The sequence below is a fragment of the Dipodomys merriami genome, unplaced genomic scaffold (assembly GCF_024711535.1).
Source record: "Dipodomys merriami isolate MVZ:Mamm:240054 unplaced genomic scaffold, mDipMer1.0.p SCAF_51, whole genome shotgun sequence".
Classification (NCBI taxonomy): domain Eukaryota; kingdom Metazoa; phylum Chordata; class Mammalia; order Rodentia; family Heteromyidae; genus Dipodomys; species Dipodomys merriami.
In genome coordinates this window covers 9,227,054-9,515,411 of record NW_027206080.1, presented here as the reverse complement: position 1 = coordinate 9,515,411, position 288,358 = coordinate 9,227,054, and the positions used below count along the sequence as shown (strand labels likewise).

At 41.1% G+C, this 288,358-nt stretch overlaps 5 protein-coding genes, 1 non-coding gene and 1 pseudogene across 27 annotated transcripts in view; 4 read left to right on the top strand and 3 right to left on the bottom strand.

Annotated features, from left to right (window-relative positions):
• Positions 1-41,607, bottom strand: part of Abi1 (abl interactor 1) — a 105,414-nt gene extending 63,807 nt beyond the window's left edge. For 6 of the 15 annotated variants that reach the window (XM_069998282.1, XM_069998287.1, XM_069998283.1 and 3 more), the window contains exons 1-2: positions 41,335-41,568; positions 12,242-12,409 (exon numbers count right to left, since the gene is read on the bottom strand). In XM_069998282.1, the coding sequence (XP_069854383.1) occupies positions 12,242-12,409; positions 41,335-41,451 (285 nt within the window). In that variant the 5' untranslated portion in view covers positions 41,452-41,568. Of the gene's footprint in view, positions 1-12,241; positions 12,410-41,334 lie in introns of all 15 variants that reach the window. The other 9 variants (XM_069998285.1, XM_069998293.1, XM_069998296.1 and 6 more) reach the window with 3 other exon arrangements.
• A 20,563-nt stretch (positions 41,608-62,170) lies between these two features.
• Positions 62,171-100,195, top strand: Acbd5 (acyl-CoA binding domain containing 5). 4 transcript variants are annotated; one of them, XM_069998277.1, is made up of 14 exons: positions 62,171-62,242; positions 63,552-63,723; positions 69,037-69,157; positions 72,901-72,973; positions 76,487-76,601; positions 76,851-76,883; positions 83,995-84,129; positions 85,930-86,124; positions 88,173-88,279; positions 90,620-90,884; positions 94,406-94,605; positions 95,953-95,997; positions 96,308-96,417; positions 100,071-100,195. In XM_069998277.1, exons 2-14 carry the CDS (start codon positions 63,648-63,650, stop codon positions 100,081-100,083), a joined length of 1,488 nt encoding a protein of 495 aa, XP_069854378.1. In that variant the 5' UTR covers positions 62,171-62,242; positions 63,552-63,647; the 3' UTR covers positions 100,084-100,195. The 4 variants fall into 4 exon arrangements, with proteins under 4 accessions (XP_069854378.1, XP_069854375.1, XP_069854376.1 ...); XM_069998274.1 differs by lacking the exon at positions 62,171-62,242 and adding an exon at positions 63,275-63,362; XM_069998275.1 differs by lacking the exons at positions 62,171-62,242; positions 76,851-76,883 and adding an exon at positions 63,279-63,362.
• On the bottom strand, positions 99,855-99,927 carry Trnaa-ugc (transfer RNA alanine (anticodon UGC)). The gene has a single exon. It is a non-coding gene; the product is annotated as a tRNA-Ala (tRNA).
• Positions 100,196-109,132: 8,937 nt separating the features above from the next.
• Mastl (microtubule associated serine/threonine kinase like) lies at positions 109,133-153,355 on the bottom strand. Its single transcript, XM_069998321.1, has 12 exons — positions 153,151-153,355; positions 147,956-148,093; positions 144,702-144,841; positions 143,412-143,500; positions 140,098-140,204; positions 139,390-139,540; positions 135,584-135,756; positions 131,675-132,814; positions 129,397-129,535; positions 123,132-123,245; positions 122,416-122,517; positions 109,133-110,160 (listed from the first exon to the last, which is right to left on the bottom strand). Exons 1-12 carry the CDS (start codon positions 153,331-153,333, stop codon positions 110,003-110,005), a joined length of 2,634 nt encoding a protein of 877 aa, XP_069854422.1. The 5' UTR covers positions 153,334-153,355; the 3' UTR covers positions 109,133-110,002.
• On the top strand, positions 138,719-138,994 carry LOC138810912 (large ribosomal subunit protein eL43-like; annotated as a pseudogene).
• Positions 153,356-153,537: 182 nt separating the features above from the next.
• Yme1l1 (YME1 like 1 ATPase) lies at positions 153,538-194,730 on the top strand. Of its 2 annotated transcripts, none has more exons than XM_069998273.1 (19): positions 153,538-153,872; positions 161,822-161,953; positions 165,478-165,640; positions 167,446-167,544; positions 170,880-170,989; positions 172,503-172,653; positions 173,450-173,533; positions 176,446-176,528; positions 177,332-177,422; positions 181,170-181,322; positions 182,158-182,290; positions 184,058-184,120; positions 185,520-185,632; positions 186,763-186,918; positions 189,311-189,462; positions 191,248-191,374; positions 191,474-191,547; positions 192,646-192,732; positions 194,345-194,730. In XM_069998273.1, exons 1-19 carry the CDS (start codon positions 153,843-153,845, stop codon positions 194,486-194,488), a joined length of 2,145 nt encoding a protein of 714 aa, XP_069854374.1. In that variant the 5' UTR covers positions 153,538-153,842; the 3' UTR covers positions 194,489-194,730. The 2 variants fall into 2 exon arrangements, with proteins under 2 accessions (XP_069854374.1, XP_069854373.1); XM_069998272.1 differs by lacking the exon at positions 153,538-153,872 and adding an exon at positions 154,297-154,465.
• Positions 194,731-252,837: 58,107 nt separating this feature from the next.
• Positions 252,838-288,358, top strand: part of Epc1 (enhancer of polycomb homolog 1) — a 98,772-nt gene continuing 63,251 nt past the window's right edge. For 2 of the 4 annotated variants that reach the window (XM_069998269.1, XM_069998268.1), the window contains exon 1: positions 282,842-283,283. In XM_069998269.1, coding sequence (XP_069854370.1) covers positions 283,131-283,283 — 153 coding nt within the window. In that variant the 5' untranslated portion in view covers positions 282,842-283,130. Of the gene's footprint in view, positions 253,109-282,836; positions 283,284-284,561; positions 284,734-288,358 lie in introns of those variants that run through there. The other 2 variants (XM_069998271.1, XM_069998270.1) reach the window with 2 other exon arrangements.

Below are 288,358 nucleotides of genomic sequence, written 5' to 3'. Positions count from 1 at the left end.
CAGTCATGGGGCCTGAACTCTGGGCCTGGGCACTGTCCCTCAGCTCTTCAGCTCAAGGCTAGCGCTCTACCACTTGAGCCACAGCGCCACTTCCGGCTTTTTTCTTTTTGCTTATGTAGTGCTGAGGAATCAAACTCAGGGCCTCATGCATGCAAGGCAAGCATTGTACTACTGAGCCACCTTCCCAGCCCCAGAAAAAAAGCTCTGGAGAAAATAGGAATAGAAGGAACATTCCTTAAGACAATAAAAGCCATACAGGACAGACCAATAGCCAATATTATACTTAATGGGAAAAAACTACATTCAATTCTCCTAAAATCAGGAACAAGGCAAGGATGCCCACTCTCTCCACTCCTCTTCAATATAGTTCTAGAATCCTTAGCCAGAGCAATAAGGCAAGAAAAAGACATTAAAGGAATCCGCATAGGGAAGGAAGAAGTTAAACTAACCCTTTTTGAAGATGACATGATACTATACCTCCATGATCCCAAAAACTTCACCCCCAAACTCTTAGAACTTATAAACCACTTCAGCAAAGTAGCAGGATACAAAGTTAACCCACAAAAATCAGTTGCCTTTCTGTATACCAACAATATACAAGCAGAAGGGGAAATCAAGGAAACAACCCCATTAACAACAACCTCAAAAAAATATTTAGAAATTAACCTAACCAAACATGTAAAAGAAATAGTTAATGAAAACTATAAAAACTTAAAGAAAGAAATATAGAGGACATCAGGAAATGGAAATACCTTCCATGTTCTTGGATAGGCAGACAATATAGTTAAAATGGCCATACTGCCAAAACAGATATACAAATTCAACGCAATTCCTATTAAAATCCCAATGATGTTCATCACTGAAATACAGAAAACAGTCCAAAAATTCATATGGAGCAACAAAAGACCTAGAATAGCCAAGAAAATTCTAGGCAAAAAAGACAACACTGGAGGGATCTCGATGCCAGACTTCAAACTCTTCTATGGAGCCATAATAACAAAGACAGCATGGTACTGGCACAAAAACAGACCCAAAGACCAATAGAATAGAAGATCCAGAAATAAAACCACACGCTTATAGTCAGCTGATATTTGACAAAGGAGCCAAAGACATATAGTGTAGGAAGCACAGCCTCTTCAACTACTGGTGCTGGGAAAACTGGTGGCCACATACAGAAAACTGAAAATGGACCCCAGCCTATCACCATGCACCAACATCAACTCAAAATGAATTAAACATCTTAACAGCAAACCTGAAACTCTGAAACTACTGCAGGACAGAGTAAGAGAAACACTTGATAGTTCGAGGCAGGAACTTCCCGAACAGAGTTCCAGGGTCACAACAAATTGGAGAGACTCGACAAATGACACTACCTTAAAATACAAAGTTTCTGCACAGCTAAAGACATAGCTACCAAACTAGAAGGACAGCCAACTAACTGGGGAAATACACTTACCAGCAATATATAAGACAAGGAGCTAATATCCAGTATACATAGGGAACTCAAGAACTAATCCCTACCAAACCTAACAAACCAACTACTAAATGGGCAAGGGAACTAAAAAAAGAGTTCTCAGAAGAAGAGATAAAAATGGCAAAGAAACACATAAGGAAATGTTCACCATCCCTGGTTGTAAAGGAAATGCAAATAAAAACAACCCAGAGATACCACTTTGCAATAGTCAGAATGGCCCACATCCTAAATTCAGCCAACGACAAATGCTGGAGGGGATGCAGATAAAGAGGAACCATATTACACTGCTGGTGGGAATGTACACTTTGGAAAGCAGTCTGGAGGGTCCTCAGAAAACTAAATATAGACCTACCCTATGACCCAGCCATACCACTCCTAGGCATCTATCCTTAACAACAGGAACCAGGGTACAAGGACACATGCACCTCCATGTTCACTGCAGCACTGTTTACAATAGCCAGGATGTGGAAACAACCTAGATGCCCCACCACAGATGAATGGAGCAAAAAATTGTGGTACCTTTATATAGTGGAGTATTATGCAGCCATTAGGAAGAACAAAGTAATGGCATTCACAGGGAAATGGATGGAACTAGAAAAAATCATGTTGAGTGAGGTAAGCCAAGAGCAAAGAGACAAATGGCACATGGTCTCCCTGATAAGTGGATGTTAAATCCAAAACATAAGGATACAACAAAGTAAACAAGACTGGAAAAACAAAGGACTCCACTCAGCTGGTCGAATCATTACTAAATGACCCCATGCTGCAGACCATATAATATGGTATGTATGTGCACTTCGGAGACTAGGAGGATAACACCAAAACAAAGGGAAACAGGAAAACATATAATAGCAGGACCCACTAGCTGCACTGGTCATTGATCAAAACGAACTAAGCCACTCAATGGCAGTGATGGGAGGGAAGGAATGAGCAGGAAAGGGAATAGCTGACACTAAGCAAAAGGAAAGAAATGTACATATCAGCCGATGTGGAAGAAATAACTGTATTGTCAAAGCTCACAGAACTCATAAACATTATAGACCACAATAAAGACAATTTGCCCCCATAAAGGTTAGAATGTGTGACTTTAACTAAGTATCACTATCCCACAATACTGTGAAATTTATGCAATCACTTAATCACAATAAAAAAATTGCTATAAAAAAAGATACGTGTTGTAGTATCTGATTGTAACCATGTCTAGGTAGGAAGGATTAGGGTAATCCCAGGCTGGTTCCAGACAAAAACACCAGACCCTCTCTGAAAATAACTAAAGGAAAAATAGGCTGTGGAAGTGTTTCAAGTGGTTTAGAATGTCTTCCTAACAAATATAAGAGTCTAAGTTCAAGCCAATAAGAAATTAAGGGGTCTGGGAAGGTGGCTCAGTGGTAGAGTGCTTGCCTCGATGCATGAGGCCCTGGGTTCTATTCCTCAGCACCACATAAACAGCAAAAGCCAGAAGTGGTGCTGTGGCTCAAGTGGTTGAGTGCTAGCCTTGAGCTGAAGAGCTCAGGGACAGCACCCAAGCCCAGAGTTCAAGACCCATTACCGACCCAAAAAAAAAAAAAAAAAAAAAAAAAAAGAAACTAAGTGCAACTAAAAGTATTTGTATTAACTTGTAATAACATTTTATTGCTAAATGAGCTTAATAGTTGTGCTAATTTTTGGTATTTGAAGGCCCACCCATATAATTTAGCATATAAAAAGATCTGAAACACAAATATTAGATCTTCAATTCTAGAAATCCAAGCTATCACCCCAGTAACCTGTACTAACTAGGCTTGCCTATATTAAACTAAATGATTCTGTATGAGGTGCACTTGTTTTTAAGGGGAGGGGAAAGAGTCTACTATTTGGGCCATGCCTCCAGCTCCTTTTTGAAATAGTTATTTTTGAGGTAGGATATTCTTTTAGGACTGGGGCTGGGCTTGTATTCTCTTATTTGTGTTTCCCTCTATCACTGGGCACTACAGATAGCACTACCACTGTGCCTAGCTATTGTGCTTCTCCATAGCAAGTGTAACTGGTATATGCCATAATGCTCAATAACTGAGATGGAGTCTCAAGAACTTGTATGCCCAGTCTGATCTCAAACCTCAATCCCCTGAGCTTCACCTCCCAAATACCTAGGATTACAGGCCTGAACCACTGTGCCCAGCCAAGATGCCTAAGGTATGACTCATCACAGAATTAAGAGATGAGGCAATTTATCTAATTTCTAAATTTTAGAAGCGTAATTGTAATTAGAAGGCACTGTGGGACAGAAGGGAAAAAATGGACCATCAAAATGTTCAACTTCTAGCTGGGTGCCAGTGGATCACACCTATAATCCTAGCTACTTAGCAGACAGACTAAGATCTGAGAAGCACAACTCAAAGCCAGCCCAGGCAGGAAAGGCCATGAGATTCTTATCTCCAATTAACCACCCAAAGAAAAAAGCCAGAAGTGGAGCTGTGTCTCAAGTGGTAGAGTGCTAGCCTTGAGCAAAAAAATCTCAGGAACAGTGCCGACCCAGACCCTGAGTTCAAACTGGCACAAAAATTTTTTTCACAAGGCCAAGTGCATACTTGGCAGGCAGGCATTCTCTCACTTAAGTCAATTCACCCTCGCCTTCAGCCTTTGACTTCTATAGCATGTCTCTATAACTTAAGGCAAATATTTTCTTTCTTTGGATATCTTTGTTATGAATTATAAAATCAAAACTCAAATTGGCATTGTCACTTCCTATTCTAAAGTACATGATTTCAGAAAAAAACAAAAATTGTCAATTTTAACTACAAATTTTAATTATGATAAAGTTTAGTTAAGTAGATGGTTTGAAAATGTTTAATAATTATGGACTTTCTCCAGGAATTAACTTCTGTGTTTTCCATAAAGTTTCTGGTACTTTCACATAATAATTGTGTCACAAGAAATGTTAAGAATCCATTAAAAAAAAATAAAAAGTGAGTATTTATTGTAGAAATTTTTAAGTACTTTAATAAAGAAATTCACTAATTTTCAGTAAGCACTTAAGAAAGAAGAGAAAGGGAACACTGTTAAAACAGAAAACTTTATAAATACAAGATACACCAAAACATAAAGTTAAAAGATCCACACTGAACAGGGTGCCAGGGGATCATGCCTGCAATCCTAGCTACTAAGTAGGCTGGCTGAGATCTGAGGATCACGGTTCAAAGTGAGCCTGGGCAAGAAAGTCCCTGAGACTCTAATCCCCAATAAATCACCAGAAAACCCAAGTAGCGCTGTGGCTCAAGTGGTAGTGCGCTAGCCTTGAGCTGAAGAGCTAAGGGACAGCACCAGGCTGAGTTCAAGCTCCACAACTGACAAAAAAAAAAAAAAAGATTGATACTGAGAAGGGTTTTTTTTTTTCCCACCATAAAGAATTATCCAAATATTAACAGAGTAAGCTGTGTTTTTTTTTTTCTTTTTCTTTTTTGAAAATGAGAACTAAGAAGTTTGGTATGAAATGATGAGATTATGCTCTAACGGGCACAAAACTTAAGACTACATTAAAGAATTTGAACTACAATCATACCTTCCAGCATGCAAACTAAAACCAAAACGAAGCTCTCACAAAGTTCTAAGACATTCAAACAAAAATTTCTTTCATTCTTTGTGACTTTATTAAAGTAATAGCTAAAGAACAATCTGGAACAGCAAAGAAAGCTTCTTTTTCACTTCCCCACAAAGAATATATGCCCCCCAAGAAAACCCTTTTGTAACTAAACTTAAGTTCTGTTTAACAGTTATAAGTTTCAAGGAAGCTTACTAATAAAACATCCTTTTATTTATCACTTTATGCTTTTTTGAATGACTCTCAGCAAGACAACTAATAACTCTATTATAAAAAAGCTATTTTAAAAACTATATGAGTTAAAATATCTTTGGCAGAATGAGAACTGAATTTAGTAAACTTATTTTTTATTTGTTTGCTTGTTTGCAAACCCTTTAGACAGTTTCACCTATATAGTCCTGAAAGACCCCCTCCCCAACCAACCAGGCCCTGAGCCTCTTTGTAGGGGAACAGAGTTTTGTATCTAACCAAGCTATTTCTGGCTTCTGTAACATGCTTTGCTTTTCTATTACCCCACACTCCCCCTTTGATAACTAACCTCACCAGTTAATCAACAAGCCCACACCCTACTAACTAATCCCACCCCGCAGTCAGCCCCCTGGTGTGAGCGAAGGACAGGCGCTGACAAAGGTCACTTCCTCATACCAAGGGCGGGAGACACACAACTCGGGGCATGTACACCGAGGGACCCCCTCGAACAGTGATTGGCCAAAACACATGATTTGTTTTAAAAGGATTGGCTGCCTGCGTGCAGACCAGGTTGTAATACTTTAAATTTACTGGCTGAAAAAGCGCGGGCACTCCTGTAACGGACAGAGGGGTCCCATAAAAGGACCATCCCCGGGACTGCTCGGGGTTCCCAGCCACTGACCCGAACCTTGCGGATCTCGAGGTCACGTGCACCTGGGAACCTGGGCATGCCCAAATAAAACCCTCTTGCCTTTTGCATCTGGTGTCGTCTGACTGGTGCTTGGGGCAGGGAGGTCCTGATATGGGGGACACCCGAAGTCGGGGGTCTTTCAGTCCACCCAGGCTAGCCTCAAACTCTACATCCTCTTGCTCAATCTCCCCAGTACTGGGATCACAGAAATGTATCACTACACCCAAGCTTAATTTGGTAAACAGTTAACAGACTTACTAAAATACAAAGAGCATACATTGCTCAAGAGGGAAAATAATTTTAAATGTTTTATTATTAAAGAGAAACATATTGGGCCGGGCACCAATGGCTCATGCCTGTAATCCTAGCTACTCGGGAAGCTGAGATCTGAGGATTGCGGTTCAAAGCCAGCCTGGGCAGTAAACTCTGTGAAACTCTTTTTTTTTTTTTTGGGTCCGGTTGTGGGGCCTGAACTCTGGGCCTGGGCACTGTCCCTCAGCTCTTCAGCTCAAGGCTAGCACTCTACCACTTGAGCCACAGCGCCACTTCCGGCTTTTTTTTCTTTTTGCTTATGTGGTGCTGAGGAATTGAACCCAGGGCCTCATGCATGCAAGGCAAGTGCTCTACCACTAAGCCACCTTCCCAGCCCTTCTGTGAAACTCTTATCGCCAATAAACCACCAGAAAACTGGAAGTGGTGCTGTAGCTCAAGTGGTAGAGCTCTAGCCTTGAGCTTAAGAGCTGAAGAACAGCGCTCAGGCCCAGATTCAAGCCCCATGACCGACAAAAAAAAAAAAAAAAAGAGAAACATATTGGCGGTCCTTGTTTTACACAATTCTGATATGCAGGAATTTCAACAGACTCAAATGACACCATCCAAGTTTCAGTTACAAGAACTATAATTACACAAAGTACAAACACTGCTGCTAGCTCTTCAATCTACAAATCACCACATACATAACAGATGAGCAACATGACTAGTAACCAATTATGTCACTGTTTCAAAGTTTATCTTGTGAAATTTTACCTCCATTACTCAGATGCAAAGTATACACTTCTCATGCCTCCATGTCTCTCAGCAAGCCATTGTGATATTTTACAAAAGCAGATACTAGGTAATTATAAAGATGAAACTACTGCAAATACATATAGATACACACACACACACATACAGACACACACTGCAAGCTTATTCATCTATATTAAAGATTAAAATTCTTATACAAGCGGGGTGCCAGTGGCTCACGCCTGTAATCCTAGCCACTCAGGAGGCTTACATCTGAAGATCACGGTTCAAAGCCAGCCAGGGCAAGAAAAGTCTGTGAGACTCTTCTCTCCACTAAACCACTCAGCAAACCGGAAGTGGCGCTGTGGCACAAGTGGTAGAGTGCTAGCCTTGAGCTGAAGAGCTGAGGGACAGCGCACAGGCCCAGAGTCCAAGGCCCACACCAGCAAAAAAAAAAAAAATCTGATACATGAATTAACTTTGAGAACATTATGCTAAGAAAAATAAGCAAATATAAAAGGACAATGCCGTGTGATTCTACTTATATAAAATACTTAGGTTAAGTCAAATTTGTAAAAATTGTAATAGAATTGTGCTTGTTAATGACTAGTGAAGGGATGTTTTAGTGAATGGAAATTTTTTAACAGATACATAGCTTCAGTTCAGGCAGATGTAAAAAGTTCCAAAGATGGGGGCTGGGAAGATGGCTCAGTGATAGAGTGTTTGCCTTGCATGCATGAAGCCCTGGGTTCAATTCCTCAGCACCACATAAGCAGAAAAGGCTGGAAGTGGCACTGTGGCTCAAGTGGTAGTACTAGCCTTGAGCTGAAGAGCTGAGGGACAGTGCTTAGGCCCAGGGTTCAGGCCCCACAACTAACAAAAAAAATTTTTTTTAAGTTCCAAAGATGGTTAATGGTGATGGGTGACAAACAATGTGAGTGTACTTAACGTCACTGAACTATACATTCAAAAATGGTTAAAATATCTCTCTCTGCTCTTTTCTAGCTCTTCTCTTTTCTAGCTACTTTCTCTCTTTTCTAGCTCTCAGCTCTTTTCCCCAGCTCTCTCTCTTTCTCTCTCTCTTTCCCAGCTCTCTCTTTCCCAGCTCTCTCTCTTTCCCAGGCCTTTCCCCACCGGGTAGAGGACCAAGATGGCCTGGTGCCAACCTGAACGATGAACAAACCTACCCCTTACTGGAAAAAAAAATGGTTAAAATAGTAAGTTTATGTTACATATATTTTAAACACAATAATAAGAGAAAAAACAAAGTGAAGGTTTTTTCAGACATACAAAAGCCCAAAGAATTCATCATCATTCTCATACAACATTTCAAGTTAAAGAAAAAAACAAATGAGAAGGGGAAACAAAGGAGGAGGCAACAATGCTTGATAAGATATGTACTCATTACCTTACCCATGTAATTGTAACCCCTCTGTATGGTATTTTCACAATAAAAAAAAGAATAAAACAATTCCTCATGCCAGGCATGGGTAGCTCACACCTATAATCTACCTACTCAGGAGGCTGCAATATAAGGATCGAAGTTTGAAGCTTGAACACTAATGTCCATGATTTTTATTATCTCCAGTTAACTAGCAAAAAAAACAGGTGGGGATGTGGCTCAAGTGGCAGAGCACTAGCCTTAAGCACAAAAGGGGACAGTGCCCAGGCCCTGAGTTCAACGTTCAAGTTTTAGGCCCAGTGGGTACGCACGCACACATGCACACACACATTTACTTTCTAATGTATATTACATATATATCATACTATATCTCATATATATTTCACTTTGTATTAACAGACTAGAAATACTATATCAATTTCAACAGATACACATAGAAATAGTATATAAATTTCAGCAGAAATGTATATACACAGAAAGTATTTAATAAAACCCATAATTTGTTCCTGCTAACATCCTTAAACCAAATACTTTGGGGAAAAAAATCGAACAGTTTCTTATAAAGTTAAACAAACACCTATAACATGTATTCAGTGGGCTCAGAGGTATTTACCAAAAAGAAACAAAAATATCTTACCATACAAAGATTTGTACACAAATGCTGATGAATGTTTATAACTACAACATAAAACAGATTTCAAACAAATATTACAAAATATGTAACAATACGAAACATTCAGCTATAAAAAGTGAGCTTTTGCTAGGTGCCAGCACTCACACCTGTAATCCTAGCTCTCAGGAGGCTGAGGTCTGAGGATCGTAGTTCAAAGCCAGCCCAGGCAGGAAAGTCTGTGAGACTCTCATCTCCAATTAATCACAGAAAAAGTAGGAAGTGGAGCTAAGGCTCCAGTAGTAGAGCACTAGCCTTGAGCAAAAGAGCTCAGGGACAGTGCTCAGGCCCAGCATTCAAGCCCCAGGATCAGTCCAAACAAAAAACAAAAAACAAAAAGGAACTCTTTTTACATGCAACAACATGGATGAATCTCAAAATAACTGAGTAAAGACAAACCAAAAAAAAAGAAAGAAAGAAAAGGTTCATACTGTATGGTTCCATTTATATATAATTCTACAAAATTAAACTAGTCTTATAACTGCGGGAAGCCTAAGGGCAGGGAATAGGAAGGAGGAAAGAGCACAAAAGAGCATTTTAATTTGAATGTTGATGATCTCACAGACAAAAGTGTCTTCAAAAGCCACAAGAAACTGTAAGCTTTAATTAGGCCCCATTTATCTTACCTCAAAAGAAGCTATTAAGCCAGGCATGGTGGCTACTTGGGAAGCTCAGGCAGAAGAATCTTGAGTTGTGCCAAACAGGGCAAGACTCTACCTCAAAATAAAACTTTTTTTTAAAAGCTGGAGAAGATCGGCCACATTGAGAATTTGAACAACAATAAATGCTGGTGGAGATAAGGGGAAAAAAACAACAACAACAAAACCCTATTGCACTGTTAGTGGGAAAGTAAGCAAGTATAACCACTCTGGATGACAGTTTGGAGGTTCCTCAAAAAGCTAAACTAAACATAGACCTTCCCTATGATCCAGCCATACCACTCCAGCATCTGCCCAGAATATTTCAAGTCAGGATACAATAAAGACACTCACGAATCATGGTCATTGGTGCACTCACTATTCATAATAGCCAAATAATGGAAACAGCTTAGATGTCCAAAACAGATGAGTGTTCAAGAAAATGTGGCACATATACACAATGGAATTTTACTTATCCATTAGAGAGAATATTATGTCATTCTAGAGAAATGGATAGACAAATCATGTTATGAGGTAAGCCAAGCTCAGATAGACAACACCACATGTTCTCTCTTGCCTGTGGAAGTTGGATCTAAAATGTAAGTAAACATGATAGCTTAAATGGAACTTTATGCATTTAGACACAAAGAAATGTACTAAAGGAGAACATATTTAGGGAAGAACCCAAAGGCATAACTCTTCTGAACATCTGAAGTACTATTTATCAAAACAAATTCCAAAAATGGAAACATGTTTTTGTTTTGCTTTTCCTTTGGTGGCGTGGGGCAGGGTGGGAACACATAGGGGGTATAGGAATGGAGGGAAGAAGGGTAAACGAATGCAGTCACTGTAATTCAATATACACTGTAAAAATCAAACTATGTAAACTTGTGGATAGGGATGAGAAAAGGAAAATGGAGGACACTGAAGGAAGGGACAACATTGTCCAAGAAGCATTATACTCCTAACCTGACATAGAAAATTGTTACCCTGTACAATTCCTTAAAACAATAAAAAATAAAAATAAAAAGCCAGAGATGTAATTCAATGACAGAGCAATTTGTTAGCATGCATGAGGCCTTGGATTCAATCCCCCATTTTACACACCTGCATGCACACACACATACACATACACACACATGCATGTACACATGCATACACATATAAAAAAAGTGGTAAGAGCTACAAAACCTAAATATACTTAATGTGACTGATCTGTTTACTTAAAGTGGTAAATTTGGTCATGTTTATTTTACTACAATTTTTAAAAGATATTTAACAAAAAAAAAAGATGTGCCTTAGTGGTAGAGTGCTTGCCTAGCATACATGAAGCCTTGGGTTCAATTCCTCAGAATCACATAAACAGAAAAGGGCAGAAGTGGCGCTGTGGCTCAAGTAGTAGAGCGCTAGCCTTAAGCAAAAGCAGCTCAGGGATAGTGCCCAGGCCCTGAGTTCAAGCCCCAGGATTGGCAAAAAAAAAAAAAAAAAAGTCCATACCTGAAATTCCAGTACTTGGGAAACTAAGACAGAAAGATCACACCGTTGAGGCTAAATTAGGCTAGATGGTGAGACCTTGTCTCAAAAACAAAAAATAAAAAGGTTTGTTGAACTAAAAGTAAATATAATAATGAATATAAATCAATTTTTAAAAATGAGTATGGAATCCCTATTTCCAAACTATGTACAGTCACTGAATTACATTTTAGTCAGTGGTAGAATTTGGTACATCAGTGCTTCACTAAGATTGCAAGAGCTGAAAACCCCAGGAGCTTGATGTGTGGCTCAAGTGGTAAATCATTCACCCAGCAAATACAAGGCCCAGATCTAACTCCTGGTAACACTCTCCCACCAGAGAGACAGACAGAGAAAATTCTAATTAATTTAGCCAGGCACTAGTGGCTCACATGTATCATCCTAGCTACTTAGGAGGCTGAGATTTGAGGATCATGGTTTGAAGCCAACCCAGGCAGACAAATCCAAGACTCTTATCTTCAATTAGCCAGCAAAAAGCTGAAGTAAAGGTGTGGTCCAAATAGAAGAGTGCCATCCATGAGCAAAAAAGGCCAAACAGAATAAAGCAAACAAGAACCCCTATGCCTAGTGATGTCATAATGTCCTAACATTTTATATATATATATATATATATATATATATATATATATATATATATATACACACACACACACACACACATTAGATATATATATACACATTTGTATGTATATTCACATATATAGGTGAAAATATATGTATTGTAATTCCAATTGTAAGGGTAGCATATACAACTTTTTATGTTACATAGTATTTGATGATAGCAGACCATTATGTTATTGGATTATGTATTCGCTATATTATATACTTCATCATTATTAAGAGTGTACTTATTAAAAAGAACAATCTGTAAAACAAGGATGCCATCAAACCAGTACCAGCCTCATACAGCTTGGTTTAATTGCATCAAGAGGGCAAGGCTGATCACTCAACTTGCCTGAGATTTCCCAGATTTCCCATTGTCACTATGCAATTTGAGACTGTTGCTCAGACATATGCTGCCATTTAAGTATACATGAATTTAAAGATTTTTACAAGCTGTACCTGTGAGATATGATTGATAGAAGACTCCATTCTCCGAAGCTGAGAGGCTTGGATATCCAGCAACTGCAATACATTGTTGGCCAATGCATTTATTTGATAAGCAACACTAGCTAGAGATTGGGTTGTATATGCTTTGGTCTCTTCTAAAGCTTTTCTCTTGTCTGTAGCCTAAAAAAAAAAACAGAAACAATACTTATTTCCGTTAACATTCTTTAAATACATTCTACAGAAAAGCAAAATTATGGCCTGGGAATGTGGCTAAGTGTTAGAGTGCTTGCCTAGCATGCATGAAGCCCTGGGTTCAATTCTTCAGTACCACATTAACAGAAAAGGCCAGAAGTGGTGCTGGGGCTCAAGTGTTAGAGTGGTAACCTTGACTACAGGGATGGTGCCCAGGCCCAGAGTTCAAGCCCCCAGTACTGGTTTAAAAAAAAAAAACAAAAAAACTCTGGGCTGGGTAGGTGACTCAGTGGTAAAGCGCTTGCCTTGCATGCCTAAGGCCCTGAGTTCGATTCCTCAGCACCACATAAGCAAAAAGAAAAAAGCCGGAAGTGGCACTGTGGCTCAAGTGGTAGAGCGCTAGCCTTGAGCTGAAGAGCTGAAGGACAGTGCCCAGGCCCAGAGTTCGGGCCCCACAAAAAAAAAAAACTCAGCCAGGCGCTGGTGGCTCACGCCTGTAATCCTAGCTACTCAGGAGGCTGAGAACTGAGGATCGCAGTTCAAAGCCAGCCCGGGCAGGAGAGACCGTGAGACTCCTATCTCCAATAAACCACCAGAAAACCGGAAGTGGCGCTGTAGCTCAAATGGTAGAGCACTCGCCTTGAGCTGAAGAGCTGAGGGACAGCGCCCCAGGCCCAGAGTTCAAGCCCCACGACCAACCAAAAAAAAAAAAAAAACTCAATTAAAAATGTTTTGTACAAAGCTGAGGATAGTCTTATTAAGTTTACAGACAGGTAACTTTTTTGAGGGGTCAGTACTTGGGCTTGAACTCAGGACCTGGGTACTGTCCCTGAGCTTTTTCAATCAAGGCTAAACAATCTATCACTTTGAGCCACGGTGCCACTTCTGGTTTTCTGATGATTAACTGGAGATTAAAAGTCTCCCAGAGATTCCTGCATGAGCTGAGTTTGAACCGTAATCCTCAGATCTCAGCCTCCTGAGCAGCTAGGATTATAGGCAAGAGCCACCAGCAACAATTGATTTTTTAAATGACTTTGTAACTCTAAAAACTGCTAAACTCACTTATTAACTTTAGTCACTTTTTTTTTTTTTGGGGGGGGGAGGGTGGTCCAGTTGTGGGGCTTGAACTCTGGGCCTGGGCACTGTTCCTCAGTTCTTCAGCTCAAGGCTAGTGCTCTACCAGCTGAGCCACAGCATCAGTTCCGGCTTTTTTCTTTTTGCTTATGTGGTGCTGAGGAATCGAGCCCAGGGCCTTAGGCATGAAAGGCAAGTGCTCTACCACTGAGCCACCTTCCCAGCCCACTTTAGTTACTTTTTGTGAATTCCTTTTAGTCATACTGTGACTAAGCTCAATTTTACTTTTTTTCTTTCCTATCAGTATGTCCTCTTTTTTTTTTATTCTTGCTCTATTGTAGTGACAGAAACTCTAGTACAGTGCTGAATAAAAAGTTGTTCCCAACAGTAGAGGGAAAGCATTCTTTTATCAGTAAAATACAGGATATAGGCTAAAGATACAGCTCAGTACAAAACTTGCCTAGCATGTACAAGGCCCCAAGTCTGATACCCAGCACTGCAAAAAGCAAAAATCTTAAAACCCCACAAAATATAGGTTTAATACAAGTGTCTTTTAAGAGACTACTGGAACTACCCTTCTAAGTTTGCTTAAAAAGGTAGTTAAGTTTAATCTTGAATAAGATTTGGTTATTTTCAGCCACCTATCTTATTCTAGAAATTCATTAGCCTGTTTTTATAGTTTCAGGTATGTTTCACACATGTATCAATGGAAAAAGCTAGAAGTTGCTTGGGAGGCTAAGACTGGATAATCAAGAGGTTGAACTCAGAAGGTGTAGAGAGAATAAGATCAAAGCCAGTAGAACATCTACATGGAGAGGCACTGTCATCCCCACAGGGAAAAAAAAAAGGAGAAAATGCTGCTTTGAACTGAAATCTATTTATTTCTCATTATGTTTTCCAAATTCCCTTATTTCATAATTATTTAGCCAAGTATTACCTATAAAATGTTAGCAGAAACAGTTCTACTTCTAGACCTCAACATAAAAAAACAAAGTTTAAACAAACACAATACTGTATACTTCCTATTTTTTAAATTTAAAATATTTAAGACTAGGGGCTGGAAAGGTGACTCAGTGGTAGAGTGCTTGCCTTGCATGCATGAGGCCCTGGGTTCAATTCCTCAGAACTACATAAGCAGAAAAAGCCAGAAGTGGCACTGTGGCTCAAGTGGTAGAACGCTAACCTTGAGCTGAAGAACTGAGGGACAACACCCAGGCCCTGAGTTTAGGCTCCAAACCAACCAAAAAAAAAAAACAAATTAAGAGTAAATAAAAACTTAAAAGTTCATTTTCTCAGTTAGAATGAACTTGTGACTTTTTAATTTTTTTATTTTTATTTTTTATTGTAAAGATACTATACAGAGGGTAACCTCACACGAGTGAGGTAATGAGTACACTTCCTCTTGAACATCGTTACCCCCTCCATTTGAACTTGTGACTTTAAATAAGCATCATTATTCCACAATACTGTGAAATTCGGGAAATTATGTAATCACTTAATCACAATTTTAAAAAAAAGAACCTCGGGGAAGGTAGGGAGGGAAGGGATGGTAGGGGGAATACAATGGAGGGGGGTAACAATGCTCAATAGGAAGTGTACTCATTATCTTACTCATGTAACTGTAACCCTCTGTATAGTATCTTTACAATAAAAAATAAAAAATATTTTAAAAAAAGAACTACATACAAGGAAAAAGATGTATCACACAAAAATATAGAAGGTTCAGTCATGTCCTCCTCTAGCCCTACCTCAGGATGGTTGGGCGCTATTACTAAAATCTCCTAGAATTGAAATACATCTAAATTTATTTTCTCTGTAATGAGACTTGAATGATGAACTGCATCATATGCATGGAAGAAATTGTTAATTTTGTGAAGCTCAAAAGAAGCACAATAATGGCACAAAAAATTAAAAGGCTTTTTTAAGTAGATCTTGTACCTGTAGAACTATATACAAGAAAAGGAACATAGCATACAAGGCTAAATAGAAAGATCTTAGTCATGTGTCCAGATTCTGGACGCATCTCAGGCATCCAGACCTGTCTGCTTCACAAAACTGAAAAGCCAAGAAAGGAAGCCCTATGCTATTATTTTTGCTCCCTTCCCATTCTTGTTCCACTTCTTTCCTCCCTTTATTCCGCTCTTCAAACACTCTACTTCTGACAGATTCTAACCATGTTTAAACAAATAAAGCAAGAAAACAGAGTAATTTGGATTAAAAAATAAAAGTTCATTTTCTCCTTGTTCAAAAGCCACATAAGGACTGAGACAACATTATTAAGAGAGTGCAGTTGTAGAGTTAATTTCCTCTCAGGATTCTGAATTTGAAAGTTAAATCTGGTCAAAAATTACTGTTGTCACACTATTTATGTCACACTGTAAATTTAGTATACAAGAGTTATTTTTCCTTAACATACTAAGGGTAACGCAACATGATAAAACAGCAAGCACAGCAGGCGCCGGTGGCTCACGCCTGTACTCCTAGCTACTCAGGAGGCTGAGATCTGAGGATCGAGGTTCAAAGCCAGCCCGGGCAGGAAAGTCCGTGAGACTCTTATCTCCAATAAACCACCAGAAAACTGGAAGTGGCACTGTGGCTCAAGCAGTAGAGCGTTCGCCTTAAGCTGAAGAGCACAGGGACAATGCCCAAGCCCAGAATTCAAGCCCCACGACCGACCAAAAGAGAAAAAAGAAAAAAAAAAAAAAAAGCAGCAAGCATTTCTCCAAGGAATTAAAACAAATTTTGTTAATTATACAAGTCTTCTGTGCAAAGTTCCAATACTCTTAACTAATTGCTCTAGCACTTGACGTGTGATGTGAAACCCATTTGCCATCATTATCTTATGCCATTAAGTCTGCTTTAAAATGGAATTAAACACTCAGCTGTAAAAGAAAAGTCAACTATTTAAAGTAACAACTTAAAATAAACAATGTAGTCAATATTCTTAAAATAAACTAAACAGGAAGCCCCTTAGATAACTGAACTTTATGAACATCTCAAACATTAAATTAACTCTTCTTTCTCTTTATCTACCTGAAAAAATAAAAGATTTTACTAAGTTGAGATCTAATAGTCTTAAGTCTCTAAATCCTTTCTCACCCCAAAAGGTGACAAAACTCACAAAGTAACCTATTTACTTCCTGAAGTAAAATTACTTTTCTCTTCCACCCTTATACCTTTATTTCAAATTATAATTATTTACTACTGCCTTTCCTCTCTTTCACTTACTTCAATCTTCATATATTACAATAGGGAAAAAAATCTTTCTCTTTATTATATGTAAATACTTGATATCAAAAAAGAAAACCACCTTGTCATAATTGTGATCTAAAAAGTTAGACAAGTTGGGAGTGCTATCACAGCTGAGACACTAAGACAAGAGTTCTTGGGCCAAGCTGGGCTATATAACCAATAGTTACAGAAAAACAAACAATAACAAAAATACTATACGCTCTTCAATGTTTCCTGTTTCTGACATTAAATGTGTTAACCGTAAAACAGAAAGAGAAATCCATAAGGGATGTTATAGCATTAAAAAGAAAGCAAGCAATTCACTGGAATGTTATTGTACATGCATAATCCCAGCTTGAAGACAGAAGTGAGGTGAAATAAGTATGAGGCCATTCTCAACTACAAAAGGAATTACAAGCCAATCTGGAACTAAAACTAGTCAGTCTACATATTAATGCCCAGAATCTGAGTTCAAATCCCAGGATCAGCATTAACCCCCGCCCCCCAAAAGTATAATCCTGGTAACACAAGCAAACACAGTTCATCCAGTCCCAGAGATTGAGGGTTTGTGGGGAAAGAATGACCTAGAAGGCCTTCCAGGCTTGTGTGACAATAATATTAAATTGTTCTTTCCTTAAAGCTCTTATGAGGGGCTGGGAAGGTAGCTCAGCAGTAGAGTGCATGCCTTGGAAGCATGAGGCCCTGGGTTCGATTCCTCAGCACCACATAAACAGAAAAAGCCGGAAGTGGCGCTGTGGCTCCAGTGGTAGAGCGCTAGCCTTGAGCCGAAGAGCTGAGGGACAGCGCCCAGGCCCAGAGTTCAGGCCCCATGACCGGCAAAAAAAAAAAAAAAAAAAAGCTCTTATGATCAAGGAAGCTATGCTACAAGAAATGTCATTCTCAAGGGATCTTTTGGAAGGCTGTTCAAATTTAAACAATACATCTAGGGAAATGAATGAATGTGGGAAGAACATAAAATTTAAAAAAAAAAAAAAAAAAAAGTTAGCTCAAGACAAGCACCAGTAGCTCATGCCTATAATTCTAGCTACTCAGGAAGCTGAAATATGAAGATTACAGTTCAAAAACAGCCTAGGCAGCCAAGTCTGTGACTCTTATCTCTCTGATTAACCACCAAAAAGCCTTAAGTGGAGATGTGACTCAAATAGTAGAGTGCTAGCTTTGAGCAAAAGCTCAAGGACAGCACCCAGGCCATGAGAGCAAGCCCCAGGACCTGCAACCCCCCCCCCAAAAAAAATTCATATACTTTTATAACTTTTATGGAAAGACCAATTAAAATATACTAACTTATCTCAAATATAGTACACTTTTGGGGGGGAATGAGGGAGGGGCACTGGTCCTGGGGCTTGCACTCACGGCCTGGGTGCTGTCCTTGAGCTTTTTTTTGCTCAAAAACTACCAATAACTCCACAGGTTAACAACCAAGGGTGTGTGTGTGTGTGTGTGCTGGTCCTGGAGCTTGCACTCATGGCCTGGGTGCTGTCCTTGAGCTTTTTTTGCTCAAAAACTACCAATAACTCCACAGGTTAACAACCAAGGTGTGTGTGTGTGTGTGTGTGTGTGTGTGTGTGTGTGTGTGTGTGTGTGTGTGTGTGTGTGTGTGTGTGTGTGTGTGTGTGTGTGTGTGTGTGTGTGTGTGTGTGTGTGTGTGTGTGTGTGTGTTGCGCGCACGTGTGTGTGCTGTCCTTGAGCTTTTTTTGCTCAAAAACTCCCAACAGCTCCACAACCAAGGGTGTATGTGTGTGTGCGTGTGCATGCACATGTGTGTGCACGCACATGTGTGTGTGTGCTGTCCTTGAGTTTTGCTCAGAAACTCCCAATAGCTCCACAGGCTAACAGCCAAGGGTGTGTGTGTGTGTGTGTGTGTGCGCGCGCGCGCACATGTGTGCATGCACACACCCTGCTCTAGAGGCTTGAACTCAGAGCCTGAATGGCTGTTCCTGAGCATTTTTGCTCAAGACCAGCATTCTACCACTGGAGCCACTGCTCCAGTGATACAAGAATCGTGGACTTTCCTGCAAAGGCTGACTTTGAACCATGATCCTCAGATCTCAGCCTTCTGAATAACTAGAATTAGAGGTGTAAGCCTCTAGTGCCCAGCTCACTTTTATTAATTACAGTCTCTGTCCAGTAAATTAGATCTTTTTCCTCCACATTGCTATTTCCTTCCTTTTTGTACCCATCGTTGGTAACCACTTTTTATATCTTTATTAATTTCACTTGCACTATGGTTTAAGTAAGTGCCTCTAAATCGCTCAGGCATTAAAAACTCAGCAGTTGCCAAACACCAGTGGCTCACACCTGTAATCCTAACTACTCAGGAGGCTAAGATCTGAGGATCGTGGTTCAAAGTTAACCTGGGCAGGAAAGTCCATTAGATTCACATCACCAATTAATAACCAAAAAGCCAGAAGTGAAGCAGTGGCGGCCACACACACACACACACACACCTAGGTTGTTAATCTATGGAGCTATTGGGAGTTATGCCTAGCTATTAAGGAGACTGCGATCTGAGGATCAAGACTTAAAAACTAGCTCAGCATTGGATTTCTCTTGAGGTTTTGTTTTGGCTTGTTTGTTTTTTGTGGTCTTGGGGGTCAAACCCAGGGCCTCACACACTCATGCAAATCCTCCAACCACTGAGTTACATCCCTAGCCCTCTTTTTTAGAAGCTTTTTTTTTTTTTGGTCGGTCGTGGGGCTTGAACTGGGTGCTGTCCCTCAGCTCTTCAGCTCAAGGCGAGCGCTCTACCACTTGAGCTACAGCGCCACTCCTAGCCCTCTTTTTTATAGCCATAATATTGGTGTGAAAATTGATACCTCATAGTGGTTTTGATTTTCATTTCCTCCTTCATTAATAGTTATACTGGGTACCTTTTCATATGCCTGTTGGTCCATGTTCATAGCAAAAAGTCTATTCAAAATTTTTGCACATTTTAAAAGTCAGACCAAGCTGGATGGCTAACACCAGTAATCCTAGCTCCTCAGGAGGCTGAGATCTGAGGATCACAACTCAAAGCCAGCCTGGGCAGGAAAGTGATACTCTTATCCCCAATTAACCACCAGAAAACCAGAAGCTGAGCTATGGCTCAAAGTGGTAGTGTTAGCTTTGCATGTAAAACCTCAGGGACAGCACCTAGGCCTCTTGAGGTTGAAGCTGCATGACCCACAAAAAAATAAATCAAGACTCTTTTCTACTATGATTTTTATTGGTTTTGACATTAACTCCCTTATCAGGGAGTTATTTGCTTATTTATAACTGTAAGTCTGTGAAGAGAAGCAACCAAAAAAACTCTAGATGGACATCAGCAGGAGCTGGGCTGGGTACAGGGGCACATACCTGTGATCTTAGTTTACTCAGGTAGTAGAAAACAAAATGATAATGGTTTGAGACCAGCCCATGTAAAAAGTTAGTTAAAACACACTGAAACAAGCTAGGTATGGTGACACATGTGTGTGACTCCAGCTAGTCAGGAGGACTAGTAAGGAAGATCATGAGCTAAGGCTAGCCCTGGCCAACAAGAGCCAATCTAAATATAACTATATTTAAAAATAATCAAAGGATGGACTAGGAGCATGGCTCAAGTGGTAGGTTGCCTGTAACTCATTTCTACTGCATTTATCCATTTATTCAATGGTTTCTGTTGGTTATGCCAAACATGCCTTGACAAAAACAACAGTTATGTCAGGATATAGCAAGGCACAATTTCTTCTTACCAGAGTTACATTTAAATCATAGTTTATATTTTTAGATGTAGGCAACATTAGACTGCTTTTCTACAGTTCAGTGACAGTTCAGTTGTATATATGTATGTAGATGTTGTGTTACATATATGTGTATGCATACATGTGTACACACACACACACACACACACACACACACACACACACACACACACACACACACACACACACAAACAGTAGAGTACTACTGGGAATTAAACTCAAGGCTTCATCCCTGTTGGGCAAGTATTTACCACTTGAACCAGTGGTAGAAAAAGTTCTATCATTTGAACTAGTCTCCTATTTCATCTCCTCCACTATTGTCCTTTCCATTTGATACTACTAGACAGTCTTATTATCATGGTGATTTTTACTACTAATATATCTTGCCTCTCAACCTACTCATTCCCCTAACTCACTAAATTTAAGACTCAACTAAACACATTCTTTTCTGTAATGCTTTATTTTGTTTTAGAAACAGGGCCTCACCAGCATATGCTGGCCTCAAATTCAAGATCTTCCCACCTCCACTTGCCATGTACTAGGAAGACAGTCATATGCCACCAATCCCAGTACTAAGCTTGTTCTTTATGAGCTTTCCCTGAGATAGCACTTCCAACATCATCCATATTCCTTAGAATTCTCTCTAAACATTCCTTTCAAATAGGGAGAGTTTCAATTCATGTATAAGTCATACATATGTTGAAATTATTTGTAAATGTAGAAAAATGTCAACATTCAACAATACAGTACATCAAAATGAGTATTAGAAGAAGAAACCTGTATCTCCTGCCACAACAGAACATAGTCAGAGACCTTGGAATCCCTTTCCTCTTCTTTCTCTCCTTTCTCCTCTCCTCTTCCCACGTCTGCCTACACAGCCAGCTAACAGTCAAGCCTTATTCCTACTCTGCAACCCACTGCTCTGCCAATCAATCCCACTGTGGAGGAGTACAAGCTGGAAAGTGTCAGGAACCAACTGTGTACTAACGGCTGAAAAAGAGGGTCTACAGACTCACTTCTATGACTGCAAATTACTTTCTGTAGGCATATTAACTTTATGGTAGAAGAGAAACCATACAGGTCAAAAAAGACATCTTTAAAGACTTGCATGCATGTGCCCTTCCTCCCCACTTCCTACCCCAGCTCTCTCTCCTTCCCCACTGGCCCAGGCTGGCCTCAAACTGGAGCTCCTCCTGCCTCAGCCTCCCAAGTTCTGGGATTGTAGTGATGCACCAGCACCCTCAACCATCTTTGAGCTTTCTCTTTGGAGAACCCAGATCTCTTTCAAAGGAGTATTGCTTCTTGTTTTCCTTTTCAATCTCATTATAGCTATCCCCATTCAAGAAATACTCTTTATAGCCAGGAACCAGTTGTTAACACCTGGTCTGGAGGCATAGGTCAAGTGCTAGAGCACCAGGCTGTCAAATGCAAGGCCATGAGTTCAAACCCCAGCTCCACCATGACCCCTCCCCAAAGAAATAAAAACCAGTTGTTAACACCTGTATTCCTAGCTACTCAAGAGGCTAAGATCTGTGGATCACAGTTTGAAGCCAGCCCCAGCAAAAAAAATCAAACCTTGAGTTCAAGACTCAGGACTAGCTCGAGACCAGGATGTGCGTGCACACATGCACGCGCACGCACGCACACACACACACACACACTTCTCTTTACATCTGAACAAATTTTAACAGTTGTCTATCTGGTCACTGAATCCAATTTGTCTCCTCTCCAATCTATCCTGCACTAAGGCTAGATAAATCTTCCCAAGTAACCTCAACTTCTGTACAAAAACTAGAAGCATATGAAGCAAACTTGACAACAGTCTAAAAGAAGATGAATACAACATAAAGAAAAGAAAGAAGGTTTAGGTTTTGCTTTTAATACAACTGCATTACTTAAGTATTTTGTAGGATCATATTAATTACCTTTATTTTTTAATGTTGCTTGACCTTGTCTCTTTCTAAAAATTCTGACAAAACTAAAATCAAAAACTGTTCAAAAAGGCCAAAGCACTGGTGGCTCATGTCTGTAATCCTAGCTACTCAGAAGGCTGCGATCTGAAGATCATGGTTTGAAGCCCACCTGGATAGAAAGGCCATGAGATTCTGGGGTCTCCAATTAACCACCAAAAAATCCAAAAGTACAGCTGTGGCTCAAATGGTAGATCACTAGCCTTGAGCAAATAAGCTCAGGGACAGTGCCCAGGCCTTGAGTTCAAGCCCCATGATGGACAACAAAAAAAAAAAAAAAAAAAAAAGAAAGAAAGAAAGAAAGAAAAGAAAAGAAAAGAAAAACTTTCCAAACACTAATGTCATTTATACAGACTATTTCCTTATTTAAATGTAAATACTAGGCTGGAGATACAACTCTATGAATGAGCTCTTGCCTAGTACACAAGAGAGAGAAGGGAGGGGAATTGGGGAGAAAGAAAGAAGGGAAAGGATATATCCATCCATGTGTATACTACAGAGCAATTTTCTTTTCCTTGGATCTAAAACCTCTATCACACACTAGTTTCTATATACAGAGCAGAAAATTAATTTTTAAACAAATCTCCCTCCTAAGTACATAGGTTCAATATATCCCAATAATGTCAAGAACTCTTTCTACAGAAGCCATGGAATCATAGCCTATTATGTATGACTCCAAGCCACTAGAGATTTTAAATAATCCACTACTATTCAAGATTGTCACTTCTAGACCAGCCTTTTCCCAATCTCTTCTTGGACTTCTTCCATTCTATTAATTCAATCCTCCTTAAAATCTGTTCTCCATTTTCAATAAAAGTACAATTTTTCGTCATCTGCACAAAACTTTCAACTACCCTCACTAAAAAAAAGGAAAGACCAAAATCCTAACACAGCAAATTGGTCCTTGCTTAGTATGGCTCCTCCCTACATCCTGAAAGATCATTTTCTGTTCATTCTCTCTACAGCACCCTATATATTGTTCAAAAATCACTCTCTCACCTTTGGACCCATGCACATGCTAATCCCCTTATTACCAACAGTGTTAATACATATTCACTTTTCAGATATGAACTCCCAATTTCTTTCTTTGCCACACCAAGCTCACTAGAGACACTTAAGATAGAGCCTCATATCAACATATGTTTTCCTTGGTATAATTATAGTTTATGATCTACTTTATCAATAGAGGACACAAAAGAAAATCCCCTGTGGAAAAAGATTATATCTAATTGCCAACCTGCTCTGACACATATAGGGATGTAAAAACTTGCTAAGCCAGGCACTATGGTACACAATCATAATTCAAACTACTTGAGAGGATGAAGTGGAAGATCATTTGGGACAAGAATTTTGAGGCCAACCAGACAACTTAGTGAGACCCCTGTCTGTCTCAAAAAAGGTGCAAGGGAAGGGAAAGAAGGAGAGAAGAAGAGAAATAAGGAAGTGGGGAAGGGAAAGGAGAAACAAAAGCAAAAACAAAAAAATGGCAAATAACTGACTAAATAGATTCTACCATCTATGAAACATGTTACATTTACATATATATATATAATATATATGTATTTATAAAACACTCCTGTGATTCTAACTTGGGGTTCTGTAACATTTTGCCAGTTTCCTTTGGGCTCTTTATGGTATTCTGTGACTATTCTAAAGCAATAAGGGCATTAATAGTTTGTCTTCCACCTACTCAAAGTAAATTTTTACTATTAATTTTAATGGAACATGAAACTGAAAAGGCCAAATGGATTCTCAAATCTTTTGAAAGAGGCATGGCTTAACAAAGAAACTAAGCCAATACCTTTTTTCTCACAGAAAACATCAAGTATATGAAATAAAGAGGGACCCAGGTGTGGTGGCATACCCCTGCAATCCTAGCCCTCAGGAGAAGAATCTGTGGCCAGCCTGGATTATGTACTTAGCTACAATCTGTCTCAAAGACAGGGGGGAGAGCCAGCATAATGGCAGAAACAAAAGTATACCTCCAATTTTTGTCCTTTTTTTCCTCACTTCAGATATTTTTAAGATATATTAGTACTGAAAAGGGAAGATATTTATGTACCAAGGATAATATAAAAAACAAGAATGTCGGCTGGGCATGTGGCCTAGTGGTAGAGTACTTGCCTAGCATGCATGAAGTCCTGGGTTTGATTCCTTAGCACCACATAAACAGAAAATCTGGTAGTGGTACTGTGGTTTAAGTGATAAGAGTGCTAGCCCTGAGCAAAAGAAACTCAGGGACAGTGCCCAAGCCCTGAGTTCAAGCCCCAGGACTGGCCCAGGAAAAAAAAAAAAAGGACAGAGCCAGGCACTGGTGGCTCACGCCTGTAATCCTAGCTACTCAGGAGGCTGAGATCTGAGGATCGAGGTTCAAAGCCAGCCCGGGCAGGAGAGACCGTGAGACTCCTATCTCCAATAAACCACCAGAAAACCGGAAGTGGCGCTGTAGCTCAAATGGTAGAGCGCTCGCCTTGAGCTGAAGAGCTGAGGGATAGCACCCAGGCCCAGAGTTCAAGCCCCACGACCGACAAAAAAAAAAAAAAAAAAAAAAAGGACTATCTTCAAACACAACTTGAGAACAGGATTAGAGATTATGATTACTGCGTATTTTGCTATCTTGTATGTTTGTGTGTTTTTTTAAGGTGTTGACTTCATGTCTGGCACTTACTAAGCAAACACTCTAGCACTTGAGGTAGTTCCCAGTGTTTTTTGTTTATGTGGTGTTTTGTTTTTTAAACAGCACTGGGGTTTGATCTCAGGGCCTATAGCTTGCTAAGGAACCATTTTACTATAAGAGCCTATGACTCCTTGTTTTATTTTTTGAGACAATGTCTCACTATGTAGCCCGGGCTCATGATTATCTTGTCTCAGCCTTCCAAACTCTGAGATTATACGTGTCTACCATTATGCCCCTCTATTACATTTTAATAAAAGTTAGTATTTCTTACAGTTCCAACTGTAAGAAACTGCTTATAAATCAAATTTATACAAACTATTAAATTTTTGATATGGCTAAAATCTATACAAAGCAGGTATATGACACATTATAATCAGAGTAGTTATATCAGAGGTGAAATATACAGAACAGTAAGACCCTGAATTTAAGTATCTATACAAAATAATTAGCACAGAATATATACTATGCAAATAGAATTCTTTTTTAATTTTTTTCCAGTCCTGAGACTTGAACTCAGGGCCTGGATACTGAATCTGAGCTTCTTTTGCTCACGGCTAGCACTCTACCACTTAAGCCACAGTGCCATTTCCAGGCTTTTCCTGTTTATGTGGCAGTAAGGAATCGATCTCAGGGCTTGGTGCTTGCTAGATCCCAGGGCTTGGTGCATGCTAGGCAAGCACTCTACCACTAAGCCACATTCCTGATCCACAAAGAGAATTCTTGCATAAAGAACTTTATATCTGCTGGGCACTGGTGGCATACGCCTGTAATCCTAGCTATTCAGGTGGCTGAGATCTGAGGACTGCAGTTCAAAACTAGTCCATGCAGGAAGATCCATGAGACTTCATTTTTTTTTTTTTTGTTTTGTTTTTTTTTTTTTGGTCAGTCGTGGGGCTTGAACTCTGGGCCTGGGCGCTGTCCCTCAGCTCTTCAGCTCAAGGCGAGTGCTCTACCACTTGAGCTACAGCGCCACTTCCGGTTTTCTGGTGGTTTATTGGAGATAGGAGTCTCACGGTCTCTCCTGCCCGGGCTGGCTTTGAACCGCGATCCTCAGATCTCAGCCTCCTGAGTAGCTAGGATTACAGGCGTGAGCCACCAGCGCCCGGCTTTTTTTTTTTTTTTTTTTTGTCCGTCATGGGGGCTGAACTCTGGGCCTGGGCGCTGTCCCTCAGCTCTTCAGCTCAATGCCAGCGTCCTACCACATAAGCCATAGCACCACTTCTGGCTTTTTTTCTGCTTATGTGGTGCTAAGGAATCGAACCCAGGGCCTCATGCATGTGAGGCAAGCACTCTACCACTGAGCCACCTTCCCAGCCCCCTATGAGACTCTTTATACAATTAACCACCAGAAAACCAGACATAGCCCTGTGGCTCAAAGTGGCAGAGCACTAGCCTTGAGCAAAAAAAGCTCAGGGGCAGCACCCAGGCCGAGTTGAAGTCCTAAACTCAGCCAAAAAAAAAAAAAAAAAAAACACTTTAGTCAGAAACGCTCAATAAAGTAAGCCAGGCCCAAAGAAGCATAGGTCCCATGGTTTCCCTTATTTGCAATATCTAGTATAGGTATGAGTCAAGCGGAAAAGGTCAGATAATGTGATGTTAGGAAAATGAACCCTTAAATATGTATTTTAATGTTTTCGTTTCTTTCATGCATGTGCTTCTAACGCATTTATAAGATTATTTCTTTGTTGCTTTGTATGTCCCTACCCCACAGTGTAACCCCCGCTTTCACTATATTTGATGTCAGTATAACATGTGGAGGAGATGGGGACAAACAAGTCGTTTAAGGATTCAGGTGGACCTGTTGCAACAATGAGAAGTACAAAATGTCATGTCAAAACCAGCTTTACAATGTCGGTGTGGGGGGGGAGGGGGGTATAATTGGGTGGGGGGAGGGGGGTAAAATTGGGTGGGGGGAGGGGGGAGGCGGGGAAGGGAAGTGAAGGGTAAACAAAGGAGGAGGCTGCAATGCTTGGTAAGAAATGTATGCATTATCCTGCCCATGTAATTGTAGCCCCTCTGTAAGTATGTTCTCAAATAAAATAAAATACAATTAAAAAAAAAAAAGAAACGCTCAATATACATCATAGCTTAAGTTATGATGGATACACTTAGGAAAAATATTGTGCAATATATTTGTAAACTGAACAGAACATCTTTTACAGAATTCTATTACTAGTTTTTTAATCTATGGATCAACTATAGTTACTCAGACTAAGTGTTTGGTAGACATTTTCCTAAAAATGAACAAACAGACTGGCAAGTAATAGCAATAGTTGCCAATAAAATTTAAGTTTTCAAGAAAAATTAGATTTAAAAAAAACCTGTATCTATCAACTTAAACTTGATAGTTTTTCACTGCTTAGAAGATTCTTCTAACAAGCTATGTAGTAGTGGCCAGGAGCTAGTGGCTCATACCTGTAATCCTAGCTACTCAGAAAGCTAAGATCTGAGGATCATGATTTGAAGCCAGCTGGGACAGCAAAGTCCATGAGATTCTTATCTCCAATAAACTACAAGAAAACCGGAAGTTACACTGTAGCTCAAGTGGTATAACACTAGCCTTGAGCAAAAGAAGCTCAGGACAGCATTCAGGACCTGAGTTCAAGCCCCATGACCAACCCCCCAAAAAAGGAAAAGTAAAACTGAGCCAGGCACTGGTGGCTCACACCTGTAATCCTAGCTACTCAGGAGGCCTAGGCAGATATATCTTGTGAGACTCTTATGTCCTCTTAAACCAGCAAAGAGCTAGACAAGGTATAACTCAAGTGGTAGAGTACCTTGAGCAAAACACCCAAACAAGAGCGCAAAGCCTTGAGTTCAAACCCCAGTATTAATACCAAAACAAAAAGCTAGTTAGTACTCCCAATAACTACATCTATTCAGAATGTTTCCTCTTTCCAAGACCCCGAAGGCCCTACATAAGCTGGCGCCTGATAATCTAATTTCTCTTCTTCTGGTCCTCATTAACTGCCCCTGGGTCACAAAACCCTTAGAAATATTTTTCTCACATCACAACCTTTACACTTCCTATTTCATAGCTATTCACACAGATGTCTTTCCAAATTTTAGCTTACCTCCAAGGACTTCCTAACCTTCCTAACTTAAAGTTCTCCTTCCCTATTTTCTATCCCCATCTAACTGTACTTAATTTTCCTAAGCACAACTTCATTTATCTGAAGCATTAAATTTTTTTTGTTTTGTTTCGTTTTGGGGGGGTCCGGTCATGGAGCCTGAGCTCTGGGCCTGGGCACTGTCCCTCAGCTCTTCAGCTCAAGGCTAGCACTCTACCACTTGAGCCACAGCGCCACTTCCGGCTTTTTTTCTTTTTGCTTATGTGGTGCTGAGTAATCGAACCCAGGGCCTCATGCATGCAAGGCAAGCGCTCTACCACTGAGCCATCTTCCCAGCCCCTGAAGCATTAAATTTTTTATGTATATTATCTATCCCCTTTTCCATAATGAAAACTTGCTAAGAATATGGATTTTGACATGCTCAGTATTTATATTTCTATGACCTAGAATAGTAGCTAACATATAGTGGGTACTCAAAGGATTTTTATCAAATGAGTAATTAATGTATGAACTACAAAAAAAGATCTAACAAATGAGTAATATCAGATCAAAAGGAATGAGTTTTCAAGTCAGAACACATTTGCTGAGCAGAATATGAGTGTTATTGTTTTGTTTTGTTTTTTTTAACTAAAAGGCCAGTAAGACTTGTAAGGTGAGTCCAATAAGATGAATGCAGCAAGCGTAAAACAACAAAAGCTGTTATATAAGGCCTCTTAGACCCCATTGAGGTAGGTAAATCTACATTTTGGTCAGTTTGTGCTATTACAGCAAAATGCTAAACTGAGTACTTTATAAACAACAGAAAATTACTTTAGCTGGGCACTGGTGGCTCACACCTGTAATCCTAGCTACTCAGGAGGCTGAGATCTGAGGATCACAGTTCAAAGCCAGCCCGGGCAGAAAAGTCCGTGAGACTCTGATCTCCAATAAACCACTGGAAAACTGGAAGTGGTGCTGTGGCTCAAGAGGTAGAACACTCGCCTCGAGCTGAAGAGTGCAGGGACAGCGCCCAGGCCCAGAATTCAAGCCCCAGGAGAAAGAAAGAACGAAAGGAAGGAAGGAAAGGAAGGAAGGAAGGATGGAAGGAAGGAAGGAAGGAAGGAAGGAAGGAAGGAAGGAAGGAAGGAAGGAAGGAAGGAATGTAGGTTACTTTACACAGTTCTAAGTTCTGAGAAACGCAAGATTAAGCAGTGACCATGTCAAGTCCAGGTCTCTAACTATGTTCTCATATTGCAGAAGGCTAAAAGGCAACTTTACACTCTCAAGCCCCTTTGTCCAGTCATGGGCTTGAATTCAGGACCTGGGCTCTGTCTGAGTTTTTTTGCTCAAGGCTCACACTCTACCACTTCAACCACAGCTTCACTTTTAGTGTTTTCTGAGTTTATTGGAGGTAAGTGTCTCAAGGACTTGACTGTCCAGGATGACTTCAAACTACAATCCTCCAATCTCAGCCTCCTAAGTAACTAGGATTACAGATGTGAGCCTCCTATACCTGAATTCAAAAGTCCTTTTATAGGCACTTTAATTCCATTCAAGAGGGCAGAACCCCCAGACAAGCAATTCCCCAAATCCCCATCTCTCAGTATCACTACCAGGGAGATTAAGTTCAATCTGAATTTTGGAGGGACATCATCATTTAAACCAGAGCAGTATACTGATGAGAAATCACCAGAAGATTTTAAAGCAGGGGAGTAACTTGATTTAAATTCTATCCTAAAAGTACCACATGAGCTGGGAATGTGGCTTAGTGGTAGAGTGCTTGCCTAGCATTCACGAAGCCCTGGGTTCAATTCCTCAGTACCACATAAACAGAAAAAGCCAGAAGTGGTGCTGTGGCTCAAGTGATAGAGTGGCAGCTTTGAGCAAAAGAAGTTCAGGGACAGTGCCTAGGCCCTGAGTTCAAGCCCCATGACTGGCCAAAAAAAAAAAAAAAAGGACCATAGTAGGGGTTGGGGATTTAGCCCAGTGAAAGAGCATCAGCCTGGCTAATTAATGCAAGGACCTGAGCTCAGTCTTCAGCTCTGCCCCCCACTCAAACAAGTAAAGTACCACAGTACTACAGGGGAGCTCAGTGTGGACAATGGCTCAGAGAAAGCCAGAACAGCTGTCTAAACAGATAGACAACTGCAATGGGTGGCACCAGTGGATACTGAATAGGCAAATTTAAGAAGAATCTACAGGATCTGTCAGATGAATAGTAGTATTCAAGAGGGGCACAGGAACAGGGAAGAATAATGGAGGAGTTGCCAGAAGTTTCCACAGGTTTCCAGTGAGTTAGTCCATAATACTAAAAGATATATGTGCCAGGCGCCAGTGGCTCACGCCTGTAATCTTATTCAGGAGGTGAGATCTGAGGATCGAGGTTAAAAGCTAGTCTGGGCAGGAAAGTCCATGGGACTCTTATCTCCAATTAACCACCAGAAAATGGGAAGTGGCACTGTGGCTCAAATGGTAGAGCGCTTGTGACTCAAATGGTAGAGCGCTCACTTTGAGCTGAAGAGCTGAGGGACAGTGCCCAGGCCCAGAATTCAAACCCCACAACTGACATACACACACAAAAAGGTGTGTGTTTTGTAACGGTAACCTTTCTGTACATCATCTTTATAAAAACAAATTTTTAAAATTGAAAAGATGTCTGAACCATCTTAACTGTGAAGCACCTTTGATTCAAACAAACAAGGCTGCCTCAGTGGAAAAGAGACCTTATCTGGAAACTAGATGGGAACAAATAAAATCTTAGGTGACATGCATAGGAAAAAAACAAAACAAAGCTACATTACTCAAAGATGAAAGAATAGATGGCCAGAAAGTAACAGGAAAAGTAGAAGAAAAGTTATCAAGAAGCCCAAGAATTAATTTAAACCAAAGGAAAAAGAGAGAGAGAGAGAGAGAGAGAGAGAGAGAGAGAGAGAGAAACAAGCTTAGTAGGCAAACCTGTAATTCCAGCTACATGGGAGGATTCCAAATTCAAGTCAGCCTAGGCATAGCTAGATCCCATGGGGGTGGGGACAAGCTGTGGATGAGGTGGAGAGAACTGAGGGGAGGAATGTGAAATGATGCTAAGAAGATGAGAAAGAAATAATGTCCAATAAACTTTCTATCATGGGGGATACTTAGCAAAATTCTGTGAAGCAGCAGAAATAACAACTTAGATAAAACAGTAAAGGCAAACTGGTGGGTGGAGGAGAAAGATGTTGCTGTTTTAATAAAAGCTATTTAAACCATAAACGAAAGGTAGGCCAGTTACTAGATGGGTGTATGAAGCAAAAGCAGTGTTTTCTTATATAGGAGCAACATGAAACATTTCCATTCCAACTTCACGAGTGCAGTAACAAGAGAAGAAATGAAAAGATGTAAGAAGTGAGCCAGCGTAGTTCATGCCTATAATTCTAGCTACTCTGGAGGCTGAGATCTGAGAATTGAGGTCCAAAGCCAGACTGGGCAGACAAATCATGAGACTATTAATCAGTAGAAACTGGAAGTGGAGGTGTGGTTCAAGTGGTAGAATGCCAGTCTTGAGTAAAAAAAGCCAAGTAAGACCCCTAAGTTCAAGCCCCTTTACCAACACCACTCAGGAAAAAAAAAACAAACAAACAAAGACGAAGACCAAATTGGCTGTTTCCTATTAAATCAAAATCCAGTAATTGGTATTTTTCTAGTGTCTTGTATTTTTCTAGTGTCTAGTATTCTTTCTAATGTCTTCTCAATCATGTGCTTAAAAAAAAATTCCCTAATTTTCTATCTTTGTGCCTTGTTAAATAATAAGATCTCAGGCTTATCAAGGTGGCTCAATGGTAGAGTGCTTACCTTGCATGCATGAGGCCCTAGGATCCATTCCTCAGCACCACATAAGCAGAAAAAGCCGGAAGTGGTGCTGTGGCTCAAGTGGTAGAGCGCTAGCCTTGAGATGAAGAGCTGAGGGACAGCGCCCAGACCCAGAGTTCAGGCCCCATGACTGACAAAAAAATATTATATATATATAAAGATCTCAAAGATAGTAATTTGGATGACTCAACTATTAGTATTTTTTTTTTTTGGTCCGGTTGTGGGGCCTGAACTCTGGGCCTGAGCACTGTCCCTCAGCTCTTCAGCTCAAGGCTAGTGCTCTACCACTTGAGCCACAGCGCCACTTCAAGCTTTTTCCTTTTTGCTTATGTGGTGCTGAGGAATCGAACCCAGGGCCTCAGGCATGCAAGGCAAGCACTCTACCACTGAGCCAACCTCCCAGCCCCACTATTAGTATTTTTTAAAGTCAAAGAATAACTTCAAAAACATTACACTCAACATAAAAGATATTAGAAAAATATATAGCCCCTCATCAAAACTTTTTTTTTTTTTTTGTTCAGTTCTGGGACTTGAACTCAGGGTTTGGATTCTGTCCCTGAGCCTCTATGTGCTCAAAGCTAGCACTCTACCACTTGAGACACAGCTTCACTTCTGGCTTTTTTCTGTTTATGTGGTTCTGGGGAATCGAACCCAGGGCTTCATGCATGCTAGGCAAGCTCTCTACCAGTAAGCCACATTCCCAGCCCACCATCGAAACTTCTTAAATACCCCCAAATAACATTTACTTGTAATTTCCCTCATTTTTCATTCCATTTTTTGTTTTTTTCTGCCAGCATTAGGGCTTGAACTCAGGGTCTCACACCCAACTTGCTTGCTCATTCTACCACTTGAGACATTCATGAGCACTGGTCATGAACCTAGGTCAGATCCTGCTCCACCCAATCCAGAACATGCTTGGCAACAGCATTAAACACACTGTGACATGGTATAGGTCAACTTAACAATTACCTGAAGAACTTCCATTAAAAACCCCTGCTTAATTCATTACATGTTCAATTTACATCTTAACTTTTCTAGCCACTGCTTTACTAAAACTTCAAAAACGCAACTCTAAAAATGCTACCCTGTCCTCCTCAATCATTTTGACTTTCCTCAAATCTGGTTGGTACAGAATCAGACCTTTTCAAAATATTTCAAGACATTTGGTTAGCCTCTACTAATTCTACAAATTGTCTTACACCAACTGTAACACCAAATCAAAACAGAATAGGCAAGGAGAGGCACAGAAGGAAAAGAAACCACAGAGCTGAATGAAAAATTAGGCTGTTCCTATAGTGAACATTTCAAATGCCAAAACTACCATCTTTTGGAAACTTTACGGGCAAGTCTCCAAATTACAAACATACATGATTTAGGAATTCAGAAAGAATTGTTCTAACTGATCAATGGTACAAGAGTTGTTAGGTTTCCAGTCTATTCACTTCTGAACTAGTCTGAGTTCTAGATTCATTCATGTGGAAACAGTGATATGAAAAGTGCATAGGCTGTAGTCTGTCAGAGTTCAATAGAAATTCTGACAGTTAATAATTGTTATACCAAACAAAATTTAACTTTCCTGAGTCCTAATTTCCTCACCTATAAGATAGCATCACTTATCATGGAGTATTTGTAAGGATTAAATACAAAACAACTAGAAGATATTGTGACAGGGTAGATATTCACTCACTAAACACAATCAATTGCAGTCTGCCCTCCTTTTCTGTAGGTTCAGCAGTTGTGAATTCAACCAACCATTAGTTCATCCAAAATATTTTTTAAAACCTTAATCTGTGTTGAACATGTACACACTTTGCCACTATTCACTGAACAATACTATATAACCATTCACACAGCAATTACATTGCATTCTGTGCAAGTAATCTAGACATGATTTAAAATATATAGGATGACGTATGTAGGTAGCAAATACTATGCCATTTCATATAAGGAATTTGAACATCTAGGGATTTTTTTTTTTAAGTATCCTTTGGGGTCCTACAATCTGGTCACTAAGGAATGAGAATATATTACCCGCTAATCCATCAGTCCTCTTCACATACATTCTTCTTTTTTTGGTGCTAGAGTCTGAACCCAGCCTTGTGCATACTAAAAATACACTCTAAACACACTATCACCCAGCTGTACTCCTAGCCCTTTACACATCCTTTTTAACTCCTGTATTGCAGTAAGCAACCTATTCCTGACTTATTAAAGAGTTTAGGAGCCAGGTGCTGTTGGCTACTCAGGAGGCTGAGCTCTGAGGATCAAGGTTCAAGGCCAGGCCAAGCAGACAAACTCAAGAGACCTTTATCTCCACTTAATCGGCAAAAGGCTGAAAGTATATATATGGTTGAAGTAGTACAACACCAGCTTTGAAAGGAGAAAGCCAAACAAAAGTGCAAAGCCTTGAGTTCAAGTCCAAGTACTAATACACATACACACACACACACATATATACACACATACACACACACACACACACACAAAATTTAGGATTCAGAATCTGAAAATCTAGGACTCTATTTACTATTTCCTACAAACTATTAAACTTTAGGCTAAACTGGGCGCCGGTGGCTCAAGCCTGCAATCCCAGCTACTCAGGAGGCTGAGATCTGAGGATCACGATTCAAAGCCAGCCCAGGCAAGAAAGTCCGTGGAACTCTTATCTCCAATAAACCACCAGAAAACTGGAAGTGGCGCTGTAGCTCAAATGGTAGAGTGCTAGCCTTGAGCTTCTGAAGAGCTGAGGGACAGGGCTCAGGCCCAGAGTTCAAGCCCCACCACCACCAACAACAACAACAAAAAAACTTTAGGCTAGATGTTTACTGTCTTTAAACAGATTATTCATCTGTTACCAGAAGAAAAAGAAAAAAGGAGAGCACAGGAAAAGAGAGGAAAGGACAGGGAATAGGGGAGAGGAAAGGAAAGGAGAATAAAACAAGGGAGTGGGAGAGAAGTACAGACTTACAATAATTAAGTGATAATAGTCTATTATGTAGCATAAATGGTCTAATACCAAAAAGACTAAGCTTTTACCATAATTTACCTTATATCCACAATTAAATGTGTAAAGGAAGCAAATGTCATGGGAACTGTGTAAAGCTATCTAATGTGCTCACTATAAGACTAATGATTAGAACATACCTGCTACCTCAATGAAGCTCTTGTTGGTAGAAGTCCCACCAGAAAAATTAAATCAAATTGAAAAGTGAAGTTATGTAGAACACTTTCCTATCATTACCCAACCTAGCAATCTATATCCTGAGAAATCTTTCTTAAGTAGTTTCTACACTTCTTCACTTAGCTTCCTTTTCTTCCTATTCCTCAAAATAGTTTCCCTAACAGAAACCAAGTACAGAATAAAGACAGATAGCTAAGTGTGCTCAAGTTAAAAAGTGATTGTTGCCAGGCGCCGGTGGCTCACACCTTGTAATCCTAGCTACTCAGGAAGCTAAGATACAAGGATCATAGTTCAAAGCCAGCCCGGGCAGGACAGTCCGGGAGACTCATCTCCAATTAACCACCAGAAAACCAGAAGTGGTGCTGTGGCTCAAGTGGTAGAGCGCTAGCCTTGAGCTGAAGAGCTGAGGGACAGCACCCAAGCCCAGAGTTCAAGCTCCACGACTGACCAAAAAAAAAAAAAAAAAAAGTGATTGTCCTTGTTACAATCTATAAGAAAAAATTCAATCTTATTCTAGAAGACAGAACTGCCAAATATTTGTCTATATAAAAGCATTTTCTTAATATTTCCATAACTTTTTAAATTTTATCTTCTTTAAGACAGTGGAATCTCTTGAGTATTTCTGACATTATTAAGAGTTAAAAGTAGGAAGTGGCGCTGTAGCTCAAGTGGTAGAGCGCTCGCCTTGAGCTGAAGAGCTGAGGGACAGCGCCCAGGCCCAGAGTTCAAGCCCCACGACCAACAAAAAAAAAAAAAAGAGTTAAAAGTCAATAAGGAGCCAGATGCTGGTGGTTCACGCTTGTAATCCTAGCTACTCAGGAGGCTGAGATCTGAGGATCGCGGTTCAAACCAGCCCAGGTAGGAAAGTCCGTGAGACTCATCTCCAATAAACCACTAGAAAACTGGAAGTGGTGCTGTGGTTCAAGCGGTAGAGCGCTCGCCTTGAGCTGAAGAGCTAAAGGACAGTACCCAAGCCCAGAGTTCAAGCCCCATGACCCGACCAAAAAAAAAGTCAGTAAGGCCCCAAAAGCATCTAATAAGCAGCTCCAAGGACTCAACTTCACTACAGGCAAAACATTTTAGTGGAACAGGACTGCACGTTCAAAAATTGAATTGTTGAGATAAAAATCAACCAAGAAAGAAAGTGCTCACACCTCAATTCCAATTACATCCCATCTACTCCTGAGGTACTGAAAGGATAGAGAATTGAGGCCATCCCTGGCAAAAAGTTATTGAGACCCCATCTCAACCAACAAGCTGGGTGTGGTACTACGTGGCTGTCATCCCATCTACATGGGAGGCATAGTGACCCAGGTTGGGCCAAGGGAGAAAAAATAGTAAGACTTTATATAAAAAACTGAAGCAAAAAGGGCTAAGGACATGGATCAAGTAGCGGAGTGCCTGCCTAGCAAGCCAGAGGTTTAAAACCCAATCAAAAGAAGGAGAAGAAGAAGGAGAAGGAGGAGAAGGAGAAGGAGAAGGAGAAGGAGGAGAAGGAGGAGAAGGAGGACAAGGAGGACAAGGAGGACAAGGAGGACAAGGAGGACAAGGAGGACAAGGAGGACAAGGAGGACAAGGAGGACAAGGAGGACAAGGAGGACAAGGAGGACAAGGAGGACAAGGAGGACAAGGACGGGGAGGGGGAGGGGGAAGGGGAGGGGGAGGGGGAAGGGGAAGGGGAAGGGGAAGGGGAAGGGGAAGGGGAAGGGGAAGGGGAAGGGGAGGAAGGGGAGGAGGAAGAGGAAAAAGAGGAAGAGGAGAAGGTCATCAAAGCAATAACTTAATTCACAGGGAGTATAAAAATTCTCAGCTGGAAACTGGGCTCACACCCATAATACTAGCCGTTTAGGAGGCAGAGACTTGGAGAACCCTGGTTCAAAAACAGCCTGAGCAAAAAGTCTGTGAGATTCTATCTGTAATTAACCAGTAAAAATGCCAGACTGGAGGCTTGGCTTAGGTGGCAAAGCACCAGCTGTAAACAAAAAGCAGAAAGAGCCCAAGGTCCTGAGTTCAAACCATAGTGTACACACACACACACACACACACACACACACACACACACACACACACACACACACACACACACACACACACACACACACACACTTTCTCAGCTGGGTATTGTAGTATATGTCTGTAATCCCACATCTTGCCTCAAGAGGCTGAGACAAGAGAATCCTAAGACTTGGGACTGGGAAGATGGCTCAGTGGTAGAGCGCTTGCCTTGCATGCATGAGGCCCTGGGTTCGATTCCTCAGCACCACATAAGCAAAAAGAAAAAAGCTGGAAGTGGTGCTGTGGCTCAAGTGGTAGAGCACTAGCCTTGAGCTGAAGAGCTGAGGGACAGCGCCCAGGCCCAGAGTTTAGGCCCCACGACTGGACCCAAAAAAAAAAAGGGAATCCTGAGACTGAGGCTGGCTTGAGATATATACAAGAGGACCAATCTCAAAAAAGAAAAACCTCAAAACATAACTATATTCTTTCCCAAAGAAATACATTTATGAAGATTGTTATTTATAGACTAATCAGTCACAGAAGGGCTATAGTAAGATCTCAATAGACATTCAAATAGCTATTTCTAGGACTATTTGTTCATAACACCAAAATCAGCAGCCGTACCAACCATATGAACATATTCATCATTTTCTGAGCTTGTCTGAGCTTGACCTCATCTAAGCCCCTTAAGCAAGACAATTAATGGCCTAGTTCATGTAGCCCAGAGTTTAAAAGCTATTAAGGTATCATGGTAATCATTACTATGTGTGAATCTTACTTCCCCACAATCATTTCTCACAGGTCAGATTTAGGAACACACACACACACACACACACACACAACCTTAGGGCCACTGAGTGTGGTTCTGAGCACTAGGCTCCAATATTTATGAGTGTTTATTAATACATGATTACTAGCATGATCTTCCCTATCAGGGATATTGCTAATGATGCTTTTAAGTACTTCAACAGCAGCAGGAGAAAAGATAAGGGGTCTCAGAGGGGGGGAAAAAGCACTGCAGAACATAACTACCTGAAAAAGAAATAGTCAACATACAGGCTAAAACATGTTAGGGTTACCAACAGTTGGCAACAAGTACCAGTTACCACACAGTGTGCTTGTCAGATTTCCCAACATGCAAAACAGAAAGAAGCAACCCTTCATAGCGTACTGCTGACTTCTATAGAGAAGAAATGACTTTTCCAAAATGATTTCCTTTGCTTTCCAAGATCATTTCTGTGTGTGTACGTGTGCATGCCAGTAGTGAGGCTTGAATTCAGGGGCTGGACATTGTCCGCTGGCTATTTCTTGAACCACAGTTCCACTTTCAGCTTTTTGGTGGTAAAATGGAGTCTCACAGACTTTCCGACCCCAGCTGTCTTCTAACAGTGATCCTCAGATATCAGCCTCCTGAGTAGCTAGGATTATAGGCTTGAGTCACTAGAGCTCAGCTCTTTTCATGATCTTTAAAACTTTAAAAATTTTAAGGTCCATCTCAGGTTCAAATTTTTATATTAAGTTGAATGAAAGCTGCATATTTTTAATATTAGTAAGTTACAAGATCACTTTTTCACACTTTTTCTGTATCTCTACAAGGTTTTTTGTTTTGTTTTGTTTTTTGGGTCCGGTCGTGACGCCTGAACTCTGGGCCTGGGCGTTGTCCCTCAGCTCTTCAGCTCAAGGCTAGTGTTCTACCACTTGAGCCACAGCACCACTTCTGGCTTTTTGCTTATGTGGTGCTGAAGAATCGAACCCAGGGCCTCTGGCTTGCAAGGCAAACACTCTACCACTGAGCCACCTTCCCAGCCCTCTCTACAAGGTTTTAAAAGATCTTTTTAAAACCTAAATCCCATTTGCAAAAGTACATGTCTTAGAAACATGGCAAGCATTCAACAAGTTTACTTATCAGTAAAATTCCTTAAATTGAAAGATTGAAAAAAAAATTACAAAGATAAATTCCTAGCAGTGCTACTGAAGATACAATGTTACTACCATAGAAACTGAGAAATACTCAACATATTCTGAAGACAGTATCAAGAGAAAAAGAATTTGCCCAACACAGAAACCATTGATTAAACTCATGATTAAAAATCATGAGGCTGGGAAAGTGGCTCAGTGGTAGAGTGTGTTCATGCCTTGCATGCACGAGGTCCTGGGTTCGATTCCTCAGTACCTCATAAGCAGTAAAAGCCAGAAGTGGCGCTGTGGCCCCAGTGGTAGAAGGCTAGCCTTTAGCTGAAGAGCTGAGGACAGAGCCCAGGCCCAGAGTTCAGGCCCCACGACTAGCCCCCTCCAAAAAAAAAATCATGATTGGGAGGCCAGGCCCTGGTGGCTCACACCTGTAATCCTAGCTACTCAGGAGGCTGAGATCTAAGGATCACAACTCAAAGCCAGCCAGGGGAGGAAAGTCCCTGAGACTCTTATCTCCAATAAACCACAAGAAAACCGGAAGTTACACTGTGGCTCAAGTTGTAGAGCGTTGGACTTAAGCTGAAGAGCTGAGGGACAGCACCCAGGCCCAGAATTCAAGTCCCACGATGGACCAAAAAGAAAAAAAAAAATCATGATAGGGGATGGGAATGTGGCTTACTGGTAGAGTACTTGACCAGCATTCATAAAGCCCTGGGTTCTAGTACCATAAAAACAGAAAAAGCCAGAAGTGGCGCTGTGGCTCAAGTGCTAGCCTTGAGCAAAAAAGCAGCTCAGGGACAGTGCCCAGGCCTGAGTTCAAGCCTCAGGACTGGCAAAAAAAAAAAAAAAAAAAAAAACCTCATGATTAATCACATGGGTATAAATATTTGTTCTGAACTGCTGTAACTCTTAATCTTTCAAAGCAACTTTAGGCCTTGCCTTACCAATAACAAGCTGATTTTTAATATCTTTAATGTTGATACAAAAGACAACTTCTGCTGAAAGCTGTTAAGCTTACACAATTCGTTTCCAATCACCAAAATAAAAAGAAACAAATGAGCACCTGTCATAATTAAGGTTCCAAGAGTCATCTAATAAATGGACAAAAACAGGTATTGTGTTCCAAACGGTAAATAATAAGCATCTTTGGTTATTATCCTTAGACTGATGTCCTGTACAGAAACCTCAGGGGGGGGGGGGGGGAACCTCAGCGATAACATTAACTCTATTTTAAGTTAACTCCTGAAGCCAACAGTGGAAGAACTTGAGAAGGAAGAGGAGAGTGTTGAAGACATTGTCCCCTCCAAGCAGTGTTCGATCATCCGTGTTCAAGAAAAACGAGAAGAAGTTATCGGGAGGCAGAAGTGAACATGCTGAGAAGGGAGGTGAAAAAAATTTTTTTAAATACAATAAAATAAAAACGACTGGAAAACGGGCAAGCACGCAGATTCACCAACCTTCAATTACAGGCATGTTGCAGAGGAGCTTGGCCCGCGCGGGCCGGGCCCTGGCTCCCCGCACCCGCTTCCTTCTCCCCGCAGGGAGGAGGTCTGTGCGCGGTGACTCACGACAAAAATTCAAAAAATAAATAAATAAATACAGACACACCCTCTGGGCTGAACTGACATAATCGCCCCCACCCTCCGCCGACGCTGACACACTCACACACACACACACACACACACACACACCCCGCTTTTCCGTTCCCGTCGGCGGCTTCACCCGGCACCTCGTCCCGGCCCTCTCCTCCCTCTCTCTCTCTGTCTCTCCCGATCTTAGAGCCGTCTCCGGGCGCACAGACGGCGGAGTGGTAGTTTGGAGGAAGGTGGGGGGGGAAGTCCCTCCAGACCAGACACCCCCCCAAGTGGGAGGCAGCTGGGGTGCGGAGGGGAGCCGCGCGCCTCCCGGGAGCAAGCCCGCGAGGGAGCCGGCGGCAGGGAGGGGGCGCCCGGTGGCGGGCTCCCGGCTCCCTCGCCCATTTTTGCTCTCTGGGCTCCGGGCGGCTGGAACCGCAGCCACTTCCTGTATGGCAGCCCGACTCCCTCCGTCCGGCCGCGGGCTCGCTCCGGGGTCCGGATCGGGGCCCGGGGCCGGGCTGGGGCGGCGGCGGCGGCGGCGGCTGAGGTCCCGGGCAGCTCCCCACCCCGCCCGGTGGGCTGGTCCCGCCCGCCCGGGTCCCCGCTCGGCCCGGCCGGCGCCCGCCCGCCCGCCCGCCCGCGCGCCCGCGCGCCTCACCTGTATGTAGTTGTTCTCACAGTAGTCCGCCACCCGGGTCAGGTTCTGGTAACTCTCTATCAGCGCCCTCTTGCCGGACGGGATCTCCTCCTCTAGTAACATCTGCAGCTCTGCCATTTTCCACCCCTCTGCATCGCTTCCTCTCGCGTTAAAGAGACAGAAGAGGCAGCGGGGTCCGCCGAGGCTCGCGGCGCCTCACAGCCCGGATACGAGCCGCGCGCCCGCCCTCCCGCCTGGTATTGTGGGACGGCGCCTCCTCCCCTTCCTCCTCACGTTCCCCGCCCTCCTCCACCCACTTCGCGCAGCCGCCAGAACCCCATCCTCTCGCGAGTCTTCATTTTTTTTTTCTTCTCTTCCTCCCCAACCCCCCGCCCCCACACACCACCACCCCTCACCCCCCCCACCTCCCACGGCGCGCCACACACGGAATGGTGTTTTTTTTCTTCTAGCATGGGCTTCTGGGAATTGTAGTCTCCCGCAAGCTGGCTTTTCCCCCTCAAGGCGCATGCGTCCAGGGAGGAACCCTACCGGGATTGGGGGAAAAAAAAACGTCCAGTCAAAATGGTGTTTTAGGTTCCGAGTTTCCTGGTGGCGCCAGAAGGTGGCGCCACAGAGCGATTCTAGAGAACGACATTCGGTTCCCGGAGAAGATTGAGCAACTTGGCACAACTTGGCCAATTAGGAAAATGTCAGTGAATCAGAGCCATCCACTCTCATGGAAACTTTCCCTGTGTCTTCTGAGAGATAATGTGTGACTCAGGCTTTAACTTCTTAACTTCTGCGCCCATCGATTCATTTGAAATTTAGGAAATATCAATTGGCAGCTGTGTACCAAGCAATGTGCTAGACGTTGGAGGCACAAGTTAGACAAGAATACCTTGTCCCCTTAAAAGGTAATAATTTTAAAATAAACACACATAATTTTACTGCTTTCCTGTCCCCGTTCAATTCAGACTCTCCTTGACGTATATTCTTCCTTCAGTTTTTAAGTCGGGCACACTTTCTTTTTTTTCTCGGTTGGACACAATCCTTTTTTTGTTTTATATCACCACTTGCTTTGAAAGAGTCTCAAAAGATCCTTTATTTTAAGCTTTCCACGGGAACATTAAATTCTTTTGAAATAATGAGCTATTCAAAAGTGTCTAAAGGGATTGGAGGTGTGGCTCAAGAGGTACACTGCCTGCTTAACAAAGTCAACGACTGAGTTCAAACTCCAGTACCATTCTGGCATCAGAAAAAGAGTGTTGAAGATGGCAACAATGCTTGATAAGAAATGTACTCATTACCTTGCTCATGCAACTGTAAGCCCTCCTCTGTACAGTATTCTCACAGTAAAAAACATTTTTTTAAAAAAGAAGGTGTCCAAGATCTTAAAGAGAAACTAAAGATCATTTTCTAAAACATACATTGTCATTAATCTATAATATTATTTGAAGTTCTAATAGTGGGAGAGTACTCAACTAAAGAAATAGCTCCTGGGGGGGGGACTAATGGGTGGAGGGCAAGGGGGGGTGGGAGGGGATGGGAAGGGGAAACAAAGGAGGAGGCAACAATGCTTGATAAGAAATGTATTCATTACCTTACTTACGTAATTGTAACCCCTCTGTATGGTATTTTCACAATTTAAAAAATTGTAAAATAAAAGAAAAAAAGAAATAGCGCCTGTTGAAAGGGTTTTAAGGAAGGAGGTATGCCATGGGAAGAATGACAGAAGGAATGAAATAGATCAGATTCATTATATACATGTGTAGCAATGTCTTGATGAAACCCTCCTTCTATAATGATTATATACTAAAAAAAAAAAAAAAAAAAAAGAAGGGGAAAAACACCAAAAACAAAGTGGCATGTCTCTTTTCAGGCTACTAAGGCATGAGGCACCAGAGCAGCAATCTCCAGCAACAGTCTACAAGATGATACAGGAAGACCTACAACAGAACCAGATGTGCCAACAGTGCCAGATATTTTAGCAGTGAGGCCCAAACTCCTTGAAGAACCATGACAAATGAAGAACCTAAAGACAAATGTTTCTCCAGCACCAGCAAGATTTAGTTTACTCTCCCTGTCCCAAGTTTATGTGGGTTTGGAGAGCCCAACACTACTATGACAAGGCCAAAGGCATCTGTCACCACATGACATAAGAGATGGAGAAACTGGGCCTTGGTGATTCACACCTGTAATCTTAGCTACTCAGGAGGCTGAGATTTAAGGATTGTGGTTCAAAGCCAGCCTGGACAGAAAAAGTCTGTGAGACTTTTATCTCCACTTAACCCCCAGGAAACCAGATGTGGCACTGTGGCTCAAAGTAGTAGAGCACTAGCCTTGAATGTAAAAGCTCAGGGACAGTGCTCAAGCCTTGGGTTCAAGCCCTACCACAGACAAACAAAGGGGGGGGGGAAGAGATGGAGAGATTGAATAAATTCAACAAGAATAAGAAGCTGGTCAAGAAACTGAAAACCTGGTACATTTGATGCCTTTTTGGAGAAGAGTCTGATTAAGTACATTTCATAAACCCTAACCTAGGATTTAGAAAGCTAAGTTCCTTCCCTGCTGACTCAGAATGGAATATGATAACCCAAAATCAATTAGATGAAATCCACAATTAAGATGAAGGCCATTCCAGGATGACAGATGATGAGCTTGTATAAAATATCCACCTATCAACTACTTGTTGTAACCACTCAAGATTGACATACATGCTCCATACATCAAAAGTATAATACCGGCCCAGCACTGTTGGCTCAAAGCCTGTAATCTTAACTACTCAAGATGCTCAGATCTGAAGATTGCAGTTCAAGGCAGCCCACGAAGTAGAAGTACAGTTTATGTGATTCTTATCTCCAAATAACCGCTCCCCCCCCCCCTCCAAAAAAAAGCCAGAAGTGGAGCTATGGCTCAAGTGGTAGAGTGCTAGTCTTTGCGGGGGGGGGGGGGGGGGGGGAAGCAACACTCAGAAACAACCCCCAGCCCCAGGAGAGGTACACAAACAAACAAAAAACACATAGACCTGTACTCTAATAAATTTTAGTGATAGTTGAAGAGCAAGAGGAGGAGGAGAACAAGCAGGAGGGGAAGTGAGAAGTTAAACCACAGACCAAACCAACAACATATTTGTACAACAGATTTTTTTTTTAACTTGGTGGCATAGGGAGTTGGTAACAGGGTCTCCAGGCCAGAGTTGAACCCATGGTTCTTGTTTGAGCCTTTGAAAGGTTGAGATTTCAGGTATGCCACCATGCTTAGTTCACAAGTGTGATAGAGTTGAATCCATGCCTCAGCCCCAATTAAATGTCTTCCAAAAAAATTCCAACAGAGAATAACAAAACAATACAAGGTAGCAATATGGTGGGCACCAGTGGCTCACACCTGTAATCCTTGCTACTCAGGATGCTGAGATCTAAGTTAAGATTGAAGTGCAAAGGGGTGGGACAATCTATGAGATTCTTTCTCTCTTTTTTTTTTTTTTGGCAGTCATAAGTCCTGGACTCTGGGCCTGGGCGCTGTCTCTCAGCTCTTCAGCTCAAGGCTAGCACTCTACCACTTGAGCCACAATGCCACTTCCAGCTTTTTCTGCTTATGTGGTGCTGAGGAATCGAACCCAGGGCCTCATGCATGCAAGGCAAGCGCTCTACCACTGAGCCACCTTCCCAACCCTATATGAGATTCTTATCTCCAATAAACTACCCTCCCCCCCCCCAAAAAAAACCAGAAGTAGAGTTGTGACTCAAGTGGCAGAGCGTTAGCCTTGAGCAAAAGGAAGATCAACAACAGCACTCAGATCCTGAGTTCAAGCCCCAGGACGGGCAACAACAACAACAACAAGTAGCAATATAATACAGTGAAAGAAACGAGAAATCAGACCACTAGCAATTCACTCTCTCCTGTTCTCCCATCACTGCCATGCTCAACACCACCCCTGGCCCCACTCCATGCCACAGCCACCTTTTTCCCTTTTACATAAAGGGAAGAGAGCCGGGCGCTGGTGGCTCACGCCTGTAATCCTAGCTACTCAGGAGGCTGAGATCTGAGGATCGATGTTCAAAGCCAGCCTATCAGGAAAGTCCGTGAAACTCTGATCTCCAATAAACCACCAGAAAACCGGAAGTGGCGCTGTAGCTCAAGTGGTACAGCACTAGCCTTGAGCTGAAGAGCTGAGGGACAGCATCCAGGCCCAGAGTTCAAGCCCCATGACCAACAAAAAACAAATAAACAAACAAAAAAAAACATAAAGGGAAGAGGGAGAATATTGATCTGCTACAGTTGCCATAAAAATAAATGCCATTGACTCTGTAGCTGAAAATAGCAGAAATTTGAAGCTGGGTACAAGTGGCTCATGCCTATAACCGTAACTACTCAGGTTGTTGAGATCTGAGGATCACAGTTCAAAGCTAGCCTGGGTAGAAAAATCCCCATGAGCCTCTTATCTCCAATGAACCACTCAAAAAAAAAAAAAAAAAAAAAAAAAAAAACCAGAAATGGCTCAAGTGGTAAGGCACTAGCCTTGAGCACAAAGAGACTCAGGACCATCACCTAGGTCCTGAGTTCAAGTCCCACAACCTACAACAACAACAAAAAAAGAAACACCAGAACTTTTGTTTCTCATACTTCTAGAATCTTTTTGTTGTTGATGGTGGTGGTGGTTTGGGGCTTGAACTCAGGGCCTGGGTACTTTCCATGGGCTCTTTTGCTCAAGGCTAGCATTCTACAACTTTGGGCCATAGTGCTACTTGCAGTTTTCTGGTAGTTAATTGGAAATAAGAGTCTCACAGACTTTCCTGCCTGGGCTGGCTTTGAACCGTGATCCTCAGATCTCAGTTCAGATCTCCCACCGTGATCCTCAGATCTCAGTTCAGATCTCCCACTCCACTCCAGGCTCTTTTCCTTTTCATTATTTTTCAGAGTATCCTGTTTTTGCCTGGGCCAGCCTGATCCAAAGTCCTCCAACATGTGCCCCCTAAATAGCTGAGTTGAAAACTGATAAATGAGGGCTGGGATGTAGCTCAGTGGCAAAGTGCTTGCCTAGCAAGTGCAACGTCCTGGGTTCGATTCCCAGTACCAAAAAAGAAAAGACAAAAAAGAAAAATGATAAATGATAAATCACATCCAGCTTTTTACTGGTTTCAATGGGGTTTTGCTAAGTTTCTCCAGGATCCTTCTGATCTCCACCCACTACCTCCTAAGTAGCCAGGATTAGAGTTATGAGATACTATGCCTGGCTCCTCTTCTTTTTTGGGGGTAAAGGGGAGCCGAGAGGGGGGTATAGATGCTATCCCTGAGCTCTTTTGCTCAAGGCTAGCACTTTACCACTTTGAGCCACAGCTCCACTTCCAGTTTTTGAGTGGTGAATTGGAGATAAGAGTCTCACAGGGACTTCTGGCTGTGCAAACTGTGATCCTCAGATCTCAGTCTCCTGAATAGCTCGGATTATAGGTGTAAGCCACTGGTGCCCAGCTTCCTTTTTCTGTCTTCTTTTTATCCACTTAAGTCCCTGTGCTTGTTTGGTTTGTTTGTTTAGCTGGTATTCTACAACTCAAGCCATGCCTCCAGCATGGCTTTTTGCTGTTTTCTTTTACATAAATTCTCATGACTTTTCTTCTCAGGCAGCCTTTGAACCACCATCCTCTGGATATCAGCCTCTGAGAAGCTATGAATCATAGGCATGAACCACTAACATCCAGTTACAATATTACTTTATTAAATACATAGTTTCAAGTACTTTTAATATAGTAGGAGTTAAGCCTTCACATTTGATTTAGGAGGAGCATTAGTCATCTATCATGTGACAAAAATCCCTGAGGAAAACAACTTAGAGGAGGACATATTTATTTTGGCTCAGTCCACGGTCACTTACTGTGGGCATGCATTGAATCAGAACATCTTGTCAGGGAGTGTGTGCTGGTGCCAGGTGCCAGGAAGCAGAGAAAGAAAAACACTGGTCAGGCAACAAGACATACCTTCCAAATGCACGTTTCCAGTGACCTACCTTCTTCCACTGGCCCCACTTAGCAAGAACTTGGTAGGTTGATCCATTAATGAAGCTATCACCCTTGTAGTTTTCTCACCTCTCCATAATACCAACAGCTGGAGACCAAACTTTGAACACATGAGCACTATAGGGGGACATTTCTTTTTTTTTTTTTTTAATTTTTTTTTTTATTCCGGTCATGGGGCCTGAACTCTGGGCCTGGGCGCTGTTCCTCAGCTCTTCAGCTCAAGGCTAGCACTCTACCACTTGAGCCACAGCGCCACTTCCGGCTTTTTTCTTATGTGATACTGAGGAATCGAACCCAGGGCGTCGAGCATGCAAGGCAAGTGCTCTACCACTGAGCCATATTCCCAGCCCTATGGGGGACATTTCATATCCAAATTATACCAGGGAGTAAACTGACATTCCGAAATTCTACAACTTCGTGTGTGTGTGTGTGTGTGTGTGTGTGTGTGTGTGTGTGTGGGTGTGGGTGTGTGTGTGGGTGTGTGTGTGCACATGCACATATGTACATACACCAGTACTGAGGCTTGAATGCAGGGCCTGGGTACTGACTCTGAGCTTCACTTTTATCAAGGATAACACTCTACCACTTTAGCCACAGCCTCACTTCTCGCTTTTTGGTTGTTAATTGGAGGTGAGTTTCACAGACTTTCCTGCTTAGGCTGGCTTTGCACCACAATCCTCAGATCTCAGCCTCCTGATGATGTAAGCCATCTTACAAAATGTCTACAAAATTCTACAACTTTTCATTCTTCTTCCTTCTTTTCTTTCTTTCCTCTCTGTCTTTGTCTCTCTGTCTCTCTTCTCTCTTCCTCTCTCCCACTTCCTCTTTTTTTGTGCTGGTACTAGGACTTGAACTCAGGGCCATGGACTCGTGTGTGTGTGTGTGTGTATGTGTGTGTGTGTGTGTGTGTGTGTGTGTGTGTGTGTGTGTGTATGCTGGTCCTGGGGCTTGAACTCAAGGTCTGAGTTCTGTCCTTGAGCTTTTTTGCTCAAGACTAGTGCTCCACCACTTGAGCCACAGCTCTATTTACTCCTTTTTTGGGGGGGGGCGGCTGGTCGTGGGGCCTGGACTCTGGGCCAGGGCGCTGTCCCTCAGCTCTTCAGCTCAAGGCTAGAGCTCTACCACTTGAGCCACAGTGCCACTTTCCAGCTTTTTTCTTTTTGCTTATGTGGTGCTGAGGAATTGAACCCAGGGCCTCATGCATGCGAGGCAAATGCTCTACCACTGAGCCACCTTCCCAGCCCTATTTACTGCTTTTGTGGTGCTTAATTGGAGATAAGAGTCTCATAGACTTTCCCACCCAGGCTGGCTTTGGACTGCAATCCTCAGATCTCAGCCTTCTAAGTAGCTAAGATTACAGGTTTGAACTACCAAACACACAGCAAAGCCTTGTACTCTTCTTTGGCTTCTTCCATTCAAGGATGGATCTCTACCACTAAGCCACTACTCCACTTTCTACTTTTTGTTGGTTAAAATAGGGAGATGAGAGTCTCAAGAGTTGTCTGATCTGGCTAGCTTTGAACTATAATTCTCAGATCTCAGCCTCTTGAGAAACGAAGTATTAGAGGTGTGAGCCACCAACCCCAGTCTTCAATTATTTCTTTTCCTTCCTTCTTATCAAAATAACATACTAAACTGGGCTCTGGTGGCTGTAATCCTAGCTACTCAGGAAGCTGAGATCTGAGATCATGGTTTGAAGCCAGACCAGGCAGGAAAAAGACTCATCTCTAACCACCAGAGAGCCAGAAGTAGAGCTGTGGCTCAAGTGGCAGATCACTTGGGCAAAAAAGCTAAGGGACACCCTCAGTAGTGAAGTTCAAGCCTCAGTGCTGGCATAAAAATAAATAAATAAATATTATGGGGGTGGCGGGGAAGGAGGGAGGAGGAGAGAAATGGGGCAGGGAACTTTTTAGCTTAATAGTAAACATTTACCTAGTATGGGCAAGAATTGACATTACCATATGGGACTCTACAGAAATAGAAGAAAGGGCAGGGAATGTGGCTTAGTGGTAGAGTGCTTGAAGCCCTGGGTTCAATTCCTTAGTACCACATAAACAGAAAGAGTCAGAAGTGGTGCTGTGGCTCAAGTTGCAGAGCACAGAGAGACTCAGGGACGGAGGCCTGGCGCTGAGTTCAAGCCCCAGGACATCAGAAAGAAAGAAAGAGAGAAAGAGAGGAAGAGAGGAAGAGAGAAAGAGAGAAAGAGAGAAAGAAAGAAAGAAAGAAAGAAAGAAAGAAAGAAAGAAAGAAAGAAAGAAAGAAAGAAAGAAAGAAAGAAAGAAAGAAAGAAAGGAAGAAAGAAAGGAAGGAAGGAAGGAAGGAAGGGAAGAGAAGAAAGATTAATGGAACACTTAGTCCAGTTTAGCAAAGCCCATACAAAACTGAGTCATAAACCTTCCTCCAATTTTTACTTTAACTGATAGTAGATGATATAAAAGAGTCACAATATTTTATTTTATTTATTATTTTTTTGTTGGTTTGTTTTTTGGTCATAGGGCTTGAGCTGTTGGCCTGGGCACTGTCCCTCAGCTCTTCAGCTCAAAGAGAGCACTCTACTACTTGAGCCACAGCATCACTTCCCAAGTCACAATATTTTAAAGGTTCCATAGGCTGGTTTTCAGGAAAAATTGATTTTTTTAGTGGTCCTGGGGCTTGAACTCTGGGTCTGGGGGCTATCTATGAGCCTCTTTGTGCTCAAGGCTAGTGCTCTACAACTTGAGCCATACTTACAGCTTTTTCTGAGTAGTTTATTGGAGATTAGAGTCTCATAGACTTTTCTGCCCAAGCTGGCTTTGAACTATGATCCCCCAGATCTCAACCTCCTGAGTAGCTAGGATTACAGGCATGAGCCTCTGGTGCCCAGATTTTATTCTTAATTAAAGATAAGAGCTCTTTATATCTTAAGCCAAATCAATGCAGAATATATGTTATTTTAGTGTGGAGAAAGCAATTATCAAGAATTATTTAAAAATTAGTAACGGAAGCTGAGGTTGGTGGCTCAGGCCTATAATCCTAGCTACTCAAGAGGCTGAGATTTTAGGATTGCAGTTCAAAGCCAGACTAGTAAAGAAAGGCCATGAGACCTTATCGCCAATTAATTATCAAAAAGCTAGAAGGGGAGCTGTGGTTTAATTGGTAGAGCGCTTTTGTCTTAAGCAAAAAAGCTCAGAGTCAGCAACCAGGCCCTGAGTTCAAACTCCAGGACCAAGACCAAAAAAAAAAAAAAAGGCCGGGCACTGGTGGCTCACACTTGTAATCCTAGCTACTCAGGAGGCTGAGGTATGAGGATCACAGTTCAAAGCCAGTCTGGGCAGTAAAGTCTGTAAAACTTATCTCCCATAAACCACCAGAAAACCAGCAGTGGCATGGTGGCTCAAGTGGTAGAGCACTTTCCTTGAGCTGAAGAGCTGATGGATAGCACCTAGGCCTAGAGTTCAAGACCCACAACTGACACACACCAAAAAAAAAGTTCTAAAGATAGCTGGGCGGTGATGGCTCATGCCTGTAATTCTAGTTACTCAGTAGGCTAATATTTGAGGATCTTGGTTCAAAGCCAGTTTGTGCAATTAACCAGCAAAAAAGTCAAAAGTAGAGGTGTGGCTCGAGTGGTAGCTGTGAGTAAAAACGGCAAGTTCTAAAAAGGGGAGCCAGTGGCTCACATCTGTAGTCCTAGCTATTCAGGAGGCTGAGATCTGAGGATCTCAGTGTAAACCTACCCTGGGCAGGAAAGTCTGTGAGACTCTTTTTTTTTTTTTTTTGTTGGTCGTGGGGTTTGAACTCTGGGCCTGGGCGCTGTCCCTCAGCTCTTCAGCTCAAGGGGAGCGCTCTACCACTTGAGCTACAGCACCACTTCCGGTTGGAGATAGGAGTCTCATGGTCTTTCTTGCCCGGGCTGGCTTTGAACTGCGATCCTCAGATCTCAGCCTCCTGAGTAGCTAGTATTACAGGCGTGAGCCACCAGCGCCTGGCTTCTGTGAGACTCTTATCTCCAATTAACCACCAGAAAACCAAAGGTGATGCTGTGGCTCAAGGTGGTAGAGCACTAGCCTTGAGCAAAAGAGTTTAGGGGCAGTGCCTGGGTCCCTTTTACAAGGCCCATGACCTACTTTAAAAAAAAAAAAAGGCAAGTTAAGTAGTACTGGCGTGCGCGCACACACACACACACACACACACACACACACACACACACACACACACACACACACACACACACACAAGTTCCAAAGCTAGAGGTTAGATGTATAGATCAGTGGGAGCGTTGGCTAAATCCTAGCACCAAACAATAAAAAAGTTCTCAGGACAAATGATAATACATGCAAAGTTAGTGTTTTTTTTTTTTAGTTAGACACTGTAGAAAACAATTCAAGCAGCTAAATATAGACCTCCCCTATGACCCAGCCATACTACTCCTAGGCATCTACCCTGAGCAACAGGAACCAGGATACCTCCATGTTCATTGCAACACTCTTCACAATAGCCAAGATATGGAAACAACCCAGATGCCCCACTACAGATGAATGGATCAAAAAATCGTGGTACCTATATACAATGGAATATTATGCAGCCATTAGAAAGAACAAAGTAATGGTATTTGCAGGGAAGGGAATGGAAGTAGAAGAAATCATTCTGAGCAAGAACAAAGAGACAAACAGAACCTTGTCTCCCTGATATGTGGATGCTAAATCCAAAATGCAAAGAGATACAACAAAGTAAAAAGGACTAGAGAAACAAAGGACCTCCACTCATTTGACCTCCACTCATATCATTACTAAATGACCCCATATTCTTTTTTTGCGGGGGGGTCCAGTCGTGGGCCCTGAACTCTGGGCCTGGGTGCTGTCCCTCAGCTCTTCAGCTCAAGGCTAGCGCTCTACCACTTGAGCCACAGCGCCACTTCCGGCTTTTTTCTTTTTGCTTATGTGGTGCTGAGGAATCGAACCCAGGGCTTCATGCATGCAAGGCAAGCGCTCTACCACTGAGCCACCTTCCCAGTCCAACCCCATATTCTTGACAACATGTATGGTACATATGTGCACATGGGAGACTAGGAGGAGGGCACAGAACAGAGGGAAACAGAGAAAAACATACAACAGTGGGATCCATCAGCTGCACTGGACACTGATAGAAAACGAACTAAGCATCTCAAGGGCAGCTATGGGAGGGAGGGGATGAGAGGCAAAGAGGGAACAGCTTACATTAAGCAAAAGGAAAGAAATGTATATATCACCAGATGTGGACGAAAGTTGTATTGCCAAAGCTCATAGAATTCACAAACTTTACAGACCACGATAATGACAATTTATCTTATGAAGATTAGAATGTATTTGCAACTTTAACGAAGTTTCACTATCTCACAATACTGTGAAATTTATATAATCACTTAATCACCATAAAAATTATTTTTAAAAATTCAAGCTAGCATAGAATATTAGGAATATTCTATCTTAAGCACAAAACTCAAACAGCAAGTAATAAAGCAAATCATGAAGCCGGGCGCTGCTGGCTCATGCCTGTAATCCTAGCTACTCAGGAGGCTAAGTTCTTAGGATTGCAGTTCAAAGCCAGCCCGCACAGGAAAAGACATGAAACTCTTATCTCCAATAAACCACCAGAAAACCAGAAGCGGAGCTGTGGCTCAAATGGTAGAATGCTAGCCTTGAGCAGAAGAGCAGAGGGACAGCACTTAGGCTCAGAGTTCAAGCTCCATGACTGATAAATAAATAATAAATAAATAAATAAATAAATAAAGCAAATCATAAGGTAGGCCAGTAGGAATTTAGTCAGTGCTCCCAATTAACGCCTTGTTTTCTTGTCTAAAGAGGTTCTTAGCTGGGCACTGGTGGCTCAGTCCTGTAATCCTAGCTAATTAGGAGCCTGAAATATGAGGATCACAGTTCTAACCCAGCCCAGGCAGACAAATATAAAAGACTCTTATCCTACCTTAACCACTAAAAAGCCAGAATTAGAGCTATGAGGTTCAAGTGGTAGTGTCAGTCTTCAGTGAAAAAGGTAAGGGACAATGCTCAGGCCCTGAGTTCTAGCTCCAGTACTGGTACACATACACAAAAATTATTTGCTAGTCAGCCATTTTAAATAGTTCAGTGCATGGCAAATTTGGATCCCAAATTTTAAATTGGCTCTATTCAAGAAAATAATCTGAAGGGCTGAGAAGGTGGCTCAGTTGTAGAGTGCTTACCTTGCATGCATGAGGCCCTGGGTTCGATTCTTCAGCACCACATAAGCAGAAAAAGCTGGAAGTGGCATTGTGGCTCAAGTGGTAGAGTGCTAATCTTGAGCTGAAGAGCTGAGGGACAGTGCCCAGGCCCAGATTTCAAACACCATGACCAACAAAAAAAAAAAAAAAAAAAGGAAAAAGAGAAAGAAAAGAATTTGAGATTATATTATTTTCAATAATAATTTTTAAACTTCTGAGTTTGAAAATCCATTTTCCTCAAAAAGAAAACCTGACTTGTCCAGCTTGAGCTTCATTTGCTTTTTCTTCTTGGCTTTCCACAATAGAGAGGTATGTTCAAACAGCAGTGGCAGAAAAGTGATTCATTACGCTGACATTAGTGAAGAAGTTCCCAATGTCAGAGAAGATAATCAAAGAACACAACATAAGCTGCCAAGATTTTGCAATAAATACATGCACTATTGTGGCACTACCCAAGACCATTGTACACTGTATTACATGCCTGGCTGCAGGGTCTAAGCTAGGTGCCCAAGCTGAAAGCCATCCCTTGGGCTGCATTCGCTGAAAGAAAAATATACCTTTTTAAAATTAACACAGGTTGAGGGCGTACTGCAGTATAATGACTTTTGTTCAGTATGTGTGAGGCCCTGGGTTTAATTTCTGGACTCACCAAGAAAAAACATTTTAAAATAAAATTAACATAGCTAGGTGCTGGTGGCACGTTATCTGTAGTCCTCGCTACTCAGGAGGCTGAGGTCTGAGGCTTGAGGTTCAAAGCCAAATTGGAGAGACTATCATCTCCAATTAGCCAGCAAAATGCCAAAAGTAAAGGTTTATCTCAAGTGGTAGGGTGCCAGCTTTGATCAGAAAAAAAAAAAGAGACTGTGAGCTCCTGAGATCAAGCATCAGTACCAGTAAAAACAATAAATAAAATGAATCTGGTGCCTGTGGCGCATGCCAGTAATCCTAGCTACTCAGGAGGCTGAGATCTAAGGGTATTGGTTCAAAGACAGAGAGAGAGGCGGTGGGGGGGGGGGGGGGAGGGCGCAACCTAGAAGTGTTGGCTCAAGTAGTAGAGTGATAGCTTTGAGCAAAAAAAAAATCTCCAGGACAGTACCTAGGCTCTAAGTTCAACCCCTAGGATCAGCACATACACACACAATAAATAAATAAAGTAATAAAAAATAAAGAGCACAAAGCCAAATACCAGTCGCTCACACCTGTAATCCTAGCTACTCAGGAGGCTGAGATCTGAGGGTCGCAGTTCAAAGCCAGCTGGGACAGGAAAGTCCTTGAGACTCTTATCTCCAATAAAACACCAGAAAACCAAAAGTGGCACTGTGGCTCAAGTGGCAGAGCACTTGCCTTGACCTGAAGAGCTGAGGGACAGTGCCCAGGCCCAGAGTTCAAGCCCTATCACCAACCCAAAACAAAACAAAAATAAAAAAGCACCAAAGCTGTTCGTTCAGAGACTATTTCTATTATTTAGTATTAGAGAAGTGTCTCAAGCTGGGTGCCAGTAGCCCATGCCTATAATCCAAGCTACTCAGGAGGCTGAGATATGAAGATCTTGGTTTGAATATAGCCCTGGCAAGAAAGGCAATGAGACTGTTATCTCTACCAAACTACCAAAAAACCTGGAAATGGAGCTGTAACTCAAGTAGTAGAGCACTAGACTTGAGCTCAGAGACAGAGCCGAGGCCCTAAATTCAAGTCCCACAACTGACTCTCCCTACCCTCCCCCCTCTAAAAAAGTGTCTCTTGGTGTTGCTTTTGTACACTGATGATTGTTTTGTCTTCCTTGGGGAGAGTAGGTGTGAAAGAATGTAGTCTGAGTGGTAAGTTAATAAATAAATAAACATGAAAGTGCTTTATGGACTTTCAGGAAGCAGATCTTGTCATCTTCTTTGATAGCTCAGAATAAATTATGCCTTGTGCTTCAAAGGCATAAAAAAAAACCACAAAAGGAGCTGGGAAGGTGGCTCAGTGGTAGAGTGCTTGTCCTTGCATGCATGAGGCCCTGGGTTCGATTCCTCAGCACCACATAAGCAGAAAAAGCTGGAAGTGGTGCTGTGGCTCAAGTGGTAGAGCGCTAATCTTGAGCTGAAGAGCTGAGGGACAGTGCCCAGGCCCAGAGTTCAGGCCCACGACTGACAAAACAAAAAAAAAATAAAATAAAAAACAAAAAACCCCACAAAAGTAAAATATATAATGTGCTTTCCTTTTTCCTACTACATAGGAAGTGATCTAAGCTAATTTTTCCACTTTTATTTTGAGGTATTGATTTTCTCTGGGGAGAACGTAAATTATTATGTCAAGAATGAAAAGAGAAAATCCATTTTCTGATTTTTTTTTCCAGTCCTGGGGCTTCAACTCAGGGCCTGGGCACTGTTCCTGAGCTTCTTCTGCTCAAAGTGAGCACTCTACAGCTTGAGCTACAGTATCACTTCTGGTTTTTTCTGCTTTGCCCAGGCAGTAAAATCCATGAGACTCTTACCTTACAATTAACCACCAAAAAGCTGGAAGTGGATCTGTGGCTCACATAGCAGAGTACTAACCTTGAGCAAAAATGTTCAGAGACAGCCCTGAGTTCATGGGCTAGGACTGGCACATAAAAACAAAACAAACACATAAACAAAACACATAAAAAAACAAACCCCTCTGTCCATTCCATTCAGCAACAGGCAGAGCAAGTGCTAATATAGAAACACTTGAGGTTTCTAGGTAAATCCAAGCTGACTTCAAATTATTGTACTGGTAATAAAAGCTAACACAAATGGAAACAAGAAAAAAACATCAAAGCTAATACAAATTTGAGTGGGTGGTGTGGAAATGTTAAGGAAATGAAAGACTGAAAGAAGACCTGGTCAGACTATAAACACTAAATGTTATACCAGGGTATGGTAATACATACCTGTAATCCTAGCTCTTGTGAGGCTGAGGCAGGAGAATTGCTTGTTTGGAGACCAATCTATTACTACACAACAAGACCCCATCTAAAAAAGAAAACAACCAAAACCAAAAAACAAACCAACAAAAAACAACCCCAAACAGTGAAAAAAGTTGTGTTTTAAAGGAAACTTATTAGGCAAGACTGGAAATAAAATTTTAACACTGCCTAAACAGTTGAGCAAAGAAGCTTCTTATCTATGTCTTCCAGGAGTGATATCAAAGTTCAGAACAGCTATGCGACATAGTGCTGAGGTTTGTTGTTTTTCTTGTAACACCATAAAAACTAGTCCATACTCCCTGTAATAGCTTATATATTTTTTGAGCTAATAGAAATATCTGTTTGGTTCTCTGATCTGACCTTTTATCCAGGTTTTGTTTATCTCATTAAATATGTAATACATCCCCATACTTCAAATACAGAAGATACAAAAGTATATAGGAAAGTCAAGAGTCGATGACTCATACCTGTAATCTTAGCAACTCAAGAGGATGAGATCTGAAGACGTGGTTCAAAGACAGCCCAGGTAGAAAAGTCTGTGAGACTCTTATCTCCAATCAATCAACAAAAATCCAGAAGTGGAACTGTGGCTAAACAGGTTGAATACAAGCTTTGAATAGAAAAGCTCATGGACACAGTTCAAGCCTCAGGATCAATGCACGTGTGCAGGCACACACACACACACACACACACACACACACACACACACATATACACACGCATGCACGCACACAGAATACTGGTTTGAGCATTTTCTAGTATAAAGGAGGTCAGAGCCTCATGGACTTTTCTAGTCCAGGGTGACTTGTATACCTGGGCTGGGTTTGAAGCACAGTCTTTAGACCTTGGCTTTCTGAATATTACAGCGTGAAGTATAATATCTAGACACCAGGCTGAGAACTAGGATTTTGGTGCTTTTGGGGGGGGGCGTTATTCCACTTACTTTGCTATTAAACACACTGGTTTACTGCAGGAAGGAAAGTCTTTAGTCTCTGAGGAGAAACAGTACAGCCTTTTAGTTCTGACTAATCTTGGCTGAAAATAGTTCACTGGATTTGGCTTCCCTGAAATAAGTAAAAGACTTGAATTATCCACAAAAATATGACTTGAATTACAATTTTTTTTCAGTACTGAGCATTGAACTTAGTGTCTTGGCATTTGCTAGGCAGGCACTCATTCACTCAGCCACACCTCCAGTACCTTTTTACAGTGGTTGTTTTTCTGGGAGGGTCTCAACTTATGCCTGGGCTGGCCTAGGCTCTGATTTTCCTCCTTGGGCTTCTCTGTGTCCCTGCAGGTGACAAGCACCTACTTCTGGGCCCAATCATTGATAGAGATGAAGTCTCACAAACTTCTTTTTTGCTGGGTTTGGCCTCAAACTGAGTTGTCACCACCCTACCCCTTTCCCCCCATTGCTGCCTCCCAAGCAGCTAGGATTACAAGATCACCTGCTTGCTTGCTTCCTTGCTTGCTTGCTTCCTCCCTCCCTCCCTCCCTCCCACCTTCCTTCCTTTCTCCTTCCCTCCTTCCCTTCCTTTCTTTCTTTGATAGGATGAATTTCACTATGTAGCCCAAACTAGTCTTAAACTCTTTTGCTGTAACCCCCCCTTTGTGTGTGTGTCTGTGCACACGTGTGTGTGTGTGTGTGTGTGTGTGCATGCGCACACGCGTGCACCCCAGTACTGGGGCTTAAACTCAGGGCTTGTGCTTTTCTTTTTTCTTTTCTTTTTTTTCAGTCAAGGCTGGAGTTTTACCACTTGAGCCCTGCCTCTACGTCTGGCTTTTTAGTCATGTATTGGAGATTTGAATTCTTCATTCTCTTGTCTCCACCACAATGCTCAACCCAAAATTAAATATTTTTTTTTTTGTGCTGGTACCAAGGCTTTAACTCAGGTCCCTGCACTCTCAGATGGCTTTTTCTTCAGGGCTAGTGCTCTATCACTTGAGCCACACATCCACTCCTGGGTATGGGGGGCTCATGCCTGTAATCCTAGGTACTCAGTAGGCTAAGATCTGAGGATCACAGTTTGAAGCCAGCCCAGGCAGGAAAATCTGTGAGACTCTTTTTTTTTTTTTTTTGGGGGGGGGTCCAGTTGTGAGGCCTGAACTCTGGGCCTGGGCACTGTCCCTCAGCTCTTCAGCTCAAGGCTAGTGCTCTACCACTTGAGCCACAGCACCACTTCCGGCCTTTTTTTTTTGCTTATGTGGTGCTGAGGAATCGAACCCAGGGCCTCAGGCATGCAAGGCAAGTGCTCTACCACTGAGCCACCTTCCCAGCCCTCTGTGAAACTCTTATTTCCAATGGAGCATAAAAAAGAAAAGGATGTGGAGCTGTGGCTATAGTGCTAAAGCGCTAGCCTTGAGCACAAAAGCTCAGGGATATTACCCACGCTCTTAGTTGAAGCCCCAGGAGTAGTGTGCATGTACGTGTGCACGTGAACCCCCTTCCCCCTCACATACACACACAGAGCAAAATAACAAAACAAAACAAAAGCAAAAAGGGGTTCAGGGTGTAGCTTAGCAAGTGAAAACCCTGACTTCAAATCCAAAAAACCAACAAAAGTATATTATTTTATTTTTTGTTTTTTGTTTTTTTTTTTTGGTCCGGTTGTGGGGCCTGAACTCTGGGCCTCAATGCTGTCCCTCAGTTCTTCAGCTCAAGGCTAGCGCTCTACCACTTGAGCCACGGTGCCACTTCCGGTTTTTTTCTTTTTTGCTTATGTGGTGCTGAGGAATCAAACCCAGGGCCTCAGGCTTGCAAGGCAAGCGCTCTACCACTGAGCCACCTTCCCAGCCCTATTATTTTATTTTTTAATGGCCATATGTAAGTAGATATATATTTTTTAATTTTATTGTCAAGGTGATGTACAGAGGGGACATAGTTACATAAGTAAGGTAGTGAGTACATTTCTTTTTTTTTTTTTTGGGGGGGGTCCGGTTGTGGGGCCTGAACTCTGGGCCTGGGCGCTGTTCCTCAGCTCTTCAGCTCAAGGCTAGTGCTCCACCACTTGAGCCACAGCACCACTTCTGGCTTTTTTCTTTTTGCTTATGTGGTGCTGAGGAATTGAACCCAGGGCCTCGAGCATGCAAGGCAAGTGCTCTACCACTGAGCCACCTTCCCAGCCCAGTGAGTACATTTCTTGTCAAACTTTTTACCCACTCCCTCATTTTTCTTCCACTTTTCCTCCCCTGTAAGTAGATCTATTTATTTATTTATTTATTTGTATTTATTTATTGCCAGTCCTGTGGCTTGAACTCAGAGCCTGGGCTCTGTCCCTAAGCCTCTTTTCCTCAAGGCTAACACTCTACCACTTGAGCCACAGTGCCAACTTCCGGCATTTTCTGTGTATGTGGTACTGAGGAATTGAACCCAGGGCTTCATGCATGCTAGGCAAGTACTCTACCCCTAAGACACATTCTCAGCTCAAGGTCTATTTTTAAATTAAAACATCTCTAGAGGCTGGGTGCTAGTGGCTCACGCCTGTAATCCTAGCTGCTCAAGAGGCTGAGATCTGAGGATCATGGTTTAAAGCCAGACTTGGCAGGAAAGTCCATGAGACTATCTCTAATAAATGACTCAGAAAAAGCCAGAAGTTGTGACCCAAGTGGTAGAGCACTAGCCTTGAGCACAGAGAGGCTCAGGGACAGAGTCCAGGCCCTGAGTTCAAGCCCCGTGAAAGGCAAAAAACAAAAACAAAAACAAATTCTAGAAATACATGATCAAGAATGCATCACCTAGCTGGGCACTGGTGGCTCATACCTATAATCCTAGCTACTCAGGAGGCTGAGATCTGAGGATCAAGGTTCAAAGCCAGCCCAGGCAGAAAAGTTTATGAGACCCTTTTTTATTTTGTACATTATAAGTACATTAAAAATAGCAAGAAAGAAAAAAAAACTTGTGTTCCTGTTGTGGGGTTCCTTTCACTTAACCTCATCTTATATGGTCATATATACATAGCTTTTGACCTTTTCTGCTTGTCCTAGACATGTACTAGTTATTGCAAATAAGGGAAACCATGGGACCTATGTTTCTTTGGGCCTGGCTTACTTCACTTAGCATAATTTTTTCCAAGTTTTTCCACTTCTTAACAAATGGGGTGATGTCGTTCTTTCTGATGGAGGCACAGAATTCCATTGTGTGTGTGTGTATCACATTTTCTTGATTCATTCATCTACTGAGGGGCATCTGTTTGGTTCTACATCTTAGCAGAAAACCAGAAAACTGGAAGTGGTGCTGTGGCTCAAGTGGTAGAGCGTTAGCCTTGAGCTGAAGAGAAGACAGACAGCACCTGTAAGGTCTGCTCCTGGATGGCGAGCAGACCCCACCCTCCTTGCAGCAAAGTCTCCACCCAGTACCAGCGTTTCCTAGGCAACTGGCACACCTGGAAGAGGTCACATCTGCATCCACTGAGGTCACATCTGAATTTGATATGGCTATACCTTTCTCCGCCCATACCCTAGATAAGGCCTCGCCCAGGCCCAGATGCTGCTCTTTCCCAGCTATCTCTTTCCCAGCTCTTTCTCAGGCCTTTCCCACCAAGATGGCCTGGTGCCAGCCAGAATGATGAATAAACCTACCCCTTACCTGAATACCACGTGCGTGGTGCTGTTCTTACTCGGCTACCTCTTTTTAAAAACCTAACAGCACCAGGCCCCGAGTTCAAGTCCCACGATCGACCAAAAAAAAAAAAAAGCCTCACCTTAGGAATTATTACAGTGAAAAAATACTGAAAGAGTAGCTGGGACTACAGGTGCAAATCACACATTCAACTTGCTAGTTAAAATTTTTTTTCTTTAGCTGACATATTTAACAAGTTAACTTTTTTTTTGTTGTTTGCTTGTTTGTTTTTTCCAGTCCTGGAGCTTGAATTTAGGGCCTGGGCACTGTCACTGAGCTTCTTCTGCTCAAGGCTAGCACTCTACCACTTGAGCCACAGCACCACTTCTGGCTTTTTCTGTTTTGGTACTGAGGAATCAAACCCAGGTCTTCATGCATGCTAGGCAAGCACTCTACCACTAAGCCACATTCCCAGCCCACAACCTGATTTTTTAAAAAATAAGTATGCATGATGGAGAAATATACAAGAACAAAAAGAAACTAAAAAGAGGAAGCAATGTATATGAAAGCCTTCCTAGTTTGAATACATTGGAAAAGTTCATCTCTCTTTGGAGTGTTGACTTACTTCTGGCTTTACTACTTCCTAAATTGTGGGACCTTGGGCAAGTCCGTTTATGGCAATCTCGATTTCTTCACTCGAGGCACCCTTCGGCATTTTTGGAACATACCCTAAGCTTGCCACACATCACATACTCAGTAATGGCAGTCCTGATTTCCTAACGGGCACTCTGCATTCCTACATATGATCCCAAACTTAATCAGCACCAGGGGGCAAGAAATTAAGTCCCTAGCGCTCCAATTCCAGTGGAGATACACCAGAAGACTCCTCCGACGAGCCACTGAGAGTCCCTGAGCCACTGAGAGTCCCTTCGGCTGGAAGCGATGTAGCCCTGGGAAGGATCACAAAACGCGACCCAGGGGGATGGAGACGGATTTCCACTGACACCAACAGTTTAAAAAAAGAAAAAAAAAAAAAAAAAAAAAGGAGTTCGGGCAAGACCGGAAGAGGCGGGATGAACGCCCACTGGGGGGAGGGAGGGAGGAAGAGTGCGGAAGTACCGAGGAGCGAGGACTACACTTCCCATAAGCCCGCGGGGCCGGGCGAGGGGCGGGCGTCGGGGACATTACCGGACGGGCCTTGCCCGGCAAGTTCCAAGGTAAATGCCGGCATCGCGGCTCCGAGGCCGGGAGTCACTTACGATCCACATCTAGATTTGTATTAGTCACTCTTTTGATCCGTCTTGAGTTGCTAAAAACGACGTTTATAACCGGGCGACTTTGAGATTCCGGGCGGCGGGACTTCAGTCCCACCCTCCTTTCGTACCCCTCTCCGCTTCCCAGCCTGGGGGCGCGCGGTTTGGGCTGGGGGGCGTAGGCCTGGGGTACCCCTCTCTGGGGCCGACTAGCTCTACGGATTTCTCATTCCTGTGTCTCAGAGCCTCCTGTCCTACTAAGCAGGGCTGGAGTCAGGCTGCTTCCCGGGGCTTGAAGAATCGGGCGGTGGAAGGGATGAGTGCTAGTGCTGCAGTCCTCCCTCCGGGTCCTGCGGCTGGCGACCTTTCCTCTCGGGTCGCTCGCAGCTCCGACGTCCCCTGTCTCGGGTTAGCCGAAGCCCCTCCTTGATCCTTTCCTCTTCAGAGCGGCAGAATGAGGTTGCTGGAGAGGTTTCAGGGTCCTGTCCCAGGTTACACAACTTAAGTGGTAGAACAGGCTCGCACGGAGGGGCGGGGACCTAAAACCCTTTGCGCGGGCCTCATCCATCGCCTTCCCCGAGCTCTAACCTCTCTCGGGGCGGGCGCAGGACACCGCGGGGACCGGAGCCTTTCCGTTTGTTTTTGTCCTACTTTCCCAGCGGTACCCGGGCACGGTGCTTTAGGTCCAGACGCAGAACCCCACCGCATCCCTAAACGCGCGCCCCTTCTTGTCGGGGGACATCTTTTCGATCCAGCCTGGCACGGTTTCCTCCACCCGAGCAAAACTGAGCCACCGGGTCCTTTCGCGGACGGACCTCGGTCCCGGGCCTCTAAGGACCGCCATCTGCTCCAGCTCCCTCTCCCGGGCTCTCTTCCGCGGCCGTGCGTCACGGCGGGGCGGGTGGGTGGGGTCTGCGGCACCGTGGCGACCGCGGGCGCGGGTGGGTCCTCAGGTGACGCCGGGGCGGGCGGCCCGGACCCTCGGACGCCGCGGGATGGGCGGTGAGGCCGCTCGGCCAGCATCCTTGGGAGGGGAGAGCGGCTCGGCGACCACCCTGGGCTCCTAGAGATGCTCTTCCTCGCAGTGAGTCTTTCCATCCTCGCGGGCCGGGTCCTCGGCCTTAGCCACGCCCTCGGGGGGGAGGAGGAAGGAGGCAGGTCACCGCGGGCCGAGCGGCGGGGATAGGGCAGGGCAAAGGAGAGCTGACCGGCTGCGCCCCGGGGCCTCCACCCCTTGGGGCTTGTTGATCCGCGGCTGCGCTCCATGTTCCAGTTTCATGCAGGCTCCTGGGGAAGCTGGTGGTGCTGCTGCTGCTGTCTGATTCCCGCCGTCAGACCTTGGGATCGGGGCCGGCGCTGGCAGCTGGCGATGGCCGACACACGATCTGTGCACGAAACCAGGTTCGAGGCAGCGGTGAAGGTGATCCAGAGTTTGCCGAAAAATGGTACGTGCCCCGGGCCCCCGCTGGAGAAGCGTTCTGCGGAGGCCCCAGTTTCTAAACCTCCCCCGCTCCCTTGGTCTCTCAGGTTCTGGTCTAGCCTACTTTTTTTTTTTTTTTTTTCCTTCTTCTTCTTCTTTCTCCTGGGTTGAAAAGGACTGTCACGGGAGGGGAAGTTTTAAATCGAGAGCAGATGCCTGATCTTTCTAGCCGGAGTCCAAGGAATGAGATCATCCAAATCTTAAGCAGTTTGTATGGATGTAAACAAATCTTCTCACTGAATGAGAGGATTTGAATGGGTGATTTTTTTTTTTAAATAGGATAGACTTGTCCCGAGCTGCCTTCTCAATAACTACAATTTAAACCTTTGAACACTTCTGATAGGAAAGGAAAGAACACCTATTCATTTGTACAACGATTTATTTTTACCCTCCTAAGTCTCTGTGTGCTACTTTTGTGCAGTTAATTCCATTGTGCTAGTGTTCACTTTACAAATTTTTCATTCTGGATGATCTTTACACCCTTGGGAGAAGACACAGAGTTGTTGTCATCTATCTATCTATCTATCTATCTATCTATCTATCTATCTATCTATCTATCTATCTATCTATCTATCTATCTATCTATCTATTTTTTTTGGGTCCAGTCGTGGGGCCTGAACTCTGGGCCTGGGCACTGTCCCTCAGCTCTTCAGCTCAAGGCTAGCGCTCTACCACTTAAGCCACAGTGCCACTTCTGGCTTTTTTCTTTTTGCTTATGTGGTGCTGAGGAATCGAACCCAGGGCCTCAGGCATGCAAGGCAAGCGCTCTACCACTGAGTTACCTTCCCAGCCCTCGTCTTATATTTAATGTGCCTTTTCTCTGGGTTTTCAACAGTAAAAAAAAATCTTTATCGTTGGTTTTCAGTAATTTGACAGTGATGTGTCTACATGTGATTTTCTTCACATTTATCCTTTTTACAGTTTGCTGAGAACTCTTTGCATGTGTTTTCTTTTTGTCTGACCAGTTCTTAGAAGTTTTCAGCTTCTACCTTTTCTACTTATTTATCTATTTTTCTGTTCTAAGTGGAGAAGTTGGAAAAGGGACATACTTTTCAAGTCAGGTCCTTTTGAATTATATGATAATTTTTTCATAAACTATTTTTTTTGTGCCAGTCCTGGGGCTTGAACTCAAGTCCTGGGGCTTGAACCCAAGGCCTGGGTACTGTCCCTGAGATTTTTTGAGCACTGTACCACTTGAGCCACAGCTTCACTTCCAGCTTTTTTGTGGTTAATTGGAGATAAGAGTCTCACAGACTTTACTGCTTGGGCTGGCTTTGAATTTGAATGATGATCCTCACATCTCTGCCTCCTGATTAGCTAGTATTACTGGCAAGAGCCACCAATACCTGGCCATAATAAACTATTTTTTTAATGCTTTTAAGCATTATTACCATGTCAGAGTTGTAAACCTAAAGAATACCACATTAACATACTACTATATTAGTTAATATGTTCTAGGGTTTCATTAGTCATCATTTGGCTAAGTAACCAATATTCAACACAGTTCACTCAATTAAAAGTTCATTAAATGTAGCTTCCATGTTTTGAAAACATACATGCCCAAAATACTGTCCTTTGTAATTTCAAACATTCCATTGGAGGATATATGGTGGATTAAAAGAGAAATAAAAATAAAATGTAAAAAGTAATACAGGGCCTAATTTAGGTTTGTTTTTTTAAATGTTTATAGAAAGATATGGTTCTAAGAGTTTTATGTAAATAGTATATTCACTTTTCTAAACCATGCATTTGGGAGTGGGGTGCTTTCTGATACTGAGGATTAGCGTTTTTACTCAAGGCTGGCACTCTATCATTTGAGTCACGCCGCCATTTCTGGCTTTTTGCTATAACCAGCAAAAAGATAAGTTTCATGGACTTTATTGAGTCCCACCTGGTTTTGAAAGGAGATCCTGAGATCTCAGCTTATGTGGTGCTGAGGAATGGAACCCAGGGCCTCATGCATGCAAGGCAAGCGCTCTACCACTGAGCCACCTTCCCAGCCTTTTTTTTTTTTTTTTGTAGTTAATTAGATTTAAAAATCTGGTAGACTTTCCTAACCAGTCTGGTCTTGAATTGTTATCCTCAGATCTCAGCCTCCTGAGTAGCAAGGATTACAGGTGTAAACAACACACTCCTGGCAAAGTTTGCATTTATTTTTTTCTGAAAAGATATCACAAGCCTATAATCCCAGAATTTGGGAAGCTGAAGGAGGCAGATGACAACTTCCAAGTCAGACACATATACACACACAGAAAGGAATTACAGATAACTTGTCAGATGGCACTTCTGAGGGAGAGAATGTTAGGTTAGTGGTAGAGTGATTGCCTGAGACCCTAACTTTGATCCCTGGCACTGCAAAAGTGGGAGTTAGGAGGCTAGGAATTGTATCTCAGTGGCAAAGTAGGTGTTTAGCATACATGAATTGCTGGGTCCCATCCCTGCACCAAAAAAGGCACTTTTGAACAGCATTCAAGGTACTGTTATTCTCCCCAAACCAAGTTGATATAGCTGAACCACAAGTTTGCTATAATGAATTGTTAATCATTTTTATAATGGTATTTTAAAATAGTTAGGTCCATCCTGAATTATTTTGTAAAGTGTAAGACTTTTTTTCCCTTTATTGCCTTCTCTTTAAGGCCGTACGTATCTGAGCCAATTAACTCAAGTTGGCCTACTGAAGTTATTATAGGAGGTTTTTGAGCTGTTACATTGATTTGGGTTATATATTGATTACCTCTCTGCCTTATGAAGAACAACTTTATCATGGAAACCCTGTTGCTAATAGATACTCTTAATTGTGTATCTATTCTGTAAATAATTATTACTGTGACTTTAGAATTAATTATGCACTATTCACCAAACCTGAAACACCAGCTCTGAACTTGTCTATGTTGTAATTTCCATGGCTTTTATAAACTACTAGCTTTTGATTACTACATGTTATCTGTCTTTTTAGTATACGAGGTTTAATATACAGGATTTTTTGGTTTTGTTTTTCAAATTTCTGAGATCCAGACTCAAACTAGGTATCAGATACTTTTGCTCATTTGCTGCTGTTTACCATCTGAGCCATGCCTCACACCCCCAGGTTTGTTTTTTTTTTCGCGCGCGCGCGGTGTGTGTGTGTGTGTGTGTGTGTGTGTGTGTGTGTGTGTGTGTGTGTGTGTGTGTGTGTGTGTGTGTGTGTGTGTGTGTGTGTGTGTGTGTGTGTGTGTGTGTGTGTGTGTGTGTGTGTTGTTTTTTAGTCTGGGGCTTGAACTCTGGGCCTGAGTGCTGTCCCTCACCTCTCCAGCTCAAGGCTAGTTCTACCTCTTGAGCCACAGTGCTACTTCCGGCTTTTTCTGCTTATGTGGTGCTGAGGAATGGAACCCAGGGCCTCATGCATGCAAGGCAAGCGTTCTACCTCTGAGCTACCTTCCCAGCCTTTTTTTTTTTTTTTTAAGGAAAGATCTTACTAATTTTTCCAGGCTGACCATAAACTTACGATCTTACCGCATCAGCCTCCCATCTTCTGTGTGTACAACCACATCTACCAAATTTTTAAAATGTTTTTACACTTCTAATTTTTTTTTTAAATAGTATTGTGGTTTCAACCTAGGATCTTGTGCTGAGAAGGCAGGCGTTCTACCACTGAGCTATACCTCATAGTCCTATATTTCTAATTTTTTACAGTTAAGTTTTGTCTTAAAAATATATACACTTAATATTAAAAATTAAAACACAGGTAACTGAAAAGGAAAAATAAAATAGTCTGTATAGCTATTATCCAAAGAATATCCATTTTTAGCTTTCTTTTTTCTTTCTGGGTAGATTTTTTATTACTTGATTCATGCCTCCAGCCTTTTCTGCCTTCGTTGCTTTTTGGGATAGGGTTTTGCATTTGTGCTGAGGCCTACCTGGACCATAATCCTCCTATTTATTCTTTGTGCATAGCTGGGATATCTAGTTATTTGTTGACATAGGATCATGCCTTGCTATTTTACCCCCCCTCCCCTCCCCTCTAGCTTCTCAATCTCTTGCTTCTGAGTAACAGGGATTACCAATGAGAGCTACACCTAGCATCCCTTTTAATTTTGGTATATATTCTATAATCCTTTATTATGTACATTGATACTTGTTTTGGAAAATATATTGTGTTGTGTATCTTGTTTTTAAACTGCTTTTTAAAACCTCATTTTAGTAGAATATGAAAGTTCTTTATGCCATTCTTAAATTTTTCCTACAATGCAACTTTTAGGGCCATATTTACAAGTTACAGTTATGTGCATATCATAATTATTTAGCCATTTATAAACATTAAACATTCCTTATTTTCACCTTTATTAGGGTTAGAACACCTTATAGTACTTGTTTATTCAATTTGAAAAATTTAGACATAAAATCAGGTATAGATATACTAGAAACATGTATACAAGCTTATCTTCAAATAAATTGATGTGTCCAAAATTACATGGATAGAAATTTGTTAGCTTATTTTTCTATCAAAGAACACACGAGTTGACTTTAAAGTTCCCTATCCAGGAAGTGGTGCTGTGGTTTAAATGGTAGAGCACTTGCCTTGAGCTGAAGAGCGCAGGGATAGCACCCATGCCCAGAGTTCAAGCCCCCCACCAACCAAAAAAAGAAAAAGAAAAGACTGCAAGATTGCCTTCTGAAAGAAACTAAAGGTTATTGCCAACAAAGTTCCTTATCCAGTGATGAGTGGAAATTTGGCCAGGAAAATTTCAATTTTCATTTTTTACTGTTGCACTTTTATTAACCAGAGTATACATGTAAAATTTTTTTTTTTTTGGTTGGTTGTGGATGCTGTCCCTCAGCTCTTCAGCTCAGCCACAGCACCACTTCCGGCCTTTTCTGCTTATGTGGTGCTGAGGAATAGAACCCAGGGCCTCATGCATGCCAGGCAAGCACTCAACCACTGAGCCCTACCTTCCAGCCTACATGTAAATTTTTATTAATGATAATCAAGTTTGATTTGTCATATTTGTCATCTGCTTTGCATAATGTTATTCTACATTTTAACATATTTTAATATAACTTTGCTGGTTATTTTGGCTATACCTATAGTATATTTTATTTTAGGTATAAACTTTGTTTAGTATTGTTACTGAGGTTTCAAATTTCAGACTGTTTTCAGAGCAAAGAAGTAGAGAAATTAACTTTAGTTCCTCAGGTAAAAATAAATTATCTGAACTCCTAATTAAGTGTAAAATAACTATTAGTACAATATGGCTAAGCTAATATGTAACTTCAGGTTATCTGTTAATGTTTCCAACAGGATCATTCCAGCCAACAAATGAAATGATGCTCAAGTTTTATAGCTTCTATAAACAAGCCACTGAAGGACCCTGTAAACTTTCAAGGCCTGGGTTCTGGGATCCTATTGGAAGATATAAATGGTAATTTAACTTAGAGAACTAAGACATTTTAATGCCATAATTATACAGATGTTACTTACAGTCTTATATAATACTCTATGAATAACTGTTGTAGGTACTACACAGATATTTTATCCTTTAAGGACTCTTAGTACAATTTTACACAAATAAGGAAAGACTTGAAGAAGGCAGTAAATCGAAGAGGGGTTAGTGTAGGTAAATCAATGATGGAAAGCATGTTTAATTAATTTCTCTCTCTTTTCATCTCTCTTTTGTGCTGATCCTAGGACTTGAACTCAGGGCCTAGGCACTGTCCCCTAACTTTTTGGCTGAATCCTGATGCTCTGACATTTGAGCCACATCTCCACTTCCTGCTTTTTGGTGGTTATTTAGAGATAAAGAGTTTCACAGACTTTCCTGCTTGGGATGACTTTGAACTGCAGTCCTCAGATCTCAGCCTCCTGAGTGGCTAGGATTACAGTGTGAGCCACTGGTGCCTTGCTTCTCCATATTTTGTTTCTTAATCTTTTCATTTGTGAAGTTTTTTTCCCCCCTCCAAACAACTCCTAAACAAATTGAATGAAACAAAATCCTGCCAAAAAACTAATGACTTTTGTGCTTGTCTAGGGACATTGTTTGCTTTGACCCTTTAAAATAATATGTAACTAGGAATATGCTCAGGTATTGCCACATGGATTTTTATCTAAGCTGTCACTTCAGAACCACTGTGCTTGAATAGAAGTTTATTTATTTTAAGTATAATTGAGTCATAAAACTTCAAACATTTCTACCATTCTCTCAGGTGACTATCATTTGGTATTTTTAAATATTATGGTAAACGTTATGTATGTCTGACAAAATTTTACTTTAGGCTATTCTATTTTTGATGCCGGTCCTGGGGCTTGAACTCAAGCCTAGGCACTGTCCTTGAGCTATTACTCAAGGCTACCACTCTACCACTTGAGCTATTGTGCCACTTCCAGCATTTTCTGAGTAGTTTGTTGGAGATAAGAGTCTCAAGGCCTTTCCTGCCTGAGCTGGCTTCAAACAGGGAACCTCTTGATCTCAGCCTCTGTGTAGCTAGAGTTACAGGCCTGAGCTACCAGCACTGTTTAAGCTCTTCTTTATCAAGAATACACTAGTTAGTGCAGAATGCTTTAGGAGCCACTAAATGCTAACTTTCTTCACCTTGAATTAGTTCTCTGTAGGATCTTTATAGTCATAAAATAATATGTTAAGTGAAATGTTAATATGTACACACTGTGTCTTAAGAAAATTTACCTGTCTAGGGCTGGGAAGGTGGCTCAGAGGTAGAGTGCTTGCCTTGCATGCCTGAGGCCCTGGGTTTGATTCCTCAGCACCACATAAGCAGAAAAAGCTGGAAGTGGTCCTATGGCTCAAGTGGTAGAGCTTCAGCCTTGAGCTGAAGAGCTGAGGGACAGCACCCAGGCCAAGAGTTCAGGGTCCCATGACCGACAAAAAAAGAAAGAAAGACAGAAAGAAAGAAAGACAGAAAGAAAGAAAGAAAAACAGAAAGAAAGAAAGAAAGAAAGAAAGAAAGAAAGAAAGAAAGAAAGAAAGAAAGAAAGAAAGAAAGGGAAAGGAAAAAAATTTACCTGTCTACTTTACAGAAAAATAAAAAGCTAACTTTTTCCCCCCTCACTTGACCTCTAGAATACACTTACAGAAAAAATGTATAAAGACAAGTTTTTTGTTAGGCCAAATTTGTAAGTATAAGGAAGACTATTTTTATCAAGGGATCTGTACATTTTCTACTCTTTACATCTTGATTGAAGAAAAAAAAAGAAAACCATCTTCATTTTTAGTTCAAATATATAGATCAGACTTATTTAAAAAATGGAAACTTTTTTTGAGGGGGAGACACCAGTTTGAACTTTAAGCTTTGAGCTTGCTAGGCAAATGTTTTATGACTTGAGCCAAGTCCTAACCCCTGTCCCTTTTTGTTTTAGTTTTCTTTTTGGATAAGGTCTCCCATTTTTTGTTCAGGGCATCTGGTCCATGATCGTCCTACTTAAATTTTCATCATAGGTGTGATTATAGGCATATGCCACTGTGCCTGGCTTTTTTTTTTTTTTTTTTTTTTTTGTCGGTCGTGGGGCTTGAACTCTGGGCCTGGGCTTTGTCCCTCAGCTCTTCAGCTCAAGGCGAGCGCTCTACCACTTGAGCTACAGCGCTACTTCCGGTTTTCTGGTGGTTTACTGGAGATAGGAGTCTCACGGTCTTTCTTGCCCGGACTGGCTTTGAACCGCGATCCTCAGATCTCAGCCTCCTGAGTAGCTAGGATTACAGGTGTGAGCCACCAGCGCCCGGCCTGGCTTTTTTTTTTAATGCATTCATATACTTATATTTTCATTTGTTTAACAAAGATTTATCTTCTCCTTTATATTAAAATTTGAACTCAGACCTTTTACTTGTTACCCAAGCACTCTACTACTTGTGCTTCACCTCCAAACCAGCCTTTCCTTTTTTTTTTTTTTTGCCAATCCTGGGGCCTTGAACTCAGGGCCTGGGCACTGTCCCTGAGTCTCCCTTGAGCACTAGCTCAAGGCAAGTGCTCTTGCCTGGGCTGGCTTCAAACCACGATCCTAAGATCTCAGCCTCCTTAGTAGCTTGGATTACAGGTATGAGCCACCAGCACCTGGCTACTGTAGTGGTTTTTGCTCATTTTTATTCCTGGACTTCAGTCCTCCTGCTTTTAGCTTTTAACTTTACCTGGGCTGACATGCTTATAATACCACACACAGGAATTGGTTGAAAAGGGGTCTTTCAACCTTTGGCCTGAGCTATGAACTGCAGTTCTCATCTCAGTGTCAAATAGCTAGGACTACAAGTATAAGCTACTGCTAGCTCCAGCTAGACTGGGACTTGAACTCTGACAGTTGCTTTCAGTCACTGGCTGACATGCTGCCATCTGAGTCATTCTTCCAATCCATCTATTACTGTTCTTTATACTGATGTAAAAGCTTGTAAAGAGTTCTTAGGAAATACTTATGAACAGCTTATAGTCCCTGTGGTTTCTTAATATATGGATGCGTTAAATACCTAATTGTTTTAAAATGCTGTTTAATTTGCCAGTCTAGTAACTTTTCTAGTTTCCTTTAAGGTGACACATTTATTAAAAAGATGTGTTGGGGGGCTGGGAAGGTGGCTCAGTGGTAGACCACTTGCCTTGCATGCTCGAGGCCCTGGGTTCGATTCCTCAGCACCACATAAGAAAAAAGCCGGAAGTGGCGCTGTGGCTCAAGTGGTAGAGTGCTAGCCTTGAGCTGAAGAGCTGAGGGACAGCTCCCAGGCCCAGAGTTCAGGCCCCACGACCGGACCCAAAAAAAAAAAAAAAAAGGTGTGTTGGAGCTGGGCACTGGTGGCTCACGCCTGCAATCTTGGCTACTCAGGAGGCTGAGATCTGAGGATCACAGTTCAGAGTTCAAAGCCAGTCAGGTCAGGAAAGTCCGTGAGACTCTTTATCTCCAATAAACCACCAGAAAACCAGAAGTTGCACTGTAGCTCAAGTGGTGGAGCTCTAGCCTTGAACTGAAGAGCTCAGGGTCAGTGCCTAGGCCCAGAGATCAAGCCCCATGACCGACCAAAAATAAAACAAAATAAAAGATGTGTTGGAAATATATCATGACTTAACGTAAAACCTGTTTTAAATAATTAATGACTATAGCATCAACTATCAATTATATTTTCTTCAAGTGAAAATTAAGCACCTTTATGTCTTTTTAAAAATATTTTATTTCTAGGGATGCTTGGAATTCATTGGGTGATATGACCAAAGAAGAAGCAATGATTGCATATGTTGAAGAAATGAAAAAGGTAGGGAAAATAATTCATAATAGAGAATAAAAGTATGTAAAGCAGATCTAGTTTATATTTGGGGGGGGAAGATTGTTGGGGATTGAGCCCAGGGCCAGATGCATGCAGTGCTTCACACTAAGCTCTAATTGTTTGTTTAGCCAATACTGGAGCTTGAACTCAGAGCCTGGAATCTGTCTCTTAGCTTTTTCACTCAATTGAGTCTACCAGTTGAGCCACAGCTCTACTTTTGACCTTTTGATGATTAACTGGAGGTAAGACTCTTACAGCCTTTCCTGCCTGGGCTGACTTCGAACCATGATCCTCAGATCAGCCTTCTAAGTAGCTAGGATTACAGGTGTGAACCACTGGTACTTGGCTTGTAATTTTTTTTTTAATTTTTTTTTTAATTTTTGGGTCCAGTTGTGGGGCCTGAACTCTGGGCCTGGGTGCTGTCCCTCAGCTCTTCAGCTCAAGGCTAGCATTCTACCACTTGAGCCACAGCACCACTTCTGGTTTTTTTCTTTTTGCTTATGTGGTGCTGAGGAATCGAACCCAGGGCCTCAGGCATGCAAGGCAAGTGCTCTACCACTGAGCCACCTTCCCAGCCCAATTGTAATTTATTTTTATTAGACAATGTTTTTTGTTTTTGTTTTATGTCAGTCATGGTGCCTGAACTCAGGGCCTGAGTACTGTCCTTGAGCTTTTTTGCTTAAGGCTAGCATCCTACCACTTGAGCTACAGTGCCACTTCTGGCTTTTTTCTGCTTATGTGGTGCTGAGGAATCAAACCCAGGGCCTCATACGTGGGAGGCAAGCACTCTACTACTGAGCCAACTTCCCAGCCCTATTAGACAGTGTTTTAAGGAACAACAATAGTGTAGTATGTTACTATCAGTCATAGATTATTAAATTTATTAGGGAATTTTCTACGTTATTGAAGTTCATCTTAAGGTGAGTGTTTTTTCTTAAAGATGTTTTACATTGTGTCATAATGTTATTACAGGCATGATCTACTGGTCTGCCTTAGTCATAGCTTTTTGGTCTAATAAGTCTTAGAACTAGAAAGAGAATTTCCAAATCGTATCTCCTTGCAGCTTACTGGCTGCCTTTCATAGTGGTCTTTTCTTCTGCTTTTATTTGATGATTTTAATGCTCAGCTGGCATCATATGATGCAGGACAATCTGGAGTGTGTTGTCCAGCCAGGCTTGGCTTGGCTCCCTTTCTCTCCTCCCATCCTCCCGTCCTCCCATTCTCCCCTCTCCCCTGTTTCCTTGCCCTCTACCCCCATTGCTGTTTTCTAATCTCTATACACTGTTCAAAGTTTTGCCCTTTGTTACATTTTCACAATCTTTATTTAGTGGACTTTAATACAGAGGGCAGAGATTAACTCTTTTGCTTGTCGACTAAGCAGGAGCATACAAACAAAAGAATCTTTGGGAGAGGAAGAGGGAAAGAAAGAGAGAGACAGACAGAGACAGAGATAGAGAGAGTTGGGGAGAGGGAGAGAGAGAGGGAGAGAGAAAGAGAAAGAGAACCTGAAGCCTTTTGGATTTAGTAACTATTCCTGTTACATTAAATTTAGTATAGAAGCTGGGCACGGTGGTTCATGCCTGTAATCATAGCTAAGCTACTGAGGAGGCTGAGGTCTGAGGATCATGTGATACAAAGCCAGGCCAGGCAGAAAAGTCTTATCTTCAATTACCCAGCAGAAAACCAGAAGTGGAGCTGTGGCTGAAGTAGTAGAGTGCCAGCCCTGAGTGAAAATTGTAAGGGACAGTATCCAGGGGCTGAGTTCAAGCCCTCATACTAGAACACACATACCCAAACAGAAACTTTAGTGTATATTTCTATATTACAAAATTGCATTCCCACATTAAAGTTTACCCGTTTTCATACAAGTTCTATTAATTAATGACATCGTCACAGTTTAATGGTATAGTCATAGTTTCAAGTGAGGTGATGAAATAATGTGTATTCTACTTTAAAGTTAAACTATTACGCTGTCTTTCCGCTCTCTTAAAATACTATTACCTGTAGATTTCTGTAACTCTTTTCTCTCTCTCTCCTTCTTTCTTCTTTCCTTCCTTTCTGTCTTTCTTTCTTTTTTTTTTTTTTTTAATAAGTACTGTGGTTCAGAACTCAGTGCCTTATGCCAGAAACATCCTAGTTCTTCAGTTCAGGCTAGTGCTGTACCATTTGAGCCATAGCAAAACTTCTGGCTTTTTCTGCTTATGTGGTGCTGAGGAATCAAACCCAGGGCCTCATGCATGCAAGGCAAGCTCTACCACTGAGCCACCTTCCCAGCCCCTGAATGCTGCTTTTCTAGTCGATACAACTTGCCAAATATTTTTGTTAAAACCTTCTGCATTTGGATAGTTTCTATTATATTGAGCTAATATCATAAAATTAAAACGATTTTTTTTTTAGTGTCAGTCCTAGACTTTTTTTTTTTGGGGGGGGTCCGAGCGTGGGGCATGAACTCTGGGCCTGGGCGCTGTCCCTCAGCTCTTCAGCTCAAGGCTAGTGCTCTACCACTTGAGCCACAGCGCCACTTCCGGCTTTTTGCTTTTTGCTTATGTGGTGCTGAGGAATTGAACCCAGAGCCTCATGCATGCAAGGCAAGCACTCTACCACTGAGCCACCTTCCCAGCCCCCAGACTTTTAACATAGAGCCTTGGTGCTGTCTCTGAACTTTTGTGCTCTACCACTTGGAGCCACAGCACCATTTCTGGCTTTTTTTTGTCGTTCGTGGAGCTTGAGCTCTGGGTTTGGGCACTGTCCCTGAGCTCTTTAGCTCGAGGCTAGCGCTCTACCACCTGAGCCACAGTGCCACACTGGTAGTTAATTGGAAATAAGATTTTCACGGAGTTTCCTGCCTGGATTGGCTTAGAACCATGATCCTCAGATCTCAGCCTCCTAAGTAGCTAGGATTACAGGTGTGAGCCACTGGTGTCCAGCTGATTCTTCTTCTTTTTTTTGGGGGGGGGGGGTCTGGTTGTAGGGCCTGAACTCTGGGCCTGGTCGTTGCCCCTCAGCTCTTCAGCTCAAGGCTAGCGCTCTACCACTTGAGCCACAGTGCCACTTCCTGCTTTTTTCTTTTTGCTTATGTGGTGCTGAGGAATCGAACCCAGGGCCTCAGAGGCATGCAAGGCAAGTGCTCTACCACTGAGCCATCTTCCCAGCCCCTCACCTGCTTTACTTTTATGCCTTCTTGAAACACTATCTTAGTATTAAAGAACAGACATTATAATTTTACTCTAACCCAGTTTCTTTTTGAGTATTTGTTTTAAAGTTTTACATAAGTCAATTAGTCTTCAACATAAGCGTACTTTTGGATCATTATTATGTTTGAGATTTTTCTAGGAGTATATGTGCATTAAGTATGTAATTACTATAGTTCCTTTTGGAAGTCTGTTAATAAACTTCAAATGTCAAAATTATTAATAAATTGGAAAGCATAAATTACTTGATAGGCATATAGATTACATGAATAGTTATGATTTCACAATATTTGTCTCCTTTTGATTACAGATTATTGAAACTATGCCCATGACTGAGAAAGTTGAAGAACTGCTGCAAGTCATAGGTCCATTTTATGAAATTGTGGAAGATAAAAAATGTGGCAGGAGTTCTGATTTAACCTCAGGTTGGAGTTTTTTAACCTTCTTTATTTTTTTGAGATAGGGTCTTATTCTGTAGTTCAGGCTGGCCTTGATATCCTATACTAGCCTCAAATTCATAGTCTTCCTGCCTTTACCCTCCAGAATACTGGGATTATAGGTGTGCGCCGTTGTGCTTGACTTTTTTTGTTAATCTTTTAAATTTAGCAGCTAACCTCTTATGTATGAACTGATGCTTACATGTCTAATTTTTTCTTTTACTTTTTTCATGCTAGTCCGATTGGAGAAAATCTCTAAATACTTAGAAGGTAGGAATAATGAAATCCACATAAAATTTTTAATATTTCCAGATAAGACAATTCTGTATGAATTTATATAGTATATAAATTTTTCACTCAGGAATTTTCATTCTAAGAAAACACATTATAGGAAGTTCTAAATAAACTTTTAAGGTTTGAATACTTAAATGATAAGTTATGAAAACATCCTATGTGGTTCATTTAGTATAAACAAAATTATAGCAATTTATAGTTTTTTTTTGCTGAGGATTGGGAATATGGCTTAGTGGTAGAGTGCTTGCCTAACATGTATGAAGCCCTAGGTTCGATTCCTCAGTACCACAGAAACAGAAAAAGCTGTAAGTGGCACTATGGCTCAAGTGGCAGAGCACTAACCTTGAGCAAAAAGAAGCTCTGGGACAGAGCCCAGGCCCTGAGTTCAAACACCAGGACTAGCCCGCCCCCCCCCCAAAATAGTTGTCTTTTGCTTAATTAATTTCTATATTTCTTTATAAATTATGTTACAATTCCATGGATTAAATGATTTTGGAGTTAATTTTAAACATGGGTGTGTTTAATAGTATGGTTTAACTGTAACGTAGCAAGTGAATCTAAGATACCAAGTACCTTGGTGTGTGTGTGTGTGTGTGTGTGTGTGTGTGTGTGTGTGTGTGTGTGTGTGTGTGTGTGTGTGTGTGTGTGTGTGTGTGTGTGTGTGTGTGTGTGTGTGTGTGTGTTTATAGTATGGTTTAACTGTAACATAGCAAGTGAATCTAAGATACCAAGTACCTTGGTGTGTGTGTGTGTGTGTGTGTGTGTGTGTGTGTGTGTGTGTGTGTGTGTGTGTGTGTGTGTGTGTGTGTGTGTGTGTGTGTGTGTGTGTGTGTTTATAGTATGGTTTAACTGTAACATAGCAAGTGAATCTAAGATATCAAGTAACTTGGTGTGTTTGAGTGCTGGTACTGGGACTTGAACTCGGGGCCTGGATATTGTTCTTCCGCTTTTTTGCTAAATACCTGTGCTCTACCACTTAAGTCACAGCTTTACTTCTGTTTTTTTTGCTGGATAATTGGAGGTAAGTCTCAGGGCCTGGGCACTGTCCCTGAGCTCTTTTGCTCAAGGCTAGCGCTCTACTTCTTTGAGCCACAGCTCCACTTCTGGTTTTTGAGTGGATGATGAGAGATAACAGTCTCACAGGGACTTTTCTGCCTTGGCTGCCTTTGAACTGTGATCCTCAGATCTCAGTCTCCTCAGTAGCTAGGACTGCAGGTGTGAGCCACCAGTGCCCAGCTTGTTGAAGAATCTAAAGGCTTATGTTTGCAAACTGACAGGAAATAAAATGTAAGGTTTGATAATACTAACTGTAAACATTTACTCTTTACATGTTTTTTAGAAAGCAGAGTGAAGTGAGACCATGTGAATAAATTTAAGTGAAAACTTTATGCTTTAAAAATAAGCCTGTGTTCTTATTTATAAAGTATCTTTTAGTTATTGACAGAGATTTCAGCATTTCAGAATAGTAATCTTTGTATAGGTAATCAAGCATTGTAGTTTACTTTCATGTTAATAAGTCACATACAATTGACAGTGACAGCTAACTGAGCATAACCCTGTATCACACTATTCTTAGAGAACACAAATGTTATTAGTCTGTGTGTGTGTGTGTGTGTGTGTGTGTGTGTGTGTGTGTGTGTGTGTGTGTGTGTGTGTGTGTGTGTGTGTGTGTGTGTGTGTGTGTGTGTGTGTGTGTGTGTGTGTGTGTGTGTGTGTGTGCTCGTGCGTGCGTGTGCCTGCGTGCATACTGGTCTTGGTCATTGTCCCTGAGATTTTTTTGCTCAAGATTAGGACTTTATCATTTGAGCCACAGCTCCACTTCTGTCTTTTTGTTGTTGTTGTTGTTAATTGGAGATAAGAATCTCACATGATTTCCTGCCTAGGCTGGGCTTTCTACTGCAGTCTTTAGTTCTCAGCCTCCTGAGTAGTTAGGATTACAGGTGTGAGGCACAGGTGCCCAGCCATTTTTTTCCCCCTTATATTTCATGATTTATTCAGTTAAGAAAAAAAAGTTATATGGATTACCATTACCCATTTCCATTTACTGTGTATGCCAGTGTAAATTAAGAATATATTCACACATTCTATATTAGGCAACTGAACTGTTAAATATGGCCTAAAAAAAAGAAGTTAAGTTTTTTCCTTGTAGTCAACCAAGTTATTAAGTTGAAGAGTGGGTATAAACTTGGGTCTGTTTGGCTGGGTCTAGTTGGCTGGTAGAGACAGATGTTTGGGTAACTAAGTATGAAAGAAGGAAGAGTAAAAGCACTAGCCCACTGCTGCTTGCAATTTAATCTCCAAAGCTTTGGAAAATCAATTTTTGTTTTTGTTTTTGTTGTTGTTGTTGTTGGTGGTGGTGGTGGTCATGGGGTCCTAGGCACTGTTATTCAGCTCTTCAGCTCAAGGCTAGCGCTCTACCACTTGAGCCACAGCACAACTTCCGGTTTTCTGGTGGTTTATTGGAGATAAAGAGTCTTACGGACTTTGCTGTCTGGTCTGGCTTTGAACTGCAATCCTTAGATCTCAGCTTCCTGAGTTGCTAGCATTACAGACATGAGCCACCAGTGCCCAGCATTTTTTTTTTAAACTTGTCCTCTCATGAACTTATTAAGGAACAGAACCTAATCTGAACCATGTAAAGCTATTCTGATTCTTTCTTGTTGGCTTGGGCATACTGGGGTTTAGTGCTTTCTGGGCTGGTGCCCTGAGTCATGACTCCAGCCTAGCTTTTTGTTGTTATTTTAGAGATGGAGTCTTGCAATTGTTTTCTGCTTGGGCTGGCTTTGAACTGCCATCTTTCAGATCTCAGCCTTCTAAGTAGCAAGGATTATAAGTGTGAGATGCTGGTGTTCATCTATTTGTTTTTTTCTTTTTGAAACATGATGTCCGTATAAGTTCATAATGGCCTAGAATTTTATGTGTAGCTCAAACTGGCTCTGAAATTGCAGCCCTTCTACCTCAGCCTTTCAAGTGCTACAATTACAGGCATGTGTCATCATATATAACTATTTCTATTCTTTTGTTTATTTTTGGTTTAGTGCTGGTCCTGGGGCTTGAACTCAGGGCCTGAGTACTGTCCTTGAGCTTTTTTTTTTTTTTTTTTTTGTCGGTCGTGGGGTTTGAACTCTGGGCCTGGGCTCTGTCCCTCAGCTCTTCAGCTCAAGGAGAGTGCTCTACCACTTGAGCCACAGCACCACTTCCGGTTTTCTGGTGGTTTATTGGAGATAGGAGTCTCACGGTCTCTCCTGCCCGGGCTGGCTTTGAACCGCGATCCTCAGATCTCAGCCTCCTGAGTAGCTAGGATTACAGGCGTGAGCCACCAGCGCCCGGCTTGTCCTTGAGCTTTTATGCTTAAGGCTAGCACTCTACCACTTGAGCCATAGCTTCACTTCTGGCTTTTTTGGTAGTTTATTGGAGATAACAGTCTCATGGACTTCCTGCCCCAGCTGGCATGAGCCACTGGTGCTTGTCTATTTCTATTCTTTATACTAATGATTTCGAATATTTATATGCTTTGCTGTAAAAATATCATTATTATTATTGTTGTTGTTGTTATTTTGGTTGGTTGTGGGGCCTGGACTCTGGGCCTGGGTGCTGTCCCTCAGCTCTTCAGCTCAAGGCTAGCGCTCTACCACTTGAGCCATAGTGCCACTTCCGACTTTTTCTGTTTATGTGGTTCTGAGGAATTGAACACAGGGCCTCATGCATGCAAGGCAAGAACTCTACCATTGTGCCACCTTCCCAGCCCCAAAATATTATTTTTTGTGAAAGTCTTTTTGTTAGTTTTGGTTTGTTTTTAGTGGATTCTGATACTCATGTTAGATATTCATATATATGATATTCATAACACATAGTGCAACATTAGTAATCTTGGGATTTCAAAATATATTTGGATTCATGGGTTGTAAGCAAAGACCAATAGACTTAAACGATAATTTATTTAACCTGAACCCTTATAATGGACATTGCATTTTTCACTCATTGTTTTTTGTGGGGTGGCAGGGAGGGAGTGTTATAAAAGCTTTCACTCTTTTTTTTTTTTTTTTTAATTGCCATTCCTGGGCTTGAACTCAGGGCCTGGGCACTGTCCCCAAGCTTCTTTTCCTCAATGCTAGTCCTCTACCACTTGAGCCACAGCACCATTTCTGGCTTTTTTTGTTTATGTGGTACTAGGAATCCAACCCAGGGCTTCATGCTTGCTAGGCAAGCACTCCACCACTAAGCTACCTTCCCAGCCCCAGCTGTCACTCTTTTTGAATCCTGAAAAAATCCTGCTGAAAGTTTCTATACATCTGTCACTTTAGATATGTGGAAGTTTATCTGTAAGAAATAATATGAGAAATAGATTTTAAATTGTTATATCTGACTTGCCAAACTACAAGCTAGTTTGTGGTCTGTCTGTCTGTCTGTCTCTCTCTCTCTCTCTTTTTTTTTTTAGTCTCTTGTGCTAGGAGTGGTGGCAGGGATCCAATCATGCTTAAAGTCCATTCAATTCCAGGAAAAAGCAAGAGTCCATCTATCTCCACCAATAAGCAGATGGGCAGAGTGGTGTGCCCTGTAATCCCCTGTTATAATGGAAATGGAAATAGAATTGTGATCCAGGCTGGCTTAGGCACAAATGCGAGACACTATTTGAAAAATAACTAAAGCAAAAATGGTTAGAGGCATGGCTCAAGTGGTATAGTTCTGCCTGGTAAGTTCAAAGTCAGGAATTAAAACCTTAGTACTAGCTGGGCACCGGTGGCTCACTGTAATCCTAGCTACTCAGGAAGCTGAGATAGGAGGATTGTGGTTCAAAGCCAGCTCCGGCAGGAAAGTCAGTGAGACTCTTATCTCCAGTTAACAACCAGAAAACCAGACATGGCACTGTGGCACCCTGCTGAAGGGCACAGGGACAGCATCCAGGCCCAGAGTTCAAGCCCCACAACTGACAAAAAATTAAAATTAAAAAAACAAACAAAAACAAACCTTAGTACTGTTCAAAAAAAAAATCCTCAAATCCAACCAATCCAATTTTTTTTTTTTTTTTTTTTTGTCGGTCGTGGGGCTTGAACTCTGGGCCTGGGCTCTGTCCCTCAGCTCTTCAGCTCAAGGCAAGCGCTCTACCACTTGAGCTACAGCGCCACTTCCCAATCCAATTTTTTTTAAACCTTTTTTTTTTTTTTTTGCCAGTCCTAGGGCCTGAGCTCAAGGCCTAGGCACTATCCCTGAGCTTCTTTTGCTCAAGGCTAGAGCTCTACCACTTGAACCACAGCTTCACTTGGGGCCTTTTCTGTTAATGTGGTACTGAGGAATCAACCCAGGGCTTCATGCATGTTAAGCACACACTCTACCACTAAGCCATATTCCCAGCCCCATAAATCACTTTCTTTTCTTAGGTCCAAGATCAGGACTTGAACTTGGTATTTAATGTTTTTGCTCATTGACTAGTGCTCTACCAGTTGAGCCATGCCTCCAACTCCTTACACTCTACCACTAAGCCATCTTCCTAGCCCTTACATAATCTTAAAAAAATTATTGTTAAAATGATATACAGAGGGGTCACAGTTATATAAATCAGGTATTGAGTACATTTCTTTTTGAATAGTGTCATTTTCTCCCAATTTTTTTCCCTCCCGATCCCTTTTCCCCCCAAGATGTATGATTCATTTTCAATACAGTGTCTAGTAAGTATCACTTCTGAATTGGTTCACCCTTTGTCCCACTGTTTCTGTGCTTTCCCTTCCCCTCCCCAAATCAGATAAACTAATAAACAGAACAAAAGGAACAACAATCAAAAACAGTGACAAAGGGAAAAAAAAAAAACAAAAAAAACCCCCAAAATGTAAAAAGTTTGTTGTTGTTTCCATTTCTTGGAATTCATCTCAATAAGCATCATTTTATATGATCATACGCACATAGCTGTTGAGCCCTTTACATTGTCCTCCTTAGCATACACTTAAGTAGTAAGTTTTGAAATGAGAGTTTTTCACTTTTTTTTTTTTAAATTAGAGATAGGAGTCTCATGGACTTTCCTCCCCAGGCTAGCTTCAAACCATGATCCTCAGATCTCAGCCTGCTTAGTAGCCAGGATTACAGGCATGAGCCACCAGCATGGCTTTGCTTTTATTTAATTATTTTCTTCTAGACTGTCAGGGAGAGTGAGAGAGATGAAAAAACCATGATTCTCTTGTGCCTAGCAGACATATGACTTTAGATTTGATCCACCCAATACTGATTCAGTTTATACTATAAACGGAGGTATACCTCAGTGGGGCAGTATCTGCCTAGCATGTATGAGGTGTTACGTTTGATCTCTGGTACCCTACAAAGTTATGCAAACTGTTCTGAAAGGCCAAGTTGCTACTGCCTGATGACTGTAATCATTGCTGCTCAGGAGGCTGAGATCAGAGGATGAAGATTTGAAGCCAGCCAGAGTAGAAAAAGTCTGAGAGACTCTATCTTCAGTTAACAAGAAGCTGAGATATGGCTCAAATGATAGAACACTTGCTTTGATCAAAAAATCTAAGGGAGGAGCTGGGAAGGTGGCTCAGTGGTAGAGCACTTGCCTTGCATGTATGAGGCCCTGGGTTCGATTCCTCAGCACCACATAAGCAGAAAAAGCTGGAAGTGGTGCTTGGCTCAAGTGGTAGAGCATTAGCCTTGAGCTGAAGAGCTAAGGGAAACTGTGAGGCCCCAGTATCTGACCCCTTCCCGTGCAAAAAGTTTTAAAATGGAGTCCAAGTGTAATGTTGATGAGATTGTTGGAATGGCCCAAAACAGCATTTTTACGTTTTTTAGCAGGCTAGTATATCTCATCATTTCTGAAGCTCATTTATGCTTATCTTTACCATTTCAAATGATGTTAACTTAAAAACAATTATTCTGTGCTTTGTTCAAATAGTATTTGATAGTTTAGCTTTATCATTTTTGTTGTAAACTGATAATTGAAAGAATGTGTCTACTAATGTATGTATATTTTGAGTATAAGAATACTATCATATATAAAATTCTAGGATATTAATTCAGAACTGCTTTATTCATTAAAAATCAAGCCATGATTATCTATTACCGAATGAGTGATATAAATGGTCAATTTATGTTTTAGATCTTGGTAATGTTCTAACTTCTACTCCAAATGCCAAAACTGTTAATGGCAAAGCAGAAAGCAGTGACAGTGGAGCTGAGTCGGAGGAAGATGAGGCCCAAGAAGAAGTAAAGGGAACAAAGCAAAATGATAATGGTAAGTTTTAGATATCAGGTTAATAATTTTATACTAAATAAAAGGTCATTCGGTCCAGGTGCTGGTGACTCATGCCTCTAATCCTGGCTGAGATCTGAGGATCATGGTTTGAAGCCAGACTGGGCAGGAAAATCTATGAGACTCTTCCTATCATAAACTACTCAAAAAAAGCTGGAAGTGGCATTGTGGCTCAAAAGCACTGGCCTTGAGCAAAAAAATGAATTTCCAGGACTCGAGTTCAATTCCCAGGACTGGCAAAAAAAAAAAAAAAAAAAAGCATTCAGACATTGGCATGATTAGATACTGTGTGAGATCATTGCACATCCTGGGTTATGGCCTGTTGACCAAATGGCTCTGCTACATCTAGACTTAAGCGTAAATGACAGTGTTAATTGAAGGCTGACCAAGAATAGACCAAATGTAGTACCTGCCAAGAAGTATGTTATTTAAAAGGCAATGTTTCTGATGTGGATATACATGTTACTAAGAACCAGAAACAATTTAAATTCTCAGTATCTTATCAAGATTAAAGTGCACTCCAGAGAATAGAATATAGGTATGCATATTTGTGTGTGTGTGTGTGTACACGTATGTATGTGTGCATGTGTGCATGCATGTGTATTGGGGCTTGAACTCAGGGCCGCAGGCTCTTGCTTGGTACTATACTACTTAAGCCATACATCTACTTCTGACTTTTAGCTGGTTAATTGAATACAAAACTCTCATAGATTTTCCTGCCTGGGCTAGCTTAGAACTGTGATTCTCCAATTTCAGCTTCCTGGGTAGCTAGGATTACAGGTGTTAGCCACCTTTTCCCAGCTTGTTTTTGCTTTTTGTAGCCCTGAGAATCAAACTCAGGGCCTGATGTGTGCTAGGCAAGTGCTCTATCCTTAATCTTTAGGCCTAATTTTTGATGGAGAGGGAACACTGGAATTATGGGGTACTACGTTCCTAAATGTAACTTTGTTAGTAGGAGTTCCTATAAATTATGAGAAGATTATTTTAGAAAGAAAAAACCCCCCACTAAAACAGACTTAAAACACACTGTTACCACTTAGCTTTGTCTATACTTTCCAGCCTTTAACGTTCTTTTGCTTTTCCTTTTGCTGGTACCAAGGCTTAAATTTGAGGTCTCAAACCTGATTGGTTTAGCTTGCTTGGCTGGTGCCCTATCAGTTGAGTCATGCCTCCAGCTCTGCTTTTTGTTGATTATTTTGGAGATAGATTTGTGTAGACTTTTTTTTTTACTAAGGCAGTCTTTAAATGCAACCCTCAGGAACTCATTTTCCTGAGTAGGCAGTATAACAGGCATGAGCCACTGATACTTGGCCTGATAAATTATTTTTGAACGATACTTTAGAATAATCACAGGGAATGGAAGCAGTTTTAAAGTCAACATCATTTTTGGGGAGCTGTGCACTCTTCTCAAAGAGTGCTTCATCTTTCTGATTCAGGTAGGAAAGCCTTCAGAGAGAAATGACTAATAAGCCGGGTGCTGGTGGCTCATGCCTGTAATGCTAGCTACTCAGGAGGCCAAGATCTTAGGATCACAGTTCAAAGCCAGCCTGGGCAGGAAAGTCCATGAGACTCTTATGTCCAATTAACCACCAGAAAGCCGTAACTGGAGCTGTGGCTCAAGTGGTAGAGCCCTCGCCTTGAGCTGAAGAGCTAAGGGTCAGTGCCACAGTTCAAGCCCCATGACCCCCCCCCAAAAAAAAAAAAAAGACTAATAGCTATTAGACTATTTTATGCAGAAGTTGACTTACTATGAACTTTTCTGAATCTCTCTTCTCATAAAAGATAAGAAAATGAAGAAATTAGCAGATAATCTGGAACTTATTGTCACTAATGGCTATGATAAAGACAGCTTTGTTCAGGACATGCAGCACGAAGTTCATCCTGATTCTTCACTGAAAGGTGGAAATGCTGAAGAAGGAAAGTGTATAGAGCAGAACTTAGAGCCGACTGGAAACACTGTTGTCTGTGTTCATGAAGGTATTATCTTCAAATACTTTGTTTAGCCATTTCCCTATGGCTCAAATATTCTTTTAGTAATTTTGGGATATTTAGAAATAGTTTGAAAAAATTTACTGAATAGTATCTTAAGAGTTTATTAATAGTATGAGTGTTTAGCTTTGAAGATCTAAAATACAACTGGACATGATAACGTATACAGGATTCTAGGCATTCACATACAAACAGTTGTTCTACTAAAGGAGAATGCTCTTAAGGGAGGAACCCAACTGAACATTTAAAATATTTATCCAAATGAATTATCCAAATGAATTCCAGAAAATGGAAACCATGGGTTTTGTTATTATTGTCATTTTTGTTTGTTTTTGCTTTCTTTCTTTTTCCTTTTTTTTTTTTGTCTTTTTAGAGGGCAGAGAGGTGGTACAGAAAGGGAGGGAAGAATGGTGAACAAATGCATTCATGGTATTCAGTAGACACTGGAAAATGAACTGTGCAATTTGTGGACGGGGACAGGAGGGGAAAACTGGGGGAAAGCAAAAGAAGAGGTGACATTATCCAAGTTCTTAACTGACTTATGAAACGGTAACCCCTCTGTACAATACGTTAATAACAACAATACAATTACATATATATATATATATATATATATATATATATATATATATATATATATACACATATTTTTTTAATTTGAAAAGAATGTTTAGCTTTGAAAGGCAGAGAATTAGGACGAGGACCTTTTTTTTTTCCCTTTAAGATATAGTCTTCCTATGCAGCTGTGAATTTGTGATTCTCTGGCTTCAGCCTCTCAAGTGCTGGGATTATAGGCATATTGCATCATGACTCTGTGTTCAGAACTTTTATCATGACATATTCTTATTGTGTTCTTTTTTTTTTTTTTGGTCATGGAATTTGAACTCTGAGCCTGGGTGCTGCCCCTCAGCTCTTCAGCTCAAGGCTAGAGCTCTACCACTTAAGCCACAGCGCCACTTCCAGTTTTCTGGTGGTTTATTGAAGATAAGAGTCTCACAGACTTTCCTGCCTGGGCTGGCTTTGAACAGCGATCCTCAGATTTCAGCCCCCTGAGTAGCTGGAATTACAAGTGTGAGCCACCAGCATCTGGCTCTTACTTTGTTCTTAAGATATAATACCTTAAAATCTTTGACGTTTTTGTTCCTGATTTATTTATTTATGTTGTTGTTATTGATGTTGTTTGACAGCACTGGGGACTGAACTCCTAACCCTGAGCTTGCAGGTCAAGTGCTCTACCACTTCAACTATACCTCCAGTTTTCCTGATTTTTTTTCCCTCCAACCCTCACTCCCTCGTTTCTTCCATGGTCCCTGAGCTTTTTTGCCAAGGCTAGGAACCTACCACTTTTAGCCACAGTTCTACTTCTGGTTTTATGGTGGTTAATTGGAGATAAGAGTCTCACAGACTTTCTTGCCTGGGCTGGCTTTGAACCATGATCCTCAGATCTCAGCCTCCTGCGTACCTAGAATTACAGACGTGAGCCACAGGTGCTTGGCTAGTCTTTTATATTCTAGAGGTTGGTCTAGAGGGAGTCTATAGTATGTCTACACAGAATCATTAATGTTGCAGTAACTCTATCTAAAAATCAATGTGTAACAAATTTGAATAATTACATTTCAAATTAGATTTCCTGTGTGGCAGTTGTTTTGTCTTATATGGTTGTTAATTTTTCTAAGGTTTTATCTAGACAATGGTTTCATAGAATTCAATAATAAAAGCTTTGTAATAATTTAAATAAGAATTATTGACTAAATTTAAAGTTTTGGTAAGTTAACAATGATATGAATTAAAAGTACTTGTGTACCTGAAATTCTAGCACTTAGGAGGCTAAGCAGGAGGATTATGAGTTTGAGGCTAATATGGGGTAGATAGATAGATAGATAGGTAGGTAGATAGATAGATAGACTTGAAATATCAAATTTGTCTCTCAGTATGAACATAATATAGGGCTGATTAATTTAGAAAATGGAATATAAAAATGTATTTGTCTTCTATTAGAGTATAATTATCCTACCTGGACATTTGTTCATATTTAGATATAAATGATGATCATGTTGAAGATATTTCAGGAATTCAGCATTTGACAAGTGACTCAGACAGTGAAGTTTACTGTGATTCTATGGAACAGTTTGGACAAGAAGAGGTAAAAATGACATTTTTTGATTGGTAAGGTTTCAAAGTGGTATATCAGAATGTACGTCAGAACTTCTGTTAATAGTAGATGTACTTTCTGTTTATCACTTTGAAAAACGTACTCTTAAAATGTTTGAATATTTATATTTTGTGGCTTAAAGTATATATAATTCTAAAGTATTCAAAGAAACAAATTAATAATAGTTATCTTTCTATTATAATTATAATATATGTATAAATGTCTTGGGAGATGTGGGGCAAAAATACAGAGGATAAACATTTTAAGCAAGGGCCCTTGGTGAAAACTTTGATGAGGGAAATGGAATAATTTGCAAACAAATAAACCTGTTTCTTACATTGACTACAGTCCATTGCATTCAAGTTTTCAGTAAAAAACAGGTGCCCAGTGGCTCATGCTACAACCTGGTTACTTAGGAGACTGAGATCTGAGGATTATGGTTTGAAGCCAGCTTGGACAGGAAAGTCCAGGAGAATCTTACCTCCAATTAACTGCCAAAGGACCAAAAGTAGAGCTGTGGTTCAAGTGGGATAGCATGTTCCTTAAGTGAAAAAGATAAGGGGCAGCACCTAGGCCCTGAGTTCTAGTCCCAATCCTGCCACAAAAAAATGAGTGGAAATAATCTTCAATTTTTAGGTAAGATTCAGCAATCAGAGAAAAAGTTTTAAAAATTATAAAAAGTATGATTTTTCTTTCTGCTAGAGCTGTTTCTGGTAATTATGAAAATGTTTTTTGAAAATGACATCTGACTTTGGCATTTTTATATTTATCCACTTTTTCCTCTACCCCTGTTGTAAAGAAGTTCAGGGTATCCTATCATTTATCTTTGGCCTTCATGAAAGAATGATTTTTTAACTTTGTGTTTCCCTCTTTTTATTTCATAAATACAGTTGAATCTATGTTTTAATTTTCTCAAATTTTTAAAGTACATAAAGAACTTTTAACCTAAGGTCAAACAAAGGAGTAGCACAGATAGGCAAAATAATGATAAACCCGATGCCAGTAGCTCATGCCTATAATTCTTGACACTCAGGAAGCTGAGATCTGGAGGATCAAGGTTCAAAGACAAAGTCCAAGAGACTGTATCTCCAATTAACCAGCAAAATGCTGGACTGGAGATGTGACTCAAGTAGAACACTAGCTTTCATCAAGAAAATGGAGTGAGGGCTGGGAAGGTGGCTCAGTGGTAGAGCGCTTGCCTTGCATGCCTGAGGCCCTGGATTCCATTCCTCAGCACCACATAAGCAAAAAGAAAAAAGCCAGAAGTGGCGCTGTGGCTCAAGTGGTAGAGCGCTAGCCTTGAGCTGAAGAGCTGAGGGACAGTGCCCAGGCCCAGAGTTCAGGCCCCATGACCAGACCCCCCCCCCAAAAAAAAAAAAAAAAAAGAAAATGGAGTGAAAACAAGAGGGCATGGGTTCAAGCCCCAGAACCTAGACATATGTATGTGCACACACATATACATACACACTATTGTAAAGAGAGTAGGTGCTGGTGATTCACACCTGTAATCCTAGCTACTAAGGAGGCTGAGATCTGAGGATTGTGGTTCAAAGCCAGCCTGGGCAATAAAGTTTGTGAGACTCTTATCTACAATTAATCACAGAAAAAGCCAGAAGTGGTGCTGTAGCTCAAGTGGTAGAGTGCTAGCCTTGAGCAAAAGGAACTTAGGGATATCATCTAGGACTAGAGTTCAAGGCCCAGGACCAGCATAAATAAATAAATAAAATAAATAAATAAATAAATAAATAAATAAATAAATAAATAAATAAATAAGCCAAACTGAAATTAGTGAAAACTGAAAGCAATAAATGATAAAAATACTAGATTCCATTTTTTTCCTCATTTTGTTTTTTGTTTTGTATACTTATAGACAACATCATTCCTACCAATTTTTGTTTTGTATCTAGGAAGTCAATTCATATTTTCTTTTAGGAAAAGAATATTTGCAACAATAACACAAAACTGCCATTTTAGAAAAACAGTATTTTACTATGAAAACTTGGTGCTATACAATTTACGTTTACTTTAGCTGGGCACCGGCTCATGCCTAATAATCCTAGCTACTCGGGAGGCTGAGATCTGAGGATCACAGTATGAAGCCAGCTGGGGGAGAAAAGTCTGTGAGACTCTTACCGCCAATAAACTAGTCAGAAAAAGCCAGAATTGGTGCTGTGGTTCAAGTGGTAGATTGCTAGCCTTGAGCACAAAGAAGTTCAGAGACAGCACCCAGGTCCCTAAGTTGGATCTTCAGGACAGGGGGAAGAAAAAAAAAGGAAAAAACCCCAAACAATTTGTATTTACTTTTAATAAAGCCTCATTTTAAATTTGTAGTCTTTTGACAGCTTTACATCAAATAATGGACCCTTTCAATATTACTTGGCTGGTCATCCCAATCAGCACTTGGAAAATTGTGGTTTTTCTGAAGATGTTCAAGGTCTTCCTGGAAATGGCAACATTGGAAATGCCCAGATGGTAGCAGTTGAAGGAAAAGGCGAAGTAAAGCATGGAGGAGAAGATGGCAGAAATAATAGTGGAACACCACACCGTGAGAAGCGAGGTGGTGAAAGTGAGGAGTTCTCTGTCAGAAGAGGAAGAGGTGTGTATCGCCTTGCCCTTTCTTTATAAACTAACCAATGGAGCGGGGTGCTGGTGGCTCATGCCTATAATCCTAGCTACTCAGGAGGTTGAGATATGAGGATCGTGGTTTAGAGCCAGCTCCCTGGCAGCAAAGTCTATAAGACTCTTATCTCCAATTACCCAGAAAACTGGAAGTGGCACTGTGGCTCAAGTGGTAGAACTCTCGCCTTGATCTGAAGAACTCAGGGACAGCACCCAGGCCCAGAGTTCAAACCCCACAAAAAACCCCAACAAAACAACAACAAAAAAACAACAAATAAAAACTAACCAAGGAATGAAATGGAGAAATTCAGGTCAGAAGGGCACTAATATATTTGATGTGCAATGGTTAACTGCATAATATCTGCCTACTTTTCTTTTCTTTTTTTTTTTTTGGTCCAGTTGTGGGGCCTAAACTCTGGGCCTGGGCACTGTCCCTCAGCTCTTCAGCTCAAGGCTAGCACTCTATCACCTGAGCCACAGCACCACTTCTGGCTTTTTTCTTTTTGCTTATGTGGTGCTGAGGAATCAAACCCAGGGCCTCAAGCATGCAAGGCAAGCACTCTACCACTGAGCCACCTTCCCAGCCCCTCTTCTTACTTTTCTTTAGGCCAATTCTCTCCTCAGAAATGGTAGCACACGCACCAATGTTGGGGCTTGAGCTCAGGATCTTTGCTTTTTGTTTTTTTTTTTGTCAGTCCTGGGGCTTGAACTCAGGGCTTGGGCACTGGCCCTGAACTTCTTTTGCTCAAGGCTAGTGCTGTACCACTTGAGCCACAATGCCTTTTCTGGCCTTTTCTGTTTAAATGGTACTAAGGAATCGAACCCAGGGCTTCATGCAGGCTAGGCAAGCACTCTTACCACTAAGCCACATTCCCAGCCCAGGGATCTTGAATTTTTGCCTGGCCTTTTCACTCAAAGCTGGCAATCTACCACTGGAGCCACACTGCCACTTCTGGTTTTTAGCTGGTTAACTGGAGATAAAAGTCTCTTGGCTATATCTGCCCAGGCTGCTTTGAACTGAGATTACAAGTGTAAACTGGTGCCTGTTTGTTTTTTTTCCCTCCTCCTCTTCCTCCTCCCCCTCCTCCTCTTCCTCTTCCTTCTCTTCCTTGTTTGTTACTCTCATGCCACAGAGACAAGAAACCTAATTTATTATCAACATTTGTTATCAACATCTTTTTGCATTTAGTCCAATATATAAACCTGTAATGTTTGTGCCATATTGTTTTCCTTACCATTTTAATAGCCGGACTATGTTTTCCATTTTTCACTCCTTTCGAGACATACTTTTTTTTTTTTTTTTTTTGAGACAGAGTCTATATTGCCAAGGCTGACCTCAAATTCCTAGGCTCAAGTGATCAGTCTGTTTCAGTCTCCCAAGTGCTGAGATTATAGGTATGTGTCACCAGCTCAGCCACATTTAACTTTAATCACAGGAATTTAATATCCTTGTGTTGTTTTACTCACTGCTTTTGTCTGTTAGAACTTTTAGGGGTTCTGAATATAGAGTATAATTGGTGAATGTTGACAGCATACTATAAAGCAGTAAGTGAAAAGCTTTGGAGATTTTTCAGGAGAGTAAAATGTATGCATGGTCTCTACTTAATCAATAAAAATAACTTAAGGGCTGGGAGGGTGGCTCAGTGGTAGAGTGCTTGCCTTGCATGCATGAGGCCCTGACTTTGATTCCTCAGCACAAGATAAGCAGAAAAAGCCACAAATGGCACTTTGGCTCAAGTGGTAGAACACTAGCCTTGAGCTGAAGAGCTGAGAGAGCGCCCAGGCCCAGAGTTCAAGCCCCATGACTGAAAAAAACAAAACAAAACTTAAGATGTCAGATCCTGAAACTAGGTAAAGAATTTGGCTTTCTGCTATGGCATTTTCCAGTCTCAGTAGAGGAATAGAGAGTTAGAAAAATGCTACAAGACCTTTTGGGGGATACGTAGGAAATGCTTTCTCAAGAATTCATAGTATCCTATTAGAATTGTGTGTGTGTGTGTGTGTGTGTGTGTGTGTGTGTGTGTGTGTGTGTGTGTGTGTGTGTGTGTGTGTGTGTGTGTGTGTGTGTGTGTGTGTGTGTGTGTGTGTGTGTGTGTGTGTGTGTGTGTGTGTGTGTGTGTGTGTGTGTGTGTGTGTGTGTGTGGTACTGGGGTTGAACTCAGGACCTCACAGTAGGCAAGCACTCTACAACTTAAACCACTCTCCCAGATCTTTTTGACTGTTTTTTTTAAAGGATTTTTCTTTTTTCCTAGGCCATCTCAGGCTATAATCCTTCTACCTACCTATACCTGTCATGTCACTGTGGTCACAGGCACACACCACCATACCTCCCTTGTTGAGAAAGGGGTCTTGCTAACTTTTTAGCAAGGCCGGCCTCAGACTAGGATCCTCCTGATCTCTGCCTCCCATCACTGAAAGTATAGATGTGTATGATTGAGCCTTGCCAGAACCCTTTCGTATAGCAATGTATGGTAGAATTTTCAGGGGTCAATTAGGTAGCAATTGAGAGGACTTTGAATCTTGTTAAATTTTTAGGGAAAAAATTTTAGCATGTCCTCTGAACATGTGTATTATTTGTAAATTATATCCATGTAGTCATGTAATAGTATGTTACACATAGGCCTTTTGTAAATAATTTAAGAATATAGGAATATAGGTTTTTTATTTTTCCAATCCTGGAGTTTGAACTTGAGGCTTGGGCACTGTCCCTGAACTGCTTTTGCTCAAGGCTAGCACTCTACCACTTGAGTGACAGCACCATTTCTAGCTTTTCCTGTTTATGTGGTACTTAGGAATTGAACTCAGGGCTTCATGTATGCTAGGCAAGCACTCTACCACTAAGCCAAATTCCCAGTCCCCATGAATATAGTTTATATATTTCTTTTTCTCTTTTCTTTTTTTTTTTTTTAAATCAGCCTTGGGGCTTAAACTCAGGGCTTGGGTGCTATCTGAGCTTCTCTATCACTTGTGCTACAATTCCATTATCAACTTTTTGGTAGTTAATTGGAGATAAGAGTCTCATGAACGGGGTCTGGGAAGGTGGTTCAGTGATAGAGCACTTGTCTTGCATGCATGAGGCCCTGGGTTCAATTCCTCAGCACCACATAAGCAGAAAAAAAAGCCGGAAGTGGTGCTGTGGCTCAAGTGATAGAGTGTTAGCCTTGAGCTGAAGAGCTGAGGGACAGTACCCAGGCCCAGAGTTCAGGCCCATGACCTGACACCCCCCCCCAAAAAAAAAACAAAAGTGTCTCATGAACTTTCCTGCCCTGGCTGGCTTTGTACCATGATCCTCAGATATCAGCCTCTTGAGTAGCTAGAATTATAGGCATGAGCCACCAGAGCCTGGCAATACATTTCTTGAATCCTAAAAGTTATGTCATGATTGCTTCTATTCTATATTGGACAATTAGATCTTAAATAACAGGGACATGAATAGAGTATAGTGTCTACTTTTGTAAGTTTCATTTAAGGCTAATTTGTTTTATTGCCTTAAAATAGGACATAGAATGCCACACTTGAGTGAAGGATCCAAGGGTCGGCAAATGGGAAGTGGAGGTGATGGAGAACGCTGGGGCTCAGACAGAGGGTCAAGAGGCAGCCTCAATGAGCAGATTGCTCTCGTGCTCATGAGATTGCAGGAGGATATGCAGAACGTCCTTCAGAGACTTCATAAACTGGAAACTCTAACTGCTTCACAGGTAAGGCTTCTGAATTGGTCCCTTCACTTGTTGGTCCATATAAAGGAGTGTGTAATCTGTGCTGCTGAGATTCACAGAAATCACAAAATTTGGAGACTTTCATGAATAGTACAAAAGGACCTTCTTTTGAAAATATTGCCCCTAAAGCTAAATACTACTTAAACTAACAAGAAGTTTTCAGAGCATAAAGCAGCAGTACTACATTGTGGGAAATGATCAGATACTTGGTCTTAGGAAAATAATTGCTGCTAAACACTGCAGTTTGATGAACTAATAAACCTTTACATAGTGGTACACATCTGTAATCCCAGTTACTTGGGAGGCTGAAGAAGAGGGATTGCCAGTTCAAGTCCTGCCTGGGCTTTATAGTAATTTGAAGACCAATCTATACCTCAAGACTCTGTCTCAAACAGAAAAGAGTTGAGGATATAACTTCCTGGTAGACTGTCTGATGAACATGTGCAAAGCCCTGGGATATCCTTAGCACTGACAAATAAGCAAAGAAACAAAAACTAAGAAGCCAGTGGTTCTTTATTTCATCTGGTATTAATGTAGCATGGGCTTCAAAACCAGACTTTGACTCAGAAGAAAGCAAGGGTTTAGATTTGAGGTTTTATTTTTATATCTTTATATACCTATGAATTGTAAAATATAAAGAAAGGTTTTTGTTCAGCTTACAGGTTTTTTGTTTGTTTGTTTTTTATTTTTTTGTTTTGATCAGTCATGGGGCTCGAACTCTGGGCCTGAGTTCTGTCCCTAGCTCTACAGTCAAGGCAACAGCTCTACCATTTGAGCCACAGCACCACTTCTGGTTTTCTGGTGGTTAATTGGAGATAAGAGTTTCATAGACTTTACTGGCCAGATCTTAGCCTCCTGAGTAGCTGGGATTACAGGCGTGAGCCACCGGCACCTGGCTTTCAGCTTACAGTTTTAAGGACCTTGGTTTTTGGGCAGTATAGGTTTGAGGACAATCAATATAGCAGAAAAATAGTCGTATTTTAGCCCTTTAGTTTAAGAAAAGGTAGGAAATTTAAAACATTACTATGAAGCTAGGCACTGGTGGCTCATGCCTGAAATCCTAGCTAATCAGAAGGCAAAGAGCTGAGTATTATAGTTCAAAGCCAGTCCATGCAGAAAAGTCCATGAGACTCATCTCCAATTAATCACCAGAAAACCAGAAATGGCACTGTGGCTGAAAGTGGTAGAGTGCTATCCTTGAATGAAAAGAGCTCAAAGACAGTACCGAGGCTCTGAGTTCAAGCCTCATGATTTGAAAAAAAAATTACTGTATTTTGGTATTTTTTTTCCATTTTATTGAAGCTAAGTCATTTTGATCTGTATTCACAGGCAAAATCAGCAGCATTGCAGACTAGTAACCAGTCCTCCTCAGAGGTAAGAAATTGTTTTGTAAAAATTGTCAGGGTTTTATATACATTACAATAGATTTAGATTATATGAGCTATTTAAATAATTTCGAATAAAATCTGCCATTTAGAGCATTAACGTTACAAAAGCCTTTTGGGAAATGTTTATCTAAGTTTGCAATATTCTTTATGGTATGTTGAATTATGCTCTGGAATGAAAATTGCCCTTCTCTATCAGGAGTAAGATTGCCAATAGTTTTATTTATAAAATCTGTTACGTTTCTAAATTTGTAGATGCAATAATTAGTAGATTAATGACAGCTTTTTTTCTCCCTCAGCGACCATCTTGGTGGCCCTTTGAGATGTCTCCTGGTGCATTAACTTTTGCTATTATATGGCCTTTCATTGCCCAGTGGTTGGTGCATTTATATTATCAAAGACGGAGAAGGTAATACATAAGGTCTTATAATTTGAAATGGTATATAAACTCTTACAACTTATAGTAGACAGTATTTAAGCAGCAATTAAGGCAGTAGATCTGTTTCATGGACCAAAACATTCATATTGATTTTGAGATTACAGAATTTAGGAAATATCTTCTGTGTTTCTGAGTACTTGTTAGACTTGAAATTTTTTTCATTTGTGAGAATCTGAGTTTTACCATCTTTAATTTACACAAGGTGAAGACATTATGCTTAAGTTTTATGAGGTTTGAGGAAATAATGCTCTTAAAATCTGTTTATTTTGGGTCCTTTGATGCTAAATAACAAGGGAGGGGAAAACAAGTAATAACTGCTGCTTGCTTGCTATATACCTTTGAAATACAGACATTAACAGTTGAAAATTTCTCTACCTGGTGTTTGACTATGTCTAGATTTAGGGATTACTATGAGACCAAAATGCCAGTTTGGTTTGATAGGAATAACTTAAATAGGTCTGCGAATAATAGACTAAAATCTCTAAAAGAGCCTTGAGTTTATCTAGTTAGAAATAAACTCGAGGCCACAAATCTAAAAAGTATTGTCAGCTGAAAGCTGTATAAACTGAATTACTGTCCATTGGTTGGGTGGATAGACAAGTATTTCCTGAGTGGCCTCACTGGTTATGTTCAGTGTTTCATCACCATGACACCGGAAGTCACAACACATGGGATAAGCAATGGAACAGAATGTGCAGTAGACACACATTCTCAAAAATCTTATCAGTCTAGGGGCTGGGAATGTGGCTTAGTGGTAGAGTGCTTGCCTAGCATGCATGAAGCCCTGGGTCTGATTCCTCAGTACCACATACACAGAAAAATCTGGAAGTGGCACTGTGGCTTAAGCAGTAGAGTGTTAACCTTGAGCAAAAGCTCAGGGACAGTGCTCTGACCCTGAGTTCAAGCCCCAGGATGGCAAAAAAAAAAAAAATCAGTCTTAATATTTGCAAGTTTCTAATTATTTCTGCTTTAGTCTCCCAAGTTATGGGATTACAGGATGGTATTCTATTATGTAAAAGGGGTAAGCAGTACTCTTAATGCTTCAGTTACAATAGGTGACACACTGAAATTCTCATCACCTTAAGTGAGCTATTTTAGTCATCCTGGTTCACCCTTCCTTCCTTCCTTCCTTCCTTCCTTCCTTCCTTCCTTCCTTCCTTCCTTCCTTCCTTCCTTCCTTCAAGGCAAGCACTTTACCATTAAGCACATTCCCAGCCCCAGCCCCTCCCCTCCCAGTTTTTCTTTATTACCTCTTGACTAAAGTCTCAGTGTCTCTAATGAAATTACATTATAGCAAATTTATGAATCTGAAGAGAATGAGAAAGAAAAGTGATTAGAAACTTTTCCTTCAAATCGTAGTTTTAAGAATTGCCTTTTGTCCTATCACTTGGGAATTCAAGCCAGCCATGGGTGCATAATAAAATCCTGCCTTAAAAAGAAAGCAATTTGTGACTTTAACCAAGTATCACTATCTCACAATACTGTGAAATTTGTGAAATTTATGTAATCAATATCAATAACAATTATTTTAAAAAAAGAAAGCAGTTATCTTTTGGGTTACCAAGTCTGTTTAAAATCAGTATTTAGGGTTTTGTTCACTTCAGTGTTAAGTATTAACCCTCAGATCCCTTTTAAGCTTTGAGTTATTTTTTTTCTTCTATACACACACACACACACACACACACACACACACACACACACAGAGGTCTTAAGAACCTGAAGCTTGAAAGAAGTTCTCATGTTTTTTGTTTTTTTTTTGTAAGCCCTAGGGCTTAAACTCGGTGCCTGGGCACTGTCCCTAAGGCTAGCACTCTACCACTTGAGCCACAGCACCATTTTCAGCTTTTTCTGTTTATGTGATATTGTGGAATTGAACTCGGGGCTTCATGCTTGCTAGGTAAGCACTCAACCACTGAGCCACATTCCCAGCCCCAGTTCTGAGGTTTTGAAGGTAATGATTTATGTTTATTCTATTCTATTAGAAGGCTAGGGACTCTGAAACCAAATCGTGTGCCCTGTTGTAAATCTGCAAATGACTCTGTGTAGCAAGCTGCATCACATGTGTTCTTAATAGGTGTTACACAATGGTCAGGCACCCCACAGCCAGTATTATCTAGAACTGCTCTCACAGATTGCCTATAAAACCACCCACATCTGTCTTGCCTGTGTCCACCATTTCAAGTCTCTTCCTCCCAGGCTTATTTTCTTCCTGCTGCAGGGATCGCCTTTTGTGAGGTGAAAAATGATCTGATTAAATTATAATGATCTGATTATACCACGCCAAAGTGGTATATATATTCTTTGTGCTTGGAATAATCTGATTATTTAAAACCACACTCCTGCTGCCAAGGGAGTTGCATAAGAGTATTTCTACAGAGAGGAATGAGTTTGTAATCAGAGAGTTTCAGTCTTTTTGGCATCTTGGGTGCTAGGGAGAGTATGGAGATTTTTACAGCAGTTGGACCTTCACAGAGATTGTTGTTTTCTTTGCTAACAAGGTTATCTTTTTTCTGATAGCTCTTTCATTCTGTTATTATCAAAATCATCACTCTAGATAGACTGTTACCCTTGAGCAAAAGAAGTTAAGGGATTGCACCCCAGCCTGGAGGTTAAGCCCTGGCACCAAAATATTCAAAACAAAACAAAACCAAAAAACCCCAATAAAACACAAGGACAGGGCTGGGAAGGTGGCTCAGTGGTTAAAGCGCTTGCCTTGCATGCCTGAGGCCCTGGGTTCGATTCCTCAGCACCACATAAGCAAAAAGAAAAAAGCCGGAAGTGGCGCTGTGGCTCAAGTGGTAGAGCACTAGCTTTGAGCTGAAGAGCTGAGGGACAGTGCCCAAGCCCAGAGTTCAGGCTCCATGACCGGACCCAAAAAAAAAAACAAAAAAAACACAAGGACAAAACTGTTTGGTAATGGTTTAGCATGTGCAAGAGTGTGTACTTAGTATGCAGTCCCAGCATAATAAATTTTTAAAAACGAGGGGGCTGGGAAGGTGGCTCAGTGGTAGAGCGCTTGCCTTGCATGCATGAGGCCCTGGGTTTGATTCCTCAGCACCACATAAGCAAAAAGAAAAAAGCCGGAAGTGACACTGTGGCTCAAGTGGTAGAGCGCTAGCCTTGAGCTGAAGAGCTGAGAGACAGCGCCCAGGCCCAGAGTTCAAGCCCCATGACCGGACCCCCCCCCCCAAAAAAAAAAAAAAGAAGAAATAAAACCAATAAAATTGGCACAGATTATTCTCCTCTCTATTGGGCTAAGTCATATCACCACTTATAATTTTTTTTTTTTTTTTTGCCGGTCATGGGGCCTGACCTCTGGGTCTGGGCACTGTCCCTCAGCTCTTCAGCTCAAGGCTAGCGCTCTACCACTGGAGCCACAGCACCACTTCCGGCTTTTTCTGTTTATGTGCTGCTGAGGAATCGAACCCAGGGCCTCATGCTTGCAAGGCATGCACTCTACCACTGAGCTACATTCCCAGCCCCACCATTTATAATTTTGTGCTTTTATCTTATATTAGAATGTTACCCTGTTACCATCCAGTACATTCTTTGGTAGAGATGTGCTTCATATTCATCTTACATTTATACTCACAGGAGATTGGTTTTTACTTTCTTTTTTAAAGAAAACTGAACTGAAGAAAAAATTTTACCCAAGAAGACTGCTGGGCCTGGATGACTTAAGAATGAAATGGATGTGGAATTCACAAGAAAATCTTAGTTTGTGATGATTACATTTCTTTTTTTTTGTTGTTGTTGTCCAGTAGTTTGGTTTGTGTACATATATACATACATATTTTTTGCACTACACAGTGATAACATTTTGAGGACTTATATTGCTGATACTTGAATAATCCGTCTCAACTAGGTTATAAGTAGCATAAAAGATTTACCCTATTCTTGAACTTGAAAGACATTAAATTATTAATTATTGATAATGTTTACCTGACTATGTCCCATAGAGAAATATAAGCTGCTTTCCCAACGTATAATTGTGATTATGAGATCAGATATATCAGTCAATATTTTTAATTTTCTGAACTAAATATGAGAAAGAATGCAAACCAAGTGGTTAATTTCAATAAGGTTAGATTGATTTATATTAGTGACTGAATGGCCATGCCAAGTAGTAGGAAACTGCCAGGAGACGAAACTTCGCTAGGCTCCTTTCTGAGCTGTGTGTAATCTTCTTGGACACTCAAAACTCAGAGCTAATATTCAGACATCATAACTAAAAATCAGAGTCCTTTGTACTAGACTTAATTTTTGCAAATAATTCACCAAACATATATAATCTGCTGATAGAAATGATGGAGAATGAAAAAAAGTTTTTTAAATTCTAGTGTGGGTTTAGAAGTATATTCTGGGCCTGCAGAAGATTAATCAGATTTTAATTTAATCATACACATTTCTTCCTTTGTAATCATTTTTCTTTTAAGTGAGGATATCTAGTTTCTGCTTCATAGGGTGCTTTGAAATATAAAATGAAAACTTATTTATACTGTTTTTACAAAGGTTATAAAGGAAACATGAAAATCACCTTTCTGCATCTGGTGAAACCACACAGACTGGACTCTTAACCTCTTAGTGCCTCAGTTTTTCCTTCGGGGTATGTGTCTGTACCTACTTCATAAGAGTATTGGAAAGATTGGCAAGAGAAGAGACCATATGCTTCCATATATGTAAGGCATGTCTAACTACTGGAAATTTAAGTCTCTTTATCCCACCTTTCATCTTTAGACCAAAAGGAAGATCCTTGAAGACTATATTTGGAAAATCATCTTTCCTCTATACTATCCCAAATTCCCTGCTTACTTAGCACTTCTTTGTACTTTACTGATTTCTTTGATTTAAAGTTTTTCTAGCAAATGGTTTGAGCATTCTCAGTATATATGATGTTGTTAGCATTGTGTTCAGAGTATTAAAAGAGAAAGAATCCATTTTTTTGTATACAGGGTAGAGCTTTGAAGAAAGAGTATAAAAATACAATTTTTTTTTTTTTTTGGTCGGTCGTGGGGCCTGAACTCTGGGCCTGTGCTCTATCCCTCAGCTCTTCAGCTCAAGGGCTAACGCTCTACCACTTGAGCCATAGCACCACTTCCTGTTTTTTTTTTCTGTTTAGGTGGTGCTGAGGAATCGAACCTAGGGCCTCATGCATGCAAGGCAAGCACTCTACCACTGAGCTACCTTCCCAGACCCAAAATACAATTTTCTTTACCTAAATTCTTTTTCTTTCATGGTAACTTGGTGATTTAAAGAAAAATTTAAATCCCACCTTGATTAAAATATGTCTGTCTACAAGGATCTACTAATCTTTGCTTAAAAAATAACAACTGCTGGGCACCGGTGGCTCATGCCTGTAACCTAGTTACTAAGGAGACTGAGATCTGAGGATCAAAGCCAGGCTGGCCAGGAAAGTCCGTGAGACTCCTCTCCAATTAACCACTACAAAACCGGAAGTGGTGCTGTGGCTCAAATGGTAGAGTGCTAGCTTTGAGCTGAAGAGCTCAGGGACAGCACCCAGGCCCAGAGTTCAAGCCCCATGACCGACAAACAAAACAAAACAACAAAAAACCCTCACAAATACCAACTATCCTCTACTTATTTAGAAAAAAAATGAAGCAAGGAACTGAATTATGTGTAAAAATAAAGTTTAGATCTGTGGATCAGGACTTTTTAAAAATTAGATAACAACTTGGGATCAGAAAATGGTGGCTTTTTCTTAGTCTATAAATGAGTAAAATGCAAATTAAGACTGAAAGCAGGCCGGGCGCTGGTGGCTCACACCTGTAATCCTAGCTACTCAGGAGGCTGACATCTGAGGATCGCAGTTCAAAGCCAGCCCAGGCAGGAAAGGCCGTGAGACTCTTATCTCCAATAAACCACTAGAAAACTGGAAGTGGTGCTGTGGCTCAAGTGGTAGAGCGCTCACCTTGAGCTGAAGAGCTGAGGGACAGCACCCAAGCCCAGAGTCAGAGTTCAAGCCCCACGACCGACCAAAAACAAAAAACAAAAAAAAAACTGAAAGCAGTTGTGATTCATTACAAAAAGTCAAGGTTAACTAACTCCTAGGGATAACTTTCATCTTATTCCAAAGTTTTATTTTATAGTTTGAAAAGCACTTTGCACACAGTTCTTGTATATAAAAGATGTAATTATAGGGTATAGTATTAATGTTTTGTTTAACAAGAACCTCATTTTGAATCTTAAATTGACAGCTATGGTATTTTTTTAATGATCAACTTCTTTTCTGTTTCCTTATTGTAAAACTAAGTTAAAAATAAAAGGTTAATCAGAAATGATACCGTTTTTGTTACTTGTTACTCTTAATGCCTTGATCAGATGCATTGATCTGGATTAAATCAGAACAAATAGGAATTCATATAAAGTGACTAAAAACAGGCATGCTGTTCATTTCATAAAAATAAGAAACTGGGATGAGATTTACCTAATTTCTTTCATCAGGCTGAGACTGTTCAAATATATTTGTTTTCTTATACCAAATAAATAACTTCCCACAACCCGTGAATAAACTCTTAAACAGACACCTTGAATATATGCAATTGGTCTTATAACTTAGTGAAAAAATTTTGTGTTTTTAATACATATAACTGTACATGTAGTGGTAAAAATGTTGTTAACCTCTTTTCAGAGGTGGGGGACAGGGGGTGTTTGCCAGTCATGGAACTTGAACTCAGGGCTTGGGCTCAGTCCATGAGCCTCTCTGTGCTCAAGGCTAGCACTCTACCACTTAAGCACACCCCCACTTCTGGCTTTTTCTATTTATGTGGTACTGAGAAATCAAACCCTAAGCTTCCTGCATGCTAGGCAAGCACTCTACCACTAAGCCACATTCCCAGCCCCCCCTCTTGTATGTATGTATGTATGTATGTATGTATGTATGTATGTATGTATGTATGTATGTATGTATGTATGTATGTCAGTTGTGGGGCCTGAACTCTGGGCCTGGGTGCTGTCCCTCAGCTCTTCAGCTCAAGGCTAGCCCTCTACCAGTTCAGCCACAGCTCCACTTCTGGCTTTTTTTGCTTATGTGGTGCTGGGGAATGGAACCTAGGGCCTTGGGCATTGCAAGGCAAGCACTCTACTACTGAGCTACCTTCCCAGCCCCGCTCTTGTACAAGATGTAAGTGCTCAACAGAGCACTGGTGGCTGCCTATTATCCTACCTACTTTGGAGGCTGAGACCTGAGGATCAGGGTTTGAAGCCAGCCCAGGCAGGGTAGTCCTTGAACTCTTATCTCCAATTAACCACCAAAAAGCTGGAAGTGGTAGATCACCAGCCAGTTCAAATCCCAGAACCAGAGAGCATACGTGCGTGTGCACACACACCCAATTTAAAATGTAAGTGCTCAAAGCCAGTCTTGGTGGCTCACACCTGTGTTTCTGGAGGTAATGGTTGTAGGATCTCCACTGATACCAGAGTAAGGTTCTATGTGAAAAACTTAAAAAAAGCTGGACATCTGTAGTTCATGTCTATAATTCTAACTACTCTGAGGGATCAAAGTGTAAAGCCAGCACAGGTAGAAAAGTCTGGGGACCCTATCTCCAAAATAACCAGCAAAAGGCAAGGTTGGAGATGTGACTTAGGTGGAATAGCATCAGCTAAGCAAACACACTGAACATGAGGCCCTGAGTTCAACCCTAGCCAGCATTCCCCACAGTTGTTTTTTAGAGAACAGGGGCAAAGTTCAACTGCTAGAGTACTTGCCTAGCAAGCTCAAGGCCCAGAGTTGAATTCCAGTATTGCTTAAAAATACACAAACAAAACAGGGTCTTCTGCTTGTACTAGAAATTTGTTGAATTTACCAAATACTTTTGGTCAAGAAATCCAGAGGTAGGAAGTCTAGAGTTGGTATGGTACTTTCACAGTGCTGTTCAGGAGATACGGTTCTTCTGTCTTCTGCCATATTTAGTGAGTAGTTTTTTTTGTCATCCCTATAAGTTGGTTGCTACACATCTTCATCCATGGTTATATTTTCATACATGGAGATTAACTACATAGACCATACCCATCCTCCTTCAGCCTGTTGGTGCCCACATCCAAGCCTGTTTATTTTCCTGTCATTTCAAGTATGTATCAATGACACCAATGGGTTTCACTATGGTATTTCATGATGTGCAAATCTTAGGTTTTCCTCAGAATAACCTTCACTATTGCTTTCCCGCCCCCTATCAATGATCAGCTGTCATTGAGATTGCAACATCTTTTTCAATGTCCAGTCATATTAATGGTAGTACTTTGTGTGTGTGTATGCCAGTCTAGGGTCTGGGTGCTATCCTTGAGCTTTTTGAATCAAGGCTAACAATTTTGAGCCATAGCTTCACTCCCAGCTTTTTGGTGGTTAATTGGAGGTAAGAGTCTCATGGACTTTGCTGCCTGGGCTGGTTTCTAATTGCTATCCTCAGATTTCAGTTTCCAGAGAAACTAGGCATAAGTCACCAGCAGCCAACAGTGATAATACTTTAAAGTATCCTGTGCAAATATCCATATATCCTACAAGTTACTTTTTTTTTCTCTAAATTGTTTTGTTTTCCTTTTTTTTTTTTTTGCTAGTTCTGGGACTTGAACTCAGGGCCTGGACAATGTCCCTGAGCCTCTACGTGTTCAAGGCCAGCGCTGTAGCACTTGAGCCACAGCAGTACTTCGGGCTTTTTCAGAGTAGTTTACTGGAGATAAAGAGTCTCAGAGACTTTCCTGTCTGGGCTGGCTTTGAACCAAGATCCCCTCCCCTGGCCTTTTTTTTTGGGGGGGGGGGAAGTCTTTTTTTTTTTTTTTTTGTCGGTCGTGGGGCTTGAACTCTGGGCCTGGGTGCTGTCCCTCAGCTCTTCAGCTCAAGGAGAGTGCTCTACCGCTTAAGCCACAGGGCCACATCCTTTTTTTTTTTTCTCGTATAGGGATTAAACCAAAGGCTGCTTATGTCATGCACATGCTTTACCACTGAGCTATCTTTTAAGATATTTTTCTTCAGGGCTCCAAGAATTCTTGATCTTCTCATGTTTATGATTGAACTAAAAAGCTGACCAGTGGCTGAGTGGGGCTTAGAAATAAGCTTCACTGGGCTGGGAAGGTGGCTCAGTGGTAGAGCACTTGCCTTGCATGCATGAGGCCCTGGGTTCGATTCCTCAGCACCACATAAGCAAAAAGAAAAAAAAGCCGGAAGTGGCGCTGTGGCTCAAGTGGTAGAGTGCTAGCCTTGAGCTGAAGAGCTGAGGGACAGCGCTCAGGCCCAGAGTTCAGGCCTCACGACCGGACCCAAAAAAAAAAAAAAAAAAAAAAAAAACAGAAATAAGCTTCACTGATAGGCTTCTTCAATATCATATCTTTGGGTCCTCCCCCCCACCCCGCCCCCCACTCCTCTTTTACCAGAGCTTGACTCAAGTTTATTGGAAGAGTCTCACAGGGACTTTTCTGCCCGAGCTGGCTTCAAACTGCAATCCTCAGACCTCCTGAGAAACTAGGATTACAGGTGTGAATTACCAGCACCCAACTTCAAAAGCTATTTTTTTTTAATTTTTTTATTGTAAAGATACTATACAGAGGGTTACAGTTACATGAGTGAGGTAATGAGTACACTTCCTCTTGAACATTGTTACCCCCTTCAATGGCTATTTTAAAAGATCTGTTGGGGTTAAAATCCTTAGACACTACTCTCTTGCTTAGATGATCAAATTCTTGCTCTCAACATCTTGGGAGCCTACAGGAGATTGTGGATAGAAGACTGTGGCAGGGGATATCATAGCATTCACTGTGTATATGTGGCCCCTAAATGTGCATTTTAAGGCCTACTTTCAGTAATATTACTGTATCAATCAGATACTCAACAAAATGTCAAAGCTCTTTGGATATATTGAGAAGGGTATAATATACAGCTGTATTTAGGAAGGAATGAGCAGAGCAAAGGCAAACCACAAGAAATAGTTCTGTGGGCTAGGAATGTAGCGTAGTGGTAGAGTGCTTGCCTAGCATGTATGAAGCCCTGGGTTCGATTCCTCAGTACCACATAAACAGAAAAAGCCAGAAGTGGCCCTGTGGCTCAAATGGTAGAGTGCCAGCCTTGAGCAAAAGAAGATCAGGGACAGTGCCCAGGCCCTGAGTTCAAGCGCCAGGACTGGCAAAAAACAAAAACAAAAAAAACAAATAATTGGGGCTGGGAAGGTGGCTCAGTGGTAGAGCACTTGCCTTGCATGCTCGAGGCCTTGGGTTCAATTCCTCAGCACCACATAAGAAAAAAGCCGGAAGTGGTGCTGTGGCTCAAGTGGTAGAGTGCTAGCCTTGAGCTGAAGAGCTGAGGGACAGTGCCCAGGCCCAGAGTTCAGGCTCCACGTCCGGACCCAAAAAAAAAAAATTTTTAAACATGGAGTGGAAAGACAATTATTCTCTATTAAAAATTGCATAGTAGCTGCTGGGGAGGAAATTTACTTTTTTTTCTTAACCCTCATGAGTGCTGACTTGGGATGCTTCCTTGTAACAAAAGCATATTAACAGAAAAGCATATTAACAATAGAAAAGCATATTAACAATAGAAAAGTGTATTAACTGTGCCATGCATATCTTTCAGGGGAAAATACAATGAAACTAAAGCAGTATCTTAAAACTCTTCATTTAAGTTGGGTGGGCAGCAGTAGCTCATGCTATTTAGGAAGCTAAAATATGAAATGAATATTATGTTTCCAAGCCAGTCTGAACAGAAAAGTCAGAGAAACATAATCTCCAGTTAACCAGAAACAGGTGGAGATATGGCTGAAGTGGTAGAACACAAGCTGTGAGCAGAAAAAGCTGAGTGAAGAGTGCAAGGCCCTGGGTATAAGCCCCAGTATACAGACACAGACACAGAAACAGACACAGACACACACAACCAACCCTCCACAAAAAAAACTAAACAACAACAAAAAACACCTGATTTATGTAGTACCTTCAAAACAAAGAACAAAACATTTGTAGAGAAAGGATAGGACAAGGAAAAGTAATTCTAAGGGTGAGGAACTTTGGGAAGATAAATATAGACAGTAAGGTTTAGTCATATTTTTCTGGTACTGACGCTTGGTTCTACTCTTATTTCAACTCTAGTGTTGTCTCCAGTAACAGAATTTATATCCTACCTGAAGAAAGACAAGGATAAAATTTTCCTGTTTGGTGCTTCTTCACTGACTTTAAAAGACGCTTGCTTACATCATAGAGCCATATTTGGGAAGGCAAATTCTTTTTTGGGGGCGAGGTCCGGTCGTGGGGCCTGAACTCTGGGCCTGGGAACTGTCCCTCAGCTCTTCCGCTCAAGGCTAGTGCTCTACCACTTGAGCCACAGTGCCACTTCCGGCTTTTTTCTTTTTGCTTATGTGGTGCTGAGAAATGGAACCCAGGGCCTCATGCATGCAAGGCAAGCGCTCTACTACTGAGCCACCTTCCCAGCCCTGGGGAGGCAAATTCTTAAAAAAACAAACATACACTGAGTAGTCAGTGTTCTCTTAGTATTTTTTTTTTTCTTAACAAGAATCTGAACTTACACCTTTGTAAAATTTAGACAACAAATCACTTATTCTCTACAAATGCCATTGCAGCATGTCATACCTGGTAGCAGAATTTCAGTTGACTGTAGCTGCACATGCCAGGTGTCTAAAGGCAAACTGTAAGGACCTACTAAAGAGCTTTCTGTTTTTCCAGTAAGGTTTTTAGTCCCTGATAAGACTGAAATCCTGGGCAGCTACTGGCTTGTTCTTTAATCTGCTTCTGGTCATTCCACTTCTCCAAAATAACCATCAAGGGCTGGGAAGGTGGCTTAGTGGTAGAGCGCTGGCCTTGCATGCTCAAAGCCCTGGGTTCGATTCCTCAGCACCACATAAGCAAAAAGAAAAAAGCCGGAATTGGCGCTGTGGCTCAAGTGGTAGAACGCTAGCCTTGAGCTGAAGAGCTGAGGGACAGCGCCCAGGCCCAGAGTTCAGGCCCCACAACCGGACCCAAAAAAAAAAAAAAAAAAAAAAAAACCATCAATAGTAATCCCCAAAACACAGCGCTCTGAGTTAACCTGCCCAAAGCCTTTAAATGTGGGAGAGGAATGGTTTTAGCCATGTGTTTCATTCCAAAGGCATTTTTCTTTCTACTAGCTGAATAGCATAAAAGGATAATCGTTAATTCTATGCTCTCAAATAGGAAAAAAAGGCAACTCGTTCAAGTTATAACACTATTTTGAACATTTTATTAGAAAGAGTAACTATAAGAAACATTAAATCTAGCAGTTAGTATAAAAATAAATTCATTTCATTTTATTTTTTGGGGTCTGGTTGTGGGGCCTGAACTCTGGGCCTGGGCACTGTCCCTCAACTCTTCAGCTCAAGGCTGGCACTCTACCACTTGAGCCACAGCGCCACTTCTGGCTTTTTTCTTTTTGCTTATGTGGTGCTGAGGAATCGAACCCAGGGCCTCATGCATGCAAGGCAAGCACTCTACCACTGAGCCACCTTCCCAGCTCCATAAAAATAAATTCAATAAAACTATTAACTCGTGGTTTCAATGACATACCATTGATTATAATGGTCAATGTAATCATTTTAAACCTTCATTATCCTCATCAACTATTTTAATAAGGTTGAATGGTAATGGAAAGTAAAGACACTAAAACAAATGTGCAAATGAACAACAGTATTTAATAGACTATTAACAGAAAACTGACCTATAGTATTTTTAAATTTAAATTTTGCTTTTTTAGGAGTTATATGTGCTGAAAGCCTCAATGATTTCAGATATGACATGTTAGCTAAATCTTGCTATGGGCATTTTGAAAACAATTATTTTGACAGATAATCTGCTTGTTCTAATTATATTTACTGAGAAAAGTAAACTTATTTTAAGGATAAATCTTAAGTTACAAATGGCCATAAGATTAAAAAGCATCACATTTTCTATAAAAGTTGAACAAGGTATTAAAACTGCTTACAGTGTATCACACCTAACATCCCCTATTATTTTAAACAAATATGTAATATAGATACAAACACCAAAAGCAGTTAAGGAAGCAGAACTATATCATTAGTTAACTAAAGTAAAACTTAAGTCGTTTTGTTTATTCCTCATTTCTCAAAGCAATTAAACCACTGAGTAGAGAAATTTTCTAGCTACATTTTAGGTTATACAAATGGCCTTAAATGACTAACCTTGAGAATATAGTTTTAGAGGCAGTTGTGTACAAACAAATTACATTCAAATGAAACTGTACACTTTTTGGGGGGTGGGGGAGTGGGAGAGTTATTATTTTAACACCAAACAGAATGGTAGACTGAAGTCAATAGAGACCAACTTTAGGCTGTTAGTGGTAGTGTCATTCTGGTTCGTTCCACTGGTGCTTTACTTTTGATAAAGTGCAATAAACAAAATAAATAAGCTTTGAAGATTTATATACAGTTCTAGATTAACTTACTGAGTATACTCCTTACAGCATGTAAGTTCTGTGAAAGCTGTTGCATACATTAAAAGCTTAATTGACTTGGGCACAAAATTATAACGCTTCTTCTACAACACAAGGTTAGATAACAGAAATACTTATGTGCTATAGACTAAATCCAGATACAGTGAGGTGTTGAGCATTATTTCTGGCTTCAAAATAGGATGTGTCGGTTTCATCATCCGGTTGAGGTATGAAAGGCATAGTCTGATGCTGGAGATTTTCCCAATCCACATCATTGAAGAGAGGATGATGTTTCAGTTCTTAGGGGAAAAAATATGTAAGACAAAATGGGATGTAGAATCACACACACACACACACACACACACACACACACACACACACACACACACACACACACTCACTCACTTTTGGTTGGTTGTGGGGCTTGAACTCACACACACACACACACACACACACACACACACACACACACACACACACACACACACACTCACTTTTGGTTGGTTGTGGGGCTTGAACTCTGAGCCTGGACGCTGTCCCTCAGCTATTCAGCTCAAGGCCAGTATTCTACTACTTGAGCCACAGCACCACTTCCAGTTTTCTGAGTGGTTTATTGGAGATAAAAGAGTCTCACTGGGCTGGGAAGGTGGCTCAGTGGTAGAGTGCTTGCCTTGCATGCATGAGGCCCTGGGTTTGATTCCTCAGTACCACATAAGCAGAAAAAAAAAGCTGGAAGTGGTGCTGTGGCTCAAGTAGCAGAGCGCTAGCCTTGAGCTGAAGAGCTGAGGGACAGCGCTCAGGCCCAGAGTTCAGGCCCATGACTGGACCAAAAAAAAAAGTCTCATGGACTTTCATGCGCAGGCTGGCTTTGAACCCCGATCCTCAGATCTCAGCTCCCTGAGTAGCTAGTATTACAGGTGTGAGCCACCAGCACCCGGTGACATACATATATTTTGCCCTACTTAATGATGTGTCAATTTCAGAGATGTTTGTTTAATGTCTGTCTCCCTGTTAGGCCACTTACTTTACAAAAACACTCAGAGTGTATTTTGTGACCTGGCATGTGATAGGAGTCTGGTTTGTATTTGTTAATGAAGTGAATGATTAGCCTTAACAGAAACAATCTCTCTCACTGCCTTCAATCTTCTCAACAATTCCTGACTTGAGAGAAGAGAGCCTGTCCTGCTTCTTGCTCCCTGATTCACTTTCCACTATACTGCAACCTTTAGCACAATTCCCCTAGATACCATTAGCAGGAAGAGGACCCTTTACTCTTATTTTCTTTCCTATGCCCCATCCTCTTTCTATATGTACTTGGATAATGCTTTATTTCTTTAGTGTCCTTTTATTATTCCTTTTATTTATTGTCCCTTCATGGCTCTAAGACTTCCTTGACTTTGCTGACTTGCATCTCTATAACATGGACCAACAAGCTGGAATCTTTGCACCTTAGTACTTCTCTGCTTACAAGATGGCAAACTTTGGTCATTTTAAATACACTTTTGTTATTTGTGATCCTTCCTATTGCCTTCTACTTACTAAAAGTATGTTCATTTACTGGACTATACTGTGGTATTCAGTCGCTAGAAATAAACTCCTTTTCTCACTAACGTCTCCCTCCCTGCCATCCTTTTGCAGTACTTGAGATGAAGCCCAGAATTAGGCAAGCTACCTCTCCAGACCCAGTCTTCCACTGTTGAAGGCAAGAGTAAAGGTATTAGCAAACAAGAAAGTGACATGGCAGTAAATAAGAAAATAACAGCAACAACAAAAAGCACTTAGGGAGAATATGGGAAAACAACTAACACTATCATTTGTCTGTCCTGGAGGTGATCAGTTAAGGAGACCTGTATGTTTGTAGTTGTTTTTATGGTATAGTAAGACTGGGATAAAATGACAAAAGCAATTAACTGATAGGGAATATATATATATTCCATACACACACACACACACACATTTTTTTTGTCATGGAGCTTGACTTGGCCTGGGCATTGTCCCAGAGCTTTTTTGCTCAAGGCTAGCGTTCTACCACTTGGAGCCACAGTGCCACTTCTAGTTTGACTGGAGATAAGACTCTCACAGAGACTTTTCTGCCCGGACTGGCTGGAACTACAAACCTCAAATCTCAGCTGCCTGAGCAACTAGAATTACAGGAATGAGCGCCAGTGCCTGGTGGGAATATATTTTAGTATTCAAAATAAGTAACTGGGGCTGGGAAGGTGGCTCAGTGATAGAGTGCTTGCCTTGCATGCCTGAGGCCCTGGGTTCGATTCCTCAGCACCACATAAGCAAAGAGAAAAAAGCCGGAAGTGGCGCTGTGGCTCAAGTGGTAGAGCGCTAGCCTTGAGCTGAAGAGCTGAGGGACAGCGCCCAGGCCCAGAGTTCAGGCCCCACGACCAGACCCCCCCCCCAAAAAAAAAAATCAAAATAAGTAACTGAACATGGATTAATTTAAAAATTACTTTAGAGCTAGGCACTGATGGCTCTCACCTGTAATCTTAGCTACTGAAATATGAAAGTCCAAAACAGATTCCATCTCCAATTAACCAGATCAAAGAGTTGAAAGTATGGTTTAAGTGGCAGAGCATAAGGCAATGACCAGAAAAAATGAGCGTGCAACCCTGAGTTCAAGACCAGGAACTGGCACAAAAAACCCCCACAAAACCAGGGACCTCAGAGAATGCCAGTGCAGAAAACTCCCACAGTACAGGACCTGGAGACAGAGACCAGAGACAACATACCATGAAACCCAGACCCTGAGCTCATCACAACAGAGGGCGGTGGTGACCAGCGACCTACAGCGCACAGACACAGCGATCTGCCACAGCACCACTGGACAACCCTTAACCAGGATAAGTGAGTACCCCACCGGGGACACCCCCTCCCCCACGGGAGACCAGCGCTGGTGGTAACCCCCAGGGTTTGACTAGGATCCCTCCGGCCCCTGCCGCCTGGGCTACTGGGTCCCACTGAAGCTGGAATTGTGCAAGCACCCCAGCTACCGGCAGAGCACACACAGCTCGCCAGGCTTGACCAAGGGCGCCCCTGGGAGGGAGCTCCAACACGGCCAGTCCCTGGGTGAAGTCGGGAACTGCGTCCATGGGCCCCAGCAGCCGGGAGTGGAATGGAGCCCGACCTGTGTGTGCCAGGAGGGAGCTCGAGCAGATTAAACCAAAGGTCCTTGGCTGAAATTGGGATCTACGTGTGGGCTGGGTACACCCAGCCCACCATGTTTGGCCCAGAGTACCCCTGGGAGAGAAACCAGGCAACCCAGGTTTCCAGTCCCTGGTTGAAGCTGGGAACAGCGAGTGGGCTACAACAGCCAGCGACGGAAGGAGCCTCACCTGGATCCCCCAGGCAGGAGTCGAAGCAGCATACACTGCCAGACCCAGGCTGAAGTTGGGACCTGAGCTCCTGGGTTCCAACAGCCGGTGAAGCGAGCCCCGACTGTGTGTACCAGGCAGGAGGTTGGCAGCTCAGGCCACTGGTACCTGGCCAAAGTTGGGAACTGCCAGCTGGCTCCAGAAACTGGTGGAATACATCCGGCCAACCAGATTTTGCCAAGAGTGCCTCTGGCAGGTGCTTGGCTGAAGTCAGGAACTGCCTAGAGGTTCCAGCAGGTGCCTGAACAAGCCTCACCTGTGTGTCCCAGGTGGGAGACTGAGCTGCCTAAGCCACCGTCCCTGAATGAACTTAGGAACTAAGTGCAAGTCTCAGCAGAGGGTGGAGTGTGTCTGCCCACAGGAATCTACAAGAAGTAAGCCCTAAATGGGTCAGACTAGCAGCTGTAGGTTGGCCCCTCCCCCCCAACAGAACTGAGACTGGGCAAAGTCCCTCTCAGCCAGCCCAGGGCTGAGAGCAGGCTTCAACAACCGACCCAGGAACCAACCCAGAACCAAGCAAAGGCAGCCACCTATCAACCAAAACAGTCAGTTCAGTAGTTGGCTCTGATAATCCCTAAATCATCATCTGAAAATCACAGTGAAAAATCACAAGATTCATCAACAGCCAAGACAGCAAACCATTCCCAAAGGCTGACAGCAAACCATCCCCAAAGGCCAACAGCCACCCAGGGAAGAACTCCAGTGAAAGCAAAAAAGAAATGGAAGACTAATGCTACATCCAAGAGTTGATAGAGGCAATGACCCAAGAAATAAAGGGAGAAATGGATCAGAAATTTAAAAAACAAAGAAATGAATTATCAAGAGATCCAGGATATCAAAAGAGATGCACTTGAGAATAGATGCCGTACACACCTCGTTAAAAGATAAAATTAACACTTTGTGATCCAACATAGAAATCATAAATGGTTCAATTTCCTCCATGAAAACCACAATGGAATCCATAGTTAATAGAGTGAATGAAATAGAAAATAGAATATCAGGTACTGAAGACAGAATGTAGCAACTGGAAAAAAGATACAGATGTGGATAAAACACTCAAAATATACCAAAGGGATGTCCAAAACAGGCAGAAAATGTCAAGATATTTAACCTTCATATAATTGGGGTTGACGAAGGTGAGGAACCAGAACAGAGGGATGCAACACTTATTCAATAAGATTATCGCAATCTTAGGATTGGTCTCACCTACATAACATCTAGCAAACAGGATCCTAGGAGGAAAACTTCTAGGCACATCATAGTAAAAATGCTATATTTGAGTAACAAACAATCTTACATGTGGCAAAAGCAAAGAAGGAGCTATACTACAATGGAAAAAAATCAGAATCACTGCAGATCTCTCCACAATACACTGAATGAAAGGAAAGCTTGGAAAAGTAACATCCAAGCCCTGAGACCCAATAACTGCCAACCCAGACTGGTATATCCAGCGAAGCTAGCATTCACATTCGACAGAGAAACTAGTAAAGAAAAACTAAATAAATTCATAAGCAATAATCCAGCACTACAAAAAATATTAAGAGGGGGAATACAATCTGAGGAAAACAAGAACAGGGATCTACATCAGAGAGATATCGCTAGGAGACCAAGTAAACACAGGAGGAAAGGAAAGAAGAAAAACTTAGAAAAGCAGGAAAATGACAGGAAACACAATGCACATCTCCATAAATTAATAAATATTAATGGATTCTGCCACGCTGACTCCAGTAGAGTCTGCTTAGCATGGGAAACCATCTATCAGACCATGGTAGGGGCTTCAGAGACCTATCTCTGAGTTTTGGGACTTCACCGAAGTCTACCTCAGAGAATGGGGCTTTACAGAAACCTATCTCCAAGTTTTGGGACTTCACCGAAGTGTACCTCGGAGAATAGGGCTTCTAAGAGGCCTACTCCTGGAAAAAGGCTGGCAAATCCCCTGGGAAAGATGTGTTTCTGTTCTTGCTTTTCTTTTCTTCACTGTGTAAGAGTGCCTATTAATCTTTTACTGCTTCTACTGCTCTTTGTACTTACTCATTGTCAACGTTCCCTTATTCAAAGCTCTTTCTTAAGAGTGTTGACGACTCCAATATCTGATGAGTGTCTTAAAAATATGACTAACTCACCAGAGTTAAGTGCTAACCTGAAACCCCTCTTATGGAGGCTAGGAGACAAGTTATAAGTAAATATAAAAGTATTGGGGGTTTCACAAAGTCACTTCAGCAGAAGGAATTATTTGTAAGGGATTTACAAGAAGCAGTAGGCTCAGCTAGAACAGAATGTATGGCAATTGCTGAGATAATTATTTAGGAGAAAGAATTTCCTGCTATTTACTAAGAGACTTGCTAGATCCAGGTCTCCTTGAGGTTTACTATTAAAGAAGAAACAGGAAAGATCTTATGGGAAAGCTAAGACCTTTATAAAGATAGGTAATGGTTAATTGGTGACAAACATCGTAATCGTTGTATTTCTTAGAGATAAGCCAGAAACAAGTGCCAATCAGGTGACCAGCTGGTGACCAACCAAGAATGAAGCCATGCAGCAAGACTGTGTAACCTTTTGCCCTTTCTCATGGAGACTTTTGCTATAAAAGTTTATTATCCTCTGCATTAAATCGCACTCAGCATCCACTCCTAATGTGTGTGAGTTGTCTGTTTGCCATCTCCCCATCCTATTCCAGGTTCCTCCCTTAGGTGTCCTCCGTCATCCCGACAGAACCCGGTCCACGGCAGGATTCAATTCACCAATCAAAAGAAAAAGAACTGCAGATTGAATCAGAAAACAAGATCCAACCATTTGCTGTCTTTAAGAGACCCATCTTACAGCCAAAGATAAAAACAAACTGGGTGAAGGGATGGAGATCTCCCATGCAAATACTCACAGCAAGAAGGCAGGAGTTGCCATCCTGATATGACAAAATAAACTTTTCATTGAAATCAATACAAAAAGACAAAGGAGGACACTACACATTAATACAGGGAGCAATCCAAGAAGAGGATATTACCATTATCAAGTTAAACTCTCCAAACATTGGAGCACCAAAATACATTAAGCAAATACTCTGAGACTTACACTCTCACCAAACGAAGGATCTACCTACCAATCAGAGGACCACATAATATGGTATATATGTGCACATCAGAGACTAGGAGGAGGACACAGAAACAGAGGGAAACGGGAAAATATACAACAGTGGGATCCATCAGCTGCACTGGTTATTGATCAAAACAAACTAAGCAACTCCATGGCAGCAATGGGAGGGAATGAGCAGGAAAGAGGGAACAGCTGACACTAAGCAAAAGGAAAGAAATGTACATATCACCCAATGTGGAAGAAATAGTTGTATAGTCAAAGCTCATAGAATCCACAAACTTTAGAGACCATGATAATGACAATTTGCCTTGTGAAGGTTAAAATGTATTTGTGACATTAACAAAGCATCACTATCCCACAATACTGTGAAATTTATGTAATCATTTAATCTCAATAAAAAAATTATTCTTTAAAAAAATGCTCAAAAAATAAAGGAAATACAAAGCCTCAACAGAATGGTAGCTCTCCATTAGGGTGACTGTGCCCCCTGAAGAACATTTGGCATTTTTTGTTTGGAAACACTTGGTTGCCACAATTGTGAGATCATCTATAGAGATTTTGTTAAATGTCCAACAATGTCCAGACACTTTCCACAGCAAAGAACTTGCTGGTCAAATTAAGAAACCCTTTTTCATTAAATGATTATATGCTATAATTTGCTCAAAATAGGTAGGGATAGATGGAAAATAATCTTATGAATAATATATATTTTTTTCTAAGAGCGCAGATGATGGGGCATTCAGTTTAAACAGTTGTTTCAATTCTTTAAAGGTTGTTTAAAATCAATTTTTTTTGTTGCTGTTGTTTTTTGCTGGCCCTAGGGCTTGAACTCAGGGTACTGTCCCTGAGATTTTTTTTTTTTTTTCTCAAAGCTAGTGCTCTACTTCTTGAGCCACAGCTCTACTTCTGGCTTTTTAGTATTGGAGATAAGAGTCTGTACAAAGTTTCCTGCCCAGCCAGGCTTTGAACCATGATCCTAGAACTCAGCCTCTTGAGTAGCTAGGATTGCAGATATAAGCTACCAATGTCTGGTCAGTAGTTTCAACTCTTAAATTCGAATTCCTTTGGGCATTCCATTTAAATAGAAACAAGCAATTAAGAAGAATGATCATAAGATTCTCATCACATCTAGATATCAGAGGTTAAGAATTATAAGCTACAATGGTTCTGCTACATTGTATGTTTCTAGCAGCAGAAAAATCTGAAAAGCAAAACCAGGTGTGGTGGCTCATGCCTGTAATCCGGTAATCCTAGCTACTCAGGAGGCTGAGATCTGAGGATCATGGTTCAAAGCCGGCCAAGAAAGAAAAGGCCATGAGAATCTTATCTCCAATAAACCACCAGAAAACCGGAAGTGGCGCTGTGGCTCAACTGGTAGAGCGCTAGTCTTGAGCTGAAGAGCTGAGGAACAGTGCCCAGGTCCAGAGTTCAAGCCCCATGACCAACAAAAACAAACAAAAAAAAAAGAAAAGCATTATAACTCACAATTCCTTAGCCCATTAGAATATAGCCTAACCATTTTTTTTGGGGGTGGGGGTGGGGGTATGGTCATGGGGCCTGAACTCTGGGCATGGGCGCTGTCCCTCAGCTCTTCAGCTCAAGGCTAGCGCTCTACCACTTGAGCCACAGCGCCGGTTCTGGCTTTTTTCTTTTTGCTTATGTGGTGCTGAGGAATTGAGGCCTTAGGCATGCAAGGCAAGCGCTCTACCACTGAGCCACCTTCCCTGCCGCTATAGACTAACCATTTCTTTTTTTTTTTTTGGGGGGGGTCCAGTCGTAGGCCTGAACTCTGGGCCTGGGAGCTGTCCCTCAGCTCTTCAGCTCAAGGCTAGTGCTCTAAAACTTGAGCCACAGCGCTACTTCTGGATTTTTTCTTTTTGCTTATGTGGTGCTGAGGAATTGAACCCAGGGCCTCATGCATACAAGGCAAGCACTCTACCACTGAGCCACCTTCCCAGCCTAGACTAACCATTTCTTAAAACTGTTGCTTATCATAAATGTGGACAGAAAGAACCTTACATTTTCTTTTTTTTTTTTTTTTGGGTCCAGTCGTGGGGCCTGAACTCTGGGCCTGGGTGCTGTCCCTCAGCTCTTCAGCTCAAGGCTAGCACTCTACCACTTGAGCCACAGTGCCACTTCCGGCTTTTTTCTTTTTGTTTTTTATGTGGTGCTGAGGAATCGAACCCAGGGCCTCAGGCATGCAAGGCAAGTGCTCTACCACTGAGCCACATTCCTAGCCCCAGAACCTTGCATTTTCGATTTCCCCCACCAATCCTACGGCTTGAACTCTGGGCCTGGGCACTGTCCCTGAGCTTTTGTTCTCAAGGTTAGCACTCTATCCCTCAAGCCACAGTTCCACTTCTAGCTTTTTCAGAGTAGTTTACTGGAGATAAGAGTTTCATAGACTTTCCTGCCAGGGCTGGTTTTGAACTGTGATCCTTAGATCTCAGCCTCCTGAGTAGCTAGGATTACAAGTATGAGCCACTGGTGTTCAGCAATATGTTTATAATTGATTTTCTTTATTTTTTTTCCTTTCCTTTTACATGGCAATTGTTTTTTACCTCAACTGTGCTTCACTTTTTCCCCCCCCAGTCTTGGGGCTTGTACTCTGGGCCTGGGGACTATTCCAGAGCTGCGGCTTCTTCTTTTTTTTTTTTTTTTTGGTCGGTCGTGGGGCTTGAACTCTGGGCAAGCACTCTACTGCTTGAACCACAGCGCCACTTCCGGTTTTCTAGTGGTTTATTGGAGATAAGTGTCTCAGGACTTTCCTGCCTGGGCTGGCTTTGAACCATGATCCTCAGATCTCAGCCTCCAGAGTAGCTAGGATTATAGGCATGAGCTACTGTCGCCCAGCCAGGAGCTTCTTTTTGCTCAAGGCTAGCACTCTACACTTGAGCCACAGTGCCACTTCCAGCTTTTTCTGTTCATGTGGTACTGAGGAATTGAACCCAGGGCTTTGTGCATGCTAGGCAAGCACTCTACCACTAAGCCACATTCCCAGCCCTGTGCTTCACTTTTTGTAAGGTAAGGTAGGTTGATGTCTAGAATCTGGTAAGTTCTTCTTTGTTTCCGGCCTGGTATGGAGACCTGAACTTTGAGCCTGAGGGGTGTCCCTGAGCTGCTTTTGATCAAGGCTAGCAGTCTACCACCTAAGCACAAGCACCATTTCCACAGTTTTCTATGATTTAACTGGAGATAAGAGTCTAGACTTTCCTGCCTGGGCTGACTTCAAACTGCGGGCCTCAGTTCTCATCCTCTTGAGTAGCTAGGATTACAGACGAGAGCTACCAGTGCGCAGCTTTAATGATAAATTCATTCCCCAGCTTGGGACTGGTTAAATGTATTTTCATAAGCAATTCATGGAATAAACAACATAAATTAACCTAAAAACAAAACAAAATCTGAATCCTCCATTATAAATGGTAGTGTTTTAAAATACCAATCTGACCAATATGTCCTGTTCAGAGACTCATTATCTATTCCTTTTTTTTTTTTTTTTGGTCGGTTGTGGGGCCTGGGCAATGTTAGCTCTACAGCTCAAGGCTAGTGCTCTACCGCTTGAACCACAGCGCCACTTCTGGCTTTTTTTTTCCTCCTCATGTGGTGCAGAGGAATTGAACCCAGGGCCTCATGCATGCAAAACAAGCACGCTACCACTGAGCCACCTTCCCAGCCCCGACTCATATCTATTCTGAAATAACATTACAAAGACTCAAAATGCCTAAACCCACTGCACTCTACTTGGAGTTCAAATCTATGCTTATGAGTTCCAAGTCACTTAATTTAAGTCTTAGGTATCTAGAGAAAGCAAAATATTAGGTTTTTTTGTTTTGTTTTGTTTTGCTGGTCGTGGAGCTTGAACTCTGGGCCTGGGCACTGTTCTGAGCACTTCAGCTCAAGGCTAGCGCTCTACCACTTGAGCCATAGCACCCACTTCCAGCTTTTTCTGTGTATGTGGTGCTGAGGAATCAAACCCAGGGCCTCATGCATGCAAGGCAAGCACTCTACCACTGAGCCACCTTTCCAGCCCCGAAAATATGAGTTTTTAAATGCCTGTCCCCTCACTTCACATCCATTTCTGTTCAAACAATCCATGGCCATCACTTTTTATCATTACCACAACATGAGCTAATGCTATTTCTTCATTGTTTTCCTTTCTATTAAAATGTAAATTCTATAAGGAAAGGGATTTGAGTCTAGTCTATTTCTAGGGTAACCCAGGCAACATTGCCAAACACCAGAAAATAACCCAAAACAGGTTCAAATTCTTCAACAAACAAACTACTGAGGTTTATAACAGGAAATACCTATTTTAACTATTAACCTATTTCTAAGTATACCTCACTTTTCTAAAAATATAACATACTTTACATGGAAATTCATTTTAGGACATAACGATTACTTGTCTATATATTACAATACCTTACTACTTTAAAAAAAAGACATTCTTTTTTTTTTTAGGTAATAGGATTTTATTTGTTTTCTTTTGTTTTTTGCCAGTCGTGGTACCTGAACTCTGGGCCTGGGCACTGTCCCTCAGCTCTTCAGCTCAAGGCTAGTGCTCTACCACTTGAGCCACAGCACCACTTCCAGCTTTTTCTGCTTATGTGGTGCTGAGGAATCGAACCCAGGGCCTCATGCATGCAAGGCAAGGACTCTACCACTGAGCCACCTTCCCAGCCCCGGTAATAGGATTTTATAAATGATAAGCACACACTTTACCACTAAGCTAGGTTCTCAGCACTACAAAAATGGTTTTAGTTGGGCACTAGTGGCTCACTCCTGTAATTCTAGCTACTCAGGAGTCTGAGATCTGAGGATCACAGTTTGAAGCCAGCCCAGGCAGGAAAGTCTGTGAAACTCTTACCTCCAACTAACTACCAAAAAAAGCTAGAAGTAGAACTGTGGCTTAAGTGATAAGAGTGCTAGCCTTGAGCACAAAAATTCAGGAACAGTGCTCAGGCCCTGAGTTCAAGCCTTAAGAGTGGAACAAAAATAAATTTATTAATGATATTTACTAGAGCTTTAAAACTAGGGTTTAATATATTCCATATAGAGACCATAGACTGGTTCATAATGTATCCAAACCCAAAGGACAATTAAGTTATGAGGTTATGTAGATATCACCTTGCGGAAGGATGGCTGAGGTAACCTGATGTGGTCCAAGTACATCTGTGAATGAGTAATGGTACTGGAAATTAAACAATAAGCTACATATGGAATGGTATCAGAAATTATTCAAGTTACACACAGAATGGTTTTGCAAATTAAGCAATAAGCTATATGTGGTAGCTTGCTTTGTGATCCCAGCTACTTGGAAGATAAAGACAAGAAGATCATGGTTTGAGGTCAACCCAGGCAAAACTTAATGAGACCCTCATTTTAACAAACAAACTGGGTAGGCATGATGAAGCACCTATAATCCAGCTATATTGAGAGGCATAGTTAGAAGGGTTGCGGTCTGATGCCAGCCCTGGCAAAAAGTGTGATACCCTATTCAAAAAATAACTACACAGCAAAAAGGCTGGGGATGTGGGTTAAGTGACAGAACAGTTGCTTAGTACGCTTAGGGCCGAGTTCAAACCCCAGTACCACAAAAAAAAAATTAAACAGTAAGAAATTATCAAACAGAGGTATTCATAATACAGATTTCCTGATTTTGTTGATGGTTGACATTTATCAAGTCTAAAGAAACACCAAAGACAGTGACAGTGACAGCCTGGGCGCTGTCCCTCAGCTCTTCAGCTCAAGGCTAGCGCTCTACCACTAGAGCCACAGTGCCACTTCCAGCTTTTTTCTTTTTGTTTATGTGGTGCTGAGGAATCGAACCCAGGGCCTCAGGCATGCAAGGCAAGCGCTCTACCACTGAGCCACCTTCCCAGCCCCAACTTGACTGAATTTTAAGGTGGAATAAAGACAAATACAGTTAATGTATACCCTGAAGGCAGAAAGAAATGGAATTATTTTTTTACCCTTTAGTGGTCAGTTTATCTGCAATAATGTATAGAAATTTGATGTTACTAAAAACCAGCACCTGGAATAAACCAAGAATAAAATAGTGGACTGACCAAAAACTCCTACCTTTCATTCCAGCTCTCTTGGTATCATCAATGGTTAGAAGTATTTCCACTGCATTTTGAGCATTTTCAGATAACTTTTCTTCATCTTCTGGCCAAGGGATATCTATTAATACAAACATAACCTGTTCAACTACATAGGGATAAATCAATGTCCTGGGAATCACACCTAGGACCTTTGGCCATCATAGGCAAGTAGTCTACCGTAGTCTACCACTGAGCTACAGACACAGGGCATTAATTGTTTGTTATGGTAGGACTGAGGTTTGAGCTTAAGGCCTTATGCTTCTAGGCAGGTGCTCTATCACTTGAGCAACACCCTAGTCCATTTTGCTTTAGTTATTTTTTTGGATGTGGTCTCCTGTTTTTGCCTAGGGTGGGCTCAGACCATGATTCTACTTAGGCTTCCCATGCTGGAATTATGGGCACATGCCATTGTACAGACTTGTGCCAGTCCTTGGGCCCAAACTCAGGACCCGGGTACCACTGTTCCTGAGCTTTTGTGCTCAAGACTAGTGCTCTACCACTTGAGCCACACAGTTAAACTTTTGGCTTTTTTGGTGGTTAACTGGAGATAAGAATCTCATGGACTTTTCTGCCCTGTTAGTTTTGAAGTCCAATCTTAAGATCTTAGTCTCCTGAGTGCTAGGACTGATAACAGGCATGAGCCATTCACTGGCTCTGGGCTTGAATCTATTTTAATATTCAAAAAGGAATCACCTCTTTTCAGTATGTTCTGGAATACTTGTTGTGCTGTTTCATCATTGAACGGGGGAATTCCTGTTAGAAATTCAAACAAGCATACTCCAAGTGCCCACCAGTCCACTGCAGGACCTGGAATTCAAGAGTAAAACTTTAAGCTGAATTTGCAAACATTTTGTACAAATAAATATTAAGTGCAACATTACCACATAGATATTTCCACACAAGACCTCCAATGCCTAAGACTTTCTTCTATCCTCATAAAGATAAAATATTTCAAGTTATCTTCATTTGGGCAATTAAAAGTATTAATTTTTCAAGAAATTACTCAAGTTATTTATTATTGTTGTTTGTTCTTTCTGGGACTTGAACTCAGAGCCTCCTGCTCTTGTTCAGCTTTTCTGCTAAATCTTAGCATTTTACCATTTGTGTCATACTGCCTCCAGTTCTGGCTTTTTGCTGGTAATTTGGAGATGAGAGTCTCATGGATTTGTTTCCCTGGACTAGCTTTAAACTAAGATAGTTATAACTCAGTCTCTTGAGTAGCTATGGTTACAAATATTGAGACATCAGTAGCTGGCTACCACAGCTATTTACGAGAACAGTGGCTCATACCTGTCATCCTAGCCACTCAGGAGACTGAGATCTGAGGCTCGTGGTTCAAAGTCAGCCCAGACAGGAAAGTCTGTGAGACTCTTATCTCCAATAGACCACTAGAAAACCGGAAGTGGTGCTGTGGCTTAAGCGGTTTACCACTGGCCTTGAGCTGAAGAGTGCAAGGACAGCACCCAGGCCCAGAGTTCAAGCCCCATGACTGACAAAAAAAAAAAAAAAAAAAAAAAGAGAACGTTATAGTCATCCTTCTCAATGATTATTTCTGACCAGTGTATTTTATAGTGGCTTTGCACTTAAAAACATACAAGGATAAATTATCAAAAAAATTCGCCACTCAAACCACAGCTTTCTGATGGTTTATTGGAGGTAAGAGTCTCATGGACTTTCCTGCTTGGGCTGGCTTTGAACTGCAACCCTAAGATCTCAGCCTCCTGAGTAGCTGGGTTACAGGCGTGAGATACTGGCGCCCAGCTATAGGTGTGTATTATTATGTCCAGCTTTAACTATTATTTTATTTTTTGCCAGTCCTGGGCTTGAACTCAGGGCTTAGGCATTGTCCCTGAGCTTCTTTTGCTTAAGGCTAGCACTCTACCACTTGAGCCACAGCACCACTTCCAGCCTTTTCTGTGTATGTGGTACTGAGGAATCAAACCCAGGGCTTCATGCATACTAGCTAGGCAAGCACTCTACCACTAAGCCACATCCCCAGCCCTTTTACCATCATTTTAAACACTGCCTTGATGGTTTATATTTAGAAATAAGTATTTCCTAAGCCAACGTTAATTTCACCTTGAAAGATAGTTAACTTCAATAAAATTCTAGACTAAAGCCAGGAGCCAGTGGCTCACGCCTGTAATCCTAGCTACTCAGGAGGCTGAGCTCTGAGGATCACAGTTCAAAGTCAGTGAGACTCTTTTTTTTTTTTTTTTTAAATAGCAACTTTGTCATTTGTTCTTTCTTTCTTTATTTATTTTGTCGGTTGTGGGGGTAAACTCTGGGCCTGGGCACTGTCCCTCAGCTCTTTAGCTCAAGCCTAGCACTCCACAGTGCCACTTCCAGCTTTTTCTGCTTATGTGGTGCTGAGGAATCAAACCCAGGGCCTCATGCATGCAAGGCAAGAACTCCACCACCAAGCCACCTTCCCAGCCCCGTCAGTGAGACTCTTATTCCCAATAAACCACTCAGAAAACCAGAAGTGGTGCTGTGGCTCAAGTGGTAGAGCACTAGCCTTGAGCTGAAGAGCTGAGAGACAGTGCCCAGGTCCAGAGTTCAAACTGCACAACTGACAAAATAAATCAATAAAACAGACTAAAAATACTAGTATAGTACTAGATTTGCCTATCAATTATATTTTAAAGACAAGTTCACAAAATTCATTATTGTGGTTAATCAACAGCCACCATCCATTTTATTCTATTTTTTAAAAATTTTTTATTGTCAAGGTGATGTACAGAGGGGTTACAGTTACATAAGTAAGGTAGTGATTACATTTCTTGTCTAACTTGTTACCTCGTCCCTCATTTTTCTCCCTCTCCCCCACCCTCCACCCCTACCATCCATTTTAAAAGAAGTAGAAAAGCATTGTGGAATCTGCCAATAGGAAAAACAATTGCATGCATTTGGAGTGCCTTTTCACCAGCAAGCCATGTAGCCCATGCTTCCTTTATGGACCACAAGGTGCTAATATTCTGTAGGTGTCAGTTACTATAGTAACCACTAAAAAATGCATAGACCACCACAGTTAGTAGCCTTTTGAGCAGCACAGGAAAGAATTATTCCAGTGGATTAATCAAGTAACAGGAAAGTACAGGAAAAAATATATTTATATTTTACTTAGGTTAGAAATTAAAGCCCTTTTTCCAGCTTAGCCAAAATGTACTGATGTTAAAAACATACCTGATTTCTCCACAGATATGTCCACACATCCCCATAAATATAAGTCAAAGTCTAATAAGATCACATATTGTGATTAAATCAAAGCAAGTATGACATGTTAGCCAGGGAAAAAGAAAAATCTCATGCTGGCTTTCTAACTTATAACCTATTCTTGTAATTTGTAGGGCTATATTGATACTGTTATTTCTATGCTCTAATAAAAATAAAATTTAAACATTGAGAAAATTAAACCTTTTTTGCAGCTGCTAATATTACTTTTTAAAATCAAGACTATTTCTGCTGTTGTCATTCTCTGATATCTTTAAGTTATATAAAAAATGACATATGCCAAATTTGTCTATTTTCTGAGAACCATGACTCTACATGTCCCCCTGTTAATAATATAGAAAAGACATTTGGATTCACAAATGAGATGAAAGAAAAAAAATTATGCAATGTGATCTAGTTATACTTTGACTACTGATTTTAATGTGCTTTTGTTTGCCATTATGACTTTATAGAGAATCTTACTTACCTGAAGTAAAAAATCCTGCATGTAAGAAAACAGTAGTTAGGTACAATGTATTAAAATTATAAGTTCAAGACCTACATGAACAAGGCCCTGGGTTTGATTGCCAATACCACTCTCTATCTATCTAAATAGAGAATATTAAATGTGTCTATTTCTATTATTGTAAGAGATTACTAACAACAGTTATGGAATGCTTCCAAGGAATTCTTCTCTGCTAGGTAAAAGGCAGAAAATAAACTACTTATAGTGGAGACGAATTTAACAATTAATTTCAACAAACCAGAATGACCTGTTTCCTTTTGTAGTGGTAGGGATTCAAGTGCAGGGCCTTCCACATGCTGAGCATGTGTTCTAGCATTGAGCTACATCCTTAGCTCCAGAATAACATAGCTTTACTCGATTTATAGTAAGGTGTTGTAGAAGTAAATATCTCTTAGTAGTTGAAGGGTTGCTGTATCAAAGATGTGACACTTGAAGTAATAAGGAAAAAAAATTTGACTGGAAGTTGAGAGACTGGTTTTCCACAACTAAATAAAAACACATACGTAAAATAAGACTTGAAAATTAAATATGTATTAAAAATGAATTGTATTAAAAATGAACATGTATTAGAATGAGAATATGAAGCAAATAGAGGTTCCTTGACACACAAGGGTAAATGTAAGGAGCAGCTAAGTGGGAGTCACCATATTTTTGTTTGTTTGTTTTTGCCAGTCCTGGGGCTTGAACTCAGGGCCTCGGTATTGTCCTTGAGGTTTTTTGATCAAGGCTACCACTCTTCCACTTGAGCTAAAGCTCCGCTTCCAGTTTTTTTGCTGGTGAATTGGAGAAAAGAGTCTCATGAACTTTCCAGCCCAGGCTGGCTTCAAACTGTAATCCTCAGATCTCTGCCACCTGAGTAGCTAAGGAATACACATGTAAGCCACTGGCTCTTGGAGACAGTGTTTCACTCTGACTCTTTTTTTTTTGGGTCCGGTCGGGGGGCCTGAACTCTGGGCCTGGGCGCTGTCCCTCAGCTCTTCAGCTCAAGGCTAGCACTCTACCACTTGATCCATGGCACCACTTCTGGCTTTTTTTTTTCTTTTTGCTTATGTGGTGCTGAGGAATCGAACCCAGGGCCTCAGGCATACAAGGCAAGCGCTCTACCACTGAGCCACCTTCCCAGCCCCAGTGTTTCACTCTGTAGCACATGTTAGCTTGGAATTCATTATATAGCTCAGGCTGCCATCAAAATCATGATTCCCCTGCCTCAGACTGCCTGGTGCTGGGGTTTCATCACCATACTTGCTTACAGTAACTCTAGTTTTTACATATAATAAGTATAATATAGAGTAGGCCACTTAGCCATATGTCTGCTGCATAGAGAAAGTCAGGACAAATAGGGATTTGGGAATATTCCCTATAGACAACTGAAATAATGGATATGATGAAATTAATATAAATTAAGTAGGCTACAGGGTATAGGGAAGAATCTTGAAAACCATCTATTCAGTCATTTGTATTCATTGATTTCTACATCTACAGATTCAACTGACCATGGATAGAAAATATTTAAGGGGGAAAAAACTGCCTGTATAGAACTTGTACAGAATATTTTTTCTTGATAACATTCCTTAAATTATATGGCAAAACATATAGCATATACATTGTAGTAGATGTTATAAGGACTATAAAAATGTACTAAAGTATATGGACTACATACATAGGTTATATGCATACAGTGAGCCATTTTGATTAGGGTCTTAAGCAACCTTGGATTTTGGAGGGTCATAGAACCAATCTTTCAAAGAGATGGTTGTATTTGAAAGAAATGAGGAAGGAACAATAAAAGAACAATCAAGTAAGAGGAATGAGACTCAAAGAGACTGTTAAATTTGGTAATAAGGACTCTAGAGATAATTATAGTTGGCCATGGTGGCACATATCTATAATCCTAGCACCTGAGGGGCTGAGGCAGAATGATGAAGAGCTCAAGGCCAGCCTACAACATGTATGGAACTCCAGGCCAACTAGGACTACATCTGGAAACCTTGTCAACAACAAAAAAGAAGCCCACAGAAAAGTAGAAGATGTAGAAAAAAATGGGTGGACTGGGATATAACTCACAGGTACAGCCTTTGCCTAAGGGCTAGGCAAGATGCTCAGTCTGCTTCCCGATACCACAGAAAAGGATGTTAAAGAACACATGGACATTAGGTTGAATTGTATCCCTCCAAAACAGTATGCTCCCCCAGTACTTCAGAATGTGGCTTCATTGGAAATAGTCATTCATTGCAGATTACAATTAATTAGGCTAAGATGAGGTTAAACTGGACTGGCATGGGCCAATAATGCAATATGAGTGGCTTCTTTGATGTTTTTGCAAGAAGCCACCAACACTAAGATACACAGGGAGAATATCAACATATGAAGAGGTAAAACTGGAATGATGCATCTGCAAGTCAAGGAAAACCAATGGTCAGCAATTTGTCAGAAGCTAGAAGAGCAAAGAAGGATTCTCCTATAGTTTTCAGATTGAGGATGGCCTCATTAATACTTGATTCTGGATTTTTAGCGCCACAATTGTGAGGCAATACCAAATAGAGGGGGTGCAAGGTAGGGGTTATCTTGATCACACAGACTGAACCAAAGAACGTAAGACCATTGAAGGAAAAGGACAAATGGCGGCATGTGTTTTAGTGGTTAGTCTTTTTAGAAAATTATTAATTTACTGTTATTATAGAAGTGATGACAGAGGGATTACAATTACATGAGTCAGGTAATGAGTACATTTCCTTTTGTACAGTGTCTTCTGCTCCTTTATTCTTTCCCAGAGTGTTTAGTCTTTTACATTCACAGAGTAAAAGTCATTCCCTTTTCCCATAATAAATGCCATTTATATGACAAAGAATATTTCATAAGTTCTTTTCCTTTTGCACTAGGTTATTTAAGTATTAAAGAAATTTTAGCTGGGCACTGGTGGTTCATGCCTGTAATCCTAGCAACTGAGGAAGCTGAGACTTGAGGATCCTGGTTCAATGCCAGCCCAGGCAGGCAAGTCCATGACATGAGACTCTTATCTCCAATTAACCACCAGAAAACTGGAATTGGAGCCATGGCTCAAAATGGCAGAGTGTTAGCCTTGAGCACAAAAGCTCGGGGACAGTGCCCAGGCCCTGAGTGCAAGCCCCATGACCGACCCAAAGCCTTTTTTTAAAAAAACAATTTTACTTTAAAAGATGATGTACAGTTGGATAACCAAAAACCCAAAAACATGCTTACCATGAGCTGTGCCCAGTAAGAGCTCAGGTGCCAGGTAGTCTGGGGTTCCTAGAATCCTCCCATCATCCACTGGGGCTGCCCCTCTTCTGACACTCTTTGGAGTACGGTATGAAGTTCCTGACTTGACATTACTTGGGGTCTGGTAAGTCAAAAAGAATTTAAGAGACAACCAATATCTTATTATTTTCACAGTGGATAGACATAGTGAAATGACAACCAAAACCTAGAACGTAGGCTACTAGGCATGACTTCCTTGATCAGGGATTTGAAAATAAACTCATATTAGTTACAAGTTATGAAAAAGCTCTTATATGTAAAATTTTAATATAATTATTGCCAAACACCACCCTGGGGCCCAGGGCAGGGTAAAGACAGGCTCTGAGGTTAAGGAACTCCTAAGTACCTTACTAAATTCTGAATAGGAAACCCAAGCCTCACAATTTAAAGTTAGTTTATGCCTTTTCTAATTTCCCTCCAAAGGAAGAAAAAAAAAGTGAATTTTTGGTCTGTGAAAGTAAAGTTTAGAGTCAGGCAACGGTGGCTCACGCCTGTAATCCTAGCTACTCAGGAGGCTGAGATCTGAGGATCGAGATTCAAAGCCAGCCTGGGCAGGAAAGTCCGTGAGACTCTGATCTCCAATAAACCACTAGAAATCTGGAAGTGGCGCCTCAGCTCAAGTAGTAGTGTGCTCGCCTTGAGCTGAAGACAGGGACAGTACCCAGGCCAAGTTCAAGTCCCATGACTGACAAAAAAGAAAAAAGAAAAAGTAAAGTTTAGGCTGAGTGTGATGATGCATGTCTGTAATCTCAGCTACTCAGGAAATAAAGAGGGGGACAATGGTTTGAGAATAGTCTGAACATTTCTTAGCAAGACTCTATCACAAAAAAAAACCCCAAAAGCTAATTGTTGATATACACCTATAGTCCCAGCTACATGGGAAATGGAGTTAAGATAATCGAGGTCTAAGGGCATTCTGGGCAAAAATATTAGAGCCTACATGGAAAACAAAAACTAAAGCTAAAAGGGCTGAGATGTAGCTCAAGTGGTAGAGCACTTCTTAGCAACTGTGAAAATCTGAATTCAAACCTAGTAATGCCACAAAAGGGGAAAGTCTTAAAAATAACATACACATATTTTAGTATGTAGTATTTGAAATAACAATTCCAACTATTTAAAGAAAAGATTATTTAATTATATCATTGGAAGACAGAGTAGACTTTCAGTTCATACCTCAGTACTGCTGCAATTAAGTGAAAATATGATTGTATTGATTCTATTTTTTTAGGAAAAAGCATGCAGGGTCACACAAATGGAAGAAAGCATCATTAAAAATAGTAAAAAAGAAAACAAAAAAGCAATGAATAATCATTGTTGGGAGCTGGTAGCTAACATTGTAATCCTAGCTACTCAGGAGGCTGATATCTGAGGCTCTCAGTTCAACGCCAACTCAGGCAGGAGAGTCCATAAGACTTTTTTTGGGGGGGGGTCCGGTCATGGGGTCTGAACTCTGGTCCTGGGCGCTGTCCCTCAGCTCTTCAGCTCAAGGCTAGCGATCTACCACTTGAGTTACAGTGCCACTTCCGGCTTTTTTCTTTTTGCTTATGTGGTGCTGAGGAATCGAACCCAGGGCCTCATGCATGCAAGGCAAGTGCTCTACCACTGAGCCACCTTCCCAGCCCCCCATAAGACTTTTATCTCCAATTAACTACTAAAAAAGCCAGAAGTGGAGTTGTAGCTCAAGTAGTAGCCTTCAGCAGAAGAGCTCAAGGACCATGCCCAGATCCTAAGTTCAAGCCCCAGGACCAGCATAAAAATAAATTTAAAAAATTAAAAAGAATAAGAAATAATCATTACTACTAGATTTATCTTTCTGCATTAAAACTTCCAACAACCCATAGATTATCAACAAGAACAAAACTATATAATTAATACCATGTGGTCTAGCTGAGACGCAAACGTTCCCTAATTTTCAAAGAATAACATAGAATGTCATTTCTAAAGAATGACATGGGCCGGGCACTGGTGGCTCACGCCTGTAATCCTAGCTACTCAGGAGGCTGAGATCTGAGGATCGCGGTTCAAAGCCAGCCCGGGCAGGAGAGACTGTGAGACTCCTATCTCCAATAAACCACCAGAAAACCGGAAGTGGCGCTGTAGCTCAAGTGGTAGAGCGCTCGCCTTGAGCTGAAGAGCTGAGGGACAGCGCCCAGGCCCAGAGTTCAAGCCCCACGACCGACAAAAAAAAAAAAAAAAAAAAAAGAATGACATGATAATATACCTGATATGGCATCCAGGATCTTCGTTTTTGAATAGGTGTTACGGCCATGGGATATGAACCACTATAAACACCTGAAACTTCCATTGCATCAAAAGAAGTAATGCTCATCTTGGATGGTTCTGAGTTATTTGATGCATTAATATGACTGTTAAAACTTCGAAAAGCGACAGCATTTCTCTTAGAGTGAGTTAATGTTTTCAACACTTCTGAAGAAGGAGCTAACATTTTTTGGTTACTGTCTTGGACAGCAGGGTTCTCAACATCTTTTGGAAAGTTCTTTTCTTGACAGTTTGGTGATACAATAAGATCTTCAATATTTGATTCTTCAAAAGAGGACTCTTTGATGCTTTTATCTGGATCTAAGGACTGCCTTTCTAATGAACTTTCCATCATAGAAATCCCAGGAAAAGATGAATCTGAGTCCATACATATACTTTTAGGAGCTCTATCATCATCAGAACATAGAGAAGTAGAAATTAGGTCATCCTTCTGATTCATCTTTTCACAATCTTCATCTAGTTCACACATGAGATTTTTTGCTATCATTGGAATACATAATTTTTCTGGTGTTTGTTGCCTATCAGTAAAAAAATCGACAATGTTCTCCTTATTGGCATAATCATTTTGCTGACTTCTATACAGTGAGAGCTTAAGATTCTGGACTTCAGTTGTTAAGCTTGTACTTTGATCTGTATAGCAATCTGTCATTTCACTATTATGCTTATATTCTACACAATTTTTTTTATTCTGCATGATTTCCTGACAAGGACTAGAGTCAATCAACTGAAAACTTCTTTTTAAATTTCTTTTCCCAAGGGGCTCTTCAGACATACCACTAGAATCCGCAGCCCACTGATTTGAGTGGTAGAAGCCAGACTCTTCTTTATCAGTGGTCATGTTTATATTATTAATGTCCAGTTCTCTTGCTGCCCAAGAAGCTTCCCCAGAGAAGCATTTTTTACCAAGTTTTACATAAGAGTTTCCAGTAGCAGGATTAACACTGCTGTTATGAATGGGAGAAAGGACTAATTCAAGTTCCTTTTTATGGAAACTTTTGGTCTCGATGGCATCCGTGGATTTCATACATAACTTTTCAACTGTATTCCAACTCATTGCAGAGCCCAATGCCTTGTCACTTTCCTGAGAGGGAGAAAATGCATTTTTTAGTTGCATAAAGCTGATCTTCTTTAACCTTCTAGTCTATAATATAGCACCTATGTGGGACAAATAACTCCATAACCTACTATGCTTCATATGGAGTGAAAAAAACAATGATAATAGAGAATTAGAATAAATTACAGCATAAACTTAATACTATTACTTTGAATGAAACATTGGTCAAAATTTAAGTCTATTACCCTCTAACATTTATTTTGATACTGTACTACATGCTGTTAAGCGGAACAAATTAACAGGTAAATTTGGAGATAAGGCTACATTATCTGTTCGGGAGCCCTTTTTTTGTACTGCAACTCCATTGGGCTTAAGATCTAATCACTGAAAAATCAGAAACCAAAAATAGTTACAATAAACTTGTATTACTTTACATTAGCAATAATACCAAAAACAGTAGGAATTAAAAACCATTGCCAATAAGTAAACTGATGATGCACTGGTAACAAAATACTTTCCCTAAAAATTGTCTGAATTCCAACTCTTCCTGGTTACTCATCAGAACTTTGTAAATAAGTTTGCAATTTGGAGCATGGTGGCCATGATTTTTATGAGAACGTTCAGCTAGTAGTGTGAATCTTCAGCACTCTCTAATAGTCCCTATTTTCAATGTATAAATATGAAATAATAACTGTCACTAACTTATTTAGTAAGAAAAAGGAGAGCTTAGTCACAAGCCTGAAAAAAAATTCCTGAATTAATTAACCATTTTCCAGGCATAAAATGATGAATTTGAGGACTAGTACCAGGATATCACCTGGTCCCTGTGGTTCACTAGACTCCTGTGATATAAGTTATGAAGTGCTACAATAATTTCATCAATCTTTTCCTCCAAATGTGAAATGGAAGAAGGTAAAGCTGTATGTAGTTTGAAATAATATATGATATGCTATGCTTTTTAGAATATAAGGGATGAAATACTATGAACAGAAGTCTATAATCTATCTTACAGCATTTTTTTTTTTTTTGAGTCCGGTCGTGGGGCCTGAACTCTGGGCCTGGGCGCTGTCCCTCAGCTCTTCAGCTGAAGGCTAATGCTCTACCACTTGAGCCACAGCGCCACTTCCGGCTTTTTTCTTATGTGGTGTTGAGGAATCGAACCCAAGGCCTCATGCATGCAAGGCAAGTGCTCTACCACTGAGCCACCTTCCCACCCCATCTTACAGCATATGTTATTCATATCATAGCTTAAAAAGGGAGAAAAAGGATTTAGAAGCACTACTTTATCTAGGGTATTTTTTTTGTTTTGTTTTGTTGTTTGGTCGGTTATGGGGCTTGAACTCTAGGCCTGGTCGCTGTCCCTCAGCTCTTCAGCTCAAGGCTAGTAATCTACCACTTGAGCCACAGTGCCACTTCCAGTTTTCTGGAGATAAGAGTCTCACGGTCTTTCCTACCCGGGCTAGACCTACCGGGGCTAGCTTTGAACCATGATCCTCAGATTTCAGCCTCCTTAATAGCTAGGATTACAGGCATGAGGCACTAGCATCTGGCTCTTATTTAGTTTATCTAAAGTTAATTTGCCCTTACAGAAACAAATATTCAACAGTAATGAAGAAACCAGAGTGCAGAGAATAAGAAGAAACTATAATCCAAGTTAATCAAATGGAAGGTTTATTCTAACAAGAATGTTTAGCTAGAAGAGCTGAGGGACAGCACCCAGGCCCAGAGTTCAGGCCCCCACCCCCCCCCCCCAAAAAAAATGTTTAGCTGGGTGCTGGTGGCTCATGCTTGTAATCCTAGCCACTCAAGAGGCTGAGATCTGAGGATCAAAGTTCAAAGCCAGCCTGGGCAGGAAAGTCTGTGAGAGGGCTGGGAAGGTGGCTCAGTGGTAGAGTGTTTGCCTTGCATGTATAAGGCCCTGGGTTCGATTCCTCAGCACCATATAAGCAAAAAAGAAAAAAAAAGCCGGAAGTGGCGCTGTGGCTCAAGTGGTAGAGCGCTAGCCTTGAGCTGAAGAGCTGAGGGACAGCGCCCAGGCCCAGAGTTCAGGCCCCACGACCGGACCCCCCCCAAAAAAAAGAAAGAAAGTCTGTGAGACTCTTATCTCCAATAAACCACTAGAAAACCGGAAGTGGTCCTGTGGCTCATTTTGAGCTGAAGAGTGCAGGGACAGCGCTCAAGCCCCACAACCAACCCCCCTCCCCCCAAAAAAGAAGTTTTATCAATGTCCAATGAGGGAGACAATATAATTTTACATTTTAGTTTGTATCATCTTTTATAACTATTAGCTTTGATAACTTCAATAATAAAAGGCAAAAATAAAAATAATGTATAAATTAAATTACTTATAAATAAATCCATTCATTTGGCAAGCAGATTATTTTGAAGTACCCAACCTTAATATTCTTTGGTCTAAAAGTTAATTGTGAAGATTTGTCATTTCATTAAGTAAAGAATTAGTGGGAAACAATATAGAAGAAGGTAGTAGTTTTAAAATAATATATAAAAAACACACAAAATATTTCAACAAGGTAAGGTCTATATCATGGTAGGGAATTAAAAGGAAACCTAGATGCCTAGAGGCCAAAAACATTTACTAACAATTTGCTATAATTACTTAATCATAATAATGAAAAATGAAATACTTCAACAAGATATCCAGGAAAATAAATGATTTTTGATAAATCTCGACTGTCATTCATGTAACTATTACAGAATTTGCATGAAAAGGCATGATATTTCTATCATTAACTTGAAAAGCATATTGGTTTGGGGTTAAAATAATTGTCTTCTGACCTGGCTGTCATTTTCCCACTTGGGACTGCTGTGACAGTCTGATTCCACACTGGACACAAAGGTGTGGGACTGGCTACTGGCACTAGATGTCCCCAGCCTTTTCCTAGACTGGAGCAGATTAGAAGTTAAACATTTCACAGGCACTCCTGGGTTGGAAGTAAGTGTTTCAAGACCTGTAGGAAAGCAAATATTGAATCATGTTAAAGCTTTCTTAATTCCTTACACAATATGAAACTTCACAGGTAATTATATGATGTACAACATATCAGAACGATTGCTTTCTAAACATGGTCTGACCATTCGGACAGTTGCAAGTGTTTCTAGAATTATTTTCATTACGTTTAGATTCATAAATTGTTACAAATATAAGTACTGCTGTGAATATTATAAAATATTTCTTTAAATTTGAAAGTAAAAATCAGGATAAGGGAATTAATTTACAATTAAAAGGAAATCAACTATGAATTATTATTTATGAACCAACTTGAAGGTATTCTTTTTATTTATTTATTATTTATTTATTTTTTTGCCAGTCATGGGGCCTGTCCCTCAGCTCTTCAGCTCAAGGCTAGCGCTCTACCACTTGAGCCACAGCACAACTTCCGGTCTTTTCTGCTTATGTGGTGCTGAGGAATCAAACCCAGGGCCTCATGCATGCAAGGCAAGCACTCTACCACTGAGCCACCTTCCCAGCCCAAAGCTGTTCTTGATGAAAGACATTACTGATGTACCATATACAAGATATTATGTAAGGTTAAAATGATACAAAATTTATTCAGTTCAACTGGTAATCTAAAACTATAGCTTTACTAGAAGCTTGAATTTATGCCCCCAAAGTACTACAGACTGTAGACATAAGTCATTTCCTTTCTTTTAGGGGCAGTGTTGGAAACTGAACCTGCAGCTTTGTACATGAAAGGCAAATACTCTACTAATATGCTACATGCCTATCCCTGTGTAAAGGATTTTCTCACTTTGACTGGATAAAACAAATGGTAATGGTAAATTGGGTATCAATGCAATACTATAAAGCAGCACTATTTATATGACACTTGCACCTTTATCATAAAAATAATACTAAAAATAGCCATTCCTTAATATATAATTGGACAAAAGATAATTGAGCTTTTAGTAAAGACAACTGTACATAAATTCTTTTTGTTTTCTTGTTTTTGTTTTGGGGCTTGGAATTTAACCTAGGGTATGCAAGTGCTCTACACCTAGCCCACTCATTTTTCTATGCACCCAGATGACCATCACAGTGCCTTGTACCTATCTCGTTCTAATAAGACTAAGCAAAACTAAAGCAGAAAAAGGCTGTAAGTGACGCCGGGCGCTGGTGGCTCACGCCTGTAATCCTAGCTACTCAGGAGGCTGAGATCTGAGGAACGCGGTTCAAAGCCAGCCCGGGCAGGAAAGACTGTGAGACTCCTATCTCCAATAAACCACCAGAAAACCGGAAGTGGCGCTGTAGCTCAAGTGGTAGAGTGCTCGCCTTGAGCTGAAGAGCTGAGGGACAGCGCCCAGGCCCAAAGTTCAAGCCCTACGACCAACAAAAAAAAAAAAAAAAGAAAAAGAAAAAGGCTGTAAGTGATATATGCATAGTTTGTATATCAACAGTTTTCTGTTTATCAAAGCTATAGGTATCTTTTTTCAGGCATTTATTTTGTTTGGACATAGGGTCTTGCTACATAACCCAGATTCACAATCCTCCTGCCTCAGCCTCCCTAGTGCCAGATGGTAGGTACCAGTATGTTTCAGCTTCTGGCATATAAATTTTTTTTTTTTTTTTTTTGTGAGTTGGGGTACCTGAACTCTGGGTCTCGGCACTGTCCCTCAGCTCTTCAGCTCAGGCTAGCACTCTTATCACTTGAGCTACAGCGCAACTTCCAGCTTTTTCTGCTTATGTGGTGCTGACAAATTGAACCTAGGACCTCATGCATGCGAGGCAAGCACTCTACCACTGAGCCACTTTCCCAGCCCTAGCATATAATTTTGATATAAGAAATAAGACTACAGCTGGGTGCCGGTGGCTCATGCCTGTAATCCTAGCTACTCAGGAGGCTGAGATCTGAGGATCGAGGTTCAAAGCCAGCCCGGGCAGGAAAGTCCCTGAAACTCTTATCTCCAATAAACCACTAGAAAACTGGAAGCGGCACTGTAGTTCAAGTGGTAGAGCGCTAGCCTTGAGCTGAAGAGCAGAGGGACAGCGCTCAGGCCCAGAGTACAAGATCCACAACTGACAAAAAAAAAAGAAAAGAAAAGAAAGAAAAAACGAAATAAGACTACATTTGGAGAAAAGCTCAGTGGATAATTAGATTTGTAATCAAGTCTTAGCTTATCCAATTATTAGGGTGCAACTAAATATTTTCAAGTATTAGAGTTTTCTCACTTGTTAATTCTATATATGTCCTAGATACATATAACTTTCTTGAGGTCCAAAATCAAAATAAGGCAAGGTCTATGAGAACAACTTACATTGACTATTCAAGGCATTAAGTATATTCCTAAGAAGAGGAACAAGGTGTCATAGAACTAAACTGTCCACTGTCACTAAGTTACAAAGTGTGAAGTGCTACATAAATTCAAATTATGTCCCTCATCTTCCTCCTCACTAACTGGTCTTTTAACACACACACACACACACACACACACACACACACACACACACACACACACACACACACACACACACACACACACACACACACACACACACACACACACACACACACACACACACACACACACACACACACACACCCTTTGAGGGTTGGCATGATAGCACATGCATGTAAATTTGGGTGATATGGCATGACTATAAAAAAAATGCCAAATCAAACTGAACCAATCAAATGAAAACAAAAAAAAATTGAGTTTTAAAATTTAGATGACCGTGTAAACTTTTGGAAATCAATTTATAAAGATGCACAACACTGCAGTTACTACATCTTTCTGTATGTTTTCCATAGACCAAAATAGTGAAATTTTCCCCAATGATCATTACAATATTATAGGTATTTGGAGGAATATTTCATTAGCAATGTATTTTATTCTACAGCTTAAAAACTTGCCACAATCTCTATGAGAAATGGCAGGATCAGCTTTTTGGGCTTGGACCTGAGTTGTGGCAATATGGCCAAACGCACCAAGAAGGTCGGCATTGTCGGTAAATATAGCACCTGCAGTGGTGCTTCACTCAGGAAGATGGTGAAAAAATCTGAAATCAGCCAGCACGCCAACTACACCTGCTCCTTCTGTGGTAAGACTAATATGAAGAGGCAAGCAGCGGTTCCTGCATGAAAACATTGGCTGGTGGTGCCTGGACTTACAACACCACTTCTGCCATCACAGTCAAATCTGCCATTAGAAGCCTGAAGGAATTAAAAGACCAGTAAAAGCTCTACCATCTGAGATATTCCTACCCTACCATAAATGGGTTAAATTATTAAAAATAAAAAAGAAATGGCAGGATCAAACAATTACATTTTTTTTGGGGGGGGGGGTCCGGTCGTGGAGCCTGAACTCTGGGCCTGGGCATTGTCCCTCAGCTCTTCAGCTCAAGGCTGGTGCTCTACCACTTGAGCCAAAGCGCCACTTCTGGCTTTTCTCTTTTTGCTTATGTGGTGCTGAGGAATCGAACCCAGGGTCTCATGAATGCAAGGCAAGCGCTCTACCACTAAGCCACCTTCCTAGCCCCAACAATTACACTTTAAAATTATTAAACTGCCAAATGAAATTTAGAATTTTGAGACTTTTTGTTCTTTCAAGTACACAATACAATAAAAATTTTCATTTATACTCACATGAGTTTAGTTCTTTGCTAGAACAAGGAGTAATCTCTTTTTGATCTACAGACATAGGACAAATTAATCCTTGAGAAAGTTCTGATGTTTCAAATTGATGGGCTGAAAGGATGTCTGTAGCCTCTTGACTTTTTTCTGTACTTGGTGTAAACTATTGAAAGTGAAAGTTTAAAACAAATATGAGATTTAAGAAAAGTATCATCCAAAATAGAGTTATACCCCATCTAACTAGACAGGTCTCATACTTGATATTTTAAGCTAGATCTTTTTTAAAATAAAAAGATAAAAATACTTTAAATGAAAGATTAAAAACCTTTTTTAATTAGAAAAATAAAATTTATTTTTTAAATAAAATTTAGATCTTATTTAAATTTAGATTTTTTTTTGCCATTTTAAAGGAGACTTATTTTTTTGTAGGTCGTGGGCCTGGAACTCTGGGCCTGGGCCATGTGCCTGAGCTCTTCAGCTCAAAGCAAGCACTCTACCACTTGAGCCAAAGTGCCACTTCCAATTTTCTGGTGTTTTATTGGAAATGAGAGTCTCATAGACTTTCCTGCCTAGGCAGGCTTTGAGCTGCAGTCCTCAGATCTCAGCGCCTGAGTAGCTAAGATTATAGGCGTGAGCCACTGGTGTCCAGTGAAATGCTAAATTTTAAGTGGTAATCATTATACGGTATGTTACATGAGTTTTTTCTTATCAAGTACTTACAAATCCCAAAGAACTGATGAGAGATAACACTTGTCCTGGTGTTCTTGAATAATCTTGTTTAGGTTTAGCCATTGATGGTGTTGTAAGGATATCCATCATATTGATATCTATGCACAAAAACCAAAGTACATGAATGTCTTTAAAACCTTCCATTGTCACCAGAGAACTGCAGCTCAAGTGGTAGAGCACTCGCCTTGAGCACAAAAACTCATCGACAGTGCCCAGGCCCAGTTTAAGCCTAGGGATCAGTATGCATGCACACATGCACATATACATGCGCATGTGTATGCGTACACACATACACACACATACTTCTGAAAACCTATGATTGTTATGGACCAAGTCAATGATCACATGTTTTGAATTTTCCCCTTTTTCTGCACTATTAACCGTATCTACAAAACTAGTAGTTTTTGTGCAGTATAAATATGCACAGTAAGCCAGGCGCTGGTGGCTCACGCCTGTAATCCTAGCTACTCAGGAGGCTGAGATCTGAGGATGGCGGTTCAAAGCCAGCCCGGGCAGGAAAGACTGTGAGACTCCTATCCCCAATAAACCACCAGAAAACCGGAAGTGGCGCTGTGGCTCTATTGGTAGAGCGCTAGCCTTGAGCTGAAGAGCTGAGGGACAGCGCCCAGGCCCAGAGTTCAAGCCCCACGATGAAAAAATAAATAAATAAATAAATATGTACAGTATAAATATGCCATAGAAGAAATACTGACCACCTAATCAAGCAGCTAAAATCATTAAAAGGTCTGATAGAACACAATATTTCTCTGGAATAGATAGGTAAAATGATACATAATCCTATTATCTTCTTAGGACACTCAATTACTAAAAGTGATCATTAGCTAACTAGCAAAAGGTATTTTTTGTAAATCAGTTTTCCGAAAAGGAGGAAGAAATTAGTATAATCAGGGGAAGTTCATATTAACTTACATGACAAGACAGAAATTGACCCATGTTACTAGTATATTTTAAGGTATAATATTCCAAAATAATTTGACACTGGTATACAATAATACATATTTTATTTAGATATAAAACATGGCAAGAGGGGCTGGGAAGGTGGCTCAGTGGTAGAGTGCTTGCCTTGCATGCATGAGGCCCTGGGTTCGATTCCTCAGCACCACATAAGAAAAAAAAAAAGCCGGAAATGGCGCTTTGGCTGAAGTGGTAGAGCGCTAGCCTTGAGCTGAAGAGCTGAGGGACAGTGCCCAAGCCCAGAGTTCAGGCCCCAGTACCGGACCCCCCACCCCCCAAAAAAAGGGCAAGAAAGACCTAATGTTCTGCATGTGATATAGGACTTTTAAAAAGTATACTTAAAGTTGGAACCTAAAACAAATTTCATTTGTGTCTCATGATAAAGTAATAATAATTTTACAAATAATTTTATAGATAAAACTAAGAAAATTAGACCATTCTTTCATATAAATGACATTAATTCACCAAGAACATCATTTTACTGCAGTTTTCCAAGCCAGGTACCAATGGCTCACTCTCATTATCCAATCTACTCAGGAAGCTGAGATATGAGGATGTGGTTCAAGGCCTGCCTGAGCAGAAAGTCCATGAGACTCTTATCTCCACTAAAAAGCCTGAAGTGGAGTTATGACTAATATAGTAGTGAGTGTTAGCCTTGCATGCAAACTCAAGGACAGGAAGGAAGGAAGGAAAGAAGGGAGGGGAGGGAGGGAGGGAGAGAGAAGGAAGGAAAGAAGGAAAGAAAGAGAGAGAGAAAGGAAAGAAAGAAAGAAATAGAAAGAAAGAAAGAAAGAAAGAAAGAAAGAAAGAAAGAAAGAAAGAAAGAAAGAAAGAAAGGAAGGAAGGAAGGAAGGAAGGAAGGAAGGAAGGAAGGAAAAAAGAAAGGGAGGAAGAAAGGAAGGAAGAAAAGGGTTTCCAATAGTTTATCTGGAATTATAGAACTTAGACTATTTCACAATTTTAAAATGTTTAGATTTTAGAAAGTTTATGTGGTAAGCATACAATAATATAGTGGCTCATGCCTGTAATCCTAGCTACTCAGGAAGCTGAGCTCTGAGGATCATGGTTCAAAGCCAGCTCTGGGAGAAAAGTCCTTGTGAGACTCTTATCTCCAATTAGCCACTCAAAAACCAGAAGTGGTGCTGTGGCTCAAAGTGGTAAAGCACTAGTCTAGTAAAAAGAGCTCAGGGACAGTGCCCAGGCCCTGAGGTTAAGCCCCACAACCACCAACAACAAAAAAGTATTGGCAGATTTTTCTTTTCCTGGTCCTGGAGAGTTGAACTCAGTTTGGGTGCTGTCCCCAGCTGGGCCTCTTTGGGCTCAAGGCTAGTGCTCTACCACTTGAGCCACAGGAACACTTCTGGCTTTTCTGAGTAGTTTATTAGAGATAAATGTCTCCTGAGGACTTTTCGGCCTGGGCTGGCTTCAACCCACAATCCTCAGACCTTAGCCTCCTGAGTAGCTAGGATTACAGGTGAGAGCCACCCCACCAGCACCTGGCATGGCAGATTTTTTTTTTTCCTGTGAGTAATAGGGGCTGAACTCTGAGCTTGGGCACTGTCCCTCAGCTCTTCAGCTCAAGGGTAGTGCCCTACCACTTGAGCCACAGCACCACTCCTGGCTTCTTTCTGCTTATGTGGTGCTGAGGAATCAAACCCAGGGCCTCATGCATGCAAGGCAAGCACTCTACCACTGAGCCAAGTTCCCAGCCCATGGCAGATTTTCTTGAGCAATCATTTAGCTAATTTATAATCCCTCAAGAAAAACTTCAGTATGTATTTTTTGAATCTCATTTACTAGATCAGAATACCTTTTTGATATACTTAATAGTGTATTACAGTTCATTTATTCTTTTTGGCATTAATATTTCTTAAATGAACTTATTCTCATGTGTGAATGTGTGTGAATTGTGTGTTCCCTTTCTTTGACTCTTTGTTTTCTAAGGTGTTGATAGTATATATATATGAATTCATTTTTATCTATTAACTCTATCATATTGTAGTTATTTTGCTTATGCTTAATTATTAAGAACAAATTTCAGTAGGGATAAAAGTCAGGAGAACAGGAGGTGTGAGATTCATGTTGAGTATCTCTTTTAAAGACCAAAAACTAATGATTCTCATTTCCCCTTTTGTTATTTTTGGTGCTGGAGATAGAATGCAGGACTTTATGCATGCTAAACCCACATGCTACCTTTGCAGCTAAAATTCCTTCCACCATGTTTCTTGTTTATCAGAGAATGCCACCTCCCCATCATTACATATTTCTAGTATCTTTTGGGATAAATAATTACCACATTTTACAAGAAAATTGCCTACTGTTTTCCTTACCTCTATTCAAAGTGACTTTGGAGAGGCCAAAATCTGTCAGCTTAATATGACCCTCATTGGAAATAAGCATATTGTCTGGTTTCAAATCCCTACAAAAGGCAAATCAGAGGTAAGTAAAATAAGAGCTAGTTTTGATGTGAGAAGGTGTGTATGTGTAGAGGTGGGGGCAGAGAGAAAGAAATAGTTCTTTAAAAGAGACAAATGAACCATAACTTATTTATAAAAACCCATTGTTAGCTATGAAAAGTGCCAAAAAACCCTCTCAAAGGAAAACATTATTTGTATAGAAGGATGTACAAAAAAGTTAAATGATTTAATACTACATTATCTTTTGCATTATTTTTTAGCACTTCAATTAAAGTAAGTAAACATGAATAGGAAAAAAATTAAGTCTCAAGCCAGTTTAAAATTACTTATCTGTAAAAGAAGATCTAATTAAACTTTAACAGGTAAGAGCCACTTACCCTTTCCTTACATAAAGGGAAAGAGTATATATCAGCTAGGACTATGATGGCAGAGTAGATAGTATATTTCATATTATATTTTAATATATTATATAATATTTATTTCATATTATGGCATTTTATTGTAGAGATTAACTTCATATTATAATGCATATTAATGTTCAAAGCAACACATTTTAAAAATACTGGAAGGCGGGCTGGGAAGGTAGCTCAGTGGTAGAGCGCTTGCCTTGCATGCCTCAGGCCCTGGGTTCGATTCCTCAGCATCACATAAGCAGAAAAAGCTGGAAGTGGCACTATGGCTCAAGTGGTAGAGCGCTAGCCTTGAGCTGAAGAGCTGAGGGACAGCGCCCAGATCCAGAGTTCAGGCCCCACGACCGGACCAAAAAAAAAAAAAAATACTGGAAGGCTGGGTGCTGGAGACACACCTGTAAACATAGCCACTCAGGAGGCTGAGATCTGAGGATCTAGGTTCAAAGCTAGCTGAGGCAGCCAAGTTTGTTAAACTCTTTAATTAACCAGCAAAACACAAAGTAGAGCTGTGGCTCAAGTGCTACAGCACCAGCATTGAGTAGGGAATATAAAGGCAAATGAGAGTAAGAGGCTCTGAGTTAAAGCCCTAGAACCAGCACAATACATACATTCATATATATTTACATGCACAAGAATTATCAAAAATTTTCAACTCACATAAGCTACTACCAAATTTTAGATAACCTGGAAATGGGTAAGTGTGTATTACAATTCATTGGGAGTCAAAGAATTAAGACATATATTTGATTAAGAGCATTTTTAAGTGATAACTTGGAGAAAAGCCAGGCTTTACCTGTGGATAATTCCATGTCTGTGTAGGTAATCTAGAGCTAGTGCTACTTCAGAAATATATTTCACAGCCATCTCTTCATCAAAATAACCATATATATGTAGGAGAGACTTGACATCTCCACCAATAAGATATTCCATTACCTATCAAAAAGGAATTTAATATTGTTAAATAAAATCATCAATACCTTAAAATGTAGTCATTAAAATGTAACATTAGTTACATATTTTTAGCGTAACAAATAATTTATTTTTTCCTTCTTATGATTAAATTGATGGCCTTTTTTTGGAGGGTCAGGGGCTTGAATGCCGGGCGCTGGTGGCTTGGGCGCTGTCCCTGAGGTCAGGGCCAGTCCTCTACCGCTTTAGTCTCAGCGCCACTTCCGGTTTTCTAGTGGCTTACTGGAGATGAGATTCTCACAGTTTTTCCTGCCTGGACTGGCTTTGAACTTGGATCCTTAGATCTCAGGCTCCTGAGTAGCTAGCATTATGGGCATGAGCCACCGACCCAGGTTAATTGATGGAATTCTATGATGACATCTAAAAGTATGTTACCATTAAGAGGAAAAAAATAGGTAAAATTATAGTATATACACTATGATCACATTTTACCATTCATTTAAAATTTTGTTTGTTTGGTTTTTTTGGTCAGTTGTGGAGCTTGAAGCTGTACAGAGGGCTTGAGCTTGGGCGCTGTCCCTGCGCAATTCAGCTCAAGGCGAGCGCTTGAGCCACAGCACCACTTCCAATTTTCACCACTTCGGTTTTTCGAGTGCTTAATTGGAGATAAGAGTCTAGACTTTCCTTCCCCGGGCTGGCTTTGAACCTCCATCCTCAGATCTCAGCCTCTTGAGTAGCTAGGATTACAGGTGTGAGCCACCAGCACCCAGCTGGCACCCAGCTATATGCTGCTTTTTAAAGAGAAGGAGTCGGGGCTGAGAAGGTGGCTCAGTGGTAGAGGGCTTGTCTTGCATGCCTAAGGCCCTGGGTTCGATTCCTCAGCATCCTATTAAACAAAACGAAAAAAGCCGGAAGTGGTGCTGTGGCTCAAGTGGTAGAGCACTAGCCTTGAGCTGAAGAGCTGAGGAACAGCGCCCAGGCCCAGAGCTCAGGCCCCACTACTGGACCCCCCCAAAAAATAAAAATAAAAATAAAGGAGTCAAAGGCTGAGCTCTGGTGGCTCACGCCTATTATTATAGCTGCCTGGCTTAACTTTTGTTTGTTAAACAAAAACAAAACAAATCCCTTACTTTTCTTCAATTTGTTTAATGCAGGGGCAGAGAGTGGCTAGAGGAAAAGTGCTTATCTCTGCCTATGGAAACCTATCTACTTTCTTTACTGCTCCCTCATTAAATCTACATTACATTTAGCATCAATTTAGGAAGGCTTATTGCAAGATTGGCAATGAACTAAATCTTCAGGTACCAGAAGAGTTTATAGCTTAAGAATCATTTTTATAATACACCTAAAATATTCTTTAGAATACTTTAGAGTTTAACATTTAAATCTGTAGACTTTGACAAAGTTCATTTGACGCTCCCCCGCCCCCACCTCCCTTAATTCTAGTAGCTCTTGATTATTTAGTTAAAAGCAGTTAAGAGTCAAGATGAAAGGGAGGGACTGGGTGAGTGTGAGGGAACAGAAGACACTGTATGAAAGGAAATGTACTGATTACCTGACTCACTTAATCCCTGGGTTCATCACCTTTATAGTAACAATAAAGCACATGAACTTAAAAAAAAAAAAAAAAAAGGCTGTTAAGAGGGAAAGAAGACTGAAAGTCCCCAAAGGTAGAGGGTGGTCTGCCTCCATACTGCCTGGGGAAGCTGCAATGTCAACCTTTCATGAGTCTCTGGATCACCAAGCTACCTTGCAGATTTCAGACATGCAAGCCTCCATAATCTAGTGAGCAGGTTCCTTACAAATAGATCTCTTTCTATGCCCGTATACATATGTACAAACATACATTGTATTGGTAATTTTCCTTTGCAGAACTCTAATAATATAATAAGCTAAACTGCACTGATCATAAAGCTCCTGAGTGTTAGATCTGGAATCCAAATACAAGTACACCTAGATACAGTGCTCTTTAATCACTGCATTCACTGATTACTAAAGAAAGGTTAAGATTTGGGGCTGGGGGGCTGGGAAGGTGGCTCAGTGGTAGAGTGCTTGCCTTGCATGCATGAGGCCCTGGGTTCGATTCCTCAGCACCACATATTCAGAAAAAGCCGCAAGTGGTGCTGTGGCTCAAGTGGTAGAGCACTAGCCTTGAGCTGAAGAGCTGAGGGACAGCGCCCAGGCCCAGAGTTTAGGCCCCACAACTGGCAAAAAAAAAAAAAAAAAAAAAAGATTTGGGGTTGGGAAGGTGGCTCAGTGGTAGAGAGCTTGCCTTGCATGCATGAGGCCCTGGGTTCAATTCCTTAGTACCACATAAGAAAAAAGTCGGGGGCTGGGGAGGTGGCTCAGTGGTAGAGCGCTTACCTTGCATGCATGAGGCCCTGGGTTTGATTCCCCAGCACCACATAAGCAAAAAGAAAAAAGCCGGAAGTGGCGCTGTGGCTCAAGTGGTAGAGCGCTAGCCTTGAGCTAAAAGAGCTGAGGGACAGCGCCCAGGCCCAGAGTTCAGGCCCCACAACCGGACCCAAAAAAAAAAAAAAAAAAGAAAAAAAAGAAAAAAGTCGGAAGTGGCGCTGTGGCTCAAGAAGTAGAGTGCTAGCCTTGAGCTGAAGAGCTGAGGGACAGCGCCCAGGCCCAGAGTTCAGGCCCTATGACCGGACCCACCCCCCCCCCCCAAAAAAAAAAGAAAGTATAAGGTCTGCTCCTGGAAGAGCAGACTCCACCCTCCTTGCAGCAAAGTCTCCACCCAGTACCTGCGTTACCTAGGCAACTGGGACACCTGGAAGAGGTCACATCTGCATCTGCAGCAGCTGAAGTCACATCTGAATTTGATTTGGCCACACCCTTCTCTGCCCACACCCTAGATAAGGCCTAGAGCAGGCCCAGATGCTCTCTTGCAGCTCTTTTCTAGCTCTCTCTGCTTTCTCTCTGCTCTAGCTCTCTCCTCTCTCTTTTCTCTCTTTCCCAGCTCTCTCATTCCCAGGCCTTTCCCAGCCACGTGGAGTGCCAACCTTGCCTGGTCCCAGCAGGTCTACTGAATAAACCTACCCCTTACCTGAATACCACGTGCGTGCTGCTGCTGTTCTTACTCGACTACCTCTTTTTAAAAACCTAACAGAAAGATTAAGATTTACTCACCAAATAGACATTGTTTGCTGATTGCAATGAATAATACAAGTGGACAATGAAAGGACTTTTGCTAAGTGCTAGCGCATCTCTTTCTGCTTGTACCTGATGAGTCATATTTTTGTTGATCATGTCTGCCTTTTTAACAACCTGTAATAGATAATATGACAAAAGACACATTTATGTTATTTTACAAAATGTTCTTAGCACTCAAGGTTGCCATCATTAAAATACCAAGAATGAGAAAACATAGTTATCATTTTGATCTCACCCTAGAGGAAAATGCTAGAAAAAAAGCTGAGATGGTAAAACAAACAAAAATAAGAAAATATTACCTTCAAGACACTTGATATTAAGTATTGCATCTATTTTGAAAAGGAAAAGGAATTAAACAAATGTTCCCTGACTGATCTGCCAAGTTTCTTTTTAATTTTTTTAATCTAGTTTTGTCTGGTATGGAGCTTGAACGCTGGGCCTGGGTACTGTCCCTGAGCTCTTCAGCTCAAGGCAAGTGCTCTACCATTTGAGCCACAGCACCACTTCCAGTTTTCTAGTCGTTAATTGGTGATAAGAGTCTCAGGGACTTTCCTGCCAGGCTGACTTTGAACCACAATCTCAGTTCTTAGCCTTCTGAATAGCTAGGATTACAGACGTGAGCCAAGAGGCACTAGGCGAAGTACTGTTCTTAATAGTCTACCCTCTACCCCAACCTCTGAACCTGGGACAAAAGAAGAGAAAGTTGGACATAGTGGCTCATACCTGTAATCCACTCTACCTATTCAAGAGGCAGAGATTGGGAGGATCATAGATTCAGGTCAACCCTGAGGAAAAAAGTCATCAAGATCTCATTGCTGAGACTTGTGATGCAAGCTTGTCATCTGAATTATGTGGGAGGTCCATGCATCTCTGGGCAAAAATATGAGATCTTATCCAAGAAGATAAAGCAAGAGATCAGAGAGTTTGGCTCAATTGGTAAAGCACCTCCAAGCAATTACGAAGTCCTGAGGTCAAAGACCATTACTACAATATGTGTGTGTGTGTGTGTGTGTGTGTGTGTGTGTGTGTAATCATGAATTTTATTAATATATTACAGTTTTCAAATATTACTCATCATGTAACATCTGTAATTACATATCATTAATATGTTAACATTACCTACACTATATTAACTCATACACATTTTAACGTATAATTATTTGTTGAATAGAAATAAAATCAAAATATTGGAAGTCTGTCGTCTGTTTTTCCCTTCGTGTGTGTGTGTGTGTGTGTGTGTGTGTTTTGTGTGTGTGTGTGTGTGTGTGTTTTGTGTGTGTGTGTGTGTGTGTGTGTGTGTGTGTGTGTGTACTCAGGCTCTGGTGCTCTTGCTTTTTTTTTTTTTTTTCTCTAGGCTGGTGTTCTACCATTTGAGTTATGGCTACACTTCCAGCTTTTTTTTTTTTTAACTGGTTAATTGGAGGTAAGAATCTCATGGATTTGTCTACCCAGACGGGCTTTAATCCTTGAAACCTCTAGAGCAGCTAGGATTACAGGTGTGAGCCACCAACTCCAGCTTGTTTGCCTTTCTTAAGAATGATCAGAACTACTGAAATAGTCTCAAATGCTGTCTTATGGTTTTCAAGTTTAAGATAACTGGTCCAAAAACAAAACTATAACCTACATTAATGTTGAAGCACTAAAATGAATATTCAGTAAAATTGGGATCCATTCTCAAAACTATTACAAGAAGAAAAGACATTTATTACAATACTTTAAAACCATTAATAACAAGATAAATGGAGTCTTAGTTCTTTCATTTGAAAACTGAGAGGCTGAGCATTTGCCAAGCATGACAGTGGCTTTAGACTGGATCCCCAACACCATAAACAAAAAGAAAAGAGAAGGGAATTGATAAAAGCATGCCAGCAATGTGATAATACTTATCTCTGTGAGGATATGCTTGTTTTGTTCATCAATGTAACCTAAGGTCCTGAAATATTGACTGAACAAATTAATCGTTATTTTCATTTCAAGGACTGATGAAGAAAAAACATTGTGAACAAGATTTTTGTTTCTCCCTGATTAGGAAGTAACAATTTCAATGGGTTGAGTTGTGAAAGATCAGAGAAGGGAAGATAAGATAAAACTTTATACAAAGTAAAATGGATAAGAAGCAGAGAAGTGGAAGAAAAACAGGAAGAAACCAACAGAAATAAAATCTTAGAGGCAGGAAAATACACAGCTTTGGAAGACTAGTCTTCTGGTGTTACTACAACAAAGAGTATGCACAAAATACAGTGGAGCTCTATATCCACATTTTGCAAGTATGATTCCTTTCCCAAGGCACCTGGACTTTAGCTTGCATGTCATAGCCTACCTAATGAATAAAAAATAAAGGTAACAATTCCAAAGCTAGTGATCCCAGCTACTCAAGAGGCTAAGATCTGAGGACTTTGGTTTGAAGCCAGCCCTGACAGGTAAAGTCCTTATCTCCATAAATGAAGCTGTGGTTCAAGTTGTAGAGTGCTGGCTTTGAGCAAAGGAGGCTCAAGGACAGAGGCCAGTTCCAGAGTCAAAGCCCAAATACCACTCCCTTCCCCTTTACACAAAGGTAACAGTTCCATTAGACTAAATATGAAAACAAGGGGGCTGGGAAAGTGGCTCAGTGGTAGAGTGTTTGCCTTGCATTCATGAGGCCCTGGGTTCGATTCCTCAGCACCACATAAGCAGAAAAAGCCTGAGTGGCACTGTGGCTTAAGTGGTAGAGCGCTAATCTTGAGCTGAAGAGCTGAGGGACAGCGCCCAGGCCTAGAGTTCAGGCCCCATGACCAAAAAACCCCAAAAAACCAAAAACCAAAAAAACAAAGGAAAAAAATATGAAAACAAGTCCTGATGAATCTCAAGAAACAAAAAAAGGGTGGGGGGGCTGGGAATGTGGCTTAGTGGTAGAATGCTTGTCTAACATGCATGAAGCCCTGGTTTCGAGTCTTCAGTACCACATACAGAAAAAGAAAAAAGCCAGAGTTGGTGCTGTGGCTTAAGTGGTAGAGTGCTAACCTTGAGCAAAAGAAGCTCAAGGACAGTGCCCAGGCCTTTTGTTCAAGCCCCAATACTGGCCAAAAAAAAAAAAGAGGCGAAAGACCACATATTGTATGATTCCACTTAAATGTGAAATCACCCTAAAAGAAACATGTGGAGAGGCAGAAACTACAGATTAGTGCTTCCTTGTGGCTGATATATGAAGGCAGGAAATCACTGTAGATGGAAGGAAATGTCCTTTTAGGACAGTAGATATTCGTTTTTTTTTTTTTTTTTTTTTTGGTTAGTCTTGGGGCTTGAACTCTAGGCCTGGGCGCTGTCCCTGAGCTCTTCAGCTCAAGGCTAGCACTCTACCACTTGAGCCACAGTGCTACTTCCGCCCTTTTCTGTTTATGTAGTGCTGAGGAATTGAATCCAGGGCCTCATGCATGCAAGGCAAGCACTCTACAGCTGAGCCACCTTCCTAGCCCTGGGCAGTGAATATTCTTTTTTTTTTTTTTTGTCAGTCGTGGGGCTTGAACTCTGGGCTTGGGTGCTGTCCCTGCGTTCTTCAGCTCAAGGCAAACACTCTACCACTTGACCTACAGCGCCACTTCTGGTTTTCTAGTGGTTTATTGGAGATAGGAGTCTCACAGCCTTTCCTGCCTGGGCTGGCTTTGAACCATGATTCTCAGATCTCAGCCTCCTGAGTAGCTAGGATTACAGGTGTGAGCTACCGGCACCCGGATGAATATTCTTAAGGTTAGATTGTGGTGATAGTTACAAAACTATTCAATTTACTAAAAGCCACTGAATTTTAAGTAAATAATAAATAAAATTAAAAACTGGATTGTGGTGATAGTTACAGAACTACTTTACTAAAAGCTATTGAATGGTAAATAAATAAAATGAAAGCCTCAGCTTGGGTAATGACTTAGAAATGGAAAGGCAGGAATAAAAATGTAAGAGGGCTGGGAATGTTCCTTAGTGATAGAGTGCTTGCTTAGCATGCATGAAGCCCTGGGTTTGATTCCTTGGCACCATAAAAACAGAAAAAGCCAGAAGTAGTGCTGTGCCTCAAGTGGTAGAGTGCTAGCCTTTTGCAAAAGAAGCTCAGAACAGTGCCCAGGCCTTGAGATCAAGCCCAAGGCCTGGCAAAAAAACACCCCCAAAAAATGTCTTAAGAGACAGAATTGGTAGGACGAGTTATGAGCTATAATAATTAGAGTAAGAAAAACGACTCATCTTCCTTGAAGGATGAGATGATGTTTTTTCTGTTAAATGGAGATTCCGAGTTTAGGCACTTAATATAGAAGATTGTTTACAATGAGGCAAGTATAATTTGGAGGTGCACGCTAGATGCCCTGTAGACCATGCCTTTCCTTTATCATATACACACGTTGCTGAAAACTGGGTCATTTACAACCTTGGGAGTGGATGAAAACCGAGTGCGCAAAACTGTTTGAAATAAGTGTGGAAAGTATTTAGAATGACATAAACTGTTGCATGGACAAATTCTTGATTTAGGACATATTTCAGCTTACTCTTTAAATATATGGGCAATTTAAGTACCACGAGAAAAGTTTGAATAGAAAAAAAATGGTTACTTCTTTTTATTGAGGCAAAATCTCACTATGGAAAAAAGGCTTGCCTTGATCTTGAACTTGCCATCTTCAGGAAATGTTAGGATTACAGCCAGGCACCAAGAAAGTTTGTTTAATTAGATTTTGTTGTTGTTGTTGGACAAGAGTTCAGATATTAATCTCTTATCAGATGGGTAGAAGTAACATATAATTAGAAACAGCTATTACAAACACATACTTAATCCTGGCAAAAGTCTGAACTAGTAAAAAGGACCCAGAAGATGCAGACAACGAGCAGCTATGACTAATTGAAAAGATTTCCTAACCAACCGGGCGTGGTGGCTCCAGCCCCGAAATCCCAGCACTCGCGAGGCTGACCCAGGAGGGTGTTCTGCACGACAGGACCAGACCCTGCTCCAAAAACGAAACCAATCAAAGAAACACAAATTCCCCCACAGTCCCCGCCGGAGCATTCGCTGGGTGGTCTGGGTGGTCGCGTAGCAGAGGGCTGCCGGGCCCCTTCGAGGTGAGTGCGGTGTGGGCTGACCTCAGCCCGGGCACCTGCCGCCGTCGGCGCGCAGGAAGCGGGGTCAAGGCCCCGTCTTTGTTTACTTCCACACTTCCTACCTTCACTGCGTACAGCTTGCCGCCTTTCTGCCCCAGATACACTTTCCCGAAAGCGCCACGGCTAATGGGTTTCACTATGGTGAATTCCTCAATGGAGGGAGGTCTTGGGACTGGGATCCTATTCACCGAGTGCTCACTCGCCGCGCCTCCTCCATTCTCCTCGTCCCCCGCCGCAGGCTCCATGGAAGGACAGCTACCTGACCCACCGAAGCAAGCCCCAGGCGGCCAAGGTGCCTCACCCGGTGGCAGCTCCCGCCAACAGGGTTCAAAGCGAGGCTCCGCCCCCCCAACGCGCGCCGTCCGTGGCGTCACCGCGCTACGCACCGCGCGAAGCCCCGCCCCATTCCGCCTCCCTTAAGTAGATGCTAGAGGACCCGGCCTGTGTGAGTGTGGCCTCGAGCCCCTGGAACATCTCGAGCTCTCTTCTGGCTCTCCATTGACATCTGTCGTGATGAGGGAGGGACTGCAAACAGTTCGTGGCTCAGGAGAAAAGGGACTTAAAATCTGAATCACGAGATTTGTAAAGAACCTCCCAGCTTCCAAATGAGTCTGATGGGAACTTGTCCCAGTCAAGACCTGAATATTTTTCTTCCCTTCGCGATCTCCCACCCCCGCAAGAGTTGTAAACCAGTTTGGACTGTTCGGTAGAGCAATGGCCAAAGGTGCGGTTTGGAAGCTGCTGTCGTCACAGAATGTGGAGAAGCTGGATGAGCAGGAAGCAGGTGGCTGGCCCTGTACTCTTAACTTATCAAAGCATGTAATTTGCCTGAATCAGACTAGGATCCCTGAGGATTTCCAGTTCATTATAAGGACGAAGAGTAATAAATTGTAGTTTAAAAAAAAAAAAGCCACATTAGCCAAAGGATTAGTTGGAGCACAGATTGGTTGGGGAAGTTCTAGAAGGCTCGACGGGGTGAATGTCGATCCTCTTTAAAAGCTTAAAAAGAAAAAAAAACAACTACAAAACAACCCCAAAACTCTATCCAGTGTGTTTTGGGGACTCAGCAGAAACGTGAGAGCGCTACAACTTGGAGCGCTGACAAGTGGATGTGGGCGTTCACTTGCCCCGGAAGTACTGTTGCGTGAGAGCCTTTGACTTCCGGGTCACGGTCGTCGTAGCAGCCATAGGGGAGGCCATCTTGCATTTCTGGGAGGAGTGAGGGGGGGGAAACGGGAGGGGAGAAAAGAAGGATCAAGCCGGAGGGCTCAGCGCCTCCCTGCCGGCCGAGGACACTGGGATAGTTTCGGCGAGGCGGGCGAGGCTGCTGAGGCTCCGGAGGAGATGTTTTCCCTGTCGAGCACCGTGCAGCCCCAGGTGAGCCCGGCCTTCCGTCCCTTTTCCTGCGACCCTGCCCGGGTCTTGTTTTCTAGCTGACTGGGTGGGGTCGGTTCCGAAGTGCACCTCTGTGGGAAGCGGAGAACCCAGTGGGAGACCCGAGGCCCCAGTGGGGCCGGGGACGTAAAGGGCCGACCACCAAGCATCCGGGGCCGGGGCGTGAAGTCTGGGTGATGGAGCCCGTGGCTCACCGGGTTGATGGAGTGTGATTTCTGCTGCTTTGTTCAGGGTTGGACATTCTGGGTTAGGGGTTGCGGAGGGGAGGGGGGTGATGTATACAGCACGGATATAATGTTCTTTACATCCTTCCATCTGTTTGGTTTTTCAAAAACATCTCCCACAGCTCCCTCCCCCTACCTTTTAACCGAACATGCCATATAACTGGAGTAATCACTGTGATTTTTTTTATTTTTGGCCCAAATCGATTAAAATGATAATACATGTAAGTATACGCATATACTTTTACTTATTTATTTGTTGTCGTTCACTTCTTGTAGTTATAATCTTGATCCAGCCCCACCCCCATTGTTTTGTAAAGCAAAAGATAGAGCAGAGGAAAATGGTTCCAGGGAGTTTTGATAAATTACCCATTCTCTTGAGAATCGCTTGTGACAATATTTTATTCTTGATTCATTTTAAAAAATCTTTTTTATGGCATTTTTTTTTCTTTTAAGACAAACCTCTTGCAATGGTAGTCCCAGTGGTCTTGAGTTCCTGATACTCTTGACTCAGCCTGTGAGTACTGGGATTGCAGGATGGGGTTATAGCACTGCACCACCCTACCAGACTAGATGGTAGGCCTTCCCTCCCTTTCTTCTAAGAGAAGATTGGTCTTGAGAAAGTTCAAATTTAAATCACCTTCAGCTTCTTGAGCCGGGCTCTGGTGGCTCATGACTGTAATCCTAGCTACTCAGGAGGCTGAGATCTGAGGATCACAGTTCAAAGCCAGCCCAGGCAAGAAAGCCTGTAAGACTCTTTAATAAACCACTAGAAAACCCGGAGTGGCACTGTGACTCAAGTGATAGAGCACTCACCTTGAGCTGAAGAGCTGAGAGATAGCACCCAAACCCAGAGTTCAAGCCCCACGACCAACCAAAAAAAAAAAAAAAAAAAAAAAAAAAAAAAAATATATATATATATATATATATACACATATAAAATTATGTTACTTAGTTTGACTTTTTTGGTACTGGGTTTAATCTCAGGACCTTTTGGTCTTGCTTGGCCTTTTCAGCCACAGCTGGCACACTCCCACTTGAACTATGTATCCAGTTTTGGCTTTTTGCTAGTAAGATTCCCTAGGATTTTTTTTTTTGGTGATGGGGGGGTTGGTCATGGGACTTGAACTCAGGGCCTGGACACTGTCCCTGAGCTCTTTCACTTAAAACTAGTGCTCTTCCACTTTGAGCCACAGCACCACTTCCATTTTTCTGGCAGTTAATTGGAGACAAGAGTCTCATAGACTGTCCGGGCCAGGTTGGCTTCAAACCATGGTCTTTAGATCTCAGCTTCCACTGGCACCCAGTGGATTTTTTGTGAGGACTGGCTTTGAACCATAGTCCTTGTATCTCAGCCTCCTTTAGGAACAGAATTATAAATGTGAGTCATCTTTTTTTTTTTTTTTTTTGGTCATAGTACAGTATTCAGTAATAAAAGATGAAATGGTTATTTGTTGGGTAGCAGATAAAAGTAAGTGTAGCTTTAATATTAGTGATGCCAGGTAAAAATAAATGAATTAGCAGGGAGAACAGATATTTTAAGCATACAAGGACTATCAAAATTCTGAGTAAGGAAGGGGATTAATTAGAGGAACAAAAATAAGGCTATGATAGCTAGTGTTTAAAGGGAGTAACTTCAGAGATAAGATTGAAGTGAAACTTTTAAGACAAGAGTTTGGGTTTTAAGTGTGTTCAGAAACATTCAAGATCATAAACTGGACATTAGTGGCTCCTAGTCTTAAACCTGTAATCCTAGCTACTCAGGAGGCTGAGATCTGTAGTTCAAAGCCAGTCCTGTCAGGAAAAACCATTCCCCAATTGGAACTGTGGCTTAAAATCTCAGGGACAGTGCCCAGGGCCAGTTTAAGCCCCAGGGCCAGAAAAAAAGCAAAAACAAACTAAACAAAAAACATGATCATGCTTTCAATTTCAGCATATCGGCTGGGAATGTGGCTTAGAGCATGCATGAAGTCCTGAGTTCAATTCTTCATTACCACATAAACAGAAAAAGCCAGAGATGGAACTGTGGCTCAAGTGGTAGAGGACTAGCCTTAAGCAAAATCTCAGAGACAGTGCCTAGGCCCTGAATTCAAAGCCCCAAGACTGGCCAAAAAAAAAAAAAAATTAATAGATCCCTCTGGTTTCTTGTTATGTGGACAATAATAAGAAGTCAAAAGTGGAATTAATTGTGATCAGGATGCTATTGCCTCAGGAGAGGGATTACTTCACTAATATGTTAGTAATGATTATAGAAATACAGAGCTGTTTCTGGTTTGATCAGCTGGCTACAGGAAGATGCCATTCACCAGAATTAGTGTCTAGAGGAGTCCAAGCTATTGTTTAAAAAGAAAAAGTCAGATACAAACTGTTGAATAGTATTAAACTGTTGGCAACTAAATTTATTACCTTAGTTCAAGGAGGCCTTACTTTTTCAGAAGTTACTATGTCATGATGGAAGATATCACATGATAAAAGAGCAAGAGGGAGAAGCCCCACTTCTTTGCTGCATTAATATATTCATAAAGGCAAGATCCTTATGACCTACACTTTTCCCCCTTACTCCTTTTTTGGCTTTTATTATGATTGTTTGTGTTATTGAGGGTTGAACTCAAGCCTTGAGCTTGTTAGGGAGGTGCTCTGCTACTTGAGCCATGCTCCAGTCCTTTTTGGTCTCAAGTTCCAGGCTCCTTGTGCTTATGCTTTTGTAGTACACCATCATGTCCATCTACTGGTTGTTAATTTGCCGTCTTTGCTGGCCTGGCGCTGAAATCTTTCCTGTCTCTGACTCCTGAGTAACTAGGACTCAGACTTCTCTTGGATTTAAGTCAGGATCTCCCTGTGTAGGAGACAGTCCTTGAATTCCTGCTTAGCCTCCTTAGTGCTGCTGTTATGGGCATGTACCACCAAGCCTAGCCTAAACCCTTTTTTTTTTCTTTTGGTCTGTCATGGAGCTTGAACTCTGGGCCTGGGCACTGTCCCTGAGTTCTTCAGCTCACGGCTCTACCACTTTGAACCACAGTGCCACTCCCAGTTTTCTGGTGGTTAATTGGAGATAAGAGTCTTCTGGTCTTTCTTGCCTGAGCTGGCTTTGAACCCAGCTCCTCAGATCTTAGCCTTCTGAGTAGCTAGGATTACAGGTGTGAACCACCAGTTCCTGGCCTAAACTCTTTTAAAGATCTCTCAGTTTTTGGGGCTGGGAAGGTGGCTCAGTGGTAGAGCACTTGCCTTGCATGCTCAAGGTCCTGGGTTCGATTCCTCAGCACCACATAAGAAAAAAGCCGGAAGTGGCGCTGAAGAGCTGAGGGACAGCGCCCAGGCCCAGAGTTCAGGCCCCACGACCGGACCCAAAAAAAAAAACAAAACAAGAAAAAAAGATCTCTCAGTTTTTAAGATCTCAGCTTTGGGCTAAGGGTGTGATTCTATAGTTTCTGTGTTCAAAGTGTAGTACCTCAAAAAAAAGTAAATAAATAAATATAAAGGTATGTTAATATTGTTAAATGATACCTAAATATCAGTCTGGATTTTAGGGAGAAACACACCTTCAAACCTTATCAGAAAGTTTAATAATAACCAGTTTTTATGTTTGTTATTAGAATTACATGAACTAGGTAAAACAAATTACAGACCTTGGCTTATGGAAAGAACTCATTTTAATTTATTCAACAAATATTTAGCACTCATTGTGTACACTTTGCTTAATTGAGACATAGTATTGACTAATAAAACCCTTTGCCACATGGAGCTTACCTTCTAGTTGGAGACTATATCATTAAAAAACTAATTTCTGTGATCTTGTTGACAAAGAGCTATAAAATCATGTATGTACACATAGGTATGTGTACATCAGAGTTTGAACTTGGGCCTTGCTTTCCATCAGCTTTCTTGCTCACAGCTGCTGCTCTATCACTGGAGCCATAACTCTAGTGCTGCATTTTACTAGTTAATTGGAGACAGAGTCTCAAAGACTTTTCTACCCAGGCTATCTTTGAACTGATACCCTCCAGTACTCATTCTCCTGAATAGCTAGGATTATAGGTGTGGGCTACCAGCTTCCAGCCTATAAAATTCTTGAAATTTTCTGAGTTATAATTCACAAGCCCCTATTGATCACATCTGTGTTTTTTTATATTATGGTAACTTTTTATGCTCCCTAAATGCCATTGTAGGGATTCCAGTGTAATCACTTGGAAAACAGTGATTACAGAATGTACTTTTATTCCCACCCCTCTGGGAGAGGGAAAAGCAGGACTCGAAGAGTTCTATTAAAGACTTGAAGGGCAAGTTCAGTCTGCCTTTAGTTGGTGAGTGAATGCATATATTCACATAGCAAAAGATATCATACCCTGCCTCCAATAAATGACTAGGGACCCTTCAGACCTATTCATCTTCAAGTTGCTATTCATTTCTGTCAGATTATAGACATATAAACAGTTTTCCTGAGTTCTGTGAGCCTTCCTAATGAATTAGAGAAGGTTGTGGGACTTCCTTATTTATAACTAGTTGATGAGGTATATGAATGGTCTGGGACTTGTGCATGGCATCTAAAGTGGGGGCATTAGTAGGGTGTGCTATCTCCAGACAGGGTCAGAAAGTGTTAGAGAATTGCAAAGAAAACACCCTAAAAACAGAGGTAATCAGTATATAGATAAATAGTATTTAAGGTGTTAATGAAAAGTGCTAAAAGAAAACAATAGAGCAGAGATCCTATTTTTTAGAAGAAAATCACTGAAATATTAGGGCAACCAGGGGAAAGTCTTATGAAAAGATGACTTGAGCAAAGAACTGAAGGGACAGTGAGAGCAAATTATGTTACTAACTGGACAAAAGGGAGTACATAGTGCAAAGGCTTTGAGGTAAGAGTGTGCCAGTTGTGTTCCAGGAACATCTAAGAGACCAGTGGTATTGGAGCTTAGAGAAAGAATGGGTACGTAGGAGGAGGAGGCCAAGTTGTATTTTAAAGTCCTACAGTTGTTGGGACTTTAGTTTTTACTCTGAGAAGTCATTGGATGGATTTGAGCAGAATGTTAACTGATTTTGGTTTTAATGTAATCACGTTTTTTTTTCTCCTATTACTGAGGTCTGAACTCTGGGCTTGGACATTGTCACTTAGCTCTTTGGCTCAAGGCTATCATTCTACCACTTAAGCCACACCTCCATTTCTGGCTTTTTGGTGGTTAGAGATGAGCCTCTCAGTGGACTTCCCTGCCTAAGATTGCTTTGAGCCATGATCTATAGATCTTAGCCTCCTGAGTAGCTAGGATTACTGGCATAAACCACTGCACATGGCACTCTAGTCACTTTTAGTCTGTGCTTGATTCCAAGACTGCAGCTGGATAAGGATGATAAGATGATGATATAGAACAAGATGTTGGCAAGTTGAAAACTTTAAGATCTACTTGTATATTGCTTATTGTATATGAAATACCTCATTTTGCCCAATGTCATTTATTTTGCTACTCTTACTAATGACTTCTCTAGCTTTTCCCTGTTTGTGCTGATAATAATGTATAAACATTATTTCCTTAAATTTCTAAGCCAGGCACTGGCATAATTACAGGAAATAATTACAGGTTCACAACCTGTAATCTTAGGTACTCATGAAGCAGATCTAAGGATCTGTTCAAAGCCAGCCCTGGGCAGCAAAATCTGAGAGACTGTCTCTAAAAAAACTACTAAAAAAAGGCTGGAAGTGGAACTGTGGCTTAAGTGATATAGCACTAACCTTGAGTAAAAGAAGTTCAAGGATAGAGACTTACAAAAATAAAAAATTCCTAGAAGGTAGTTGGAATAAGAAATATATGTATTTTCATACTTTAAATTCATATGTCCAGCATAGTATCCTGAAAGAATAGATTCATTTTCTTCTACTAACATTAAAATGGTACTTCGAATTTTATTTATTTATTTATTTTAATTTTTTAAATTTTTTTGTTGGTCGTGGGGTTTGAACTCTGGGCCTGGGCGCTGTCTCTCAGCTCTTCAGCTCAAGGCTAGCACTCTACCACTTGAACCACAGTACCACTTCCTGTTTTCTGAAGAGTCTCACGGTCTTTCCTGCACGGGCTGGCTTTGAACCCCCATCCTCAGATCTCAGCTTCCTGAGTAGCTAGGATTACAGGCGTGAGCCTCCAGCGCCCGGCAGAATTTTTTTTTTTTTAATGCCAGTTCTGGGATTTGAGTTCAGGGCTTGGGGGCTATCCCTTAGGTTTTTTTTTTTCTACTCAAGGCTGGCATTCTACCACAGCTACAGCTACAGCTCCATTTCCAGCTTTTAAATAATTAATTAGAAATAAGAGTCTTGGGGCTGGAAAGGTGGCTCAGTGGTAGAGCGCTTGCTTTGCATGCATGAGGCCCTGGGTTCGATTCCTCAGCACCACATAAGCAAAAAGAACACAGCCAGAAGTGGCGCTGTGGCTCAAGTGGTAGAGCGCTAGCCTTGAGCTGAAGAGCTGAGGGACAGCGCCCAGGCCCAGAGTTCAGGCCCCACAATTGGACCCGCACCCCTTCCTCCCCCCCCAAAAAAAAAAGTCTCACAGACTGTCTTGCCTAGGTTGGCTTTGAACCACCATCCTCAAATCTCAGTCTCCTGAGACGCTAGGATTACAGAGGTGAACCACCCAGTGGCTGGCAAGTAGTTAGAATTTTTTTTTTGGGGGGGGGGGGTTGGTCATGGGGACTGAACTCTAGGCCTGGACGCTGTCCCTCAGCTCTTCCGCCCAAGGCTAGCACTCTACCATTTGAGCCACAGCGCCACTTCTGGCTTTTTTTCTTTTTGCTTATGTGGTGCTGAGGAATCGAACCCAGGGCCTCAGGCATGCAAGTGTGTGTGTGTGTGTGTGTGTGTGTGTGTGTGTGTGTGTGTGTGTGTGTGTGTGTGTGTGTGTGTGTGTGTGTGTGTGTGTGTGTGTGTGTGTGTGTGTGTGTGTGTGTGTGTGTGTGTGTGTGTGTGTGTGTGTGTAGATCAAATCCAAGGCCTTGTGCTTGGTAGGTAAGTACTCTACTACTGAGCTATACTTTCAGCCTAGTGTATAGTTTTGATAAACATTATATGTTTATAATATGGAAATTGTTTCTGTTTTTATTAAAACTATTTAATTTTAACTTTTCTTTTTTCTAGGTTACAGTTCCTCTCAGTCATCTCATCAATGCCTTCCATTCACCAAAAAAAACATCTTTTTCTGCCAATACATCAGTTTCTCAAAACCAGCACCGAGATTTAGTTCCTGAGCGTGAGGCTCCCAGCAGTGAGGTAATATTTTTTTATCCAATTGGCTTGAAAAAGCCCTTTTTGTTTTTATTTTTGATTTGTATTGTAATTGTAAGAGTTTAGCTATAAAGCCCAAGCTGACCACAAAACTCAGGTGATCTTCCAGCATTGGAATTAGAGGTATTATATGCTGCCATGTCTAGCTGAAAATTCCTTTAGTCTTTTTTTTGTGATTGTGCTGGTCCTGGGACTTGAACTCAGGTCCTGGGTGCTATTCCTGAGCTTCTTTTGCTCAAGGCTAGAACTCTAACACTTGAGCCACAGTGCCACTTTTGGATTTTTCTGTGTAGTTTTTTGGAGATAAAGGCCTCAGGGACTTTCTTGCCCAGGCTAGCTTCAAACCTTTCAGCCTTCTGAGTTGGCTAGGATTATAGGCATGAGCCATCAGCTCCTGGCAATTTTAGTCATTTTTGATTAACTATATTTAGATATTTGTATTAACATGCTTCCTGCCTTTAGTAATTAAAGACAGGTAATTCTGACTTTTAGTGTATGTATTGAAAAATTATTTTTAGTCATTGAATTTTTTTTTAATTTTTAATTTGGCATTGCATTTGGTGTTCACCTCCTTATCTACTTTTTGATATTCAGTATAGGGTATAGGTAATTGAAGGTAAGATGTTAAATTAAGAAACTAAGATTTTAGTATTCATAAAATTATAAAATCAATGTTGCCCAGAATATAAGCAATTATAAACCTAATCATTTATAAGGCTCATTGATGAGATGGTTACTTAGAAGGTCAGAATACATTTTTCATGGAAAAGTTATTTTTTTTATATTTTTATTTTTTTTGGGGGTCCAGTCGTGGGGCCTGAACTCTGGGCCTGGGCGCTGTCCCTCAGCTCTTCAGCTCAAGGCTAGCGCTCTACCACTTGAGCCCCAGTGCCACTTCCGGCTTTTTTCTTTTTGCTTATGTGGTGCTGAGGAATCGAATCCCAGGGCCTCAGGCGTGCAAGGCAAGCGCTCTACCACTGAGCCACCTTCCCAGCCCGAAAAGTTATTGTAATCTGTAGTTTGTTTTTTTTTTTTGGTCGGTCGTGGGGCTTGAACTCTGGGCCTGGGCACTGTCCCTCAGCTCTTCAGCTCAAGGCGAGCGCTCTACCACTTGAGCTACAGCGCCACTTCTGGTTTTCTGGTGGTTTATTGGAGATAGGAGTCTCAAGGTCTTTCTTGCCCGGGCTGGCTTTGAACCGCGATCCTCAGATCTCAGCCTCCTGAGTAGCTAGGATTACAGGCGTGAGCCACCAGCGCCCGGCCATGTAATCTGTAGTTTTACAAGTTTCCCTAAACTATAAATAGCCTATGTTCATATTTCTGATATAAGAAGCCATGACAAAAGTAACAGAGGAAAAATACAAAAGGCATTTGCGGGGGCTGGGAAGGTGGCTCAGTGGTAGAGCACTTGCCTTGCATGCTCGAGGCCCTGGGTTCGATTCCTCAGCACCACATAAGCAAAAAGAAAAAAGCCGGAAGTGGCACTGGGGCTCAAGTGGTAGAGCGCTAGCCTTGAGCTGAAGAGCTGAGGAATAGCGCCCAGGCCCAGAGTTCAGGCCCCACTACCGGACCCCCCAAAAAAAAAAAATACAAAAGGCATTTGCTTGACCAGGGAGGGAGCATTTATCCTAGGGTTAGTTTTGGCTTTTTTTTTTTTTTTCCTGAGACATATTTCCTTATGTAGCCTAAGCTGGCTTTAAGCTTAAGCTGGTCTCTAACTCTGCCTTAACCTTCTGAATGTTAAGGTCACAGGCATTGAGCCACTACCACAATTGATAAAGATAAATTTTTAATTTGTATTTGCTATCTTTGCTATTGCCTTTTATTTGCCCAGTTACTACTGCTGTGTGTGGGCAGGGTGGGGGGGGGGCAATTGTCCTTCAGCTCTTCAGCTCAAGGCTAGCGCTCTACCACTTGAGCCACAGTGCCACTTCTGGCTTTTTCTGTTTATGTGGCACTGAGGAATCGAACCCAGGACCTCATGCATGTGAGATCAGCACTTTACCACTCTGTCACCTTCTCAGCCCACTACTGCTTCTTTCTATAGTGCTTCTATTGTGCTGACCCAGAATACAGTCAAAATACAATGAAGTTGAGTTTATAAATTATTTGTTTTATTTTGTTTTTTTGGGTCTGGTCGTGGGGTCTGTACTTTGGGCCTGGGCGCTGTCCCTCAGCTCTTCAGCTCAAGGCTAGCACTCTACCACTTGAGCCATAGCGCCACTTCCGGCTTTTTTCTTTTTGCTTATGTGGTGATGAGGAATCGAACCCAGGGCGTCAGGCATGCAAGGCAAGCGCTCTACCACTGAGCCACCTTCCCAGCCCTAGTTTATAAATTATTGTAAGTGATTATTATTAGAATAATTAGGCAGTATAGTATAATGTAAGCAAAATGACCTGGTGTGCTATACTTCACCCAGAAAGTACTGTCTTACATTCTTACCATTTTAAATGTTTGTCAGAATAGTGTTAGATGAGAGTACTTAAGTAAAGAGAAAAAAGCATAAAGCATTTGATTTGAATTGATTTGATTTTTTTTTTTTAAGATTTTTAAATGCTGGTATTGGGGCTTGAATTCAAAGCCTGTGCTTTCCCTTCACTTTTTTGCTGGTGCTCTGCTACTTGAGCCACAGCCCCACTTTCATCTATTTGCTGGTAATTGGATATAAACGTCTGTTGGACCGCCAGGCTAACTTTTTTGCCCAGGCTATCTTTTCAGCCTCCTGAGTACCTATGATTGCAGGTGGGAGGCTTCAGCCCCTGGCATTTCATTTGATTTCTGATTTCTATGAGTCATAAAGTTTATAAGTTCAATGATGATATTTTGATTTGAAAGAATTTTTTTCCTGTTCATACCAAAATGTCTTCTCTATTTAAAGATATCATCAGAGATAAAGTTTTTTTAAATTAGCTTATATTAGTAATACAGAGGGGTGTTTTGTGGTTAAATTTCTGCATTTTTATAATACATCCCAGTCTTATCCTTCTATGAGATATAGTTTGTTTTTAACTTTTGTCAAATCACATATGGCTGACTTCAGTCAAACCAGGAATATAAAGTATTTGCATAGTGTGTATCTTAAATAGTAAAGTGCTAATGTATTTATTCGATTTAAATGTCTATATCATGTGCTGGGTAATGCCAGCTACTCCGGAAGCAGAGATAGGATAGTCATTGTTCAAAATCAGTTTGAGCAAAAGTTAACAAGATTCTATCTCAAGAAACAAGCTCTAGGAATAGTGATATTCCTGTGATCCCAGCTATGTGGGAGGCTGGGTAGGAGGATTGCCAGCCAAGGCTGGCAGACAGAAGTCAGTGACCATTGTGAAAACAAACTAACGCAAAAAGAACTGGGAATATGGTGTAATCAGTAGCATACTTGCCTAGCAAGTAGTACCTCAGAATTGCAGGGGAAATTAAGGTCCATATTGTTTCTGATATTAAATAATCTTTAAATTAAATATCTCAAAAATATTAATGTTTATTTGGTTGACTTAATCTTTTTCAGCCTGCACTTAATTTAAGGGACCTTGGAATATCTGAATTAAGAATTGGGCATATTGACCAACTGATAGAAAATCTACTTCCTGGATTTTATAAAGGCAAAAATGTATCTTCCCATTGGCATACATCTCATGTCTCTGCACAATCCTTCTTTGAAAATAAATATGGTACGGTAATGCATTTGTGGTTCCAATTAAAATAAACCATTTTAGTATTACTAATCATAGTTATAATAAATACCTTTTAACATTTATTTTGTGATAGCTTTCCTGAGTTTTTCTTTTATTATTTTTATTGGGACTTTTTAAAAAAGCTCAATAGGATAAAATGTCATGGTAATGACTCTAGAGTTTCCTTTCTTTTTTAAAATACATTTATATCACTGCTGGGCACTGGTGGCTCACACCTCTAATCCTAGCACTCATGACCTGAATTCTGAAGCTTGAAGCTAGCCCTCACAAGTCCCTCTTTTATCTCCAATTAACAACCAGAAACCTGAAAGTGTAGCTATGGCTTAAATGGTAGAGTGTTAATCCTGAGCAAAAAAGCTCAAGCACAGTGCCCAGTACTTAATTCAAGCCCTAGGACTGGCATTGAAAAAAAAAAAAAAAAAAGGTTTATATTGAAATACTAGATTTACAGAAAAGCTTCAAAGATATGGAGAATTTCTATATTCCCTTTACTTTATGTCCCCTAATGTTGACATCTTGTATCACAAGCACAGTACATTTGTCTAAATAAGAAATTGACATTGGTATAGTATTTTAAATTAAATACAGACTAAATCATTTAACTCATTTAACTAAGTCATTAATTTTTCTACTAGTGTTCTTTTTGTGTCATAGATTTTAAGGCCTGCATAGCACATCATATTTAGGAGAATAGATTGTTATTATTTTACTTACAGGTGAAGTCATTAAGTTCCAAGTAACATTCTAATTTCTGAGACTACATTTATGAAGAAACAGTCTTGGCATGTCTACATAGTTTGTTAATTGAGACTACTACAGTCTAGTATTAAACCATTTATTATAACAAATGGCCCTGTACTGTAGTCTGGTGAAAGGGATGTTAGATTCATGAAGTTTCTTTTTGTTGTGATTCTGGGGATTGAGCCTAGGTTATTGTGCAAGCTAGGCAAATGTTGTACCACTGATCTATTTTCCCAGTCCATGAGTTAAACAGGGATGGTAGAACTTATTAAAACAATGAAATATCTGTTTCATGTTGATGGAAGAATTCTGAGCTTGAACTCAATCTGTTTCTTTTGTTTTTATGCCTATTTCTTCAGTACTTGGCACATAGTAATGTTCAGTAAAATAAAATTTTTGTTATTATTACTCCTACATATTTATGTTTCATTTAAGGTTCTTTCTAATACTGCCAGATGCTTGCTTTGTTTAAACAGTCATATGTTTATTTGCTTGACTAAGAGTTCAGTTACTGAAATCTAACTAGACACACAAATAGATGATAAACATTGTTTCTTATGTTGCTGCTGCCAAACAAATCCCTAGCATCTTAGATACAAAGTAAGATGGAATGCATCCATCAAGAATTTAGGAAGAATTACTGAAATGTTCATGGAATATGGCTTTAGGGAAAAGAAGGTTCTTTGTACCTAGTGATTATGGAAAGCTTTAAGTAGAACAGAAATGATTTTAGCATAAACATGTATGTGTGTATATATTACCTATGCTTATTTGAATTGAGTTTTATGTATAGTCTTATTCGTATGTTAGATAAGAAAAGCAGTATAACTACAGTGATAGTACAATTTAAGAGCTGTGATATGTAGTAAAGTAGTTAGATTAATGGTTTTATAAAAGCATAGTCAATATATAGACAAATAAAAGGTGAAATTTAGTATATTGTGACTTTTTAAATTATTTGATAAAATTATTTGTTTCATATGATTTTTGTGTATTTAGTTTGGCAATTAGGAAATTTACTTTTTTTAATTTCCCTCTAGGTTACATAGATATGTTTAGTGCTTTACGTTCCTCTTGCTTGTACAGACAACATTCAAGAACTATTCAAAACATTTGTTCAGATCTTCAATGCTGGCCAGGTATGAAACAACTATTTATATTGAAAAATGCAATATATTCATTTAATAAGTTTGTCTTTCTTAGCAACATCTTATAAACATAAGCATCTGTTGCTGTACATAGTAGGCCTTGTTTAGTATAAGTAGTTCTAGGCAAAAATTTTAGGATCTTTCTAAGCCCAGACTGCTTTCAAACTCAACAATCCTCCTGCCTTAGCTTTCAAGTGCTAGGACTCCAGGTGTGTGCCACTATACCCCACTTGCCATATATGTACATTTTATATATATTCCATATGCACATATATGTACACACACACACACACACACACACACACACACACACACACATATTTCAGTCATGAGGCTTAACCTCAGGGTTAAGACACTGTCCCTGAGCTCTTTTGCTCAAGGTTAGTGCCCTACTACTTTTGAGCTATAGCTCCACTTCCAGTTTTCTGGAACTTAGAAAAAACCATAAAGTAAAATAACTTAAAATAGCAAAATAAAACAATTCTGACAGTGAGAAATCCCACAGATACAATAAAAGATTTAAATGCTACAAGGTAGTACATAGTTTTATTTCATTAATAAAGCACTAAAATATCCCCTCTCTACAGTATTTTTACAATAAAAAAATATTTTTTATAAAAGTGCTGAAATAGGCAATTGTCTGAGCTATAAGTTAGCACAATGGACCAAAGCTCAACTTTTCATTTGAGTAAAATTATATTCTGCTATTTTTAATATAGTTTTATCTATATTAATTTCTATCTTTAAAAAATTATAGCCAGGTACCAGTGGCTCATGTCTATGATCCTAGCTCCTTAGGAGACTGAGATCTGAAGATGGTTTTCAAAGCTAACCTGGGCAGGAAAGTCCTTGAGACTCTTATCTCCAATTAACCACCAAAACCGGGAAGTGACATTGTGGCTCAAGTAGTAGAGTACTCACCTTGAGCTGAAGAGCTCAGGGACAGTGCCCAGGTCTCTTAATTGGAGATTAGAAGGGATAGGATGATAGCCATAAAGTTTGGAGGATAATCTCATTATTCTGTAGATACCAGGCTCATATCTTCTAATTTTTCTAAAGTAGAGCAAGTTTATTTGAAAGTAAAAAGAAAGCCTTAAAGGTCCCCCAAAAAGAGACTCATAATGTTTTTCTTTGCAAGATTTTTTAATTAGCATACATTAATGTTAAAAGGTAAAAAGGAAGTATCATTGTGACATTTCCATAAATGCATACAATGTATCCTATCAACTTGGTCAATTTTGCAACTCTCTTCTTCTACCTTTCCTGCCTTCTTAAAAGCCTCCCTTCCTTTTTTGTGCCGGTACCAGGACTTTGAACTCAGGTCTTCATGCTCTTACTTGGTTTTGCTCCAAAATTTTCTTTAATTTATATCTGGAAAATGAGATCACAAGTTCCTATAATATATGTACAAGTTAAAAAGATGTTATCTGGCCGGGCGCTGGTGGCTCACGCCTGTAATCCTAGCTACTCAGGAGGCTGAGATCTGAGGATCACGGTTCAAAGCCAGCCCGGGCAGGAGAGACCGTGAGACTCCTATCTCCAATAAAACCACCAGAAAACCGGAAGTGGCGCTGTAGCTCAAGTGGTAGAGCGCTCGCCTTGAGCTGAAGAGCTAAGGGACAACGCCCAGGCCCAGAGTTCAAGCCCCACGACCGACAAAAAAAAAAAAAAAAAAAGATGTTATCTGGTGTTTGCAACAGTATAGAGAAAAGTATACTCACTTATTGGTGTGTGTGAGCATATATATCAGGTAGCCTTCTTTGAAAGCAAATTCAAGCCTTATAGTCCAACTTTTAGGGATTTATTCTACATGTGCTGAAGGAAATAGGTAAAGAATATTTATTGCAGCATTATTCTTGGCAATAAAATAGAGGGCCTAGAGGCATAGCTCAGTACACATGAACTTGGATTGAACCCTCAGCACTAAAATACTCTCAACAGTAAACTAACATACATAGTTAAATTAAGACATATAAATGGCTATTCAAGTGAGTTCACAATACATTTTGAAATATATTTATGAGATATCATTCGGAGGACAAAGAATTATGTAAAGCTATGTACTATTTCTAGAATAATTTGTTTAGAAGGTCAAGAATGTGCATAAAATATAAAAATAGACATGGAATTGTTAGCATTGGCTACTTTTGTGAAATGGCATTGAGGTTTAAGGAATTAGGAGGATTCTTCTATTTGATACTTTTTAAAGCATTTTGTAATTACCTAGAAAATACAAAGTCAATTTGTAGATTTTGATCAGTTCTATCTATTTTAACAACCTGGCTTTTCTTTTTTTAAAAAAAATTGTCAGAACTTATCAATGTTCTGTTATCAAAATTATTTAATGCCGAGCCCCAACAGCTCATACCTATAATCCTACCTACTGAGAAGGCTAAGATCTGAGGATTACAGTTTGAAGACAGCCTGGGTAGGAAGGTCTGTGAGACTCTTATCTCCAGTTAACCACTAAAAAAGAATCAGAAGTGAAGCTGTGGCTAAAGTGTAAGGCAGTAGGCCTTGAGCAAAAAAGCTCAGAAACAGCACCTAGGCCCTGAATTTGAGCCCTAGGATTAGTATACACATACACAAAATTTAAGATAACTTGACTCCTCTACTTTCCCTCCCATTAAGATGAGATAAAATATGCACAAAGAAATGCCAGACAAAAGAAATTCATTGAAAATTTAGATACCAGGTCTACTGTGGTTGTTTATATCTTTGTAATCCTGATTACTGGGAAATGGATACTCATTCAAGGTCAGCCTAAGCAGAAATTTAGCAAGGCACTATCTCAACAAACAAGCTGGCCATGGAGATACAGGCTTATAATTCCATGTTGCCAGAAACGTCAAAATCTAAGACCATTCCTAAGTAAAAGTAGTCTGTGGAAAATAGCTAAAGGAAAAAGGGCTGGAGGCATTGCTTAAGTTTCAGAGCATGGGGCTGGGAAGGTGGCTCAGTGGTAGATTGCTTGCCTTGTATGCATGAAGCCCTGGGTTCAATTCCTCAACATCACATAAGCAGAAAAGGCTGGAAGTGGTGCTGTGGTGGAGAGCTATCCTTGAGTGGTGAAGTGGTGGAGAGCTATCCTTGAGCTGAAGAGCTGAGGGACAGCGCCCAGGCCCAGAGTTCAGCCCCACAACTGGCCAAGAAAAAAGTTTCAGAGCACCTATCTATGGAGCATGAAGCCCTGAGTTCAAACACAGGTACTACCAAAATAAAACCTAGATACTAACTAGAATTTGTAGTTAGGGTCAGATTTATCCATCCCTTAGGCAGTTTTCTTTTAGAACAAGTTACAAAGTAAATGGTACTGTTTTGTTCAGTTTTTATACAGTCTCGAGGTTTTAAGACTTTGAAATCAAGGACACGACGTCTACAGTCAACCTCTGAGAGATTAGCAGAATCACAGAATACGGCGCCATCATTTGTGAAGGTAATTAAATTTCTTTTTGCTATCCAGAAGTAATTTTCAAATTATTAAGATAATAAGGACCTTCAAGTGCTAGATTTCTGTGGGCTGGTGGTTTTTTCCCCATTCGTTCCACCTGTGATACGGAATTAATGAACTATAGTCATGAACATATATATAAAACTCTTGGACACCTGCCTTGTCTGTACATGCTTAGTTATCATATGCTACTGTTTTTTCATATTAATCTGTTATCTACTTATGTGCTCTGTACTGATGAATAGCCTTCACTTAAGATAGCACACCTGGTATTCAATCTATATTTGTGTTTGGCCTTATCTCTAATGTCTCCTAATCACTACAATTCTTTGGTTCCAACCTCAATCTCCCTCCTACCTTTCCTCTCTTCCTCATTCATTCTTGTTTCCTTAGTACTGGACTTTTAACTGAGGATTTATACATGATTGGCAAGCAATCTACCACTGACCTGTACCCCCAGCCGTAAATATTTAGCTCTCTTCATCTCTGTTCTGGCATACATATTGCCATAATCATTTCTTGCCTAGATAACTATATTCTCATTTATTTTCCATGCTTCTAGTCTTGCTACCTTCAATCTTGCCTCCAGACCTGCAACTCCCAGTGTTTCTAAAATGACAGTCTAATTGCATTAGTCTCCTTTATTACCTAGTTCATCCTGGTATAACACTGTTGACTTGTTTGATCTTTCCTGACCATCTTTCTGTTCTCATCTTTCAATGTGCCAAACTCTATTCTCCTATCTTCTAGACATTTAAGTCTTAGCGGTTCTGTTTCTTCTATCTATCAGATTGTTCTTCATGCTTGTTCTTTGGGTATGGTTCTTCTCCTCACTTCCCACCCATTGGGGTTTTTTTGTTGTTGTTGTGTTTTTTGTTTGTTAATTTGTTTCTTTTTGGATAGTCACTGTGTAGCCTAGGCTAGCATCGAAATCTTTCTGCTTTCAGAGTGCTATGACTATTACATGTGTGTACCACCACACTTGGCTATGTAGTTTTGATGTCCTGTTCTCTTTAAGGTCTTTTGTGTCTTCCATATATAGCATTTACTTTACTACAATAAAGTGCTTCTAGTATCTATGTATCTTTCTTCAGTAGACAGAAAACTTACAGATCAATCACTTTATCTATCCCAGGAGCTCACACAAGACCTAATATCTGGAAGGTATATAGTAAACATTTTGAAGCTTTTCCTGTAGCAGTATAAAGTTGTATGAACATCAAGGAATTAAAACCCTAAGATCACATGACCTATTCTCTGTTTTCAGTGTAGTATTTTTACAGGGATTAATGATGCTTTCTTCATATTACTAGTTAATTGATACAGGTGTAGGCGCTATTATTAGTATTCTAGTTCAGCTAAAGCAATTCATTATTGACTATTTCTTCATTAGCAATACTACTTGACTTTCAATGATTTTTTCGTATATAGTCACAATATTACTAGAGAGTATTACTATTGGTGCAGGCAACCAATGCTATATGTTTTATATATTTAGGGGTTTCTTTTGCGGGACAGAGGATCAGATGTTGAGAGTTTAGACAAACTCATGAAAACTAAAAATATACCTGAAGCTCACCAAGATGCATTTAAAACTGGTTTTGCAGAGGGTTTTCTGAAAGCTCAAGCGCTAACCCAAAAAACCAATGGTAAGTTAATTTGAGAACAACTGAAAAGCTAGCACAATCCTTTATGTAAAAGTGTAAATTTTATAAAATCATCCATTTTTACATTGGTAATTCAACTATATTTACAACTTAAGACAATTGAAGTTTGAATGCCTATAATCTTAGCTACTTGTGAGACAGAGTTCGGAAGGATCAGTTTTAGGCTAACTTAAACCCACAAGACTTTTTCTGGGGAAACTGGAAACAAAAAGGGGAAAGGGTATGACTCAAATTGTAAAAAGCCTTCCTAGTAAGTGTGAGGTCCTGAGTTTAAACCACAGTACTACCCTTAAAAAAAAAAATTAAGGGGCTGGGAAGGTGGCTCAGTGGTAGAGCGCTTGCCTTGCATGCCTGAGGCCCTGGGTTCGATTCCCCAGCACCACATAAGCAAAAAGAAAAAAGCCAGAAGTGGCGCTGTGGCTCAAGTGGTAGAGTGCTAGCCTTGAGCTGAAGAGCTGAGGGACAGCACCCAGACCCAGAGTTCAGGCACCACGACCTGACCCCAAAAAAAAAAAAAAAATTAAGCTTTATGGAAATGAAAATACTGCTGGCAATTTAGTTTTCTTAAGAGAAGAGCCAATCAAGGACAGAAGTCTGTGGCATATGTGGCTTCATGAAGTGTTAGTGTGCTGAAGAAAATGTCAGTTATACAAAAGAATGCCAGATTCAAAAACTGCATGTGATAAAGTAAGGTTATCTATAACCCACTATTTTATTTAATTGGGCTAACTTATGTTATTGGTGACACTTGATTTAAGGCTTTTCCTGTCTCTTCCAGATTCCCTAAGGCGAACTCGTCTGATTCTCTTTGTTCTGCTGCTATTTGGCATTTATGGACTCTTAAAAAACCCATTTTTATCTGGTAAAGTTTGTTTATCTGACTTGCTGGGGTTTTTTTTCCCTCTATCATCTGACTTGTTTCTTGTTTCTCAGACCTAGAATTTTTAAAAAGTCACTTGAGGTGGTAGTTCAAAGAGGGGTGGAAATGTGGTGGGGCTATGGTCACTTGAAAGGAAGGTGACAACATGACATAAGTCTTTCACATATAGTAGTACCAGGCCAGAGGTCTAGCCATCAGGGCCGTGCTGGTAACCAGAATGAACTGGAAGCTTGGCTTCCTCAACCTATCCATAGTGGTCTGCAAGGGACAACTATTGCCCTGCTGGACATCTTTGTCTGGTTGAGCAGTGTAGAAGGGGTCATTTTTTAATATCCCTCTTCCCATCATGCATGGAGAGCTATCCTTCAAGGTCTCTGTCCAGCTTGGAGTCAGCCTAATCCAGTCCTTTGAATGTCTGTATACTTGACAAACTCTTTAGTTATCAGATTCTGGTCTGAGGTGTTCATCTTTGTCTTCTAGAACTGTTTGAACTGCTATGTACTATCCTCATTCTCAAAACAGATCTTAGTCCCTTCCCCAAGTGCTAGAGAGTCTCAGTGCCTACAGGTCCACCTTTAGCATCTAGCCCCATAAGAAGTCCCCTCCCCCTGACCTTCTTCCCATGTAATAAGTGAAAACCTGGATTGTCAGCAGCTTCAGCTCATTCTCCCCTACTTATTGGATGCACTCCATTCATTTCTAGACAGTTTCAGACCACTTCACCTTCTCCTCCTCACCTTCACTCAGGGAATACGCCGTGCTCTTTGTCTGAACCTGCTTCCAATACAGCTTCATAGAGACATAGAAGGGCATGAAGGCTGAGTGGTTCTTGTCCATTGCCCCCTTGAGGTCTGTATGTGTGAAGTAAAGTGCAATAAAGCCCACTTTAAGTGCCTCCTTCTTAATGTTACCCTTTAAAAAGTCCTTGACAAATTACTTTGTCATGCACTTACCCTTCAGGAGCTCAGAGAAGTCAGCTATTGTGTATGTTTTTTATTTTCTGGGCCATGTAGTTCTTTTTCTCTGAATTGTATCTATCCCCTGAGGTTTCCACCTACACTCACATTGTTGCTGAATAGATCCTGCTGCCCTCCCTCTACTCCCACAACTGGTCAGACTCCTTTGGTGCTGCTGCAACTAAGCCTGTCCTGTTAATTTTTTAATTTTTTTTTCTTTTTGTGGCCAGTCCAGGTAGTAAAGAAAAAGACTATTGTTTATAGACTGACAATGTGTAATGTAGGTGCATTTTTGATTACTGTGATGAAATACTGAGGATAGATACTTTGTAAAGAAAAAAGGTTTGGATATATGGCCCCTGGTATATGTTAGACTTTGGTAAGGACCTCAGGCTGTCTTGCATCACAGGGAGGGAGTGCAAGCAAGAGGGAGAAGTCACATGATGAGACAAAGTTAAGGGCGGCTGGGAGGTGCCAGGCTTGTTCTTTTTAGAACAGTCCTCTGTGAGAACTAGCTCAGGATTCCACAGCTCTACTGAAGCACCACTCTATTGATCTTCCACTAGGCTATACTTCTGAAAGCCTGCCTCCTTCTAGCATCGCCACACTGCAGACCAGGCTCCCAACACAGAAACCATTAAGGCAGCTCCTACATACTCAAACAATAGGAAAGCCTTTCGTTTCTAGTAGTGGCTACAGTTTCCCAGATTTTTAGAAAGTTATACCTGTTTAATGATCAAATTTTTAAATTACACAAATGAATTTTATAGCTGGGCACTGGTGGCTCATACCTATAATCCTAGTTACTCAGAAGGCTAAGATCTGAGGATTGCAGTTCAAAGCCAGCCTAGGCAGGAAACTCCATGAGACTTTTTTTTTTTTTTTTTTTTTGCCAGTCATGGGCCTGAACTCTGGGCCTGGGCACTGTCCCTCAGCTCAAGGCTCAAGGCTAGTGCTCTACCACTGGAGCCACAGCGCCACTTCCGGCTTTTTTTTCCCTGTGTATGTGGTGCTGAGGAATCAAACCCACGGCCTCATGCTTGCAAGGCATGCACTCTACCACTGAGCTACCTTCCTAGCCCCTCCATGAGGCTCTTATTTCCAATTAACCACCAAAACCTGGAAGTGGCATTGTGGCTCAAGTGGTAGAGCACTCAACCTTGAGCTGAAGAGCCCAGGGACAGCGCCCAGGTCCACAGTTCAAGTCCCCCGAACAACCATCCCAAAATTTTTTTATAATAGCAAAAACAGGAAAATAGTCTTTTTCAAAGATCAAGTTGAAATGAATTGAGTATTTTTCTAAATTTGCAGGTCTAAGGATATATGATCTTTAAAAAATAGTAAGCTAAATTTTATTGTCTTCTAGAATTACTATCTTGTTTCTTATATATTGATGATTAAACCTTTTGTAAACAAAAAATTATCTTTAGTTGTACAGAGGGGTTGCAGTTCAACATGTGAATAAATCATGTGACACTTCCAACGTTCTCCCTTCCCATCTATCTCATTCCACCCATCACCTCATTTCCTAGTTATGGTTTCACATGTTTATCCAGTATTATGCCTATATTCACTCCCCATTCTTCTCTCCATTTGTTTGTCCCCTTCTACTAAAGTAGCATTCCCCCTCAGACAAGACTTTTTTATTTTTATTTATTTATTTTTGCTTTTAATTTTATTGGTGGTACTGGGTTTGAATTCAGGTTTTGTATTTGTTCTGGCAGGTGCTCTGTCTCTTGAGTTACAACTGTAGCCTCTAGTATGAATCATCTGTTTCTTGATTATGGTCTAGAATTCAGACCTGGTTTCTCTTTTTTCTAATATGTATATTAACTTCAGTGTCTTCAACACTTAATTTTTCTTGTCTTTCTTGCATATAAAAATTAAGGTGGTTGGAGTTTTATTAATCTACCAAATATTATTATCTATTTTCTTTAGTTCGCTTCCGTACAACCACAGGGCTTGATTCTGCAGTAGATCCTGTCCAGATGAAAAATGTCACATTTGAACATGTCAAAGGAGTAAGTTTTCTTTGTCTTCTTTGTACATTATCTAACAGATAGTCTATTAATAAAGCTAATATTTGAGTCTAAGCTTATTCTAGATTAGGTAAAATTCTATCTTCTAAAAAGTGCTGGAAATTTCAGTATTTTAGGGTAAATGATAACATTAGATCAGATCTTCTTTCATGGTAGTGGTTTATATTAGTTTGTGATGAAGCAGCATCATTTTATAGTGGAATTCAGGTCTTAGAAGTTAAGTAGACTTGGGAGCATTGCAAAGCTGGGAGAGTGCCTGCTTAGTAAGTGCAAAGCCCTGAGTTCAAAATCCCCTACTACAAAGAAAACAAAGAAATAAAAGTCAAATAGGATAAAGTTTCTGCTTCATTATTATAGTTCTTGGATATGTGACTGAACTAATTCCCATAGTTTCTCACAAATAACACGTGTACTTGACACATAGTAATCAGTAAATAACATTTCTTTATTGATTCCTTATATTGTAACTTATAGCTTGTAACTCCACTATTTAAAACACGCAGACCAGCTGGGCACCACTAGAAAACAGGAAGTGGTGCTGTGGCTCAAGTGGTAGAGCGCTCACCTTGAGCTGAAGAGCTGAAGGACAGCACCCAGGCCCAGAGTTCAAACCCCACGATCGACAAAAAAAAAAAAAAAGGTTTTTATATATTTCATGGTAATAAAGTTAAGGTCCAGTTAATTCTCTACCCAAAAATTAACTTTATCATTTGCAAAGAGGAAACCTTGATTAACCAAATCTAATCAACATTATTAAAGTCATTCAGTAAATTGTGTCACTTCAGGTGGAGGAAGCTAAACAAGAATTACAGGAAGTTGTTGAGTTCTTGAAAAATCCACAAAAATTTACTGCACTTGGAGGTAAACTCCCAAAAGGTAAGATATTTTCCCTTTTATAATGATTTAATGACAATGTACTAATTTTACTTCATTACATTTTAAAGTAAGGTTAACATTTCTTTTTATTTTTTGCCAGTCTTAGGGCCTGAACTCAAGGACTGGGCACTATCCCTGAACTTTTGTTGCTCAAGGCTAGCACTCTGCCACTTAAGCCACAGCTCTACTTCTGGGGCTTTTTTTGGCTGTTAATTGGACTTTCCTACCTAGATTGGTTTTGAGTCATGATCCTCAGATGTCAGCCTCTTTAGTAGGTAGGATTACAGGTGTGAGTTATCAGTACCCAGCTAACATTTTTCTTTTCTTTTGTGTGGTTCTAGGGTACTATTCCTGAGCTTTTTTGTTCAAGGCTAGTACTTCCTACTATTCAAGCTACAGTTCCAGTTCTAGCTTTTAGTTGTTAATTGGAGACAAAAATCTCACATACTTTTTCTACTCAGTCTGGTTTTGAACCATCTCCCTCAAGATCTAATCCTCATGAGTAGCTAGGATTATAGGCATGAGCCACCAGCACCCAGTTATTTCTTAATTACTATTTTCAAAAATATTTCTTTTTTTGGGGGGGGTCTGGTCGTGGGGCCTGAACTCTGGGCCTGGGCACTGTCCCTCAGCTCTTCAACTCAAGGCTAGCACTCTACCACTTGAGCCACAGCACCACTTCCGGCTTTTTTTTTTTCTTATGTGGTGCTGAGGAATTGAACCCAGGGCCTCAGGCATGCAAGGCAAGCGCTCTACCACTGAGCCACCTTCCCAGCCCCTTCAAAAATATTTCTACAACCAGTTTTTTTAAAAACTAGCTTCCGGGCTGGGAAGGTGGCTCAGTGGTAGAGTGCTTGCCTTGCATGCATGAGGCCCTGGGTTCGATTCTTCAGCACCACATAAACAGAAAAAGCCAGAAGTGGTGCTGTGGCACAAGCGGTAGAGCGCTCGCCTTGAGCTGAAGAGCTAAGGGACAGCGCCCAGGCCCAGAGTTGAGGTCCATGACTGGCAAAAATAAATAAATAAAAACAAAAAAATAAAAATAAAAACTACCTTCCATTAGTTATACAGAAAGAATTTCATAGTTATATTTCCACAAATGTTACACTTCTTAAAATCAGCATTATGTATTTAGCATCATTTCTGAAAGAAGCAGGTTTTTTCCAATTAATTTATTGTTTAAAATAATGGTATATTATGACATTTCAACACATGCAGACTAATTTTTATCTTATTTATCCTCACTGTCACCTCCCTTTGCTAACTTTCCCTTCCCTTCCACTAGTTCCTCTACATCCCCTCTCCCCAATTAGTTCTACATTTAGGTTTATATGTTTTGTTTGTATTTATGGATCTACCTGTAACAGAAAACGTACTATATTTGTTTCCCTAACTCTAGCTTATCTTACTTAGCATGATGATTTCCTGTTTTATTCATTACTTTTTTTGCAGGTGACAGTTATATTTTATGTTCTTCTTTCTTTTGTGTGTGTATAATACATACATACATGTTATATATGCACGTATGCATATATATGCATATACACATATATGTATAAAATATTTTCTTAATTGATTTGTTGAAAGGCACCTAGACCAATTGCACAGGTTAATGTGAATAGTATTGTTAGACACATGGATGTTCATTTATGTCTATTGTTATACCCAAAAGTGCCATATATTTATACTGTGTTCCAAATTTTTTTTTTGGCCAGTCATGGGGCTTGAACTCTGGGCCTGGGCACTGTCCCTGAGCTCTTCAGCTCAAGGCAAGTAAGTGCTCTACCACTTGAGCCACAGCACCATTTCCAGTTTTCTGGCAGTTAGTTGGAGATAAGAGTCTCACGGACTTGCCTGCTGGGGCTGGCTTTGAACTGTGATCCTCAGATCTCAGCCTCCTGAGTAGCTAGGATTACAGGCATGAGCCCAGATTCCAAATAATTTTATTCCCTCTGTGCACACTCTCTATCCCAATCCTCTAAAACAGTATTCCCTACAGGATTCCTTGTTCCATTTTTAGAGTTGCAAATAATCACCATTATTCAATGGAAGATTACATGTGTAAGCCACTGGCACTCTGCTTATTACTTGTATTCTTTTAACTATTTGGGAGTAAATTAAAGATATACTATTCTTACTCGTAAACCTGTGAGTAGTTCCTAAGATAAGGATATTCTTTTATATAATTCCAGTATAATTTTTAAATTTTTAATTGTTAAATTTATCATAGAAAGAAAACTGAAACCTATAGTACAAACCCAGATTGCAGTCTTTGTTCCCGTAGTTTCACCTTGCTTATGCCACTTTCTAAGACTAAGATTTAAAATCACATATGCCATTCATTTGTATGTTTGTGGTGCTTTTGTGAGTGTGTGTGTGTGTGTGTGTTTGTTTTTGGTCCGATCGTGGGACCTGAACCCTGGGCCTGGGCGCTGCCCCTCAGCCCTTCAGCTCAAGGCTAGCACTGTACCACTTGAGCCACAGCTCCACTTCCGGCTTTTTTCTTTTTGCTTATGTGGTGCTGAGGAATCGAACCCAGGGCCTCATGCATGCAAGGCAAGCACTCTACCACTGAGCCACCTTCTCAGCCCCGAAATTTTTTATTATTTATAGAGTGCCTATCTAAAGACCATTTATGTTAAACTTTTGAATGGTTCTAAGGGATTTTGTTTTTTATTTTGCTATTAAATATAACACTATGGGGACTCCTCTTTGGGGCCCCTCTCTCATAGAGAGTCTTCCTACCTTCACAGCTTTCCTTTCACTTTCAAATAAACTTAGTCTGTTTGCTTTTTTAAAAATTACAATGTGTGCTTTTGCTAACATACTTTTCTTGTCTTGATTTCTTCTGTAGAATACATTTCTGGAAATGGAATTGCCTAGTTTAAAAGCATCAGTGGGTTTGTTTATGTCTTGTTAAAGGAGGAAATAGTTGCCTCAAGACTTTACATGTTATAATCCATGCATAGTCTCCTGGCTTCATTGCTGTAGGCTGAAAGGGAGATTTTTCAGGATACCTTTGGGTTTTTTGAGTTGTTTATTGATGTTACTTTTATCACTTAGTTATAAATGAATTTACATTCCTTTTGTTGATATGTAAAAAATGTTCAATTGAAAGCTAGGTGCTGGTGGCTCATACCTATAATCCTAGCCTCTGGAGGCTGAGTTATGAGGATTGTGCTTCTAAAGTCAGCCTGAGCATGAAAAGCTGGAAGTAGTGCTGTAGCTCTAGTGGTAGAACTGTTTCCATGAGCACAAAGGAGCTCAGGGACAGTCCCTAGGCCCAGAGTTCAAGCCCCTGGAGTAGCAAAAAAAAAAAAGTCAGAGGAAAATTAGATGTAGGCAAGATCCTGAAATGAGTATTAGGATAGACAAGTGTGTTTTATTTGAATGTTGTTAGCCGGGCGCCAGTCACTCACACCTATAATCCTAGCTACTCAGGAGGCTGAGATCTGAGTATCGTGGTTCAAAGCCAGGTTCAAAGCCAGCCCCAGCAGGAAAGTCCATAAGACTCTTATCTCCAATACACCACCAGAAAACTGGAAGTGGCGCTGTGGCTCAAGCGGTAGAGTGCTCACCTAGAGCTGAAGAGCGCAGGGACAGCACCCAAGCCAAGTTCAAGCCCCACGACCGACCCAAAAAAAAAAAAATCATTGTTGTCCCTTGTCAAAATTAATTTGTCTAGTAGGTTTATATCAAGGGATCTGTTTTTAAATTTCAGTTATTCCTTTTTACTTTTTCTTTTAGGAATTCTTTTAGTTGGACCACCTGGAACCGGAAAGACACTTCTTGCCCGAGCTGTTGCAGGGGAGGCTGATGTTCCTTTTTATTATGCTTCTGGATCAGAATTTGATGAGATGTTTGTGGGCGTAGGAGCCAGCCGTATCAGAAATCTTTTTAGTATGTTTTTATTTGCCTTTCCACAGTGTTAGATTTTGTTAATTTTAGAGAAGACTCATCTTCTTTCCTTACAAATTGCTTGCATTTGGTAGCTAAAATAAACATTGTAGAGTTCTGGTTTTAACTAACATAACAAATCACCTAAAATAAACTGTAGTCTTTATAAATAGAATGAATTATCTTTTTTTTTTTTTTTAATTGGTTGTAGGGCTTGAATTCAGGATCTGGGTGCTATCTCTGAAACTTTTTGCTCAAGGCCAGAGCTCTACCACCTTGAGCCACAGCTCTACTTCCAGTTTTCCATTTTATCCATCAATTTAGTAGTATGTAGTAAAGAATTCTTAATCCCAAATCTGCTTTATGTATATTTGCATGTTAGAATGAGTAGTAGTTTTTGTTTTATAATGTCTCGTATAGGCCTACCTACAGTGCTGGTATTCTATGCTAGTATTATATGCACTAGTATGTAAACTCATGCTAGTTAAAAAAAAATAACCTTTTTTGTATTTTCTCATTGAATATTTTTTTTTTTTTGGGTCCGGTTGCGGGGCCTGAACTCTGGGCCTGGGCACTGTCCCTCAGCTCTTCAGCTCAAGGCTAGAGCTCTACCACTTGAGCCACAGCGCCACTTCCGGCTTTTTTCTTTTTGCTTATGTGGTGCTGAGGAGTCGAACCCAGGGCCTCAGGCATGCAAGGCAAGTGCTCTACCACTGAGCCACCTTCCCAGCCCCTGAATATTTTTGTCCTTTGATAGTCTTATAGCTTTTAATACTTACATGGTTTTGTTTTTAAAATGTTGATTTCTTTCAATGTATTTGAACTTCTATTTTCTTAGGGGAAGCAAAAGCAAATGCTCCTTGTGTTATATTTATTGATGAGCTAGACTCTGTTGGTGGGAAGAGGATTGAATCTCCAATGCATCCATATTCAAGACAGACTATAAATCAACTTCTTGCCGAAATGGATGGGTAACTGAGTCTTTTGTTTGTGAATATGATGTATTTTTAAAATTAGGATTTATTCTATTTTAGAAACTGCCTATAAGACAGATACCTTCCAGCATTTGATACGTGACTTTACCTTATGCAAACTGTTTCTATAAAATAATAGGTAACATCTGATAACTCTGAAAATGTTTTATGTGTAGACAACACAGTTGTCTCTTATACAAGAAGTCAAGCCAAGTTTTTTCTCTTGCTATTGTTTCCATCATTGATTATTTGACATATCAGCTTCTCTTTTAAGTTTGTGATACATGTATTTTTCATCTATTGTATTATGTTTACAATTTTAAAAAGCAATAATTCAAGCTGAAGCTAGTACTATTTAAAGAAGCAAAGATGGTTCAATGATAGAGTAACTGTCTAACATGTACAAGGCCTTGGGCTCGATCCCGATCATTGGAATTGAGCATACAGGCTGATGCTGGGGCTTGAACTCAGGGCCAGAGTGGTATCCTTAAGCTTTTGTGCTCAAGGCTAGTACTCTACCACTTAAGACACAGCTTTTTGGTGCATATGAGTCTCATGGACTTTTCCTACCCAGGCTGGATTTGAACTATGATCTTCAGATATCAACCTCCTGAGCCACCAGCTCCCAACCAGTTCATCATTATTATTATTGATGATAGTGGTAGTAGTAGTTATTACTATCATTATTTTGTCAATCATGGGGCTTGAACTCAGAGCCTGGGCACTGTCCCTGAGCTCTTTTGCTTAAAGCTAGCACTTTGCCATTTTGAGCCACAGCACTACTTCGTTTTCTGGTGATTATTTGGAGATAAGAGCCTTATGGACTTTTCTGTCCAGGCTGGCTTTGAATTGTGATCCTCAGATCTTAGACTCCTGAATAGCTAGGATTATAGGTGTGAGCCACCAGCACCCAGCTATACATTCTGTTCTTATCTTTTTTTTTTTTTGCCAGTCCTGGGGCTTGAACTCAGGGCCTGGGCGCTGTCCTTGAGCTTCTTTTCCAGAAGTCTAGCATTCTTCCACTTGAGCCACAGCACCACTCCTGGCTTTTTCTGTTTAAGTGGTATTGGAATTGAACCCAGGGCTTCATGCATGCTAGGCAAGCACTCTACCACTAAGCTGCATTCCCAATCCTAATATATTATTATCTATACTATTATCTATACTTTGATTAGCATTAAAGGTATAAAACTTATATTGGTATTTGTAATATAGAATGCAAGAAGTATTGTTCATTTGAAGGACTTACATTCAAGTCAATGTGAGCAATTTTGAAACTAGATTAGAAGCAAGTAATTTGAATTGTAAGCTTGAAAGTAAATTTTTAAAACACACTCAGGCTGCTGAGCACCAAGGATTTATCCTTATAACCCTAGCTAAACCATCAAAAAGCTTCAAGTTGACAGGTGACTCAATTAGTAGAGCACTAGTTGTCAGTGAAAAAGCTCAGAGACAGCTCTCAGGTCCTGCATTCAAGTCACAGTACCAGCATGTGGTACACATGGACACACACACATACACACACACACACACACACACACACCCCAAGTAATTACACAGATTTTTGTTGTTGTTGTTGCTGTTACTGGATTTTCCTAAGTTGAGCAAATATGAAGGTATCTGATCATACATGATTGGTTATCTATATTCACCCACTTTTCTCGGCTGTTACGTGGTTAGTGTTACAGTATTATATAGATGATTGGCATAGATATGCTATATGAATTCAATAAAAACATACTTTTTTTCTCCCCCTCTGAATAGTTTTAAACCCAATGAAGGAGTAATCATTATAGGAGCTACAAACTTCCCAGAGGCATTAGACAAGTGAGTATTAAAAGAAAAATTTTAGAGTTGGATGTGGCTGGAGAGATAGAGGGTCTTAGTGTGCACAAGGCCCTGATATAATTGTGTACGCTGCTTTTTTGCTTTTTTCTTTTCTTTTTTTTTTTTTTTTTGGTCCGTCGTGGGTCTTGAACTCTGGCCCTGGGCGCTATCCATCAGCTCTTCAGCTCAAGGCAAGTGCTTTACCACTTGAGTCACAGTGTCACTTCCGGTTTTCTGATGGCTTATTTTGGAGATAAGAGTCTCATGGACTTTCCTGCCTGGACTGGCTTTGAACCACAATCCTCAGATCTCAGCCTCCTGAGTAGCTAGGGTTACAGGCATGAGCCACCAGCGCCCGGCTATATGCTGCTTTTTAAAGAAAAAGAGACAAAGGCTGGGCTCTGGTGGCTCACACCTATGAGTATAGCTGCTCAGAAGGCCAAAATATGAGAATTGAAGTTTCAAATCAAAGTTCCAGCCATTCAAGAAAGTCCTTGAGACTTTTATCTCAAATTAACCACCAGAAAACTGGAAGGGGAACTGTAGCTAAAAGTGGTAGAGTGCTATCCTTGAGCAGAAAAGCTCAGGGACAGCACCCAGGCCCTGGGTTCAAGCCTCACGACTATGCAAAAAAAAAAAAAAGACAAAATTGTGAAGTATTCATCTATACTGTAACATTATTCTATGAGTATGAACCTACCACAAATCATACATTTGTACAGCGTTCCATTTCTGTGAAATACTTGGAATAAGTAAATCCAACTAGCAGTTACCTAACAAATGGTAGGGTTTTGCCAGCATATATAGGATTTTTTTGTAGGGGAGACAATATTCTAAAGTTGTGATGATTGTATAAGTCAAAATATATTACAAACCACTGAGATTCATTTTGAACTGTGTGAATAAAACTGGATTTTTATTTATATCACAAAGATTTTAGGTGAGAACCATTTTAAGAATATGATTCACTGTAGCACAGTTAGCTTTACATGAAAATGAAAATTACTATTGAGAATTATTTTTTTATTATTATTATTTTTTTCAGGAGGGGGAGGTCCGGTCGTGGGGCCTGAACTCTGGGCCTGGGCACTGTCCCTCAGCTCTTCAGCTCAAGGCTAGCACTTGAGCCACAGCACTACTTCCGGCTTTTTTTTTCTGCTTATGTGGTGCTGAGGAATCGAACCCAGGGCCTCATGCATGCAAGGCAAGCGCTCTACCACTGAGCCACCTTCTTGGCCCCATGAGAATTTTTTTTTTTTAATTATAGATATTTGTAATTTTTTTTATGTTCAGTAGTCTGTAGTCTAATACTATATAGCAGTTACCTTCTCATAATAGGTTTTGTGTGTGTGTTAGCATAATGAGCTAATTAATTTCTTTTTGTTTACATTTCTTTTAGTGCCTTAATACGTCCTGGTCGTTTTGACATGCAAGTGACAGTTCCAAGACCAGATGTGAAAGGACGAACTGAAATTTTGAAATGGTATCTGAATAAAATTAAATTTGATAAGTGTAAGTCTTTTAACTGGATAATAAAAACCTTACTATCTCTACAAAATGATATTATATCTACTGACAGTGTTTGTGGTCCCTACTTGATTAGACTAGTTCATTTACCTTCCTTTTCTCATTTTTATGTCCTTTTAGGACTCTAAAAGTTAGTATATAACCAGGAAATGCTATCATTTTACTTCCTTACTCCAAAGTAAAGTTGGCTTTGGGGTTTCCACAGTATATGTGTGTATATATATATATATATATATTTTTTTTTTTTTTTTTTTTTTTTTTTTTTTTTTTTTTGCCAGTCATAGGGCCAGAACTGTGAGTTTGGGGTCTGTCCCTGAGCTCTTCAGCTCCAGACTAGCGCTGTACCACTTGAGCCACAGCTCCACTTCTGGCTTTTTCTGCTTATGTGGTGCTGAGGAATCAAACCCAAGGCCTCATGCATGCGAGACAAGCACTCTACCACTGAGCCACATTCCCAGCCCTCCACAGTTATATTTAAATTGTATGAGTCCTTTTATTTTTTCAATACAAGTGTAAAGAACAGAATAATAGTCCCTTTTGAGAGGAAAGCAAAATATGAAACGCAATACATTAAAGTATCATGGACCCTTTAATTTACAGTGAAGTTTTTAAAACTAGTATTTTCAGATATAACTCAAATCAGTTCATAAAACTAGTTTCCTATAAAAGCCAGAGGAGTTGCTATTTCTAAGATATTTCAAGATGAAATTCAGGGATTAGAATGTCTGAAATTTTTTTTAGTTGGTAGTCAGGATGTACGTTGTGTTAGGTTGTATTTCATATTTTAATTAAGTTCATATCAGTTTTTTGAATTTCAGAAAGTTAAATTTAGAACTTTTGTGATTTTTTTCTCAGTTATAATTTTAATGGCATATATTTAATAAATTATGTTGTAGCTTTAAATATTTCAAGTTATAGTTCAGAATACTGTGTCCTTTTTTTCCTTTAAAAATGTAAATTCTTTGTTTTGTAGCTCTTCCTGGTCTGGAACTTTATTAGGACCCTCCTTTTTTTAACCACTCAAATGATGAGATCATTGGCATGTAATAACATAACCCAGTTTCTCTTCTTTTAGCTCTTTTGGACTTTTAATACTGTGTTTTTTGTTTATATAGCTGTTGACCCAGAAATCATAGCTCGAGGTACTGTTGGATTTTCTGGAGCAGAATTGGAGAATCTTGTGAACCAAGCTGCATTAAAGGCAGCTGTTGATGGCAAAGAAATGGTTACCATGAAGGAATTAGAGTTTTCCAAAGATAAAATTCTAATGGGTATGTTTGCCTTCGTTTTGTGTTGGTTTTTTGTCTTTTTACATTATGTTAGAGAATAAACCCTCTCTTTTGCTGTTATTATTTATTCAGACAGCTAAGGGTTCTTTGTGTGTTGAATTTAATTTTACTCTAAACTTCAGTGTCTTGAATATTTAAGATTCATAAGGCAATGCCACCAATTTGCAATGAGTCAGTAATTGCCAATAAATTAAGATTTTTCATTATACTCATTTTGCCACTAGTATACTGCTCAATTTTTTCATATTGCACATTTATTTTTTCCTTAGACTTCTTTTTTATCTTGCATGAAAAGGTTGTAAAAATGTGTATGCGTGGGCTGGGAATGTGGCTTAGTGGTAGAGTGCTTGCCTAGCATGCATGAAGTCCTGGGTTTGATTTATCAGTACCACATAAACACAAAAGGCTAGAAGTAGTGCTGTGGCTCAAGTGCTAGTCTTGAGCAAAAGAAGCCCAAGGACAGTGCCCAGGCCAAAAAAAAAAAAAAGTATGTATGAGCCAGGTATCAGTGCTCACACCTGTAATTCTAACTTCTTAGGAGACAGATCAGAGGATCAAAGCAAGCCAATACAGGCAGAAAATTCCACAAAACTCCTATCTTCAAAATAATGAGCAAAATGCTGTACTGGATGCATGGTTCCAGTGGAGTGTTCTACCAGTTGATAGAATACACGCTAGCTGTGAGCAAACAAGCTGAGCAAGAGCACGAATCCCTAAGTTCAAGCCTCACTACCTATACATACAAAAAAAAGAAAAATCCCAGTAGAGTAGATTGGTGCTAGAATGCTTGCCTAGTATGGTCAAGGTCTCAGGTTTCATCCATGGCATTATGAAAGAAGAAAGGCTATAGGAACATGAAAATAAACTCTTGAAAACACCATTGAAATGTAGCCTCTTAAAAGACTTAAGTGGTTTATGGCCTGGATATGTAGTTCACTGTTACAGCGCTTGTCTACAGTGTTTGAACCCCAGAATTAGATCCTCCACCCTAAAAAAAGTTTATATCATTATACTGATGAATGTGATAGGGTACTTATGTTTTTTTCCTCTGGTCTAATATTGCTGAAAAGTTTGGTTGATTTTTTTTTGCGGGGGGGTCCGGTTGGGGGCCTGAACTCTGGGCCTGGGCACTGTCCCTCAGCTCTTCAGCTCAAGGCTAGCGCTCTACCACTTGAGCCACAGCGCCACTTCTGGGTTTTTTTCTTTTTGCTTATGTGGTGGTGAGGAATCGAACCCAGGGCCTCATGCATGCAAGGCAAGCACTCTACCACAGAGCCACCTTCCCAGCCCAGTTTGGTTGATTTTAATTACTTAGTTTTGATTTTAAATCTTAGATTGATTTAGAAACAGATTAATTAAAACTAGTTTTATTATTATTTATTTATTATTATTACTAGTTTTCTAGTAATAATTATGAAGTTTTCTAAGATAATTACTCTTTCCCTTTTGATATATAAGGATTAACAAAATTGTTTTTACAGTTTTTTGTTTGTTTGTTTTTTTGGGTCCGGTAATGGGGCCTGGGCGCTATCCCTCAGCTCTTCAACTCTAACACTTGAGCCACAGCGCCACTTCCGGCTTTTTTCTTTTTGCTTATGTGGTGCTGAGGAATTGAACCCAGGGCCTCATGCATGCAAAGCAAGCACTCTACCACTGAGCTACCTTCCCAGCCCTGTTTTTACAGTTTTTATATTGCTGCAATTTTTATTATAGACTGAATTTTGCTGATTTTTAAAACATTACTCTATGTGTTAATAATATAAAATTATTACTCTAAAAATGACTTTAAGAACCTTGGAGCCAGGTGCTGGTGGCTCACGCCTGTAATCCTAGCTACTCAGGAAGCTGAGATCTGAGGATCAAGATTCCAAGCCAGCCAGGACAGAAAAGTCACCATGACACTCTTATCTCCCCAGGCAGTATTGCATATGCAAAGGAGAATGGACTCATTGATTTATACTTCTATCTTTCCCTTTCTCCCTTCTTGTTTGTTTGTTTTTTGTGGTTTTTTTTTTTTGGGTCCGGTTGTGGGGCCTGAACTCTGGGCCTGGGCGCTGTCCCTCAGCTCTTCAGCTCAAGGCTAGCGCTCTACCACTTGAGCCACAGCGCCACTTCTGGCTTTTTGCTTATGTGGTGCTGAGGAATCGAACCCAGGGCCTCATGCATGCAAGGCAAGTGCTCTACCACTGAGCCACCTTCCCAGCCCTTCTTGTTTTTTTTTTGAGTCAAGGTCTCACTGTGTAGTCCAGACTGGCCTGGAACTTGTGATCCTCCTTTCTCAACTTCCTAGGGTCTGAATTGTCGGCATATACCTCCACCTCAAGCATTCAAATATACCTTTCTAATATAATGTTTACTTAAATTTTTATCTTAGGGCCTGAACGAAGAAGCGTAGAAATTGATAATAAAAACAAAACTATTACAGCGTATCATGAATCTGGTCATGCTATTATTGCTTACTACACAAAGGATGCAATGCCTATCAACAAAGCCACAATCATGCCACGAGGGCCAACACTTGGACATGTAAGTTTCTTAGAGTTTCTTAGTGCTGTGGTTCAAACCTAACCTGAGCTTATGCTTAGCAAGTGCTCTACTGCTGAGCTGTGTTCATAGTCTGAGTCTTGTAGTATTTTATTTACTTACAAATAGAACCACAAACAATGCATCCCCAAACAATGCAATGTAATTCCTCTATAAAAGATAGAGATCTCTACATTTGTGACATCATGGAGTAACTTGGAGGCTGTTAAGATAAATAATCCAGGCACAGAAAAAATATGTTCACTGGGCTTACTTATATGTCGAATGTAATAAAGTTGGTTTCATAGGGGGGAAAAAAGGAGTTTTCTAGAAAATTACATAGATTATTGATTCATTTCAAAGAAAAGTACTTCCTTAATTTTTTTATGTATGTCTGGTTCCTGAACCATTTTGCAATTAAATACATTTGTGAAATTTTTCTGTTAATGAAGTTTTATAATATATAGTAGTTACGTATTCACATTATAAAAATAGTTGGAGTGACAGAAAAGTGTAATTCTTAAATGTGTAATTGTCTTGCTAGACCAAAACAGAAATTATGTGTCCAGGAGAGTAGTTTGGTTATTCTTTCCAACTTCTATTGATTTAGTGTGTTTCATTCTGGTACCTTTCTAATAAATGATATTTTAAATACTTTATTTGGTTTTGATTTTTTTTTTTTGGCCAGTCTTGGGGCTTGAATTCAGGGCTTGGGTGTTGTTCCTGACCTGAGCCTCTTTGTGCTCAAGGCTAGCGCTCTACTACTTAAACCACAACATCACTTCCAGCTTTTTTTTTTGTCGGTCATGGGGCTTGAACTCTGGGCTTGGGCGCTGTCCTTGTGCTCTTCAGCTCAAGGCAAGCACTCTACCCCTTGAGCCACAGCGCCACTTCTGGTTTTCTGTGGTTTATTGGAGATGAGTCTCATGGACTTTCCTGCCCAGGCTGGCTTTGAACCGATCCTCAGATCTCAGCTTCCTGAGTAGCTAGGATTACAGGCGTGAGCCACCGGCGCCCTGTTACTTCAAGCTTTTTCTGAGTAGTTTATTTTTAATTTATTTTTTGCAGTGTTGGGGCTTGAACTGGGCCTATGTGCTGTCCCTGAGCTTCTTTTTGCTCTAGGAGAGCACTGTACCACTTGAGCCCTACCACCACTTCCAGCTTTTTCGAGTAGTTTATTATAGATAAGAGTCTCATGGAGTTTCCTGCTTGGGCTGGCTTCAGCCATAATCCTCAGATCTCAGGTTCCTGAGTAGCTAGTATTACAGTCATGAGCCACTGTTAACCAGCTTTTTAAATATTTTTAATGCAACAGATGTAAAACAATCCTATCATAGCATTATTCATCTATTTATAACATGTTCTTTTTGTTGTTGTTATTCTTTTTTCTTTTTCTTTTTTTTTTTTTTTGCTGGTCATGGGGTTTGAACTCTGGGCCTGAGCACTGTCCCTCAGCTCTTCAGCTCAAGGCTAACACTCTACCACTTGAGCCACAGCACCACTTCTGGCTTTTTCTGCTTATGTGGTGCTCAGGAATCGAACCCAGGGCCTCATGCATGGGAGGCAAGCATTCTACCACTGAGCCACCTTACCAGTCCCATGTTCTTTTTCCTGTATAAAGAAAATTTTAAAATTTTTAATTGTTTTGTCATTAGTCACTTGATAGCAGATTTTACTACCATCATATTAAGTACCGTTCATGGTGGGGATAAATGATAATTCTGGTTTTGAATGAAACTTGCACAACTTTGCTTGAATTCCTTCTTTGGTTATTATCCAATTGTCTAGGTGTCATTGTTGCCTGAGAATGACAGATGGAATGAAACTAGAGCACAGCTGCTTGCACAAATGGATGTTAGTATGGGAGGAAGAGTAGCAGAGGAACTTATATTTGGAACTGACCATATTACAACAGGTTGAGTTTGAGATAATGTTTTTTTTTTTGCCTTAAATTTGTTTGTTGATTTTAGCAGTATTTTCAAATAGTAAATTGTATTGTTATTTTAAATTTTAGGTGCTTCTAGTGATTTTGATAATGCAACAAAAATAGCTAAGCGGATGGTTACAAAATTTGGAATGAGTGAAAAGGTAATTATTTTATAAATTGAGCCTTTTTGGAGATCTAGTTTGTGTGTGTGTGCGTGTGTGTGTGTGTGCATGTGCATGTGTACTTTTTTTAATGTTGGATGTTATATGTGGAGGCATTTCCCTGTTATACATGTACACAGACTATATTGTATTCCAGTTAGTTTCACTCCCTCAGTTGTATTCCCTGCCCTTCTCCTTCCACTCCCTGCCCTCTTCTGCCTGGTAATCTATAATGTATACCTTTCTCCTGTGTCATTTCAAATGCATTTGAACTGCTAATTGTAAACAATCCAGTACTATGAGTAGCAAAACTAAAGTACTCTTAACAGCTGCTTAGAATTAGCTATTCAGAGAGCAGCTATGACATCATGAGTTAACAAGTGATAAAGTAAATTCTCGAGCTTTTTTGTATGGCATAAAAGAACCTACTTTTTAAGCTTCTTCACCTTTTCTGTATATTTCACATCCCACACTACACTGTGCTCCTAGAAGTACTTTGACTCTGTGAATTATAGTTGTCTAGGTTTGGAATAGTTGCTGGAATTTTCTGAGAAGGCACTCAAAATCAAACTTGAAATAATTTAAATTTTTTCTCTTGTCTGCACTTAAGTATTTTGATGTAGTTTTTAGGTTCAGAAGAAATGATCAAATGTCCTTTCCGTAAGCACTCCCCTCCCCTTCCCCATAAACATCCCCCTCTCCTTCCCCGTAAGCATCCCCCCTCCCCTTCCCTTCAGTTCCTGGGCTTCAGCTCAGCCTGGTTTGTTCCACCACTTGAGCCATGTTTCTCATCCCAGCTTTTTGCTTGTTAGTTGGAAATGAGTCTTGCAACTGCCTACCAGGGTTGAAAGCTTACTTAATCCTCTGATCTCAGCCTCCTTAGTAGCAAAGATTACACAGGGCTCTCAGTTTAAAAGCAATTTTTGAATTTAGTCTATAGTTTCAGAAGAATTAGCCTTAAAACCATTTTTATATTGTGTTTCTTGTTTTCCTCTTTCATGGTATTTCGTTTCTTATGTATAAGTTAGTACTTCCTTTGTTAAAATTCTTGTCATTGAGAGATTGTCTCTTCATCTACTTTCTCCCCTTTGATTTTAGCTTGGAGTGATGACCTACAGTGATACAGCCAAACTGAGTCCTGAAACTCAGTCTGCCATTGAGCAAGAAATAAGAATACTTCTGAGGGTAATATTTTTCTTAGCTTATTTATTTTTCAGACATAATATACCTAAATAGGTGCTTGAAAAAAATTGACCATTGGGTCTGGGGTATAAGTCAGTGTTAGAGAGTGCCTAATAATTAGGTTCAAGGCCTTGAGTTTAATCCCTAGCACTGCAAAAAAAAAAAATCATTAAAATGAGTGAACCTAGGCTGTAGTGGGTAGGTGATGGGTAGATTGTGATTTCATTTCTACATGTTGATTTTGAGAGATCTTAGATTTTGAGTTAGAAGTGGGTATATGGAAATGGTGGCAGAAGCCCTTGATCCTAGCACTCAGAGGGCTGAGGCAGGAGGATTTCCAAGTTTGAGGCCAGCCTGAACTACATAGTGAGTTCCAGGCCAGCCTGGGTAACATAGCAGGACTCTTGTCTCAAAAAATAAGGAAACACGGGTGCCAGTGGCTCATGCCTGTAATCCTAGCTACTCAGGAGGCTGAGATCTGAGAATTGCAGTTCAAAGCCAGCCTGGGCAGGAAAGTCCATGAGACTCTTACCTCCAATAAACCACCAGAAAACCAGAAGTGGTGCTGTGGCTGAAGTGGTAGAACCTTGAGGTAAAAAGCTGAGGGACAGCCAGGCGATGGTGGCTCACGCCTGTAATCCTAGCTACTCAGGAGACTGAGATCTGAGTATCGTGGTTCAAAGCCAGCCCGGGCAAGAAAGACAGCGAGACTCTTATCTCCAATAAACCACTAGAAAACTGGAAGTGGCACTGTGGCTCAAGTGGTAGAGCACTCGCCTTGAGCTGAAGAGAGCAGGGACAGCGCCCAAGCCGAATTCAAGCCCCATGACCAACCAAAAAAAAAAGGAACCACCACAGCAATCAAGAAGGAAATAGATATGTGAGTCTGGAGCTTAGTGGGAAGGTTGCTTATGTGATCCACTGGATGTTACCCATCTCAAGAGATGTCTTAGAATGGAGAAAAAGCCGAGTCTTTAGGGAGTGAGGAAATATATTAGGATATTGGCTAGATATTAAAGTATAGGGATTTTGGAGAGGGATAATAGTCAAATGGTGGATCTTTAAAAGAGTAATACATTCTACAAGACTGTATCAGGGGGCTGAGATATAGCTCAGTGGCACAATACTTGCCCACTAAGTACAGTGTTCTGAGATAGTTTCAATCCTCAGTATAAAAAAAAAGACCAAAACAAAACAAAAACCAAGTAGATTAATAATGATCTAGAAGTGGTAACAGGAACACAGAAGTATCGAGGACAAGAGTGAACAAATAATTCTTCAGACAACTTAGGGGAAGGCAGTGTGGGCAGAAAAGAGCCAAGTTTCAGTTCACTCGAGATAGAGGAAATGCCTTAGAATAGTGTCAGCAAAGAGAATAAATATTTAAGAAAGCCAAAGAGTCAAACATTTTCTAAACCCTTGTATTATGCATACTTTTCTAAACAACATTGTTCTTACGTACAAATTATCTCTACTGTAGACTCAAGCTTATAAATGCTTTTTTAACAAGTATAAATCAGTAGATTTTACAAAGTTCACAAGCTTTTATTTATTGCCTGTATTTTGTGCTTCCCCTACATTCTCTGCTTCTTACATATCTACTTTTCTATTTTAGGAGTCATATGAAAGAGCAAAGCATATCTTGAAAACTCATGCAAAAGAACATAAGAATCTAGCGGAAGCTTTATTGACCTATGAGACTTTGGATGCCAAAGAGATTCAAATTGTTCTTGAGGGGAAGAAATTGGAACTGAGATGATAACTCTTTTGATATGGATACATTGCTGGTTTTATTGGAAAAATATTAGTAGCATTGTAGTAATCCTTTTGCATCGCTTCCCCCACCCCATTTTTGACTTGGTATAATTCAAGGATGTGAAACACTTTGTCAGTCTTTTGTCACATTTATCTAATTTTGGTTATTCTTATGATGGTATCTATTGCAAATTAGCAACTATAGCAAATATATTTTAAAAAATAAAGAACTATCAGGATTGAAAACAGATGGTTTGAGAAATGACAGTTATGTTGGAAGTAAGTAATGGTTTTATAGCTGGCTACTCTGAGATATGAATAAGATAGTGTGCCTTTAGCTTCTGATATTTCCAGTTTGCAAGCTAACCTAATAGAAGGAGCCATCTTTCTGTCTGGATAGTAACATTTCTTTTTGATAATAAGTTGGTGGCTGGTGAATCATTTTTGCATACATCAGTGAAAACATCATAAAGATGCACTTAATGATGCACCAGATTTACTATATATGAATAGTTTTATTATTTTTTTATTAGCATTAACTTTATTGGGGGAGTGGTCATTGGGACATTTCCTAACATGCATACAACATTCTAATATATATCCTCACCTCTTCTATCACTCTCTTCCCCCCCCCCTTACCTTTTTTTTTTTTTTTAAGATCTAGAGGAAATTTGTAAACATACAACAGGGTTAAATTTTTTTTTTTTTTTTTGGGGTCCGGTCATGGGGCCTGAACTCTGGGCCTGGGCGCTGTCCCTCAGCTCTTCAGCTCAAGGCTAGTGCTCTACCATTTGAGCCACAGCGCCACTTCCGGCCTTTTTCTTTTTGCTTATGTGGTGCTGAGGAATCAAACCCAGGGCCTCATGCATGCAAGGCAAGCGCTCTACCACTGAGCCACCTTCCCAGCCCCCAGGGTTTAATTTTTTACAACCTTGTATAACTGTGTCTTGTTGAGTAAACAGGTCACAAACTTCATCCTCAAAAGCTGTAGAATTCTGCTTAATCTAAAAAGCAATTGTTTTTAATCTGGTCTTTAAAATATTTTAGTGTGGAAATCAAAGGTAATTTATTTTTCATTCAAGTTTTATGAATATGTTTCAGACTACATAGATGAAGGATTTTTTTTTGTTCTATTTTGTTTCTGGACACTGTTCTGAGCTACTTTTGTTCAGGCTAACACTTTTTTTTTTTTTTTTTTTTTTGTCAGTCATGGGGACTGAACTCTGGGCCTGGGCGCTGTCCCTCAGCTCTTCAGCTCAAGGCTAGCACTCTACCACTTGAGCCACAGCGCTACTTCCGGCCTTTTCTGTTTATGTGGTGCTGAGGAGTCGAACCCAGGGCTTCATGCATGCAAGACAAGCACTCTATCACTGAGCCACCTTCCCAGCCCCAGGCTAACACTCTTTTTTTTTTTTTTTTTTTTTTGGGTCCGGTCATGGGGCCTGAACTCTGGGCCTGGGCGCTGTCCCTCAGCACTTCAGCTCAAGGCTAATGCTCTACCACTTGAGCCACAGTGCCACTTCCGGCTTTTTTTTTTCTTTTTGCTTATGTGGTGCTGAGGAATCGAACCCAGGGCCTCAGACATGGAAGGCAAGCGCTCTACCACTGAGCCACCTTCCCAGCCCCAGGCTAACACTCTTATTATCACTTGCACCTCAGCACCACTTCCGGCTTTTTCTGTTTATGTAGTACTGAGGATTCAGACCCAGGGCTTCATGCTTGCACTCTACTAATAAGCCACATTCCTATCCTGATAGATGAGTTTTTATTTGAAAACACAAAGATCATTGTATTGCAGTATAGTCTAGCTGACTCTTTTTTGTTGTTATTGGTCAGGGGGCCTGAGCTCTGGGCCTGGGCACTGTCCCTCAGCTCTTCACCTCAAGGCTAGCACTCTACCACTTAAGCCACAGTGCTACTTCTGGTTTTCTGGTGGTTCATTGGAGATAAGTCTCACACTTTCCTGCCCAGGCTGGCTTTGAACTGTGATCCTCAGATCTCAGCCTCCTGAGTAGCTAGGATTGCATTACAAGTGTGAGCCACCAGCACCCAGCTAGCTGACTTCTATTTATGTATAATTTTCTAATAAGCTGTTATTTTATCATTATTGAAGACAAAATATAGCCACATGGGAAGTCAGAGATTTGGGTGACTGAGGTTTGAGGCCAGCCCAGGCATATATATATATATGACCTCTTATCAACCAATAGTTGGGCTACCACAGTGACCTGTTATCCTAAGAGCTGTTTAGACTTGAGAACATTCTTATAACCCTGCCTTAGTCTAAAAGGCAATCTCCTGAGTCTAGCATCCAGAAGGAACTCAGTGAAATAGGAACAGGATCATTACCTCAAGACTGGTCTTCGCAGTATTTTAGGATTTTCTGTTCTTCCTAGAGGTTGTGTCTGGGCTGGAGAGGGCATCAATGCCCCTTTGGCCGTCAAGGAGTGTCACAGAGATCCTTGGGTGAATGCAACCAACAGAGAGGGCCATGACTCTCTCAAGGGTGGACAGGCACAGGCTACCTGAGCAGAGGATAGAACAAATGGGAAGGAACCAAGCGGGGGGGGGGGGGGGGGGAAAGGGATAAGTGGAGAAGGAAGAAGAGGGAAGGGTGGAGATACCAGGACTCCAGAGAGGGGAGGACATGGTGGAAGGAGTGAAAGAAGATGGATCCTTGGATCCTTGGGACTAGGAAATGGCCAATACAAGAAATAAACAATGAGACTTTCCAAATGTTCAACTATGCATAAACTATATAAAATTCATTACAGATATAATAGAGATTTAAAGAACACAGTATGACTGGGCCCTGGGCATGGGTAGGAAGCATGCAGAAATGCTCCAACAGGAGAGCTGCTGTAAGGGCCTTTTGGGTAGCTAGTAGGGAACTTGGCCTGATTGTGTGTGTGTCCCCTACCCCCCACCCCAAGGGAAGGGATTCCTCTGGAACCTCAGCATGTTGTCACAGCTAGACTGAGCTCCAAGTACCTTTCTGGAACTCCCCTGTGATCCTGAAGCCTGAATGCCTGCAGATCCCACATTCCTAGCTGCCATCCTCATGTTCCTGTCCCCACGTTTCTTGTCCGGTGCTCAGAAGGTCCTTTGGCCCTGGATTCAGGAGGCAATTGAGTACGGTAGGGATATGACAATGCAGGCAGAGCTCTGCTACATGGAAATGTAGAGGGGAAAGCACATTTCTTTTTTAAGTCCCAGGCTCACAGAACCTTGCTTGGAGACTCAGTTCTAAGTTCTAAGCTTTTCTACCCCTGCTTCTTGGTCACTAGCAGATTTGAAAGTATGATAAACTAAAAACAGTCCCCCAAAACAAATATAGCCACTCATATATTCCATTTGCCCTTTGTTTTTGTTTTTTAAATTCTCACTGCCCTCTTCTACTTCAAGATAGAAAAGAGAAGGCTGAATCAAGCACCTCCCCGCTAGCAAATAGGAAGGGGTAAGGAGAGCTTCTGGGACTCAGCCCACCAGCCTCGTTTATCAGTAGGGTGAATTGAGGGTCTCCCATGAGAGAACGTGATCAGATTTGGCCAGGTTGTATGACCAATCAAAACCAAGACACCTGGAAAGAGACAGACTGGTGAGTGGAAAAAAGGTATTCCTCTACCAGCCGCACTCAGACATCCTGACCCCATGCCAAGACCTGGACAGAAAAACCAGTGTGCTTACTAAAGGGAATTTGGCCACTGGAAAGCTGTTAGATTTTTAAGTGGCTCAGGATGTAGCAGAAGGGTGCACCTTGAGCCAGAAATCTGCCAAGTAAACACACAGAGCTGGAAGGTGGTTCCTTTTTGATCCTAACCCAGCAGGCCCCGCCCCTCTGCTCAGATTGGTTGAGCTCTGCAAAAGGATGCGGCTTTATTCACAGGATGTAACTGAAATGGAATCCACAAGGGCCAAGTAGGAACTTTTCAGAATAACAATTCTACAAAGTTGACAGGAAGCCGCCTAGTGTGATAGAAAAGCCACTTTCCTCACAAAATGGATGCCCTACTTGGAAGGGGCAAGGGGGCGGGGGGAGGGGGAGGGAAGGGGAGGGGTCAAAGCCTATCCAAGTGAGAAGACGCCACACTAGAAAGTAGCAGGTGGTGCCTTACCCTATAGGAAATTTTCAGTGGCCTGAGTGTACAAGATTCAGATGAGAAGTAACTTGGACTCCTTGATCCTGGCTCCCCAGGGACCCACGGTGGAAATGGTGACTTATTTGGTTGTAACATGTCTAGTGGCCCCATTCACTGGTAAGGAAAGCACGATTCAGGGGACTATTGGCTCCCAGACTGCATGGCCTTCTTGTCAAAAATTCTGCCAGCTTGGTAGCCATCTGGAGTTCCATGACTTCCTATACTTAACCAGACTACCTAATCCTTCTACTAGGAAGAGATCTGTCCAAGTTGGGAACCCAGATCACCTTCACCCAGGGGAGCTAGAGCCCTCTTGACTATCTAGGCCCAAGGCAATCCTCCTAGCATAACTGAGAAATCCTGCGACTGCTTGAGGCAGTATGGGCCCCATCACAGGTGGCCATAATTCACTATAGATGGCATCAAATGAGCAACAACTCAGTAAATAGGCATAGTGGACACGGTGGCAAAGGAAGCATAAAAGTCACATTATCACAGAACTTATGGTCCAGGTGTTAATGGCCCCAAACCCCCCAGAAAAGTCCAAAGTAGAAGTATAGCCAAGAGGAAGGGAAATCTTTCTTATGATTTATATAATCCATTAAAAAAGTTATCTGAAATTATTTTAAATTATAAACACCCCATGTGTTTAGTTGTTTGGATATCTACTATTCACTTGTGCTTAGGGTAGCAACCTTGAGATGGTCCAGGACTCTGAAAGTGTCATCACTTAGAAGCTAAACCACAGCATCTCAATGTGTACCTTCAGCTATAGCCATCTTGTTCATTTTCTCAATCGATCCGTCTGTCTTTGAAGAAAGATGAAATGGGGCTGGGAAGGTGGCTCAGTGGTAGAGTGCTTGCCTTGCATGCCTGAGGCCCTGGGTTCAATTCCCCAGCACCACATAAGCAAAAAGAAAAAAAGCTGGAAGCGGCACTGTGGCTCAAGTGGTAGAGCATTAGCCTTGAGCTGAAGTGCTGAGGGACAGCACCCAGGCCCAGAGTTCAGGCCCCCCACGACCAGACCCAAAAAAAAAAAAAAAAGATGAAATGTGTGAGGTTAGTCACACATCGAATCAAGTTGATTCTTGCTTTTTATAAACTTGACTCTTAAAAATGACCTCACCAGTGAATATTGTTTTTAAAAAATAAGAAAATTTGTTTCCTTATCCACACAGATAATTATGACTTTTAAATTATAGCATAAATATGAAACCTAATGGAAATATAATTGTTGGCCAGGTAGTTTTTCAAGCTCCCATTTGAAGGTCATAGATTTGAGGTATTGTCCACTGTTAGGAAAGTGGAGGAGAAATTAAAAGGAAAAAGCCAGACCCTGTTCTCAACAGGTTAGGACTGTTTATTGAGGTACAGCAGCATGGGGCAACAAACCTTCCCAGGGGAATGGAGGTTTGTGCAAGGAAGTGGGGCCAGAGTGGGCTTTTTTTTTTCTTTCTTTCATTTTTGGTTGGTTGTGGGGCTTGAATTCAGGGCCTGGGCGCTGTCCTTGAGCCTCTTTGTGCTCAAGGATAGCACTCTGCCACTTTGAGCCACAGCGCCACTTTCAGTTTTTGAGTAGTTAGTTGGACATAAGAGTATCTCAGGAACTTTTCTGCCTGGGCTGGCTTTGAACCTCAATCATCAGATTTCAGCCTTCCCAATAGCTAGGCTTACCTGTGTGAGCCACTGGCGCTCGGCTTAGAGTAGACCTTTTATGGCTTTCAGTAAGGAGACAGAGGTTACTTGAGTTTAATGACTTTAAACTCAGGCAGAGAATAGGCCTTTTTAGTGTTCAAACAGCTCTATATCTGTCTTGCCTAGACAGTTTGACTTTCACAGGGTCCAATTCTATCTTCCAGCTTCTTTAACCCTTCTCTGGCCTCACAGCTTGGCCTCAGAGAATTACAGCCTGGGTCCACAATGAAATGTTTCTAGCCAGGCTCAGGTTGGATTGTCCTGCCTGGGTCAAGTACATCTATGTATACCTGGGGTAAAAGAGTGGGGATCAACCCTTCAGCCATGAGTTTTCTCTTGGAATAAAAATAAAGTTCTGTGGCTCAGTGGTAGAGTGCTTGCCTAGCATGCATAAAGCCTTGGGTTTGATTCCTCAGTACCACAGAAATAGAAAAAACTGGAAGTGGCACTTTGGCTCAAGTGGCAGAGTGCTAGTCTTGAGCAAAAGAAGCTCAGGGACAGTGCCCAGGCCTTGAGTTCAAGCCCTAGGACTGGCAAAAAAAAAATTTATTGAATAACAAACTGTTATGAAGATATCCAACAAGGGTACTCTAGAGTTTTTAACATCTGTTGTTATTGCATCTCCATGACAAATTTGGTGGTGTCATGAATCCTGTGAAAACTGAAAAAGGTAAAAATATTCAGCATCTCTTGTTTCCTAAGGGACAGATATATGACTTAAGTTAAAAAAAAAATCCTCAGGTGTTAGTGGCTCATACCTGTAATCCTAGCTATTCAGAAGGTTGAGATCTGAGGACCAGGGTTCAAAGCCAGCCCAGGAAGGAAAGACCATGAGAAAACTGGAAGTGGAGCTGTGGCTCAAAGTAGTATAGCATTAGCTTTAAGCGAAAGAGCTCAGGGATAGCGCCCTGAGTTCAGGTCCCATGACCACCAAAATAAGTAAATAAATAAATTTTCCATGAAATAACTATATATTCTCATGGACGGTGTTTTAACACTTAAAAGTATGTCAGGGTGTTAGTATTCAAGTATTGGGACTTGAACTCAGGGCATGGGCACTGTCCCTGAACTCTTTCACTCAAGGGTAGCACTCTACTACTTTGAGCCACAGCACCACTTTTGGCTTTCTGGTGGTTAATTGGAGATGAAAATCTCATAAATTTTTCTGCCTGCACTGGCTTCAAACCTCAATCCTCAGATCTCAGTCTCCTGACTAGCTAGGATTACAGATGTAAGCCACTAGTGCCTGGCTTGTAGGCAAGATTAAAACTAAATTATTCCAAAGAAGTATTTACATTTCTAGGAGGTTACAAATTAAGAAGTAATTCAAGGGGGGAGGCGGGGAGGATTGGGTAGGGGGGTGTGGGGGGAGGCTGGGAAGGGATGTGAAGGGTAAACAAAGGAGGAGGCTGCAATGCTTGATAAGAAATGTACGCATTATCCTGCCCATGTAATTGTAACCCCTCTGTACAGTGTGTTCACAAAAAAAAAAAAAAAAAAAGAAGTAATTCAAATAAAGTCAAGAGAAGTGGTTGACAAGGTATCAGGCTTATCAAGTACCATTGCTTCCTACTGGTACAGCTCACTTAGAAGATTGCTCAGGGTGCCATTGGAAAACTTTGCATTAGCAGGGCACTGGTGGCTCATACCTGTAACCCTAGTTCTTAAGGAGGCTGAGATCTGAGGATCACAGTTCAAAGCCAGCCTGGGCAGGAAAGTCTGTGAGACTCTTATTTCCAATAAACCACCAGAAAACCGTAAGTGGCACTGTGGCTCAAGTGGTAGAGCCCTAGTCTTGAGCTGAAGAGCTAAGGGACAGTGCCCAGGCCCAGAATTCAGGCCCCACGACCGGACTCCCCCCCACCAAAAAAAAAGAGTTAATAGGTCAAATGATAAATCTGGTAATTTTCTGTCACTGTAGTAGCCACCTCCCTATGTACAAATTTATTAAACCAGCATGTGGTAGGAAGTCCATAAGTATATAATCATTTAAATAACAAACAAAAGAAGCTAGGAAGACTTTTATTTAGGAAGCTAGTTTGGAGATTTAAAGAAACACCACTCAAAGACAAATTTCAAGTATTTTCTTTCATCGACAATCTGGGAGAAATTAAAATGACATTGAAGAATAAAAAGAGCCAAAACATCTGGGGATGGTTGCTGATAATCAAAGGAACTGAAGTACTTACTTGGTCAACTGGCACATAACATTCTTACCCAGGAACCAACGGTTGGGCCTCCCCTTCTCTTTCATACATCCCTCACACTGGCCAAGGAATTATTTTGACCACATTGTGAGTTACCTGTATCACTCTATCCCAAGTATTCCTTTCCATTGAGTAGAAAAGCTGGTGATAGTTTGTCCTCATACTCCCTCTAGTGGTACCAATAAAGATTACAAACAGGGAAAGTTAATTTGCTAAGTGTCTGATTCTGACTACAGAATTATCATTAGTATTATGACCCTTTGTGTTAATGAGATAATATACTGAAATATCGCTGAATTCATTGATATGTAGATCTATAAACATATAGATATGTATTGTCAGTTGTGGGGCTTGAACTCAGGACCTAGACACTGTCCCTGAGCCTATTTATACTAAAGGATAGCCCTCTACCACTTAAGCCACAGTGCCACTTTGGTTTTTGAGTTGTTTATTGTAGATAAGAGTCTCACAGGGACTTTTCTGCCCAGGCTGGCTTCAAATATCGATCTTAGGACCTCAGCCTCCTGAGTAGGTAGGATTACAGGCATGCGCCACTGGCACCCGGCTTCATTTCATTTAAGAGAATTCTGGCAAATGACTTTATAACAATTTGTGTCATCATTAAAATCCTTCAAAAATACTTCGGGAAAAGTATAATACATCAGGTTTACAGTATGAGAAAATTGAACAGAAATCCATGTGCAATCTAAAACCTTGGAAGCAACTTAGGTCCTAGCAGCTCACACCTACAAACACAGGCAGTCGGGAAGCTGAGATCTGGTTGGAAGCCAGTTCAGTTGGAAAAGTGGGAGAGAACTCTTATCCTCAATTAACAGACAAAAGGCCCAAAGTGGAGTGGTAGAGCACTAGCCTTGGGGATAGGGGACATGGCACAATGCAAGGCTCCAAGTTCATTCTCTGGTACCCACACAAAACATTTTAAGTGAAAATGTATTTGCTGACATTATTTCCCACAATTATACTGTTTAGTTTTCATTTTATGCTAATCTCTTGAACCTGTCTTTTTTGTTAGGGGGTGGGGAGACTTTGAATTTAGGGCCTGGGCACTGACCCTGAGCTTTTTTGTTCAAGGTTAGCTCACTACCATTTTAAGCCACAGCAACACTTCCAGTTTTCTGGTGGTTAATTGGAGATGGAGTTCCACAGACTTATCTACCTAGGCTGGGTAGATCTCAGATCTTAACCTCACGAGTAGCTAGGATTACAGGAATAAGCCGCAGTGACCAGCTTGTCTCATTTTGAAAAGTGTGCTTTCGAGACAAATTATGAGCATAAATATTTTCTGTGATTCAATATTTTCACTTCCTCATTTAGTTCATGTGATAATGAGTTGCTCATTCTTAATTTGTCAGGATGGGGTTGTTTATATTGTTCTAGTTCTGTTTTATGTTAATCTTTTAAAATTTCATTTTATCGAGTTCAAGTCCCAGCTTCTTAATTGAAGCAGGGTGAACTTGTGTGATTAAGCCTTCTGATTGAAGCACTATCAATATTATCAAGATTTTTAGCCCCATGAGCTCCCTTCCCATAGCTTAACTTGCTCCTTCCCCCTTCCACAGCTTAGCATGCTCCCTTCCTAGGCAATATTAGGCCCATTTAGTAAAGGCAGTACATAATCAGCCTCCAAACCCCTTTGCCTTGAGATAGCACTCCTCTGGGGCAGCTACCACACTATAAGGCAGCAAGAGCCCCTTAGAGTGACCTTCAGGTCTGGGCAGCTGCAGGGCCCCTTATCTATGGACAGCAGCCATAAATCCTAGTCCACCATGATGAAGCCCCTGGTCCTCATGTCCACACCAGGGTCTCCACCTCCCAGCCCCTTCTAGCCCCTCCTACCCTCAGTAAGTTATATAAGTCATCTCAGCCAATAGCCGGTGCTGCTTCTCACTCCTGTCTTGTGTGAAGGGGTCTGGCAGGTCCCTTGCTGGCCATAAACCTTTCTTTGTTCTTTGCACCTGAATGTCTGTATGGTTTTCTGGCAAAACTCTAATAATCTAACAAAGATGCTGCTTATTAATAAAAGACATTGAAAGTATACACTTATATCCCCAATTGGTTATTATGTATTTCTGCCCCTTAGTTCTGAGTCATTGAGTCAGACAGAAATTTTAGACATGGGAAGCCAGATACTGGGATTGAAATATTTATGATGAAAAAGAATCCCTAAATTTAAAAAGGTCACTTGAGCTGAGTGCCAGTGGTTCCCACCTATAATCCTAGCTACTCAGGAAGTGGTGATATGAATACTGTGGTTTGAAGCCAGCTTGGGCAGGAAAGTCCATGAAGCTGGAAGTGAAGCTGTGGTTCAAGTGGGAGAGCACTGGGCTTGGGCAAAAGCAATTCAGGGACAGTGCCCAGGTGCCGAGTTCAAGCCCCAGGACCAGCACCCCCCTACCCCAAAAAAGGCTGAGATCTTAGAATCAAGGTTCAAAGCCAACCTGGACAGGAAAGTCTTTCAGAGTCTTATCTGCAATTAACTACCAAGGAGCTTGATGTGGTTCAAGTGATAGAGTGGTACAGTGCCTGCAGTGGTATAGTGCCTGCAGTTCTAGACTTTTACTCTTTTCTCTATGTGTGTTCAAATAGTTGTGTGCAAAGAACGTGCTTGCGTGTGAATTTCTTTTCTTTCTTTCGTTTTTGCTGGTCCTGAGTTTTGAACTTAGGGTCTGGGTGCTGTCCCAGAGCCTCTTTGTGCTCAAGGATAGCACTCTACCCCATAAGCCACAGTGCCACTTCTGCCTTTTCTCTGAGTAGTTTATTGGAGATAAGAGTCTCATGGACTTTGCTGCCTGGCTGGCTTTGAAAAGTGATCCTCAGATCTCAGCCTCCTGAGCAGCTAGGGTTACAGATGCCAGCCACTGGTATCCAGCTGGGATTCTTTTTCTTTCTTTTTTTTTTGGGGGGGGGGTCTGGTCATGGGGCCTGAACTCTGGGCCTGGGCGCTGTCCCTCAGCTCTTCAGCTCAAGGCTAGCACTCTACCACTTGAGCTACAGCACCACTTCCGGCTTTTTTCTTATGTGATGTTGAGGAATCGAACCCAGGGCCTCGAGCATGCAAGGCAAGTGCTCTACCACTGAGCCACCTTCCCAGCCCCTCTTTTTCTTTCTTAATATCATGTTTATCCCCCCCCCAAAATAGCACTAAAATATAATAGCCTCTTCAATAATTTCTCCAACACCAATCAGTGTAATTTCTCTTTATAACTTATAACAAATTACTTGCATAGGGCTGTTGGAATTGAACTATTGTTAGAAATGATTCCAGAATGGCTGAGATGTTGGAGTGTTGTGTAAGAATAAGGACACCCACTTGAAAGGAACTTGGGAAGGCAAGGTTTACTGTACTGAAGGGTGTGCCATCAGTCAAAAAGCTGGCAAGCAAGTACATAGAGCAGGTATTGCAAGGTGCAGGTGGCTCACACCTACAATCCTAGCTACTCAGGAGGCTGACATCTAAGGTTCACAGTTCAAAGCCAGCCTGGGCAGGAAAGTCCATCAGATTCTTATCTCCAGTTAATCACCAGATAACTGGAAATGGCACTGTCGCTCAAGTGGTAGAGCACTTGCCTTGAGCTGAAGAGCTCAAGGACAGTGCCCAGGCCCAGAGTTCAAGCCCTACTACTGAAAACAAAAAAAAAAAGCCCAGTAGGTATTGTTAATAAGCCTTCCTTTAACTTCCAAACACAGAAGCAGAGAAAAAAGGAAGTTAGGCTATGTTAGGCTATGTTACTGGAAAGGAGATGCCAGGAGGAAGTAGAAGTTCAGACTTCTAGAATATTGTTCTAGCGATTTCTTAGGTTTGGAAACATGGGAGTTCTTCTGTTATACTTATCTATTTGATAAGTATACTTATCTATGAGTTCCATCAGAGTGTGTGTGTGTGTGTGTGTGTGTGTGCGCGCGCGCGCACACTCATGCATGCAGTCACACATCCTGGGCCTTGAACTCAGGGCCTGGGCACTTGTCCCTGAGCTTCTTTTGCTCAAGGCTAGAATTTTTTTGGGGGGAGGGAGTGTCCGGTCGTGGGGCCTGAATTCTGGGCCTGGGCGCTGTCCCTCCGGGTTACAGTTGTGAGCCACCAATGAGCATCTCTAGTTTATTCTTAATTATAATTTCTTTTTGTTGATACTTCTTTCTCCTTTTTTGTTTTTTGGTCAGTTGTAGGGCCTGAACTCTGGGCCTGGTGCTGTCCCTCAGCTCTTCAGCTCAAGGCTAGTGTTCTACCACTTGAGCCATAGCATCACTTCTGGCTTTTTCTGCTTATATGGTGCTGAAGAATTGAACCCAGGGCCTCTACCACTGAGTCTCCTTCCCAGCCCTTATTGATATTTCATATCAATATCAACATTTTCACTATCTTTAAATTGTTTGTTCATTTTGAAGTCCTGGGGATCAAAACAGGGTGTTTTCTTAGCATCTTTCTTTCCCTTCTCTCTGGCAATAAGTCCTTTTTCTTTGACCTCCTTTGCCCATCATTTTTGCTTATTTCATTAAAAACACTGCAATTTTGCTGGTGACTCATGCCTAGATTCCATGAGATCTTGAATAAGTATTTGTAAATATCCATGGCCAGGCCTTATTAAATAGATTACATCAGACTCAATGGGAGGAAGCCTGGATGTTAATTATTCAAAACTACCCCTAGGTCATTATGATACATGTACTAGTTGAGAACCAGAATGCCATTTTAATTTCGGCTGTCATCTAAATGATAAATCTCATTAGCATTTGGGGATTTTGCCAAAAGGAGGAAATGGAAAGACATAGTCACTTACTGAAAACTGCATTTAATTTCCATCAATAGGGTCAAACAGGGACCAGGAAATTCAAAATGAAATTTGATTTCATTATATAAAAATGCAAAATAAGGGCCAGGCGTTGGTGGTTCATGCCTGTAATCCTAGCCACTCAGGCAGAAAAGTATGTGAGACTCGCATCTCCAATTAAACACCAAAAAAAAAAAAAAAAAACCACCAAAAAAAAAAAGCCATGGGCTGGGAAGGTGGCTCAGTGGTAGAGCACTTGCCTTGCTTGCATGAGGCCCTGGGTTCGATTCCTCAGCACCACATAAACAAAAAGAAAAAAGCTGGAAGTGGCACTGTGGCTCAAGTGGTAGAGTGCTAGCCTTGAGCTGAAGAGCTGAGGGACAGCGCCCAGGCCCAGAGTTCAGGCTCCACGACCAGACCTCCAAAGAAAAGGCCAGAAGTGAAGTGGTGACTCAAATGGTAGAGTGCTATCTTTGATCTGAAAAATCAAAGGGACAGTCCTGACACTCTGAATTCAAGCCCCATATCGGCACAAAAAACACAAAATACCTCCCACCTCTTAGCAAGACATTTGATTTGATAGCAGAATTTAAACTCTTACCTAATTGGTTGTTTCTTCCAGAAAAGGGTAATCTGGGAGTGTATTAATAGATCATCTCTTTTGTTTGACACATAATCACCACTAGGTGGTGATGTAGAGGGATTCTAAGGAAGAATCCTAAAATTGCTCTCTGTATTTATAACTAAATTTCTTTCCCAAACTGAGAATTATTATCTCCAAAACTGGACCTATACACATGAAACTGGAAGCAACAGTTTTAAAATAAACCCTTTTTCTAGTATTTTTCCTCCGACCTGTGCATCTGTGATCATTTTCTCTTTTCAAATTTTCATTCTTCAGCCCCATGGCTAAGAGATAAATAAACAACAGCATCCCAACAGCAACAAGATTTCCATTCATTGTAAAATGATGTTGCTTTCTTTGAGCTTTGAGACAAAGCCCATTTCAAAGGAAAATTTTTTCTTTCCTATATATTTCACAGTAATTATTCTCAAAAGGTTGGTTTTAAAACTTTGAAGAAAAGAGCAGACAAATGGATTAGTGGTGAAGATCATGAAGACCTGGATTCTATCTCCAGCAATTAAAAGGAAAGCACACTAAAATTAGAAAAACATAAAAGTTTTCCTTTTAACAAATTCGGTGTTTCTCAACCTCCTTTTTTTGTTTTACCATGAATATACAGAAACTGTATCATCTAATGCATCATCAAAAGAACCAGTATTTACAGTGGTTCACAACTATAATCCTGAGATCTGAATATCATGGTTTGATCCTCAGTTTGGGCAGGAAAGTCTATGAGACGTATCTCCAATTAACCATCAAAAATCAAGGAGTGGAACTGTGGCTCAAGTGCTGTAGTGTGAGCATTGAATATAACACCCAGGCTCTGAGTTCAAGCCCCAGGACTGGCACACACACACACACACACACACACACACACACACACACACACACACACACACACACACAGAGAGCAATATTTAAAGTTAAATCATGAACAGTTAAGTTATTCTAAATATTTTCATTTAGGAAATGCTTGTTCTTCATATGAAAAATGGCTCTATATGTCACAGTTAAAATGGAAATAGGGCTGGGCTAGCCCTTCTTGGTTTTTGCATCACTGTTTGTATTGTGTACAAGGTGTTTGGCAGCCATCCATGTGCTTCTACTGTGGACTGCACAGTAGATGACTGTTGCTATTGGCATTCAGGACACTTGGATCAGCGCCATACTCTAAGAATAGCCATATAAGGCTCTGTTGGTAAGATCTATGGGTGTTGCACCAAGAAATCGATGGCAAATTCAGGGATTCAAGATAAGCATTCAGCAATCTATATATTTAACTGAGATAGATGCAGTGTGTGTGTGTGTGTGTGTGTGTGTGTGTGTGTGTGTGTATGTGTGTGTGAGTGTGCATACTTGAATTCAAGACCCGGACACCGCATTTAAGCTAGTTTTTTCCCTCAAGGATAGTGCTTTACAACTTGAGCTATAATTCTACTTCCAGCTTTTTGGTTGATAATTGGAGATGAGTTGCATGGCCTCTCAAGCTTTGCGCTGGCTTTGAACTAATATCCTGGGATCTCAGCCTCCTGCATAGCAAGGATTATAGAAATGAGCCACTGGGGCCTAATGATAAATACATTTTTAAATTTTTATTTATTTATTTTTGTTGGTCTTGGGGCTTGAACTCAGGACCTTGGTGCTGTCCTGAGCTTTTTCACTCAAGACTGGCTCTCTACCACTTTGAACCACAGCACCACTTCCAGTTTTCTGGGGGCTAATTAGAGATAAGAGTCATACAGGCTGGCCGGGCGCCGGTGGCTCACGCCTATAATCCTAGCTACTCAGGAGTCTGAGATCTGAGAATCGCAGTTCAAAGCCAGCCCGGGCAGGAAAGACTGTGAGACTCCTATCTCCAATAAACCACTAGAAAACCGGAAGTGGCACTGTAGCTCAAGTGGTAGAGGGCTCACCTTGAGCTGAAGAGCTGAGGGACAGCGCCCAGGCCCAGAGTTCAAGCCCCATGACTGACAAAAAAAAATAAAAAATAAAAAAAGAGTCATACAGGCTTTCCTGCCTGGGCTGGCTTCAAACCACGATCTTCAGATCTCAGCCTCCTGAGTAGCTAGAATTAGGCGTGAGCTACTGGTGCCTGTCAATAAATGCATTTTTATTCTCAGCATTTAAATCAGATCCATCTCATGATAAAATTGTTGGCTCCTCAGGCTCAGAGAGAAAAATGGTGCAGGTTTTCTCTCATGTGTGGAAGCTGGATCTAAAATACAGCTATGTAGGGCTTGGAATGTGGTTTAGTGGTACAGTGTTAAGTGGTAGAATGCATAAAGCCCTGGGTTCAATTCCCCAGTACCACATAAACAGAAAAAGCCAGAGATGGCCCTATGTCTCAAGTGGTAGAGTGCTAGCTTTGAGCAAAAGCAGCTCAGGGACAGTGCCCAGGCCTGGCAAAAAATAAAATAAAATACAGCTATGCATGATGACATACACTGGGCTCAGTGCACTTACACAAAAAATGAACAATCATGGTTTGTTTTCCAAATGAATACCAGGAAGTGGAAACATATGTTGGGGGATGGGCAAAAGGGCCCAGAGATGGAGGAAGGAAGGGTGAGCAAATGCAGTCATTATACTCAAGGTGCATTATGTAAAAAATGAACTATGTAACTTGTGGGTAGAGACAGCAGGGAAGAAATGGAGAGAATGAAGGAAGGGGTGACATTGACCAAGAAGTATTGTACTCATAACCTTGACTTGTGGAATTGTAACCCCTCTCTACAACTACTTAATAATAACAGTTGAAAGAAATTGTCTCCTCTTTCCCTTAGAGTTGTCCTCTTGTCACTCCTACAAGGGTCAATAGCACACTTTATCTATACTGGCTTTCTGGATGGCCCAGAGCACAGACATAAAGCAAGGCTGTCCTGTGAAGATGAGAGGGATTTGTTTGTTTGTTTGTTTGTTTATTGTTGGTTATGGAGCTTGAACTCTGGGCCTGGGTTCTGTCCCTGTGCCCTTTAGCTCAAGGCTAGCGCTCTACCGCTGGAGCCACAGTGCCACTTCTGGTTTTCTGGTAGTTGATTGGAGCTAAGAGTCTCTGGGACTTTCCTGCCCCCGGCTGGCTTTGAACTGTGATCCTCAGATCTCAGCCTCCTGAGTAGCTAGGATTACAGGCATGAGCTTGTGGAGCCCGGTTGAGAAGGTTTATTTTTTAGATAATTCTAAAGCACTATATGAATGTGCACAATTATTCATATAAAAATACACAATAAGCCAGGAGCTGATGGGTCACACCTATAATTCTAGATGGTGATGAAACTGAGATCTGTGGATTGCAGTTCAAAGCCAGCATGGGCAAGAAACTCCGTGAGACTCTTATTACCAATAAAGTAACAAAGAGCTAGAAATGGACTGTGGCTCTAGTGGCAGAGTGCTAACTTGGGCAAAGAAAAGCTCAGGACAGAGCCTAGGCCCTGGGTTCAAGGTCTAGAAGGCGCGCGCACACACACGTGCGCACACACACACACACTAAACATTAAGTATCATGTTGTGACTTTTCTTCTAAAGAAAGGATAGCATGAATTGGCCCTTCTTACTGCATCCTATTTGAATGAATTCTTATGCGTGCCGGGAGCACATGGTGTCTCACACAGAAGGCAAGTGCTCTACTGCTAAGCAACATCCCTGCCCACAGAAGCCTTTTTGAATAAGAGGAATTTGGCCTTTGGATTTATCTTGTTTGGGATTTGAGTCTAGCTTTCACCTCTGTCACTAGCTATCTCTTATCCTTTCTGTGCCTAAATTCCCTTATATTTCTTTTCTTTCCTTCCCTTTCTTTCTTTTTTCTTTTCTTCTTCTTCTTCTTTTTTTTTTTTTTCAATCCTGGGGCTTGAACTCAGGGCCTGGGCACTGTCTCTGAGCTTCTTTTGCTCAAGGCTAGTGCTCTACCACTTAAGCTATAGTGCCACTTCCAGCCTTTTCTGTGTATGTGGTACTGAGGAATTGAATGCAGGGCTTCATGCATGCTAGGCAAGCACTCTACCACTAAGCCTCATTCCCAGCCCTCCTCATTTTTCAATAGAGGATTAAAACAGTTGAGAAGATATTTGAGAAGCTTCCATGAGACTCTATGCAAAGAGTTTACAATTGTTTCTGTTAGATATTACACTCATTATGAGTAATAATTATTATTTCATTTCACTGGAATGTCACTCATTATGAGTAACATTCCAGTGAAATGAAATAATAATTATACCTATTTTGCAATATGTCTTAGTGATTAAGGATTTCAATAAGTCTTAGACCTTTCTTATTTTTTCTATTGAGACAGTCCGATATGTTGTTTTGGTTGGCCTCAATCTTACAATCTTCCCTCTTCAGTAGAATTATAGGTGAGCACTACTATGTCTAGTTTAAGATTGTCTTTTTCTCATAGTTTAATGTCTTGGAATTCTACTTATAATTTATAATGTATTATGACTATGATTGGCACAGTTTTAAAGCTTTTCTCAATATACACCAAAAAAGGGTCATCACACAACCCTTGGTCTCTTGTGTTAAATGTGATCTATTCAATAGGCCCCATGGTGGTTCCAGTAATGTCATTACATTTAACTAAGTGTTTTTTTGTTTTTTGTTTTTTGCTGGTCATGGAGCCTGAACTCTGGGTCTGGGCGCTGTCCCTCAGCTCTTCAGCTCAAGGCTAGTGCTCTACCACTAGAGCCACAGCGCCACTTCCGGCTTTTTCTGTTTATGTGGTGCTGAGGAATCGAACCCAGGGCCTCATGCTTGCAAGGCATGCACTCTACCGCTGAGCTACCTTCCCAGCCCTTTTTTTTGTTTTTAATGTGGAACACTAGTGGTTCACATCTGTAATCCTAGCTACTCAGGAGGCTGAGATCTGTGGGTAATAGTTTGAAGCTAGTCTGGGCAGGAAAGTCTGTGAGATTCTTATCTCCAACTGACCACCCCCAAAAAGCCACAAGTAGAGTTGTGATTCAAGTGGTAGAGCAATAGCCTTGAGCAAGAAAGTTCAGTGACAAACCCTGAACTGGCCCCAAGTTCAAGCTCCAGGACAAGCGTGCCCGCACACACACACACACACACACACACATACACACACACACACACACACACACACAGGCACACACACACACTCAGAATTGGCAGAAGATATATATATATGTAAATTAATAGTAATTGAGAAATTATTAGTGGTGATTTATAGGTATTGCCAATAAATATTTATTAGAATCTTTGTATATGCTCAATTTAGAAATTACAGACAAAGGAGATATAGCTGGGGCTTAGTGGCTCAAGCTTATAATCCTAGCTACTCAGGAAGCTGAGATCTAGAGGATCCAGGTTTGAAGCCAGCACAAGCAGAAAAGTCTATGAGACTTCATCTCCAAAAATAATCAGCAAAAAGCGGGGCTGGATGAGTTGCTCAAATGTTAGATCACCAGCCAAGCAAGTATAAGGTCCTGAGTTCAAGCCTTAATACAAAGAAGAAAGGAGAGAAGGAAGGAAGGAAGGAAGGAAGGAAGCAAGCAAGCAAGCATGCAAGCAAGCAAGGAAGCAAGCAAGGAAGCAAGGAAGGAAAAAGGAAAGAAAAAAAAAGAAAGAAAGAAAGAAAGAAAGGAGGAAAAAAGGAAATGAAAAAGGTATATTGTGCATATTGTCAAAAATAATCAAATCAGTTTGTCTTAGTTAAAAATCCAAGACAAAACTGCTGGGTGCTGGTGGCTCACACTGTAATTCTAGCTACTCAGAGGACTGAGATCTGAGAACAGCAGTTCAAAGCCAGCCTGGGCAGAAAAGTCTGTGAGACTATCTCCTATTAACCACCAAAAAGCTGGAAGTGAAGCTGTAGCTCAAGTGGTAGATCACTAGACTTGAGCAAAGAAGCTTAGGGACAGTGCCCAGGCCCTGCGTTCAAGCCCCAGGACCAGAAAAAAAAAATATCCAAGGCAAATGTTAAAGTGTAATACAGAGTATATTTGCTGGTGTGAATCAAAGAAATAAAAATATATTGACTTCCCAAATGTTAAAAAAATAAGTTAATAAATGTCTAAATAATAAAGAAAAACTCACTTTTAATTGAAATACCTGAAAATAACAAATGTTATTTATGTATGTTATTACATATTATATATAAAATATTATATATATATGTATATATATATATAGTTTGGTGAACCCAAGATAGGAGCATTTGATGTATGTATAATCTGACTTTTTTCCTCACTTGTTCAAATAGTCTACATCATAGCAACCTAGAGCTACATCCAAGCTATCAGCAGTGCATTCTGCCATCCTATAGCAGTGCTGCAATTCATTTACAAAATCTATTATACATATCCGGCTCACTCCACTACTACTTTAGGCAGTGCTGAGAAAATAATTGGATGTTTCATTATTCAAGATAGTAGAAATAATGACTAGAGACACATATACTTTTAAGGTGCAACAATACTTGCTGTCAAATTTCTGTCTGAAACATGAGGAGCAACTTAATCTTTAAGCACCCACTACAGCAAGTACCAAGTGCTTCATCCTCACAAACTTCGTAGCAAGAAAACAGTGTTTTGTTCTTTTATCTTAAATCATTTCATGTACATTACATTTCCCAGTGTCCATGGGTCATCTTAATCGAGTTAAATCAGAATTCAAGGCTGGAGGATTGTAAGTCAGTGGTAGAGGACTTGCCTAGCATGCTGTGAGACCTGTGCTCAATTCCTAACACCACTGAATACAATTCAGAGGTTTTATTTCCCCCTCCTTCTGTTAATAATATGAAACAGAAGCTTCAATGCAGCTACATTTTCCCATCTGAGATATATTATTACATAAGCATCCTGCAAGTATTTCTTTTTCCTTTTTTTTATTTTTTCTGCTAGAGAGGGAGTTGGGTTTTATTTTGAGAAATCGACCTTCAGAATGCTTGCTTTTAGGCGGGGAGGTGTCCCTGTGATGCACCCGGCCCCGGGTTCAAGCCCACTGTGCCTCTCCTGCTACCCGGGGCCCCTCACGCCTAGACCCTGCCCTTCATGCCATTTTTCTCTGCCCTTTGCCCACAGTAGCCCACACTTGCAGCCTTGTGGATCTTTCTCGAAGCTTTGCACCCTCACAACCCACAGCCCAGGAAAGTCCTGAGCGGGCGGGGGAGGGGGAGGAGCCCCCAAAGCTCACTCCCTGAGCCCCAGATCGTCTTGGCTGGGCCCTTGGCTTGTGAGCCGCCGCCTGTAACTAAATCCAAGTCGAAGCTGGCCAAACAGGGCCGCTAAAACACAAGTGCGCCTGCGCGTGTGCTCGCCCCGCCTTCGCCCTCCCCTCTCCTTATTTCCCCTCCCCCCCCTCCCCCGCCAGCAGTGGCCACTGACAGCCAAGGGCGCTCATTGCGCATGTGCAAGTTCTGGCCTGTCAAATCTCAGCTCCCTGGAAGACTTGCCTTCCCTTCCAACGTCAAACATCAGTGGATGAGAGTTGAGATCCTTTGCTAAAACCGACTCGCCTCACCCCTGGAAGAAAGCAGTCTGTGCATAACCCCCAAGTCCAGTGGATCTTGAGGATTGCTGAGGGCCTAGTCTCCAAGGAAACTCTCCTGAAAATCACATCCCCATGCCCTCCTCCCTCCCCGTTCACTCTCCACACTCCCCAGGCCGTGGGATTGAGTAGACGCGGTTAAGAGAAGGCTGGGACTCCAGAGCTGGCCACAGTGTGTGTCCTCAAGTGAAACCGTGCAAAGACACGAAATCCAAGTGAAAGGCGCCCCTCCTCCCCTTTGGACCAGACTTTTGATCACATTCTCTTGATTTTCTTTCCTCTGTTGAATCTGGAATGAGTTGTTCTGCAGCATGGTGTACTATTTAGGAACTTTTTTTTCTTTTTTTTTGAGCCTTTACTCCTAAAACTCCATCTTTGTTTTCCCCACTAGGTTCAAATGCCACGTTAAGTAGCAAATGTAGTCACTATAGTCAATGTACATTAAGTAAAAAAAGAGAACTATGTAACTTGAAGGTAGAGATGGGAGGGGAAAAGGGAGAACAAAGAAAGGAGCATTGCACTTATAACTTGAGTTATGAGATTGTAACCTCTTTGTGCATTTACTTAATAATACTAATAACAACAACAACTTAAATTAAAAAAAAGAAAAAATAGGCTCTTAGAGTACCAACCTTAGTTTGCTGCCTCCTCCTCCTTTTCCCCCTCTGTGCTCCACCTGTTTACTGGTCACCCCAAATCCTCTCCTTCTAAAGCCCTGGCAGCAAGAGCCTCCAGACCACTCAGCCACCCAACCTCAGACAACTCTTGTGAGTCACCCCTGACACTAATCTTCCTGCTCCAAGCCTCCCACCTGGGAAACAATTGTAGCACCTCCTGCTCAGGCTACTGACACCTCTGCTCTGCTTTGTCTTTTGCTTTGTTGTTGTTGTTTTGCTTTTGGTCATGGGACTTGAACTCAGGGCCTGAGCTTTTTTTTTTTTTTTTTTTTTTTTGCTCACAGCTAGCATTTTATCACTGAGCCATAGTTCCATTTCTGGGTTTTCTGGTGGTTAACTGGTGGTTAGAGTCTTGTGACTTGGGCTGGCTTCAAACCCAGATCCTCAGATCTCAGCTTCCTGAGTAGCTAGGCTTACAGGTATGAGCCACCTGTGCCTGACCTTGCCCTGTCTTTCTTTCCTTTGCTCTTACTGGGTCTGGAGCTTCAGGAGCCACCCCGCCATTTTGATCTGGAGCCTAGAGGCAGGGGCCCAAAGCCTGTGGGACTGGCTTTTCGAAAAGCATCCAGGGAAAGCCGCAGTGGACAAGAGTACATTGAGAGCCCTGGTACCCAGCTCTGCCTTCCAGAAAGGACCAGGATGACCAGTGACCACAGGAAAGCCATAAAGGACAACAGCACAGGAGAAATAACCTTCACAAAGCCAAGGCCCAGATCCTACTTATCAGCCATCTCTCTCTAGATACAAAGTCTCACAACTTCCATCTGTCTTTGAAACCAAAAGAGGCTGAGAGTTCCACAGAGTTCACTTAGCAAGCCCACAGAATTTGTTGAGTTTCACAGTTGCTTAGGAGCACAGAATGGCACAGAATGCTTCCCAGGTCTCTACTTCCATCCTAACTTTCCAAATGGAAAAAAAGAACACAGAAAACAAGGCTGGAAGAAAAGCTCAGAAAGGAATCTAGTAACAGGAGGCATATGCAAGAGAGAGAGACAAAAAGGAACATTTAAATTAAAGTTGCTCATGAATTCTCAGATTTCACAATTACAGTTTGAAGGATACTTTTTTCACAGCATTCCTTTTTGTTCATTAAGCATTGCCCTACAACTCTGAACAAGAGTTCAGAGGATGGGGATGTGGCTTAGTGGTAGAGTGCTTGCCTAGTATGCATCAAGCCCTGGGTTCAATTCCTCAATATCACAGAAACAGAAAAAGGCAGAAGTGGTATTGTGGCTCACGTAGTAGAGTGCTAGCTTGAGCAAAAGAAGCTCAGAAACAGTGAGTTCAAGGCCCTGAGTTCAAGCCCCAGGACTGGCAAAAAAAAAAAAAAAGAGTTCTGTCAGAGAAGCCTCTGAGTAATAGGCCTGTGTTAGTATATCAAAGTGGGGGTATTTCTGGGGGATAGCATATTACTAGAGGTTGCTCTCTCTCTGAGTACTTATCTCACTTTATGTGGTTTCACAATCATGATATGCAGTAATAGGGGACATCTTTATCCTTTTCTTGTGTGGACATGCTAGTACTGGAGCTTGGGCTCAGGGTTTTATGCTCTTCCTTAGCTTTTTTGCTCAAGGCTGGTATCTACCACCTGAGTCACACCTCCACTTCCTGCTTTTTAGTGATTAATTGGAGATAAGTGTCTTAGGGATTTTTTTTCTGCCTGGGCTGGCTTAGAACCAAGATTCTCAGATCTCAGCCCACAAGTAGCTAGGATTACAGATTTGAGTCATTGGCACCCAGCATCTTTATCCTTTGATACATGGAAAATGTAGCATGGAAAGAAATATATGGATTTTAGTAAGCACATCATAGAAATTCATTTTTTTTGTCAGTTGTGGGGCTTAAACTCTGGGCCTGGGCACTGTCCCTCAGCATTTCAGCTCAAGGCTAGCGCTCTACCACTTGAACCACAACACCACTTCCAGCTTTTTCTGTTTATGTGGTACTGGGGAATTGAACCCAGGGCCTCGTGCATGTGAGGCAAACACTCTACCACTGAACCACCTTCCCAGCCTGAAAGTTCATTTTTAAGAGTAAGTCCACCAAGTAAATTCTGACACATACAAGAATACGGATGTACCTTGAGAACATTAAACTGGGGAAAATAAGAAAGCCAGATACTAGGCTGTGATGATGTCTGCCTACAATCCTAGCTACTCAGAAGGCTGAGACCTGGAGGATAGAGGTTTAAAGCCACTCTGTTCAGAGAAGATTGCAAGATTCCATTTCCAGTTAAGCAGCAAAAAAAAAAACGTGCTGGATGTGTGACTCAAGTGGTAAACTGGCAACAGAGCAAGCACTAGACCCTGAGTTTAAACACCTGTACTGTGAAATTCTACTCACATAAAAAAAATCTAAGATAGACAGATTCATAGGGAAAGTTGAATGGTGGTAGTGGCGAAGAGACATTGGATGTTGTTTAATTAGTAGAGACGTTGTTATAGGATGTTGCTTAATTAGTAGAGAACGTCAGACCTGCAAGACGGAGAAGGTTCTGGAGGTTTGTTTCCGGACATTGGGAGTTTTCTTACTAGAGTCAAGATGGAAGCAGGGTATGGTGACCTCCAGCTCTGGGAAGGCAGGAGAATCAGAGCATCAGTTTGAGACCAGTTTGGGCTACAAAGACAGTTCAAGGTCAGCCTGTCTTTAAAATCAAGAAAGCCTGGTGCCAGTGCCTCACACCTGCAATTCTAGATACTCAGAAGGCTGAGATCTGAGGATCACGGTTCAAAGCCAGCCTGAGCAGGAAAGTCTATGAGACTTTTATCTCTGATAAACTACTCAGAAAAGGCCACAAGTGGCGCTGTGCTAGCCTTGAGCAAGAAGAAGTTCAGGGACAATGCCCAGGCTCTGAGTTCAAGCCCCAGGATAGACAAAAAAATGATAACAACAACAATAATATTAATAAAAAAAAGAGGTGAGGATGTAGCGCAATGGTAGAATACACACACACACACACACACACACACACACACACACACACACACACAAAGCCTGGCTTCAATACACAGTGTGTGTATGTGCACGTGCATGCATGCGTTCTTGTGCACACACATGTACACACAGAGAAACAGAGTCCATTTAAATATACATATACAGTTAGAAGAAAGAATAAAGTAAATAGGCCATTTATTGAACCAATATAACTTGCAGACTCATCGTGTTAGATCTTTTTACAAGCTATTGTAGGGGCTGGGAAGGTGGCTCAGTGGTAGAGCGCTTGCCTTGCATGCATGAGACCCTGGGTTCCACTCCTCAGCACCACATAAGCAAAAAGAAAAAAGCCGGAAGTGGCGCTGTGTCTCAAGTGGTAGAGCGCTAGCCTTGAGCTGAAGAGCTGAGGGACAGCGCCCAGGCCCAGAGTTCAGGCCCCACGACTGGACCCCCCCCCAAAAAAAAATCCTCACATGCTATTGTATTAAACTGTCAATGTGGACTGGGAATGTGGCTTAGTGGTAGAGTGCTTGTCTAGCACACATGAAGCCCTGGGTTCAATTCCTCAGTATCACCTAAACAGAAAACTCTGGAAGTGGCACTGTGGCTCAAGTGGTAGAATGATAACCCTGAGCAAAGAGGCTCAGGGACAGGTGCCCAGATCCTGAGTTCAAGCCCTAGGATTAACAAACAACACCCCTCTGCCCCCTCCTCCACAAAAAAAAAAAACAAAAAAAAACTGACAATGTAAACCTGAAAGTAGACTTTCTTAGCCTGACTTTTTTTTTGGGGGGGGGGTTCCGGTTGTGGGGCCTGAACTCTGGGCCTGGGCGCTGTCCCTCAGCTCTTCAGCTCAAGACTAGCACTCTACCACTTGAGCCACAGCGCCACTTCCGGCTTTTTTCTTTTTGCTTATGTGGTGCTGAGGAATTGAACCTAGGGCCTCAGGCATGCAAGGCAAGCGCTTTACCACTGAGCCACCTTCCCAGCCCTTAGCCTGACTTTTAAAATGAGAAAATGAGATATAGAAATGACAAATAGGTTGTCTAAGTTCTCACAGATGCTAATCAGCAGAGGGCAATAACTGATGTCCTCCTAGTAGAAAGTGAAGATTTGGAGCATTGGGGCATTGTGTAAAGTTTTTTACTGTAATGATTCTTCTACATTCATCTACCTTCCTGCCTTATTTTCACGTTTTTCCCTTTAACTTTACTGAATTCTGAGAAAACTTAAAACCAAAGAACTCTAGCGTCTATAGAGAAAGTTGCAGACAGAAATGTTGAAGTTTCTTTTCTTTTTTTTTTTATTTTTTTATTGTGAAAATACTGTACAGAGGGGCAACGTTGAAGTTTCTTTACTTCATTAGCATAAGATTTACATGCTTGACAGAAAGTGTCCTGGACACATTGTTTATGAGCTTGAACGTGACAGAATTTACCCTCAGGAGAAATTTAAGGCTGGGAGCTTTGTGTATGTTTCAACTTTTTTGAAGACACCAGCAGATTAGACTGACTTGATTAGGAAGTCTTTTTTTTTCTTTTAATGTAATTTAACTGATGAGGAAATTGTATCATTCAGGGTCACAGAACACTGTGACACACTCAAATCAAGCAATTTGTAGGAAGTGTAACAAAGGGCAATTTGTGAAGGAGTGGACAGGGTAGAAGGAAGCCTTTGGGACAGTGGAGCTTTGGGGCTGATGGCCCTGGGGATTTAGCCACCAAGAGGTCTGAGAGTGGACAAAAGAGTGATCAGAGCTGTTACTAAAACTCAGAAACAGAGGACTACTTGGCTGAAGCTGTGTTCTTTGGCCAGGGAAAGCGGCCAACTTGGAGTGAACCAGCTGGATGACAGTCCAACCTCCTTTTCCTGTCTTCTTTCTCTGGATCTCTTTCTTAGGACAAAGTAGAAAAGAATGGAAAGAGAATCTGAAAAGGCAGCTAGAATGAATCCAGTTCACAGACTGACTTAACACGCTACAGGTCATATGTGGAAATAATTTTACAGATGAATTAACACCTTGGAACAAGTTTTCTCTTTCTTTCAATATGTTAAAAAAATAGTGCATTGCTAAATTTTAGTAAATGTGTGTCAAGTTTTGCTGTAAGAATGTGACATCACAAACAACCCCCAAATCCCAGTGACTTACAATAATAAACATTGGATTTCCCCCCCTCAAGATCTGGTTTTGATGTATTTAGCTAAGTTAACCGAGTGTGGGCCCATGTGTACTTCCCATTCTAAAATTGAATGTGCAGATGGCCAGGAGCACCAGAGGAGAGCCAAGGTGTCTGCTAAACCTCTGCTTGGAGCTGGCATCATGTACCTTCACAGCTTTCCCACTGCCATTACAAAACATTGAATTTAAGTCTAATATCAATGGAGTGGGAAGGAAAGGGAGGGGGAGGGGGAGAGTAAATGCTGGCTCAATAATAATTTATTATGCTTAGTAAAACTGCTCCTGCAAATATGCTTTTCATAGCTATATACAGCCATTACCACTATAAATAGATTTTTACTGCATTTAGTGTTTTCATGTACCTATTTTTTTTGGCTGACTGAATTCCCCTTTGATTTTATATTTTGTGTCAATCCCATTTATCATCTACATAACTAAAAGGAACCATGAAGACAAGCACTATTGTGTGTGTGTGAGTGTGTGTGTGTGTGTGTGTGTGTGTGTGTGTGTGTGTGTATGTGTGTGTGTCTGTGTCAGTCCAGTCCTGGGGCTTGAACTCAGGGCCTGAGTGCTGTCATTAAGCTTATTTTGTTCAAGGCTAGTGTTCTACCACTTGAGCAATAGCTCGTTTTCAGCCCTCTCTCTCTCTCTCTCTCTCTCTCTCTCTCTCTCTCTCTCTCTCTCTCTCTCTCTCTCTCTCTCTCTCTCTCTCTCTCTCTCTGTCTCTCTGGTGCTTAATTGGAGATAAAAGTTTCATAGACTTTCCTGCATAGGCTGGCTTCAAATCTCAATCTTCAGATTTTATCGTCCTGAGTAGCTAGGATTATAGGCATGAGCCAATGGTGCTGGCTGACAGGCACAATTAATAAAAATAGAAGTGGGGCTGGGAAGGTGGCTCAGTGGTAGAGCGCTTGCCTTTCATGCTCAAGGCCCTGGGTTTGATTCCTCAGCACCACATAAGCAGAAAAAAAAAGCTGGAAGTGGTGCTGTGGCTCAAGTGGTAGAGTGCTAGCCTTGAGCTGAAGAGCTGAGGTACAGCACCCAGGCCCAGAGATAGGCCCCCACGACAGGACCCCCCCAAAAATAGAAGTAAAGGTAACTATCATATTTCTTCAGCTGGAAGCATTTTTGTTCAAATTTCCAGAATAGATGAGCATCTGGTACAAAAGAAAAAAAGTACCAAAAGATTAGACACTGTTCCCTAGTAACCATTGCATAGCCCTCTTTAAATCATTAGCTGAAGAAATCAATTTTTAAAACATGTTAGTGAGGTTCATCAGGATTTTATATTCACCGTTTTCTTATGATACACGTACTGCTAAAATGTTTTTGCTCAAGCTGGTTATGGTGGCTCAATCCATTAATCCTATTAACCTGGAGGTCACAGTTCAAGGCCAGCCCAGGCATAGAAGTCCAATGGCTGGGCACAGTGGCAATATTGTTACCCCAAGCCACAGGGGAAACACAATTTGTGAAACTGACTACTGACCAAAGTGTCCAATCCAACATTTCCTACCCAGAATTAAAAACAAAAACAAAAATACCTTCTTTCCATTTCCTAGAATTCATTTTGATAAATATGATTTTAAATGTTTAGAGACACAGAAGCATTGTGCATTTGAGTTCCTCCTGTAAGGGTAACCTCCTTTTGTATCATTATGTTTATAGGCCTAGAGTCCTGTATAATTTATCATGTCGCAGTGTATTTTAGATTTAGCTTGTATATATGAGAGAAAACGTGCACTATTTGTCTCTCTGAGCTTAGCTTACATCATTTAACACAATTTGTTCTAGGTCTATCCATTTCCCTGCAAATGACATAATATTATTCTTTCCAATGGCTGCTTAAAATTCCATTGTGTATAGATACCACATTTTTTGGATCTACTCACCTACTGTAGGGCATCTGGGCTGCTGTTTCCATAACTTGGTTATTGTGAACATGGGTGTGCAAGGGTCTTTACAATATCCTGGCTTGTGATGTTCTGGGTAGATGTCCAAAAGGCTATCTGGAATTTTTTTTTTTTTGGTCAGTCATGGGTCTTGAATTCTGGGCCTGGGTGCTGTCCCTCAGTTCTTCAGCTCAAGGCTAACACTCTACCACTTGAGCCACAGCGCCACTTCCAGCTTTTTTTTTCTGCTTATGTGGTGCTGAGGAATCGAACCCAGGGCCTTGAGCATGAAAGGCAAGCACTCTACCACTGAGCCACCTTCCCAGGCCCCTATCTGGAATTTTTATTTGCTGATTATATTTGCTGGTGGAAGAAGTTCTGTGGATTTTGGGCACCCAATGGCAGTCACTGCCTACTAAAGAGCACTGGTTTATTTCAGATGAATCCCAGCCCCTCTAGTGTCTACATCAAGACAGTCACGTACACCTCTGGCTAAAACAGTACATCATGGTACATGGCACCTGCTGAGAGAAAAGCTCATTTTGGGAGGGGGAGGGAGAGCTTGAACTCAGGGCCTGGGAGCTGTCCCTGAGCTCTTTTGCTCAAGGCTAGCACTCTATCACTTTGAGCCAGAGAGCCACTTCTGGTTTTTCTGGCGGTTAATTGGAGATAAGAGTCTTACAGACTTTGCTGCCTGCCGTGGCTGGCTTTGAACCAAAATCCTCAGATCTCAGCCTCCTGAGTAGCTAGGATTACAGGCTAGGATTACCATCCTCCAGCTTCTTTTTTTTTCCTCTTTATTTGACATGTTCTGCCACAAAGCACAGGAACATAAGTTAACCCTTGGCGCTGATTTTCTTTATTTTGGAAAAGATACTTGAAGGGATCCTATAGATTCTGCTTTGGCTGTATGAAACAAGAATTGTGATTGTTTTTGTTTGCTTATTGAGGACCAAATCAGTAAAATGAGTCAGTACAGATAGATTGTCAGCTGTGTAATTGAGTGAGAGAAGAGAATTTCATAGACCTGTATGGAATTTCCCTTATTAGGAGAAGGGAAACAAATGTATATGCTTGTATCAATATGGTATAAACAAATGCATGAATATCCCAGACAGTAGACATGGGATGATCTTGTGTTGTAAAGAGAACAGCAAGAAAGTTAAAGTGGAATTTATTTATGTCTATATCTATATGCATTTTTTTCCATAGTGCTGGAGCTTGAACTCAGAGCCTTGAGTTTGCTAAGGCAGGAACTCTACCTTCAGTTTTTTTTGGCTCTAGTTATTTTGCAGGTGAAGTTTCACATTCTTACTTAGGGCCAGCTTCCCATTGGCTACTACCACAAGTGCATGCTGTTACACTTGGTTATTAGCCAAGATGGAGTTTCACTAACTTTGTGTTCAGGGTAACCTTGAACTGCAGTCCTTGCAAACTTGGCCTTTCAAGGGGCTGGATTTACAGGCATGAGCAACCATGCTTGTCAGGAAACACATTCTTAAAATACAATACAAAAGAACCTATTTAAAAAATGTACAATCCCTAGCTGGGAGCCCATGGCTCATGCCTATAATCCTAGCTACTCAGGAGGCTGAGATCTGAGGATCATAGTTCCAAGCCAGCCCAGGTATGAAAGTCTGTGCAACTCTTATCTCTAATAAACTACCAAAAAGCTGGACATGGTGTGGTGGCTCAAGTAGTAGAGTGATAGCCTTGAGCAAAAAAGCATGGAAACAGTGCTCAGGCCCTGACTTCAAGTTTTAAGACCAGCACAAAACAAACAAACAAAAGCAAAAATCTCAGCTACACTCCCATGAAAGAGAAAGAGAAAGATTGGACTTATGCTCAAGTAGGTGTATAAGGCTCAAAGTAGTTATATCTTGATTACCAAAAGAATGAACCTTTATTTTGTAGCCACAAGTTTATGTGATCTGGGAACACTGGTGCTATAAAATGAATAGCTGATTTTAAAGCCTGCATTCAAACTAGGAAAAAGGTGGTAGCAAATCCTTTATGGCCAGGCAAGTACAGAAAATCTTCACTGTGTCCATTAGTAAGTACTTTTGTGTGTGTGTGTGTGTGTGTGTGTGTGTGTGTGTGTGTGTGTGTGTGTGTAGTAACTAGGGTTTGAACCCAGGTCTTTGTGTTCATAAGGCAAGAGGTCTACCATTAAAGCCACATCCCCAGCCGTTTTTACTTTAATTATTTTTCAGATAGGGTCTCCAAGATTTTGCCTTGGTTTGGTCTCAGATTGAGATCCTCTACCTCTTCTTCCCACCTAGCTGAGAGAAGTGAACCACCAGGCCTACTTTTTTTTTTTTTCCTGGTCCTGGGCTTGAACTTGGGGCTTGATCATTGTCCTAAGCTTTTGTGCTCAAGGCTGGTACTCTACCCCTTTGAACCACAGTTCTATTTCTGGCTTTTTGATAGTTTGTTGGAGATAAGAGTCTCACAGATTTTTCTGGGCTGGCTTTGAACCTTGATCCTCAGATCTCAGCCTCTTGATTAGCTAGAAGTACAGATGTGAGCCACCAACGCATAGCTTATTTTTTTCTTTATTGAGATTGATTACATAAATTTCACAAGTTTCACAGAATTGTGGGATAGTGACAGTTAAAGTCACAAACACATTTTAACCTTCACAAGGCACAGTGTCATTACCATGGTCTCTAGAGCTTATGGACTGTACAAACTTTGATACTACAGCTATTTTTTTTCCCACATCAGGTGATATGTACATTTCTTTCCTTTTGCTTAGTGTAAGCTGTTCCCTCTTTCCTGCTCATTCCCTCCCTCCCATTGCTGCCGTTGAGTTGCTTAGTTCACTTTAATCAATATCCAGTGAAGCTGATGGGCTTTCTGTTGTATATTTTCCCCATTTCCCTCTGATTCTGCGCCCTCCTCCTAGCTTCCCTCAAATGTACACATGTATATACCATATGTGAGGTCAAGAACATGGAGTCATTTAAAATGATATAACAAATTAAGAGGTCTTTTGTTTCTTGAGTATAATTTACTTTGTCATATCTCCTTATGTTTTGAATTTAACATCTGCATACCATTGTCATTTGTCTCTTTGCTCTTGGCTTACCTTACTCAACATGATTTGTTCTAGCTCCATCCATTTCCCATGTGAATGCCATTATTTTGTCCTTTCTAATAGCTGCATAATATTCCATTGTATGTAGGTACCACAATGTTTGGATCCATTCATCTGTGGGGCATCTGGGTTGTTTCCATATCTTGGCTATTGTGAACAGTGCACAGTGAACAGTGAACAGTGAGAGAAGGTCTCACTAACTTTTGCCAGAGCTGGGCTCAAATGATAATCTTTGTAGGTCCACTTCCACAGAGTTGGGATTACAGGCATGTGTTACCTGCTTCTGCTAATAGAGTTCTTAAAACACCATTTGTTAGGATACTATAACAGTGTCTTGTCCCTTACAAGGAAAAAAAAAAGATTAACCAAAGTACATTTGATTACAGGCCTTGGAATAAAGTTTTCAGAGAGAGCCTGTCAAAACCTCTTTCAATTTGAACTAAAGACTTCTCCACCATGGGTATTACAGCTATTTTACACAGAACAGGTCTAAACATTTTGTTTATCTGCCTTCCAGAAGATGAAACTGAGCTTCAGAAAGTGTCAGTAGTTTTCTTGAGGTCACTCGGCCAGAACCCGGGCCTGTGATGTAGTTCCGAAGCCTCGGTTCTTCTTTTTTTTGGGGGGGGGTTCCAGTGGTGGGGCCTGAACTCTGGGCCTGGGCGCTGTCCCTCAGCTCTTCAGCTCAAGGCTAGCGCTCTACCACTTGAGCTACAGCGCCACTTCCGGCTTTTTTCTTTTTTCTTATGTGGTGCTGAGGAATCGAACCCAGGGCCTTGAGCATGCAAGGCAAGCGCTCTACCACTGAGCCACCTTCCCAGCCCGCCTCGGTCCTTCTTGATAGATGGCTTGGTTTGGAGTCTACTCTGCTTGGTTTGGAGTCTACTTAGACACGTGACATTCAGATCCTTCATTTATTCTGGCTGTGTGATTAAGTTCCATACTTGATCTTAATATAGTTTGTCTCTGTATTTCCACCTTTCAGATATAAATCATTAACTCTTTTTTTTTTTTTTGAGTCTACAAACCATCCGGGTGCTGGTAGTTCATGCCTGTAATCCTAGCTACTAAGGAGGCTGAGTTCTGAGAATCATGGTTCAAAGCCAGCCCAGGCAGAAAAGTCTGTGAGATTCTTATTTCCAATTAACCACCAGAAAACTGGAAGCGGTGCTGTGGCTCAAGTGCTATCCTTGAGCTGAAGAGCTGAGGGACAGCGCTCAGGCCCAGAGTTCAAGCCCCACCACCGACCCCCCCCCAAAAAAAAGAGTCTATAAACCTATGCAATCTGCACACATTCTGTCTCTCAGCCACCTTTCCTTTCTTACTCTATTCCAATTATTTTTGCCTCCTGTTCGCCAAATACAGCAAGCATAGCCCTACCCCAGGGCCTTTGCACTTACTCTTTTCTTTGTCCAAAATATTCTTCCATTGGCCTTTCACTTGCCTTTACTCTCCTTTTTTTTTTCTTCCTCTAGTAAACGCCTTTTGGGCAAAATTATTTACAATTTCAATCACCACAGCCAATCTGACCTTTCCCTATGCTCTGTCCTGTTTTGTTTTCTTCTATCCCATTCATTATCCAGTAAGTTTTATGTTTACCTATTCATTTTGTCTGATTCTCTCCAAAAGAAGTATAAACTTTAAAGGGTAGGAATTTTCTCCTTGCTTTCTTATGTATCTCGAGTACCTCAAATAGTATCTGAAGACAGTAGGTACTTGGTGTATGTTCAGAAACAAGTGAATAAGCACATTGCTTCTCTTTTCTAGTCTTCTAGATGTGCAAGTACATTGTTCACGAGCCATGTCTTTTAATGACCACATTCTAGTTGTACAGCCTATCCTATTCTTTCTACAATTCCTCGGGATAAAAATAGAGAAAACGAATCACAGTAATTCAATAACATTATTGAAGAAATTTGAAATGCATAATTTGACAACATAAGGATGATGTATGCTCAGGCTTTACACAAAAATGAATAATATACAGGTAACATGTTTGTAAATATACAAAGCCATGAAAAAAGATAGTTGTTTACTGAAGCTCGAGGAATAAAGATCTAAAATATATGCATCACATATACAGGGTTCAGTGCATTTGTACACAAACAAACTGACTAGAGAAGGACATATTTAAGGGAAGAACCAAAGGGATAACTCCTCTGAACAACAAATGTACTATTTATCAAAACAAATACCAGGAAGTGGAAACATATTGTGGGGGGTGGGCAAAAGGGGGCATGGGAAAGGAGAGAGGAAAGATGAGCAAATGCAGTCATTATATTCAATGTACATATATTATGGAAAACCTTCGTAACTTGAGGGTAGGGATCAGGGGGAAATGGGGAAGAATGATGGAAGAGGCCGGGCACCAGTAGCTCACACTTGTAATCTTAGCTACTCAAGAGGCTGAGATCTGAGGATCGCGATTCAAAGCCAGCCCAGGCAGGAAAGTCTGTCAGACTCTTTTTTTTTTGGGGGGGGGGTCCGGTTGTGGGGCCTGAACTCTGGGCCTGGACGCTGTCCCTCAGCTCTTCAGCTCAAGGCTAGCGCTCTACCACTTGAGCCACAGCACCACTTCCAGCTTTTTTCTTTTTGCTTACATGGTGCTGGGGAATCGAACCCAGGGCCTCAGGCATGCAAGGCAAGTGCTCTACCACTGAGCCACCTTCCCAGCTCCTGTCAGACTCTTATCTCCAATAAACCACCAGAAAACTAGAAGTGGCGCTGTGGCTCAAGTGGTAGAGTGCTTGCCTTGAGCTAAAGAGCTGGGGGACAGCACCCCGGCCCAGAGTTCAAGCCCCATGACTGACAAAAAAAAAATGATGGAGGAGAGGTGACATTGATCAAGATACATGGTACTCATAGCCTGTCTTATGTAATTGTAACTCCTTTATACTTAATAATAACACAAAGTGCAAAAAATTCAACAGGCACTTTGGAATAATGCTAATTAAAATCCCCTAGAGGAGCAATAGATGATGTTTATGTTGTAAAAAATCAAACAAACTTATAAGAGAAAGTTAAGATTTTAGCAGACAAGTGGACAAAGTGTGAGTTCCCAATTTACATAACAGATAAACAATGTGTCAGTAACATGGAGCAAAAAATGTCAACAAGTTAGTAAAAATGTAAATGCAAGAAAGAATATAATGTCATTGTCTTGACAACTACACATCAATACTGTAAACTGATTGTGACACTGTTAAGTGAAAAAGGCAGAAGTGAATATATTGTTTTGTTCATATTTACATTTTTTTTTCTTTTTGCACCAGTCCTGTGGCTAGAACTCAGGACCTGGGATCTGTCGCTGAACTTTTTTGCTCAAGGATTGTGCTCTACCACTAAAGCCACACCTCCATTTTCTGCTTTTAGATGGTTAATTGGAGATAAGAGACTCAGTCTCCTAAAGAGCTAGGATTACAGGTGTGAGCCACCAGCACCCAGCTAATATTCACATTTAAAGTTCACTTTATTGTTACCCTTACCTTTTATATTGACATCTGAGATCAAATACTCACCTGGCCAGCTGGGTTTTAGTTTATAATTCTTGTGGCTTTCAACTAAAAAGTATTCATTTTTCTGATTCTATGGCACAATGTTTTTCCCCCCAGAGCATTATTAAGCTTTAAAGTCATGAGAAGCAAGATAGAACAGACTGGAAAGCTGGACCACCCAATCTGAATCCTTTCTCTCTTCCTGATTGACCTTGGGCAAATTATTCAAATGGCCCAGTTTCTCCATGGTATGAGGTAATAACAGCAACAACAATCCCCAATTCATGATTTATTGAAAGGAAGACACAAGATCATGTTCCTCAAGCACTCAGAAGAGTACCCGGGCATGGTATAATAATAATAGCTGTTAGTCGATAATTATTCTGTCTGTTTGTCTGTCTGCTTTTTTTTCTCTCTCTCTCTCAATATTCAGTTTAAAATCCTCTTGATGAGCTGAAGCCCTTTGTCAAACTTTCTTTTCTACTCTAGCAAGAAATCACAGGGTTGCTGGATCAGGAATTCATCATTTGGAATTATAGGCCATGGCTCAGGTCATCAGTGCCATCTTTTCAGTTGCTGGGTAGCAGAGGAGACTGAAAGCAAAGCAATAACCATCTGAGGCACACAGTGAAAAGACAATGCCCCTCTCAGGGGCTAGGAAGCCTAGACCTAACATTTATTACATACTTCCTCTGTTCCAGATATTCTGTTAAGCCTAAGAGCCGAGCAGCAAATAAGACAGTTATCACCTCCTGAAGCGTAAAGGCAAAGACAAGTATCAGTTAATTATTAATGTGACAGGTAGGACAAGAGGTCCCTCATTCTGTGAGTGTTCAGAATCTAAAGAGCAGGAATTCTGATTACACAGTCACAATCCACATCTCATAGGTTTGTAGGGCAGGTACTGTGTAGATAGATTCATAGAAACATCAGAAACCAGGAATAGAGGGCAGGTATTCCACAAATGGTGTACTCGTGGGTATACGAGAAAGTGTATGATCATTGAGAAAGTGCTGCCACCATGTAGCAGGACTTCAGATGCTAAGGAGAATAAGACAAAAATGCAACATACACAAGGGAGATGGGAGGAGGAGGCTATATTCTGGAACTACAAGTGATTCAACAGGACTACAACCTAGAGTGGTGGGAGGGGTGAGGGATGACGCTGGATGGTAAGCAGGGACAAGAACCTGAAAACACTTGCATGTCCTGTGGGGGAGATCTGCCAGTAATGCTGTAGCCGACCACCATGGAATGGTACTGAATTTGGTTCTTCCCTCATCCCTTTCTATCTAATCATAACAGTGAGCTGAACCTCAGTGGACGGGGAGGGAAGAGTCCTAGAAGTATCATGTTACTCCAGGTGGTCCAAACTACACTCTGAAAACCTTGTAAGTATTTGACCTGGATCTGTGCACCTCAGAGTCTGAGGTATACTCTAATTTTTCCTCTCATGCCAAATTATGATATAATATAAGGAAGGAAGGGAAGGAGGAAAAGAGAGGGAAGGAAGGAAGGAAGGAAGGAAGGAAGGAAGGTAGGAAGAAAGGAAGGAAGGAAGGAAGGAAGGAAGGAAGGAAGGAAGAAAGGAATGCCAGTAATTCCATCCAAGGTAAGAGTTTGATCCTAATTCTCTGTGCCAAACAGGATAAAGAAATGAGCATCTCACTAGCAGCATTCAGCCACTTGTGCTTCTCACAGGAAGTAACACAATCTGTCTAGAAGATTTCTCATGGAGGGTGGAGGCTTGTCCACAGACTGTGTAGGTAGATGAAGATGCTGCAGCCAGTGCTCTAGCCCATTTGGGCTCCACAGTTGTATTTCTCCTAGTTTTGACTCACATGCTCATCCAGCATCAACCACTGTGCCCACAGCTGATCAGTCACTCCGCCCCGACACTGTACTCACACTACTTCTGCCATGGAAGCCTTAATGTCCAAATCTCCGGCTCCTGGGGCCTAAATAAAAAGGCAAGATTATTATGGACTTGTAACCCCTTTGAAGAACTATGCATTACTACTATGACTACTACTACTACTACTGCTACTACTGCTACTACTACTACTAATTTAAGGCAAATAGGCACTTTTAGGAGTTATCAGGTCTTTATTCTTTCTAGTAATGATCTCAATGTTGTGTGTGTGTGTGTGTGTGTGTGTGTGTGTGTGTGTGTGTGTGTGTGTGTGTGTGCTGGTACTAGGGCATGAACTGAGAGCCTTGTGCTTTTGCTCAACTTTTTCACTCACAGCTTGGTACTCCACCATTTGAGCAGCACCTCTAGTCCAATAGTTTGCTAGTTAATTGGAATTAAGACTCTCTTGTGCTGGGAAGGTGGCTCAATGGTAGAGTGCTTGCCTAGCATGCATGAAGCCTTGAGTTCGATTCCTTAGTATCACATAAACAGAAAAGGCCAGAAGTGGCTCTGTGGCTCAGGTAGTAGAGTGCTCGCCTTGAGCTGAAGAGCTCAGGGACAGTGGTCAGGCCCAGAGTTCTAGCCCCATGACTGGCCAAAAAAAAAAAATCTCTTGGACTTTTCTGTCCAGGCTGGCTTTGAACCAAGATGCTTAGCCCTTACCAGGATTTACATGCATTTGCTATTTTTTTTTTTTTTTGGTGGGTCGTGGGGCTTGAACTCGGGCCTGGGCACTGTCCCTCAGTTCTTCAGCTCCAGGCTAGTGCTCTATCACTTGAGCCACAGCGCCACTTGGGCTTTTTTTTTTGTTTTTGCTTATGCGGTGCTGGGGAATCAAACCCAGGGTCTCATGCATGCAAGGCAAGCGCTCTACTACTGAGCCACCTTCCCAGCCCCCTGAACCCTTTATTTTAGGATTTACCACTTTCTTGGCTTTTCTTCCCCACCTTACTACCCCAAGTCTATACAGAGACTTCAATTAAACCTTCTAGCTGTGAGCAAGAAGGAATCTTGTTGAATCTGGTATTTGCTGGTGTCAGCTCACTATCATACTGCTGACATTTTATTGCTAACTTCTACTCTCCTTCCTGGCTCTAATCTAAGGCCTGATAGTCTCCAGTTATTGCTTGCAATTGGTACCGGAAATCGCCTCTGCTTTTCCTTATAGATAATGGACTATAATGAATGTAGTAAATACTTTTACATCTTTCTAAATGGGAAACTTATGGCACCAAAAGTCATATTGCTTACATACTGTTCTGTACTTTATGTAATTATTAGAAGTAGCCCTTAAGCCCTTTGTTCACAAAGAGTTTAATAGGTGGATCAATATATTTGGTTTAGACATTTCTTTTTTTTGTACATTTTTTACTGTAAAAATATTGTACAGAGGGGTTACAGTTACATAAGTAAGGTAATGAGTACATTTCCTATTGAGCATTGTTGCCTCCTCCTTTGATTTCCCCCTACCATCCCTTCCCTCCCCACCTTCACAACTAACCCCCCCACCAGCCAAAGTTGTAAAGTTCGTTTTTCAACAGTGTCTTGTACATCTCATTGTTACAATAGGTCAACTTGTATCCCTATTTAAAGACATTTCCTTTTTTTTATTGTTCTATTATCTTTAAGTAATTCTACAAAAGAGATTCAGTTTAACATGCCAGTTTATAAATACAGTGCATCTTGATCAGTGCAAACGTTTTCTTTAATTAGTAGTAGATATATAGCAACAGTATAAAGTCTTCCTTTGAAATCGTGTGTTTTAGGAAAAATTGCCTTAAAGAAAAATTGAGTAAATAATCATGAAGAGGACATGAAGATATGGCAAGCATTCTGATAACCAAAGGACAAAATTTGGGCAGCATCGGTATTTGAGGAATATCGTAAAGTCATTGCACAATGATGATAGGGAAATTGAAAGTTAAGGGTGATTTAGTCAGTTTTCTGAATAAATAATGACCCTCCCTGTGTCTCCTCATAAAAAGCATGACATAGGGCAAAAGGCAAACCCAGATTTCCTGCTGTACTTTAATTCAGCAGTGGTGGACTCTACCTTCCCCGCTACTAATAAATGAAGGAGGAATCTTAACACCAGTTTGAAATAACCAGGACATATGCAGCAGAAGCACATTTGAATAACAGTCTTTTTGTGGTTATATAAAAGCCATAAAACTGGCCCAAATAAAGAAACCTAACAGGCTGGCTGGAGAGATAGAGAATAGCAATCTTTGTTGGTAACAGCCATAGGGGGAAAAGCTCCTTTGGTTTGGGTATGGGGGAAACAAAATAGGGACACAAAGACCTGAGTGTAAAACCTTATCAACAAGTTCAGAGTTGAGAAGAGGAAGTTCTGCTCTTGCTTAGGATTGATTTACAATGCCAAAAATTGGAGAAAAGGATGACCTTAAGAAAAATCTGAGGGCTGGGAAGATGGCTCAGTGGTAGAGCACTTGCCTTGCATGCATGAGGCCCTGGGTTCGATTCCTCAGCACCACATAAGCAAAAAGAAAAAAGCCGGAAGTGGCGCTGTGGCTCAAGTGGTAGAGCGCTAGCCTTGAGCTGAAGAGCTGAGGGACAGCGCCCAGGCCCAGAGTTCAGGCCCACGACTGGAATAATATAAAAAAAATAAAAATCTGATAACTTTTTGTTTTGTTTATAGAACGGAGGGATCAAAACCAAGGTCTCCTTTATGCTGGGTAGAATCTCTACCACTGAGTTCTTTCCCCAATCTCTTACAACTTTATAGGCTTCCATTTTTATAGCAGAGTTATTAGTCAGGAGAACAGTAATATCTAACCTAACTCAACTGTTAAAGAGTGAATTGCACATATGAGTGATATAATTCATATAAAGCACTGGGTCAAACCAGGGGCTCAATACATATGACTTCTGTCCCTAGTCAAAAGGACTCTGGTCAAGAGGTATGGCTAAACTAATTTGGTGAATATGGGTCAGTCTAGTCCCTTAAAAATTTCCAAAACGTATATGAAGTAGATTGTAAGAATTCACAAGGATAAAATGGTTATACCTAAAATTTTCCAACCAGGGAAAATACAAATTAAGAGTATTTATAATTCTAATGATAGAATTATAGAAAGAAAGCCAGGCATGGTGGCTCATGCACTTATCTCCCATACACCATTCAGAAAAGTGGCTCTATGGTTCAAGTGGTAGAACACTAGCCTTGAACACAAAGAAGCTCAGGGACAGTGCTCAGGCCCTGAGTTCAAGCCCCAGGACAGTCAAAAAAGAAAAAAAAAGGAAAAGAAAAGGATTATGGAAAAAAATCAAGAAAATTATGGGAAATCAAGAACAGAACAGAAAATATAACATGAATATCTAGGCTAATATATATTATACAAATACTAAGGTGTACTAAAGTATAAAATTAGTTCTAGGCTTCTTGACATCCCAAAAGAAATATGAAACATGGTCAGTAATGTGATATTCATTTCCTATAAGGGAAAAAATACAACTGCCAACATAGGGTTTTTATTTTTTTATTTTATTTATTTATTTTTGGGTCCGGTCATGGGGCTTGAACTCAGGGCCTGGGCGCTGTCCCTCAGCTCTTCAGCTCAAGGCTAGCACTCTACCACTTGAGCCACAGTGCCACTTCTGGCTTTTTTCTTTTTGCTTATGTGGTGCTGAGGAATTGAACCCAGGGCCTCATGCATGCAAGGCAAGCACTCTACCACTGAGCCACCTTCCCAGCCCAACATAGGGTTTTTAGAACCTATCACTTCAACTGTATAAGCTTTAGTCAATTCATCTCTCTCCCCCCCATCCCCTTTCTCTCAGTCTGGTCCTGGGGGCTTGAGGTTTGAACTTAGGGCTTGGGTGCTTTCCCACCCCTCCTCAAGGCTAGCACTCTACAACCTGAGCCAAAGCCCTACTTCCAACTTCTTTTTTGAGGGGGGATAGTTAATTGGAGATAAGAATCATGTGGACGCCGGGCACTGGTGGCTCACGCCTGTAATCCTAGCTACTCAGGAGGCTGAGATCTGAGGATCGCGGTTCAAAGCCAGCCCGGGCAGGAGAGACCGTGAGACTCCTATCTCCAATAAACCACCAGAAAACCGGAAGTGGCGCTGTAGCTCAAGTGGTAGAGCGCTCGCCTTGAGCTGAAGAGCTGAGGGACAGCGCCCAGACCAGAGTTCAAGTCCCATGACCGACAAAAAAGAAAAAAAAGAATCATGTGGACTTTTCTGCCTGGGCTGACTTCAAATTGCAGTCCTCTGATCTTAGCCTCCTGAGTAGCTATGATTATAGAGTGGCTTCAATTCATCTTTAAAACAAGAAAAATATTATCTAACTTTCAGGGTAAATTTTGGGGACTAAGTAGGATAATGCATATGAACAAAGATTTCCTAAATCGATGTGCCGTGTAAATGTCACTTATTATCTGATATATGTTAACTTACCAACAGAAGAGCCTCCTCATGTTCACATTAATTTAAATTACAGAGTTTATTTTTACAACTGGGATACTGAACATTCCAAAGCAACTATTATCTGACTCTGGGATGGCCCTCCCAAATGCCATGTGTTAGCTCCCACAATGGAGCTAGCTACTATTACCTTACAGGTAGTAGAACCTGTAAGAGCTAGGGCCCAGTGAGAAGGTCTTTGAATTACTGAGGACTTGCAATTGTAGGGGATAGTGGGATCCCAGATCCTTCTTCTTCTTCTCTGTGTTTCACCTCCAGATCATTATAGGCCTGAAAATGAATGAGCTTACCAATTATGGGCTGAAGCCTCATACAGTGGGCAAACCCGCCCCCCCCCCCTCCAGACCTCCGCCAGGCCTGGGTCTTGAACCCTGAGCCTCTTTGAGTAGTTTATTGGAGATAGAGTCTCACGCAGTTTCCTGTTGGGGCTGGCTTTGAACAAGGATCCTCAGATTTCAATCTCCTTTTTTTAGGGGGTCCGGTCATGGGGCCTGAACTCTGGGCCTGGGCGCTGTCCCTCAGCTCTTCAGCTCAAGGCTAGCGATCTACCACTTGAGCCACAGCACCACTTCTGGCTTTTTTCTTTTTGCTTATATGGTGCTGAGGAATCGAACCCCGGGCCTCAGGCATGCAAGGCAAGCGCTCTACCACTGAGCCACCTTCCCAGCCCTACTCAGATTTCAATCTCCTGAGTAGCTAGGATTACAGGTGTGTGGAGTCCTGCTAAAATGGTTTTCTTTATAAGCTCATTAGCTTTTTTTTTTTTTTTTTTCTAGATGGGTCATGGGACTTGAACTCTGGGCTCTTCAGCTCAAGGTTAGTGCTCTATTACTTGAGCCACAGCACCATTTCCAGTTTCCTGGTGGTTAATTGGAGATAAGAATCTCATGGACTTTCCTGCTTGGGATAGCTTTGAACCATGATCTTCAGATCTCAGCCTCCTGAGTAGCTAGGATTACAGGCGTGAGCCATGGTGCCTGGCAAGCTCATTATCCTTTATATTTGTTACAATGGCAGAAAGCTAATATAGTCACCCCTGCAATAATTTACATGTACTCAATTAGTATTTGTAATAGTAGATATTATTCTCTTCATTCTGATGAAGAAATTGGGACACAAAGAGGTAAAGTAGGATACCCAAGTTTACTCAGCTAGGGAGTTGGGTGCAAAGATTGGCACTGAGGAATTCTGATCCCGAGTCCATCTCTTTACAGAGAGATGAAAATTCCCTACCATTTTTTTTCCACCCAAGTTATTGTAAACCATTTGTCCAGACAGCTTGCTGTCTTCACTGGCCTTCACTTGGTATAAAGGCATCGTGTACATATTAAGTATGCTTTGGTTCTGTCCTCATTAGCTCTCTGGCTAGTGTAAAATTTATCTGCACTAACTCAATTAGAAGCACAAACACCAGCCTAAAAATCTCAAGGTAGCACCTGGCTACAGGAGAGGTCATTCACACAATTCAGGATATTTCCTATGTTACATTTTACAGTATTACTGAGCTGAAAAACAAACATAAAATTCTCACAGACACTGCTATCTCTAATTGTAGAAATTCACCAGTCTACTAAAAAAGGGAAGTGACCAGAGGCATTTCTGGGAGGGGAAAAAAAATTCATCTTGTAGAGCTGGGGATCAAACTCAGGGTCTCATATACGCTAGACAAGTACTCTCCACTGGGCCACTTACCTCAACCTTCTTTCTGAAACTTGATGGACAACCCTAGCCGTGTATGAGGCCAATGAGGAAGCACTGAAGTCCTGCCTCCTGTCAGTCAGAGAAGACTCTCCAGGGTTTCCTTCTTTCCTATCACATTACCCAGGGTTCTTTGCAGCATCTTGAGGGAGGGAGTCCAGTTGATCCGTGTCCTATTTTGATACAGTATGTGTGTAGAGGGAGTGGAATTAGCTACTGTATATCTGTTCTGATTATATCAAGTGGCATATGCTGGCCCAAAAGATCTCAGAATAATAGGAGGCTCTTTTGTATTGTGTCAAGAGCAAATTCTCAGCACCATGCTTTTATCAGGATCCTAAGCCTGGATACAGTTCTCAAAACAGTTACCTCAGTCCAACCTATCAACTTTGCAAGGTAAGACGTTACTGCGGAAACATAGCTTCAGTGTTGGTGCAAAACAGAAAAAAAAAAGATTTCTGGTTCCTTATAAATATTCCTCTGACTATGGTTTGCAAATTGAGGTTTGATGCATTGGCTTTTCATGTATGTCCAACACAGCAAACTGACTTTGCCTGTTAGTAAAGATTACATTTTAATAAAGACTTCTGGGAGCAACATTGAATATATTGCACCAGAGAGGTCAAGAAAGAGTCCAGCACATTAGCTTCTGGTTTAAATTCAAGCATAATTCAGACAGACCTTTACTAGCAGTTCTTGAGAGCAAAGTCTGGACCCTAAAATAGAGTAAGGCTAACTCACTCTCAGGATGACTGAAACCTAATTATGGCCTCACCAAACAATCTCATAAGAGAACCCTTAGTGAAGAGAAATTGTGCTATTGCCTTTCTCTTTGCGAAGGAAAAACAATACAACTAAAGGATGACAGGTCAATAATTAAGACTGGCAAGATCAAAGCTGCAGTCAGCCAACAGGTAATTGCCACCAAAGCTATTTGTTTTGTTTTTAAAATAAAGTTTATCAAAGCTACACACTGGTGGCCCATGCTTGTACTGCTGGCTACTCAGGAGGTTGAGATCTGAGGATCACAGTTTGAAAGCAGCCCAAGCAGACAAATCAAAGAAACTCTTAAACTCATATGCAATTAACCAGCAAAACCTGGAAATAGAGATGTGGCTCAAATGGTAATGCAAAAGCTGTGAGCAGAAAGGCAAGTTGAGTGTAAAGCTCTGAGTTCAGTCCCCACTACTGGTAAAAAGAAGAAAAGAAAAGAAAAAAGTTTACGGAAAGGGGTCTGATAGTTTGATGTTTTTTTAAAAGAATGATCAGGAGCTGGGAAGGTGGCTCAGTGGTAGAGTGCTTGTCTTGCATGCATGAGTCCCTGGGTTCGATTCCTCAGCACCACATAAGCAAAAAGAAAAAAGCCGGAAGTGGCACTGTGGCTCAAGTGGTAGAGTGCTAGCCTTGAGCTGAAGAGCTGAGGGACAATGCCCAGGCCCAGAATTCAGGCCCCACGACTGGACCCCTCCCCCAAAAATGATCATATGATGTATATAAAGCAACTAATTTCCCTTATGTTTACAATTCGTTATCTACTAATTAAAATGTTTTCAGGGTTTAGGTTAGTTCATTTTTTCCCCCCAGTGCTGGGGATTGAACCTAGAGCTTCACTCATGCTAGGCAAGTACTATACCATTAAGCTACAGATCAAGTACTATACACATTACTAAGAAGTACTATATACTATTTGGTCACACTATGTCCTCATTCTATGCTAGTTCATGTTCCACCTCTTCTTGTCTGAGACTTCATCTCCCTCATTCCCTAGGAATTCTATATCTTCATTCTGCCTATTGTTCAGCTTTCCCTGAGTTCCAGGTGTTTCCAGCTCCAGAGTTACCCACCCCCTTATAAGCCATATTAATTCATCCCAGATGACCTTGGTAAATGATTAGGAAGCAAGCAAGCAATCTTATTTCATTGAGAGTAGCTTGCACATGTGTTATGATTTCACAAATAATTTGGAACTGTAAAGTGGGGACAGTTTTTTCTTGATGCCACTTGCAAAATCTCTGCTCTTTATCAAACAAGTATATAATTGTGTTAATTATGTAATCACTCCTGTCTGAGTTATTTTTGTGGTTGCTATTACATATACTTGTTCAGTTATGTAATAAAGGATTGCCGACTTGGCACCCTTTTATTCTGAAAGTTTGCCAACAGAAAAAGAAGTACAAGGAAAGACATTGGAAAAAGATCCAGAAAAATAGAATTACAAGTAGTGATTATACTTTCTCTCTCTCCCCCCTCTCTCTCTATATATATTCCCCCAAAATTACTAATAATGAACTTGCCACACTTTTATCATTTGGAAGAAAAAGAAATACAATAAAAGAGAGTCATTTAGACTATAATAATAATTATCATTATTATATAATATTATATGTTACTATATAATAATGCTGCTGCTGCTGATTATTATTATTATTATTTTATATTTTTTGTCGATCATGGGGCCTGAACTCTGAGTGCTGTCCCTCAGCTCTTCAGCTCAAGGCTAGTGCTGTACCACTAGAGCCACAGTATGACTTCCAGCTTCTTCTGCTTATGTGGTGCTTAGGAATGGAACCCAGGGCCTCATGCATGCAAGGCAAGCACTCTACCATTGGGCCACCTTACCAGCCCACTAGAATTATTTTTACCAATACGAAAAATTGAGACCCAGTGCCAGTGGCTCACACCTGTAATCCTAGCTATTTGGGAGGCTGAAATCAGAGGATTGTAGTTTGACACTGCTCAGGCAGGAAAGACTGTGAGATGCCATCTCCAATAAACTACCAAATAAGAAAAGGCTGGAAGTAGAGCTGTGACTCAAGTGGTTGAGCAGTAGCCTTGAGCAAAAGAAGCTCAGGGACAACACCCAGGCCCTGAATGCAAGCCCCATGACCAACACACACACACACAAATAATAATAATGATAATTAAAGATAAAGACAAGAAAATCAAGAAAAAATAAAGATAGAGAAAGAGACAGGGATGGGAATGTGGCTTAGTGGTAGAGTATTTGCCTAGCATATATGAAGTCCTGGGTTTGATTCCTCAGTATCAAATACACAGAAAAAGCTGGAAGTGGCCCTTCTATGACTCAAGTGGTAGAGTGCTAGCCTTGAGCAAAGGAAATTTAGGGACAGTGCCCAGGCCCTGGGTTCAAGACCCAGGACTGGCAAAAAAAAGAAAAGAAAGAAAGAAAGAGAAAGAGAGAAAGAAAGAAAGAAAAAAAAAAGGAAAAAAAAGAAAAAAGAAAGAAGGAAGGAAGGAAGAAGGAAAGAAAGGAAGGAAGAAAGAAAGGAAATTTGAAAGCCCAAGGTGCTGATGGCCCAAGCCTGTAATCCTAGTCACTCAGGAAGCTAAGATGTGAGGATCATAGAATGAAGCCAGACCAGGCAGAAAAGCCTGAGAGACTATCTTCAATTAACCAGCAAAAAGCTGGAACTGGAGGCATGGCCTAAGTAATGGTGCCAGCCATGGACAAAAAAAGCTAATTGAGAATGCAAAGCCCTGAGTTCAAACCCTGGTACCAGCACCAAATGAGAAAAATAAAAGAAAGAAAAAAAAGGGGGCTGGGAAGGTGGCTCAGTGGTAGAGTGCTTGCCTTGCATGCATGAGGCCCTGGGTTCGATTCCTCAGCACCACATAAGCAAAAAGAAAAAAGCTGGGAGTGGCGCTGTGGCTCAAGTGGTAGAGTGCTAGCCTTGAGCTGAAGAGCTGAGGGACAGCGCCCAGGCCCAGAGTTCAGGCCCCACAACCGGACCCCCCCCCCAAAAAAAAAAGAAAGAAAGAAAGAAAAAGAGAGAGAGAAAGAAAAAAAAGGGAGTAAAAGAAGAAAGAAGAGGGGGGGTGCTGGGAAGGTGGCTCAGTGGCATGAGGCCCTGGTTCCATTCCTCAGTACCATATAAGCAAAAACAAAAAAGCCGGAAGTGGCGCTGTGGCTCAAGTGGTAGAGTGCTAGCCTTGAGCTGAAGAGCTGAGGGACAGCGCCCAGGCCCAGAGTTCAGGCCCCATGACCAGACCCCCCCCCCCAAAAAAAAAAAAAAGAAAAGAAAAAGAAGAAAGAAAAATAACCTGAAAGCTAGAGTAGATTTTAGGTAGTAGTCTGCTCTTTGTAAATAAGTAAATGTTCTTATTATATATGTGTTAAATAATACTCCTTTCAACAGTTCAAATATCAAAGTGAAGGACCAGGTATGATTGCACATGCATATAATCCCATCTATGCAGAAGGAGGTAGGAGGATGGAAATTTAAAATCAGTCTAGCAAAAAGCAAGAGACCCAACCTGAAAAATGACCAAAGCCAAAAGGGCTGAAGTTGTGTCTCAAGTGGCAGAGTGTCTGCCTCGTAAGTGCAAGGCCCTTAAATTCAATTTTCAGTACTGAAAAAAAAATAGCGAATAATCATTCTGGTAATCCAGTTTTTCAGAAGCTGTCTATCTTCGTGTGTGTGTGTGTGTGTGTGTGTGTGTGTGTGTGTGTGTGTGTGTGTGTGTGTGTGTGTGTGTGTGTGTGTGTGTGTGTGTGTGGTGGGGCTTGAACTCTGGGCCTGGGCACTGTCCTTGAGCTCTTCAGCTCAAGGTTAGTACTCTACCATTTGAGCCACACAGCACCACTTCTGGTTTTCTATTCGTTTATCCGAGACAAGAAGCTCATGACCTTTCTTGCCTGGGCTGTCTTTGAACCTCGATCCTCAGATCTCAGCCTCCTGAGTAGCTAGGGTTATGGGAGTGAGCCACCAGTGCCTGGCTAGCTGTCTGTCTTTCATAGTTATCCTTCAGGCAACAGAAAGGCCAATCCTTGGGGGCTTAAGCTCAGGGTCTGGGTGCTGTCCCTGAGAGTTTCTGCTCAAGGCTAACTAACAATCGACCACTTTGAGCCACAGCTCCATTTCTGGGTTTTGAGTGGCTAATTGGAGATAAGAATCTCACAGGGACTTTTTTGCCTGGGCTGGCTTTGAGCCATAATCCTCAGATGTTAGCCTCCTGAGTAGCTAGGATTATAGGCATGAGCCACTGGCACCCAACTAGTTGGCTTTCTTTTTTTCTTTTCTTTTTTTGTCAGCTGTGGGGCTTGAACTCTGGGTCTGGGTGCTATCCCTGAGCTCTTAAGCTCAAGGCTAGCACTCTACCATTTGAGCCACACAGCACCAATGCTGGGTCCAAGTCGTTGGCTTTTTAATCTCAAAATATAGCTTAAAACATTGTCCAAAGTAGCTTTTTAGTGCAATACAATCCAAAGACAGTAGGATTTGTTAAGAATACAATAAACCACCTGTCATAGATTCTGTCATAAATATCAATCAATCTTCCTACTCCAATTAAGGAATCACAATATAATCCTTATCTAGATAAAGCTAGGGAAATTATTTCTGATTTGATCCTAGGACTTTGTCATCCTAGGATTGAATGACTTTGTGCCTTTTTTTCTAATAATGTTTCACATTTCATTACAGCAAATAATCTTTCTTGTATGGAAGCCTTAGACTTGAAGGTACATTCTTGAAGCTCAAGTCTTTACTGTGTTTCTATTGATGTGGCTGTTCTCTTTCCTCCTTAACTTCATAAATCTATGCAATGCTGAAATTTCAAGCACTAAAATTGATCAGTGTGTGAGTTTTCTCAACACTACCCTCCCCTGAGAAGTGGGAATAGCTCTTGGAAGGGAAGAGTTCCGAAGAGTGTTACTTAGTAACAAAAAGAACAACTTTTCTACTATATGCTTGGTGAAAAGCCCCCCCCCTTTTTTTTTTGTCGGTCATGGGGCTTGAACTCTAGGCTTGGGTACTATTTCCTGCACTCTTTTAAGCTCAAGGCAAGCACTCTACTGCTTGAGCCACAGTACCACTTCCAGTTTCCTAGTGGTTAATTGGAGGTAAGAGTCTCATGGACTTTTCTACCTGCACTGGCTTTTAACCGTGATCCTCAGATCTCAGCTTCCTCAGTAGCTAGGATTACAGGCGTGAGCCACTGGCACACCCAGCTTTGTTTTTGTTTTTGCCCATCCTGGGGCTTGAACTCAGAGTCTGGGAACCATCCTTGAGCCTCTCTGAGCTGAAGGCTAGTGCTTTACCACTTGAGCCATAGCTCCTCTTCTTGGTTTTTCTGAGCAGTTTATTGGAGGTAAGAGTCTCATAGTCTTTTCTGCCTGGGGTTGGCTTTGAATCATGATCCTCAGATCCTTAGCCTCCGGAGTAGTTAGGATTACAGGTGTGAGCCACTGGCACCTGGTGCCTTTTGTTGGGTTTTTAGGATAATGCTTCTTGGATCATGCCATAAGAAAATCACCACCTAGAGGTTTGCTGGTTTAGCCACCAGGTTCACAATTGATTAATTACCACCAGTCTGGAATTCTGATAAGCAATATGGGCATGAGAGACTTGAGTGCAGGTGAAGTCAACCAAGACTTAGGGCTCGTATAATGAAGGAAGATGGTTGCTTCTAAAGAAAGCATGAAATACAAATACAAGGAAAATATTGAGTGAATTGTAATATGATATGTAATTCTACAGAGTCTGCATTATGATTATGTTATAAATATGGGAGCACCCATTTTTGTGGGAGGAAAGAGTAGTCTTGGATTCTTTACATAATATAGTACTTACAACAAAGAATATATTGAATTTGTGTGTGTGTTTGTGTGTGTGTGTGTGTGTGTGTGTGTGTGTAAGTGCACACACATATGTGTGCCAGTCCTGCGGCTTGAAATCAGGGCCTGGGTGCTGTCTCTGAGCGATTTTTACTGAAGGCTAGCACTCTACCACTTGAGCCACAGCTCCATTTCTGAATTTTTTAGAGGTTTATTGGAGGAAAATCTTATGGATTTTCTTTTTTTCTTTTTCTTTCTTTTTTTTTGGGGGGTGGGGTGGGTCCGGTCGTGGGACCTGAACTCTGGGCCTAGGCGCTGTCCCTCAGCTCTTCAGCTCAAGGCTGGCGCTCTACCACTTGAGCCACAGTGCCACTTTTGGCTTTTTTTCTTTTTGCTTGTGTGGTGCTGAGGAATTGAAGCCAGGGCCTCATGTATGCAAGGCAAGCGCTCTACCACGGAGCCACCTTCCCAGCCTATCTTATGGATTTTCTTGCCTAGGTTGGCTTCAAAGCATGATCCTCAGATCTCAGCCTCTTGAGTAGTTAGGATTATAAGCATGAGCCACCAATGCCTGTCTCATTGAATATTTGAAAAAGAACTCTATCTGTCCAACTCTTCTGCAATGTCTATATTGAAATTACCAGATCCCCTCTTCCCTCTTCCCCCCTCTCATTTTAAATAGTTTGCTATTTTTATTTTACATGATAACAAACAACATCCAGTAACATACTGCTTTTCTTCACATTCACGTGGGGTTAAGGAAATCATTGCCTTTTCCCCTAGAGAAATAACCTACTGACAGAAAATTAGCAGTACCACTTTGCAACATCTGTAAATCCCACAACTCTGGGGGCTTGGAGGGAAATGGGTGTCACAGGAGACAAGCATGCAGGACAGCAAGCCGAGGACTGGAGGGTTTCAACACCACTGACTCAGGACACAGGAAGAGTCCTTTCTCTGAGACACTCATAGTCACCACCTCAAAAGTCTCTTTTTTAAAAAATTACGTTTTTTTTTTTTTTTTTGGGTCCAGTAGTGGGGCCTGAACTCTGGGCCTGGGCGCTGTCCCTCAGCTCTTCAGCTCAAGGCTAGCGTTCTACCACTTGAGCCACAGCACCACTTCTGGCTATTTTTTTTGCTTATGTGGTGCTGAGGAATCGAACCCAGGGCCTCAGGCATGCAAGGCAAGTGCTCTACCACTGAGCCAACTTCCCAGCCATAAATTAAGTTTTTTTTTATTGTGAAAATACTGTACAGAGGGGTTACAGTTACATGAGCGAGGTGATGAGTACATTTCCTATCAAGCATTGTTGCCTCCTCCTTTGTTTTTCCCCTACCATCCCTTCCCTCCCATTTCCACAACTATACTGGGCCCCCCCTGCCTAAATTGTAAAGTTTGTTGTTCAACAGTGTCTTGTACATCTCATTGTTGCAGTGGGTCCACCTGTATCCCTATTTAAACATTTTGTTTTTTCCCTTCCCCTTCCCAAATTATACCGACATCAAACACAGTGAAAACAGGAGTTATACAATGGGGGAGGCTTGTGTTTTTGCTTTTGCTTATGGCTTGAAATTCTTTTCGAATTATACCAGAGCTGCTTTGAGGAGGAGACAGGTTCATGTATGAGTAAGTCATGCCAAAGTCCATGGTCAGGGAGGAACCAACAGAGAGAAAAGAAGCCCAGAAGAGTCAACGGCTAGCTCTTTCCACCAACAATGTCCATCAGAGCCACAAGGGAATCTCCAAAACCATTTCACAGTTGGGATCAGCCTGTCCATCCCATGTCTGGAAACCCAGCAGGTTAACCTTCCTAAGTGGTGATCAGCCTATGCTGAAAAGCAACAGCTGAGGACACTGAGACTGACGAAGTTAAAAACAACAACAACAACAACAAAACACAACAGGTGGAAATTGTATTTCCTTCCAAATGGATCAGTCACTGGACTGCCTGTTCTCCTGGCCCAGCAGCTTCTGATACCCCAGCGCTGCAAGGATTTATTGCCTTCAGGTTGAAATGTAAAGGCCAACTCTGAAGTGCGAGGACTGGGTGGTCCTGAGAGGTCAGGGGTCTGGAAGGTCAGTAGTCAGCACACACTGTACCCTCCTAATGGCCTGAGAACTCATCCTCGAGGTCAGTGTGAAGTTTTTTTGCAATCCTGGGATCCCTCACTAACTCATTGGGCTGGTGGGACAGAGAGAGGTCTGCATGTATTGCACAGGTATGAAATGTCCACGAGTTTAAAAAGAACATTAAAAAATAATTTGCTACATTGTTTATGTAATAAACAGAATTATTTGTTTATTTACTTTTTTGACAAGGTCTCCCTATGTAGTACAAGCTGGCCTGGAACTTACTATGGAGCTCAAGCTGAATTTACATTCATGATCTTCCTGCATCAACATCCCTAGTTCTGGGATTATATACATGTCATACCAGGCTCATCCTAAATAGCTTTCTTTAATTAAGGATAGCATATAATAAGATATGTCCACTGGGGTAATCTTAATGTTCATCTCAATAATTTTACATATACATGTGTACACTATGACATGTATGTATAAGTATGTTTATTTTATATATACATGTGTATGTGCATAGTATATGCATCTTTCTCCCTCTCTCTCTCTCTTTTTTTTTTTTTTTTGCCAGTCCTGGGCCTTGAACTCAGGGCCTAAGCACTGTCCATTAGCTTCTTTTGCTCAAGGCTAGCACTCTTTCACTTAAGCCACAGTGCCAGTTCCAGCCTTTTATATTTATATGGTACTGAGGAATGGAACCCAGGGCTTCATGCATGCTAGGCAGCACTCTACCACTAAGCCATATTCCCAGCCCTATGCATATGTCATTTGCATATGTAACCACAACCCAGATGAAGATGCAGATTTGTTTCTCCTGTTCCCCCTCTCAGTCCAAAGCTACTGACAAAGCAAATAAAAGGTGGGTTTGAGGGAGTAGCTCAGTAGCAGTGTTTGCTAACCCCTGGATGGTAAACTGTTGGGTTAAGACAAGACTCAAGCTGGCACTGGTGGCTCACGCCAGCCCGGGCAGGAAAGGCTGTGAGACTCTTATCTCCAATAAACTACTCAGAAAACTGGAAGTGGTGCTATGGCTCAAGTTGTAGAGCGCTTGCCTTGAGCTGAAGAGTTGAGGGACAGCACTCAGACCCAGAGTTCAAGTTCCATGACTGACAAAAAATAATTTTAAAAAAATCAAGAAAAAGAAAGAACAAAAGAATGGAAGGAAGGAAGGAAAGAAAAAGGAAAGATAGCTGATTTTTTTTTTACAACAAAAATACTTTAAAGATCAGTCACTGTAAGTTTTATTAGGAATTTAGTTGTGGAGAATAGATCCCAGAAAGAAATAGTTTAAGTAAATAAGTTTATTTGCTTTTCTGGTATGTAAGAAAAAGCTTAGAGATACGCCATCAAGAGCTGGTGTGCAGGCTGCACAGAATCTAGTGTTACTTTTCTGCTCAGCTACCCTTAGCCATGAACTCTGCTTGGCATCATAATACCCTATGTGACTCCACCTGGGTATAGTGACCATTGTCCAAAAGGAGGAAGAGCAAAGTTGAAACTCAGGGTGGGCCTGCTGAGTCAGTGCTCTTTAAATGCTTCCTTGAAAGTCCAGCCAAATGATTTTGCTTATACTGTATGTATCTCATTGGCTACAACTGTCCTACAACACAATTTAGGGTTGAGAAGCCAAAATAAAATGGAATTTTATGGACAAGAAAGACAGGAAAGAGGTAGGTTGGTTAGTCAAGGAGCAGTCTTGATTATATTAATGGTCATAAACTGTTCCATGAATGATTTCTCTTGGGAATTTCACTTTGTTTACAATGAATAAAACTTATAATAAGTTAATGGAACAACAGCAACCAAAAAACCCATCCCACAATAAGTAATGTGTCCTGAAATAAACTTACCCTCTTTGATAAGGACACTAAAACATTTGGAAAAGAAAATGGTGAAAAAACATGACCATTATTATTATTATTATTATTTTTGCCCGTCTTGGGGCTTTGACTCTGGGTCAGGGCACTGTCCCTGAACTTCTTTTGCTCAAGGCTAGCACTCTACCACTGAGCCACATGCAGCCCAATTTCACTATTCTTACAGTGAAAGATACGGGGGAAAAAAATAAACAATAAAAGTACTAGAATTTCCCCAAGCCTACAAAAATTTAATGTGGTATGCATTTGTTCATTAGGGTCAACAAATGGAAAACTCATCATTTCCAAATTGTAACGTCATGTCATTAGAAATATAAGCCTGACCAGCCTAGGCAAGAAAGGCCACGAGACTCTTATCTCCAACTAACCACCAGAAAACAGGAAGTAGAACTGTGGCTCAAAGTGGTAGAGCACTAGCCTTGAGCACAAGAGCTCAGGTCCTAAGTTCAAGTCCCATGACCAACCAAAAACAACAAAACAAAGCAAAACAAAACAAAACCAACACATGTGTATATATATACATATATATACATATTATATATAAGAATATATATACATATATCTGTATATATATATTCTTTCATTTAAGCTAAGAATAGAATGACAAATTTATGATCTTTTTTTCACAATTATGAAAATAAAAAAATATTTGAACACTGAAAACTTTCTTTTTTTGAAGTTGCAGTATCCTGTTTAGTGGCAAAAGATGACCTGATCTGATAAAATTTTTAGCCCATTTACTACAAAATATTAATACATTTGATTATGGAGAGATGGGCCATAATACTTTATTTCACTTTTTTTTGGGGGGGGGTGGAGGTGCCGGTCCTGGGGCTCGAACTCAGGGCCTGAGCATTGTCTCTGAGCTTTTGTGCTCAAGGCTTGCACTCTACTATTTGAGCCATACAGCTCCACTTCTGGCTGTTTGGTAATTTATTGGAGCGAAGAGTCTCATGGACTTTCCTTCCCAAGCTGCTTCAAACACTGGTCCTCAGATTGCAACCTCCTGAGACATGAACCACTGACACCCAACAGAATACTGATTTTTAATCAAATTAGCTACACTAAATTTTACTTCAAAATGCTTTGTATCATTTGTAAAATTAAAAAAACGTTGAACTGTATTCAACTAATCTAAAGTGTGTGATTTTTTAAATCAAGACTGGGTACAATGGCTGTCTGTAATCTCAGCGACTTGGAAGTCAGAGGATCGAAGTTCCAAGCCAGTCCAAGGAAAAAAAGTTAAACCCTATCCCAGTCAATTAATTGAGTATGGTTGTGCTCAGTCATCCTAGCCATGTGAGAGGCATAAACAGTCATTAAAAAATGATTGCACTGTTTGGTTAAGCAGAACTAGCAACTTAAAAAAAAGTACAAGTCTATTAAAAATTTCAATCAGTATACACATATATAATACAATACACTAGTTATGTTAAATGCTACACCAATGTGAGTCTACCGGAATGAAAAAAATCACATTTAAGCTTTAAGAACCATTTTTTCCCTATATATTAGTACTTTCTCAAATATGTAGATGGGGAAAATGAGGAAACTGTAAAATGTGCAAAGAACGGGGCTCCCAAATTACACATATGTAAGTCCTTTCTAACAGATGCTGAGGGAAGGTATGCATTGTCATGTCTAAGCCCGAGGTGGATAATTTTCCTAAAACATTTCTCACTACCTTTTTACATTTACCTTTACCAAAACCAAATCAAACCAAATCACCGTAGCATACCAGGAATATGATCTCAAAATACACACACACACACACACACACACACACACACACACACACACACACACACACACACACAAAAGATCCCACAGGAAAGTATGCAACAAGATATTCTAATCTATATATAAGTATTTATAGTTGGGCGCCATTGGCACACACCTGTAATCATAGCTACTGTGATCTGAGGATCATAGTTTGAAGCTAGCCCAGGCCAGTAAATTCATGAGATTCTTATCTCTAAAGAACTACCAAAAAAGCTTGAAGTCGTAGAGTGCTAGCTTTGAGCAAAGCTCAGGGACAGCACTCAGGCCCTGAGTTCAACACTTGTGACCAACCAAAACAAAAGATAAAGGGAAGTGTAGATGCAAATGTGGATGTTCATATCCAGATATTTTCCTTATCATGGCTGTCCATCAAATATGTCAGAATCTAAATCTGTTTAAATTATATACTTCAGTTAATAATGGTTGAAGCCCAGAAGAGCTGGGGGTAGAGAGGGAAGGTCAGATTCTGTCTATTGGCCAGGGCCTCAAGCCTATGGATGACCTATCCCTGGTCTCTCCAAATCCATAAGTGAAGTTTGCCTCTGGATTATTATAGATAGGTCCTGCTCAGTCTAGTCATACTATAATTAGTCATATGTCTCTATTCATTCTCAAAGTGTCCCATTGTAGACAGTAAATTATATAATCACCTTAGCTATAGCATTTAATGAATGCTACCTCTTAAATCCCAGACAGAAATGCCAGATGAACTTGTGTGTGTTTGTAAGAGGTCTTGAAGAATGAAGGCCAATTTTCCACTCTCCTTCCTTCCTTCCTTCCTTCCTTTCTTTCTTTCTTTCTTTCTTTCTTTCTTTCTTTCTTTCTTTCTTTCTTTCTTTCTTTCTTTCTTTCTTTCTTTCCTCCTCCTCCTCCTCCTCTTCCTCCTCCTCCTCCTCCTCCTCCTCCTCCTCCTCCTCCTCCTCCTCTTCCCTTCTCCTCCTCCCCTCCTCCTCCTCCCCCTGCTCCCCCTTCCTCCTCCTTCTTTATCATGTTCTATCCTGGGCTCATTAGAAACTCAGCTGGCGGGGTCTTTTAGCTTCCTTTCATATTTGAGGACTGGGAAATTCTCTCTCTCTCTCTCTCTCTCTCTCTCTCTCTCTCTCTCCCTCCCTCCCTCCCTCCCTCCCTCTCTCTCCCTCCTGTCCCTCCCTCTCTCCCTCTTTCACTTCTTCCATCCCTTCCTCCTTCTCTCCCTTCCCTCTCTTCCTTACCCTCCCATCCCTCCTTTTAATTTCTCCCTACTTTATTCTTTTACATTAAAATAAATTCTTGTTTGAAATATCAACAAGAACAAAAAAGAAATGTAGTTAATGAAGAATTTTTATAGTGAATGTGTTCAATGAACACGTATGCATTGTTGGACACCTTTTGATAGTTGCTAGCTTTTGTGACTTTACATTTGCAATCAGCCACAATGTTGTATTCGTCTGACATTCATTTTGTTTTTGTTTTTTTATTTTGTTTTTCTTTTTGACTTTTTTGTCTTCTGGGTTTCAGTACTGGGGTTGGAATCCAGGGCCTCCCTCCAGAGTGCTTCCCCACTTGGGCCACGCCCACAGCTTTTTTTTTTTTTTTTTTAGTTTTAGACTTTGTCTTTATTTAAAAGCCTGATTGCAAACACCCAATGCCTGGCTTAGTTCACCACGAAACACCAAAGCATCGAATTTCCCAGCCCACTTAATTTGAAAGCCTGCCAAGATAGGTGAAAGACCTTATAAATATGTAAAGCAGGAAGTTCAAATTACAGTCAAGTAAATCTCTGGTGATTGATGTTCTTTTCAAAACAATTAAAAAGACAAAACTTAAAAAAAAAATCCACAATTTCTACGATTTCCACACACACGCACCCCTATCTTTACCAAAGGTTTGTGCCGAGTTCAGACTCCACAATGTACTTTTAGTAGAGTATTTATTTTGGATTTTTACCACTTCCTGGAGGCCGGGAGGAGACACAATGGGAGGATCCAGAAAAACTCAGTGCCACAGCCATTTTGTTTGTGAGGCAGGGTGGGAGGATTCTGTCACCCAGGAAGGGTTGTTGAAACGCAATTTTTAAGGAGGGGTGGGAGGAGTTGGTTTTATGTTTTTAATTTAACCATGAAACCCACTAGTTTGTTTGTGCTTTTATTATTTTTTTTAACGAATAGTCATCATTCATGGCTAACAGATCGTATTTTTTTCCCCCAAAAGAATGAAAACCTCTGGGAGCTGGAGGAGCCCTCAGTGTTGTACCACGGGTTTCTTTAGGTAACCTAGATGAGAATCAGACCAAGTCAGATGAGGAGGAGGATGGTTTCTACATTGGCCACGTCTGTAGGTAGATTCTCGATGGGCGATTTTTAAACGCAGAGAAGAGGGATTTGCAGTTAGGGGGAGCGGGGGGGGGGGTGTCTGTGGAATCTGCCTTCCAAAAATGCCACATGCGACGCAGGAGCAGACTGGAGAGTTGGTGAACTGTGGGGACAGAGTGTCTTCCCTGCGTTCCGAGGCAGCGGTTGGAGCCCATTGTTTTGCAGTGTCACTTCATCGCGAGCCTCGACTTTTGTCATCGGGGTGGCTGTGCTTTTAAAAGCCCAGTGTAAAATGGCACACACACCGCATTTTTTTGCGAGCTGAGCTGCAGGAGGCGGGGGCCGGGGGATAGTGCAGATGGGGGGGGCGGGGGCACCCAGGCCGCGCAGCCAATCAGAGCGCGCCTGCTTGCATCGCAAAGTTGTTAACCCCAGAGTCTTCTGGCTGCCGCTGCCTCCTCTGCTTTGAATCTTCGGTGGCTATTTCTCCCATTTTTTTTTCCCCCTCAAACGCCCACGGATCTTGGGAGGGAGGGAAGCTACCCATCCAGCCACCGATCATGGAAGAAAGTATTACTTTTGATTTACCAAATATTTTAAAGATGTTTGAAGAGCCATATGCTGCTGCCTGGGAGCTGTATTTTTCTAGACACACAAGTATCCAGCTTATATTGTTACACATTTTCTTTTTTCAAGAACTGGCTTCTTCGTTTTGCCTGCACGAATGGTAAGTTTGTCGTTTTTAAACAATTATGTCGAGAAATCTTTGAATGGGCCCACAGATACAAAGGATTTTCATTGTATTTCTTTTCTTTTCTTTTCCTTTTAAACAAAATCAATCTTTGTATTTTTCTTTAGCTTTGATCTCTGGCTGTTCCACCTAATCTTATCTGGTTAATTTTTTACCAAGATGAAAAGAAATAGGCTTCCCCCCCGCTATTGTTAAAGCTAAGTGTGTTAATATAAATTATACTTTGATTGCTGTGAAGTATAGGGGAACTCAGATATTTCAAGATGGACTTGTTTTGTGCAATCAGTGTTGCTAATACCAAATATGTGCGTATCCTCTTTATAAAAAAAATGTGTTACCTAATTTGTCGAGTACTAAATTATCAGCAGGCAAAGTATGGATGTAGTAGTTTTTAAAAAAATAGACCTATTATGGTTCTCTTGTGAGTACTAACTACAGAAAAGCTGCCCTTGGTATAATGAAGGTGGAGATTGACATAACCAGGTTTATATATTAAGTTATGGCTGTTTCTAAATAGTGGTTCTTTTATTTGCTGACCAGACCCCAAACTTGTAGTTCATGGTATTATTTCTTTCGAATCTCCTCACTAGTTAATCTTTGCAGATCAATCTTATTTTTCTTCCAAAAAAGGTACATTTGGGAGACATTTTGTAATTTTGGGCATTTTTTTTCTAATTTTTTTCTTTTTTTGCACACGGTGGGAGATCTTTTTTGTTTTGCATTGATCTGTGTTGGTGGCGCTGTGGTGCTCCTCAACAATTTATGTCAGTTTCACTAAAAGAAAAAAAGAAGAAGAAAAAAGAGGTGGGGCAAGATTTTATCTATTATATGATCTTCTGATTTTCTTAAAGAAAGTTTGATATGGTCAGTGGATATAATTCAGTTGCATTGTTGAGATGTTTTCCGTGAACTGTGAACTGTGGTGGAGTAGACATGTCGTCATATCCAGTCCATGCAAGATCAGGGACAAGCATGCAGTGGTGTTTGATTTGATCTTATTTATTGTCTCTAGGCCAGCTTCGTCAATAATAAGCTGGTGGCTTCTTGTTTTTCTCCTGAGTTACATTTTGTATTTTTCTTGTATTGTGGAATCATCTCTGGTGGTGCCTTTTCAATGTAACAAAATATTTGAGTTTTAGTTCTCTCAACATTGTAAAAGTTGAATTTCATTTTGAACCTAGGGATTTCACAAATAAGTATTCCTGAGTCTCTCTGGAAAGATTTGCTGGTACTTTGCCATGTAATAATACCTATATTATTCATTTCTTTTATTTTGAGATTCGATTTCAACTGAATTCACATATGCCTGGTTAAAAAAAAATCAGATATTTTAAGTAAGGTAATTAAAAAATACGTGAGCAACTACTTTTAACTTTACAAATATGGATGTTCACATATCTAAGTGAAGACATATTTTTTTCTATCTTTGTTCTTGTTGAGAGTTATTTGATTAGAGACTATGGAATTTAGGCCTACAGCTTCCCAAGAACAAAAATGTGTTATGATATGGCATAGATTATACTGGTCTCCATAAACATTCTAGCAGTTTATAAAGCAGTAAGTATGTCCTTAGTTCAAAAAGAAGGTAGGAAGAAGCAGCAATTATGCCCTGTTAATATTTTTTCATATAAAATAAAAACAACTGAAATAGCATCCTAGATCACATTTTCCATGTGATTGAGTAGATTATTTATTGAAAGACTGCAAATTTCAGGAGTTATAAAGTGTCCTTATTCACTTTGAAATATGTAAAGGCTCTCCTCATTATTTAAGCATTTAGTTGTTTGAAGTAAAAGAATGCACAAAAATGATGAAAAACAGCATTTCCTATAACCTACATTTTTTTCCTTGAACTTAGAAAATGATCATCCATATACCTCTATTTTGTTTAGACTGTGCTATCAACATTTAAAAATGTCCACGGTAACATTTTTTTCTTTATAAAAATGAAAAGAACTTAAAAGATTGCAAGATTGTTCTTCAAGATTGGTTTTTGACATGATAGATTATTTATAGGATAAAACACTGCAGGTGTAAATATATTGTCTAACCTGGTTATGCTGGAGAGTTTAGTTTCATGAAGTTGATCTACTAAATAAAATATACATTCCAATATGTTTATTGCTAAAATAGTCTGCTATTTAGAATTGTGATGGTTTTCATTTTGTTCAGTCTCTGATTCGATGAATGTTTCTATAATTCTTAGTATAAAAACAAACATGCTCTGAAGTCCATATGAAGCTATGCAATGTTCTTTGTTCTCCTACATCATTGACTTACATCATTGATTAGGAACTAACCATTATAGTTGAATCTTCACTTTCTTAAAATCTCCCATCCGTATTTATTTGAAAGCTAGTCTTCTACCTGTGACTCTTACTTATATCACTATGTATATAAGGAGATTAAAAATCCATGAGGCAAAAGCAATTTACTATTTTATATTATTCTCCATTTTAAAATCCACCCTGTGCTTCATTTTAGCTCTTGATTCTTTGCACATTAATCCCCTGTTTTAATTGAAAATATTTGATAGGCATTACTTCATAAGTTTGTTGAGAAAATGATCAGAAATGTAATGACAGACTATGATTTTAATCATTTTTAAAAACCTTCTATTAAATTTAGTATATAGAGAACTAAATCTTTCATGATTGCAGTTGCTAGGTCATGAACAATAAAAAAATATTTTTCCTAAAAAAAAATCCTGAAATGTCAGTTCAGTCAGTCAACAGTTACATACTTATTTCATTTTTTGCATACCATTTTATCAGATCGTAGCAAGGAGAAAGACTGTTTATATGAACATGTCATGCCATTTTTTAAAAAAATCCTGCCCAACCCTCTGACGGAGGGAGGGGTTAATAAGTAGTGAAATGGCCAAAAAAACAGGTTGTAGAAAGAAGAAAGAATTGATGCCAAAGACATGGAGAATCTTCAAGTCAAATTCTAAACAATAAACCTGAGTAAAATGAACTTCAAATGATAGAGCTTGGTCAATAAAAGAAACAGAATTATATTGTTACTTCATGTAGTAAGCCAATCTAATTTCCTGATCAATAAACTTGTATTCATTAGAACTGCCAAATATTAAGGAAATTTCAGATTAGCTAAACTCATCAATCACTAGGTAATAGTAGGATGAAGCAACAAAGGAAAGAAACACAAGATATTAAGATGACCTAAGATGAGATGGATGTTGAAAATATTAGCCAGGGCCAATTTAATCTTAGCTTGGAACTTGTTCAGAAGAAGGAAGAATATTTACCCTTGGAAACCAAGCCTGATACATATCTGAATTATGTATATTTCCAATTTTACCTTCTTCTTGCATGTATTTCCCACTTTGCTGCTGTTCCCTATAAAGATTGCTGCTTGCCATAAGACTGTACAGATAACATACTGCTGTCTCCAGCATGGTTTTGCAAAGGGGAAGATGAGAAGAACACCACATTGGGTGTTTGTCTTATGACTTTGTTCTTTTTGATGTTTCCAAAATGATTCTCCCATGGAGAATCTAAAGGAAAAACAACGATTTCATTCTGAAAAAGATCAAAACATTTTATTTTTGATTTGGTCAATGCTTATTTTATTTGGGGGTGTTTTGTTGTAGATTCTCCCATCTATTGTGTACCATCATGATAAGATTCTGGGATCCAATGTTAGGAAAAAAGGGAGAAAGATCCCCGTTACTAGCAAGTTGATAGTCCAACATGGCTCAGAGTTCTAAAAACATTAGAAATCTAAGGTTTTAGATATGTGGGGTGTCTATAGGGACAAAAAAGCCAATGAGGATTTTTGGAAGAAAAAAATTATAAAAAAAATTAAGACTGTTCACACAAGATTTCACAAGCATCCTTGCACTGAAGGTCCATTATTTGGATACCATAGATGCAGACTTTGGGAGGAAAATGGCTCTCATGTTTTATTCATTGCCCAAATACATACTTACACAAATAGATGATTACCTAATCCAAATTCCTGTTGGAAAGTGAGAAAGAAAACAATGGCTTATTTATTTGAGAGAGATTGAGAGGGTCTCTATGGTAGTATGAGCGTAGGGTATATCTCTTTGATATCTGACAAAAATTGTTTTTTGTTAATTAATTAATTAGTTAATGAATTAACAGTGCTAGAGATTAAACCCAGAATTGTGAGATCCCCAAGCCATTTTTATTTTTATATTTTCCTCACATTTCCTTGAAAGAAACATCAAATATCAATTGTAATGATGAAGGAAATACTACTAGTAAAGGGCTGGGAAGGTGGCTCAGTGGTAGAGAGCTTGCCTTGCATGCATGAGGCCTTGGGTTCAATTCCTCAGCACCACATAAGCAGAAAAAGGCAGAAGTGGTGCGGTGGCTCAAGTGGTAGAGCGCTAATCTTGAGCTGAAGAGCTGAGGGACAGTGCCCAGGCCCAGAGTTCAAGCCTCACAACCAGAAAAAAAAGAAAAAGAAAAAAAAAAAAGACAAGAAATACTACTAGTACTGAATGGTTATATTTGGTCCAAAATATTTATTTATATTTTAAAACATTCTTAATTTCTAGTTATATATGTATCTATAAAACAGAAACTTTAAAATAAACATTTTTATGGAGTTACTAAACTAGATTCTTAGCTAAGGGTTACTTAGTTGAGAATTTGCGACATGTTGTTTAAGATGACTTCAAAAGACCCAAATTATTTTGTTATAGCACCAACTAGTCCATACTAGCTAGATGTGCCATTATCATTTAGTTTGTTTTCGTGCTAACTAACCTAGAACTCTAAGAAGATATATTCTTTCATTTTAATTAGTCATCAGGAGGAAAGCGATTGCTAGGTTTGATTCAGTAGCTCACAATGTTATGAAACAACAGCATATGTCTCTTGCAAGAGTCTGTCCTCTCTTTCCATGTCAATAATGTCCTCATAGTCACAAGATGGCTGCTGCAGTTCTAAGTATCATATATTGATACCACAAAATTCACAATGAGAATTTCACTTATAAAGTAAGAAATCCTTTCCCAGTAGCTTAGAACCGATAGGCCAGATTCATAGGACATACTCATATTAAAACCAGTCATTGACAAGATGAGAATGATCATCTGTTTGACTAGGAAAGAATACTTAGAAAGGTGAGCCCTGCTGAATATCTAGTGTCATTACTTCTTACTTGCTCTTTATAAACTCTGTGTGTGTGTGTGTGTGTGTGTGTGTGTGTGTGTGTGTGTGTGTGTATTATACTGGAGTTGAATACAGAGCTTTGCGTTTGTTTTCTACCACTTGACTCATACATCCAGTCCCCTTTTGCCTTGGTTATCTTCAAATGTGTTTATTCCCCTGCTGGCCTGGGCTTCTATCCTTGCATTTGTACTTCTACTTGTGGTTGGAGATGACAGGCATGCACTACTTTGCCCAGTCTTTGTATGTCCTTTGCAGTTGGGATACCAGGCTGGTGGAATCTTTGTAAACTTCTTTTGGCCTTAAACTGCAATTCCATGATCTCTGCCTACTCACTAGCTAAGATTACAGGCTCTAGCAACCTCACCCAGTTGTAAAATTGTGTGTGTGTGTGTGTGTGTGTGTGTGTGTGTGTGTGTGTGTGTGTGTGTGTGTGTGTGTGTGTGTGTGTGTGTGTGTGTGTGTGTGTGTGTGTGTGTGTGTGTGTGTGTGTGTGTGTGTGTGTGTGTGTGTGTGAGTGAGTGTCCTGATTCTTGAACTCAAAACCTGGGCACTGTCCCTGAGCTTTCTGCTCAAGGCTAGTGCTCTACTACTTGAGTCACAGCTCTAGTTCTGGCTTTCTGGTGGTTAATTGGAGATAAAAGAGTCTCACACACTTTCCTGCCTAGGCTGGCTTTGAACTGTGATCCTTAGATCTCAGCCTCCTGAGTAGCTAGAATATGGGTGTGAGTCATGACACCCAGCTAAATATGATCAAAAGTTAACATCATTTTTTTTTTGTAGTGACCGGACTAATCTTAGATGAGGTAATTAAAAACAAACAAACAAGCAAACAAAAAAAAAAACTACTTACTGTTCTATCTTTAGTCTAAATACTAGCTTTGTGAGCTCCGTAAATGCTCATGCAAAGTTAGTGGATTGAACAGGTGGATCCATTTGAGCACTGGTGGCTCACTCCTGGGATCCTAGCTCCTCAGAAGGTTGAGATCTAAAGATCACAGTTGGAAGCCAGCCCAGGCAGGAAAGTGTATGGGATTCTCATCTCCAATTAACTACCAGAAAACTGGAAGTGATCCTGTGGCTTAAAGTGGTGGAGCGCTAGCCTTGAGTGAAAAAGCTCATGGACAATTCCTAGGCCCTGAGTTCAAGCCCCGCGACTGACAAAACAAAAACAAAGAAAAAGAACCACTGTTTCATCTTACAGAGGAGGAAATAGGCAGAGCGTGATTGGCATGCCTGAGGCGTGACGGCCCATGGTTACACAGGAAATGAAAACATTAGACTTTGAACCTGGAACTCTGAAATCATAGCTTAGATGTTTACTTTTTTGTCCCCTCTGTCACAGTAGATAATGTGTACATTTGTATTCTGTTAATTGAAAGTTGTTCTTTTTGTTTTTGTTTTTTTTTTTTGGGTAGTGGGATTTGAGCTCAGGCCTCATACTCATTTGGTTTGCTTGCTCCTGGCAGGCTTTCTACCACTTAAGCCATATCTACAGCCCCTAAATTGATATGTTTTATTTTTATTTCTTTATTTTTTTCTCAGTCATGGGGCTTGAACTCTGGGCCTGGGTGCTGCCCCGAACTCTTTAGCTCAAGGCTAGTGCTCTACCACTTGAGCCACAGCACTACTTCCAGTTTTTTGGTGGTTCATTGGAGATCAGAGTCTCACAGATTTTCCTGCCTGGGCTGGCTTTGAACTGTGATCCTCAGCTGTCTGCCTCCTGAGTAGCTAGGATTACAGGAGTGAGCCATCAGCACCCAGCAATCTGACATATTTTAAATGCATAGTGTGCTGTTGCTGTTGAATCCTTTAATGAAATTCTTCATTATTTTATCACTCTAGTAATCTTTTCATGGAATGATGAATTTCCTTAGGGCCCACAAAGGGTATCTCCTGTCTTCAGAGACATCTGAGGGCATTCAAAAGCTACTTTTTTTTTTAATACAAATTGTGAACTTCAGAAAGAAATATAAAAAACATAAAAGAGTTGAGACTCTTCCTTATTGGAGGAAGTGAATTCATGTTTCTTAACATGAAATCCAAGTAGAATGTTTGACTTCTGTTTCACAACTTAGAAGACCAACTTTATGTCCTAAAAATTTTTTTTTTGGTCCGGTCGTGGGGCCTGAACTCTGGGCCTGGGCGCTGTCCCTCAGCTCTTCAGCTCAAGGCTAGCACTCTACCACTTGAGCCACAGCACCACTTCCGGCTTTTTTTCTTTTTGCTTATATGGTGCTGAGGAATCGAACCCAGGGCCTCAGGCATGCAAGGCAAGCGCTCTACCACTGAGCCACCTTCCCAGCCCTGTCCTAAAATGTTTTAAGTCTCTGTCAACTTTAGAATATAAAGATATTTTTCCCTCTGGGACATTTTAGGGGGTTCCCAGTGCTCTCAATCAACGGAGCTCAAGTTTTTTTTGGGGGCCTCACTATCACTTTATTAAAATGTTGCTTGCTGGGTCACTTTAGTGAAGTCTTCAGTTCAAAAAGTCTGCAGTGACCTGTGAGAATCAGCATCTCTTAAGAAGTTTCCAAATGACTTTGGTGCTGCTTTTAGAGAATACCTTGAAACTCTGCCCAGGAGAGTCATTTGATACTGTGATAAAAATTTTGGCCTTGAAATATAGGTAAAAAAAAAATCTAAAGTGTCTCATTTAATAAGTGGCAAGTATAATACATAGTAAATATAAAAATAATAAAATATAGCCAGTTGAAATCCTAGTTACTCTGGAGGCTCAGATCTGAGGATTGAAGTTTGAAGCCAGTCTGGGAAGGAAAGTCTGCTAGACTCTTATCTTCAGTAAACTACCAAAAAGCTGAAAGCAGAGCTATGGCGCAAGTGGTAGAACCCTAGCAAAAAAAAGCTCAGGGACAACACCTAGGCTCTGTGTTCAAGCCCCAGGATTGCTCCCCCCCTCCCCAATAAAAACAAATTGAGAAAATATCAATAGTGTGGGCAGGGTAACCTTAGCTACACAGCTGAGCAAAGACTTGAAGGAGGATAAAGTTTCACATTAGAATCACAGTTGATATGTACTCACCAATGATTCATGTGTGTTTGTGCTTCCAACTGAAACAAAAATCAGCAATGGGAATAAGAGGGTTTTTGTTGTTGTTGTTGTTATTTTGGCCTCCCCCCCCCCACACCTCTGTGTCACTGTTTTTGAAATCTGTACTTTTTGTCTTGTATGTAAGTTTATGTGTTTTGGTAGGACAGAGAGTGAACTAATGCAGCAGGGATACTCACTAGACACTGTTGAAAATGAACTATACAACTTGCGTGTGTTGGTGGGGAAGGTTGGGAGGGAAAAAAATGGGGGAAAACAAGTGAAGAAATGATATTGTCCAAAAAGACAATACCTCATTTATGTAACTGTAATCCCTTTGTGCATCACCTTTACAAAAAGAAAAAAAAATCAGCGATGGGCAAGAAAGGAGCAATGGAGAATATTCTCAATTATCTTTGGTTAGGAGTTCTACATAGGTTCTCAACCTTTTTTTCCCCCCCTAGTAAATTTTGTTAAGTTGGAAAAAAAATTACAAAGCAATCCATATTTTAGAAGTTCTTTTAAAAACATACAATTTAGTTTGTTTAACAACAAGTCGCATCTGAAAAGGACTTCTATCTCTACGCTACAGTGATGGGTTTTCTCTAGATTTTATCCCACCAACCATGAATGCCCCACATTCGTGAATAGGACATGGTTTCTGTGAGACTGAGAGACTGTCCATGCCAATGGCCTATATTTAGCTCTGAAACCCAGTCTAGTGCCACAATCTGTTGGAAACTTTCCACCCACCAAGACAGAGGTCACAACCCTCCAGCTGAAAAACACTATAATCTGCCAAGAAGTGAAGAGGACCTTTGCTGGGAGTTCAATTACTTCCCTGCTTCACCATTAAACTAGGAGACAAGAAAACTTTCAGTTCTAAAGGCTTTTACTCCTTTGTTCCCAAGAAACATAAATGAAGACAAAACAAACCCCAGCTAATGCAATGTCTTTACTTTCTTCAGAATCTAATATGTGCTGTGAGTTATACTTCCAAGAGTTTGTTTAGAAAGGAAGTCACCTAAAAAGACCCAGGAAGTAAGTTTGGTGTGGTGTAGTCTAGAATGAAAAAGATCATTCAGACTCGGTGCAGTGCTTCATGCCTGTAATCATAGGTCCTCAGGAGGCTGAGGTCTGAGGATCTTGGTTCAAAGCCAGTCCAGGCAGGAAAGTCTGTGATACTCTTCTCTCCTATTAAGCACACACACACAAAACACAGCCCCCACCCTACCCCCAAAAGAGCAAAAACAAACAACCCTCAAGTGGAGCTCAAGTGGGAGGGTGCTGCTAGCTTTGAGCAGAAAAGCTCCGTGACAGCATCCAGGCCCTGAGTTCAAGCCTCAGGATCCCCCCCACCCCCCCAATAGATAATTCAGTATATCTTTATTAATTAATTAGTATCTTTTAAAATGGGAAAAACTCTAGAACTATGGTTGTCGAATGCAGTAGTTACCTGCCACATGTGTATTTAAAATTGAATTAATTTAAAATTTAAGGTTCAGTTCCTGATTTCACTGTCCACATATTGAATGATTTGAAGCTACACCTGACTAGTGGCTTCATATTGGATAGCATGGATCCATTGAACATTTTATCTAGAATGTTCCTGGCAAACTCACACTGTTATCCTAGTGGTTCTCAATTTTGCCTATATGCATGTATGCACGTATGCATGTATGTAGGTATGCATGCATGAATGAATGTATGTATGTATTAATTTTGCAATGCTGGGGATTGAGCCCAAGACTTTACAAGTGCTAGACATTCTACTTCTGAGCTGTATCCTTAGCCCTTTACCTACCTATAGAATTACCTAGAAGCTTAAACAACAAAATGCCTATGTCCCATTTTAATTGGTCTTGATGGGGCCTACACATACACACACACACACACACACACACACACACACACACACACACACAAACACACATTCGCCACCACCACCCTCCCTCCCCCCCCCCCCCCGCCCCCAAAGCTGCCCATGAGATTCTAGTAGGCAGCTAGGGTTCAGAATTACTAGGTTATACATCAGGTTAATGGTTATTAAACCAAAAATTGGGGGAGTGGTACTATTTCTTATTTCCATCTTTCAAAACCTAGAGGCTATCTCTTAGGCAGTGATGGAGGTCCAGACTAGATAATGAATGAGTGGATAGACAAACCTGTTCTGAAGAGTGAAATCATAAGTGGATTGAGGAAAACAAAACAATTATACAGTTATAAGAAATTTAATACCCTCGAGCACGAGTCTTGTATATTAAAGGACTATGTCATAGTTAGAATTCTTTTTTAAAAATATAACATTTATATAGCCAAAAGTAGTTCTTATATTTTAAAATTTAACTTCCAAGTTTCATCATATTTATATATTAAAATTTTTAGAAATCATGGTCCTTTAAATAAACTGATTTGTGAACTCACTGATAGCTTAAATACTTTTTTATTTTTATTTTTTTGTGGTATTGAGGATTAAACCTAGGACCTCACACTTTCTAGGCAAGTGCTCTACAATTTGAGCCACATCCCTAGTCTGTTCTTATTAACTTTAACTAGGCTGGCCTCAAAGTGCAATCTTATCTCCTCCTCCTCCTCCTCCTCCTCCTCCTTCTGCAGGGATCATGAGCATACACTACCATGCCTAACTTTTTGTTGTTGTTGTTGGTCATGGGGCTTGAACTCTGGGCCTGGGCACTGTCCCTGCACTCATCAGCTCAAGGTGAGTGCTCTACCACTTGAGCCACAGTGCCATTTTGGTTTTCTAGTGGTTTTATTGGATATAAGAGTCTCATGGACTTTGCTGTCCGGGCTGGCTTTGAACTGTGATCCTTAGATCTCAGCCTCCTGAGTAGCTAGGGTTATAGGCGTGAGCCACTGGTGCCCAGCTACAATTTTTTTTAATGTGTTGTGTTGTATCAGGGCTTGAACTCAGGGCCACACGCTCTAGCTTGACTTTTCCACTCAGGGATGAAGGAGAGCTTTACCATTTGAGCCACATTTCCTATTTAGTATTGTGTGGATTAATTGGAGATACAGTCTCTTGGACTCCTCTCTCTCTCTCTCTCTCTCTCTCTCTCTCTCTCTCTCTCTCTCTCTCTCTCTCTCTCTCTCTCTCTCTCCCTCCCTCTCTCTCTTTCTTTCTCTGCCTGGGCTTTGAACCCTGATCTTCAGATCTCAGCCCCCTGAGTAGCTAGGATTACAGTCTTGAGCCATGTGGTCCTGGCTTCTCTTAGACTTTTCTATCCAGGCTGGCTTCAGGCTGAAATCTTCAGATCTCAGCCTCTTGAGAAGTTAGGATTACAGGTGTGAGCTACTGGCTCCTGGCTAACTCTAATTTTTTTTTAATGTCAGATTGATAAATGCACCTAACAATTGTCTTCTTTTGAGTAAAAAATTTTCAGAAACTAAAGGTATTGCATACCTAAGAAATTAATTGAAAATATGACCATTCTTTTCTCTTTAATGGCTAGACTGCACAGCAACGTAGTGCAAGTTCTGCTTAAAAATCTAGTAGGCTTACCTCTTACTCCATTGGATCACATTTTCTTAAACAGTATGATTACCAAAAAAACAAACCAAAAAACAAAAACAGTACAGTTACTAAATTTAAAAGTACTTACTGAGTCAGGAGCTGGTGGCTCACACCTATACTCTTAGGTACTGAGGAGGCTGAGAGCTGGAGGAGTCCAGTAGGCAATCCATTTACAGAATAACCAGCAAAGAGCAGGGCTGGAGGCATAGCTCAGTTAGTCCAGTGCCAGTTGAGCAAGTGCAAGGCTCTGAATTCCAACTGCAGTAGTACCACCAAACAATATTTATACTTCTTATTGTACATTCTAAGTCTTCCTGGAATTAAAATATGTGTATCTCTTAGGGGAACAGTCTTCTCAAATAGTTTTAGTGTTGCCTCCCCCTGTACTTTCTTAATTTGTTGCTCTCTCTCTCTCTCTCTCTCCCTTCCTCCTCTCTCTCTCTCTCTCTCTCTCTCTCTCTCTCTCTCTCTCTCTCTCTCTGTGCTAGTAACAGCCATGCTCTCCTTTGAGTTTTTCCTCATAGCTGGTGACACAACTCCACTTCTGGGTGTGGGGGTTTCTGTCTGAGCGGAGGCTTTGGTTGGAATACAATTGAAGCCTTTGCTGAAATGCTGCTGAGTCTTATTTATTTTCATTGGAATTTTTTTTGTTGTTGTTGGTTGTGGGGCTTGAACTCTGGGCCTGGGCGCTGTCCTTCAGCTCTTCAGCTCAAGGCGAGCGCTCTACCACTTGAGCTACAGCACCACTTCCGGTTTTCTGGTGGTTTATTTGAGATAGGAGTCTCACGGTCTCTCCTCCCTGGGCTGGCTTTGAACCACGATCCTCAGATCTCAGCCTCCTGAGTAGCTAGGATTACAGGCGTGAGCCACCAGCGCCCGGCTTGGAATTTTTTTATTTCAAAGGTGTCCTCCATGTTAGATACTGGGTCATACTTTTAGCTCTTTTCAAATCAGCTTACAATCTATGGTCCTCATGCAAGTAACTATATTAACTGACAAATGTTTGAATTTTGAACTTCTTAATCTTTTTGAATATATAACTGTCATTTTTGTGTGTGCAGTACTGGGCTTTGAACTAAGGTCCTCATGCTTGGTAGGCAAACACCCTCCTATGCCCCAGTCCTTTAGCTTTAGTTTTTCAGATAGGGTCTCACATCATAATCCTCTTGTCACTTCCTAAGAAGCTGCAATTACAGACCTGCGCTACTGCACCTGGTCCCTGTAATTGCCTCTTAAAAAATTTTTTTTTCCAGTCATGGGACTTGAACACGGGGCCTGGGCAATGTCCCTGATCTCTTTCACTCAAGGCTAGCACTCTACCACTTTGAGCCACAGTATCACTTCTGGCTTTTCCTGTTTATATGGTACTGAGGAATTGAACATAGGACTTCATGCATGCTAGGCAAACACCACTAAGCCACATTTCCAGTCCCTGTAATTGCCTCTTATATCTAAATCTAGACAAAGGAATATAGGCTATATTCCTTCACATTCTGTATTGTAGGTATCCCAGATAGTTAATGGACTCTATATCTCATATGGCATTGTCAGTCTCTGAGTTCATATTTCTAGAGTTATTCTGTTGCCCGGGTATCACTAGGATAGCTGATCAGAGGTCCCTTCATACATATTCCTGCTGAAAACATTACATTAGAATAAGTCACATCTTTGACTACTCAGTTTTGTGTTCCTAGCATCACTCTATACTACTTGTGTAACCTTGGGCCAATTAATTGTCCAGACCCTCTATTTCCTGAGATAAGGTAGTATTGCCTACCTCATAGACTAGTGTGAGAATACAATGACTTCATGCATCTCTTGTACCTCCAATAGTGCCTATCTTGCCCTCGGTACTCACCAAGCTCACCTTTTCATACACATGCCTCATTTCAGAAATCAAAACAGTCCTTGCACAGTGAAATACTAAGTCACACAGATACAAAGAGAAAAGGTTTGGGGCTGGGATGTTGCTCAGCGGCAAAGTGCTTGCTTAGCAAGTGCAACATCCTGGGTTCAATCCCCAGTACCAAAAAAGAAAAGACAAAAGAATACAGTTAAAAAGAAAAAAAAAAGAGAGAAAAGGTTTGAATTTATGGTTTTAGGGTCCATGATGTGGCAGAGCTGTTGTTTGTAAACCTCCAGTGAGACACTAGGTGGCAATGGTAAGAGTCTGCAGAAGCAAAAGAGAATTGGAAAGTCTAGTCCCACTGTCCTCTTCAAGAGCATGACCCAAAGACCTCTGCTGCCTACACGCTCCATCATTTCCCTCTATTGCCACCCTGGGGACTAAATCTTTCACATATGTGGACCTTAAGAGACACTTGAGGTCTTGACAGATGGGACTTAAAACAAAAATCATTCTAGGTCTGGGGAGAGATAACTTAGTGGTAAAGCACTTGCCTAGCATTTATGAAGCCCTGGGTTCTACCACAGCATCATGAAAAGTAGACAGATGGAAAAACATAATCAGCTCATTCAGGTATATGGATTTTGTAGACTTCTTCAGGTGGATCATTATCTTCTCCAGGAACTCTATTAAATTAATAAGGTCAGTGAATCAGATAGCTTTGCTAAGAGTTAATATTTCTTTATTATCTCCTTTTTCACTTATTAAAATAAATCTTTATTAGCCAGGCACTGGTGGTTTACAACTGTGATCCTAGCTACTAAGGAGGCTGAGAGCTACTAAGGAGGTGGATAGAGTCAGCTGTGATGTGGAAGCAGCACAGAGTGTTTGGTGCTCCAAGCTGGGGAAATCTGAAACTCATTGTCTTCAGAACACTTGTTCAAATGCTATGTTAACTGCCCAGGAAACGAGATTGATTTTTTTTAAAGGAGCTTTCTTTTTCTTACATGAACCTGTTAACCTTTGACCCTGCAGAGGAAAACTTCAGTGGTCTAAATCTTTAGCCAGGGAAGATTTGATGGGAGAGAGTAAAGAAAGAACCGGTGAAAGATTGGGACTATCTTCTGTAAATATAGACACTGGGCAGCAGGGGGCAGCATGAAGGCACTGAAATTGAAAGAATGTGTTTCTGTAACATTTCTTGACAACGAGTTCTTATTTATTAGATGGTCTATATTAAGAACTTAGGTCCCTCCTGCAAATGAGTAGAAATCAATAGATAAAAGAAGAAAAACAATAGCTGCACTTTTTAGGTTAACTATGGCAGAAGGCCATTGTTATTTGAGAGGATGGAAACAATTGTCTATGCTGTTACTTTCTTTCAAAATGCTCAGAGTTTGAAACAAATATAAATTTCACTTGAAAGAAAGCACCTTTGTTTCTTTTTTAGCATACTTATTCTGTGATATTATACTTATTCTGTGTTTTAAAAAAGTAATGAATAAGGTAGAAACCTTTAAAATAAACACTTAAAACAAAATTGTAATTAAATAATCAGTTGAAATTTTAATACATATTTTATTTTACATATCAAATAGTTGGAGATTTTTGGTTTAGGTGGTTATGAAATTTTGGGACTTTAATAAAATCTTTTATAATATCTAGATCTAGAATTACCTATACTACATTTAATCAGCTTTTTCTGGTGAAATTCACTTTGCACTAACCTTTTTAAATGTTTGAATGATTAGTGATGTTAAGAGTAAGAAAATGGAAGTTTCCACCTACATCTCTACATCTCTTCTTAAGTTCTGGAATTTGCCATTTCAAAAGCCGCATTAAACCCAGTTGAAATCTCTGTCTCTGCCTCTCCCTCTCTCCTTATTCTCTATTCAGCTTATTAAACATTTCTGTATCTCATGCTTTTCACTTTAAATGGACAAATCAGATGAATTGAAACCTGGAACAATAAGTAAATAAATAAGTTTTGTTTTGTTTTTTGTTTTTGTTTTTGGTTGTGGGGCACTGTCCCTGAGCTTTTTTGCCCAAGGCTAGCATTCTACCACTTTGAACCACAGCACCACTTCTGGTTTTCTGGTTAATTGGAGAAAAGAGTCTCATGGACTTTCCTGCCCAGGCTGGCTTTGAACTGTGATCCTCAGATCTCAGCCTCCTGAGTAGCTATGACTATAGGCATGAGCCACCGGCACCTGGCTTGAGTAAGCTTTCGGCTTAAGCTATGTAAGTTGAAAATTAGTTCCCATTGATATGTCACAAAATAATTGAAGGCAAATCGCTTAATAAATTTATGAAATATTACCTTTGTATTTTATGTCAATTAATAAATTTGTAATTGTGGGAGTATAAGGATATCAGATTATGCCTTTCAAACTAGGGCATAAAAAAGGATGTTACCCTGTTTGTATTTTTTTTGTTGTTGGTGGTGGTCATGGGGTCTGAACCCTGGGCCTGGGCACTGTCCCTCAGAGCTTCAGTTCAAGGCTAATACTCTACCACTTGAGCCACAGCACCATTTCCAGGTTTTTTGCTTATGTGGTGCTGAGGAATTGAACCCAGGGCCTCATGCATGCAAGGCAAGCGCTCTACCACTGAGCCACCTTCCCAGCTCCCCCCTTCCTCCCATTTGCATTTATAGGAACTAAATTCATTAAGGGCAACACATATTTTTTCCTCACTATTTCCAATGATTCATAACACAATGTTTGCACAGAAGTGAGGTTCAATAAACAAAACAAGGTTAGGAAAACTTAGTCAAGTGTGTGAAACTTAAGATTTGCAATATAGACTTAAGTGGATTCATTATATGTCCATCAGACTTCAAATTGCTAAAGTGTTCCTGTTGTTGTTTGGTGCCTAAAAAAATACTAGTATATGAAGTCTTTTCTAAATTTATTATGAGTAAATCCCTTATGCTTTTCTAGGGAGAATACCAGACTAATTGCAGACCTTTTATTTCTAGTCACTTGTTTTGATCATTTTGGCTTCAGTTTTTATTCTGAAGTTTGGCATCTTTCTTTTCCTATTGTGCTTTATTATGTTGCAATTTTCACAATCTATTTGCAAGCTACAGAAATTCCTTAAGTCACATTTGATCCATTTATGGCAAAGCTACTTCTTTATTGTCTTTGTGTTGGGTGGTAGGAGCAAGTAGTTAACACAGAAGAACACTGGGCTTTAATCCTTTCAACAACAACAAAAAACTCACAACCCTAGCCCCCAAAGCTTTATGGAAGAATATGTGTGTGTGGGTGCATGTATATGCATTCATATTTTTGTGAATAGGTGAAATGATTTTAGAATATCTTTTCCACGTCCTTTTTAAAATTTAGATCACTCATTGTTTCATTGACATGGTCCATCTACACCACAATTGCCTTAATCAAGATCACCTTCCGCACTCTCCCTCAGTTTACTTCTCCCTTCCCAACCTGACCTCAACAAGCTTCCTTATTGCAATCTCACACACATGCATAAAGCACTCCTTCATCCTCCCCTCTCCCACTGGTACTCAACCTGAGACAAAGTCCTGTTTGACATTTCTATCATTTATTATTATTTTTTAAAACTATACATTGTTAAAAGAGGTTTCATTATGGTATTTTTTCTTTTTAAATAATTTTATTTATTTATTTTTAATGTATATGTGGTACCAAGGAATCAAACCCAGGGCCTCATACATGCTAGGCAAGTACTCTACCACTCAGCCATATTCCTGCCCACTATGGTATTCATATGTATTCATAGTGCTGTTTTGAATCAGAAGGATCTCTCACCACTCTTACTTTCCCCTACCCCCTCCATTATTCAACAACTTTTAATGAGATTAGCTTTGCCATCTTCATTTATAGATGCAACAACATAGTTCAGTATTGTGCACCCTCTAGCACTCCCTTTTCTTCCTTATCCCCTCAAATAGTCCCACAATTGTAAGCATTTTATATGTATATAATTCTTTTAGGTCTAGCATCATATGAAAGAAAATATTCAACCTTTGAAGAGGTTTGAAAAAGTATATAAGGTGGGATACTTGCTGGGGTTGTAGCTTATTAATAGAACATGTTTAGCATGCATAAGGCCCTGCGGTCTATCAAGAGAGAGAACAAGAGGACATTTTTCTTTATTCATATCATTTCATTGTTTTTAGTGGTTGTGGGTTTTTTGTTGTTGTTGTTGTTTGTTTCAAGGAAAAGGACTGAACAGCTACTGTCAACTACTGTCAATCCAGAGACAACTGACTTTCTACCTCGCACTCAGAACTACTCCTTCGTTTTTGTTGTTTTTGTTTTCTGTTTTATTTTGTCTGGTACTAGAGCTTGAACTATGGGGCCTTAAACTCTAGCTCAGCTTTTTCACTAATAGCTGCTGCTCTACTAGTTGAGGCATACATTTTAGTTCTGGAGCTCTTTGATTAATTAGAAGTAAGAGTTTCTCAGAGGCTCCAACCAAGATCTTCATCTCAGCCTTCTGAGTTGTGAAGATCATAGGCACAAGCCACTTGTGCCAATTTACTGATAGTTTTAAAATTCAGAGAATTATGTGGACATGACATACAATGCATGCTTGTAATCCAAGCAATCTCAAGGCAGAGGCAGGAGGGTCATGAATTTTAGGGCAGCTTTGGGCTATATAACAAGACCCACCCTCCTGTCCTCCCCTCACCCCCTCCCTCCGGGAAAAAAAATCCAAAAAACAACAACAAAAAAAAACAAATGGAAATAAGAAAACAAAGGGAAAGCTTAGTGAGCAGAAAACAAAATCAGGATTATTATTTTGTTGTTGCTTTTCTAAATTGGTAATGATTGGGAAGATACTTCATCAAAAATTTTTATTAGTAAAAGTTACAATACTAGTAAATTTATCACAAGATCAAGTTGTCACAGGTTTCCTGAACTTTACATTATAGTAGACTTTCACTAAAGTACATTGAAGAAATATGGCAAGATAAATTAAGAGGTATAGAAATAAAGATTATTTTAAAAATAAGTAAAATGATGCTGGGTGCTTGGGGGCACACACTTGTAATCCTAGCTACGCAAGAGGCTGAGATCTGAGGATGGCAGTTCAAAGCCAGCCCAGACAGAAAAGTCCCCATGAGACTCTTATCTCCAGTAAACTACTCAAAAAAGCCAGAAGTGGCACTGTGGCTCAAGTGGTAGAACATTAGCCTTGGCTGGCAAGAGAGAGAGAGGGAGGGGGAAGAGAGAGTAAAATGAGTGATAGATCTCATCTTAAAGATTTCCTATGTAAGGAAATGTGCAGAGGGCTGCACGTATTGTATCAGTCCAGTTTTCAGTGATTACTGCTTATACTGGGAAAATGATAGGTTTTATATTCCACTGTGTTATTTGGTGAGGGATGTTGTGGCCTTTCCAATTGCTATGGTAAAATTGTTTTTTTTTTTTGGGTCCGGTCGTGGGGCCTGACCTCTGGGCCTGGGTGCTGTCCCTCAGCTCTTCATCTCAAGGCTAGCACTCTACCACTTGAGCCACAGCACCACTTCCGGCTTTTTTTTTTTTTTTTTGCTTATGTGGTGCTGAGGAATCGAACCCAGGGCCTCATGCATGCAAGGCAAGTGCTCTACCACTGAGCCACCTTCCCAGCCCAAAATTGTTATTTTTTAAAAAAAAAGTAAGAGAGAGAGAGAGAGAGAGAGAGAGAGAGAGAGAGAGAGAGAGAGAGAGAGAGAGAGAGAGAGAGAGAGTATGTGTATGAAAGATAGAGTGGCATAAAGAGAGAGAAAGGAGTCTTATCATTCAAGCTATACCCTCAGCCCTACTATGGTAAATTTTAACTAATCTATTCTCCCTTCTATACGGCACTTGGGAAATTTCAAAGATTTGTCACCATATTATCTTTCCTGTTTTTGTTTTGTCAGTTGTGGGGCGTGAACTCAGGGCCTGGTTGATATCCCTGAGCTTTTTGCTCAAGTCTAGTGCTCTACTAAATTGAGCCACAGTGCCACTTCTGGTTTTCTGGTGGTTAATCAGAGATCACAGACTTTCCTGCCCAGGCTGGCTTTGAACTACAATCCTTAGATCCTCCTAAGTAGCTAGGATTACAGGCCTGAGGCACTGGTGCCCAGTTCACCATACTATTTTATTTGTTGTTCATAATGGCCTAACAGAACAAGTATTCTTTAGACTTTGGATGTGAGACACTTAAAGCCCCCCAATTCAGTAATTTCTATAGGATCATTGTGTTAGCTTTGTGTCACTGTAACAAAATGCCTGACAAAATCAACTCAGAGCAGGAAAGGTATTTTGTTTTTTTCTTACAGTTTCGCAGGTTTCAGTCCATGGTCCCTTGGCTTCATTGTTCCTGGTGGTGAGTTAGAGCATCACAGAAGAGAGCAAGTAATGGAGGAAAGCAGAGTAAGCGAGAATGAAAATAACAGTGAGACAGACAGGCAAGGACAGGTCTTAGAGTACATGGCCCTTTGAAGTGGATCAGAAGGATGGGATGGAGACCAGTGGGCTGGAACCATATCTCCTCATGGCAGCTGGGAAATAGAGAGCTCACTTATATGACATAGCCCTTCCTTCAGACTCTTTAAGCTGCCAATCAAAATGGATTTACCCTTGATGTCTGAACCTTTAAGATCCAATCACCTTCCAACAACCCTTACCTCTATTACTCCATTGAGAACCTAATCCTTCAGTACAGGAACTTTGGGGGAGAGGGGAATATTGAAGATTCAAACCATAATAGTCATACTTGTGGTAGATACTAGATTAGGATCTAGGTCTTTAAAGATGGAAGCCCTTGTTCCTTGTAGTGTTTCAGACTGTTATCTCAGGACTCTGTGTGGCTACTTTTAATGCAAATTGCTACTTCTCATTTGACTGATTTTATTCAAAGCACTCACCCTGAGGCAAACAATAGCAACTTGTGCCCAGAGGCCCTCATCCCCTATGGAGCTTGCTTGACCAGATTTGAAGATTGACCAGTCACTGGACAACCATTTGGTTGGTGATGAATCACCTGGCAATGAAACATAAAGAGCAGTGGGGCTCCTTGTAGATGTAGCCACATGAAAGATGCCAAACTACTGAGTGGAAACCAATCAAATCAAATCAAACCAAAAGAACATGATAGTAAACCATCTTATAAGTTAGTTTTATAGAATATTTTATAGGACATTGATTTCATGTAAGCATTTGTTTCCTTACCTAAGAATTTTGAAGCTTTTTCACAAATACTTTGTTCTATACCACAGATACAAATAATAATAATAATAAGGTCAAGGATGCTGTAACACAATGGTGGAACACTTGCCTAGCATTCACAGTGTTTTAGGTTCTCTCCCAATACTGCAAGGAAAAACAAAAAAGCTCAGAAAAGTAAAATGATGTATTACAAAAAGTAGTCTTCGCTGGGCACCAGTGGCTCACACCTGTAATCCTAGCTACTCAAGAGGCTGAGATCTGAGGACTGCAGTTTAAAACTATCCCATGCAGGGAAGTCTATGAGTCTCTTATCTCCAATGAACTACCAAAAAAACTACAAGTGGAGCTGTGGCTCAAATAGTACAGTACTAGCCTTGAGCAAAGAAGCTCAGGGACAGTGCTCAGGCCCTGAGTTCAAGCCCCAGGTCCATCACACAGTAGAGTCCTTTTAAAATATCCTTTTCTAAATAGTCATTTATTAAGCATAACTTTTGCTTTGAAGTACAGGCTTTGCTTGTTAGATTGTTTCATTTAATTTATGTAACAATATAATTACTACATTGTGTTAGGATTCTTGCCTTATGGATACAAAGAACTATAGCTTTGAGAGTTTAATTTAGAGTAAGCATTTCTGAATTGAAGTTCTAGATGTTCCTTTAATAGAGAAATTTGAGGGATGAAATGCTACTGAATATTAATTTTATTTAGATAATTACTTAGTGCTGTTACTGGGGCTTGAACTTAGGGTCTGAGTATTAAATTTTTAGCTTTTTCACATAAGGCTAGCACTCTACTACTTGAGTGACAGCTCTGCTTCCAGTTTGTTGCTGGTAATTAGAGATAATAATCTCATGGACTTTCCTTTCCATGCTGTCTTCAAAACTGAATCCTCAGATCTGAACCTTCTGAGTAGCTAGGATTTACAAATGTGAGCCACTGGTGTCCACCATTAATTGATTTTAGTTGTTGTTTTTGTTGTGGTGTGGAGCTTGAACTCTGGGCCTGGGACCTGTCACTGAGCTCTTCAGCTCAAGGTGAGTCTCTACCACTTGAGCCACAGTGCCACTTCTGGTTTTCTGGCATTTAGTTGGAGATAAGAGTCTCATGGACTTTCCTGCCTGGATTAGCTTTGAGCCACGATCCTCAGATCTCAGGCTCCTGAGTAGCTAGGATTACAGGAGTGTGCCATTGGTATTAATTGAGTTTCAAACACTAAGTCCATTGCCAAAATATAGCAACCTTCACAATTCTAGTGCTTGTCAGAATTCTTTGCAGTTTTTTTACGTCTTATTTCACATTCTTTTTTTTTTTTTTTTTTTTTTTCCGGTCGTGGGGCCTGAACTGTGTGCCTGGGCGCTGTCCCTGAGCCCTTCAGCTCAAGGCTAGCACTCTACCACTTGAGCCACAGCGCCACTTCCGGTTTTTTTCTTTTTGCTTATGTGGTGCTGAGGAATCGAACCCAGGGCCTCAGGCATGCAAGGCAAGTGCTCTACCACTGAGCCACCTTCCCAGCCCACATTCTTTTTTTTTTAAGTGGGGTTAAAACTCCTCATTAATGGTAGTAAAGATAAAAGTAAGATTTTTTTCTAAGTTTTTAATTGGACTCTAGATAATTATGTGGAAAAATTTTCTACTTCCTTGTTACCTTGAGTAAAATTTCCCAAAGTGTGCTCTTACAGAACAAAAGGTAATAACTACTGGTGCATAAAAAGGCATTCTATGCTCAGATAATTTTGAAAGGTGCTGTGTAAATGGGTTTCTTTTCTGTGAGACTTTTCTGATCCTAAACTTCTCTTAAAAGAGAGAGTATATGCTGAGGATAGAATTTAGTACCTTGCATATGCTAGATCAGCACCCTATAAACCTCCCAGCTTTATATGTAATTCTTTACATCACTCTTAAGTCAGAACATCTGAGATTTGTACCTTAGCAGCTATGTGAATGTCTGGGAAGAAATATTCATACTGAAGAAGTAGGTTTTTTTCTCCAGCTACTCAGATGGTAATATTTAATATTGTCAATCCTTATGTAGATGTGGAACAGCAGATACATTTGACTGTGACTTAATGCATAAAATTTTAAATCCAATTTTTAATCTTAAATGTTATACTAAAACTAAATATATTCTGTTTTGTTCTGGTACCAAGCCCAGTTCTTCAGGCTTTAGCTTGGCTTTTTCACTCAAGGCTGTTGTTCTATCACTTGAATCACACCTCTACTTCTGGCTTCTTGCTGGCTAACTGGAGATATATGTATTGGGAATTTGTCTGCCTAGGCTGACTTTAAACCTCAACCTCAATACTCACATCTCAGCCTCCTGAGTAGCTAGGATTATAGGCATGAACCACCATTGTCTGGCCACATTTTTTTTTTTTTTTTTGTCAGTTGTGGGGCTTGAACTCTGGGCCTGTGTACTGTCCCTCATCTCTTCAGGTCAAGGCAAGCACTCTACCACTTGAGCCACACCGCCACTTCCAGCCTTTTCTGCTTATGTGGTGCTAAGGAATTGAACCCAGGGCTTCATGCATGCAAGGCAAGCACTCTACCACTTGAGCCACAGCGCCACTTCTGGTTCTCTGGTGGTTTATTGGAGATAAGAGTCTCACAGACTTTCCTGCCCCAGCTGGCTTTAAACTGTGATTCTCAGATCTCAACCTCCTGAGTAACTAGGATTACAAGCGTGAGCTACTGGTGCCCAGCTCACATGTGTTGTTTATAAAGAACAAAAAGTCAGTGTGCGTTAAAGATAATGATTATAGGACACCCATAGAATAAATATCCTTGTTAAAAAAAATACTCTTAGGTTGGGCATGGTAGCTTATGCCTGTAATCCTATGACTTGGGAAGATGAGGCAGGAAGATTGTGAGTTTGAGGTCAGCCTGAACAGTGAGACCCTATCTAAAAAAATTCTCTGGGGGCTGGGAAGATGGCTCAGTGGTAGAGTGCATGTCTTGCATGCATGAGGCCCTGGGTTTGATTCCTCGGCACCACATAAACAGAAAAAGACAGAAGTGGGCACTGTGACTCAAGCTCTTGAGCTAAAGGGCTGAGGGACAGTGCCCAGGCCTAGAGTTTAAGCCCCATGATCAACAAAAAACAAAACAAAACAAAAAAAATTAATTATATGGGAACACATTCAAATTATATTGAGAAATAAAGACCAGCAAACAGAATACATAGTGTTATACTACTATTATAGGAAAAAACAAACAAATGAAAAAGCAAAAACAAAAATTAAGAAAGCAAGCCAGAAATGATTGTGGAAACACCAAAATGTTAACCTTATTTTGAATAAATGAAGCCAATACATCCAAACATATGTACTACCACATTTTTACCTGTCTTGGTTTTTGGTTTATGAATATCATATTTAGGAAACTTAGATCTTAAGAAATCTTAAGGTCTGGGGGCTGGGAAGGTGGCTCAGTGGTAGAGCGCTTGTCTTGCATGCCTGAGGCCCTGGGTTCGATTCCTCAGCACCACATAAGCAAAAAGAAAAAAGCTGGAAGTGGCGCTGTGGCTCAAGTGGTAGAGCGCTAGCCTTGAGCTGAAGAGCTGAGGGACAGTGCCCAGGCCCAGAGTTCAGGCCCCATGACCGGACCCCCCACCGCCGACCCCCCACCGCCCCCCCCCAAAAAAAAGAAATCTTAAGGTCTGGATATAGCTTATACCTATATGGAGCTGGCTGGCCATTGGTGTCTCAGCTTCTGCAGCTTTCAAGATGGAAGGTATGTTTTACCCTTTCCACCTCCAAGATATGAACTGCTGGAATGTATTTAATGGGGAAAAAAAAAGGTACAGATGAGGATAGTTACTCTGTGCCCCTGGCTGAGTCCTGAAGTAAATGGATACTTAGCTTCAGGTGGCCTTACTCTCCTGTCCAAATAACTTTAAGAAAAAATGGTTACAGAAGAGTACTGGGAAATCACTTTCAATTTTTACCTGGTTTTGGCCTGTCAGATAAATGCTTTAGGTACACACAATCAGTAACCTTCCCTCCAGTTTACCCCTTCCCTCCAAGATCTATTTTTGGTACACAGCATCCTATAGAAATCATTCTTGCTTTGGTCTCCAGTGATCTTATTTATTTATTACAGGGCTTGAGTGTTGACCCTGAGTTTATTTTGTTCAAGGGTAGTGCTCTACTTACTTGAGCCACAGGGCCACTTCCAGTTCTTTGGTGGTTAGTTGGAAATAAAAGTCTCACATATTTTCCTGTCCAGGCTGGCTGGAAACCAGATCCTCAGATCTCAGCCTCCTGAATAGCTAGTATTACAGGTATAAACCACCCAGCTTGGCAATCTCATTCTTTTTAACTCTTTGTTGATCTCCTTAAAATGCAGCTTCGATTGTCTTGTCTCTTGGCTTCTCTAGTCTTCTAGTCTTTTCCTGGCTCTTCTGTCTCCTGGAAGATGGTGTTCCCCAAGGCTCCATACCTGACTCCTCTCACTCTGTGAATCATTTTTTCACACCTCTAATCTTACTCCATGGGTCTGAAATCAACACTTTCTCCTTCTAGGAGGAGGGACTCAAATCAGGGTGCCTATCCAAACAAATGACATTGTTACTTAAAGGATCAATGAAAATAATTATTGCAAAAGGAAACCGTTTATTAAAGGTCAAAGGACATTTTATTTCAGTTACATTTAAAGGAAATATTTTACTTCCCTGAAGTTCCAAGGAAACATTTTATTGTACTAAAGTTTACTTATACAAAGATAAGAAAGACAACTGTTTCCAAATTTCAGAAACGAGATACAATTTTATTTTCTCAATGGCAATGATAGCAGTTCAGCATAATCTCCTTGTTGAATGCCCTCATCTCTATTTTCTTTTGTCCATCAGCCTGAAACTTGACTTAATCCTTGCAACATGTTTCCACATGAGCAGATTTCCAATGACCCTTGCAGTTCACTCCTTTACCTATCTTTACCCTTTATGCCACATTAAAATGTAGTAAAGCAGTACATAAAGTTGTAGGTTCTGTCTACTCAAGATTTTAAGGTACTTACAGGTTGTTCTCTGAACGTCTGTGTCTGTCTCTGTCTTCCTCTCTTTTCCCTCCTTCCCTCTCTTGTCTCTTTCTGCCCCTCAGAACCTTGCGCTAGCATCTGAGCTATCCACAGTAGTCAGAAAGTGCCAGTTGGTGGGTTGAATAAGTTAACAGTGATTTGACATAACTTTATTTACATGAATATTAACACATACTTTTTCAACATATGTTTTAATTCTTTTCTAAAATGGGATATTTATTCTTCTGGCAAGTTAAATGTTAGGATGTATGACTTGGAAAAGGCAAATACTATCAATTAGTTTTAATATATGTATATATTTAATTCTTATGTGTTTTTTCCCACTTTTTAAGGATGGGCTTTTATTATTCTGGTAAATTGTTAGATGTATAACAACATCTATTGAGTTTTCACTGTGGGCACAGATCATTCTTCATGCTTTCGTGAATTATTTTGTTTAATTGCTCAAAAATAAGATTTTAGGAACTTGAGGGTAGGCAGTCTGGAGCTAGCCAAGAGAGTGAAAAGGAAAGACCACACAAAAACCTTGAGGCAGGGAAGACATGTGTTTGGAAGCTGATGAAACTCCCTAAGAATTTGTCTTAAGCAGTGATAGAAATGATATAGGGCCCAAGGCCTTGATCACCATATTAAAACTGAACGTGGCTTTCCTAATGGGTAAAATTGACAATGGTTATAAATATATGACTTGGGGAAGAAAGAAACAGAATGGAAGGAAGGTTTTAGGTACAGTTATTTGGTGACAAGCATTAGAAAGCCCTGCTAAGGATACAGTTGGATTGTGTTCTTCATATTCAGCCAAAGATCACAAGATGATACTGGAAGTGATCATTAAAACATAGGTCTCTGTACTTTCTATTCCTACTCTGTGCACTCAGATTCTTGCCAGTTTTGTTTCATAACTGGATTGTTGTGGGAGCCTCCTACTGAATTCTGGCCAAACAGATCACCTCATTCTTATTTACACCAGGCAGTTCCTCTTTCCTCCATTTGTTTTGTCATCTTTCAGAACCAAGTCCCATATTGCCTTCTTCTTGATGTCTGCTCAACCCAAGGGGAATTGAGTGCTTCGTCTTTATTTTCTTGAATTGAGTTTATGCTGCCAGGGATGGCCTCAAACTCACCACCCTCCTCCCTCAGCCTCCCAAGTGCTGGGATCACAGGTATAGGACAGTGTGGTTGGCCCTGACTATTCTCCTTCTGGAACAGACACAGCGCTGCATTTCACTGTACTGCCTTGTCATTTGGTTAACTGGCCATCCATTTACCAGTACTGAGCACTATCCCCTACAGTGGCAGCAGGGTACTACTTATTATTTTGTACTCAATTTATGACAGGAACTGAAACTATTCTAAATGCTTCAAATCCTTTCCCAAACATGTGTTTCCTTTTGAGGAAAAGTTAGCATACTCAGCATTACACTAGTATATGTTTTGCCGCACCACGAACTTCAAGTCACATTTGTTGGGAATATTTTTCTTTTTTAAGGAGGAACTTTAAGGTGGGAATAGAAAAGCACGTTAAAGACAGTGCAAAGTTAGCCATGTTTTCAAGGAACTATTGGGTAGGAGGAAAGAAGCGGAGGATCATCGAATCTGAGTTAGCATTGCTGTACTCCTGCTCCTTAGGATGAGGAAAAGTGAAGTGAGCATGGGAAGGTGTTGGGTTCAGCCTTTGGGTCCAGACATCCAAGAAGGACCCGAGAGTTAGAAATTCAGGACACTGAGGAGCTGGATAGACAACTAATAAACAGGTATCTCAGCTGGCAAATTATCTGCAAAAATACATGCTATGTTTGTAAGCATATCCTTCAACTTGCCCTATAGGAATGATTTCAGAATTTCCAAAGGACAAGGAATTCATTAGTATAATGCCTATCATTACTAATATGTGGAAAATAAGGGTTTAAAGACCGTTCTTGGACGAGTTATGACTTAGGACTGTATGCTGTTCTGTAAAATCTTGAGTTCTTCAAACACATATTCAACTACTAGGATTTTTTAGGAATCTAATATTGTAGGCTGGAGAGGACTACTACAGTAATGTGCAGCCAGTATTTTCAGAGCTGTTAAACCTAGCTAAATAGGTGTCATATTCCATGGTACAGTTGGCAATGCTTAAGGATCCCAGAATGTGACGTACCCTCTCAGGGCTTTGAGTGGCACATGCCACTGCTCTTGATAAGATGCCTTTCTTCATTTTTGTTTTTGCACTTAACCCATACTTATCTTACCCAGCTTTACTGAGATATCATTTTCTCCCAGATTCTTTCCCCAAATACTTCATTAGAGCCAGTGCCCTGGGTTGGAAAGCCAGTTCTGCCTATTCCCACAATAGCATGTGTTTTCATCCTAACCCTCATCAGAAGGGCAGGGCCATTCACAGATCCTTCCCTTTGGGGAAGCTCAGGTGGAGTTCTGTGAGTTGTAGAGCAATCGGCAGCATACATACTTGGAAAGGCATGTCTCTAGCCACTGAATGAATGCATGGTGGGCGTGTTAGAAAGATGGGTGAAAAAGCCCACCCGCCTCACACAAGTTGAGCTGTATTGGAGTTTACTCTTCCGTGTCTTCTCCCCACCTGGTGGAATGTCGAGAACGGTGAAGAGTTCCCTATAATTAATGGTGTATAGAAACCAACCAGGAAGATAGCCCGTTTGCCAATGTGCCCTAAGCTAATAACAGTTCCTAGCAAACCCACTACTTAAGAATAGTGATTATTACTAAAACTGTTCAGCCCCCAGGGAGAAAAGCACATTTATCAAACATGTTTTTTATTTTTTTTTAAAACTTGGTGAACGACTGAAAATTTGCTGCCGAACTTAATCTACCCACCCCACCCATTGTCCCATTTTTAAAATGACGTCTTGATCTCCGTATGCACAGGTAGCGCACCCGAAATGCTAGCTCTCGGCGTTATCCGTCTAAAAGCTGGTAATGTGCCTTTTGATTTCCTCTTCCGTCTCGTGTGTGGCGGGAAGGCGACTGGGATTGCTATGATTCGGTTTCATAAACAGGTTCAGAGGATAAAGTGAGAAGAAGAGTCAGTGAACCCTTCCTTGGCTCTGGTGGAGCTCTCAGAAAATCCTGATCTGGCTGCACGGCACCGGCTCGAGAAGGTTTAGAGGTTTCCCCCGGAGGTTACAATGTATGACAACCATTAACTCTCAGCTCACCAGACCAGCAGATCCAGGCCCTCTTAGCTGAACACCCACTTCTTCCCCAACCCAGTCCGCCCTTAGTGGGGAAACTGAGGAGCGATGCAGTTCTGGTGGGCAGTAAACAAAAGAGAATCGCCGGCTTAAAAACTTTGTCCGGAGTTCACTTTTTCTTTAGCTCCTCATCCGTTTGCCCTTTTCCGCTTCCATGGCCGCGGGCACTGCGTCCTGCATCCTCCCCGGGCACCCCGCGGGCTGGAGGTGCGCGGTCTCCCCCCCCCCCCTCGGATGGATGGATAGATCGATGATGGAGAGAGGATGACAGGTGCTCGCGCCCGCCCGGGGCTCCCGGGGCCGCCACAGCGCCGCCACTGCGCTCTCCCCGGGCGGGCCGCCTGCGCGCCGGGCCGCCGGGCGTGCGGCTGGAGAAGGTTCGCCGGGCCGCCAGCGGGCGGACGGGAGCGAGCGGGAGCCAGCGAGCCGGGGCGGGGGGGGGGGGGGGGAAGACGAGCGATCCCGCCCGCTGCCGGCGGCGACCCCCGACGTCCCAGCGCCTCCCCCTCCCCCGGCGTGGTCGTCGCCCCCCACCCACCGGAGGGGAGCCCCCCGAGGGCGCGCGGCCCGCCAGCCGCCGGGCCGCGGGGAGCCGAGGCCGGCAGGGCGCCGGGGGTTGGCGGGACGCGCGCTCCCCGCCTCGAGCCCGCGCTGCCCCCCCCCCCCGTCCGCGTGCCCGCGCCGCTGCGCGATGCAGTGTGGGGAATGGCTGGGGTTGGCTGAAGAGCGCACAGTGGAGTTTTAATGTCCGCCATGTTGGCCATGGCGTATTGAAGAGAGCGAGCGAGCGAGGAGCGGAGCGGCACAGCCTCCCACCCTCCCGGCTGGTGTTAGTGCCCGGACGGCGGGTTCCGCGCTCCGCCCCTCAAGTCCCCGGCAGCGGCTGGCGAGTGGGGACCGAACCCCCGGTTCTCCATGATCCCGCTGGCCGGGGCCGTTTCCCCAGAGCGGAGAGGCTTCTGCTGCGCCTGAGATGAGTAAACTGTCGTTCCGGGCGCGGGCGCTGGACGCCTCCAAGCCGCTGCCGGTCTTCCGCTGTGAGGACCTGCCCGACCTGCACGAGTACGCCTCGATTAACCGGGCCGTGCCGCAGATGCCCACCGGAATGGAGAAGGAAGAGGAGTCGGTACGTGTTAACTCCCCTGTCCGACCCGCCGCCGGGCCCCGCTCCCTTCTGCCCGCGGCGGCGGCGGCGGCCGAGCAGCAGACCCACACAAAATGGCCGCCATCTTCTCTCCGCCGCCGACTCTCGGTCGCCGGCCGGGCCTTTACCCCGCCTCCCCGGCCTCCGTCCCCGGCCGCCGCGGCCTGGACGGGGCCTCCTCAAAGGCCACCCGCCGACCCTAGTTACTTGTACCCAGGTCCCGTGGAGTTCGGGGGGCCTGAAAGGCACAAAGGGGTCACGTGACGAAGCCGCCGGCAGCCATTTTGTGGTCTTAGTTCTTGGGTTGGGCCTTGTGCATCCGGAGAGGGGAACGGGCTGGGCGGCGGTGGAGGGGAGGAGGGGGGGGGGAAGAGCGGGTGTGCGGCGAGCCGGGAGCCGGGGACCCGCCTGCAGCCTCGCCCGCGGGCCGCTGGGGGGCGCTCCAGGGCCGTCGCGCCGCTGTCGGCGCCCGGGGAGCGCCGGTTCGGTGCAGCGGTGCCCGGGACTCTTTGACTTCCCCCGTGGGCGGGAAAGCTGGTCGGGCTCGGTTGCAGCCTTCCCTCGCAGCCTGTCATCTCGGACAGCAGCTTCGAGACGTGTTTTCTCGCCTCCCTGCGAGGGCGCCCGGGCTTCGCCCAGAAGTCCTAACTTTGCTAGAAGATGAGTGAGACTTCCTGGCAGCATAACCGCTTGCAGTCAATCCGACTCTTTTTTTCTTTTCTTTTTTCTTTTTTTCTTTTGCATCCAGTCTCAAACCCGGTTAAGTGCGAGGTTGATCAAGATCAACCGCTTGTCGCCAACCCGACTTTTTTTTTTTTTTTTTTTTTTTTTTGCTTTGACCCTGGGCAATGACTGTGTTGCAGATTTGTTTGCAGTACGTTACTGAATCAAAGCCTGCAACTTTTTATTTATTCCTAAAAATTCCTGGTACCTTAAAATTTAAGCTCGCCTCCTCCTTGCCCTCAAAGCAGAGCAAGACCCAGTTTAAGTAAATGTTGCAGATCTAAATTTCAAGAGAGGGTCTTTTCCTATTTGATTCCTGACAGAGCTTCACAGATAATACTGTCATTAAGTTGGGCGGGCTTTGGTAGTTAGAGGACTGTTCACAGCTAACAGTCTGTCGATGCTGTAGCTTTACCTTGCTGTGGAAGTTGGGTTCTGACACAAGGGTAATAGAATCTTCCTCTCATTCCCCCCAGATGCTTGACAGTATAACTTGATGACTTCTAATCCTAAGGAATTGCATACCTTGGTTTTCAGGTACAGCCATTTAAACAGGGTGCAGTGTATTGACAGTTCAAGGAAGTCAAGGATTCACGTGGACGTGTGTGCTACAGTTTTGTTGTGGAAAATTGTACTGTATTACTTCCATTGGTACTGTAAGAATTTTCTATGCTCTGTAATGTTTTTGAAAATAAAACTCTTTAAACTGTTTGGGTTATTTAACCTTTTAAAGTAAAATAGTTCTGCCAGTGGAATGTTTCTTTGGAGAGTAGTATCTTAAAACCATCTTACAGATAAGTGTATGTAGTTGAGATTGTCTAGGGTAATACTGACTTTTGAGCACATTACCTGTGTGAACAGTACCTTTAAATTTATTTTTACTTGTATCAACTCAGAGTAGAATGGTGCTATTTGTTCACTTTCAATAAGTTACGTGTTTTAAAAATTAAAGTACTTGTGATTGCAGAATCTTGTCTTTTTGTTTTATTTTTGTTTCTCTTTATAAGTTTTACAGATAATACTTTGAAGTTGGGGTACTGGTGTTATCCTAGCCCTAGGAATTAATTCATAGTTCTTGTTTTGCATCCAAGGAAGGGGAAAATATTGATTAAACAAGAGAGCACTACAGTACACTTAAGAAATTTAGTTAAGTCTTGCTCGTCTGAATACATAAGACAGTCCTGTGAGAGCTGAGCTCAACTTCAGGACTGATGCATGTTAAATTGTGCTGATAAGTTTTGTTTGCTGAAATAATACTGACTTTTTTTTTTTTTTTTTTTGGTCGGTCATGGGGCTTAAACTCTGGGCCTAGGAGCTGTCTCTCAGCTCTTTAGCTCAAGGCAAGCATTCTACCACTTGAGCCACAGTGCCACTTCTGGTTTTTTGGTGGTTAATTGGAGATGAGTCTCATGGACTTTTCCTGCCTGGGCTGGCTTTGAACCATGATTCTCAGATCTCAGCCTCCTGAGTAGCTAGGATTACAGGCGTGAGCCACCAGCGCCCGGCTAATATTGACATCTTACAGGGCAATGTTTGTTATTAGGTGGTGGTATGTGGAGTTCCTGCCTTTGAGGAATTCTGAAATATTTTCCCCTTCAGACTACTGTTTCCCATCACCTGTTGAGAGATTTTTCACTTCCCAGCCAACCAACAAACACTATGATGATCAGTAAAGCATAGCTCTCAAGAAGAGATATTGAACTTAATAAAGGAAAACTTCCTGGTGTTCATGCTGTAAAGAGTCCTTACAGTCTGCTCCTGTGATTCATGCTTTAGTGTCAGGCTGTGGAAATCACAATTGAAAGAAGAAAATGTATACAAGCTAACCTTAGGAAAATGAAAGGCAGTAATTTGATGAAGCATTTTGTACTTAACAAGAGAAAGCCTTTGACACATTGCCTATGTATCTTGACTGTCCAGCTTAGAAAAACAGTATCATTTTATTTGGTCCTGAAAGATGGGTGAAGATATATATGAGGATAGTGGTTTATACACTATCTTAGTAAGAAAGCATTTCATGATTAAAATACATCGACAGAATTGTCACATGAACTATACCTGTTTATAGATACTTGTATTTTGTGTTATATTTCTTGACAAAAAAAAGTTTTGTAGATTTTGTTTTGGTTTTTGAGATGGGTTCTCTGTATCCCAGGCAGGTCTGGAACTTGTGATCCTCCTGCTTTATACTATGTAGTGCTGGGATTATAAGCATGCTTTGCCACACCAGCTAAGAAATCTCTCAATCCTGAAAAAAATACACTACTGTTCAGCCAGTAATAAAACCTTAATATATTTGTCCTAAATTAGACTTGCTTTTAATTTTTTAAAGAAACATTAGATAGAGCTCCTATCACAACTTTAGAGCTTAATTTCTTTTTAATAATTAGTAGAATTACAAAATAACTCCAGATTATTACTAATGGAAGGACTTGATTGAGTCATAGATCTTAAGGGATTAAAGTTTGAATCTATAGAATATAGTAAATTGCAGTAAATATAGTAAATTTCTAAATCAAAGGTAGCAATTGATGAAGGATTTGTATATAATGAGGTAAATTTTAAACCACAAGGAAACAACAGACTCAAATTGATGAGATAAGTGAATCTCTTTAAGGGGTTAAAACAAAAGTTTAAACAAGGTAGGATGGATGTGCTATTATAAGTTATCATCTCTAAGTTTTGGTTATATTATTATTTGGGGTCTTAAATTTGGTCGTAAATTTTGCCTAGTACTAGTTGCTCATGCCTATAATCCTAGGTATTCTTTTTTTTTTTTTTTTGCCAGTCCTGGGGCTTGAACTCAGGGCCTGGGCACTGTCCCTGAGCTTATTTTGCTCAAGGCCAGCACTACCACTTTAGCCAGTGTACTGCTTCAAGCTTTTTATGTCTATGTTGTAGTGAGGAATGGAACTCAGGGCTTCATGCATGTTAGGCAAACACTATCACCAAGGGACATTCCCAGCCAGTCCTAGCTACTCTGGTGGCTGAGATCTGAGGATCGCCCATTGGAAGTCAGCCTGGACAGGAAAATCTGTGAGACTTTTATCTCCAATTAACCACCAGAAAACTGTGAGTGTCACTGTGGCTCAAAGTGGCATAGTGGTTAGCTTTGAGTGCAAAAGCTCAGGGACAATAACTAGGCCCTGGGTTTAAGCCCCATGACTAACACACAAAAAAGTTCTGAGCCTGGGCTTGGTGACACAAGCCTGTAATCCTAGCTATTTGGGTAGTGATCAAGAGGATCAAGGTCAGCTCAGACAAAAAATTTAAGAAGAGACCTTGTCCTGCTCCCACTCACCCCCAATCCACCAATAAATCCTGATCTAGATGACATACAAATTCCTCCCCCCCTTCCAAACCCTCCCCCCTCCAGTCCCAGGGCTTGAACTCAGGGCCTGGTGCCACCCTGGAGCCTCTTTATACTCAGCCTAGTGTTATACCACTTGAGCTAACCACTTCCAGCTTTTTCTGAGTAGTTTATTAGAGGTAAGAGTCTCACAGACTTTCTTACAGAAATCCTTAGATTTCAGCCTTACATGCATGTACTTTTTATAGAAGTATAGGAATTTCTCCATCCAGGCCTGCTAGGCATAAACTTAAGACTTTATTCCAAAAAGAACTAAAGCAAGAAGGCTTTTTTTTTTCCCCCCACTCCTAAGGCTTGAACTCTGGACCTGGTCACTGTCCCTGGGTTCTTTTAGCTCAAGGCTAGCACTCTACCACTTGAGCCATAGCTCCAGTTCTGGCTTTTTCTGTTTAATTAGAGATAAGAGTTTCATGAACTTTCCTGCTTGGGCTAGCTTTGAACTGTGACCCTCAGATTTCAGCCTTCTGAGTAGCTCGGATCACAGGTGTTAGCCATTAGTGCCTGGCAAGCAAGAAGGCGTTGGTTTAAGTGGTAGAACGTTCACCTAGCAAGCACAAAGCCCTGAGTTCAATAAGTCCTAGTACGATCACCACTCCCTTCCCCTAAAAAAAGTTAGAAGTGAAATGGTATTTGGCAGACGGGAACTACTTGTACCCATCATATTTTATCTTTTATTTTGTTAGTAGCAGGCATGTCTTCATTTGTGAAGAGTTGCTTTACCGACTGTTTGTTACCTGGGCTAGGCTAGTTTGGCTGGGATACTTGATGTAATTAAGGTGAAAATGGTGATAGTCCATTGATACTGTAGAATCTATTTACTACTACCCAACTGCTTAATTTTGTTGGGTTCTAACTGGACAGAATAGTCTTGTACTTCATACCTTTTTCTTTCCCTCATTATTGGTGCAAAATACTATGTTCATAAACCCAAGTGGAAGACTTCATAAAGTAGAGAGGAGTTTTT

Coding starts and splice junctions, on each gene's coding strand:
- Acbd5 (XM_069998274.1), top strand. Junction 63,724..69,036: donor CCAGAGTTTGCCGAAAAATG/GTACGTGCCCCG, acceptor TGTTTCCAACAG/GATCATTCCAGCCAACAAAT. Junction 94,606..95,952: donor AAACTCTAACTGCTTCACAG/GTAAGGCTTCTG, acceptor CTGTATTCACAG/GCAAAATCAGCAGCATTGCA.
- Mastl (XM_069998321.1), bottom strand. CDS start 153,333: ATGGAGCCTGCGGCGGGGGACGAGGAGAATGGAGGAGGCGCGGCGAGT. Junction 139,541..140,097: donor TCATCAGTTCTTTGGGATTT/GTAAGTACTTGA, acceptor CACTTTCAATAG/TTTACACCAAGTACAGAAAA. Junction 123,246..129,396: donor CTTACTGGGCACAGCTCATG/GTAAGCATGTTT, acceptor CTTGAATTCCAG/GTCCTGCAGTGGACTGGTGG.
- Yme1l1 (XM_069998272.1), top strand. CDS start 154,433: ATGTTTTCCCTGTCGAGCACCGTGCAGCCCCAG. Junction 181,323..182,157: donor CCGTATCAGAAATCTTTTTA/GTATGTTTTTAT, acceptor CTATTTTCTTAG/GGGAAGCAAAAGCAAATGCT. Junction 191,548..192,645: donor AATTTGGAATGAGTGAAAAG/GTAATTATTTTA, acceptor CTTTGATTTTAG/CTTGGAGTGATGACCTACAG.